This window comes from Hemitrygon akajei, chromosome 25 (assembly GCF_048418815.1).
Source record: "Hemitrygon akajei chromosome 25, sHemAka1.3, whole genome shotgun sequence".
Lineage (NCBI taxonomy): Eukaryota > Metazoa > Chordata > Chondrichthyes > Myliobatiformes > Dasyatidae > Hemitrygon > Hemitrygon akajei.
The window spans coordinates 35844375-36085635 of record NC_133148.1 but is presented as its reverse complement, the minus strand read 5'-3'; the positions used below and the strand labels follow the sequence as shown (position 1 = coordinate 36085635).

Below are 241261 nucleotides of genomic sequence, written 5' to 3'. Positions count from 1 at the left end.
TCAATAAAGTATGTCTGTCTGTCTGTCTGACTGTTTTTGCTTCCTCATGATTCCCTAACTCTGCCATCCTCTGCCCCTTTCCCTGCCTCAAAGTTCAAAGTAAATTTATCAAAGTACACATGTCACCTGGCATTCATTTTCTTGCAGGCATACTCAGTAAATTCAAGAACCACAATAGAATAAATGAAAGGATTGTACAAAGACTTGATTTCGATGGACAGTGTCCAAAGCAAGCCTTTCACTGTACCCTCAAAGTACATTTATTATCAAAGTATGTGTGGTGAACTACATATACCTGTCTGGACACGCCCCCCTGCTGACTGCTCCTGTGGCTCCTCCCACAGACCCCTGTATAAAGGCGATTGAGGCCTGAGCCCTGCCCTCAGTCTCCAGGATGTAGCATGGTGGTCAATTGCTGCTTGTTCTTTCTTGCAGTCAATAAAAGCCGATATCTCGCCTCACGTCTCAGAGAGTTATTGATGGTGCATCAGTATGTAACCATTATAGAACCTTGAGATTTGTCTCTTTTCAGGCAGCCACAAGAGGCCCAAAAGAACCCATTAAAAAGGACCAACAAACGCCCGGTGTGCAGCGAGAGGGGGAAAAAAACTCATGCAAGCAATAAAAGTAACCAGCGTTCAGAATGAAAGTGAGTCCATAGACATGAAGCCTGGAGCAGGCCCTCAGACTCAGCCACAGTGCAGCAAAGAGCAGAGCAGACGTCATGGAGCTGTGAGCAGAACCGGCCCGACCCTCGCCTCCAGTCCCGACAACCTCCCTTTTCAAACTGTCCGGCCGCGCGTTTAAATCGTCCAAGTATCGGGCCATTCCTCTCTCAGAGACTCGGGCCCTGTTGCATTTATATGCTCTGGGCCCGGACCCCGCTGCCACGTTCCAGCCTGTACCTAACCTTTCAAAATCGGCCCAGCGCTTAGCTCGATCAAACCTTGCTCTCCCTTTAGGTGGACAGGCTCAGAGACTCCTCCGCTCCAACTTTTCTCCACTTTGCTTGCTCCAACACTGACCACTTCTCTTCGAATATGCCTCCAGCTCGCTCGCGCCTGCCCGCCTCGACCCCCAAGTCAGCTTCGCTTTCACCGGCCTCTTCATCGTTTGCGGTGATTGTTCACCATAATGTTTTACAGAAAAGGTGTTACTAATAAAGTATTCAGTTGCATTTCTTGCTTTGAGTTGTCACCCACCTTTAACAGCCCCATCTTAAACCGGAAGTGTCTTGGTACACATGACAATAATAAACCAATATCATCTGGAGGGCCAGAGAATAGGATTTCCATTGCAAGACAGCATCAAGCGATGTGCAGAGACCAGCCACTATACACAGTCCTTTTCAACCTTGCTCAAACCTTTGACTCCATCAGCCAAGGGGTCCTTGGAACAACTCCATTTCAATGACCTACCCTGACTTATCCTTGCTGTTCCTGCACATCCAAAGATTCAAAGTACATTTATTATCAAAGTATGTTTGTGGCATACAACTCTGAGATTTGTCTTCCCACAGACAGCCACGAAGCAAAGAAAGAAAACCATGGAATCTGTTCAGCGAAAAACATCAAACCCCCAACGTGCAAAAAAAGAGAATGAAAAATGCAAGCGGCAAAATATAGAGCAAAAAACACGGAATGTAAAACACCAAACCTCAAATCATCGAACCATCCAGTTCAGAAACAAGAGAAAGTTTGCAGATGCTGTAATTCAAAGTAATACACAAAAAACGCTGGAAGAACTCAGCAGGCCAGGCAGCATCTATGGAAAAAGAGTAACCAGTTGACGTTTCAGGCCAAGACCCTTCTTCAGAATCATCCATCAGAGACGGAGTTGGGAGTTCAGCTCCTTTCAGTTCAATATAGCTCTCTGACGTTCATCAACTTCAGGCCGCACAGCCAGTCCGCCCCGGTCAAAATTGCATAAAACGGCAACAAAATGGCATGACCAGAAATCAGTAACACATCATAATGTGAAATAGAAAGGCATTCCACAAACCACTTCGACTAAACCTTTCCCAAAACCTGGGACTTCAGCCCCATCAGGTCTACGATAAAGTCCACCCTCAGGGAAGAATGGCTGCATCATTGCTCCAACGCATTTTTCAATCCAGCTTGCCACAGTAGACGCAAACGTGAGGAAACCTGCAGACGCTGGAAATTCAAGCAACACACACAAAATGCTGGTGGAACGCAGCAGGCCAGGCAACATCTATAGGGAGTATAGTCGACGCTTTGGACCGAGACCCTTCGTCAGGACTAACTGAAGCATTTTGTGTGTGCTGCCACAGTAGACGTCAGCTTCATCGGAACTCCCTCGGGAGAGGAATCAATCTTTGCCAGCCACAAAGTGGGGCTCATCGGTAAGCTGCTGCCTCTGGGGAACACCCGGTTCAGTCCTGACCTCGGGCGCTGCCCGTGTGGAGTTTGCACCTTCTCCCTCTGATTGCAAGAATTTCCACTGTGTGCTCTCATCTCCTTCCACAGTCCCATGTGGAATGGCATTTATAAATTGCTCCTAAGTGTGTAGGTGAGAGGGAGATTAGAATCAGGTTTAATATCACCAGTATATGCTGTGAAATTTGCTAACATTGCAGCAGCAGTACAATGCAATATATGATAATAGAGAAAATATGAATTACATTGAATAAACATATGTAAGAACAGGAGAGATCTCTGATAGGGTGGAAGGGAATATAATATGTATGTACTATATATATATATATCAAATAGTTAAATTACTCAAGTAGTGTAAAAATAGAAATAAAAAATGTAGTGACGTATGCACTCAAAATGCTGGAGAACTGGAGGAACTCAGCAGGCCAGGCAGCATCTACGGAAAAAAGTACAGTTGATGTTTCGGTCTGAAACCCTTTGGTCGGACTGGAGAAAAAAAAGCTGAGGAGCAGATTTAAAAGGTGGGGGAGGGGAGAGAGAAACACCAGGTGAGAGGTGAAACCTGGGTGGGGGGGGGGGGAGAGATGATGTAAGGAGCTGGGAAGTTGATTGGTGAAAAAGACAGAGGGCCATTGAAGACAGAAGAAAGGGGGAGGGACACCAGAGGGAGGTGATGGGTGGGCAAGGAGGTAGGGTGAGGGAGGGATAAGGGGATGGGAAATGGTGAAGAAGAGTGGTTGGGGTGTTTACCGGAAGCTTGAGAAATTGATATTCATGTCACCACATTGGAGGCTACTCAAACAGAATACGAGGTGTTATTCCTCCAACCTGAGTGTGGCCTCATCACAACAGTGGAGGAGGCCTTGGATGGACATATCAGAATGGGAATGGGAAGTGGATTTAATAGATGTGGCCACTGGGGTATCCCGCTTGTTCTGGCGAGTGGGGTGTAGACGCTCGGCAAAGCAGTGTCCTAATCTCTGTCGACAGACTCGGTGACATACAAGAGGCCACACCGGGAGCACTGAACACAGATGTTCTATGAGGATGTTCTACGAGTCTGTGGTGGCCAGTGCTATCATGTTTGCTGTTGTGAGCTGGGGCAGCAGGCTGAGGGTAGCAGACACCAACAGAATCAATAAACTCATTTGTAAGGCCAGTGATGTTGTGGGGGTGGAACTGGACTCTCTGATAGTGATGTCTGAAAAGAGGATGCTGTCCAAGTTGCATGCCATCTTGGACAATGACTCCCATCCACTCCATAATGTACTGGTTAGGCGCAGGAGTACATTCAGCCAGAGACTCATTCCACTGAGATGCAACATTGAGCATCATAGGAAGTCATTCCTGCCTGTGGACATCAAACTTTACAACTCCTCCCTCGGAGTGTCAGACACCCTCAGCCAATAGGCTGGCCCTGGACTTATTTCCACTTGGCATAATTTACTAATTATTATTTAATCATTTCTGGTTTTATTTTGCTATATTTCTACTCTATTCTTGGTTGGTGCAACTGTAATGAAACCCAATTTCCCTCAGGATCAATGAAGTATGTCTGTCTGTCTGTAAATGACCCCAACAGACACAGGTGAAGTGTCACCTCACCTAGAAGCGGCCCTGAATGGTAGTGAGGGACGAGGTGTAGCACTTGTTCTGCTTGCAAGGGTAAGTGCCAGGAGGGAGATCAGTGGAAAGGGAAAAATGTAACAAGGGAGTCACTCAGGGAGTGATCCCTGCAAAAAGGAGAAAGTGGGAGGGGGGAAGAAGAGGATACTGATATAGTGTTCATGGATTCATTGTCCATTTAGGAATCGGATGGCAGAGGGGAAGAAGCTGAATCATTGAGTGTGTGCCTTCAGGCTCCTGTACCTCCTCCGTAATGGTAACAATGAGAAGAGGTCAAGTCCTGGGTTGTGACAGTCCTTAATGACGGATGACAGCTTTTTGAGGCACCGCTCCTTGAAGATGTCTTGCATACTATGGAGGCTGGTGCCCATAACAGAGCTGACTGATCTTAGAACTCTACAGCTTACTTCGATCCTGTAATGGGAATGTTGGTTGAATAAATGGGAATAGTGTGAATGGGAGTTTGACAGTCGTGGACACAATGACTGAAGGATTTGTTTCCAGGTTATGTTTCTATTAAACTTTTTGTTGTGTAGTGACTACACTCCAGAACCAAGGTCATCCCAAACTCAGCAGTAGAAACATAGAATGAAGTAATTCCTAGGTGTTATCATTTCAGATTACCTGTCCTGGGCCCAGGATGCAAATGCAATTACAAAGAAAGCACGGCAGTGCCTACTTCCTTAGGAGTCTGCGGAGATTTGGCATGACATCTAAAACTTTGACAAACTTCTATAAAGTATGTATGGTTGTCTCTCGCGATCCGAGCAAGACTACATTGTGCGAGGTGGGTATTTTTTTGTAAATGTATAGTGGAGAGTATATTGACCGGCTGCATCATAGCTTTGTATAGAAACACCAATGCCCATGAACAGAAAATCCTACAAAATCTGGCGGATATGACCCAGTCCATCATGGGTAAAGCCCTTCATTGTCACTGAGCACATCTACGTGAAATGCTTTCGCAGGAAAGCAGCATCCATCGTCATCAGGGATCTCCATCACTCAGGGCAGAATCAGAATTAGGTTTAATATCACGGGCACATGTCTTGAAATTTGTTGACTTTGTGGCAGCAGGTCAACGCGTACATAATGTCTGAGAAAATGACAGTAATTGTAGATATATATTAATTAGTTCAATTAGTGCAAAAATAGAAATAAAGTCATGAGTTAGTGTTCATGGGTTCCACGTCCATTCAGAAATTGGAAAACAAAGGGGATAAAGCTGTTCCTGAATTGCTGAGTGTTTGCCTTTAAGCTTCTGTGCCTCCTCCCTGATGGTAACATAGAAACATAGAAAACAGGTGCAGGAGTAGGCCATTCGGCCCTTCAAGCCTGCACCACCATTCAGTATGATCATGGCTGATCATCCAACTCGGAACTCTGTACCTGCTTTCTCTCCATACCCCCTGAACCCTTTAGCCACAAGGGCCATATCTAACTTCCTCTTAAATATAGCCAATGAACCTGCCTCAACTGTTTCCTGTGGCAGAGAATTCCACAGATTCACCACTCTCTGCGTGAAGACGTTTTTCCTCATAACGATGAGAACAGCGTAGACTTGGGTGATGAGGGTCCTTAATGAAAAATGCTGCCTTGGAAGAGTCCTTGAAAGTGAGTCCACAGGTTCTGGGAACATATTAATGATGGGGCGAGTGAAGTCACCCCCTTTGGTTAAAGAGCCTGATGGCTGAGGGGAATTGTTTCTGATCCTGGTGGTGTGAATCCTGACGCTCTTGTACCTTCTACCTGATGGCAGAAGAGGGCGTGGCCTGGGTGATGGGGATCCCTTGTGTCTTAACGATGACGAAAAATCTTTTAAGTATTGTAATTGTACCGACTTCCTCTGGCAGCTCAGTCCATAGAACCAACCCGACACTCAGGACCCTTTACAAACCTATGCTCTCGAGTTTTAAACCAAGAAAAAAAGACATATATGGCCCTCATGATTTTAAAAACCCTCAGCCTTTTACCCTCCAGGGAATAAAACTCCCAGTCTATCCGGATTCCTTATGACTAACTCAAGTCGTCCTGTTCCGGTAACAGTCGGGCGAATCCTTTCTGTACGCGTCCACTCCATCCGACAGCGGGACAATTACAAGTGCACATAATACTCCAAGTATGGTCTCACCAGCGTCTTGAACAGCACACGGAAAGTCCTTCCTAATTGGCAATGAGTATACAGTCCCTTCCACTACACTCATTAACCTGGGTGTCCACCTCTTACCTCAGCTGGGGAAGTGACTACATAGACAGAACACGAACCTCAGCGGGCAAATCCTGACAGGGACGGGAAAGGCTCTTTAGAAATGCAAGTCTTTATACCCAATCTACTTTCTTCCGTTTGATTTCCCACCGCCTGCCCAGCCCCTAATGCCAGCTGCGGAAGAGTGCGGGGCGGGGCGAGACCCGAGTGCCGCAGCGCCGTTCCTGCAAACGCTTTTGCGTGTCCGGAGCGCCGCGGGCGCTGGTCTGGCAGCTGCGGGGACCGGCCGGAGTGGGTGAGTAACAGGGGGGCAATGGGCCGGGAGGCCGGAGACGGAGCGAGGTCAGCCGCCTCCGCGGGGGCGGGGGGGGGGGGGAGAAAAAAACACCCAAAACGCCCCAAACGGGCCGGGCATGACAGAGCTGGCGGCTCGTCTGATGTGCCGTGGTATTTCCTCCCTCTCTCGGGTTCCAAACCCGCCGTATTTCCGCAACCTTGTGCGAAAAAGAATCATCTGATTCCGCAGCCAGTCGCTGGATTTCAGGAGGTGTCTCCATCAGTAAGTGTGCGTGTGTAAGATCGGGGCAGTGTGGACAGTGTTTTTTACACCAAGTCCTCGCAGTGAACAGGTTGGCAACGATGAGGAAGGAGGAGACACACCGCTTCTCTGTGGAAACAGCGAGAACTGTTGTGGCCTCGCTTTAACCTTGAGCACACGGCAAAAAAAGCCCAATTACATTACTTTTTAATCACCTTTCCTTTTTTTTGTTTAACAAATTTAAAATATTTTCCCAGTGATGTATCCCCCCCTCCCCCCCCTCCCCTGGTCTCCCAGTGTTTTGTTTTGGGAATGATGCTTCTATCGGTAAAGCCATCTGAGGGATTGCTGGTACCCAGCTGAGAGACAATGGCTGTCGGTAGCACAGTGCCCGTGAGGTCCAGGCTTTTCGACGTTTGCATCGATTGGGCTAGGCCGAGAAATGCCTTTACAAAGCTCCCAGACAAGAGTACGGGCGAAAATCAGCCGGCACTTCAGCTGCTCGATATTGTGTTTCTGTTCTCTCTCTCTCCGTGGAGATCTGATCCCTTGTGCCCAGGTCTGGGCTTGGACTAGCCGACCAGCAGTGACTGGAATTGAACAACATCCCGCCGTCGGCGGATGATGCTCTCAGTCCTGATACTGTGAAGGCTGTTGGTGAAACAAGTGGCAGATGGGGTTTAGCCCTTCGAAGTGTGAGGCGTTGGGAGAGCAGATGGAGGGAGAATGCCAGCCGCGGGTTCTGAACCAGGAGGGAAAATGGGCTGAAAAAAATGGCAGATGGAATTTAATGCGGACAAGTGCAAGGTGTTGTACTTCTGTGGGACCAACCAGGGTAGGTCTTAACCACGGTGAGCAGTCGCGCACTGAGAGTGTGGTGGAACAAAGAGATCTGGGAGTATAGGTCCACAATTCATTGAAAGTGGCGTCACAGGTAGGTGGGGGTCATCAAGAAAGGTTCCGGCACATTGGCCTTCATAAATCAACCTATTGAGTTCAGGAGATGGGATGTTATGCTGAGGTTGTATAAGACATTGGTGAGGCCTAATTTGCACACATTGCTCCAAATTAGGCCTCACCAATGTCTTGTACAACTTCAACATAACGTCCCATCTCCTGTACTCAATACTTTGATTTATGAAGGCCACCAACTGACAGGAAAGATGTAAATAAGGTTGTGAGAGTACAGAGAAAATGTACAAGGATGTTGCCGGGTCCGGAGGACCTGAGTTACAAGGAAAGATCAAATAGGTTAGGACTTTATCCCTTGGAACGCGTAGGATTGAGAGAAGATTTGATAGAGGTATACAAAATTATGAGGGGGATAGATAGAATGCAAGCAGGCTATTTCCACTGAGGTTAGGTGGAATTACAACCAGAGGTCGTGGGCTAAGGGTGAAAGAAGTTTAAGGGGAACTTGAGAGGAAATTTCTTCACTCAGAGGGTGGTGAGAGTGCGGATTGAGCTGCTGGCACAAGTAGTGCATGCGAGCGCGATTTCAATGCTTAGGAGAGGTTTAGATAGGTATGTGGATGCTAGGGCTATGGTCCTGGTGCAGGTCGATGGGAGTAGTCGGTTTAAATGGTTTGGCATGGGCTGGATGGGTTGAAGGGCCTGTTTCTGTGCTGTACCTTTCTGTGACCTTATGACTCTTCTCTTTGCCTGTACTTTATCTGGGAGCTATGTTTATAGCAGGACTCTGGACTTTAATGTAGAGAGGGAATGTGGGGTCTAAGTGCTAGCTCCCTGGAAGTGGCTGTATAACTTGATGCTGTGGTAAATATTATAAGCTATTGGAACAGAATTAGGCTATTCAGTCCACTAATCTGATCTATTTAATTATGGCTCATTATTTTTTAACCTCATTTGCCTGCATTCACCCCAAAACATTTAACTCCAACCCCTCTTACCAATAATTAAGAACATATCAATCTCTGCCTTAAATATACTGACCCTTCAGTGGCATCAAATTCCACCCCATCTCAGTTCTTAAGGGACATTGTGTTATTCTGAGGCTATGCCCTTTGAATTTGTCCCTTTGAACAACATTCTCTCCACTTCCACTCTATCCAAGCCTTTCACTACCCAGAAGGTTTCAATGAGACCCTCCCTCCACCTCTTTTCCCCCTCCCACCACACCTCCATCCTTCTGAATGCCCACAAGTACAGGCCCAGGGAAGTTAAACACTCCTCGTTTGTTAAGCCTGTCATTCCTGGGATCATTCTTGTGAACTTCCTGGGACGCTCTCCTGGTCCAGTACATCCTTCCTTAGAATTTGCTCAAAGATAGCGTATGCCACGCTTGCCTTTATGACTTGGAGCATCGTCTTCAGGAAGTTACGTTGCTGGTGTATAAATCTCCCGATGGGCTGAATCTGGAGCATTGCATTCAACAATATCGGAAAACGTTTCTTTCTTGTTTGTTGAGTGTGGAATAGGCCCTCACGGTCCTTCCAGCCGAGCCACTCAGGAATCCCTCGATTTAATCTTAGCCTCCTCACACGACAATTTACCATAACCAATTAACCTACCTACCGGAATGTCTTTCGGACTGTGGGAGAAAACCAGAGCAACCGGAGGAAACCCACGCAGTCACGGAGAGAAAACGTACAAACTCCTTACAGGCAGTGGTAGGAATTGAACCTGGGTTGCTGTACTGTAAAGCATTGCACTGACTAGTACACTACAGTGCTGCCCCAGATGTAGAGGCTTTGGGGAGGGCTCATCAGCATTGCTGCCTGGGTTAGAAGGCATATGCTATATGGAGTGTCTGGGCAGGCTTGGGTTCTTTGGAGTGATAGCTACTGAGGGAATACCTGGTATATATTAGAGTATGAGAGGTGTAGATCACCATGGGACATGGGTGATCATGGTCTTTCCATGACTATGATTGTTCCTGGCAGATTTCTCTACAGAAGTGGCTTTCCATTGCTGGCTTCTTAGCAGTGTCTTTACAAGACGGGTAACTCCATTATCAATACTCTTCAGAGATTGTCTGCTTGGCGTCAGTGGTTGTATAACCAGGCCTTGTAGTATGTACCAGCTGCTCATATAAGGGGTGATTGATAAGTTCATAGCCTAAGGTAGAAGGAGTCAATTTTCGAAAACCTAGCACATTTATTTTTCAACATAGTCCCCTCCTACACTTACACACCTAGTCCTGTGGTTGTGGAGCATACGGATCTTGCACCTCCAGAAAGTGTCTACAGCAGGGATGATTAATAAGTTTGTGGCCCGAAGTAGGAGATGAGTTATTAACTTCAAACTTTCTGCATAATCACTCAAAGAGTTAACCTTCATGTGCATGTAACGAGAGCTGTATAACTCATCTCCTTCTACCTTAGGCCACGAACTTATTAATCACCCCTGTTGTGGACACTTCTTCGAGGTCCAAGATCTGTATGCTCCACGACCGCTGGACTAAGTGTGTAAGTGTAGGAGGGGGCTATGTTGAAAAATAAATGTGCTAGGTTTTCTAAAATTGACTCCTCCTTCCTTATCAGCGAACTTATCAATCACCCCTCGTATGATCATCCACCACCTGCTCCCATGGCTTCACGTGACCCTGATCAGGGCTGGTGGTGCTACACCTTGCCCAAGGGTGACCTGCAGGCTTGCGGAGGGAAGGAGTGTCTTACACCTCCTTTGGTATCTCATACTAGAGCATGCAATTAAGGTGAGGAGTGCTAAGCTGAAAAGAGATGTGTGGAAAAGTTTTTTGTAAAATAGTGAGTGGTGGATGCCAGGAATGCATTGCCAGGGCTGGTGGTGGAGGGAAATATGGTGAAAACATTTAATTTAAAAGGCTGTTGGATGTGAACATGAATGTGCAGAGAATGGGGAGATATAGATGTTATGAAGGCAGTAGGGATTCATTCAGTTAGGCATTTAATTTCAACTTTAATTAGTTTTGCATAACATCGTGGATTGAAGAGTCTATTCTTGTGTGGTATGGTTCTTCTGTTCTTCCCTGAGGAACTTCTGTCATGGTATCGCGGGGCTGGGTTGACTGACCTCCAACAGCCATGTCCATCTTTGTGTGAGGTCAAAGCCAGGTCAAGTTTGTTGTCGTGTGCACAGTAGTAAATGCACGGGCACAAAGAAAAGAACTTACTTTCCGCAGCATCAGAGGCACGCACGCTCACAAGTGAAACGTAAGTTATACACCAGCCAACACAACTGGAACAGCAGAGGCCGTTGTAGTGCAAAGTGCTCGCGGTGTTGCTGTTCTGGGGAAGTGATTAGGGTTGTGCAGGTTGGTCCGAGAGCTGAGTAGTTGAAGGGAAGTAGATGTTCTTAAACCTGCTGCTGTGGGACTTAAATCTTCTGCACCTCCAGCGCAGTGGCGGCTGCACAGAGGTGGCAAGGCTCAGATGGTGGGGATCTTCCTTTGATGTCGCCTTCTGACTGCAGCCATTGGAGCGTTTGCCCTTGAGGTCATTTGGTTTTGAGGCCATCTTGATGGCAAGGACGCGTGGACAGGAATTTGGCATTTTGGTCTAGGATTGGACTGAATCCCTGAGAAACATCTTTTCAGCTAAACCTAAGCTAAGCACATGTGAGTAGGTTATTAGAAGATATGGTTGATTGCATGATCAATGAGAGTTTCTATACTTTAATTATGGTTTCTACCCTTAGAAAAAAGATTGTGGCAATCTGCCATATCAGAGTTAAAAGTGTTTTCGTTACCAAACTGTTCATTTCTTTATGTAACATACACAAAATGCTGGTGGAACACAGCAGGCCAGGCAGCATCTATAGGGAGAAGCACTGTTGACGTCTTGGCCGGAAATGTCAACAGTGCTTCTCCCTATAGATGCTGCCTGGCCTGCTGTGTTCCACCAGCATTTTGTGTGTGTTGCTTGAATTTCCAGCATCTGCAGATTTCCTCGTGTTTTCATTTCTTTATGTGCTGTGTTGTATGATGTGGGCAGTCATGGTCCTTCTGTTACCATGAATGTTCTTGGCAAATATTTCTACAAAAGTGGTTTACCATTGCCACCTTCTGGGCAGTGTCTTTACAAGATGTGTGTGACCCCGGACATTATCAATAATCTTCAGATGTTGCCTGCCTGGCATCGGTGGTCGTGTAATCAGCTGCTCATACAACCTGCTCCCGTGGCCTCACGTGACCTTGATCGGGGTGGGTGGGAAGGGTGCTACACCTTGTCCAAGGGTGACTGCAGGCTAGCGGAGGGAAGGAGCTCCGTGCACCTCCTTTGGTAGAGACGAATCTCCACCCCACCACCCTTTTGTCAAAGCATGTGTACTACATACAACATTCAGCCTGGTCTCCTTCCAGGCAGCCACAGATCAAAGAAACCCATTAGAACCCAATGCGCAGAAAAGAAAACAAACTGTGCAAACACTAAAAGCAAGCAAGTAGCATTTGGAACTGAAGTTCATGAAAGTGAGTCCACAGCCACGAAGCTGATCATCAGTGCAGCCGATCCAGGAGCCCGTTAGTTGCAGGCCGCAGCCTCAGTTTGGCACAATTATAAGTAAACCTTGTGAGCAGCGAGCTGAACATGGGCTTGTCGGTCATGGTGTCCTCGTATCCCTACCCCTCTTGATTTTATAAACCTCCATAAAGTCACCCCTCAGCCTATTATACTCCACAGGAGAAAAGCCTCAGTATCTCCCCATCCCCTTTTACCCTCTCTTACCTTTCCATTGCCTCCCTCTGGTGCTGCTCCCCCCTTTACTTTTTTCTATGGCTTTCTGTCCTCACCTATTTGATTCCTTCTTCTCCAGCCTGTATCTCTTTCACGAATCAACTTCCCAGCTCTTTACTTCACCGCTCCTCCTCTTGATTTCACCTATCACCTTGTGTTTCTCAATCCCCTCCCCCCTCATTTTAACTCTACTCCTCATCTATTTTTTTCCCTCTTTCCACTCCTGATGTTTTGGGCGGAGACCCTTCATCTGGACTGGAGAAAAAAAATATCTTTTTTTTCTCTCTCCAGTCCTAATGAAGAACCTTGGCCCAAAAATGTCGACTGTACCCTTTTCCATAGATGCTGTCTGGCCTGCTGAGTTACTCCAGCATTTTGTGTGTGTTGAAGGGTGAGTGTGTGGGAGTAGGTTTGCTGTAGGAGCTGAAGGTGGTGGGGGGAAGATGTGTAGAACAAAGGGAATGTCTGCGATAGGATGAGTCAAAATGGCTTGGAACAGTTCTCAGTACTTTAAGCTACAATGCATATGATAGGTGATGGTGCTTGCTGGAATTACGTCTGCTGTGAAAGGGATAAAATATAGAGTCAAAAAAAACTAACATTTGTGGAAAGAGAAACAGTTAACGTTTCAGATGAGGAACCCTTCATCAGAATTAAGAAAGTGGAGAGAGAAATGTAAGTTTTGGTAGTGTTGAAATGAGGGTGAAGCCAAGGAAATGTCTCTAATACAGTGAACACATACAGCAGATGAGGGGGGGTGTCATGATTACGTGATTTGTTGTACTGGGTTTCTGGGGCACGTCCAACAGGTCAAATTATTCACAGAAATGAAATAGCGGCACGGTAGTGTAGTGGTTGGCACAACACTTTACAGTTTTGGCGGTACAGGTTCAATTCCCGCCACTGCCTGTTGTACATTCTCCCCGTGATCGCATGGGTTTCCTCTGGTGCTCTGGTTTCCACCCACAGTCCAAAGACATACCGGTTGGTAGTTTAATTGGTCATTGTCAATTGCCCCATGCTGGAGTTAGGTCTGAGGTTGCATGGCTTGAAGGGGTGGAAGGGTCTGTCCCACGCGCTATCTCAATAAATAAATCAAAGGATGGCATGTGGGAAAATTTCTTGTCCTGACAGGGATAAAGAGACCATGTTATCTGAAGACAGAGTGTTTGATATGAAGCGTGGAAGGCTGCGATGTGCTCTGTGTTCCGACTTTCCACAGCAGGAACTTGCGAACGAACCTCTGGTTTGATTGTAATGATGGAGCTGGCGATATTCCAGGCCACGAGGTTAGAGTACGGAAAGAACACAGGAAGTAGAAGCCGGAGTCGCCCCTTGAGACTGCTCCGTCATTCAGCCACCACCTTCCTCAATGCCGTTCTCTCCGTGCCAACGGAATGTGTAGAGGGGAAGAGAATGATGAAATACAGAAGTGGGGGGGGGGGGGGGGTGGGAAGATGTTAGGCTAGGGGGATTGAAATTTGAGGAAATTTAGAGCGGAAGGGGATTTGGAGGAGAGGAGCGATCCAAAACTTATGGTCAGCTGATAAGTTGAGGTTGTCAGGGAGAGTGGTTCCGATAGCCTGGGGGTGGTGGTGGGGGATACGCTCCTACATCCTATTAAATACTCCCAATGGCGTGTGTCTCAAATAGCCTTTGACAACAAAGTCCAGCACTTAGTGTGTGGCTTACCTACTAAACTAAATGGAACCATTTCTTCTGACAGGATAAGGGGCAATGGCGGGTTACTGGCACCTTAAAAACAATTGCTTCAAGCAGCCATGGTTGGCAGCTCATCCAGGAGTAGGTAAATGTAAACTCTAATCTCAAGCCTCTGCTGACTTGCAACTATACTCACTCATGGGAGAGGCTTTGGGAGTAAAACCCGAGGGGGGGAAAAACCCAGAGCTGGAGTCCCTAAGGCCGTCCTATGTTGAGTTCAAAGATGACTGGCAACTCCTGTGATGCTGCTGGTACCAAAATATATCAGTCAGAACATACAGGACTTCATGACTCGCACCACCAGGCTCAGGAATAGCTATTACCCCTCAACCATCAGGCTCTTGAACCAAAGGGGATAACTTCACTCAACTTCACTTGCTCCATCACTGAACTGTTCCCACAACCTATGGATTCACTTTCAAGGACTCTTCATCTCATGTTGTTGATATTTATTGCTTATTTATTTATTATTATTATTTCCTTGTTTCTGTATTTGTACAGCTTGTCTTCCGCACTCTGGTTGAACACCCTAGTTGAGTGGAAGTTCATAGATCCTGTTGTGGTTATTATTCAATAGACTTAATGAGTATGCCAAGAAGAAAATGAATCTCCGGGTTGTGTATGGTGACATATGTACTTTGATAATAAATTTACTTTGAATTTATTCTCTGACCACTCATCCTCTGACTAGGTGCTTAGAACTGGGACCAAAGTCTTAAAATATTCACCAATGAACAAACTGCTGGAAGAACTATCACTTGCCAGCTCTTGCCCCATGCCTCACCTCTTTGTCTCCCACCTTGCATTCCAGATGAATGGTCTCCTGAAAGTTCAAAGTGAATTTTATTATCGCATACCACATACAGCCCCGAGATTCATTTTCCTGCGAGCATACTCAGCAAATCTATAGAATAGTAACTGTAACAGGATCAATGAAAGATCAACCAGAGTGCAGAAGACAACAAACTGTGCAAATGCAAATATAAATAAAATAGCGATAAATAACGAGAGCCTGAGATAATGAGTCTTTAAAGTGAGGTAAGTGAGTGTAGTTATCCCCTTGTTCAAGAGCCTGATGGTTGTGGGGTGGTAACTGTTTTTGACCCTGGTGGTGTGAGTCCTGAGGTTCATGTATCTTCTTCCTGATGACAGCAGCGAGAAAAGATTATGGCCTGGATGCTGAAGCAAGGAAATCCTTTTGCATTTGTACAGAGCCCTGGTGAGACCACACCTGGAGTATTGTGTACAGTTTTGGCCTCCAGGGTTAAGGAAGGACATCCTGGCTATAGAGGAAGTGCAGTGTAGATTCAAGAGGTTAATTCCTGGGATGTCCAGACTGTCTTATGCAGAGAGGTTAGAGAGACTGGGCTTGTACATGCTGGAATTAAGGAGATTGAGAGGGGGATCTGATTGCAACTTATAAGATTATTAAGGGATTGGACAAGATAGAGGCAGGAAATATGTTCCAGATGCTGGGAGAGTCCAGTACCAGAGGGCATGGTTTGAGAATAAGGGGTAGGTCATTTAGGACAGAGTTAAGGAAAAACTTCTTCTCCCAGAGAGTTGTGGGGTTCTGGAATGCACTGCCTCGGAAGGCAGTGGAGGCCAATTCTCTGGATGCTTTCAAGAAGGAGCTAGATAGGTATCTTATGGATAGGGGAATCAAGGGATATGGGGACAAGGCAGGAACCGGGTATTGATAGTAGATGATCAGCCATGATCTCAGAATGGCGGTGCAGGCTCGAAGGGCCGAATGGTCTACTTCTGCACCTATTGTCTATATCTGATGATGGATGCTGCTTTCCTATGATAGCATTTCACGCAGATGTGCTCAATGGTCGGGAGGGCTCTGCCCATGAGCTGCATCCACTGCATTTTGTGTGATTTTCTGTTCAAAGGCATTGGCGTTTCCATACCAGACCGTGATGCAGCCAGTCGATACACTCTCCACTACACATCGATAGAAGTCTGTTGAAGTTTTTGATGTCATGTCGAATCTCCGTAGATCGCCCATTTCCCCTTTACCCTAGCCTCTTGAGTTTTCCAGCAGTTTGTCTTTTAACTCCAGATTCCAGTATCTGTTGTCCCTCCTCCCTCATACGACAGAAATGAGGAAAAGTTGTCTTTGTCCACAGTGTATTGAATCTTTGGGTCAGTCACCTAGTAAACTCAAAGCGGAGTTCAGTAGGCTTTTAGATGCAAAGTATTATTTCTGGAGTAATTAAGCTCACGAATGTCTAAAGATGTACCGTGGAGAGCATTCTGACTGGCTGCAGCATCGTCTGGTGTGGTGGGGGGGGCGGGGTGCTACTTCGCAGGATTGAAATAAGCTCCATCATGAGTACTAGCCTCTGTAGTATTTAGGACATCTTCAAGGACCGATGCCTCAAAAAGGCAGCTTCCCTCATTAGGGACCTTTTCTCACTGTTACCATCAGGGAGGAGGTACAGGAGCCTAAAGGCACACACTCAGCGATTCAGGAATAGCTTCTTCCCCTCTGCCATCCGATTTCTGAATGGGCATTGAACCCATGCACAATACTTCATTACCTTTTTTTTTGCACTACTTATTTAATTTAACCAGTGTGTGTGTGTGTGTGTGTATGTATGTAGTATATATATATATATATATATTTATATTTATATTTTGTGGTGCTCCAGGAGTGTGCTCGACAGCTCGCCCCAGCATTCCTAGCGGCCAGCGCTACTTATTGTTCTTGTTTTAAAATGCATTTGTGCTGTGAGTTTCACTAGAATTATGGTGAGGTGTTCAAGTTCATTTATTTTGGTTCGGGTTAAACAGTCCTCGTTTTTGAGTTTGTGTACCACCCTGATTATAACTGAGGTGTGTAATAATCACCTCTCCTGTCTGTATGTGACTGAGTTAGTTCTAACTGAGTTATTACTCTCTGTCTGTTACTGTGTTATGTATTTACACTTATTATAATGTATTGTAATATATATGGCTGCTATAAAAACAACAAATTTCATGACTCTGCACAATGCTGGAGGAACAGCAGCTCAGACAGCATCTAAGGAAATGAATAAACAGTTGTCGTTTCAGGCTGAGGCCCTTCATCAGGATTGAGAAAGAAGGGGGAAGGTGCCTGAATAAAAATGTGGGGGGGGGGGGGGGGGTGGAGGGAAGGGACTGAAATTTCACGATTTATGCGGGTGATATTAAATCTCTGTGGCGCGTGGCCAAGTGGTTAAGGCGTTGGACTAGCAATCTGATAGTCGTGAGTTCGAGCCCCAGCCGAGGCAGTGTATTGTGTCCTTGAGCAAGGCACTTAACCACACACTGCTCCAGTCCACTCAGCTGAAAATGGGTACCCGGCAAAATTCTGGGGGTCAACCTTGTGATAGACTGGTGTTCTATGCGGGGTGGGGGTAGTCTTGTACTCTCAGTCGCTTCACGCCATGGAAACAGGCATAAGCACCTGCCTGATGAGCCTGTAGGGCTCGGGACAGACTTCAGCTTTAGCTAATATTAAATCTGATTCTGATGATTATTTACTTTTCTCAGGTTCTGACCTCTACCTTCCACCCCGAGAGGTGGGACTTCTGTCGCAATGTCGTCCACAACCACAGACCTGGACAACATGGAGGTCCAACGACAGTACAACATGAACAGTTGCAGGGAAACCTCCGAGAGCCACCGGGAAGAGGAGCACAGCTCCTCCAAGCTTTTCGAATCCTCGAGGATAAAAGCCCTGGCTGGTACGTTGCGTGGGATTAAATCGAAAATCTCCATAATAAGCACAGCAAATCTTCTGATAACTTGGTTGCCAAGTCCTGATAGTCTGACATCTGTATCATGCATTAATCTAGACAGGGGTTCCCAACCTGGGGTTCGTGACCCCTTGCTTAATGGTATGGGTCCTTGGCATGTAAAAGGTTGGGAACCCCTGGTCTCGAATGTTAGCTGAGAGTCCGGAATGCTGGCGGCCATGCTCCAGACAATGTGTGGATGTGTAACTGGAACCAGAATTTGAGTCTGGAATTGCCAGGTTTTGGGAATTTGGGTACTTTTCCAGCTGGATCTGAGGGTTAGGGCTTGTGTTTCTTCCACTTATTTTTAAATCAGCAAAATCACTGAACAAATGTGTTACAGTACTGTGTAACGTGGAAAATTTCAATAAGTAGGGTAAATAAGATATAGGAGCAGAATTAGGCCATTTGGCCCATCGAGTCTGCTCCACCATTTCATCATGGCTGATCCATTTTTCCTCTCAGCCCCCAATCTCCTGCTTTCTCCCCATATCCCTTAATGCCCTGACCAATCAAGAATCTATCAACTTCAGCCTTAAATATACGTAAAGACTTGGGCTCCACAGCCGCCTGTGGCAATAAATTCTGCGGGGATTCACCACCTGTCAGCTAAAGAAATGTCTTTTCATCTCCGTTCTAAAAGAACACTGCTCTGCTCTGAGATCACCCCACCATATACAACACCCTCTCCACATCCGCTCTATCGAAGCCTTTTAACATTAGGTAGGTTTTGATGAGATTCCCCCCACCTCCATCATTCTTATGAATTCTAGTGAGTAAAGGCCCAGAGCCATCAAATGCTCTCCATATGACAAGCCTTTCAATCCCGGAATGTTTAGGTTGTCAACAGCATGGTCATCCAATAATTTGGGAAATGTGCTAATCTAAAATTCCTACAGTCCCACGGGTGCTGGATAATTGAAATAAGATGTACCCCCACCGTTAGCTAAGAACATACCCTCACCATTGTGAGTTTACCCAAAAAAAATGCCTTCCCCCACCGCACCTCCCCTTCAAGTACCTTTCAATGACCCACCAACTGGGCCATGCTCTCTTCTCACTGCTTCCATCAGGAAGAAGGTTCAGGAGCCTCAGGATCCACACCACCAGGTTAAGGAACAGTTATTACTCCTCAACCATCAGGGTCTGAAACCAGTGGGAATAACTTCAGTTGCCTCATCACTGAACTGTTCCCACAACTTATGCCAAGGATTATTCATCTCATGTTCTCAATACAGTCGGCCCTCCTTATCCGCGAGGAATTGGTTCCGGGACCCCTCGCGGATGCCAAGAAACGCGAATGCTCAAGTCCCTTATTTAACCTGCCTCAGTGCGGTGGTCTTTAGGATGATTGAGAATAAAGTGGAAATAATAAAGCGATCAGAAGGAGGTGAAACGGCATCGGTCATTGGAAAAGCGTTAGGCTACAGTCGGTCAACAGGCAGAACAATTTTAAAGGATAAAGTGAGAAAGGCCCTGCTCCGATGAAAGCTACAATTATGACTAAGCAATGCAGTGGTTTAATTATTGAAATGCATACGTTTCTTAAGTGTTTTATATTCATAGAAAGGTAAAATATAGACTATATACTAAGACAAACGTTTGACTAACTGACGCTAAATAATTCCGGATGTACATGTTCCGACTTACTTAGTAAGAGAACTTCCGTTTTTTTCTGATCCCAATCCACGATAAGCTATGCACAGCCTTCTGTATACTTTGAATCATCTCTAGATTACTTATAATACCTAATACAATGTAAATTCTATGTAAATAGTTGTTACACTGCACTGTTTAGGGAATAATGACAAGAAAAAAGTCTATACATGCTCGAACAACAAGTGCTGGACGAGCACTTCCGGATTTTCTTGATTTGTGGTTGGTTGAACTCGCGCATGCAGAACTCGTGGATAAGGAGGGCCGACTGTATTTATTGCTTATTTATTTTTTATTATTATTATTACTCCTGTCTTTTTATATTTACACGGTTTGTTGCCTTTTGCACACTGGTTGTCCACCCTGTTCTTTCATTGATCCCATTATGGTTATTGGATTTATTGAGTGTGCCCGCAAGAAAATGAACCTCAGGGTTGTAAATGGTGACGTACATGTACTTTGATAATAAATTTACTTTGAACTTTGAACGTAAGATGCCATCACCTCTTTTGTAAATATTTTCATCCCATGTTGTCGATAATTATTGCTTAATTATTTAATATTGTTATTATTTTTCCTTGTATTTGGTGTTTGTTGTCTTTTGCACACTGTTTGTTCACCCTGTTGCTGTGGTCCATCATTGATTCTATTATGGTTATCGGATTTATTGAGTATGCTCGTTGGAAAATGTATCACGGGGTTGAATAGGGTGATGTATATGTACCTTAGTAATAAATTTACTTTGAACTTTGACTTCTGAACATGAGATATAGATAGTCCCCGAGTTACGAACGTCCGACTTACGGACAACTCGTACTTATGAACCAAGGAAGGAGAACGCAGTCTGCCATTTTAAGTCGGATTGTGATGCCGTCCGCCATTTTAAGTCATTGTCATTGACACTGTATTGAGTGTTTAACTTTGTATTTGGCTTAAATTTTTCTTAGTAAGATTCACCCTGACCCCCCCCCCCCCCCGTTCCGGTCAGCTGGTGGCGCAGTGAGATCAACGAGTTCGATCCAGTGACAGACCGCACCCGTGCCGGGTTGATGTCAACCCAGTGACTCCCGTACCCTTCGTGCCGGGTTGATGTCGAGCGCGCAACTCGACCTTGTAAAAAAAATACTGCCACCTCCAGTTTAAATACCCACGCGGAATATTGTGGAGGATCAAATACGCAAACCCAGCACAGCCCCCACTTGTCCCATTTAGCCTGTCTCAGTGTGGTGGTCCTTAAGACCCAGCAGACCTCGGGAGCTGGCAGAGGTCGGGACCCACCGCCCGCAGTGTTTCTGTTCCATTGACGGGAAGCGAACGCGATTGAAAATAAAGTGGAAATAATAAAGCGTTTGGAAAGATGTGAAACACCATCGGTCATTGAAAAAGCGTTAGGCTACAGTCGGTCAACGATCGGAACAATTTTAAAGGATAACAGATAAAGTGAGAATAATGGAGCATGTGAAAGGCCCTGCCCCGATGAAAGCTACAATTATTACTAAACAACGCAGTGGTTTAATTATTGGAATACATACGTTTCTTAAGTATTTTATATGCTTAGAAAGGTAAAATATATACTATATACTAAGACAAATGTTTGACGAACTGACGCTAAATAATACCGGATGTACTTGTTCCGACTTACGTACAAATCCGACTTAAAGACGGACTCAGGAACGGAACTCGTACGTAACCTGGGGACTGCCTGTACCATCAACTCTCTATGTAAATATCACTGCCATGCAGTGAGAGTGTCCCTAGGCAAATCTTTTAACCTGCTTGGCAATGTTAGCACTGGGCCGTCCACAACTATGTATACTGTCAGTCCAATGTGTTAATCTCATTCCCTGCTCACGTCTTGAAGCCTTTTACCGAAGTGGCAAGTAACCCTCCTCTGCTGGCACACTTACCCTTTCAGCAGACATTGTTAGTCAGAGAAGGAAGTTAGCTGGTCAGCAGTATGGTGCAGCTTTTTGCTCTGGAGGAAACTTTGAAACAATTTTCTGGTCTTGGGGAATTCCTGCGCAAAAGTGATTATATCTACAGCACATTTTTGCGCAAGAGTTCCCCGAGACCTGAAAATTATGTTAGCGTGATCAGAAGGTTGTGTATATAATAATCAAAAAATAATTGTCAATGCTCTTTTGAGTAGAGAATGAATTTTTAGCCCAACTTTCTTGAAAAAAGAGGCAGTTAAGCTTAGCTTACCTTTCTTGAAATTAATCTCTTCCTTTCCCTTACATAAATTTTAAAAACTCATAAGGCAAACATAATAAATTTCTGTTAACTAACGGGCTTAAGCCAAAATGGGATTAATTTTTCTAAAGGTAGGCTTGGCAGATTTAACTTAAATGAAGGTTGTAATTTGATTTCAATTAATGCTATTTAGAACATGAAAGTTTATTGACAATGTCAAATAGTAAAGTTACTAAAAACCATAAGCTAAGGCAATAGCCTAAGACACAATTTTATAAAATATAAAAAAGAGTGGCATAATAGATAACTAAGTGAGAAAATGGCAAAAAATAATCAAAATTTCACCATACAATTCACTTCTAGCCTTTTGCAATGTTTATAGCTATAGCAAAGCGGCAGACCAGCAGCTGAGTGGCGACCCATAAAAATTCCGTCCTTAGAGTGAAAATTTCCCTCCAGTTCTATAGCACACTGGTACAGTTTGTTCGCTCCCATAAGTCAGTCAGCAGCACGTAAGGAGAAGTTGGAGGAGATAATTTGAGGGAGAAGCTGATATCACAGCCCAAGTTGGGTGAGTTCATTCAATACTTGGAAAACGTACTTCACGCCTCACATCAGCCTACTGCCCTCCCCTCTATGCAATACAGCACCCAGCAATTATCAGCCTACTGTCCTCCTCTCCATGTAATACAGTGCTCACCATCAGCTACCACCCTTTCCCTCCATGCAGTACTGTACTCACTATCAACTACCGTCTTCTCCTCCATGCAATGCAGCGCTCACCAATTATCAGCCTACCGTCCTCCCCTCCGTGCAATACAGTGCTCACCATCAGCTACCAACCTCCCCGTCCATGTAATACAGCGCTCACCAATTATCAACGGCCTCCCTATTCAGGGTCGTAATGAAAGCTTTTGGCACATTGGCCTTCAAAAATCAAACTGTTAAGTTGGGAGTCGGAATGTTATGTTGAAGTTGTATAAGACGTTAGTGAGACCTAATTTGAAATATTGCATACAGTTTTGGTCACCGACCTACAGGAAAGATAAAATAAAGTTGAAAGAGTCCAGAGAAAATTTACAAAGCTGTGGCAAGGTCTGGAGGACCCAAGTTATAAGGTAAAATTGAACAGGTTAGGAGTTAATTCCTTGGAATATAGAAGACTGAGAGGAGATTTGTTAGGGTATACAAAATTATAAGGGGTTGGATAAAGTTAATGCAAGCACTCTTTTACCACTGAGGTTCGGTGGGACTACAACCAGAGGTCACGGTTTAAGGGTGAAAGGTGAAAAGTTTAAGGGGAACGTGAGGGGGAAACTTCTTCATTCAAAGGGTTGTGAGAGTGTGGAGTAAGCTGCCAGCACAACTGGTGCATGCCAGCTTGATTTCAATGTTTAAGTGAAGTTTGGATAGGTTCATGGACAGGAGGGATATGGAGGGCTATACTCCCAGTCAATGGGAGTAGGTGTTGAAATGGTTCATCATGGACTAGATGGGCCGAAGATCCTGTTTCTGTGTTGAACTTGTCTATGACTCTATGACTGTATCATTGTTTGCAAGAGGTGACATGGTGATGCGGTCTCACAGCTTCTGCAAACCAGGTTTAATCCCGACCCCCCCAGTGTTCTCTATGTAGGGCTTGTCGTTCACTCTGTGACCATGTGGGTATACGCCGGTTCCTCCGGTTTCCTCCAGCATTCCAAAGATGATCACTGTGTGTTGTTGTTTGTGTGTAAGTGAGAATCTGGAGGGAATTGATGGGACTGTGACCGGATTTAAATGGGATTAGAGTAGGAGTAGCGTAAGTAAGTGTTTGATGATAAATGCAGAGTTGATGGAGTGAAGGGCCTGTTTCTGTACAATGTACAGTCATAGTAAAGTACAGCGCAGAAGCAGGCCCTTTGGCCCATCTAGTCCATGTTGAATCATTTAAATTCTGTACTTCCATCGATCTAAACCAGGACCATAGCCCTCCATCCCCCTACCATACATGTACCTATGCAAACTTCCCTTAAATGTCAAAATTACACTCATGCACCACTTGCACTAGCAGCTTGTTCCACACCCTGTGGACCCTCTGAGTAAAGAAGTTTACCCCTCATGTTCCCCTTAAACTTCTCACCTTTCACCTTTAATCTATGACCTCCAGTTGCAACCCCAACCTCAGTGGAAAAAGCCTGCTTGCATCTATACCCCTCATAATTTTGTATACCTCTATCAAATCTTCCGAGTGGGCAGATCGAGGGTCGGTGTCATGACAGGAGACCTGTGTGTCCTCGGGGGAGTTGAAATATCTGCGGCTGTGTGCCTGGAGGCCCGAGATCTTTAAGATCTTCAGGCACAGAGCTCGAAAAAGGCGAAGTAATGGACTCTTAACAACGTAAACCAGCGAGTTGTTTGTTATGTCTCCCTGCTCACTGGGAAAACAGAGACACTTCCTTCTTCCTTATTGGGGGAGAGAGAGCGAGTCTATGCTATGTCATATACCCGGTGAAGCGCAACATCTTTGGGGTAACTGCAACTCTGTGTGCTTGCTATTGCTTTGCACGCGCTTGAGTGCTCAGTGGTGGGTGCCAATGCTTTTTTTTGCCGGTGGGGGAGGGGGGGGTTGTTGCTTCCTGCCACTTGCACGCGGGAGGGAGACTTTGGGGTTCTAACATTTAATTGTCATTCATTCTTTCGGGTACTCTGTTTTCGTGGATGGTTGCGAAGAAAAAGCATTTCAGGATGTATATTGTATACATTTCTTTGACATTAAATTGGACCTTTGAACCTTTGAAATCTCCTCTCAATCTTCTACTTTCTTAGGAATAAAATCCAAATTTATTTAACCTGTCCTTATAACTCAGACCCAGCAAAATCCCGTCAACTTTTTTTCTGTGGTATCATGTTGCAAGCATCCTTCATGCACCCCAGAATTTCAGCATATGATGCAACTCTGAAAAAGTATTTCTCAGCTTCTCCAAAGCATGCTACATAAAATATTGTTCTGTAAAACGTACAGTTCATGTAAACACAGGCATTCAGTTTCATTTATTTTCGGTATTCTGGAAAGGACAACGAACCAGTTTTTAAACCAGTTCTTTTTCATGGCATTTTAAAAAATTTGATTTGAAGTCCTCTAGACCAGGAGTTCCCAACCTATTTTATGCCATGGACCCCTACCATTAACCGAGGGGTCTGTGGATCCCAGGTTGAGAACCCCTGTTCTTGATGCAGTTTATTCAATTACACAGGATTTCGTCTCTTCCTATATTTTTTTCGAAAAATGATTTAAATGATCAGAGATGTTGACACCGAGGAACTTGAAATTGCTCATCCTTTCCACTTCTGATCTCCCTATGAGGACTGGCGTGAGTTCCTTCATCTTACTGATTCTGAAGTCCACAGTCAGTTCCTTGGTCATTAGAGGGATATAGAAAGAGTGGAGAGCCAGTCTGTTTCTCCCAGACTAGAAATATTAGAGGATGTGCATTAAAGGCATGCATTTGCAACCATTAAGCAAGGGGGTCCATGGACCCCAGTTGGAAACCCCTGATTTAAGGTGAAGGAGAGGTGGGGTGATGAAGTTCAAAGGAGATACACGGGACTGATTTTCTACATGGAGAGTGATGGGTGCCTGGAATGCACTGCTAGGGATGGTAGAGAAGGCAATAGAGGCGTTTAAGAGACTCTTAGGTAGAGTATACATGAATTTACAGAGAATGGAGGGAGATGGACAATGTCCAGGCAGAAGGGATCAGTATAATTAGGCATCTTTGGTTTAAATAGCTTCTGTACAACACTGAGAGTCAAAGGTCCTGTTGCTCCGCTGTACAGTTCTACATCCCTGTCTGCCACAAGTAATTTCATCCTCTTTCCCCCATTCCCCCCGTTATCCCTGTCTGGTAGTGTTGAAACCCTAGGCTAATGTGCAGCAAGGGCACTTTTGCTTGTACTTGCACACCACAGTTCAGTGGCATTTTTTGACGCATCCTGATTGTTGACCCTTCTCGTTTCAGGGAAGGGACCTGACTCATGGGTAGGGTGTCTTAAATGGGGTGCCTGTTTGCGGTGGCACGTGCTCTATGCTGACTTCATTTTGGGGAATGGGTTAGAGTGCTGGAAAACGGTTAGTTATTGATTAATTTTTGTTGTGCAATATCATGGAGGTCTTATGGTGATGAATCTATTTGTGGACATTTGTGATTGTGAAGAAGGACGTGAAATCCTTTGTTTTGGTTTTTGTGTAATTGTCCAGGCTCCTAGTAACAACTCTCCTGCATTCCAAAGAATAGAGCCCAGGGGTAGGCAACCTTAAGCACAAATGATTTTCTAGCATGCGTTATTCATTATTTGAGGCCATACATAACTAGATGTATTTAAATGGATACTTCTCATATTTCAAGTTTTTAATGGCATTTATCTGGCCTAGCGTCAGCTCATTAATATGCAATCCGGCCCACAGAGGCAAAAAGGTTGCTGACCCCTGGAATAGACTATCCCTTTTCTCTAAGAGTAAGGAGATTCTTACTTAAAGGTTTATTTTGCTGTAAGTGGGGAGAGGTGGTGTGTGAAGGTGAGTGTATTACTTTGCTCTGTTGTTTAGGAGCTGTAGTCCTAAAAGGTCTGGCATTTTCTCTTCTTGTCATTTTTGTTATTTTGCCTTTTTTGCATTGTATAACTTTGCACTTTTTCTAATTTTTTTAACCTCTGGCACACCATAAACACATTTGCACTGAATAAGCGATTGTGCCCTGCCTGAACTTCAAAGTTCACGCCTTTATAAAAGGCACGCGGTCCTCACCAAAACCCATTGGTGTTACAGTCCCAGAAAGCAGTGCATTTTGCTGGAGGATTGTTGCTAGCTGGGTTGGATGCAGAGCAGTTGTCGAAGTTTTGGGCCCCCTGTACTCTTTTCCCATAGATGCTGCCCAGCCTGCTGAGTTCATCCGGCATTTTGTATGTGTTGCTCAGATTTCCAGCATCTGTAGATTTTCTTCTCTTGTTTGTGTTGAGAATTTTTGTGCCGCTTCTTTTGATTTAACCCTTTTAGTTTTCCTTTCCTATCAAACGAAGATAAAAAATGAGCAGACTGTGTCTATTGAGCTTGAAAAGCTCTTCTATTTGGAGTACGGTTTATTTGACGGAACGATAGTGCGCCCACTCTGGAATCCTTCCAAGGGTCTCAAGCAGATCTTATCATTCAGTGATCCAGATGTATACAAGACACTCAGTATAGGCTTGCTAGGTTGCACTGCCAACTCAAAAGCTGGAAGACCCCACCCCCCTCCCCAGCTGCTAGTGGTGTGACGTGACCAGGTTAGGGGCTGTAGTGGGGTGATACAATCAGGAGGATATTGGGACTGAGCCAAAGGAGCCCAGGGAACTGGGACGGTCAGTGGGGCGAGGTCAGTCAGGGCACTGTTTGAGTCAAGGAATGGGAGGGCTGGGTGAAGGTTGGTGTGGGGAGTATTATGGCCGTGCCACTTGACAGCGAGGAAGAATGAGGCTTGAATTTGGGGTCCCAGTTCCACTGCTGCGGAATCAATGTGTATGACCCAGCAGTCACCGGTGATAAGTGCACTCTGCATGTTAGTCACCGATCTCTGAAGGGACATTTCTTGGGGAATGATGTCCTTGTGTGGAAATTGAGTCATAGTGCAGAAACTGGCCCTTTAGACCATCTCATCCATGCTGACCAAGTTGCCCCGCCAGATCTTGTCTCATTTGTGTTTGGCCTGCATCTCTTTAAATCTTTTCTATCCGTGTACCTGTCTCCCACATCAAATGAAGTCACACGCGGGCATTCTCCATTCAGTGAATTCACCCTCAAAACCAGATTGAGTCCTGTGGTGATCAGCAAGTGGTGAAGAACTGTGAGATCTGGACAAGCCCAGGATCCATGGTGCTGGGATTACAAAAAGCAACTGAAGGAGGAGAAGAGTGGTTACTCTTGTCCACGCTGTACTTTAATATGTGGATCTGTGGTCATCTGTTGGTCCAGGTTGACCATGGGTTTTGATGCAGAGCGGTCTGTGGCTAAGGGACCAATGCGAGAGTGGCAGTCTCTTTTGCAAAGGTCGGCTCTATAAGTGATCTCAGCTCCGCTGGATCCTTTTTATGGGCCTGTTTGTCTTCCGCCGTTTTCAGGGCTGGTCCCTCGTTTGACTTGAGGTGTTGTTTCAGTGTGTTTCCCCTGGTGTAGTCAGCTGCAAGTTTAGTAGTTCAATTTAGTATTAGAGAAAGTGTACGGTATACAGCCTGCAATTCGTACTCTTATCAGACATCCACAAAACAGTAACCCCAAAAGAATGAATGACAGAAATGTCAGAACTTCGTGCTTCAATGGTTGTCCCACTTCAATATATTGGGACATTAGGACATGTGGCAATAATTATTAATCTAGTAACAGTGCCATTATCATTATGTGTCATGTCAAATGATGTTTATTTCTCCAGAGCTTTACTATGCTAAAATCTAACTGTGTTTGAAATATATTTAATGAGGAAGTCTCTACTCAAAGTTCAAAGAATATTTGCTATCAAAGTACATATATGTCACCATATACAGCCCTGAGGTTCATTTCCTTGTGAGCATACTCAATAAATCCAATAACCATAATAGAGTTAATGAAAGATCACACCAACAGGGCGGACAACAAACTGTGGAAATACAAACCAAAGGACATAGCAATAATAAATAAATAAGCAATAAATATTAAGGACATGAGAGGAAGAGTCCTTGAAAGTGAGTCCATTGGTTGTGGGAGCAGTTCAATGATGGGGCAAGTGATGTTGAGTGAAGTTACCCCCTTTTGTTCAGGAGCCTGATGATTGAGGGGTAGTAACTGTTTCTGAACCTGATGGTGTGAGTCCTGGGGCTCCTGTACCACCTTTCTGATGGCAGCAGTGAGAAGAATGTATGCCCTGTGTGGTGCAAGTCCCTGAAGATGGATGCTGCTTTCCTGGAACAGCGATTCTTGTAGACGTGCTCAATGGTGGGGAGGGCTTTACCTGTGATAGACTGCACCGTACTGCTTCCGTGGGCAGAGAATTCCACATATCTGGTATTCTCTGGGAAAAGCCGTTTGTTCTTATCTCCATCAAAGTCTATTCCCTGAATCTTTAGGCTATGTCCCCTAATTTTTGTCTCACCAGCCAGCGGGAACAACTAACCTTTTCATAATTGCATGTGTGTCTATGAGATCCTCTCTCATTCTTCTGAACTCTGGCATGCATTGTCCCTGGCGACTCAATCGCTCCTCGTGCTCCAACCGCATAATGTCAGTATTTTAACCACACCCTTTCTTTGTCACCTTCTCGCAGACGAGCGTGACGCCGTCCAGAAGAAAACCTTCACCAAGTGGGTGAACTCCCACCTGGCACGAGTGCTGTGCCAAATCACGGACCTTTACGTCGACCTCCGCGATGGCTGTGCGCTGACCAAATTGCTGGAGGTTCTGTCAGGGGAGCAGCTGGTATGTTGGCATTTCCAGTGCCTTCTGAGAGTCCCAATGTCTTTCTGCAGAGGGATCTGGAGAGCAGGGAGTGCATGTGGGTTGAGGGTGTCATTGCTGATTAACTGGTCTCTGAAAACTCACACTTCTTCCTTGTACGATATGATGCATAAAGACGATGAACGTTTATCACCAACACGTGGGAAGCTGAAGGAACTCAGCTGGTCAGGCAGCATCTATGGGTGGAAATGAACAGTTGGTGTTTTGGGCCGAGACCCTTCACGAAGGAACTCAGCCTTAAACTTTGACTATTTCCCTCCACAGATGCTGCCTGTCTTGCTGTTCCTCCAGCACTTTGTGTGTGTTGCTCTAGATATTCCAGCATCTGCAGCCTCTCTTGTGTTGGATGTCAAGCATCACTTGACACTTGGTCAGTGTGCCTTGAGTGAGTGGTCCTCAGGCCAGGACAGGTTGAGGGGTAAGGGCTGAACCAGTCTTGGTGTGTCACCAATCCAATTGGGTAAAGTTGTCATCGTAGATGGGTGGGGTTGACTGACATACCTATAACATAGAAATCTGCAGCATGTAACAGGCCCTTCGGCCCACAATGTTGTGTTGACCATAACCTACTCTAGAGACTGCCTAGAATTTCCCTAGTGCATAGTCCTCTATTTTTCTAAGCTCCACGTACCTAGCTAAGACTGTATTGTATCCACATCCAGCAATGCTGCTGGCAGTGCATTCCACACACCCACCACTCTGTGTGAAAAACTTATCCCTGACATCCCCTCGGTAACTATTTCCAAGCACCTTAAAGCTGTGCCCTCTCATGTTAGCCATTTCAGCCCTGGGAAAAAGTCCTGGCTATCCACATGATCAATGCCCCTCATCCTCATACACCTCTATCAGGTCACCTCTCAACCCCCGTCACTCCAAGGAGAAAAGACCAAGTACAGTCAACCTATTCTCGTAAGGCATGCCCTCCAATCTATTCCTTTCTCCCTTGTGCAGCCCAAGCCGACCCGGGGCCGGATGCGGATTCACTCCCTGGAGAACGTGGACAAGGCCCTCCAGTTCCTGAAGGAGCAACGGGTCCACCTGGAGAACGTCGGCTCCCATGACATCGTGGATGGGAACCACCGCCTCACACTCGGCCTCATCTGGACCATCATCCTCCGGTTTCAGGTGCGGAGTTCGCAACGGAGCCGCTGCCGACCGTTCTGAGTGGGTCATCTTGGGTGGAATGAAAGGGCCTTTGATACCTTACCCAGTGGGAGCAAGAGGTGAGGGGAAAGGTCTTGAGGACAGCCCACAGATCTGTGCTGAGAAGGGGGTGTTTGAGGGATTTGAAAGGTGCTGGTGGATGTCACTGTGGAAGGGTGCTGGAACTTAGGAAAAGTTTCAAGGTCACAATAAATGTATTGTTAAAGTACGTGCAGCCCTCTCACCGGGGCTGGTGTACCAGTTGACTCGTTAGCTAACTCTGCTAAGAGCCAGGTGACTCAGCAGTGAGAAGGCCACCTTACATAACCACAATGCATCCAGGGTCAGTATGACTTGGGGTTCAACCAAACTGGAAGGTCAGGATGTTCCAGTTAAGGAATGCTGACTGTAGCAAATGCTGTGTAAATCCTACACTTACCCAATTATTGGTTGACAAGAACTGATGGATTGTATGCCAGTATAAATTTACAAAGAAAGTATATTTACCAATTTTCAACTTTATCAAACAATTAATAGGAAAAGAAAGAAAAAGCATTAAAAGGACCCGTTACAGTTAAGCAGTCTAATTGTGCACATAAACGTTGGAGCTCGTTTCTTTTGTAGCTGGGTTTATCATTTTACTCACGGGACTGAATTCCCATCACCAACCGCAGGTAGAACTTTCTCTTCTTCTTCTCACAAGACACTCTTTGCAGTCAGGTCTCCCCTTCAGATAGGATCCCCCCCCAAGCGTCTTCCCTGGTGCTCTTCTCTCTCCACCCTCCTCCAGAAGACCACAAACCAGACTACTGTCCTTCAGAAATCTCATCCCACCCAGCTCTGTAGAATCTTCTCTTGCATCCCACTGGGCAGAAAGTTACAACACGTGCCCAGACAATCCTGATTGGTTTACAGAACATTCCTAAGTTGGGCAACATAGTTCCTTATCTTTAGCTGTAGCCAAAACACTCTTGCTAGCAGTACACACTTTTTACAGAAAACTGCCAAAATAAAATTACCTCCCAGCTTAGCAGTAGAAATCTTACCCAGGGCATTATATTTGTATATGTTACCATATGTTGTATTGAGAATCATTTTCTTGCAGATGTTTACAGAGATGTAAAGAAATGTTATAGAATTTATGAAAAATGATACAAAAACAAAGACTGACAAACAGTTGGGTCCTGGTAGGTTGAGGGAGGGAGGGAGGGTTTGAGTAAAGGTTTGGTGGTTGGAACTACTGGAGTAGGCGTTGGGATTGAAGGGCTAATGATCAAGGAGGGAGTGGGAGAGGAGGCGTGTTTCGCTCTCTTACCCTGGGATAAGGGTTTGAAAGTGACTTCATACCTAACGAGGGCAGTTCTCATTGAAGCTTACCAATTAATGATGGCCTAGATGGAGTGGACGTGTGTGTTATTGCCTGTTATGCCATGGTGTTTAGGGCAGCAATGAAGGTCCTCCATCTCTGGTGGTGTTCAGAGCTTCCTTCACCATGTCAGTAGCTTCCTCTCTGTTTTTACTATGGTCAGTCATGCAAGTCCCGGGCTGAGACACAGGAATACCATCGAGCTCAGGTGTGGGATTCTTCATTGCTCTTTCAATAACAGCATTGTTTTACCAGACAGGGTTGTTAACCCTGAGCTGAACACCCAAACCTGGTGGACCACTCTTGGTCTGACCTCTACCCTTTGACCTGTTTGGCATGGGTGACCTTACCAAGAGCCGGAGCATAAAGCCCTGACTCCAGCCAGCATAGCTCTCCGGATCATTGAGACAGGCATGCCTCCAAACCCTAAGGCGAGGTGACCTTCCCCCTCACCACCTCCTTCCACTGTAAAGTATCAGAGCTCCTTCCATTCTACCTAAGGTGACCCATTCACAGTGGTCCTCTTGGAGGCAAACGGACATGCAGAGGATGTTTCATTTTGTGGGAGAGTCTGGGACCGGAACGCATAGTCTCAGAATAAAAGAACTTCCCTTTAGAAAAGAGATGAGAATGAATTTCATTGGCTGGTGCAATCGGTGGAATTCATTGCTACAGATGGCTGTGGAGACCAAATCATTGGGAATATGTAAAGGGGATACGTACACGACGCTGGAAGAACTCAGCAGGTCAGGCGGCATCTGTGAGAAAAGAGTAGCCAACATTTCGGGCCAAGACTCTTCATCAGGAAGGGTTTCATCAGGAACGTTTCGACCCGAAACGTTGGCTACTCTTTTCTCACAGATGCTGCCTGACCTGCTGAGTTCTTCCAGCGTCGCGTACGTATTCTTTTATCCACAGCATCTGCAGTTGTATTTTTGTGTAAAGGGGATGTTGATCGGTTCTTGATTAGTCAGGGTGTCAAAGGTTAGGGGGAGAAACTGGGGGAATGGGGGGGTAAGAGGAAAAATAAATCAGTCATGACTGAATGACGGAGTAAGCTCGATGGGTTAAAAGATCTTCACTTGCTCCTATTTCTTGCTGAGGTAAAGAAGGAATCCTGGGTTAACTTTGTCGCCTTTTCATCCTCTGGATTAGATACAGGTGATCAAAATTGAAACGGAAGACAATCGTGAGACACGGTCGGCCAAAGATGCTCTGCTGCTGTGGTGTCAGATGAAGACGGCAGGGTGAGCGTGATGGGAGGGTGGGGTTTATCAGACCACTTTACAAGTCTCGAAAGTCTCGGGGAGGTTGGGGACCCCCATTCACTTCTGCCACGATGTATGCCAGGGGTTTCCCTGATCGTTAACTGTACTATGGATGTACTGGTTGGTGCTGTGCCCACCAATGTCTTACCTGTGCACCCCTTGAGGTGGGTGTGTGTGTGGATTGATTGGTGACCACCAGGCAATGCCATTCAGGATTTTGACCTGAATTGGAGGTTGTGTAGCTATGACTGGGCAGTGGGAATTGTCAATTGCCATTATGATTAATTTTGTGGAGTTAACCAATGAATGGTCTGCTTGTACACAGTATGAATGTCCACAGACATTGTTGTTCCTTTTCACACCTTGCCTCGGGCGACATTTTTGCCATTCCTGAGAATTTGACTTTTTTTTATGAGGCTGAGTTGTTAGCTTGATGCTCAAACCAGCACGGGTGAAAAATGTCCAAGGAGCTGGCTGGATTCGAACTCGGGGACCATTTGCCTCAAAATACGGTGCTGATACCACTACACCACCCTCCGCAGAGAATGGGCCGAGCTTAAGTAACAATCAGGGCCTAGAACAGGGTGAGGAATGTGGCTGCTTAATGTAGCATTTGTGTGCACTGTGCAGGTTGCAATGTGCTTGGCCTCCCTATTTCTCCGAACAATTGCTCACTCGGGCACATCTGTGCATCTGATGGCAGAGAGGTAGTTATTCCCACACTCAAGGCTTTAAAGATGGCTTCTTTCCCTCTGCTTTCAGATTTCTGAAAGGTCCCTGAACATAAAGCCACAGGACTATAAGAATTAGGAGCAGAATTAGGCCATTTGGCCCATTGAGTCTGCTCTGCCAATCAATCATGGCTGACCCTTTTCCCCCTCAGCAGCCTTCTCTCATGCCACATCCAATCAAGAACCGATCAATCTTTGCTTTAAATACACCCAAAGACCTGGCTGTGGTAATAAATTCCATGAATTTACCACCTTCTGGCTAAAGAGTGCAGTCGCCATTTTGGGCCGAAACCCTTTGGCAGGACTGGAGAGAAACGCCGAGGAGTAGATTTAAGAAGTGAGGGGAGGGGAGAGAGAAACACCAGGTGACAGGTGAAACCTGAAGGGGGAGGGATTACCGGAAGTTAGAGAAATTGATGTAGATGCCATCAGGTTGGAGGCTACCCAGATGGAATATAAGGTGTTTCTCCTCTAACCTAAGTGTGGCCTCATCACGACAGTGGAGGAGGCCGTGGATAGACATATCAAAATTGGGATGAGAAATGGAATTAAAATGGGTGGCCACTGGGATATCTCACTTTTTCTGGTGCTCGGCAAAGCGGTCTCCCAGTCTACGTCAGGTCTCACCAATGTAGGAGGCCACACTGGGAGCATTGGATACAGTATATGACCCCAACAGACTCACAGGTGAAGTGTCACCTCACCTAGGACTGTTTGGGGCTCTGAATAGTAGCGAGGGAGGCGGTGTAGGGGCCGGTGTAGCATTTGTTCCGCTTGCAAGGAGAAGTCAGTGCTGATAAACCTGATTCTGACCTGGGTCTCTATTGTGGACTGAGAGTGGGAAGGGGGCAGGGAGAGGGGAATCATGGTTGGGAAAGAGGGGCGGGAGCAGGAAGCACTGGAGAGACATTTTGCAATGATCAATAAACCAGTAGTTTGGAATCAAATAACATTGCCTGGTGTCTCAGGGTTGGGTGTGTCTGTACATGCCCCTGATACTCCTCTGCCACCTTTCCCACACCCCTCCCGTGGCACTAAACCCTTGCCATTCCCAACAACCTTTGCTCTCACTAACTTTATGTACTTGCTCTCCACTCCACGTTGACAATTACACTACAGGGCAGAAGTCTTAAGCACCTTAACTTTTGCACAGTGTTGCAGATGCCACTGATAATACAGCTGGTGCTGATTCTGATCTGACAGGCATCCGGCAATCTATCGCAATGCAATGTGTACCAAGGTGCCAGATCCTGTTGCTTACATTGGTACAGATGTACTCCATGTGTTGCCTAGGTTCTTGGTAAGGGATAATAAGCATGTGGACTTTGGCTTGGCAATGGTTAAAGGGAACACCAAGCTTTCTTCCATAAGATTCTCTTTCACAAAGACATCAACTAGTGGTGATTGTCTCTCAGGACAGTATACCCCATCCACCTCCTCACAATAGCTGACCGTGCCCGTTCTCAGATATCCTGACGAAGGAAGTCACAATTACCATGCCTACCGCAATCGGTACCCAATCCCATTGGGCGTCTTATCCCAAGGACCATAAAACAACAGTTTTTCTCTCCCTAAAATAAAAAAAAAATGTAGGGAGTGCAGCATCTGTGGAACGAGAAATTGTAAGCGAGTGAGGTTAGATTGGAGCATGCAGTGGGAAGTTTGAAGTGCAGAATACTTTTCCCATCTCACCCCCATTGCTGATTAAGTTTGTCTTTTTGGCCACCAAGCAAAACCTCGGCCTAAATGTTTCTGATTTCTCATTGGCAGATATCCTGGCGTGAACATCCAGAACTTCACCAGCAGCTGGAGAGACGGACTAGCGTTTAATGCGCTTATCCACAAGCACAGGTATGGGGCACGGGGCACGTGGCTGGTTTGTTGGGGTCTGTACCTTTGGGGTTTGGGGGCTGGGAGCCGGATCCTCAAGCCTCGGAATTTGGGTTTGACATTTTCCGGGTTCTCGGTTCTGGGGCTTGCAGTCGGCTCCCCGAGTCCTAACCGCAGAACCTAGGACACACCAAATCCCAGAGACTGAGCTTTGGACTGATGTTGGTGCTTGGACTGATTCTTGAGCTAAGTCTTGGGTGAGGGTTGAGTCTCTGGGGACTGGTGTTGCGATTGTTGAAATCATAGGAATATTACAATCTGGAAGGAGATCAGATTGTATCTGACCCATCAAAAAAAAGAGCTGCCCATTTGTAATCACAATTTACAGCAGTGGATCCAGAGTCCTGTGGCCTGCAGCTCTGTAAACATCCGAGTGACACAATGTGGAGAGGATTTCTGCCTCTCAAAGCTTAAACCAACATCCTCACCTATCCTCCAATTCTAACATTACTTCAAATCACAAGAGGGCACAGTTTTAAGGTGCTTGGAAGTAGGTACAGAGGAGATGTCAGGGGTAAGGTTTTTACACAGAGAGTGGTGAGTGCGTGGAATGGGTTGCCAGTGACGATGGTGGAGGCGGATATGTTTAAGAGACTCCTGGATAGGTACATGGAGCTTAGAAAAATAGAGGGCTATGGTAATTTCTAAAGTAAGTACATGTTCGACACCGCATTGTGGGCCAAAGTGCCTGTTTGTGATGTAGTTTTTCAATGTTCTATGTTCACAGCCTGATTTTGGAGTGACTGTTAGGGGAAATTTAGCCCCTTAATTGCCCTGCCAGGGTTTGAGGCAGATACCTTTGGAACATTTTAGAAACTCTTAGACAGACACACAGATGATAGAAAAATGGATGGTTAGGTCAGAGGGTAGGTTAATGGGTGGAATGAGTCTCTACCAAAGGAGGCGTAAGTCACTCATTCCTCCGCTAGCCTGCAGGCCACCCTTGGACAAGGTGTAGCACCTGCTTAGCCCCCCGATCAGGGTCATGTGAAGCCATGGGAGCAGGTGGTGGATGGTCGTACGAGCAGCCGGTGCAGATCACAAGTCCTGGTTATGCGACCACTGACACCAGGCAGACAATCTCTGAAGAGTATTGATGATGGTTGGGGTCACCCGTCTTGGAAAGACACCGACCAGAAGAAGGCAATAGCAAACTACCTGAGTAAAAAAACTTGCCAAGAACAGCCATGGTCACAGAAAGGTTATGATCACCCATGTCAAACGACATGGCACAAAATGAACAAATGATGTAGGAGAGGAGGGATAGACTGATCGTAGAGTGAGCTATAAGGTTGGCTCAATATTCTGGCCTGAAGGGCCTGTAATGTGCTGTAGTGTTCTGTTCTGTGTTCCAATCTTTTTTATATTTCACTTAAAACTGCCTTCACTTTCTTCATTCTAAAGAAATCGAACCCAGACTGCACAATCTAAACTCAGTAGCAATTTTCCAAAATTTCCGGGGCTGGCACGATGGTGTAGTGGTTAGCATAACGCTTTATGGTACAGGTGACCCGGGTTCAATTCCTGTCACTACCTGTAAGGAGTTCATACGTTTTCCCCGTGACCGTGTGGGTTTCCTCTGGGTGCTCCGGTTTCCTCCCACAGTCCGAAGGCATTGGTCATTGTATATTGTCCCGTAGGGTAGGGTTAAGACGGGGCTCGAAGGGGCCAGAAGGGCCTGTTCTGCACTGTATCTCAATAAATCAATCAATCACTCATCTCCAATGCAGACGCATCATTCTCATAATGTTGAGTCCACAACTCTACAGAGTGCTCAAGCTGGATCTAATTCTAGTTTGGTCTACCTGCTCTTGGATGCATCAGCTAATAAATAGAAACATCCTGTGTGCTTTTTTTTTAAGCACCTTATCGACTTGACTTGCCACCTTTAAGGATCTGTGTACGTACACTCTGGAGTTCCCCTATTCAAAGATTCAAAGTACACCTATTATCAAATTCTGGATGCAGAATACCACTCTGAGATTTGTCCTCCAGCAGGCAGCCACAAAACAAAGAAAACACCAGGGAACTCGATCAGGAAAACAGCAAACACCCAACGCGCCAATAAAAAAGAACACATTGCGTAAGAGGACAACACATAGAACATCAAACATCAAACAGTAGTGTTCATTTTAATTTAGTTCTATGCCACACAACTAGCCCCATTGCAAAGTGTTCTTTGCTGAAGCACCCCAGACCGATCAAATTGCTCAAAATCGGTAGAATAAAAGAGTAACCAGAATCCAGGAACACATGCAACATGAACCCGAAAGCACCGCCCCCCCCCCCCCCCCGAATTGAGTCCTCAACCTCTCCAATCAATCCTTGCAATCAGATCCCAAGACTCCTGCATTTTCCACTGACAGCAGCCACCGGTCAAATGCAGGGGGATGGCACTAAACACCGTGCTGTCCTCTGCCTTTGTCCTCGTCGACTTCAATTTTGCTCAACGTCTCAGTTGAAGAAAAGCATTGGAATCAATCATGAGCTCGAGCCCTGTCTCCAGGCTCCCATATCATTCAACATGGCGGTTGTGGAGGTCAAGTCTGTATGGATATTTAAGGCTGAGGTAGCTAGATCCTTGATTGGTCAGGGTATGAGGGGATAGGGGGAGAGGGCAGGAGATTGGGGCTGAGAGGAAAAATGGTTCAGCCATGATGAAATGGCGGAGCAGACTCGATGGGCCAAATGGCCTAATTCTGCACCTGCGTTTTCTGGTCTCATGATCCAATATCCCCTCTGAATCTGCGTTCTTTGCAGTTGACTATTATGAGAAAAGGTTTCTTCGCCAATGGTTCAATTTAATATTAGGGAATCTATCAAGTATATAACCTTACTCTTCGCAGACATCCACAAAACAGAAGGAATAGCCCAAAGAATGAGTCACGGATAAACATTGGAATCCTGAAGCCCCCATTCCCCCTCCCATGCACAAGCAGCAGCCAAAGCATTAACTTCTCTACCCAGCCTATATTTTTACATACCGTAGGCTGCCCTCCCTCACCACTTTCTCTGTTCTCAGAGCAACAAAAGCAGTCGAGGTTGGATAATGGGGAAAAGGTATAACACGATCTGAGGAAGACCTTTTCACCCGGAGTGTGGCTGAAATCTGGAACGGTCTCCCCCCCCCACCCCCCGAGAGGATGGTGGGGGCAGAGACCCTCGCAAATCGAGTATCCAAAGGAGAACTTGGTGAAACATACAAGATCCTCTGTGGTCGGGACAGAGCGCATGTGGAGATCACGTCTCCTCTTGTGGTTATATCTGAAACTAGAGGTTAGAGTTGGTAAACAAAGGAGTTCTCAAGACGGATCAGACTGCGTTCTTGTTCCCAGTGTCATACAATGTTTGGAACTCCTAAAAATAATAAGTAAACAGAATGTCTTAAGGGCAGAAACAGATTCTCGATGAGCAAGGGGGTTGTAGCAGTTCCTTGAACAAGCCAGCGTTGCTTAGGTACTAAGTACAGTGGGGGCAAGTAGGTGTTAATCCTGTATGATGCACTCTCCAATTCCAATAACAAAAGTTCCAAAGTCCAAGAATACAATCGATCTTTAATTAAGAAATGAGCAAAGAAACTATCTTGATGGGATACATCCCACAAAAGTTAATGGATACCACCCAGTAGATCACAGATAAAGCCCTCCCAACCATTGAAGACATTGACATGAAACGTTGTTGTAGGAAAGCAGCATCCATCATCAAAGATCTTTTCTCACTGCTGCCATCAGGTAGAAGATACAAGAGCCTCAGGACTCGCATCACCTGGTTCAAGAACAGTTATTACTCCTCAACCATCAGGCTCTTGAACAAAAGGAGATTACTGCACTCACTTGCCCATCCATTGAGATGTTCCCACAACCAATGATCTCACTTTAAAGACTCTTTATCTTGTTATCTCACATTCTCGTTATTTATTGCTATTTATTTATATTTGCATTTGCACAGTTTGTTGCCTTCTGCACTCTGGTTGATCTTTCATTGATCCTGTTATAGTTACTATTCTATAGATTTGCTGAGTATGCCCGCAGGAAAATGAATCTCAGGGTTGTATGTGGTGACATACATGTACTCTGATAATAACAATTTACTTTGAACTTTGAAACTAATAAAACTAGTGATATAACAAAATAAACAGTGTATTAAATGAACTTAAGCCAAGTGTTCTTAAATATATTCGAGAAAACTCAAATGTATTTAACCCATATAGGTTAACCTTCCATTAACCTATGGAAGTCTACCACTTCCAGTAGAAGTGGTAGAGGCAGGTTCGATATTGTCATTTAAAGTAAAATTAGATAGGTATATGGACAGGAAAGGAATGGAGGGTTATGGGCTGAGTGCGGGTCAGTGGGACGAGGTGAGAGTAAGTGTTCGGTATGGACTAGAAGGGCCGAGATGGCCTGTTTCTGTGCTGTAATTGTTATATAGATAGATAGATACTTTATTCATCCCCATGGGGAAATTCAACATTCTTTCCAATGTCCCATACACTTATTGTAGCAAAACTAATTACATACAATACTTAACTCAGTATAAATATGATATGCATCTAAAATCACCCTCTCAAAAAGCATTAATAAATAGCTTTTAAAAAGTTCTTAAATAGTTTACTAAAATACATTGAATGGTAACTTAAGCTCAGTCATAACCCCGGCACTTTAACATATCTTACCCCTGGCAGTTAAATTGTAAAGCTGAATGGCATTGGGGAGTAATGATCTCTTCATCCTGTCTGAGGAGCATTGCATCGATAGCAACCTGCCGCTGAAGCTGCTTCTCTGTCTCTGGATGGTGCTATGCAGAGGATGTTCAGGGTTTTCCATAATTGACCGTAGCCTACTCAGCGCCCTTCGCTCTGCTACCGATGTCATACTCTCCAGTTCTGTGCCCACGACAGAGCCCGCCTTCCTTACCAGCTTATTAAGACGTGAGGCATCCCCCTTCTAACTTATATGGCTATATAAGTGATTTTAAATGTGTTTAAGCTTTCATAGGCAGCTAACGAAAAAAGATATCACCCCCTAGCTCAATCCCTTAACTCAACACAAAACCAGACTGGCCCCCAAAGACAAAGGCTAAACTCTTTGTTTCTACAACGCCCCACCCACATGACTAATAAACGTGCAACACACAACAGAATACAGACTGAAAATAGATATATGGATCCTACAGGGATGAAAGTTTATAGCAAAACTGAGGTTACATTCAAATCAGCTGGGATCTTATTAGATAGTTGAACACCCCGGACTGGGTGATCTACTCCTGTTTGATATAACATCTCCAGTTCCATAGCCCTGCCTCCTCTGCTGACCCTAGGTTCCATCTTCCCTGTCGTCCTGTTATCTCCGTGCCTCTGAATCTAGTCAGACATCCAGGATTTGTGATGTAATAACCTGCTTGTTTGACCCTTTCAGGCAAGATCTTATTGACTTCAGCAAGCTGCAGAAGTCCAACTCGACCTTCAACCTCCAGCAGGCATTCAGTGTGGCTGAGCAGAGACTGGGAGTTGCCAAGCTGCTCGACCCTGAAGGTATGACCCCAGCATCCCACTTTAACCTCTTCCTTGGGTGAGGGTCTGTGTCAGGGCATTGCTGATCTGTAGTGTGTAGGTATGCTGTATTGTCCAGCCAAGCTATATATTACACATTGGCAGTAAATACCAGTTCCACATGTCTGAAAATCCATGCTGAACCTGTCCTGGGAGTGTGTGATGGGACAGTGTAGAGGGAGCTTCACTCTGTATCTAACCCGTGCTGTCCCTGTCCTGGGAGTGTGTGATGGGACAGTGTAGAAGGAGCTTCACTCTGTATCTAACCTGTGCTGTCCCTGTCCTGGGAGTGTGTGATGGGACAGTGTAGAAGGAGCTTCACTCTGTATCTAACCCATGCTGTCCCTGTCCTGGGAGTGTGTGATGGGACAGTGTAGAAGGAGCTTCACTCTGTATCTAACCTGTGCTGTCCCTGTCCTGGGAGTGTGTGATGGGACAGTGTAGAGAGAGATTCACTCTGTATCTAACCTGTGCTGTCCCTGTCCTGGGAGTGTGTGATGGGACAGTGTAGAGGGAGCTTCACTCTGTATCTAACCCGTGCTGTCCCTGTCCTGGGAGTGTGTGATGGGACAGTGTAGAGGGAGCTTCACTCTGTGTCTAACCCATGCTGTCCCTGTCCTGCAAGTGTGTGATGGGACAGTGTAGAGGGAGATTCACTCTGTATCTAACCCACACTGTCCCTGTCCTGGGAGTGTGTGATGGGACAGTGTGGAGGGAGCTTCACTCTGTATCTAACCCGTGCTGTCCCTGTCCTGGGAGTGTGTGATGGAACAGTGTAGAGAGAGCTTCCCTCTGTATCTAACCCGTGCTGTCCCTGTCCTGGGAGTGTGTGATGGGACAGTGTAGAGGGAGCTTCACTCTGTATCTAACCCGTGCTGTCCCTGTCCTGGGAGTGTGTGATGGGACAGTGTAGAGGGAGCTTCACTCTGTATCTAACCCGTGCTGTCCCTGTCTGGGAGTGTGTGATGGGACAGTGTAGAGGGAGCTTCACTCTGTATCTAACCCGTGCTGTCCCTGTCCTGGGAGTGTGTGATGGGACAGTGTCGAGGGAGCTTCACTCCGTATCTAACCCGTGCTGTCCCTGTCCTGGGAGTGTGTGATGGGACAGTGTAGAGGGAGCTTCACTCCGTATCTAACCCGTGCTGTCCTTGTCCTGGGAGTGTGTGATGGGACAGTGTAGAGGAAGCTTCACTCTGTATCTAACCCATGTTGTCCCTGTCCCGGGAGTGAAGAGATTTGGCATGTCAACAAATACATTCAAAAACTTCTATAGTTGTACCATGGGGAGCATTCTGACAGACTGCATCACTGTCTGGTATGGAGTAGCTACTGCACAGGACTGAAAGAAGCTGCAGAAGGTTGTAAATCTAGTCAGCTCCATCTTGGGCACTAGCCTACAAAGTACCCAGGACATCTTCAGGGAGCGGTGTCTCAGAAAGGCAGCATCCATTATTAATGATCTCCAGCACCCAGGGCATGCCCTTTTCTCACTGTTACCATCAGGCAGGAGGTACAGAAGCCTGAAGGCACACACTCAGCGATTTCCAGAACAGCTTCTTCCCCTCTGCCATCTGATTCCTAAATGGACTTTGAAGCTTTGGACACTACCTCACTTTTTTTTTCAATGTACAGTATTTCTGTTTTTGCACATTTTAAAAAATCTATTCAATATACCTAATTGATTTATTTGTTTATTTATTATTATGTTTTATTTTACTTATTATTAGTTTTTTTTCTCTCTGCTCGATTATGTATTGCATTAAACTGCTGCTGCTAAGTTAACAAATTTCACGTCACGTACTGGTGATAATAAACCTGATTGATTGTGGCCTCCTGGAAGCTGTGTATAACATAGTCCAGGCTCCAGAGCAATTTTGGTTGCCCTGGGAGTCCATAAAGCACCTCAAATTGTGGCCTCCTGGAAGCTGTGTATAACATAGTCCAGGCTCCAGAGCAATTTTGGTTGCCCTGGGAGTCCATAAAGCACCTCAAATTGTGGCCTCCTGGAAGCTGTGTATAACATAGTCCAGGCTCCAGAGCAATTTTGGTTGCCCTGGGAGTCCATAAAGCACCTCAAATTGTGGCCTCCTGGAAGCTGTGTATAACATAGTCCAGGCTCCAGAGCAATTTTGGTTGCCCTGGGAGTCCATAAAGCACCTCAAATTGTGGCCTCCTGGAAGCTGTGTATAACATAGTCCAGGCTCCAGAGCAATTTTGGTTGCCCTGGGAGTCCATAAAGCACCTCAAATTGTGGCCTCCTGGAAGCTGTGTATAACATAGTCCAGGCTCCAGAGCAATTTTGGTTGCCCTGGGAGTCCATAAAGCACCTCAAAATTTTTGGTAGCCATGAAACCAAGAAAGAAAATAAAAGAAGGGCAGCACGATCATCAACCCCCAAATCCCTCCTCCTGCACAAATAAAATGAGCAAAAACAGAACAGGTACATCCCTCCTTCCGCACAAAACATGAACAAAAGTAGTACAGACATATCGATTTTACCCCCCCCCCACCCCGAATCTCCCTCTCCGCACAACAAAAATGAGAAAGATCAGGTGAAAAAGCACAGAATATAATAAACTGTAAGTCTGAAAAATAGTCTATAGTCCAAGTTCACATCCAAAACGCAGACAAACCTGGGGAGCACTCTCTGGGTCCATTGGCAGACCTTTCCCTCTGCGCAGCAGATGGGCCATAAGACAGTCAGCCGGTACTCACCCTCCGCACTCGCCTTGCTGCTTAAATCGATGAACAATATAACCATATAACCATATAACAATCACAGCACGGAAACAGGCCATTCCGGCCCTCCTAGTCCGTGCCGAACTCTTAATCTCACCTAGTCCCACCTACCCGCACTCAGCCCATAACCCTCCACTCCTTTCCTATCCATATACCTATCCAATTTTACCTTAAATGACACAACTGAACTGGCCTCTACTACTTCTACAGGAAGCTCATTCCACACAGCTATCACTCTCTGAGTAAAGAAATACCCCCTCGTGTTTCCCTTAAACTTTTGCCCCCTAACTCTCAAATCATGTCCTCTCGTTTGAATCTCCCCTACTCTCAATGGAAACAGCCTATTCACGTCAACTCTATCTATCCCTCTCAACATTTTAAATACCTCGATCAAATCCCCCCTCAACCTTCTACGCTCCAATGAATAGAGACCTAACTTGTTCAACCTTTCTCTGTAACTTAAGTGCTGAAACCCAGGTAACATCCTAGTAAATCGTCTCTGCACTCTCTCTAATTTATTGATATCTTTCCTATAATTCGGTGACCAGAACTGTACACAATATTCCAAATTTGGCCTTACCAATGCCTTGTACAATTTTAACATTACATCCCAACTTCTGTACTCAATGCTCTGATTTATAAAGGCCAGCGTTCCAAAAGCCTTCTTCACCACCCTATCTACATGAGACTCCACCTTCAGGGAACTATGCACTGTTATTCCTAGATCTCTCTGTTCCACTGCATTCCTCAATGCCCTACCATTTACCCTGTATGTTCTATTTGGATTATTCCTGCCAAAATGTAGAACCTCACACTTCTCAGCATTAAACTCCATCTGCCAACGTTCAGCCCATTCTTCTAACCGGCATAAATCTCCCTGCAAGCTTTGAAAACCCACCTCATTATCCACAACACCTCCTACCTTAGTATCATCAGCATACTTACTAATCCAATTTACCACCCCATCATCCAGATCATTTATGTATATTACAAACAACATTGGGCCCAAAACAGATCCCTGAGGCACCCCGCTAGTCACCGGCCTCCATCCCGATAAACAATTATCCACCACTACTCTCTGGCATCTCCCATCTAGCCACTGTTGAATCCATTTTATTACTCCAGCATTAATACCTAACGACTGAACCTTCTTAACTAACCTTCCATGTGGAACTTTGTCAAAGGCCTTGCTGAAGTCCATATAGACTACATCCACTGCCTTACCCTCGTCAACATTCCTCGTAACTACTTCAAAAAATTCAATAAGGTTTGTCAAACATGACCTTCCACGCACAAATCCATGCTGGCTACTCCTAATCAGATCCTGTCTATCCAGATAATTATAAATACTATCTCTAAGAATACTTTCCATTAATTTACCCACCACTGATGTCAAACTGACAGGTCTATAATTGCCAGGCTTACTTCTAGAACCCTTTTTAAACAATGGAACCACATGAGCAATACGCCAATCCTCCGGCACAATCCCTGTTTCTAATGACATCTGAAAGATCTCCGTCAGAGCTCCTGCTATCTCTACACAAACTTCCCTCAAGGTCCTGGGGAATATCCGGTCAGGACCCGGAGATTTACCCACTTTTAAATTTCTTAAAAGCGCCAGTACTTCCACCTCTTTAATTGTCATAGGTTCCATAACTTCCTTACTTGTTTCCCACACCTTACACCATTCAATATCCTTCTCCTTAGTGAATACCGAAGAGAAGAAATCGTTCAAAATCTCTCCCATCTCCCTCGGCTCCACACATAGCTGACCACCCTGATTCTCTAAGGGACCAATTTTATCCCTCACTATCCTCTTGCTTTTAATATAACTGTAGAAGCCTTTCGGATTTACTTCCACCTTATTTGCCAAACCAAACTCGTAACTTCTTTTAGCTTTTCTAATCTCTTTCTTAAGTTTCCTTTTACATTCTTTATATTCCTCGAGCAATTCCTTTACTCCATGCTGCCTATATCTATTGTAGACATCCCTCTTTTTTCGAACCAAGTTTCTAATATCCCTTGAAAACCATGGCGCTTTCAAACCTTTAACCTTTCCTTTCAACCGAACAGGAACATAAAGATTCTGTACCCTCATGGAAGCTTTATTTGGCGCAATGGAGTTGAACACCAGCTTGCGCCCCGCCTCGCAGCCCACCCGCCACATGGCTCGCGCACGCTGCCTCTGTCTCATGGAACCCTCTCGGAGACTGCAGGGCGCCGAAGCACCCAAACGATCTCCAAGCTTCTGCATTTGCCTCGATGTTTCGATACTCTTCGTCACTTTAATTGACGAAATGGGGTCGAACATCAGCTGGCAGCCTGCATGCCAGGAGGTTCGTGCACACTGCCTCTGCCTCCCGGAGACTGCAGAGCGCTGGACCACCCAAACAATCTTCAAACAGCAAAACACTGACTCCAACAGTTCCAGAATATCATCCAAGATAATAAAAAGCAAAATTAAAAAAGAAAAAGTGACATGAATGGTTTTATGATCTAGCCAAAAAATGTGAACTGAAGGAGCATTATACGCAGGTACCATCTTGACTATCAGGTATTCAACAAGTATTCAACATCTCTACAACAGGAAAGTTTGAGTGACTTTTAAGCTTTTGAAGATGGTAGGTTTAGATAGAAAGGGACAGGAAGGTTAAGTGTGTCAACAGGAAGTCGGAGATTGAATAGATTGTGAGGTGAGGATTTGTTTCAGAGAGCTGTTGGGATTCAAACCCTCTCCCTGATAAATGACAGAAGCTGAAGAACCTTGTGCAAGTGACAGAAGTGGGAATAGTGATCTAAATATGACAGTCTTTCAAAGGTCCAAACATTATCCTGTGTGGTGCGGTACAGGGTGGAAACGTGTTCTCGGATGGACAGGTGAGCGGGAGGGCCAATTTCTGTTCCGTACTATTCTTGACTGGAGAAAATTGAAGGTCAGTTGCAAAATTTCTTGACCTCAATGCTGTATTGTCGATGGGTTGAAACAGTCAGTGGAACCTCCGCTTAACCTCAGCTTAAGCAGTGAGGTCCAGGCTATTGTTGATAATGAAGAAGGCTGACCTCGTGCTTGGTTTGACTTGTTCTCTGATTCTGGCAATTTACTTGCAGATGTTATGTCACCATGCAAGGAGACCTCATCAGTGCACTGCTAATAGTGCTGTGTCCTCAAATGCCTGGCCTATAAGATCTCATGTGGGGACTGCAGCAACTATTACATTAGCCAAGCTGGGAGAAAACCTTCTGCAAGGATCCATGGACTTGAACTGGCTGTCAAGCGACATGACTAACTCCCTCTAGGTTTAACCCATGAAGATCAAGAGGGGCACAAATTCGACTGGGCTTCAGGAAAGTCATGGCGCAAGCAAAGACACGGCATACAAGAGAGTTCCTAGAAGCGTGGTTTTCCGCAAACAATTCTGTAAAGAAATGTATAGATCGCGATCCTCTTTATGAGCCGATGTGGGCAAAATTCCAGACCACGAGCACAATGTTTGCCATGCAGCCAATCAGCGATGAGATTTCCTCCCCATGTCACATGATATCCAGTCAGCTGACTGATAAATATATAAAGGCCAAGCGTTCGGAAGACAGACCCACGACTAACAGTGCACTGATAACGTCCCCTTGTATGGTGACAGAACGTTTGCAAGTAGATTTTGCCAAGATTGGAGAACAACTCAACCCAACTATCAACCACCCGTGCTACACATTTTCTGAATTATTTCCAGGCTGGTCTCTTGGTTTCAATCACAGACAAGCGAAAATCTGCAGATGCTGTAAATCCAAGCAGCACACACAAAGTGGCGGAGGAACTCTATGGTACTTTTTCCCATAGATGCTAACTGGCCTGCTGTGTTCCAGCAGCATTTTGGGTGTGCTTCTTGCTTTCAATCTCTTGCTCTTCTTCCAGATGTGAACACTGAAAACCCAGATGAGAAGTCCATCATTACCTACGTGGTGTCCTATTACCATTACTTCTCCAAGATGAAGGCGCTAGCCGTAGAGGGCAAGAGAATTGGCAAGGTGGGTACTTACAGGTGGAATGAGCCACTCACTGCCCTGTCTCTCAGGTACCTGTTGAGATTCCAGTGCCAGACCTTGACAGTTCATGGCCAGTGGCCCACTGAGCTCCCTTGCTCTCAGACCTCACTAGCTACTCTGTGACTTCTCATCTTTGGTCAGCTTCCTGTCCATCCTTTGCACTTAGATGTCCACGGTTTCTTTTCCAGCATCCACTCCCCGCCCCACAACCATGGCATCTCCTTTCCCATTGCGGTCAGCTCTCCCCTCACTTCTCATCTCGTCTCACCACCCGCTCCTCATCTCCCTCTGTCCTTCACGCCCATTGCCCTGCACCCTCCCCCTCTCCAACTCTCATTGATTGCTCAGATTTTCCTTCCTGGCTCTGGTTTAACCAACTCTTTCTCTGTCTTTCCACCAGAATTTGCTTTACTCTCCACTGATTTGTTTCCTTTCCTCCGGCACTAGCTGCTGCCTCTCGCTCCTGTGGGGCCTTCCATCATTACACTAGCCTCCCTATTACTCCTTGAAATTGACATTTGTAGTTCACTCTCGGCTTCTGAAGTCTGATATTTTCCCCTGTCTCTCCAAAACATCCCGGCCTCCTTTCCTGCCTTTATAAGATCTCTCCTTATGGGTTACGGATTCCTCACTTGTGTCTCTCACAGCCAACCCCACGCTTTTTCTCTGTGTCCTTGCCCAGCACACACATCCACCATTCCAGCTTCCTCTTGCTTGGTTGAAATCACGACCTGTCTCCCAGCATGCACTGTTCTGAGCGTTGCAGCTTATTCTCACTTTCAAGGTGTCATCACCTTGGGAGTTCCCACTGCCTCTGTTATTTCTTGCTCTGCGGTCTCTCATTTTCTGGATCCTGGACCATATATACCCTCCTCTGCATGAGGGATACCCTCATCTCTGTTGCTGCATCTGCCCTGTGTTGCCATGCCTTTCTCTGTCACACACTTACGCCCATGTGCTCTCGTGTACCGACGCTCTCTCGCTCCTGCACCCTCCCTCGCTCTCTCGTACTCGCACCCTCATTCACTCTCACTCCCTCCTGCGCCCACCCCCTCGCCCTCTCCGCCGCTCCCTCGCCCTTCCTCGCGCACTCTCGCCCTTCCTCGCGCTCTCTCGCCCTCCCGCTCATCCTCCACTGTGCTCCCTCATCTTCCCTCGCCCTCCCCTTGCTCCCTCACCCTCCCCCACGCTTTATTGCGCTATCATTCCCTGATTGCTTTCTGTTCCCTTGCCATTTCTCTACCACCTCTTTTATTCTGTGCTCTTTTTCCAGTCAGTGACCACTTTATTTGGTATACAGTACCTTTACACCTCATTGATTCAATATCTCATTAGCCAATCATGTGGCAGTGATTCAGTGCTTTAAAGCATGCTGACATGGTCAAGAGGTTCAGTTGTTATTCAGTCCAAACATCAGAATAGGAAGAAATATGATTTAAGTGGCTTTAACCGTGGAATAATTGTTAGCGCCTGGTGGGGTGTTTTGAGTATCTCAGAAACGATTGATCTCCTAGGAATTTCATGCCCAGCAGTCTCTGGAGTTCATAAAAATGGTGTGTGAAAAACATTAAAAACATCCAGTGAGTGACAGTTCTGTGTATGAAAATGACTCATTAATGAGGGAGAGGTCAGAGGAGAATGGCCAGACAGATTCAAGCTGACAGGAAGGCAAAATAACCACATGTTACAACAGTGGTGTGCAGAAGAGCATCTCTGAATGCACAACAGGTTGAACTGTGAGGTGACCATACTTCAGCAGCAGACCATACCTGCTGTGCTCCTCTTCTGCACCTGATAAAGTGGCCCTGATTGTCTCTTTAAGCAACTCCTCCCCTCTCTATCTGCACACTGTTGCCTGCTCCTTGAACCTGTCTACTACCTGGCTGCTCCACCCCTCCACTTGACCCACACATCTCCCCTAGTTCCCTTTGCTCTCCTCTTCCTTTATATCTCTGTCTGTCTCTGTTCAAGATCTCCCTCTGTCTCTGTCCCTCTGTCTTCAATTGTCTTGTCCCACCTCCCACCTCATCCCACCTCCCACATCCCACCTCGTCCTCCCACCTCCCACCACCCACCACCCACCACCCACCTCGTCCCACTCCCTCCTCTCACCTCGTCCCACTCCCTCCTCTCACCTCGTCCCACTCCCTCCTCTCACCTCGTCCCACCTCCCACCACCCACCTCGTCCCACCTCCCATGTCCTCCCTCCTCCCCCCACCTACCCCCTCCTCTTACATCCTCCCTTCCCCCTTGCCCCTACCTACCTCCTCCTCCTTTTACCTTCCCCCTCCCCGCACCCCTTCACCCCCGCCTACCAACCCGCTCCTCTCTCCCACTCTCGTCACTCCCCCTTCACTCTCTCTCTTCCCCCTTCTCTCTCCCTCTCTCACTTTGTCCAACTTTTTTCTCTCTGTATGTATATCTCTCTTCCCCTCTCTGCCTGTCTGTCTCTTTTTTTTTCTCTCTCACTCTCTCTTTCTGTCTCTTCCTGCTTCGTGACAGGTGCTGGACAACACATTGGAGATTGAGCAGATCATCGCGAGGTACGGGGCACTGGCAACCGAGCTGCTGGAGTGGATCGAGCGAACCATCGGCCTCATCAGCAACCAACGCTTTGCAAACTCTTTGGCCGGAGTCCAGCAGCAGTTCCAAGTGTTCACCAGCTACTGCACCGTGGAGAAACCATTCAAGTAGGTGACGGCGGCCGATATTCGGCATGGTGAAGATTTAGCCTGTCTGCTCATTTCCCTCCTCTATAAATCCCATTTCCTGTCTTCTATATATTTTTCAGCTTATTTAACGATAAAACACAGTAACAGGCTCCTTCTGGTGCAATGAGCGCACACTACCCCATTACACACATGCAAGGAGGCTTTTCCCGTTGAGTTTGGGTGGGACTGCAACTACAGGTCATGGGTTAAGGGTAGAAGGACAAATGCTGAAGGGGAATACGGGAGGGGGGGGGGGGCAACTTCTCTGCTCAGAAAATGGTGACAGTGTGGAGCGAGCTACCAGCACAAGCGGTGGATACGATTTTGATTTCAACGATTAAGAGAAGTTTGGAAATATAGAGGTCACTTGCCAAAAGCACTCAGAGACCGAGTACACAGTGTTGAGACTGTATGACGCGCTTTCCAAATAATAAATTTCCAAAGTCAAAAATACTACTTCTGATCCTCTGTTGTGAAACAGTGAAGATGAACAATCTTGTAGTGATTTAACAAAACTAATAGAATTAAAACTAGTGAAATAAGCGGTATAGAGAGGGAGCTAAATTAACAATCAACCGAAAATACCTTCACCCCCATGGCTCAGCCCTGGCTCTAACTAGACTAAACTGACCTTAGACAAAGTATGAATACGTAACTAGACTCATTTGCTCCTACCACGGCCCAACCCACGTAACAAATTACAGATAATAAACTTAAAACACAAAAGACAATCCAGACTGCCAGAAAATAAATACCTACGGTGCCTATCAAAAGTAATCACCCCCCCAGAAGTTTTCATGTTTTATTGTTTTACAACATTGAATCACAGTGGATTTAATTTGACTTTTAAAATGAATGCAGCAAACTGCAGGGAATTCCTGGAGGAAAACCTGATGCAGTCCGCAAGGGAACTGCCACTCGAGAGAAGATTTGTTTCCCAGCAAGACAATGACCCCAAATGTAAAGCCAAAGCTTCACAAGAATGGCTTAAAAACAACAAAGTTAATGTCCTGGAGTGGCTAAGTCGGACTCCAGACCTCAAATCCAATTGAGAGTTTGTGGCTGGGTTGAAATGGGCTGTTCACTCACAATCCCCATGCAATCTGACAGAGCTTGAGCAGTTTTGTAAAGAAGAACAGGGAAAAATTGCAGTGTCCAGATGTGCAAAGCTGATAGAGACCTATCCACACAGACTCAAGGCTGTAGTTGCTACCAAAGGTGTATCTACAAAATACTGACTTGAAAGGGGTGAGTAATTGTGCAATCAATTATTTTGAGTTTTATATTTGTAATTAATTTTGTAGATATCTATTTCCACTATTTCCACTTTGACATGAAAGTCCTTTTCTGTTGATCAGTGTCAAAAAAGCCAAATTAAATCCACTACAATTCAATGTTGTAAAACAATAAAACATGAAAACTTCCGGGGGGGGGGGGGGGGTTGAGTACCTTTTATAGGCACTGTAGCTCCTAAAGGATAGGTACAAGAATGGGAGGGGTATGCAGGGCTGTGGACCAGGTACAGGTCGATGGGAGTAGGCAGTTTAAATGGTTCAGCATGGACTAGATGGGCCAAAGGGCCTGTTCATCCGCTGTAGTTTTCTTTGACTCTGTGTGACCAATTAACCTACTGAGCCGTACATCTGTAGAATGTGGGAGGAAACCTACGCAGTCACAGGGGGAATGTACAGTCGGCCCTCCTTATCCGTGGATTCTGTATGCGCGGATTCAACCAACCGCGGATCGGGAAAACCCGGAAGTTCTCTCTCCAGCACTTGTTGCTTGAGCATGTACAGGCTACTTTTTCTTGTCATTCTTCCCTAAACAATACAGTATAACAACTATTTACATAGTATTTACATTGTATTAGGTATTATAAGTAATTTAGAAATGACTTAAAAGTACAGGCAGTCCCCGGGTTATGAACGAATTCCGTTCCTGAGTCTATCTTTAAGTCGGATTTGAGGTCGGAACAGGTACATCCGGTATTATTTAGTGTCAGCTAGTCAAACGTTTTCCCTAGTATATTTTACCTTTCTATGCATATAAAACACTTTAGAAACATACGTATTTCAATAATTTAACCAGTGTGTTGCTTAGTAATAATTGTAGCCTTCATCGGGGCAGGGCCTTTCACATGCTCCATTAAAATTGTTCCGATTGTTGACCGACTGTAGCCTAATGCTTTTCCAATGACCGATGAATTTCACCTCTTTCCGATTGCTTTATTACTTCCACCTTATTTTCAATCGCGATCGTGATTATTTTTGTGAACAGAAACACTGCGGATCCAGAGCTGCGCCGCCAGGTCCTAATGTCCACCGCACGGAGACATGTTAAATAAAGTCTGGGGTTCCGCTGGGTCCTAAAGACCACCGCAATGATACATATTAAATAAGGGACTTGAGCATCTGTGAATTTTGGTATCCGCAGGGGGTCCTGCGACCAATCCCCCGCAGATAAGGAGCGCCGACTGTATTTCTTTACAGCAGTGGGAATCGAACCTGGGCCACTGGCGCTGTAGTGGCGTTATGCTAATCGCTACGTTATGGTGCTGCCCGTTCTGTCTGTCTGTCCTGAGCCTCCCAATTGACTGAATTGACAAATACTGAAAAGCTTGGACAGAGTGGACGTAGAAGCAATAGTTACATTAGGTGGGAAACTCGTGGATCTGAGGGCACAGCCTCAAAATAAAGGGATGTCCCTTTCAAACTCGGTTAAGGAGGAATTTATTCAGGCAGATGGTGATGAATTTGTGGAATATGTTGCCACAGAGGATGGTGGAGGCCAAATCATTGGGTGTATTTAAGGCAGAGATTGATACATCCAGAGACAGAGAAGCAGTTTCAGCAACAGGTTACTATCGATGCAATGCTCCTCAGACAGGATGAAGAGGTCAATACTCCCCAATGCCATTAGGCTTTACAATTCTACTGCCAGGACTTAAGAACTTTTTAAAAGCTATTATTAATGCTTTTTGAGATAGTGATTTAGATGCATATCATATTTTTTACTGAGTTAAGTATTGTATGTAATTAGTTTTGCTACAACAAGTGTATGGGACATTGGAAAAAAGTTGAATTTCCCCATGGGGATGAATAAAGTATCTATCTATCTATCTATCTATCTATCTATCTATGTTCATGATTGGTAAGGGTGTTGAGGGTCACAGGGAGAAGGTAGGAGAATGGGATTGGAAAAGGAATCAGCCATGGTTGAATGGCGGAGCAGACTCTGTGGGGCAAGTGGCCGAATTTCGCTCTTATCTCATCTTCATCTTGGGTGGCAGGTGGCAGTGTGGAGGTACGTCTCTACTAAAGGAGGTGTAAAGAGCTCCTTCCCTCCGCTAGCCTGCAGGTCACCCTTAGGCAAGGTGTAGCATCTGCTTCACCACCCCTCCGAATAGGGTCATGTGAAGCCGTGGGTGCAGGTGGTGGGTAGTCGTATCTCTACAGAGGTGGTTTGCCATTGCCTTCTTCTGGGCAGTGTCTTTCCAAGACAGTTGATGCCAGCCATTATTAATACTCTTCAGAGATTGTCTGCCTGGCGTCAGTGGTCGCACAACCAGGACTTGTGATCTGCACCGGCTGCTCCCACGGCTCCACGTGACCCTGATCAGGGGGTTAAGCAGGTGCTACACCCCAAGGGTGACCTGCGGTCTAGCGGAGGGAAGCAATTCCTTACACCTCCATTGTCAGAGATGTATCTCAACACTGCCACCCAACCCCTTCTTTGGGGGTAAAAGATGTTGATTATCTATGCTTCTCATATACCTCAATCAAGCCACCCCTTAGCCTCTCTTTAATTTCTCCCCTTAACTAAAGTTCTTTAATGCAGGTAACGTCCTGTGAAAATTTTTTTTAAAAACTGCATTTGTTGCAAATCCTTCTTGAAACAAAACAAAGTGTTGGAAATATTCAGTAGGTCCATCAGCAGCCATGGGAAGAGAAACAGAATTGATGTTTCTTGCTGAAGAGTCTTTACTCCTCTCTCTTTTGTTGAAGACCGTTCACTCCTCTTTCTGCAGTGCGGAGGCGGTGATGTTGCCCCGGCTGCTGTGCTTTGTACCTGTGAGCTTCGCGGCAACTTGTCCTGCTTCTGTGATAAACTGAGACTGAGGCTTTGGGCCTACTCTGGGCTGCTCTGGTGATTTGGATCTCAGGACTCAATTTAGTTTGGAATGCTGTGCTCGCTTCTATTGTTTGCATGATTTGTGTGTTCTTTTTCCTCTCTCTGCTCATTGGGGGGGTCGGTTTTTATTTTTTTTTAAAGTGTGTGTTTTCGGGTTTCTTGTTTCATGGCTGCCTGTAAGCAGAGAAATCTGAAGGTTGTGTAATTTATACATTCTTTGATAATATACTTTGAATCTTTGAATTTTGAATCAGGGCCCAGTCGGATGGGGTGATGGTGCTGCTTCTGTGGGAAATCATTTCACGGGGTGATGGGTGTGCAGTTTCTGTGTGAAATCTCTGGGCTTTGCTCTGTCTCCTCAGGTTTGATGAGAAGGGGAAGCTCGAAGTCCTGCTGTTCACCATCCAGAGCAAACTTCGGGCAAACAACCAGAGGCCGTACGTCCCACCTGAGGGCAAGCTGATCTCTGATGTCAACAGGGTCAGTGAGCGGTTTATTGGTGGCCGTCAGGGCTGGAGGTGTCTGTCTCCACCGTTCAGTGATCCAGCCACAGTGAAGTGTACCTGTTGCTGACTGTGTTTTTGCAGCGGGCTCCCTTCCCGTATGAAGTGTAATGCACACAATGTCCTGGCGGGACTAAGCAGGTCAGGCTTCACCTTTGGAGAGAATCAATCAATGCTTTTGGGCTGAGACCCTTCCTCAGGTCTCCTCTCTGGGGATACAGTCTGACCTGCTGAGTTCCTCCAGCACTTTGTGTGTCTTACAGCGGATTTCCAGCACCCGCAGAATCTCTTGTGGTTGTGTCACAAACAGTACTGTGCAGAAGAGCTAAGCACCCTAGATTTTTCACGCAAGTTTTATTTTAGGTGTTTACTTTTTCTCTTTTGCATTAGTGTGTCAGTAGAGAAAAGTAATTTTTAGATTTCCAAGCATTCATTTTCCAAAAAATTAAATGTGACAGAAAAATTTTTGTACTTTGTTAACGAAAGTGATATATTAAGTAATAGACCACTTTTCAAATAAAAACTTGATTACTTTGTAGGTATCCAGCCCAGTGTATGATTAAACAAACGGATGCTAATGATCGATAACATAATGAATTGAATGAACTAAACTGATTAACTGAAACAGAAACGGGTGTACAAGGAATCAAACTGGGTGAAGGACAACCAAACTAAAAGATGAGTGGGACAGTTTAACCTTCAAATCATTAATTCTAACACTGTGGCAAGAATGAGTGGATCATTTACTGTTTCATGCCTTCTACAGTAATTTTGATATTTAGGAACTTTTTATTATATTTTTTAAAGCATTTTTGCTTTGCACAATTGAAGCAACATCAATAACTCTGAAACGTGAGTTAAGGTAGGCTTTTATTGGCTGGATGAAAGAACAAGCAGCAAGAGGCCACCACACACCATCCTGGAGACTGAGGAAGGGGCTGTGCCTCCAATCGCCTTTATACCGGGGTCTATGGGAGGAGCCACAGGAGCAGTCAGCAGGGGGGGGCGTGTCCAGATAGGTATATGTAGTTCACCACAACAATTTAATTTGCATGTGCCTAAGACTTTTGCACAGTGTTGTAGGAAGCAGGAGTCCTTTGCACTCACTCAGCGCAGTAGGTGTTACCCTAGGTGCCTGTGCTGTCTCTTGACTGCAGTGCTTTCCCAGAGGCCAGTGCACACTGGATCACACTGGTGTCCCAGAACCCACTGGATCAGAGTATTGTCCTGGAAGTCAGTGTGGCGACTGGATCAGAGCATTATCCCAGAGCCCAGTGCAGTCACTGGATCACGGTGTTGAGCCAGACTTCGCCCTAGGCTGTATGCTGCCTCCTGCGGGCCCATCCGTGACTGGGTTTTCACTAAATGGTTTACTTTTTCCCTGCAGGCCTGGGAGAGGTTGGAGAAGGCGGAGCACGAGCGAGAGGGGGCGTTACGGAACGAGCTCATCCGGCAGGAGAAGTTGGAGCAGTTGGCGCATCGGTTCGATCACAAGGCCGTGATGCGCGAGACCTGGTTAAACGAGAACCAGCGCCTTATCTCACAGGTGGGTGATGGGGAGGTGCGCATAGGGTTTGCGGGCAGTCTGTGCACTGGGTGGCATGGTGCTGGGACAGGCAGGTCCTTGCAGGGAGGGAGAACGGGGGACAGGTCCTTGCAGGGAGGATGTTCGCTGACAGGACTTTGCAGGAGGGAGAATGGGTGATGAATTCTTGCAGAGAGGGTGTCAGGTGATGGGTCCTTGAAGGGAGGGCATGGGTCCGAGCTGCTCTTTGAGGTGCAACTCTCTCCCAATCCCAGGATAACTTCGGCTATGATCTCCCTGCCGTGGAGGCGTCCATGAAGAAGCACGAAGCCATCGAGGCGGACGTGTCCTCCTACAAGGAGCGGGTGCAGGTGATCACGGAGCTGGCTCGGGAGCTGGAGTCCGAGGGCTACTACGACATCAAGCGCATCTCCGCTCAGAAGGACAACATCTTGCGTTTGTGGGGCTTTCTCCAGGAGACGCTGACGGCCCGCCGATCCCGCCTCGAGCTCAACCTGTCCCTGCAGAAGATCTTCCAGGAGATGGTCCACATGATTGACTGGATGGAGGAGATGCAGGTAAGTACCTGGAGATCATCCCTCCGAACCTCAACCTCCCAAGCCTTATCTAGGCTTCCATTTTCCATTGCCTCTGTAGCCACTCACTCATGCCCATCACCAAAAGCATCAAACCTCTCCTCCTCAATCCCTCCCATTCCTTCTTCACCTGATATTCCTTTGCCCTCCATTTTCACATCAACCATTCATCCTTGTGAGAAACTGTACCTCAGAGAGACAATGGACAATACTACTGAGGTTTGATATTGAACAATGGACTTCATTGTTCTAATTGTATTCTTTTTTGTTTAATACATGTTTTTCTGATGAACCTGATGTTATTACCTGCCCGTGATGTTGCTACAAGTAAGAATTTCTTTGTAGTTGCATATGTGTGAACATTTGACAACAAACTCAACTTTGATCTCACTCAAAAATAGTTGTGGTTGAAGGTCTATCAATGCCAGGATCCCTCAATGACACTTCCCCTCAGGGCAGTGTCACCTTCTGCTGTTTCTCACGCCCTAGGACAGTAGAGCACAGCAACAGGCCCTGGTCACGTTGTGCCAAACTAAACTTATCCCTTTTTCCTACGCAAGGTCCATATCTGCAAGTTCATCTGCCTATCTAAGAGCTGCTTGAATTCCTCTATCGTATCTGGCCCACCATCCACCTAGTAGCACATTCTAGGGACCCATTGCTCTCCGTGTTGTTAAAAAATATGTATATATGTCCTACACATCTCCTTTGAACATAAATAGGAGCAGGAGTAGACCATCTGGCCCGTTAAGCCTGCTCCGCCTTTCAATAAGATCATGGCTGATCTGACCATGGACTCACCTCCAACTTCCTGCCTTTTCCCATAACATGCCAACCCTCGCCTTAAAGTGCATGCCATTTGGCATTACACATTCTGAACCCAGGCTATCTGGCTATCTATGCCTCTCATAATCTTATAAAGTCTTCCCCCACCTTTTAAAATCAATTCATCTTTTTTTCTCCGGACCTGCTGAAGGGTCTCGGCCTGAAACGTCGACCGCACTTTTTTCCATAGATGCTGCCTTGCCTGCTGAGTTCCTCCAGCATTTTGTGTGTTGCGCAGATTTCCAGTGTCAGCAGATTATTTTCTTGTTTTTTTATAAACATCCAGGAGGTTTCCGCCACCGCAAGAGTTTGTTGGGAAGGACCGCTCTGTTGGGTTCTTCTCCTACTGGTGAGGGAAGGGCCAGGTGAGGGGGAAGGAAGCCCCTCAATTATTATCGTATTTAATATGAAACATTTCCACCATGGATGGTCACCAGCCTGGCTGTGAAAGGAGGATTTTGGGCACAGGGCTAGCAACCCCATCCCGTAAAAACCCGGTGCTGTTAAAACACCAGCAGAGGTTCCAAAGACCTCATCTCTGGATGAGGAAGGAGAAGATGGACTACACCTGGGATAACTTGAAAGACTGGCCCAGGACAGAGGACTCTAGGGCGACTTGTGCCCCTGTCGGGGTTATGGGTTTAATAAGTTAGTTAGTTTCAAGCCCTGGAGTGACACGAGTGGCAGCAGTGTTAGAATGAGATGGAAAGAATTGACTATGTATGTAAACAACAGAAAGGTTTATTCTTCTAAATATGTTTTTATTGTGAATAAAGTTTATTTTGTTTAAAAAAAATCAGGGTTCCACACAGCCTTGGCCTCTCCAGAGAAGACAATCTAAGTTTGTTCTCCCTTTTAGAGCCCAAGCAGCATCTTGGTGAATCTCTTGGTCAGTCTTTCCAAAGCCTTCATATCCTTCCTGCAATGGGGCAACTAGATTTGAATTGGGCGGGCAGGTGGAGATGTGTCTTTACCAAAGGAGGTGTAAGTGCTCCTTCCCTCTGCCAGCCTGCAGGTCACCCTTGGACACCTGGTCACCTCCCTCCCCCCACCCCCATCCCACCCCCGATCAGGGTCTCGTGAAGCCATGAGAACAGGTGGTGGATGGTCGTATGAGCAGCCGGTGCAGATCACAAGTCCCGGTTATGCGACCACTGACGCCAGGCAGACAATCTCTGAAGAGTGTTGATAATGGCTGGGGTCACCCGTCTTGTAAAGACACTGCCCAGGAGAAGGCAATGGCAAACCAGTTCTGTAGCAAAAGTTGCCAAAGACCATGATGGCCCACGTCATACAACATGGCTCATAATGATGATGAAAATTAAAGGTTGTACTCTAGATGTGTTCTATCCAGAGTTTTATAAAGCTGCATCATAACCTCCTGACTCTCAAACTTGGCTAATAAAGGCAAGGATGCCCTGCATATTCCTTATCACCCTAACAACCTGTGCAATTGGTTTCATGAGGCTGAGGACTTGCATCCCAGATCCCCTGCACATGCTGTGTTTGGCCACATCGACCTTCCTCTCTGGATCTTCTCTCTAGGTTCTGTTATGTTCGAAAGACCTGGGGAAGCACTTGCTGGAAGTGGAAGATCTGCTGCAGAAGCACAGCCTCCTGGAGGCGGATATCTCGGTGCAGGAGGAGCGGCTGAAGGCCTTGAATACGGCGGCCCTGGGGTTCACAAAGGATGAGGGTGAGTATGGAAGTCCCGGCTCCGCGGGTCACCGGTGGATCCTGCAGCGCTGTCCGCAACTGGTCTTTCAGTGAACGTGGTGGCCCACTACCCATGGGGCACAGTAGTAACAGGTTCATAGAGAGACTCAGTATGAGGACTGCCCTTTGGCCCATCCAATCCGTGCTGACCTGCTTTACACTCATGGATGCACAGCAGAGTAGATAGGGGCAGGTTACCGTCACGGAGTATGGAACCAGGCCCTTCGGCCCAACCCATCCATGCTAACACGAGCTAGTCCCATTTGTTTGTGCTCTCATTTCCCTTTTTATTGGCCATCTCCCCTTTGCACCCAACAGTCCTTTGAAAGGTCCTAACCCAAAACATTGACTGTCCACTTTAAAGATTATCCTTACTCATTCAATGGTCAATTTAATATTCAGAGAATGGATACAGTATACAATGTGAGATTCTTAGTCTTCACAAACATCCATGAAACAGAGAAATAAAACAAAGAATGAATGATAGAAAATGTTATATATACATTGAAACGTACAGCAAAATTGCGTTGTCAAAATCAGTGGGGATTGTGCTCAGCAGCCCATAAGAGGCTCCACGATTCCATTGCCAGCATAGCACGGCCACACCTCACTAACCCTAACCCGCGTGTCCGTGGAATGTGGAAGGAAACTGGACCGCCCAGAGGAAACGGAGCTGGTCACGGGGAGAACGTACGTGCTCCTTACAGGCAGCAGCGGAAACTGAACCCAGATCTCACAGGCGGCCGCTGTAAAGCGCGGCGCTAACCGTGCCATCCGTGGCCCTTCAGCTGCGTGACCCTCAGGAGGGCTCCTCCATCACCTCGTACGTTGCTGCTATTTGCCTGACCCACGTCCCTCTGAAGTTTGATGTCCCAACTCTTGTGCTTGGTGCTGATGAAGGCAAGTGTGCCAGTGGCTTCTTCACCATCCTGAGATGACGTGTCGTCAGTCCAGTGGAACTGAGTTTCTACATCCCTAGGTGCTCCACAACACTCCCCAGGGCCTACCATTTATCTGCCCTGGTTTAACTTATCAAATTAATATCTTTGCAGCATAATGAGCTCACATTGACCAATAATTTTGTTTCTGCAGAGTAGGCCATTATGATACTACGAGCCATGCTGCCCAACAACCCTCGATTTACAGGCCTAATTAGCAGGCCTAATTTACAGGCCTAGCCTAATTACAGGGCAATTTACAATGACCAAATAACCTACCAGCCGGTAGGTCTTTGGGCCATGTGAGGAGACCCACACAGTCACGGGCAGCGTCAGGAATTGAACCTGGGTTGCCTGTACTGTGACCACTACCCCATCTTTGTATCCGAGGTGACCAATTAACTTACTAACCTGTACATATTTGGAATGTGAGGAAACTGGAGCATCCGGGGTGGAGGTTTAAGACTCTAAACCTTGCTTAGCCATTTGCCTGTCCAAACGTCTTTTAAGTATTATAATTATACCCATCTCTGTACACTTTATCTGGCAGCTTGTTCCATACACCCACCAGCATCTGTGCGAAAAACGTGCCTCTTGGATTCCCTTTAAATCTTTCGCCTGTAACCTTATACATGCCTGATATTTTAGGTTCCCCTGCCCTTGGAAAAAGATTCTGACCTTCCGTTTCCTCATGAATTTATAAACCTTTTTTATGTCACTCCTCAACCTCCTTGCCCTGGAAAAATCAGTCGCGGCCTCTCCTCAGCTCAAACTCTCCAGTCCTGGTGACATTTTTTGTCAGTCCTTTCTGCACCCTTTCTAGCTTAATTATGACCTTCCTCTAGCTGGGCGACCAGAGAGGCACTCAGTATTCCAAGGGAGTTCCCTCTGGTGTCTTTTGAATGTGCGAACTCTTTCCTAACAATAGTAGAATGGAACCTGGTTTGCTAGTGCACTAACCGCTGTGCGTTTGTGCTGCCCCAGCTTGTCAGAGGGAAATTGCATTTCCCATTCTCTGCCCCATTTCTCAAGTTAGTCCCAATCCCCTACAAAGTTCAAGTTCAAAGTACGATCGAAGTTTTATACAACCTTGAGATTCGTCTCCTTACAGGCAAGCACAAAACAAAGAAACCCAAAATAGCCCATTTAAAGAAGACGGTCAGATACCCAACGTGCAGAGAGAGAGAGAGAAAAAATATAAATCGTAGAAATGATAAAAGTAAGCAAATAGCATTCAGAACTGAAGTTCGTGAAGGGGAGTCCTGGCCACAGCTTCAATTTGGTGTAGAGATGAGTAAGCCCTCACAGAGCAGAGAGCTGAACCAGCTCGTCCCTTACCTTTGGCCCCGGAACCCTGACCATTTCAATCTGGCCCGGTGCTTAAATCATCGAAGATTCAGGATGATTTCGGGCCTGAACCCCGCTGCCTTGATTTGGCCCATCGCTGACCTTCCCGAACTTGGCTCGGCGCTTAAATTGATCGAATTTTCTCGCTGCCAGGCCCAGGCTCTGCCCCACCTCGATTCTGCCGCGTCAAATTGCCTCCGAGTTGGTTCCAGCAACGGCTCCTTGTAGACTTAAATAACACTCTTCCCCATTCACTACCTCTATAATCTGCCTCCTTTGCTCCAGGAAATGCAGCTTCCATCTAATTAGTCTCTCCTTGTAACTCGAGCCGTCTCGTCCTGTCGACATAGTTGAACATTTGTTCGAGCGTTATTCCATCCTTCATATAACATGGCAGACAGAACCACGTTCTGTCTGAAGGGCTGGTACCTTTGCCCCCTCACCTGTGACTGGCCTTCTGCTCTGCTCTCAGGTTACCAGCCCTGCGACCCGCAGGTGATCTGCAACCGCGTCCACCACGTGAACAGCTGCGTGGAGGAGCTGCACCGGCTGGCGTCCCTGCGCCGCGCCCAGCTGGAGGGCTCGCGGTGCCTGTGGGCCTTCCTGCAGGAGATGGAGGAGGCGGAGAGCTGGATCCACGAGAAGCAGCAGGTCATCTCCTCGCCGCACCTGGGCAAGGACCTCAGCAGCGTCACCCGGCTGCTGGGCAAGCACAAGGTCCTGATGGGGGAGCTGGCCGGCCGGTGCGGCCTCCTCACCCAGACCATCACCAAGGGGGAGCAGATCCTGGCAGAGAAGCACTTCGGCACGGGGAACATCCAGGAGAGGATCCTGGAGGTCCGGGTTCAGTGGAAGAAGCTCGACGAGTTGGCGGTTCTCCGACTCCAGCACCTCCAGGAGGCCCTGGACTTCTTCCAGCTGAAGGCAGACACGGACGACCTGGAGGTCTGGCTGCAGGACGCGTACCGCATCGTGTCCAGCGACGACTTCGGCCACGACGAGTACTCCACGCAGTCGCTGGCGAAGAAGCACCGGGGCTTGGAGGACGACATCGAGCAGCACCGGCCGGCGGTGGAAGCCCTCCGGCAGCAGGCGGCCGGCCTGGCGCCCGAGTACTCGGAGCTGGAGGAGGTGAAGGTCCGCGTGGCCGAGGTGGAGGGCCTGTACATCGAGGTGAAGGAGGTGGCGGGACTGCGGCGGCAGTGGCTGCAGGACGCGCTGGCCGTGTACCGCATGTTCAGCGAGGTCAACGCCTGCGAGCGCTGGATCGACGAGAAGGAGCAGTGGCTGAATCGGATGGAGATCCCCGAGAGGCTGGAGGATCTGGAGCTGGTGCAGCAGAGGTAAGCAAAGCCGGCTTCGGATTCTGTCCTCGCACGACTTCCAGGAGTGGACTTGCAATTCCGCCTGGATACCGTTTAGGATTGCAGAAATTTTTAATTGGTTATCTGATCTGGAGCCAAGTCTCAGTCCCCATCTCATTGTATCAAGTTTGTATCAGTCCAGGCTTCTCCAACCACCCAGTCAGAGTATCAAATGCAGAACAGTACAATGCAGGAACAGGCCCTTCGGCCCGCAATGTCGTGCTAAACTATTTAAGTGAATGAGCTAATGCTTTCAGCCTCCATATGGTTCAGATCCTTCCATTTCTTGTATGTTCAAGTACCTATCTAAGACCCTCTTAAAGACTGTTAGATATCTGCCCCTTCCCCCCCATCTGTAGTCACTATCTTTCTGTACTCTAACATAAAAAACACAGAGTGGCGCAGCAGAGTACGGGCATTTTGGCCCTGTCTGTTGCTGAACTACGTAACCCTACTCCAATATCAGTCTAACTCCCCCACCCCACATAGCCCTGACCCCTCCATTTTCTCATATTCATTAAGTGTCGGGGTGGAGATACGTCCCTACCAAAGGAGGTGTAAGACGCTCCTTCCCTAGACTGCAGGTCACCCTTGGGCAAGGTGTAGCACCTGCTTTGCCCACTGATCAGGGTCACGTGAAGCCATGGGGGCAGGTGGTGGAGCAGCCGGTGCAGATCACAAGTCCTGGTTATGCGATCACTGCCTGATGGATGTGGCTGTTGGAGGTCAATCATCTTAGCCCCACGATACCATGACAGAAGTTCCTCAGGGAAGTACGAGGATCCGTACTGCACAAGAACAGGTCCTTCAGTCCCCAATGTGATGCCAAGCTAATTAAAGAACTAATTAAGTGCCTACTGAACAAATTCCTTCCGCCTATGCAACATCTATATCTCCCCATTCTCTGCGCATCCATGCTTCCATCCAACAGCCTCTTAAATTAAACTTCTTTACCATATTTCCCTCCACTGTCAGCCCTGGCAATGTATCCCAGGCATCTACCACTCACTACATTAAAAAAAAATCTTGTTCTACACATCTCTTTTTCAGCTTATCACATCTCACCTTAATTGTATGCTGTACTATGAGATACAATTCTCTACCAAAGGAGGTGCAAGGAGCTCCTTCCCTCTGCTAGCCTGCAGGTCGCCCTTGGGCAAGGTGTAGCAACTGTTTATCCGCTCCCCTCCACCCCGATCAGGGTCATGCGAAGCCATGGGAGAAGGTAGTGGATGGTTGTATGAGTAGCTGGTGTAGATCGCAAGTCCTGGTACTGACACCAGGCAGACAATCTCTGAAGAGTATTGATAATGGCTGGGATCACCCGTCTTGTAAAGACACTGCCCAGAAGAAGGCAATAGCAAACCACTTCTATAGAAAAATTTGCCAAGAGCGGTTATGGTCATGCAAAGACTATGATCACACACATCATATGACACAGCACATAATGATGATGTCATATGACACGGCACATAATGATGATGTCATATGACACGGCGTATAAGAAATGAAGCCAGAATCTTTTAAATATCCTATTCTACGTCCCAGCCAATAAAGACAAATGCCACATATGTCTTCTTCACCATTTGTTCACTTGTGATGTCACCTTCTCTGCTCCTTGCACTTGTACACCAAGGCCCCTCTGCTTCTTACTACTCCCCATGGCCCTATCATTCACTGTGTATAACCTACTCATGTTAGTCTTCTCAAACAGCATCTCCACACAATTATCAGGATTAAATTCCATTTTCCATTGCATAACTCACTTCGCCAATATCATTTAATAGCCTGGACTATCCATCTCACTATCAAAAATGATATAATTTGCAAACTTGCTGTTTGTACCTTCTATGCTCACATTCTAATTATTGATATGCAGTACTGTGCACAAGTCTTCACACGAGTGCGCACGCCGCCGCCCCCCCCCCCCCCCCAGGGTGCCGAAGACTTTTGCACAGTGCTGTATTTGTCAATGTGGAGCAGAGAGCGAGTTTGTAAATCTGACGGGAACAAAAGTTGCTGGTAATCGTGAGGCTGGAGTGCCACGGGAGGGATGTGGGACAGGTGGCGGAGAAGGAGTGCCAAGGGCGCGGAGGGGTGGGGGGTTTGGTGGGGCGATGCAGACACACCCAGCTCTGAGACACCAGGCAAGGTCATTTGATTCCAAACAGTTGGTTTATTGATCACTACAGAATGTCTCTCTGGTGCTTCCCTCTCCCTTCCCCTTTCCCAACCACGATTCCCCTCTCCCTGCCCCCTTCCCACTCTCAGTCCACAATAGAGACCCAGATCAGAATCGGGTTTACCATCACTCACATATGTCATGATTTTTTGTTGTTGTAGCAATACAGTGCAATACATTAAATTACTGCAGTCCTGTGCAAAAGTCTTAGGCACCCTGACTATATTGTGTGCTTAAGACTTTTGCACAGTATTGTGTATGTCACTATAATACTACCTTGAGGCTAATTTTCTTGCATGCATTCACCATAGAACAAAGAAATACAATATAATCAATATAATATAGTCTTTTACACTGCTCACAACTCCACCAGTCTTGGCATCATTCATAAACTTACTGATCCATCCACCTACTTTTTTAAAAAATCCAAAATCATTGACATATATCACAAATAACAGAGGCACCCTAACTATACATACATATATATGACTTTTGCACAGTACTGTAGTAATTTTATGTATTGCACTGTACTGCCGCAAAAAAACAAACTTTATAACATATGTGAATATTAGTGCCTTTAACAATTAGCAATGGTATCAGCTTTGATTCCTGTGGCATGCCACAGATCTCATGCTTCCCAGTCACAAGAGCGTTTCCCTGATTTGAGCACCAGAGCATTAAATGCCCTCTTAATGGTAATATATTTAAATCTCTCATCACTTTAGAAAATACTGAATGTTTCTATCCCCTTATGTAGCTCTCCCTGTCCCCTTAGAAACATAGAAAGCCTACAGCACAATACAGGCCCTTCAGCCCAAAAAGCTGTGCCGAACATGTCCTCACTTTAGAAGTTAGCTAGGGTTACCCATAGCCCTCTATTTTTCTAAGCTCCATGTACCTATTTAGCAGTCTCTTAAAAGACCCTATCGTATCTGTCTCCACCACCGTCGCCAGCTGCCCATTCCACGCACTCACCACTCTCTGCGTTTTAAAAAAAAAAAACAACTTACCCCTGACGTCTCTTCTGTACCTAATTCCAAGCACCTTAAAACTGTGCCCTCTCGTGCTAGTCATTTCAGCCCTGGGAAAAAGCCTCTGACTATCCACACCATCAATGCCTCTCATCATCTTGTACACCTCTATCAGGTCACCTCTCACCCGCTGCTGCTCCCTACCATCAGTTTCTTTTTTACCTGGGATGCTTCAGATATCATTTGCTCCATCGGTGCAAATTTGGATATCCAAACCTGGGAGTAGACCGCAGATTGTGTGGGGAACGTCACCTCAAATCACCAGGGTTGCTCTGTCTTGTAGATTCGAGAGTCTGGACCAGGAGATGAACAGCATGTTGGCCCGAGTTGTGGAGGTAAACGAAATCGTGCGGCAGCTGGTGGAGAACGGGCATCCGAGTGCCACTGAGGTCAGGAGTTGCCAGGATCATCTCAACAGCAGGTAACACCCCCCAACCTGCGCGTGGGTGGCTGTTGTCAGACAGTTCCAGTGCGGCCAATGCATGGTGTAGGTGTGGTTTGGATGGGCTGTGGTGCCTGTGAGTGCTTGGGTAAGTCTGTGGCTGAGCCCGTACCTGGAATGAGCTTGAAAGTCTGCAGGAAATCCAAAGCGACACACACAAAGTGCCGGAGGAACTCAGCAGGGCGGGCGGCACCTAGGGAAAAGAGGAACCAGTCGACGTTTTGGGCCGAGACACTTCATTAGGACAGGTTCCTGGGAATGAACTCCTAAACATTTTGAAGTTGGAATTGGGAAGAAGATGCTTAATAATATGAACAATTGAGGCTCTATAAGGCACTCGTGAGACCACTTAGAGTATTGTGTGCAGATTTGGGCTCCTTATTTTAGAAGGGATATGCTGACATTGGAGAGGGTTCAGAGAAGATTCATGAGAATGATTCCAGGAATGAAAGGGTTACCATATGAGGAATGTCCGTCAGCTCTTGGGCTGTATTCCCTGGAGTTCAGGAGAATGAGGGTGGATCTCATAGAAATATTCCAAATGTTGAAAGGCCTGAACAGATTAGATATGGCAAAGTTATTTCCCATGGTAGGGGAGTCCAGGACAAGAGGGCATGACTTCAGGATTGAAGGATATCCATTTAGAACAGAGATGCGGAGAAATTAGTCAGAGGGTGGTAGATCTGTGGAATTTGTTGCCACATGCAGCTATGGAGGCCAAGTCATTGGGTGCATTTAAGGCAGAGATAGATAGGTTCTTGATTAGCCAGGGCATCAAATGGTGTGGGGATGACTTGAAGAATTGGATCAGCCCATGATTGAATGGCGGAGCAGACTCGATGGGCCGAATGGCCTACTTCTGCTCATATATCTTATGGTCTTTTGATCAATTTAGAATCGATAAAGCAACGAATGGATACAAGGGGTTATGCTAGAGTTTATTTTGTAATGATGCGGACCAAGAGTCTGAGTTACGTTAAGTAAAAGTAATTATCTGTTGTGTGGATTTCAAATAAAACTGAAAGATTAATTCCAGATATCTTGACATCTATTTGTTAAATCTATAAATTAAAGTTTTAGTTAATGTTAAGCTCTTCTCAGGCTTCCAGCTGGGTACAGATATTGATTATAACTGATGTTTCAATGACAAAACTCTGCCATCTTCATCGGGTGTGATGCTTGGGCATGTCTAGTCCAGTGGTATTTACACCCCTGTCATCTATCCCTCCTGATTAGTTAGTCCTCATTTTACATCTATATGGGGGATAAATACCACTGGACTAGACAAGCCCAGGCACCAACGCTGACTGCAGAATTTGTCATCGGAAGTTTGGTTATAATCAATACCTGCACCTGGCTGGAAGCCTGAGAAGAGTTTATTCATTGTATATGCCGGGAAAGCACTAGATCATATTTTTGATAATCTTATTACTTAAAGACATATTACTGCCAAGCAACAAAGCTTAAAATTAGAAAGGTAGCTGAGGTAGTGTTGGAACTGCATCTAGAGTACAGTGTTCAATATGCATCATCATCATTATGTGCTGTGTGGTATGACTTGGGCAATCATGGTCTTTTCACCATGATTGTTCTTGGCAAGTTTTTCTACTGAACTGGTTTGCCATTGCCTTCTTCTGGGCAGTGTCTTTACAACATGGGTGACCCCAGCCATTATCAATACTCTTTGGAGATTGTCTGTTTGGTGTCAGTGGTCGCGTAACCAGGTCTTGTGCTCTGCACCGGCTGCTCATACGACCATCCACCACCTGCTCCCATGGGTTCATGTGACCCTGATCAAGGGGCTAAGCAGGTGCTACACCTTGCCCAAGGGTGTTTGCAGGCTAGTGGCGCAAATAGATATAGTGAGGGGTATAAATACAGGCAGGCTTTTTACACTGAAGCTGACTGAGACTGGAACTCTAGAGGTCATAGGGTAAGGGTAAAAGGTGAAATACTTAAGGAGAATCCAAAGAGGAACTTCTTTGCTCAAGGTGTAATGAGTGTGGAACGAGCTGCCAGCAGAAATGAGGGATACCATTCAAGAGGAGTTTGGATTAAAAAGTGGATGGGGACCTATGGAGGCCTATGGCCCATGGACTGAAGGGTCTACCTTTGTACTCCATTGCTGTCTGACTCTGACTCTGTCCAAGCAGATGAAAGTGTTTGCCTAGTCTGGACCTAGTGGGCCAAATGGCCTTTCCCCACTGTATGACACTCTGGCTAAACTGCCAGTAAGAGGCACATGAGTGGTTATGAACACAAGGCCTCGAAAAACAGTGGATTTAGAGCGCAGAACATTTTGCTGAATTTACCTTATGTTCTCCCTTTCAGGTGGGGCCAGATCTTGCGGCTGGTCAAAAGCAAAAAGGACACCACGAACTCTCTGCTGTGCATCCAGAGCTACTTACTGGAGTGCAACGAGATCAAGAGCCAGATCCGAGAGAAGAGGAAGGTCATTGAGTCCACCCAGTACCTGGGCAATGACTTTGGCGGGGTGATTGCTCTGCAGAGAAAGCTCTCCACCATGGAGGGGGCCCTGGCCGTGATCGAGCCCAAGCTGATCGGCCTGCAGCTGGAGGCGGAGGGCCTGGCCACGGCTCATCCGGCCCAGGCCCTGGAGATCCTTGTCCAGTTTGAGGAGATCAGCGAGGAGTGGGAGCAGCTGAAGCGGGCGCTGCAGGGCTGCGAGGATTCCCTGAGCGTTGCCGGCAAACTGCAGCAGTTCATCCAGGACCTGGACGGCTTCCTCTCCTGGCTGGCCCAGACGCAGGCCGCCGCCCTCTCCGAGGAGATGCCCAACACGCTGGGGGAGGCCGAGGCCCTCCTGCGGCAGCACGAGGCCACCAAGGAGGAGATGGGCCATCGGGAGGACGACTACCGGAGGATTCTGGCCGTCCAGGAGCTGCTGGTGCTGGACGAGGCCGAGCTGCCGCTCCTCTCCATCCGGCAGTGGCTGCAGAAGCTGGAGCTGGGCTGGGAGAAGCTGCAGCAGGTGTGGCAGCAGCGGCAGGAGATGCTGCTTCAGGCTCACATCTACCACCTCTTCCTGCGCGACGTCCGGCAGGTCGAGGCCTTTCTCAACAGCCAGGTGAGTGAGCTTCCCCCCTCCTCTCATTCCCTCACTGCTCCAGCCTTTCTCCTCTCATTCCCCTCTTCCTGGCCCCTCCTCATTCCATCTTCTCCCCACCCAGCCTCTCACCTCTCATTCCACACCCCCCCGGCCTCCCTCTCATTCCCCCCTCCCTCACTGGCCTCATTCCCCCACCACCCCAGCCTCTCTCTCATTCTCACCTTCCTGGCCTCTCCTCTCATCCACCCCCCCCCAACCTAGCCTCTCATCTCATTCCTCCCTCCCAGCCTCTTATCCCCCCTCCCTGGCCTCTCCTCTCATCACACCCCCCACCCCCAAACTCTCCTTTCATTCCTCTAATTCTCCAAGTCCCCCCCTTCTTCTCATCCCCCGCCTCCAGACCCTTCTCTCATTCAACCCATCCCCCCACCCAGCCTCTCTCCCCCTCAGCTCCTCTCTGGATCCTCTCCACCGCCCCCCCCCCCCCCAGTTTCTCCCTTCATCTCCCTCTTCATCCCTTCCCTGGCCCATCCACTTGGCTTCCCTCCATCTCCCTGGACCCTTCCTTTGTTCCCTCCCTTCCCTGGCCTCACCATTCAGCTCCATCCTCTCCCTGGCCTCTCTCCTCAGCTCCCCCCACCTATCTCCTCCTTCCCAGAAACCCACATCATCGTGGTTCCTTAGCTCAACCTGTCCCTCCTGTCACATTCTCCAAGTACCCAGGCCCTGACCCTCAGCTACCTACCTGTCTGACCCCTTCCATTCGCTCCCCCAACTCCCCCACCCATCCCATCAGCTCATCGCCACTGCCTCACCTCCCAGCTTAGACTGTAAGACTTAGGAGCAGAATTAGGCCATTTGACCCATTGAGTCTGCTTCACCATTCCATTATGGCTGATTTATTAACTCTCTCAACTCCGTCCTCCTGCCTTCTCCCTGTAACCTGTGGCACTTCTACTAATCAAGAACCGATCAACCTTCATCTTAAATATACCCAATGATGAGGCCTGCACGGCAGTCTCTGGCAAAGAATTCCACAGATTCACCACCCTCTGGCTAAAAAAAAATATATCTTCATCTCTGTTCAAATGGATGACCCCCTAGTCTGAGGCTGTGGCCTTTGGTCCTAGATTCCCCCCCACTATAAGAAGCATCTCTCCACATCCACTCTGTCTAGACTTTTCAATATTCGATAGGTTTCAGTGAGGTCCCCCTCATTCTTCTAAACTGCAGCAAGTACAGGCCCAGAGCCATCAAATGCTCCTCATATATTAACCCTTTCATTCTTGGGACCAATCTCCTGAATCTTCTCAGGACTTTCTCTAACGTCAGCACAGCCTCTCTCAGTTTTGGGGCGGAAAACTGTTCACAATGCTCCACGTGCGATCGGACAAATGCCTTACAAAGCCTCAGTTCTACATTCCTGTTTTTAATGTTCTATCCCTTTCGAAATGAATGCTAACATTGCATTTGGCTTCCTCACTACCAACTCAAACTGCAAGTTAACCTTTAGGGAATCCTGCACAAGGACTCCCAAGTCCTCCTGAGTTATGAATTTTCTCCCCATTTACAAAATAGTCAGTGTCTTTATTCCGTCTGCCAAAGTGCAGTTCCCTACATTATATTCCATCTGCCACTTTGCCCATTTTCCCAGTCTGTCTAAACCCTTCTGCAGATACCTTGCTTTTTCAACACTACCTGCCCTTCCACCTATCTTCATATCATCTGCAGGCTTGGTCAGAAAGCCATCGATTCCTTGCCATATAACGTGAAAAGAAGCAGTTCCAACACCAACCCCTGTGGTACACCACTAGTCACCAGCGGCCAACCAGAGAAGGCCCTCTGCCCTGTCCCTGAGCTATCCCTCCTCCCCTCCATGACACACTCCCGAGATTGCTCCAAAACACACTCCTGTGACTCTTACATACTGAGCCCTGCCCTATCCCGTTTGAATGACATTTTCCCTCTCCCCCCACCCCACCCACTCACCACCCCAGAGCTGAGTCCCCTTAATGCACCCAAGTCTCCCCCTTTAAGTTGTCCCTGCTCTCCCCTCCTCAACATGTGGTGTCATACAAAGAAACAGACTCTTTGGCCCATCTGATGCAGGCTTGCCAAGTTGTCCATATTAGCATTATTTGTTTGTCACAGTCATAGAAAAGTACAGCACAGAAACAGGCCCTTCAGCCTATCTAGTCCATGCTGAACCATTTTAAACTGCCTACTCCCATCAACCTGCACTGGGACCATAGCCCTCCATACCCCTACCATCCATGTACCTGTCCAAACCTCTCTTAAACATTGAGCTCAAGCTTGAATACACTGCCTGTGTTTGACCCATAAATCAACAAATCTTCACTGTCCATGTACCTGTCCAAATGTCTTTTAAAGGTTGTTACTGCACCTGCCTCAGCCATTTCCCTTGGCAGCTCATTCCCGACATACACGGGCTTCTGTAACAAAATGTTTCCTGCCGTGTCCTCTTTAAACCTTTCCTTTCTCGCCTTGAACCAGTGGTCCCCAACCTGGGGTCCACAGACCCCTTGGTTAATGGCATGGCTCCATGGCATAAAGAAGGGTGGTGTGTGGGGTGGGGAAAGCATCATTCAAATGGGATAGGGCAGTGCTCAGGATGTAAGGGTCAAAGCAATGTGTTTTTGGAGCATAAAGAAATAGGACTGTGATCATCCGCCTTATTTTATGACCCTGCAGCACCCTCTGCTGTAGGGAAAAGAGTCCCCAGCCTATCTAACATCTGATGTACTGGAAATCCTGACAACATCACAGAACCAGTAGTCAGGGAGTGTGTACACCAGCTCACTGACATCTTCAACACCTCACTCATCCAGGCTGCTGTCCCCACATGCTTCAAATCAGCCCCCATCATCCCCGTACCAAAGACCACTACACCTGAAGAACTAAACGACTACTGACCGGTCGGTGGCAGTCATCATGAAGAGCTTTATAATGGCACATATCAAAAACTCCATTTTTGCCACACTGGACACTCACCAATATGCTTACTAACAGAACTTTCTACGACAGATGCCGTAACATCCATCATGCACCTGGCTTTGACACACCTAGATAACAAGGACATCATCATCGTCGTGTCATATGACGTGGGCAGTCATGGTCTTTCCACGAGCATGATTGCTCTTGGCAAATTTTTTTACAGAAGTGGTTTACCGTTGCCACCTTCTGGACAGTGTCTTTACAAGATGGGTGACTCCAGCCATGATCAATATTCTTCAGAGATTGTCTGCCTGGCGTCAGTGGTCGCATAACCAGGACTTGTGATCTGCACCGGCTGCTCATATGACCATCCGCCACCTGTCCCCGTGGCTTCATGTGACCTTAACTGGTGTGGGGGGGGGGGGGGGAGTGGCTAAGCAGGTGCTCCACCTTGCCCAAGGGTGACCTGTAGGCTAGCTGGGGTGGGGCGTGGGAAGGAGTGTCACCTTATGGACATACAATCAATATGTAGATAAGCTATCTAATGCATTTATATTTATTGTGCTTTTTTAATTATTGTGCTCTTTATCTTACTGTGTTTTTTTTTTGTGCTGTATCAGCACATTATACTGTATTATTTCATTCTACTTCACACTGGTATGCTGGAAATGATATTAATCTTACCTTGAATTGATTTCTGACCTGCCTTTGTTGCCCAGACATCCACACCTGGCCTTTCCTGGCAAATTCCCTTTCAGCTGTTTTTGATGAGGACATGAAATCAGGCTTGCTAAATGTGTGTGTGTGTGTTTGTGTTTGTGTGTGTGTGTGTGTGCGCGCACGCGCGCCTTTCAGGGTCTCCGATGGCTGGATTACTCGTGGAGCAGTGATGGAGTGTGTAGTGACGGTGTGAGTGCAGAGCTCCATTTGCAGGGAACGTGTCAGTCGGAGAAGGTAATATGTCTGGTGAGCTGTACACAAATGAGCTGGTAAGATGTAGGAACAGAACTATGTTCAGTGAGCTCCTTAAAGCACAGAAAGACTCTACCCACCAACAGCATCTGGATCACAATTGTGCAACAGGTTCCATTTGGTGGGCTGTGCCACTTGCCCAACGCCAGATTTTCAAAGGAAACCCCTCTAATCTGTGTCCTGATGTGAAGATGAACCACCAGATGGACAGAGGTGAAGATCTGATGAAATTGTTAAAAACTAGAAGAAGAAATGTAATGTTTCCACTGACTCCTGGGACTTTCTAGTTGGCGACCACTCAAAATAAGAGAACAGCTTTCAGGAAGTTAGTGAGAAGCTCAAGTCTGGAGTTGACTCTTGCGCGGGCTGATGTCAGTTGTCGGACTGCATAACATTGAAAGACACAGTAATACTTCTGTGGAGCATTTGCTTCAAGCTATTTTAGAGGGCCAGAAAGAATCAGCCATATTATATAGAAGAGTACAACACAGGAACAGGCCATTTGTCCCATAATGTTGTGCCAAACCAGCTAAAAAGCAAATCAAAAATACCCAAACACTAATCCCTCCTTCCTACACCATGTCCATATCCGTCCATCCTCCTTACATGCATGTGCCTATCCAAACCTCTCTTAAAAGCCTCTAATGTATTTGCCTCTACCACCATACCAGGCAGTACTTTCTTGGCATCCATGACGTATTGAAGTTTGCCTGGAGTTACCCATAAACTTGAGCAGGTTTCTTGGTTTGAGAAGGCCTCATAGTGATGGTTGTGACACGGTTAATAAATACTAGCTTAGACAGTAGCATTCAAATCCCATTGCCAATAGATAGGTAGGTAGATTCATTATGTAAGGTATGCCTGACAGATCGATCTAACAATGTAAACTTGATTGATCTGCAAGGTAACAAGGGATGACATTTTCAGCAGAAATGGACTAGTAATGTAAAAGATATTGGTGAGGCTTAATTTGGAGTATTATGTACAGTTTTGGTCACCTACCTACAGGTTGAAAGAGTACAGAGAAAATTTTCAAGGATGTTGCCTCTACCCCTCCTACACATCTTCAATGGCTACGTGATATTATGTCTTATTTAAATTTAGAAAAGATCCGCTGCTCAGTCTTAAATTCGAAACAATTTTTTTATGATATCTGGGGACCTTTCCTAAATTACTTTTCCAATTTATAAAGTTTAACAGTGCACAGACTTTTATGTATGTTTTTATTTTCTCCTCTTAAGCGAATATGTTTTCTTTTCTAATTTATCCGTTATCATCCATCAGCTTTTTTCTTTGGTAGTTGGTAGGGGGTTGACTTTTTTTTATATAAGAATTTTTTTTATTATGTATGACCTATCTTTAAATTTTTGATTACAGAGTGGTATACCTTTATGTGTTATGCTATAACATTTTGATCAATTTTATCGCAATATATGAATGTACACAAGTTATGTTGAGATGTATCTATGTGTTGCACTCTGTAAATCTTGTTTTTTTTCCTTCTGAATAAAAATATTGTAAAAAAAAAAGGATGTTGCCGGGTCTGGAGGATTTGAGTTTTAAAGTAAGATTGAATAGATTAGAGAGACCGTTTCGCTGACCACCTACGCTCAGTCCGCCAAAGAAAGCAGGATCTCCCAGTGGCCACACATTTTAATTCCACATCCCATTCCCATTCTGATATGTCTATCCATGGCCTCCTCTACTGTCAAGATGAAGCCACACTCAGGTTGGAAGAACAACACCTTATATACCAACTGGGTAGCCTCCAACCTGATGGACAGGCCTCCTGTCCCATGATCCTTTCCCTCCTCCAGCTCTGTATACCTTTTGCTAATCACCTTTCTGGCTCTCAGCTTCACCCCACCCCCTCCGGTCTTCTCCTATCATTTTGCATTTTCCCATCCCCCTCCTACTTTCAAATCTCTTACTAACTTTCCTTTCAGTTAGTCCTGACGAAGGGTCTCGGCCCGAAACGTCGACTGTGCTTCTCCTTATAGATTCTGCCTAGCCTGCTGCATTCCACCAGCATTTTGTGTGTGTTGCTTGAATAGGTTAGGACTTTATTCCTTGGAATATAGAAAATTGAGAGGAGTTGTGATAGAGGTATACAAAATGATTAGGGGCTATAGATAGGGTAAATGCAAGCAGGCTTTTTCCACTGAGGTTGGGTGGAACTACAACCAGAGGTCATGGGTTAAGGGTGAAAGGTGGAAACTTTAAGGGGAATATGAGGGGAAAATTCTTCAGTCAGGGGTTGTGAGAGTGTGGAACGAACTTCCAACACAAGTGATGTATGTGAGCTCAATTTCAATGTTTAAGCGAAATTTGGATAGGTACATGGATGGTAGGAGTATGGAGGGCTATTTATGCTCTTGATACAAGTCAATGGGAGAAGGCACTTTAAGTGGTTTTGGCATGGACTAGATGGGCCAGAGGACCTGTTTCTGTGCTGTACTTCTCTAAGACTCTGTGACTCTAATGCACATTAAAGCTTCTTTGTACATACTGCAATTCTAAGGTCACTATAGCAAACAGGCAAGTGGACCTAATTAGGTTTGAGCTCCCTTTCCGCCGTGATGATTGTGAGTCCCCACAAGGTTAATTCCTGGGATGTCCGGACTCACAAGGTTAATTCCTGGGATGTCTGGACTGTCTTACGCAGAGAGGTTAGAGAGACTGGGCTTGTACACACTGGAATTAAGGAGATTGAGAGGGGATCTGATTGCAACATATGAGATTATTAAGGGATTGGACAAGATAGAGGCAGGAAATATGTTCCAGATGCTGGGAGAGTCCAGTACCAGAGGGCATGGTTTGAGAATAAGGGGTAGGTCATTTAGGACAGAGTTAAGGAAAAACTTCTTCTCCCAGAGAGTTGTGGGGGTCTGGAATGCACTGCCTCGGAAGGCAGTGGAGGTCAATTCTCTGGATGCCTTCAAGAAGGAGCTAGATAGGTATCTTATGGATAGAGGAATCAAGGGATATGGGGACAAGGCAGGAACTGGGTATTGATAGTAGATGATCAGCCATGATCTCAGAATGGCAGTGCAGGCTCAAAGGGCCGAATGGTCTACTTCTGCACCTATTGTCTATTGTCTATTGCCTTCCCCTCAGCCGTCTGGTTTGGTGTATCCCTCTGCAGGAGTCCAAACTGGCTCAACTGGAACTACCGACAACGGTGGCAGCAGCAGAGGCAGCGATCAAGAAGCACAGGGACTTCCTGGTGACCCTGGAAATAAACTTGCAGAAGATCAACACGGTGGTCGAGGCTGGAGGGCACCTGGCGAAAGGTGGCAACATCTACGTGGACAAGATCAGAGATCAGATGGAATCCGTCATCACCAGGTATTCACTTGATAAAGATACTAATGATTGGTAAATCTCAAAGTAAAGTTTCAATTTACATTATTAACTGGCATGTACACCAATTATTCAACATGCATTTTTATAAGTAAGGGTACAAGTACAATGAAATATTTACAGGCCGCCTCTCTGTTTACCCAGATCTTTCACACAATATTGGACAGTTCTAGTCACTGTAGGAAGGACATGGTAGCATTAGAATGAGTGAAGAAGAGTTTCACCAGGATGTTACCTGGAATGGAAGACACTACAACAAGAAGAGGTTCCTTCATATTGTTACAGCCGGGGTTAAATGTTCCCAGTGGCCTGTGTCACAGACCAAGACTAGCTGTTGGCCTTCACATGTGGCTTAGCTAGTAAGCCCGGCAGAACCTTTTTTTTTACTGATAGGAGACAGGGCAAATGTGAGTTACTGTCACCTTAAAGCCTGCTGCTTCGGGCAGATGGGGCTCATCAGCGTGGTTGGCAGCTCATTTAGGAGAGGGAAAACTCTGGTCTCAAACCTCCGCTACCTTGTGACTATACCCACTCACGGGGGAGGTTTCGGGGGTAAACCTCGAAGAGAAAATGCGGAGCTGGAGACCCTAGGGCAGTCCTGCGTTGAGTTCAATGCTGACTGGCAACTCCTGCGACACGGCTGTTGCCAAACTGTATCGGCCTCTGGGATCATCTGCTACGTGGGTAACAACTTTTTCTCCATATTGTACTGGCCTGGCTTGTGTATTTAGACAACGTCCACGGCTAGGGTGCAACGTCCACGGCTGACCCTGACCGATGAGGTCTCTCATAACAAAAAGTAGTTGGATAGGCTGGGTTTAGTCTCAGGGGAACAGAGGATGGTGAGGGGTGAATAAGGTTATGAAGGGCGATGATCTGGCAGAGTCTTTTCTCCAGGGTAGTAGAGTCTAAATCTGGAGGGTAGAGGTGTAGGCAATGTTGGATCACCATTTATTTTCTGACCCTTAGGGTTCTTCTGGGAGTCAAAAATGACAAGCAGTGTTAATTCTAAGATTTCAGTTTATTTTAGAGTACAAGCAACATATAAATATTAAGCAAGCTAGATAAAAAGCTGAGAAATGATGCTGAAGGGAATTAATGCCAAGGGGTGCAAGACAAAGGAATAAAGATCGCACTTTAGAAAAAGCTATAATTTTTATATATAAGATAAGGAGTTTATTCCTATCACTAGATAGGAATAAACTAGTGATGTAAAACAATTACATCACATGGGTAATATGTAAAAACTTGGCCAATGAAAAATGAGAAAGGTGATAAATCATTAGTTTAGCTGCTATACCGCTTTCTGCTAGTGAATGTAAAATGTATGAGTCTGTTTAAAAAAGTACAAATCTTATGAAAAATATCATTTAAAAAAACTGGTTACCAATGGGAGAGAGGTGAGAAATTCAAAGGCGATTTTAAAGGGAGGTTTTCACATAGAGTGATGGTTATAGAGATTTATATAACCATTCAGCATGAAAATGGGTCCATCTGTCTAACTGGTCCCATGATGCTTACTAAGCATAACACACTTGCTATCGTTTGGCCCAAATGCTTTGTTTTAAATTTTCTATTGCAGCTTCACCTTGTATCAAAGTCAAAGTCAATGTTGTGTCACGTGCACAAGTACGTGCCTGCACAGCTGGAATGCACGGCAGCACGATAGGGTAGTGGTTAGCACAACGCTCTGCAGTCCTGGTGACCCAGGTTCAATTCCCACTGCTGCTTTTTTTTTTTACAAAATAAGGTATTTGTATGTTCTAACCTCCGGGCTGGTAGGTTTATTGGTCATTGTAAATTGTCCCATGGTCAGGCTAGGATTAAATTGGGGGAGTGCAGAGCGGTGTGGCTCTCGAATGGCCTACCCTGCGCTGTATGTCAATTAAAAAAAACTTACTTGCAGGCACAGAGCATCATATAAACAACATGAGCAAGAAAAGCATTAATTAACATGAAAGACACAATTTTTACAAAAACGAATACAGAGCAAAAAAGACAAAGACCATTTTAGCAGAAATTGGTCAAGCTGGTCCTAGTGCTTCTAAACTCTAGTGATCAGGCTTTGCTGGTTCATTCAGGAACCAAACAGTTGAGAAGTAGCTGTTCTTGAACCTAGTGCTGTGGAACATGAGTGTTCTGTACCTCCTGCCCAAAAGCAGTGATGAAAAGATGTCATGGTCCAGATGGTGGGAATTTATGATAGATGTTGTCTTCACTGTACCTCGCTGTACCTGTCCAAGTGGTAATAATCTCACTATACCACCTCCTCTGGCAGCATCTTCCACATACCCACCACCCTCCATGTGGGGGAAAAAACCTGTCCCCAGATTCTCCTTAAATCCTTTCCCTCTCACTTTAGACCTACTTGTAGACTCCCCTTGCCTAGAAAAACAAGGACTTGATTATCTACCCTACCTATGCATCTAATAATTTCTACATCTCTGTCAGCTCATGTTTGACGGCTCAGGGCCTGTACTCTCTGGAATTCTGAAGAATGAGAGGTGACTTCATTGAAACCTATCCAATGTTGAAAGGCTTTGATAGAGTGGATGCGGAAGAGGATGTTTCCTATTGTGGGGGAGACGAAGACTAGAGAACACAGCCTCAGAATAGAGGGACGTCCATTTCGACAGGAGATGAGGAACTTCTTTAGCCAGAGAGTGGTGAATCTGTGGAATTCGTTGCCAAAGGTGGCTGTGGAGGCCAAGTCATTGGGTATATTTAAGGCAGAGGTTGATAGATTCTTGATTAGACAGGGCATGAAGGGATACAGGGAGAAGGAAGGAATTTGGGGCTGAGAGGGAAATGCATCAGTCATGATGAAATAGCGAAGCAGACTCGATGGGCCAAATGGCCTAATTCTGCTCCTATATCTTGTGGCTACCTCAACGCTCCATTGCTTCAGGGAAAATAATCCCAACCAATCCAGAATCTTTATGTGGAATGAGTTGCTAGCGAAAGTGGTAGAGGTGGGTATAATTGAATTGAATTGAATTTCGGTTTATTGTTATTTAGAAACCACAACTGCAATCCAGTTAAAAAATGAACCAATGCTCCTCCAGAATGATATCACAAAAGCACACGACAAAACAGACTACACCAGAAAATCCACATTACGTTTGGCAATCCCCAAATCCAGAGTTTGGAGAGGCTGCTGCATATTAATATCGCGCTACCATCTTAGCGCGTTCCCCAGAAAGGAGCTCCAAATCCACCAGACAAACCAAGACTACCCAGACACACCAAGTCAGGAGACCAACTCTACCACCCAACAAAGTTTCCACAAGTCCTCAGGGTCCCAACAGACTCGTCATCCCATACAGCTGGCAGAAGGGAATACCCCCGCTATGGACTTCCATGGTGCTGCCGGACTCAGCCTCACAGATGCAGCACACAATGAAAGCGCTGCCGAACCCAGCTTCGCAGACGCAACACACAGTGAAAGTGCCCCGACCGCAGCGGACTCCGAGTCCGTCAAATCTCCGAGCCTCCGACCATCCCCTCTGGCACAGCTTCTCCAAGCACTATCCTCTGCCGAGCGCACTACGATGTCCCACCACCGGTCACTGGCAACTTGACCTCGAGGACTGGTAGGCCTGTTCTTCCCAGCAGAGACCCGGACCTCACAACAGCAACGAAGAAGGCCTTCCTGGAGATTTCCTGGAGATTTTCTCCATGCTCCCATGTCCGGTTTTCATCAGATTAGGATTGTGCACAGCACCCCACTTGACAAATAACAGATATCAACTCCGAAGAGGCTGCTGCAAACTCTATCGTGCCGCCATCTTGAAGTAATTAAAATACTTTAAGAGTATTCAGGTAACTTTACAGATAACTCAAAAATTGGGCATGTTGTTGGTAATTAGGAAGATTATCTAAGGCTCCGGCAGGATATCAATTGATAGAAATTGGGGTCAAATATTGGCAGATTGAACCTAATCCCAGCATGTGTGAGGTGAAGGGATCATGAATTTCAAGACCCCAGTCCAATGGAAATGGGAGTATAAGGAAATGGTTCTAATAAAGGCAACTAGGATAGCAAGGGTCGATAGCAGGATCAGTACGGATGAATTGGGCTGGTCAGCCTGTTTCTGTGCTGTACCGTATTGTGACTGTATGACACTGGGTTTAAACTGGGCTGTGTACAGAGAGCCATGAGAGGTTAAAACCAAGGAGTAAATAGTTGCAAGTTAAATCAAAAATGACATTGCGAGTTTGTTTGACAATACAATTCTGTGCAAAAGTCTGAGGCACAGGGGAGCCTAGTAATTTTGCACAGTACTGTGTTTGTCAATGTGGAGCGGAGAGCGAGTTTGTAAACCTGGCGGGAGCAAAGGCTGCTGGGAATGGTGAGGTGGAGTGCTGGGGGAGGGGTGTGGGACAGGAGGCAGAGGAAGAGTGTCAGGGGTGGTGGGGGTGGGGGGGGGGGGTTAGCACACCCAGTCCTGAGACACTAGGCAATGTCCCTTCTTATCCGCGAGGGATTGGTTCCGGGACCCCTCGCAGATACCAAAATTCGCGGATGCTCAAGTGCCTTATTCAACCTGTCTCAGTGCGGTGGACATTAGGACCCAGCGGTAGAGATCTGAATCCGCAGTGTTGCTGTTCATGAAAATGATCACGATTGAAAATAAAGTGGAAATAATAAAGCAATCGGAAAGAGGTGATATGCCACCTGTCATTGGAAAAGCGTTAGGCTACATCGGTCAACGATCGGAACAATTTTAAAGGATAGAGTGAGAAAGGCTGTGCCCCAATGAAAGCTACAATTATTACTAAGCAATGCAGTGGTTTAATTATTGGGTTTTGGGTTTTTGATCCTCCACATCAACCCGGCACGGTGGAGAGCGCACTCCGTAGCGATCTGTCACCAGATTGAACTTGGGAACTTCCTGAGCCCGGCGCTGAAACATTCTTTCTTAAGTGTTTTATATGCATAGAAAGGTAAAATATAGACTATATACGAATGCAAGCGTTTGACTAACTGACGCTAAATAATACCGGATGTACCTGTTCCGAATTACTTAGTAAGAGAACCTCCGATTTTTTTCGATCCCAATCCACGATAACCCACGCACATCCTCCCGTATACTTTAAATCATCTCTAGATTACTTATAATACCTAAAACAATGGAAATGCTATGTAAAATAGTTGTTATACTGTATTGTTTAGGGAATAATGACAAGAAAAAAAGTCTGTACATGCTCGAACAACAAGTGCTGGAAGAGCACTTCCGGGTTTTCTCGATTTGCGGTTGGTTGAATTCGCGGATGCGGAATTCGCAGATAAGGAGGGCCGACTGTACATAATATAGAAAAAAATGTGAGTTAGATATATGCAAATCAGATATATCACATATTTAAATACAATTCAATAAATAGTGCAAAAATGGAAATTAAAAATAGTATTGCGGTAGTGTTCATAGATTCAGTGTGCATTCAGACTTCAGATGGCAGAGGAGAAGAAGCTGTTCCTGAATCGCTGAGTGTGCCTTTAGACTATTTTCTAAATGGGGAGAAAATTCAGGAATCAAAGTTGCAAAGAAGCTTAGGAATCCTCATGCAGGATGTTAAAAGTTAACTTGCAGGTTGAATCGTAATGGTAAGGAAGGCAAATACAAAGCTGGCTTTAATTTTGAGAGGATCTGTATCAGAGCAAGGATGCAATGCTGAGGCCTTATAAGGAATTTCTCAGGCTGCACTTGGACTATTGTGAAGGGTTTTAGGCCACGTGCTTAGGAAAGGATGTGCTGGTGTTTCAGAGGGTCCAGAGGGGGTTAACAAGCGTGATCCGAGGAATGAGAGGGTGAATGAGGAGCGTGGAGTTCTTTGCCATCGATGGCTGTGGAGTTCATTGTTGGGTATATTTTAAAGCAGAGGTTGATAGGTTCTTGATTAGTAAAGGCATCCAAGGTTGCGGGAAGAAGGCGGGAGAATGGGGTTGAGAGGGAAAATAAATCAGCCATGATGGTATGGCGGAGCAGTCTGTGAGCCGAATGGCCGATGTCTGCTCCTATGGTTTATATTCTTATGGTCTTCTAGCCTAACCCTACACTGATTTCGCGATATTACTGTCGTATTTAACTAGGGTTTTCATTGACTGACTGCCAGACACACAAGTTGAGTATGATAAATTGAATGTACAAGCCAGCATTGATTGTGAAGTGTACAGTGCCGAGGAGTGTCAGGATGATGTGCGCCGGGCCATCGGATGCTATTTAATGAATGTTTGCTCGGATTTGTCGGACAGGTGAAGTCAGCTCTGAAATGGTTGGGATGAATCAGACAAGACATTGTATACAACGAGCACTTTTGTAGATGACATGGAATCCGAAGGCATGAGGAATAAGGAGGTGGAGCACAAAAATATAAAGGAACATTGATTGATTGAGTGAGGTTGCAGCGGATGGATCAGTTTTAGTCATGGCATGACAAGGTTAAAATCTCACATTTGGAACCCAGTTCATGGAGACAGCGAGAATTCCACGGTCTGAAATCCCCTCCAAGCGGAACCAGTACTTTTGCTGTTGGCACAATCTCCCTGCTCAGTGGGCCTGGACCATCTTTCAGCGAATCAGTGTAACATTTTTGGGGCAAAGTAGCCCAGAATACCCAGAAAGAAATCTGAAGAGCCACCGCCGTCAGTATCCAATGTGGAAGGAGTCAACCTGACGGACAACTGAGCCTGCGCCTACTGCAGAGGCACTCATTGACTGAGCGCAGTGGACTCAGCTGACTCAGTCGCCAGGCTTTAGCTCAGATGAAAGTTTCTGGAGAAGTAACTGTTTCCGAGTCTGGTAGTCCTGGCTTTGGGTGGTGAGCGGGAGATGCATATCTACCAAAGCAGGTGTAAAACGCTCCTCCTCTCTGCCAGCCTGCCGGTTACCCTTGGGTAAGGTGCAGCACCTGCTTCACGCCCCCTCGCGATCAGGGTCATGTGAAGCCATGGAATGTGTTGAGGTATGTTTAGTACTAAAAATGTGTGGTTGTTGGTCAGCAGGCACCCGATGGGCCGAAGGACAAGTTTCTATACTGTACCTCATGATGACCCTAAGCTGTCATTTTACTGCTGTGCTGTCAGCCTCTTTATGATGTCACTTTGATCAGGTTGAAGGTTTTATTTAGCGAGCAATACAGCCTGGTAACAGTGTTAGCTATCATCAACTACCGGTAATCTAGGTGAGGCAATTCCCAGCACAACTCTCAATTTGCATTTTATTGTCTCTGCACGCCCATCAGCATAACTTAATTGCCCCAGGCACACAGCTTGAACCATGAATTTTACTGCGCCTTCTGTACCAATGCCCACTCAGACCACTTCTCCAATTTATAACACTGAAATAGGGGCCAGACAATTGATCCGTTTTCTCCCAGGCCCTGGCGTGGGGATGGTCTTACTTGTGATTGTTAGTCCCCGGAGTTCTCCCTGCTTCATATTCAAAGCCCCTCGTTCCTAGTCTCTTCCCTTATCACTTTAAAAGATGTGTTTCAATCTTATTGGCTTTGGCTTATCTGGCTAATGTGTCGTCATCCCATTGGCTCGAATACAAGCCAGTGCAATTTTAATGCCCTTCTCACAAGTAACAATTTAGAGTCGTAGAGAAGTACAGCACAGAAACAGGTCCTTTGGCCCAACTAGTCCATGCTGAAACTATTTAAACTGCCTACTCCCATCCACTCACACAGGGACCATAGCCCTCCATACCCCTACCATCCATGTACCTACACAAACTTTGCTTAAATGTTGAAGTCAAGCTCTCATGCACCACTTGTGCTGGCAGCTCATTCCACACTCTCACAACCCTCTGAGTGAAGAAGTTTCCCCTCACGTTCCCCTTAAACTTCTCACTTTTCACCTTTAACCCATGACCTCTGGTTGTGGTTCCACCCAACCTCAGTGCATTTACACTATCTATGCCCCTCATAATTTTGTATTCCTCCATCAAATCTCCTCTCAGCCTTCTGCATTCTAAGGAATACAGTCCTAGCCTATTCAGCCTTTTCATATTACTCAGGTCTTCAGACCTGGCAAAATCCTTCCTGTAGCCTTCCTGTTTCCTCAGCACTACCTGCCTCTCCACCAATCTTCTTATCATGTGAAAACTTGGCAACAAGGCCATCTATTCCATCATCTAGGTCATTTATCTACCACATAAAAAGAAGTTGCCGCAATACCAACCCCTGTGGAACACCGCTAGTCACCAGCAGCCAGCCAGAAAAGGATCCTTTTATTCCCACTTGCTGCCTCTTACCAATCAGCTAATGCTCTAATATTTTAGTAAGTTTCCTGTAATACCATGGGCTCTTAATTTGGTAAGCAGCCTCATGTGTGGCACCTTGTCAAAGGCCTTCTAGAATCCAAATATGCAACTTTCATGGCATCTCTTTTATCAATCCTGCTTGTAATCTCCTGAAAGAATTCCAACAGGTTCGTCAGGCAGGATTTTTCCTTAAGGAAACCATATTGACTTTGTCCTATCTTGTCCTGTGTCTCCAAGTACTCCATAACCTCATCCTTAGGAATTGACTCCAACGATTTTCCAACCACTGGGGTCAGGGTAACTGGTCTATAATTATCTTTCTGCTGCCTCCCTCCCTTCTTAAAGAGTGGCATGACATTTGCAATTTTCCAGTCCTCTGGAACCATGTCAGGGTCTAAATACCCTTGTAAGGTGCCTCCAATATCTCTACCACTACCTCTTTCAGAACCCGAGGATGCAGTTCATCTGGTCTGGGTGACTTGTGTACCTTCAGGTCTTTCAGCTTTTTGAGCACCACCTTCCTTGTAATCGTAACTGAACTCACTTCTCTACCCTCACACCCTTCAACAACTGCCACACTGCTAGTGTCTTCCACAGTGAACACTGATGCAAAGTACTCATTTATTTCGTCTTTCTTCTTGTTCCCTGTTATTATTTCTCCTGCCTCATTTTATAGTGGTCCTCTGTCCACTCTCATCTTTCTTTTATGTTTTATATTCTTGAAAAAGCTTTTATCTTCTATCACCTTCATATTGTTTGCTAGCTTGCTTTCATATTTCAGCTTTTTCCCTTCTAATGATTCTCTTAATTGCTCTCAGTAGGTATCTAAAAGCTTCCCAATCCTCTATCTTCCTGCACATTTTTGCTCTGTTGTATGCCCTCTCTTTTGTTTTTACATCAGCTTTGACTTCCCTTATCAGCCACGGTTGTACTATTTTGCCAGTTGAGTATTTCTTTGTTTTTGGAATGCATCTATCCTGCACCTTCCTCATTTTTTCATTGCTGCTTTGCTGTTATCCTTGCCAGCATCTCCTTCCAATTTACTTTGGCCAACACATACCACTGTAATTTCATTTACTCCGCTGAAATACTGCTATGTCAGACTACTTTCTTCCGATCGAATTTCAAGTTGAATTCAATCATGTTGTGACCACTGCCTCCTAATGGGTTATTTTATCTTAAGCTCCCTAGTTGTCTCCAGTTCATTACATAAACACCCAATCCCGTATTACTTATTCCCTAGTAAGCTGAAAACAAACTGTTCTAAAAAGCCATCGCTTAGGCTTTCAACCAATTCAATCTCTTGGGATCTATTACTAGCCTGATCTTACCAACCTATCTGCATGTTAAAATCTCCCATGGCTATCATAACATTGTCCTTTTGACACACCTTTTCTATTTCCTTTTGTAATCTGTAGTCCACATCCCAGCTACTATTTGGAGGCCTGTATGTCCTTTTAGCATTGCAGTTTCTTAACCCAAAAGGATTCAACATCTTCTGATCCTATGTCACATCTTTCTAATGATTTGATGCCATTCTTTACCAGCAGAGCCACACCACGCCTTCTGCCTATCTTCTTACTGCTACAATGCTACATGTAACCTTTGACATTCAGCTCCCAATTACAACCATCCCTCATCCATGAGTCAGTGATGGCCACAACATCATACCTGGCAATCTGTAATATTGCAACAAGATCATCCCCTTATTTCTTATCCTCTGTGCATTGAGATATAACACTTTGAGTACTGTATTTGCTACCCTTTTAGATTCTGCATTCCAAATTCACTGATATTCACCCTACTGGTTACAATTTTGTCCTATCATTTGCCTGCCCTTCCTGACAGTCTGACTGCACACTATCTTTGCTTTTATACCTTCCATCCTATCCTGAGTCCCTTCACTCCAGTTCCCATTCCCCTGCCAAATTAGTTTAAACTTTCCCCAACAGCTCTAACAAATCTGCCCACAAGAATACCGGCCCCCACCCCCTCCGGTTCAGGTGCAAACTATTCCTTTTGTACAGGTCATACCTCTCCCAGAAGAGATCCCACGATTCAACAACCTGAAGCCCTGCCCCCTGCACCAGTTGCTCAGCCACGTATTTATCTGCCAGCTCATCCTGTTTCTACCCTCACTGGTGCCTGGCACAGGTAGCAGTCCAGAAAATCGGACTCTGGTGGACCCCTTCTCAGCTTTTTGCCCAGCTCTCTAAAATCTCTTTTCAGGACCTCTTTGCTTTTCTGAGACATCTGGCTGCTCTCCCCCTCCACCCCCCCAAGATACTGTGGATCTGATCCAAGACATCCCTGGCACCTGGGAGGGAACACACCATCCAATTGTTCATGTCCACAGAATCTCCCGTCTGTTCCCCTGAGTATTGAGTCTCCTATCACTACCACTCCCCTTCTTCTCCCTGTTTCCCTTCTGCACCTAGGACCTATGCTGAGTGCCAGTAACCGGGTCTCCATGGCATTCCCCTGAGTGGTAATCCCCCCCCAACAGTATCCAAAACCGTATTTTTTTTTATTGAGTTTTCAAATGATTACAGAAAGCAAAAAAAAATTATCTACCCCTCCCCCTCTCCTTAACCCCTCCCCCCCCCCTTAACCCCTCCCCCCTAACATCCCTATAGAAGAAAAGAAAAAGAAAAAGAAGAAAGATAGCTTATAAAGAAAAAAACAAAATACCCCCCTACTAATGTTGTGGATAAAAAAGAACACAACATTACCCCCCTCTGTTGTACGGGTCATGGCAATCGCCATAAATACACACGTGAATCCCGTAGCAATCGATCCAAAACTCCCCCAGCTCCCCCGCAACATAAAAAAGTATATATATGAGAAGAAAAAAATACTACTCTCAATTAATATTTCTCAAATTTTGCCTTTCTCCCCCTGTATCATCCTTAAATGTCCAATTCCATTCACTGTCTCTGTCTTCATCTTTAATCCATTACGCTTGGAAATCTCTATGTGTAGTTAGCGAATACTTGGGAGTTTTTGTGCGAACTCTTCCGCTTCTCGATAATCGGTAAAAAATCATCTTTTTCCATCCTCCAAAAAGATTATCAGTGTTGCTGGGTGACGCATTATGAATTTATAACCCTTTTCCCATAAAGCTTTTTTCACTGGGTTAAATTCCTTCTTTCTCTTCAAAAGATTATAACTTATATCAGGATAGAAAAGAACTGCTTTCCCTTCTATCATCAATGGCCCTCCAAAACCATATTGAGCGGAATGCCACAGGACTGTTCTGTGCTGACTGCCTAATCACCTTCCCATTCCGCATCCTGCAACTCTGAACGATGATCTCCTCACTCTCCCATACAAGCCGAAGGTCATTCAGCAGCTGCTTCTGACCCCTAATGCAGTCTTCAAGGAGCTGCAGTTGAATGCTCTTCACTCCAACATCTGGCAACACACGAAGACTATTTAAACTCCACTAAGTACACAGACGCAGTAAGAAAAGGAAACTTACAGAAACTTACCCGGACAACTTACTCAGAGCTGATGCCCCTTCCAAGCCAAGGCCCCTTTTGAAGCCAATGCCTGACACTTCCCACTCTCATCACTGGCCCACTCCCACAATGGCCACTCCGCTCGTCCCTTCTGTACTTTTATTTACCCCTCTTTGTGCTGCTCCCGATGCTGATTGGGCAGCTGGAATGACACTGATTGCCCGTGAAGCTCTCCTTTTAAACGAGCGCTGCCGACCTGCGAGTAACCTCCTTGCTGTGTCCTCCACTCACTGATGATTTGGCCACCGGAATCCTGTCTAGCCCTTTTACAATATGGGATTCCCAGTCAATATGTGGAAAGTTAAAATCACCTACTATAACAACCTGATGTTTCTTGCAGCAGTCTGTGAACTCTTTACAAATTTGTTCCTCTAAATCCCAAGGATTGTTGGGTGGGCTATAATATAGCCTCATTAATGTGGTCATACCTTTCCTATTCCTCAGTTCCATTTATAACGTCTTACTAGTCAAGTTCTCCAGTCTGGCTTGATACAGCCTGCCGTAACATTTTCCCTGACAAGTAACACCACCCCTTTCTCCTTTAATCCCTCCAGCTCTTCATGTCAAAAACACCAGAACCCCAAAATATTGAGTTGCCAGTCCTGTCCCTTCTGCAATCAAATCTCACTAATGGCTGCAACGTTGTAATTCCAGGTGTTGATCCATGCCCTGAGCTTATCTGCCTTTCCTACGATACTTCTTGCATTGAAATATATGCTGTTCAGGAATTAGTTGCACCATGCTCAACCTTTTGATTTCTGGCTTTGTCTGAGGTTTTACCAACATCTGTTTCTCCAACCTCTCCTCTAACAGTTCTGGCATTCTAGTTCCCATCCCCCTGCAACTCTAGTTTAAACCCCACCATGCAGCATTAACAAACCTTCCCACTAGGATATTAGTTCCCCCCCAGTTTAGGTGGAAAAGGGCCCTCCTTCCCTGGAAGAGAGCCCAATGATCCAAAAATCATATGCCCTTCCTCCTGCACCAACTCCTTTGCCACGTGTTAAACTGCATGATCTTCCTAGTTCTGGCCTCACTAGCTGTGGTATGGGTAGCAATCCAGAAATCACAGCCCTGGAGGGGTTAGCACCTAACTCCCTGAACTCCCTATGCAGAAGCTTGTCACTCATCCTACTCATGTCATTGGTACCAACATAGACTATGACCTCTGGCTGTTCACCTTCCCAATTGAGAATACTGAGGACTCAGTCCGAGATGTCCCTGATCCTGGCACCCAGGAGGCAATGTACCATTGTGGAATCGCATGTGGAAACCCACAGAATCTCCTATCTGTTCCCCTAACTAACAAATCCCCCATTACCACAGTGCACCTCTTCTTCCACCTTCCCATCTGAGTCACAGAGGTAGTCTCAGTGCCAGAGACCAGACTGCTCTGATTTTCCTCTTGTAACTAATATCTCTTTGTTCTGAATCAGAGCAGACCACCCAGTTAAGTTCAAAGGAAATTTATGATTAAAGTACATGTATGTCACCATGTACAACACAGAGATTCATTTTCTTGCGGGCATACTCGGTAAATCCAATAACCATAATAGACTCCGTGAAAGACTGCACCACCAGGGGTGTGCAAAAGACAGCAAACTGTGCAAATACAAAAAAGAATGAAAAAAGAATTAATAATAACAAAATAGATAAGCAATAAATATCAAGAAGATGAGATGAAGAGTCCTTGAAAGTGAGTTCATAGTTTCTGGGCTGAGTGAAGTTGAGTGAAGTTATCCCCTCTGGTCCAAGAGCCTGATGGTTGAGAGGTAATGACTGTTCCTGAGCCTGGTGGTGTGAGTCTTGAGGTTCCTGTGCCTTCTTCCTGACGGCAGTAGTGAGAAGAGAGCATGTCTTGGGTGGTGGGGGTCCCTGATGATGTTCCAGGGTTCCTGCGATAATGCTTCATGATCTTTATCCGTGATGGACTGGACTGCATTCATTACCTTTTGTAGGATTTTCCGTTCAAGGGAATTGGTGTTTCCATACCAGGCTGTGATGCAGCCAGTCAGTTACCAGTTCCTTTAGAAGAATTAGAGTTACCTGGCTTTGGTTACTCAGTTCAGACTCGGACTTCTCCAATTATCAACCTGTATGGTCCATCTTACCGAGAAACACCTCACAAATAACTTGTTATTTGGAAATTCATCTCTAGTTCAGCAGATTATCAGGAGCATTTTTGTGTGTCCACTTTAAAGCACTTTTGCTATTCCTGACACCCATTCACAAGACAGCTCACAAAATGGCAGCCTCCATTCCTTTAACCATATGGCAAGAACAAAGACAATCTGATTGTCTACTTCCACCGTCCTTGCCTCTTTTGATTTTGATGTTTACTTCCCTATTTTGATTCCTTCATAGCCAACAACAGGTGCTATTAGCCCAATGAGCCTGTTCCCAATTAACTTACTTACCCATATGACTTTGGGATGTGGGAGGATACCAGAATTCCCAGAGGAAACACATGTGGTAATGGCGAGAACATACAAACTCCTCAGACAATGGCGGGAATTGAACCCGTGTTGCTGGTACTGTAAAGCGTTGGGCTAGCCACTCTGCTGCAGTTCTGCTGCCTTGTGTCGGAGCAGGATTAACAGTTTCCATCTCGTTTACAGGAGCCAAAACAACTACAAGCTTGCCCATGAGTGGTTGGTGCGGCTAAGCGACCAGTGGGAGCTTCTGCGGTTCCTCCAGAGCTGTCACGAGGTCAGTGGGGAAAAAAAAAATTCTTTTGAGGGTCCGAGGAAGACGGAGTGGCGGACAGGGGTTGAATTGTTGGCTGTGGAATGCCATTGATTGATTTGCTATTCGTAGTGATCCTATTACCCTCTGGGAAGAGTTGGAATATTTGCCATTTGATTGTACAGGCGTATTAATGTCAGGAGAGCCAAGAATGATACAACAGAGACATCAGAGAGTGAAGAGTGCCCCTCCATTTGGAGGGGGACAGTCAGCATGAAGCTAACACCAGACCGGTAGACATTCCAGGGTCTGCCAGTTAAGCTTCTCCCTTACGGTTCCAGGGAACTTGAGCCAATCCCATGCTGAACATTGCCCCCATCATTATAGTCCCTAAACCTGTCTGCACTACTGTACCCCAGTGTTGTACAGTGACAGATCCATTCCCACTAGTACTGTACCCTAGTGTTGTAGAGTGATAGACTATTCTCACCACATTGTACGCCGGTGTTATAGAGTGGCAGATCTATCCCCACTGGTACTATACCCCAGTATTACACAGTGACAGACCCGTCCCCACCGGTACCATACCCCGGCGTTATACAGTGACAGAACTGACCCAACCGGTACCATACCCTGGTGTTAGACAGTGACAGTCTCGTCCCCACCAGTACCATATCCTGGTGTTACACAGTGTCAGATTTGTCCCCTCCAGCACTGAACCCTGGTGTTATACAGTGACAGACTCATCCCCACCGGTAGTGTACCCCAGTGTTATACGGTGACAGATCTGCGCCCACTGGTACTGTACCCCAGCGTTATACAGTGACGGACCCACCACCACTACCAGACCCACAACTATTAGTATTGATAGTACCGTAGGAGTGTACGTTAACCTACATCGCAGCTGGGATTGTACCTGAATGCGAATTGACAGACCTGCCTGACCTATACATTACCCCAGTGTTGTACAGACACACATATCTCCTCCCTGGAACTGTACACCAATGTTTACAGTGACAGATTCATCTCCACAACCCTCTGCATGAAGAAATTTCTGTACATCTCTGTCCTAGAGAGCCTAGCCTTATGTTGAGACTGTGGCCCTTAGATGCTGAAGCTTTAGCCAAGGGAAATGTCCTCCATGCATGTACGACCTGTAACAGTTTCGTAAGTTTTAGTCTAAGGGAACCACAGCCTTGTCGGGTTTGCGTGGCTGAATGACCCGGAGAGCGATGTTGGCTGGAGTCGGGGCTTTATGCTTTGGCTCTTGGTAGGGTCACCCATGCCAAACAGGGTCAAAGGGCAGAAGGCAGACTGAGAGTGCTCCATTGCTCCTCCACGTTCAGGGGTTCAGTTCAGGACTAGCAAACCGGCCAGTTAAAACAAAACTGTTATGGAAACAGCAATGAAGTGTCTTTCTACATCTGACTGCAATGGTATTCCCGAGTCTCTGCCTGGGAATTGCATGACTTACAGTAGTGAAAACAGGAGGAATATCCTGACAGATTCCTTCCTCTCCAGCCATTTGTCTTTCCCACCCACCTGGCTCCACCTATCACCTTCTCCCCTTCCCCTTCCCGTTCCTTTTTATTTTGGCATCTTCCCTCTCCCTTCTCAGTCCTGAACAAGGCTCTCGGCCCGAAATATCAATTGTTTATTCACTTCCATAGATGCTGCCTGATCTGATGTGTCCCTCCAGCATTTTGTGTGTGTGCAGCTACACATTTTTTCTCCACTGTATTAAATCTACCATGTTCTCATCCACTCACCAGCCTGTTCTTCTCTCCTTGAACCTACGTTACATCTTCCACCTGACTCAAAACGTCATCTAGATTTGTATTATTAGCAAGCTTGGATATATGATCCTCAGCCACCTCTTAAGTTAGTCTGTCAATAACTATCGGCCTGCAGTGCCCTACTAATCACTGCCTGCCAACCTCCGACGGATCCTCGGATTGATTGCTAGTATCTATTTCTCATGGTTAAGTGGCCTGAAGCTAAAGGGCATGGGTTTAAGGTGAGAGGAAGGAGGTTGAAGGGGATCTGAGTGGTAATTATTTTCTCACAAAGAGTCGCTGATACCCAGAATGGACTATGGCAGGTACAGTAACAATATTGAAGAGGCATTGGGACAGGTGCGTGACTGAGTGTGGCATAGAGGGATATGGGATTAATTCAGGAAAATGGGATTAGATGGTCATGATACTTAGTATAAATGATCTGTAGGGACTGTTTCTATATGTGACTTTACGGTTCAATTTTTTCACACTTCTTGCTTTCTGTCAATTCTCACTTCACCACAGCACAACATCCCTAGCTATATTGGCTTTAACTTGTTAACCTGCCTCCTATGCAGTAGCTTAGTGAGATCCTGAAATTCCAAATGTACCACATCCTATTCCAGCTCTCAATTTTAAGGAACGACAGTATTCTGTCGATCTGTAATACGAAGGAGGGAATTACTGAAAACTGAGCAATCACTGTACATCACGGTGCAAAACTGGTGAACACAGATTGGTCATTGTACATCACTGGGGTGCAGCATAGATTAACACAACAACGCACAGAAAATCCTGGAGGAACTCAGCAGGTCAGGCAGCATCTATGGAAATGAATAAATTGTTGACGATTTGGGCTGAGACCCTTCCGCAGGACTGGAAAGGAAGGGGGAAGATGCCAGAATGAAAAGGTGGTGGTAGAAGGTTAGGATAGCTGGAAGGTAATAGGTGAAGACAAGTGGGTAGGAAAGGTAAAGGGCTGGAGAAGATAGAAGAGGAGAGAGGACCATGGGAGAAAGGGAAGGAGATGGGGGCATGGGGAAGTAATAGGAGTGTAAGAAGAGGTAACAGGCCAGAGTGGGGGAATAGAAGAAGAGGAAAGGGGGAGGTAAATTTATTTTACTGGAAGGAGAAATTGATACTTGTGCAATCAGGTTGGAGTCTACCCAAATGGAATATAAGGTGTTGCTCCTCCACCCCTCGTGGCCCAAGAGAAGGCCAGGGACCGACATGTCAGAATGGGATTAGAATGTTTGTCCACCAGGAAGTTCCAGTTTCGGTGAATGGAGCGGAGGTGCTCGACGAAGCAGACCCCCCCAATTTATGATGGGTCTCACTATGCCTCACTTACATCGGGAGCACTGGATACAATAGATGACCCCAGCAGGTTTGCAGGTGAAGTGTTGCCTTGCCCAGAAACTCTGTTTGGGGCTCTGGATTGAGGTGAATGGGTAAGTTAACACTTTGGCCATGGGGAGGAATGAATGGACAAGGGGAATGGCGGGAGTGATCGCTGCAAAAAGCAGAGGGGGGAGGTAAAGATATATTTAGTGGTAGGATCCCTTTGAGATTGCGGAGGCTCATTGGGTATTTGGGAAGGACAAGATGAACTCTATCACTATTAAGGTGGTGTGAGTGCAGATGTTTGAGAAATGGGCTGAGATGATGCTGAGGACAGCATCAATGGTGGAGGAAGGGAAAACCTGTACTTTGAAAAAGGTGGACATCTCTGATGTCTTGGAAAGGAAAATTACATCCAAGGAAGAGGTGCGGCAGAGACAAAGCAACTGAGAAAGGGAATAGCATTTTTTACAGGAGATTGGGTGGGACGAGGTATAGTAGAGGTAGCTGTGGGAACCAGTAAGTTTGGAAAAGATGTCAGTAGACAGTTTGTCTCCAGAGATGGAGACAGAGAAATTGAGGAAGGGTAGGTGGGGTGGGGGGGGGGTGTCAGAAGTGGACCAAGTGAATTTAAGGGCAGGGGGGAAGTTAATGAAGTTGGTGTTTTCAGCATGGGTGAAGGAAGCAGCACCAATGCAGTCGTCACTGTAGCACAGGAAGAGTTAGGGACCATTTCCAGGGAAGGCTTGGAACGTGGACTGTTCTGCAGAGGCAACAAAAAGCCAGGCATAGTTGGGCCCACGGCTACTCCTTGAGTGTGGAGAAAGTGGGAGGAGCGGAGGGAAAAATTGTTGAGGGTGAGGGGCCAGTTCTGTCAGATGGAGGACAGTGATGGAGAAGGGGAACTGGTTGGACCAGAAGAAGGAAGGTGGTGGTGATTAGTCACTGTACATTGGTGGGCTTTAATTTTGGTGAACACAGATGAGTCACTGTCCACCACTCAGACAGTTGTTCAACGTGAGGGTGCAGTTCCAATCTGCTCAGCTCTATCATTGTACAACACTGCTGCAACTTCCAGGTCTGACACCTGGTAGAACATGGGATGGCAAAGAGTTGGAAAATAAATTTAAGACAGAGGATCAGTTTCTATAGAACAGTATAGACCCGGTAAAATGCAACTACTGGGGGCATCTTTATCCCCTTATAATCAATGCATGTTCATTTCCCTGCCCTCACCCACCCACTTCACCCCTTACCTGGTCTGACCTATCACCTCACCTGGTCTCCTCTATCACCTCCCAGCTTGTACACCTTGCCCTCCCCCACCTTCTTATTCTGGCTTCCACCCCTTACTTTTCCTGTCCTGATGAAGAGTGCCACCTTCAAATGTTGACTGGTTCATGGCGTAGAAGCTGCATGACCTGCTGAGTTTCTCCAGCATTTTGTGTGGGTGTCTTGTTATCCTAATTACTGGGATAACCATGGTGGTCACAGAATGCCTGTGGCAGCCGGGATGTCTCTTTGTATTACTGGCTTATGACTGGTGGTGTTCTCGTGTTTGCTGTCATTGCTCTTGGCTGTGTTCTTCAAATCAAATTTAATATCAGAGAATCTATACAACCTGAAATTACTACTCTTCACAGAGAGATCCACAGAACACGAAACCCCAAATAATGAATGATAGTAACATCAGAACCCCAAATCCCTCCCTCGACCCCACGCACAAACAGCAGCAGAAGCATCAGCCTTCTCCCACTACCCCGCTAGCACCAGCAGAAACACCAATCTCTCTCTCTTTATCTCTTCTCTTTTTCTCTTTCTCTCTATCTCTCTCTCGTTCTCGTCTCTCTCCCTCTCTCCCCTCCCTCTCCCACAGACCCCCACACACGCCCCCAACATGCTCCCCCATGCCTCCCTTCTCACACGCCACCCCCTCACACACCCCTCTCTCTCACACCCCCCTCTCTCACAGTCTTCTGCGTCACTTGATTAAATGTATTGTGCACTGAGTTTGTTTCACCATTGGTGGGATGCATGTTGAACGTGCTTGTCGTTGATTGTTGGGACCCATTCAGTAGCCACGGAGCATGTTATAGGATGTGCTCAGTGGTGGCTGGAACATGTTTTGTTGTTTGGGGATCTACCTTGTACTTGATGGGGCATCTGATCTGCGGGCTGTCCCCGGGGACGGACGGACACACACACACACACACACACACACACACACACACACACAGACATCTAGTGCTGCTGGTAGATCATCAACTCAGTGAAAGATGTCCTTCAGTCTGCCCGAAACTGTTTGGTCTACCAGCACATTGAGATTCCCGTGGAGGAATGATGCTGACTGGCACATTCCAGAATGGCTGAGTGTGTGCTGAGCCGAGGGACTTGGAAGCACTCAAGCTCGGTGTGGCCAAGACCTGATGGGCCAAATGGCCTAATTCTGCTCATTGTTTCTCCTCATGGTTTTATGGACTGACACATTGCAGATTGCAGGAAAACGTGTTGAGGAATGCACTGAACCTTGGTACAGCCACCGGAAGGGCTCGGTAGGGAAGGAGCACAGTTTAGGGGTTCCTAACAGAAACGGGGGGTGATGAATTTGCAGAATTCCTTGCCTCGGGTGGGTGTGGAGGCCAAGTCATTGGCTGTGTATGAAGCAGAGGTTGATAGATTCTTGATTAGTCAGGGCAGGAAGGGATATGGGCAGAAGGCTGAGAGGGGAATGGAGCAGAGTCGATGGGCCAAATGGCTTATTCTGCTTCTATATCTTATGGGTGAGCACCACAGGTGAGATTGTACAGGCTGAGCCCCGTACTTAATGAAGTACAAAGGAATCTGAGGTGATTGTATTGAACCCCAAGAGTCTGAGATGCCTTGAGGACATTTCCCCAGTGGGTGTATCAAGCACTAGGAGGCATAGTTTTATGATGAGGGGCTTCGCACATCTCAGGCAGAGAAGAGCAGTAATATTGGGAAAGAGGAGGGTGACACCAAAGTGCAGAAAAACAACTTCCTCATGGTTCTGGTGACCCGGGTTCACTTCCAACCTCTGGTGCTGACTGTGTGGTGTTTCCACGTTCTCCTTGTGGTTGTGGCCTACCCCTGCACTCCATTTCCCCCTGACTTGTACTTTACTTACTTACTACCCGTTACATCACTGGCGTTTAGGACAGCAATGAAGGTCCTCCATCTCTGGTGGTATTCAGGGCTTCCTTCATTGTGTCAGTGGCTTCCTCACGGTCTTCATTATTGTCAGTCAAGCAAGTCCCTAGTGGAGACTCAGGAATACCATCCCACTCAGATGTTGTAGGATTCTTCATTGATGTTTCTGTAATAATTTTTTTTGACCATTCAGGGTTGTTAGTCCTGAGCTGGACCATTCTTAGTATGTCCTCTACCCTTTGACCTGCTTGGCATGGGTGACCCGACCAAGAGCCGAAGCCTAACACCCTGACTCCAGCCAATGAAGCTCTCCCAGTCCTTAGACACTCAAGTTTAGAAAGCCAACGAGAAGGTTGTGATCCTGTTGGAGGCTGTAGGTTAATTGGCCACTGTTAGGTGGGTGGGAGAAAATCTGGAGGGAGTATGATGGGGATATGGGAGGAAAGGGGATTAGTGTCACAGGGCGGTTGTGAAGGTTTGGTGAGCTTGCTTCTCTTCTGATTGACTCCATGGCCCTATTCCCCCAGAGAGCTATGGAGCTGCCTTCACTAAATGTACATGAAGTGGAGAGGATGGAATACAGAGAGCAAGGAAGCAGTGTTAATGTCATGATTGAATCAGTGTTGTCTTGTGGAATGGTGGTACAGACCTGAAGGGCTCTCCTCTTCCTTCCATTCTTATTCACAGAACTGGGAGAACATCCTGTCCCAGCTCTGTAGTTCTACATCTGCGAGAATGCCTTCTTTGCATTTGCTGATGTGCTCACTGGATCTATAGAGATGTAGTTATGGTTGCTGGATAGAATTTCTTCCGCCAATCAGTCGCACTTCTATCTGCGGTTTCTCTTTGCTAGTGGCCACATTTCACCTGCCAGTAGCCCATCTTCTGCTACAAGTGGGCTGTCTTTTTTTTTCCCTGCCGTTGTGTTCTTTTTTTTACTTCTCACCAGTTGGCTGTGATTTTTGTTCTCTCTACCAGTAGGCTGTGTTTCTTCCCACCATTTGGCTGTTCCCCACCCCCCTCCCCTCCACCAGCAGGCCGCTACTGGGCCGCGGTTGCCAGTGGTACATCTGGATTGAAGATCGATTTCTCGAACGTCCGGTAATTCCCGTTCCCATTTTCCTCTCTCATCTTATCTCCTTACCTGCCCATCACCTCCCTCTGGAGTTCCTCCCCCTTCTCTTTCTAACAGGGCCTTCTCTCCTCTCCTATCATATTTCCCTTTCTCCAACCCCGTATCGCTTTCACCGATCAACTTCCCAGCTCTTTACTTCACCCGCTCCCCCCTCCCAGTTTCACCTATCACCTACCACCTTGTACTGCTTCCTCTCCTCTCCCCACCCACTTTCTTACTCTGACTTCTCACTTTTCTCCCCCCAGTCCTGAGGAAGAGTCTCGGCCGAAATGTCGACTGTTCACTGTTTTCCAGAGATGCTGCCTGGCCTGCTGAGTTCCGCTGGCGTTTTGTGTGTTTTGCCTGGTTGTTAGGATGTGCTTTGCAGTCGGTTGGATGGATGCACTGGCAAACAGCCTGTGCCCCTCCAGTGCCTGGAGATGTTGCATGGGTGTGTTGGTGGCAGATGAAGTCATCAGGTCATGTTCTGTGCTGTTGAGGAGCCTACCATGTTTGAAGGGTGAGGTCAATGGCTGTGCTAATTTGGTCCACAGGGACTGGGTTGCTTCCCTGTGGTTTGGTGGGTAGTGTCTCGGATTTGGTTGGACGAGTCCGGTTGTTGCCGGGCTACGTAGCATTGTTGCCGGGTTGCCTCGCACACTGGCCGGGCTGCAACCAGCGGGCATCCTGGACAGTCCAGGTGTTCCCGCCGCCCCGCTGGGTGTAAAGTGTGCCCGTTTTCTATTTCGATCAGCCTGTCGGCGCCTCCCCTCCGCTCAGGCTGCGCTGCAGTCTGAAGCTCGGCTCCTAGCGAGGCGCACCCCTCCGGCACCTCCCTTTGTTCCGACGCGTTTCTGAGGACTTCTTCCTCGCAAGTAAACCTGTTCGCCCCAGCCACTCTGGGCGGGAGGACTTGAGCAGGCGGCCGGGGCTGCTGCTGTCGAAGCCTGCTGCAGCATTGTCAAGTGCAGCACTCAGTGACGTGTGTGTGTGTGGGATGTAGGTAGGCAGAGACTGCAGTATTGCACACTGACTGAATGTGCTGAGGTCAGTCAAGGAGGCTGGGGAGGGGAGGGGAGGGGAGGGGGGGGGGAGGTGTTGGGAGAACTGCAGCACTCCAGGCTCCAGCAACCCAGGATGCAGTGTGTGTGTGTGGTGGGGGGGAGCTCACGGTTTTCTCTCTCACTTGCAGTTGGCAGAGTGGATTAATGAGAAGATGCTGACAGTCCGGAACACGTCACACGATGATGCTCAGAAACTGCACAAAAAATGGCTGAAGCACCAGGCGTTTATGTCAGAGCTGGTATTGAACCGGGAATGGCTGGCTAAAATCGAGAAGGTAAGCAAGGGGAGGGCAGGGCGGGGGGACACGGCGGAGACCGGGTGGGGGAGGTGGGTGTGTATGAATTGTTTGTGTGTGTGTGTGTGTGTGTTTGAGAGAGAGTGTGTCGCATGAAGCCCAACTCACCTTTGAAACTTCCTCCGTGTTCAATTTGCTTTCTATGTATTTTTAAATCCTCATGTGCAGCCACTCAGCCATTCGAGAGTGTGAGGAATTTTGGGGGAGGGGGGCGCATGGCATTGGTACTTCGGTGATCTGGATAAGCTGGAACCGGGATTCAAGGGTCTCCGTCCGGGGTTTCCACCCTGGGGTCCGTGGACTCCTCGGTTAACCGGCTTAAAAAAGGTCAGGAACCCCTGATCTAGAAGATGTGGGGATGTGGGCACCGGGACTCTGGTCAACAAAGTAGTGAGGGAGAGAGCATGGATATTATGAGTTCTATTTCGGCTGCCCTATTGAGTAACTGATTTACTTTAAGCTCAGGTACTTTGTTTCTCGGAACCTTGATTTATATCATGGTCCGGGTTGTTTGCTTCTGTCCTGCCCTGACTTTCTTCAGGTCGCTTGTTTATTTGGGGACCTGGGTTATTTAACTTCTCGAATGGCGAGGTTGCGTTATTTGGCGGCCTAATTGGAGTCCTGAATTATTTGTGACGGTTTCGAATTACCTGCATTCCAGTTTCTAGGTTGATCTCGTTCAGGGGACCAGAATTATTTTGTGATCCTGATTTTACTTGCAATATCTGGATTAATTTCGTTATGCTCAGGGGATGTGACCTGCAGTCTGATTTATGTGTGGCCACTGATGAAAGCGTTAGTTGTTTACATTCTGGTTTACGCGATTATCGTTGTTAATTTAGCTTATTTAGAATCCGTGCATTGGAAGGTCATAGTTTATTTTGGTTCGGGGCAAGTTTATGGGAGGGGCTATATTTCATTAAGAGTTTGAGGAGATTTGATTTCTCAACCTAAAACACTCGAAAACTTCCACTGTCCGGAAGGAGGTACAGAAGCCTGAAGTCACCCACTCAGCGATTCAGGAACAGCTTCTTCCCTTCTGCCATACGCCTTCATACGACCTCAATACTTTTAATTTAACTATTTATTATACATATATATTTACTGTATTTTTAATTTTTTCTATGTTATAATGTATTTCACTGTATTGCTGCCGCTAAGTTAACAAATTTTACGACATATGCCAGTAATCTGTGTCTGAGGTTGTGTAGGTCCCCTATTACGTAGGGTTATTACTTGGGATCTTTCTTTAGGTAGTGAGGTCGGTTAGCTCAGCTGGTGAGAGTGTGCTGCTGATGATGCTAGGGGTCGCGGGTTTGATCCCTGTACGGGTCACTGTTTTAATGGTTAGATTGGCACATGGATATAAGGAGGATGGAGGGATATGGACATGGTGTAGGTAGGAGCAGGTGGGGCTCGTCAGCCTTGGAGGGCAGCCGGCCTAGGAGAGAGAAAACTCTGATTTTAAACCTCCGCTGCCTTGTGGCCATACCTGCCCGTGGGAAAGGCTTCGGGAGTAAACCCGGAGGAAGAAATCCGGAGCCGGGGTTCCTGAGGCAGTTTGATGTTGTTTACAACTTCACTCTGGCTACCTCTGTGATGACACTGGATCGAGCTGTATCGGCCCTTGCCCTTCCCTCGGACTACATAGTGAGGTGGAGAGGGGGATCCCGCTGTAAGGGAAACAGCCGGTTCTTCAAATCTTCCCCTCCCCCCCCCAGGCTTGCGCTTTGGAGAGGACACAGTCCATCAGAGGCCCAAACCCATGATCCCCTGGGATCGATGGCTGCCTACTGCTGTAGGTAGGAGGGATTAGTGTTTGCCTGTTTTTGATTTGATTTTTAGCTGGTTCAGCCCAACATTGTGGGCCGAATGGCCTGTTCTATGCTCTACTCTTTTATGTTCCATTTTCCAAGTATCTGGTTATATTGGTTCAATCCTATTGAAGTATATTATTTAGCTTTTGGTTGTTTAAGTTCAAAGTTCAAAATAAATTTATTATAAGCGCATATAGGTTACCATATGCAACCCTGAAGTTCATTTTCTTGTGAGCATACTCAATAAATCTATAGAATGATAACCATAACAGAATCACTGAAAGACCACAACAACTTGGTCATTCAACCAGAGTGGAGCAAGCACCAAACTGCAAATACAAAAAAAAAGAAATAAGAATAAATAAATAAGAACATGAGATGAAGGGTCCTTGAAAGTGAGTCCATTCGATGTCAGAACAGGAGAAGTTATCTCCTTTGTTTCAAGAGTCTGATCGTTAAGGTGTAGTAACTTTTCCTGAACCCGGTGGTGTGAGTTCTAAAGCTCCTGAATTTTCTTCCTGATGGCAGCAGTGAGACGAGAGCATGAATAGGGCCCTGAGTGATAGGGCTCCCAGATGAGGGATGCTGCTTTCCTGTGACAGTGTTTCATGCAGATGTGCTCAATGGTAGGGACCTGGATTCTGAATTTTTTAGATTCTAGTGTTTTTCTTTGATTCATAGGTTTCCTGAATTCTTTGGTATCCTGTGATACTTGGAGAAATGAGATACTTAGTTGAGTTTGCAGCTGACTCTTGGATTGAAGCCTGGTATGGAAACACCAATGCCTTTAATGGGAAAATCCTATAAAAGGTAATGGATTTGGCCCAGTCTCATTGGTAAAGCCCTCCCAACCACTGAGCATATCTGCATGAAACATTGTCACAGGAAGGCAGCATCATTCATCAGAGATCCTCACCACCCAGGCCATGCTCTCTTCTCACTGCCCCCATCACATATAAGGTACAAGAGCCTCAGGACTCGCACCACCAGGTTCAAGAATGGTTCCTAATCCTCAAACATCAGGCTCTTGAACAAAAGTGGATAACTGCGCTCATCCATTGAGATGTTCCTACAAACGATGATCTCACTTTAAGGAATCTTTATCTTGATAGTTCATGCTCTTTGTACTTATTGCTATTTATTTATATTTGCATTTGCACAGTTTGTATTCTATGCTCCACTTGATCTTTAATTGATTCTGTTGTAGTTACTATTCTATAGATTTGCTGAGTATGCCCACAGGAGAATGAATCTTAGGGTTGTATGTGGTGACATATACTGTATAAACTCTGATAATCAAATTTACTTTGAACTTGTGTGATTTATTAGACTGTTTTCTGGAATTCATAGGTTGTGTGTGCATTAATTGACATCCAGAATTATTTTAATTATGGAGGTCCTGGCTTATTGCCCGGAACTTGGTTGTTTAAAGTCTGGGGTATTTGTATAGACTGGGTTATGTTGAATTGAAGTTCTTTGGGATTCAGATGTTTCTTAGGTAATGCTTTAGGGATGAAAATGGGGGATGGAAATGTATTGGGTGAATTTGTTGTTTATTTGGGCTCTGTCTTGGAATCATGCAACAGATGGGAAGCAGGTCCTTCTGTCTACCTTGTTTGTGATGACTGTGTTGCCCGGTGAGCTGGTCCCATCTGCCCTCATTTGGCGCACAGCCCTCTAACCTCTCCTCTCTATCTACTAACCGAGATGGCTTTTAAATTTTGCTAATGTCTCTGCCTCAGCCACTACTTCTGGCAAGCTCAGTCCAAATGCGCACCGCTCTCTGCCTGTGGGAGCCGCCCTTGATGGCTCTTTTAAATCTCTCAGCTCTGGGGGTTCCCAAGGTTCCCAACCTTTTCTATACTGTGGACCCATACCATGTAGCAAGGAATCCGTGGACCCCAGGATGTGAATCCCTTCACCTGTGATGCCCTCTTGTTTTTCACACCCTCTTCCCTGGGAAAATGACAATTTACTTTCTCTCCCATCTGTGGTCTTGGTGATAATCTATACTTTCAATCAGTTCTCTGCTCAGTGTCTGCGTTCTAGAGAATAAAGTTCTAATCTACACAACTTCAAAGTGCATTCATTATCAAAATATGTATACATCATACAGCCCTGAGATTCGACTGCTTACAGGCAGCCACAGAACAAGTAAATTAAAAAAAAGCAAATGACCTGACTTGGTCTAACCAAGTAGAGTCTTCTGCCAAGAAGGCTCACCAGCACATTTACTTCCTGAGAAAGCTGAAGAAATTTGGCCTGTCCCCTAAAACCCTCACTAATTTTTATAGATGCACCGTAGAAAGCATTCTTCTAGGGTGCATCACAACCTGGTATGGAAGTTGTCCTGTCCAAGACCGGAAGGAGCTGCAGAAGATTGTGAACACAGCCCAGCACATCACACAAACCAATCTTCCATCCTTGGACTCACTTTACACCACACGCTGTCAGAGCAGTGCTGCCAGGATAATCAAGGACACGACCCACCCAGCCAATACACTTTTTGTCCCTCTTCCCTCCGGGAGAAGGTTCAGGAGCTTGAAGATTCGTACGGCCAGATTTGGAAACAGCTTCTTTCCAACTGTGATAAGACTGCTGAACAGATCCTGACCCAGATCTGGGCCGTACCTTCCAAATATCCGGACTTGTCTCTCGTTTTTTTTGCACTACCTTACTTTTCCTTTTCTATTTTCTATTTATGATTTATAATTTAAATTTTTATTGTTTTACTATCGATTTGTACTCCAGGGAGCGTGAAGCGCAGAATCAAATATTGCTGTGATGATTGTATGCTTTAGTATCAATTGTTTGGCGACAATAAAGTATTAAAGTATAAACTCATTTTTAAAAAAAAGACCAGCAAGCATGCAGTGGGCAGAGAGAGGAAGAAAAAACACAAATCGCACAAACAGCAGCATTCATAACAAAAGTGAGTCCACAGATGTGAAGCCTAGAGCTGCCAGAGCAGGGCCACAGCTCAACTCAGTGCAGCGGGGAATGGAGTAACCGTCGTGGAACAGTGATAAGAACTGGCCTCAACCCTTGCCTCTGGTCGCATTGCCCTGCCTTTTAAATCATTCTGTCCCAGCTTTTAAAAAGTCCAAACGTCGGGTTGTTTCTCACGCTAAGACCCTGGTCCTGTCGTATCGGTACCTTTCCTTGTAACTCAGGCCCCCAGGTCCAAGCAAAATCTGGGTAATGTTTTTTCTGCACTCTTTCTGGTTTAGTAGCATATTTCTGAATACAGGGCGAACAAAGTGTACACAATACTACAAGTGTGGCCTCACCAACGTTATGACTTTTGTTCTTGAGAGTTCTGGCTTGCCTTCTTCCTGAGAGTTGGGTTAACTGAGTGGGCAGGGCTCTGGCAGATGGAGTACAATGTTGGTAAATGCGAGGTCATCCACTTTGGAAGGGAAAAATGAAAGAGCAGATTATTATTTAAATGGTAAAAAAAAAATGCAGCATGCTGCTGTGCAGAGGGACTTGGGAGTGCTTGTTCATGAATCACAAAAGGTCGGTTTGCAAGTGCAGCAGGCTATCAAGAAGGCAAATGGGATGTTGTCCGTCTTTGCTAGAGGGATTGAATTTAAGAGCAGGGAGGTTATGCTGCAGCTGTACAGGGTACTGGTAAGGCCGCACCTGGAGTACTGCATGCAGTACTCGAGGAAGGATATACTGGCTTTGGAGTCAGTGCAGAGGAGGTTCACCAGGTTGATTCTAGAGATCAGGAGAGATTGAGTCGCCTGGGACTGTCCTAGATGGAATTCAGAAGAATGAGTGCCGATCTTCTAGAAACATATAAAATTATGAAATGGATAGGTAAGACCAGAGGCAAGAAAATTGTTCCACTGGTGGGTGAGACTAGAACTAGGGGACATAGCCTCAAGATTTGGGTGAGTAGATTTAGGACGGAGATGAGGAGGAACTGCTTTTCCCAGAGGGTGGTGTATCTGTGGAATTCTCTGCCCAATGAAGCAGTGGAGGTTACCTCAGTAAATATATTTAAGACAAGGTTGGGTAGATGTTTGCATAGTTGGGAATTAGAGTTATGGGAAAAGGCAGGTAGGTGGAGTTGAATCCATGGCCAGATCTTATTGAATAGCGGAGCAGGCTGAATAGGCTAGATGGTCCACTCCTGCTCCTTTTTCTTATGTCTTTATGAAGGTAGGAGCGAGAAGAGAGCATGTCCTGGGTGGTGGGGGTCCTTTGATATTGGATGCTGTTTTCATGTTTCATGTGGGTGTGCTCAGTGGTGGAGAGGCCTTTCCCTGTGATGGACTGGGCCAATTCCACTACCTTTTGTAAGACTTTCCATTCAAGGAAACTGGTGTTCCCACACCAGGTTGTAGTGCAGCCAGTCAATATACTCTTCACCACACATCCGTAGAAGTTTGTCAGCTTTAGATGTCATGCTGAATCTCTGCATCCTCCTAGAGGCGTTGCCTTGCTTTCTGCGCAATTGCACTTGGCGTGCTGGGCCTAGGACAAGATCTCTGAAATAATAACATAGAGGAATTTAAAGTTGCTGATCTTCTCCTGCCTCTGATCCTCTGATGAGGGTTGGCTAATGGACCTTGCTTTCCTCCTCCTGAAGTCAATAATCAGCTCCTTGGTCTTGCTGACTTTGTTGTTATGGCACCACTCAACTAGATTTTCAAATCCTTCCTATATGCTGATTCGTCATCACCTTTATAGGGTTTTGTGTAATCTTCTGATGCCTTTTTATTTGGGATTTCTTCAAGGAACCATGCATCAACAGGGCGGTCCCCATCATTAAGGATCCTCATTACCCGAGACATGCCCTCTTCTCATTGTTACCATCAGGAAAGAGGGACAGAAGCCTCAATGATTCAGGAACAGCTTCTTCCCCTCTGCCGTCTGATTTCTGAATGGCGGTTGAACTCGTGAACACTACCTCACTGCTTTTTTATTTCTATTTTTGCACCAGCTATTTAGTTCAGCTATTATATATATTAAATTCAGTTTTCCTCTCTATTATTATGTATTGCATTGTACTGCTGCCACAAAGTAAACAGAAGTCATGACATATGTTGGTGATATTAAGCCTGAATCTAATTCTGATTCTGTTGATATTTAGGGGATCTTGTTTACTTGTTCTCCAGGTGACCGAGCTTCTGTTTATTAGAGAGGCCTCTGTTACTCGGGTTCTAGTTGGGGTACTGTAGCAGTTAGTGCTGTGTTTTTTGGCTCCAACAATCACTGGTCTGGGTTCGGTTCCTGCCTTTGCCCGTAACAAATTTGTGCATTCTCTCTGTGACCAAGTGTGTGCTCTGGTTTCCTCCCACAGGTTAGTCAGGATTAGGGAGTTGTGGGCATGCTGTTAGCATCAGAGGCCTGGCGACTCCGTCACAATCCTTGCAACACGTTGGTTGTTGACGCAATTTACGACACATTTCACTGTGTGTTTTGATGTCTATGTGGCAAACAAAGTTGATCTTTTTCCTTTTTGATTAGATTGCATTTATTTAGGCCATAGTTATTTGTGAATCTGCATTGTTTAAGCTTTCCTTTATTTAGAAGCTCCTGACTCATTTTAGTGTTTCTAGTTTATTTCGGGTCATGTTTTTATTGAGGGGAGATTTGATAGAGGTATACAAAATTGTGAGGGATATAGATAGGGAAAATGCAAGCAAACTTTTTCTACTGAGGTTGGGTGGGCTTACAATTAGAGGTCATGGGTTAAGGGTGAAAGGTGAAAAGTTTAAGGGGAACATGAGGGGAAACTTGTTCTCTTGGGGGATGGTGAGGGTGTGGAATAAGCTGCCAGCACAAGTGGTTTTATGCGAGCTTGATTTCAACATTTAAGGGAAGTTTGGATAGGTACATGATTGGTTGGGTCATGGAGGGTTATGATCTGGGTGCAGGTCGATGGGAGTAGGCAGTTTAAATGGACTGGATGGGTCAAAGGTCCTGTTTCCGTGCTGTAGTTTTCTATGGCGCTATCACTCCTGAACAAGTTAGTCATAATGTCATACAGCATAGACACAGGCCCTTCAGCCCATCGCACCCAGAGTGAACATCAAGTCTCCATTAGCACTTACCCCGTTCCCCAGTACTTGGTCTGTTGCTGCCTTTGCCTTGGCAAATTAAGTGCTCATCCAGATTTTTCTTCAGTGCTGTGAGATTCTCTGCCTTCACCATCCGTACAGGGAGCCCGATCTGGATTCCAATCACAACATGACTGATCCCTCTAGGCTTCTTGCCTTCACTCTGAATCTATGTCATCCAGTTTCAGCTGCCTGGATCTGGGTAAAAGTTTCATAATTTCTACACTCTTTCGGCCCCTTATCATCTCTATCTCTTTCCGCTAACAAACCCAGCCCATCTGGTCTCTCTTGGTAATGAAATAATCTATCCCAGGTGACAACTGGACCGATGTCCTGTGTAAGCTGTCCAGTGCAATTATGCTTTTCGTAAAGTGGGACGATTACAATTATACACAACACTTCAATGTAAGCCAACCAATGTGTTTTAATCAACACAGAAACAGGTCCTTTGTCCCATCTAGTCCGTGCTGAACCATTTAAACCGTCTATTCTCATCGACCTGCACCAGGACCATGTACCTATTCAAACTTCTCTTAAAGTAGCAAGCACCACTTGTGCTGGCAGCTCATTCCACCCTCTCATGACCCTCTGAGTGAAGAAGCTTCCCCTCATGCTCCCCTTAAGCGTTCCACCTTTCACCCTTAACCCATGACCTCTAGTTGTAGTCCCACCCAACCTCAGTAGAAGAAGCCTGCTTACATTTACCCTATCTATACCCCTCATAATTCTGTACGAGTATAATGTTGAGCCTGCTTTTGTATTCAATAGCCTGACTAACGGAGGCAAGCATCCCATATGCCACCTTCCATCTCTTTCAGTACTCGTGCTGTCATCCACAATTTGAACCTCACGGTTCTGTTCCTCAAATCACCGGGGCCAGAATTAGATTTATTATTGATGCCATATTGTTGTGACATTTGTTGCTTTGCATCAGTAGTACATTGCAATGCATAAAACACCAATATTTATGATGAGAAGTGTATATAAAAAAAATAAGCCAAAAAGAGAACAAAAATAGTGAGGCAGTGTTAGTGGGTTCACGGAACATTCAGAAATCTGATGATGGAGGGAAAAAGCTGTTCCGAATACGTTGAGTGCGTGCCCTCCGGCTCCTGTACCTCCTCCCTGATGGTAGAATCGAGCAGAAGACATGTTCTGGGTTGATGGGAGTTCTTAACAATGGATGCTGCCTTCTTGATGCATCGCCTTTCGGATATGTTCTCGATAGTGGGGAGTCAAGTGCCCATGATGGAGCAGGCTGTTTATAACCCTCTGCAGGTTTTTCTGATCCTGTGAATTGTTGCCTGCGTACCAGAGAATGATGTAACTAGTCAGAATGCTCTCCAGGGTACATCTGTAGAAATTTGCAAGAGTCTTCAGTGACATCTCAAATCTCCTCAAATTCCTAATGGAATATTGCCGGTGTCATCCCTTTTCTTCATTGCATCATTATCTTTGGCCCAGAATAGATCCTCAGAGAAGTTGACACCCTGGAACTTGAAACTCACCTTTGCCTCTGCTGACCCCGCGGAGAGGACTGTTGTGTGTTCATCCGACTTCCCCTTCCTGAAGTCCGCAATCGATTCCGCGGCCTTACTGATGCTGTGTGCAAGGTTGTTGTGACATCACTCGACCAGCTGATCTGTCTCATTCCTGTACACCACCTTGTCACCATCTGAAATTCTGCCAACAATCGTTGAGTCATTGATAAATTTATAGATGGCCCTCATGTCCTAAGCTTATTAGTCCTTCTCAAGTGCATCACCTTGCACTTACCAGGATTAAATTCCATCTGCCATTGATATTCCCTTTTTATGAATTGATCAGTAACATCCTATCACCATCTGACTCACTGGCAGCGCCACTGCCAATTTTTTATGTCATCCACAAACATTTATTCATCTCCAAATCATAATACAATATAGTGTCAGAATATTGAGATATGGCCCAAGTGCGGAGAGAGAGAGACGCTGAAGCGGGCCGACTTTACTGCGAACTTTGCAGAATTTCTCGGGAAAGGAAACAATACACTCTCGGCTAATGAGGCCGTTAACTAAGACCCCTCAAACCGAAGGTTAAGTGCCAATGCCGCAGCCAAAAGCAATATCTAAATGCTAAACTGCCCCTTTTCAGCGTCAGTTGGAATGGCAGTCCTCTCTCTCAGACGAGGATGAAGGTAAGTATGGAGCGTAGTGTCGCTCTGATTTGCTCAAGTTTCGACAAGGTTACAATGAAAAGAAGGGGGTTAGAGCCGCCTTAATGAAACAGTAATGAGTTTGAATGTGCGTATTCATGAGTACATTTGCTGAACTGTGAGTGTCCGTGGTTGTGACGTTTAAAGAGTCCCTGCACCAATTCCTGTGTACGCCACTGGTCACAGGCTTCCAATCAGTAAGTCAACCCTCCAAGGTCACCCTCTGATTCATCAACCCAACTCTTTTAGGATCCAATTCACCAACTTGACTTTGATCCCAAGGACTCCAATAGGGAAAGGTTGAAAAGGATAGGATTGTATTCCCCAGAACGTGGGAGGATGAGGGCAGACCTTACAAAATTATGATGGGTATTGTAGGGTAAATACATGCAAGAGTTTTGCCGCTGAGGTGGGTGAGCCTACCATTAAGAGTCACAGCTATAGGGTGGAAGGTGAAATATTTTATGGGAACCTGAGGGGAAAGCCCATTCACTTAGAGTAGGTGTTCGTAACCTGGGGTCCACGGTCCCCTCAGTTAATGGTAGGGGTCCGCGGCATAACAATAGGCTGGGAACGCCTGACTTAGAGGATGGAGCAGGTTGTCAACGGAAACGGTGGATCTGGGTTCATTTGCAATGTTTAAGAGAAATTTGCTTTTATCCACTTCACTGCTCTAAGATTAAGAATATCTGGTACTCATGTAGTCATGTATATTTGCTTTTTGTGAGTATGAATATATGCCGAAATTGCTCCATAACTCAGAGCCTTGCACCTTTCTGCAGGCTCTCTATGATATCATGCTGAATAAAGGTATCAAGTCTGGCCTCTAGAGTCATATTTCTTCGACATAGGTAGGTGGATGGGAGAGGTGTGGAGGATTGTGGTTCAAGTGCAGATAGATGGGACTAGGCATAAAAACAGATGAGCATGGACTAGATGGGTTGAAGGGCCAGTTTCTGTGCTGTAGTGCTTCACAACTCCGTGGCTCAGTAACTTCTATCTTTTGGAACAATCTCTTCTGTTGTGTCTTATCAAAGGCTTCACCAGTACAATTGTTATCTCTGTGAATAACTGAATCCTATTTCTCCTATAGGAAAAAGCCATGCTAAATCCTCATATTTCCAAGTGTACATTAATTCTGTCCCTCAGATTTTATCTTTCCCAATAGCTTCCCTACCACTGATTCACATACCTGGAATTTTATCCATCTTATGGAGACCAAGTCATTGGGTATATTTTAGGCAGGGTTTGATAGCTTTTTGATTAGTTAGGGCATGAAGGGATACAGGGAGAAGGCAGGAGATTGGGAGGGAAAATAGATCGCTCATAATGAACTGGTGTAGCAGACTCGATGGGCCAAATGGGCTAATTCTGATCCTTCATCTTTCACCTTTGACCTTTGCTGACCTCTTGTTATCTGGCACCTCACTTATGGCTAGTGATTTAAAAATCTCTGCAGCTTCAGCAATCTCTTTCCTTGCTTTCAGTAGCAGTCTGGGATAGATCTCATTAGGACTGCAATTTTAACCACCTTTAAACCCACCCTAGAAATTTCACTGTCCCCTCTGAATTCACCAGCTATATTGTCCTTTTCTGAAGGTGAAAAGTATTACGACCTCGCCTCTGTTCTCTGGCCCAACACACAGATAGTCCTTTGGTTCCTATAGGCCCAACTCTTTCCCTAGTTATCTTTTAAAATGCTTAATCTTTTAACTTCAACTCTCCTTAATCTTTTTGGCAAGTTATATCAGAATCAGGTTGAGGTTTAACAGTTAAATTAGTACTGTAGTATAAAAACAGAAATAAAAAAAGTTGTGAGGTAACAGTTGTGGGTTCAATATCCATTCAGAAATTGAATGGCAAAGGGGAAGAGGCTGTTCCTGAATCATTGATTGTTTGCCTTCAGGCTTCTGTACCTCCTTCCTGATGGTAACAATGAGATGAGGGCGTGTAATGGGTGATGGGAGTCCTTAATGATGGCTGCTGCCTTTCTGAGACACCACTTCTTGAGGATGTCTTAGATATCATGGAGGCTAGTACTCATGATGGAGCTGAATAATTTTGAAACTTTCTGCAGCTTCTTAAGATCCTGTGCAGTAGCACCCCTCTCCATACTAGACAGAGAAGCAGCCAGTCTGAATGTTCTCCACGGTACTGTGGTGAACTACATATACCTGTCTGGTCATGCCCCCCCGCTGACTGCTCCTGTGGCTCCTCCCACAGACCCCTGTATAAAGGCTATTGGAGGCACTGCTCCTCCCTCAGTCTCCAGGATGTTGTGTGATGGTCTCTTGCTGCTGATAGTGCTCTTCCAGCTAATAAAAGCCTATCTCTCGCCTCGCATCTCCAAGAGTTATTGATGGTGCATCAGGTACATCTGTTTTCGAGTATTTTAGGTGACAAACCAAATTGCCACAAACTCAGTATGGAATATAGCCACTGTCTTACCTTCTTTATAGCTGCATCGATGTGTTGGGACCAGGTTAGATCCTGAGAGATCTTGACACCCAGGAACTTGAAATTACTCACTTTCTTCCCTTTTGATTCCACTGTTGGGATTGTGTTCCCTCATCTTACCCCTCCTGAATTCCACAATCACCTCTGTGGTCTTACTGATGTTCAGTGCAAGGTTATTGCTGTGACACCACTCAACTAGCTGGTATATCTTGCTCCTGTATGCCCTCTCATCTCCATCTGACATTCTACGAACAATGGTTGTATCATTAGCAAATTTATAGATGACATTTGAGCTATGCCTATCCACACAGTAATGGGCGTAGAGAAAGTAGAGCAGTGAGCTGAGCACTCACCCTTTCTTTTCCACCGTGATTTTTAAGCATCACTTAGGCTTTCTAACCTCCCTGTTTTCAATTCAGTGCACATGCCATATGTTTGGTTTTTTTTTCTTTATCTTACTCTCAATATCTTGACATCCCGAGGTCCTTGGACATGCTGTCCATATCTTTCAGTGATAATGATGCATGTCTTTTCTCAAATCTCATGCTGTCATTTTTCAATGACTGCATAGTTGACCTACAAACAAATTATTGTTTCCTGTCTTGTCTTATTTGGTTATATCGTGTTGAATCCCTCTCCTATCAGGGAGGAGGTTACACAGAATCCACATCAGGACCATCAGACTCATAAACACATTGACTTTCCTGAAGCACAAACACAATAAAGTCTGCAGATGCTGGAGATCCAGAGTTATATGCAAAGGAGCTCAGCAGGTCAGGCAGCATCTATGGAAAAGAGTATACAGTCTAAGTTTTGGGCCGATGCTCTTCTTCAGGACTGAGAAAGAAGGAAGATGCCAGAATAAAAAGTTGTGGGGGTGTGGGAAAGAGGTTAGAATAGGTGTGAAGCCAGGTGGATGGGAAAGGTCAAGGGTTCGAGAAGAAAGAATCTGATAGAGGAGATGGACGGTAGGAGAAAGGGAAGGAGGGAAATTTCCCCAGGGAGAAATAATAGGCAGATGAAAAGAAGTGATGAGTCAGCGTGGGGAATAGAGGAAGCGGGGATGGATATCTGTCACCTAATCATTCGCCAACCGTTCTCCAGGAGAAATCATTCCACAATCATTTCCCAAGCTGATCAGCACCTCCACTAATTAGCCCTACCACACTACCCACCACCACTACATTATTGTTTCCTGTCAGAGAGTACAGGCACTCCTGTGCTTAGCATCTCTTTATGGACATAAAATCAATCTATGTCAAGGGTTCCCATAGAGCATAGAACATTACAATACAGAAACAGGCCTTTTGGCCCTTCTTGGCTGTGCCAAACCATTTTTCTGCCTAGTCCCACTGACCTGCACCTGGCCCATATCCCTCCATACATCTCCCAACCTGGGGTCCACTCATCCTTCAGTTAATGGTAGGCATAAAAATGTTAGGAAGCCCTGATCTATGTATATATGTTATTTTATGTATTTTTATTGATTATGTTCTTTATTGTGTTTTTATCTTAATTTTTTTGTTATGCATTAGATCCAGCATAGCCATTATTTCATTTTACTTTACACTTGTCTACTGGAAATGACATTAAACAATCTTGACTCCTGAATTTATATGGGACCTGGTTACCAAGGTTTCTGGATTAATTTGGCAATTGAGATTCTCCTCAAGATTTATTTTTATTAATTGTTAGCTTGCATCCTACTGTGAATGCTGAGTACTTGAATTCTGATTATCTAGGTTAAGGTTATTTGGAGGTTTCTGGTCTGTTTGTTATTTCTAGGTTTCTTATGTTCAAGATACTGGTGTTATTTAAGCTCCTGATTAGTTAGTAGACAATCTCTGAAGAGTATTGATAATGTCTGGGGGTTAACCGTCTTGTGAAGTCACTGCCCAGAGGAAGGCAATGGCAAGCCATTTCTGTAGAACTTGACAAGAGCAAGCATGGTCATGGGACCATGATCGCCCATGTCATTTGACACGGCACATTTGAAGATGATGATTAGTTAGCGATCCTGGTTTATTGGGATCTGGGTTAATTGGAGATTCTGAATCTCTCCCCTCTTTAGGTTGTTTTTGATATGCAGTTATTTTTGGGTTCTGTTTATTGCTGTTCTCAGTTTTTCTTTTAGTAAATATATATATATATTTACTTAAAAATAATATATATTTGATTGTTCAAATAAAAATGCTGGCATTAGAAGGCCAACGAACAATAGGCTTAGTAACCATTTTATCAGTTAGCTCCTGTATCTAATAAAGTGGTCACTGAACATCTGTTCATGGTCTTCTGCTGCTGTACCCATCCACTTCAATGTTTGATGTGCTCTGCATTCAGACAGGATCCTCTGTGCACACTGTAACACATGGTTACTTGAGTTACTGTCGCCTTCCTGTCAGCTTGAACCACTCGGGGCATTGTCCTCTGACCTCTTTCATTTACAAGACATTTTCGTCAACAGAACTGCTGCTTACTGGACGTTTTTTTTTTGTTCATTCTCTGTAAACCCTAGAGACTGTTGTGTGTGAAGATCCCAGGAGAGCAGCAGTTTCTGAAATACTCAAACCACCCCATGTGGCACCAAGAATCGTTCCATGGTCAAAGTCACTGAGATCACATTTCTTCCCCATTTTGATGGTCAGTACCTAATATCGTGGCTACTGAGTGCAGATGCACAGTCCTGCACAGAAGTTTTTTATATATATATATATATAACTTCTGCGCAGGACTGTGCATCTGCATAATATAGCTATATAGTGCTAGGGCTCCTAAGACATTTGCACATGTGGAATGTCAATTTGCACATTGTCAATGTGGAATGGCGAGTGAGTTTGTAAATATAGCAGGAACAAAGGATGTTGGGAATGGTGAGGGTGGGGTGCCCCGGGAGGGGTGTGGGACAGATGGCAGAGAAGGAGTGCCAGAGGCGGGGGCTGGGGGTGGTGGGGTGGTGTGGTGGTGCAGATGCACCCAGCCCTGAGACACCAGGCAAGGTGACTTGATTCCAAACAATTGGTTTATCGATCATTACAGAATGTCTCTCTGGTGCTTCCCGGTCCCTCCCTTCACCCTTCCCCTTTTCCCACCCACGACTCCCCTCTCCCTGCCCCCTTCCCACTCCCAGTCCACAATGGAGACCCAAATCAGAGCAGGTTCATCGTCACTCACGTGTCATGAAATTTGTTTTTTTTTTGGTAGCGGTAGCAGTACAGTGGAATATATAAAATTATTAGAGTACTGTGCACTATATATATCTAATATATACAGTATCTAAGGCTTTTGCACAGTACTGTATGAAAGAGGCTTTTCCATGCTGTATATATTACATAACAAAGCTTGTAATACTGGCCATCGCTGGATAATGAATGAGTTCTGTTTTTAGTCAATTTTGTCCTTAAGTCAGGAAATACACAAGAATCATTCAATATGGTAACCAAATGTCTACTTTTATAATGAAACTGATAAGAAAGAACTATTGCTAAAAATGAAAAGAGAGTAAGGTTGTTCTGACTTTTGTAGGAACCAAGGTAGGGTACAGTATGTCTGACTTTTGAATTTAATAACATTATGGATGCTGGTTTATATGTAGTGTGCCCATTATTTGAGTGTTTGCAAACTACAAACCGCCCGTAAACACCAAGTACACAATGTGTCATGTATTTCATTCATACAATTCAGAATCGGAATCAGGTTTGATATCATGTGCATCACGAAATTTGTTGTTATGCGACAGCAGTACTTTGCAGTACACAATAATACCAAATTGCAATTTGCAGTATGTATGCACTGGCAGAGGGGAAGAAGCAGTTTCTGAATCATTGAGTGGGTGCTTTCAGATTCCTGTACCTCTGTCCTGATGGTAGCAATGAGAAGAGGGCATGTCCTGGGTGATGGGGTCCTTAGTGAAGGATACTGCCTTTTTGAGGCTTCTCTCCTTGAAGATGTCCTGGATACGGGGGAGTCCAGTGCCCATGACAGAGCTGACTGAGTTTACAGCTTATTTTGATCCTGTACAGTGCCCTCTCCCCACCCCAGACCCCCCTACGGTGATGTAGCCAGTTAGAATGCTGTCCATGGTACATCTGTAGAAATTTGTGAGTGTCTTTGGTGACATATCAAATCTTCTCAAACTCCTAATGAAATATATTTGCAGTCATGTCTTCTTTGGAGCTGCATGAATATGGTGCGCCCAGGATAGATCCTCAGAGATGTTGAAACCAGGAACTTGAAATCACTCACTCTTTCCCCTCGGAAGACTGGTGTGTGCACCCTCATCTTACTCTTTCTGAAGTCTGCAATCAATCCTTTGGTCTTACTGATGCTGACAGCAAGGTTGTTGCTGTGACACCACTCAACCTTGCTCCTGTATGCTTTCCCATCAGCATCTGAAATTCTGCCAACAGTAGTTGTGTTGTCTGCAAATTTATCAATGTCATTTGAACTGCGTCTAGCCATACAGTCCTGAGTGTGGAGAGACCAGAGCAGTGGGTTAAGCAATAATATCCTTGAGCTGTGCCAGTATTGATCATTCGCGAGTTGGAGATGTTATTTCTGATCCAGATTGTTGTCCTTTGATGAGGAGGCTGAGGATCCAGTTGCAGAGGGAGATGCAAATCCCAGGTGTCTCTTTCTTAAAGGTGGGAGCTTTTTCTTGCTTTAAGAGAACTGGTTGCAGAGTTCCTGAATCATTCTGAGATGGAGGTAGATGGATAAGCAGTGAAATGAAAGGTTACTGTTGGTAACGTCTTTATTATTGTCACATGTGCTGAGATACAGTGAAACATTTCTGTCTGTGCACCATCCATATAGGTCATTAGATACATCATTGCATCAAAACTGAGCAGAGGTTTGGTAGAGGTATTCAACATTATGAGGGGTATAGATAGGGTAAATGCATTCTGGCTTTTTCCACTGAGGTTAGGTGGGACTACAACCAGAAGTCATGGGTGAAAGGTGAAGATCTTAAGTGGAACATGAGGGGAAACTTCTTCACTCAGAAGGTGGTGAGAGTGTGGAACGAGTTGCTAGTGCCAGTGGTGCATACGAGCTTGATTTCAGCAATGAAGAGAAATTTGGATAGGTACTGCAATGGTAGGGGTATGGAGGGCTTCAGTCCTAGTACAGGTCGATGGGAGTAGGCAGTTTAAGTGGTTTGGCACAGACTAGATGGGTTGAAGGGCCTGTTTCTGTGCTAAACTCCTTTATGACAAAACTAGTATAAATGGAAAAACAAAACACAGAATATAGTGTTTACAGTTAGAGTGGCAATAAGGTGTAGAGAGAGAGATATAGGCCCTGATGAGAGAGATTGGGAGATCAAGAATTCATCTTCAACATATAAAAGGTCAGCTCAGTTGGATAGCAGTTTGGAAGAAACCGCCCTTGAGCTTGGTGGTACATACTCTGAAGCATATCTTATGCCCGATGGGAGGGAGAAGAGGAGAGAATTAATGGGGACAGGAGGAGTTCTTAATATTGTTGGCTGCTTTCCTGAACCAGCTGGGATTGTAGATGGAATCAATGGTGGGGAAGCTGGTTTCTACGATTGGCTGGGCTGTGTTCACAACTCTACAATTTTTTTTGTGGGCTTGGGCTGAACAGTTGCCATACCTATCTGTGGTGCATCCAGATGGGATGCTTTCTATGAAACCGACAATAATGTTCAAAAGTCTTAGGAGGCATACTTAAATGGCTAGAATACCTCAGGCTCTTGCAGAGTACTGTAGTAGTTTTATGTATTGCACTGTACTGGTGCCGCAAAGAAAAAAACACATTTCATATGTGAGCGATGATGAACCTGATTCTTATATGGGTCTCTTGTGGACAGGGTGGGAAGGGGGCAGGGAGAGGTTGGGAAATGGAGAAGGGAGAGGAGAGAGGAGAGCGAGTGTGAAGCACCAGAGAGACATTCTGTAAAGATCATTAAACCAATTATTTAGAATCAAATGACCTTGCCTGGTGCCTCAAGGCTGGGTGAGTCTGCACCCACACCACCACCCCCTGGCATTGCTTCTCTACCACCTGTCCTGCACCTCTGCCTTGGTACTCCACCCTCACCATTCCCACCATCCTTTGCTCCTCCCAGATTTACAAACACGCTCTCTGCTACACATTGACTAACACAGTACTGTGCAAAAGAATCAGACACCTAAGACTTTGTTGTCTACAACTTTTGCACAGTATTATGTGTAAAATTTGCTGAGGGATTTCAGCTGGTTTAATATAATGTTGGAGAATGTATGGAGTACACAACCTGAAATTCTTACTCTTCACAGTCATCCACGAAACAGAGAAACTCCACAGAATGGATTGAAACATCAGAACCCTGAAACACCCCCTCTGGATTGTACAAGCAACAGCAGTACAATTGTACAAGCAACAGACCGTCCTGCTACCCCCCCCCCCCCTTGTGCCAGCAAAAACACCGACTCACCCCCCCACCACCATGCAAGCAAGAGAAACCCCCCCCCCCCCAAAGTGACCTTTATCAGAGGCTATTAAAAACTACTGTCTATCACCCAGCACAACACTTGGGTATCTCAGACAGGCTCTCTCTCTCTCTCCACTTGCGGGAGAGAGGGGTTGTGCTTCGGCAGCAAAGAGAGCAGGAGATGGGCATTCGGGGCATTCCGAGTTTCTTGGCCTTCTGAGGAAGTAGAAACACCAGTTGTACTTTTTAAAACAATCACCCTCTTCCCGGCAGATAATGCTCATGTGGTCTACTCCCATTCCTCATGCTTGTGTTGGGCCGGTGGTAGCACTCCGCGGGTCGGGAGGCCGCATCGGGTTAGCGGTCACTCATCACGGGTCGGGCCAGAGGCCGCGAGGCCGCGGGTCGTTGGTCACTTCCCACAACCTGTGTCCGACCCTCTTGCTCTCCTCGATGCTGACGGAGGATGATTTTGAATTTCCGAGACACATTGGCGTCTTTTGGTTTTGCTTTGTTTTCTTTCGTGTTGCTGATTGGCGGGTGGGTGGTATGTTACAGTTTTTGGCTGAGGGAGGGGTTGGGGATTTGAGACTTGGTACCTTTACGTGTGAGTGATGTGTTAGATTTTTCTGTGTGAGAGAAGGTGGGGGTCATTTTTGCTGTTTTTTTTGTGTGGGAGGGGTTTGGGGGTTAGGGGTTTGACGTTTAAGCTGCAGTGTCCAGGAAGGGTGATCTGTTAGTTTTTGTACGAGGGAGGAGTTGAACGGGCGGGTTGGGGTTTGCGAGTTCTATTCCTTTTTTTTTTCGTGCGGGGCTGGGGTGCTGATGTCTTCTTTCAACTACTTCCCTGCTTTTCTGTATTTCATGGCAATCTGGAGAAGACAAATCTCAGAGTATTATATCAAGTATTATACTTTGATAATAAAATGAATCTTTGAACCTTTTAATGTGCACGGATATCCTGGTAGGTGCTTTGGTTTCCTAATCCTTTTGAATATGACGGCATTGGGTCACAAGGTTCTGTCTGTCACTATTCTCTGTAAGGAACAACCCAAGGAATCAATGGATAAAGTTGCAGTTACTTTTGGAAGTATGAATGTTTAACACCTTATTGTTGAGATATGACTTATGTAGTTTTGCCTCCCCGGTCATGGCTGCCCACATTAAGTTTTATGATGCCTCCATACATTTATGATGGTAGTTCAGACTGTGTTCCCTTTCTCCTGTAGGAGGGGCAAGAGCTGATCAAAGAGAAGCCCGAGTTGGCTTCAGTGGTGAGGAAGAAGCTGGAAGAGATTCACGAATGCTGGACCCTTCTGGAAAGCACGACTCAGGAGAAGGCGCGGCACCTGTTCGACGTGAATAGGGCGGAGCAGCTGGTGCAGAGTTACAGTGACTTGGACAGGAGGCTGTCCCAACTCGAAGGGCAACTGCTGGTGGTGGACGGTGGGCGGGACATTGCTACGGTCAACACTCAGCTCCAGAAGCTGCAGGTAACCCTCCAGAATGTGCGAGTTACACCTTTGTAATTAAAGATGGATAGGATTGGATGAAGTGCCGAGATGTTGTTAGAGTGCCAGGTTCACCCAAAGTGGCTCTAGTGAATTCAGAGAAAATGAAATCTGCAGCTTCACTGGGTTGGAAATGATAATTGGTTTATTATTGTCACATGTACCGAGACAGTGAAAAGTTTGTCTTGCAGACTGTTCATACAGATCAGATCATTAGACTGTACTGTAGTAGAGCAAGAATTATGAAGCAAGAACTATAATTATGTAGGATGAATTGTAATAGCTACAATGTTCCATGCAGAGAGAGAATAATATGCATCATCATAGTGAGGTCATAATGAACTTATTGTAACTAAGGAACTACCTACCGTAACTAGGGAACTATTTAATGCAGTTTGAAGAAATGTTGTGTTGGCACGAGGCCTAGTGGTTAAGGCGTTGGTCTAGTGATCTGAAGGTCACTGGTTCGAGCCTCAGCTGAGGCAACGTGTTGTGTCCTTGAGCAAGGCACTGAACCACACATTGTTCTGCGACGACACTGGTGCCAAGCTGCTTGGACAACATTGGTGGTGTGGAGAGGGGAGACTTGCAGCTTGGGCAACTGCCGGTCTCCCATACAACCCTGCCCAGGCCTGCGCCCTGGAAAACCTTCCAAGGCGCAAATCCACGGTCTCACGAGACTAACGGATGCCTATAAGAAGAAATGAAAGGGTTGATATTTTCTAAATGGAGAGAATGGAGAGAGTTAGCATTCATTTCAAGAGGACTAGAATATACAAGCAAGGATGTAATTTTGATGCTTTATAAAACACTGCTGAGGCCTCACTTGGAGTATTGTGAGCATTTTATTTTTAGCCATTTAGCTTAGAAAGGATGTGCTGAAACTGGAGGTTCATGAAAATGATTCCAGGATTGAATGGCTCATATGAAGAGCATTCAATGGCTCTTGGCCTGTATTCACTGGAATTCAGAAGAACGAGGGGTAACCTAATTGAAACCTATTGAATGGTGAAAGGCCTCAATAGAGTGGATGTGGAAAGGGTGTTTCCTGTGGTGGGAAAGACTAAGACCAGAGGACACAGCCTCAGAATAGAGGGGCATCTTTTTTTAGAAGAGAGATAAGGAGGGATTTCTTTAGCCAGAGAGTAGTGAATCTGTGGAATTCTTTGCCACAGATAGCTGTGGAGGCCAGGTCTTTATGTATATTTAAGGCAGAGGTTGATAGATTCTTGTTTAGTCAAGGGATAAAGTGATAATCGGGTGAAGACAGAAGTTTGGGGCTGAGAGAAAATAGATCAGCCATGATGAAATGACATAGCATACTGGATGGGCCAAGTGGCCCAATTCTATTCCTGTATCTTCTGGTCTTCTGGTCTTAATAGTCATACAACAAAGGGCTTCAAGCTATTGTTGAGCTTGGTTTTTTTTTGTGTTCAGTGTTTTGTATCTTCTGCCCAGCAGAAAATGGGGGAAGAATATCTAGGGTGGATCAGTCGCCTGGTGTAAGAATGCCCTGATCTTTATCCACATCATAAATTCCACTACATGGTGCCACGTATTTACACTCACCTCCAGCTCAAGTCAAGCTTATTGTCATTTAACTATCTACATCTGTACCGTCCAACGGGGCAACATTTCCGGTGACACAGTAGCGCAGTGGTTAGTGCAACGCTTTACAGTACCAGTGAAGCAGGTTCAATTCCCTCCACTGTCTGTAAGGAGTTTGTACGTTCACCCCAAGACCGCACGGGTTTCTCCCAAGTGGTCCGGTGTCCTCCCACAGTCCAAAGACTGATTGTGTGGTTCATTGGTCATTGTGAACTGTCCCGTGATTAGACTAGGATTAAATTGGTGGATTACTGGGCGGCACCATTTGAAAGGCTGGAAGGGTCTGTTCTCCACTCTCTCTCAATAAATAAGAAAATAATGTGTCTCCAGACCAGGGTGTAATGCACAGTAGCACAAATAACACACGTTAACTTAGGAAACTAAGGATAAAATTTGCAGATGAATTATGCATGGCTAAACAAAGTGCATAAATCAAATATTGTAGGATACAGTACAAATTATCTGGTGACGCTTCTAATGTGATGTGGCTAGAAGTTCAAAAGCTTAATGGCCTGAGGGAAGAAATTGTTTCCTATCATGACCGTTCTTGTTTTATGTATCAGAGTCTCCTGCCTGATGGTAGAAAGTCAAAGAGGATGCTGGATTGACGGGTGCGATCCTTGATGATACCAAGGGCCCTGCGTACACAGCGCTCCTGATAAATGCCCCCCCCGCTCCATTGTACATCTGAGGCCCTCTGTTGGTTGAGGATGACTGTGGGCATTGTGTCCTAGCTGACTACGTGTAACGCAAGCCAGGGAAGTACGATATGGCTGTTGCCCACGCAGCTGATGAATCCAAAGGAATGGCAGGGACCGATACAGTTTGGCGCTAGTGGTGTCGCAGGAGTTGTCAGTCAGCATTGAACTCAGCGTAGGACTACTTTAGGGATTCCGTCTGTCAATTTTTCAGTTTGGGTTTACATAAGAACAAAAGAATGTAAGAAGTAGGAGCAGTAGTAGGTCATCCGGCCCGTCGAGCCTGCTCTGCCACTCAATAAGATCATGGCCATGGACTCATCTCTACCTGTCTGCCTTTTCCCCAGAACCCTTAATTCCCCTACTATAGAAAAATCTATCCAACCTTGTCATAAATATATTTACTGAAGTAGCCTCCACTGCTTCATTGGGCAGAGAATTCCATGTATTCTCTACTCTCTGGGAAAAGCAGTTCCTCCTCTTCTCCATCCTAAATCTACTCCCCTGAATCTGAGGCTATGTTCCGTAGTTCTAGTCTCACCTACCAGTGGAAACAACTCTTCTGCCCCTATCTTATCTGATTTTATATGTCTCTATAAGATCTCCTCTTCTGATTTCCAGTGAGTACAATCCCAGGCAACTCAATCCCTCCTCACAGTCTAACCCTCTCATCGCTGGAATCAACCTGGCGAACCTTCTCTGCACTACCTCCACGGCCAGTATATCAGACCAGAACTGCACGCTGTACTCCAGGTGCGGCCTCACCAGTACCCTGTACAGTTGCAGTATAACGTCGCTGCTCTTAAACTCATTCCCTGTAGCAATGAAAGCCAACACTCCATTTACTTTCTTGATAGCCTGCTGCACCTGCAAACCAACCTTTTGTGATTCGTGCTCAAGAAGTCCCAAATCCCTCTGCACAGCAGCATGCTACAATATTTCCAATTTAAATAATAATCTTTCATTTTTTTCTTCCGAAGTGGATGGCCTCGCATTTACCGACGTTGTACTATATCTGCCAGACCCTTGCCCATTCACTTAACCTAGCTATATCTCTCTGCAGACTCTCTGTATCTTCTGCACAATTTGCTTTTCCACTCAATTTAGTATCATCAGCAAATTTAGGTACACTACACTCTGTCCCCTCTTCCAGATTGTAAATGTATATTGTGAACAGTTACAGGCCCACCACTGCTTATCACTGATTGCCAACCAGAGAAGCACCCATGTATCCCAACTCTCTGCTTTCTATTAGTTAACCAATCCTATATCCATGCTAATACATCACCACCAACTCTAAGCATCCCTATCTTATGGATAAGTCTTTTATGCAGCATCTTCTGGAAATCAAAGTAAGTAACGTCCACCTATCCCCCTCTATCCACCGTGCTCATTATATCCTCAAAGAACTCCAGTAAGTTTGTCATACAGGACCTGCCTTTGCTGAATCTATGCTACGTCTGCCTGGTGGATCCATTTCTTTCCGGATCCCTCGTTATTTCTTCTATAATGACAGCTTCAAGTATTTTCCCAACTACAGATGTTAAACTAACTGGTCTGTAGTTACCTGCCTCTTGCCTACATCCTTTTTTGAACAGTGACGTGACATTTGCCATCTTCCAATCTGTTGGGACCTGCCCAGAGTCCAGAGAATTTTGGTAAATTATCACCAAAGCCTCTACTATAACTTCTGCCATTTCTTTCAATACCCTAGGATGCAGTCCATCAAGATCAGAGGACTCATCTATCTTCAGGCCCACAAGTTTGCTCAGCACCACCTCTTCAGTGATAGCTATTGTATCGAGGTCCTCACCTCCCATCATATCCGTAACATCTTTCTTTGACGTTCTAGATGTGTTCTCCACCATGAAGACCGATACAAAATAGTCACTCAGAACCTGGGCCATTTCCTTATTACCCAATATCAATTCCCCCTTTTCGTTCTCCAAGGGATCGGCATTCACTTTAGCCACCCTTCTCTGCTTTGTATAATTATAAAATGTTTTACTATCCATTTTTATATTTTTTGCTAGTTTATTTTCATAATCTAGCTTCCCTTTCTTTATTGCTCACTTAGTTTCTTTTTAAAGTTTTTCTAATCTTTCAGTTTCCCACTACAGGTTTCCCCCGCTATTCGAAGGTAGAGTGTCCCCATGAAACGGTTCATAAGCCGGAATGTCGTAAAGTGAGGAAGCAATTACCATTTATTTAATATGGGAAAAATTTGTGAGTGTTCGCAGACCCAAAAAATAACCTACCAAATCATGCCAAGTAACACATAAAACCTAAAATAACAGTTAACATATAGTAACAAATAAAGCAGGAATGATCTGATAAATACAGATCAGCCTATATAATGTAGGAATACTTTTCTACAATTATTGCAGCACTGTCCACCGCAGCGAAAATTTCACACAAGCACACCCAGCAGCACTCCCGGCAGAAACACACGGCGCAAGCGCTCCCGGCAGAAACACTTTTTCCAGTAACCTTTAATCTACGAAGCTACCCAATAATACATAAAAATACACAGCCTATATAAAGTAGAAATAATGTACGCCCAGTGTAGTTTCACTTACTGGAATCGGGAAGACAGTGAGGACACTGATGATGGTGTGTTAAGCTGAGTCGTCGGAGGTTGGGGTGGTGGGAGACTGGGGTGTCATCTCATCGTCGTCTGTTTCCATCAGGGCAGGCAGGTCACCTTCTATGTTTGCCTGCCTCGATGTGGAAGGTTGAGTTTTGTCGTCTGCTGTGGCTGATGTGGAAGGCTTGAAAAACGACAGTATGCTTGACTGCTTAGCCTCGCGCATTTTTCTATCATGCAGTTCTTTGTAAGCACTCAAACCATCCTGCAAACCTGCCCTAAACCTATGTACCCTTTCAAAATTAAAGTCATACTTTTCTGCAATCATTGCAGCGTTGTTGATCGCAGCGAAGATCTCATGCAATTGCTTCCCGTTCAGTTCCTTGACGACTTCACTTTCGGGCTGTTTGCTACTGCGTTCGGTTTCAATTGTTATCCTTTCCTCTTCATCAGCTCTTCATCTGTCAGTTCTTGGTCATGGGATGCCAAAATCTCTTCAACATCATCTTCGTCAACTTCCACAAACCCTTAGCCAAACTCACTATATTCTTACTTCGTTCACCATGATCGAAACACTTTATTATGTCTAGCTTTACACTAAGTGTAACACCTTTACGCGCTCTTTTAGGCTTTTCAGATACCTTAGAACTCATCTTGCTAATGGATACATAAAATAAATCGACATAAAGCACAGATGCTCACAGGCACGTGTTTAAGCAACGCCGGCTAGAATGCAGTTCCACGGAGAGGAGCTAGTCTGCTTGGTGTGTGCTGCCTTTTTTCGTAACGGTGAAAACACCTGTTAGCGAAAACAGGTAACTAATGTAGGTCTTTCGTAACAGCCAGTTGACGTAAAGCGAACGTTCGAAAAACGGGACACCTGTACTCTTGGTGACTTTGTATGCACGAGCTTTTAGTTTGATGCCTCCTTTTGTTTCCTTAATTATCCAAAGCTGGCTCTCCCCACCGTTACTGTCTTTGCTTTTAACTGGAATATACTTTTATTGAGCACCATGAAAAATATCTTTGAAAGCCTTCCACTGTTTGTCAACTGTCCCACCAATATAGCTGGTATTCCCAGTCTACACAAGCCAAATCCTCCCTCATCCCATTCATTCTAAACGTCTTCCCCATGAGTGGCCATTGCTGCAAGGCAGCAGAGGTTTGAGATCAGATTTTTCCTTCTACATGAGCTGTTAACAACAGCTGACGAGCCCCATCTACCTGAAGCGGCTGGTTTTAAGGTGCCAGTAACCCAATTTTGCCCCTTATCCTGTCGGTAGAATTGGTTCCTCCAGACTTAGTGGTCAAGTCACATGTGAAGCCAGGAACTGGACTTGGTTGTCAGAGGCTGTTTGAGACAAACACCTTTGGATATATTTACTAGGTAGTGGGAGCTGATCCCCATTACCACCCTTCCCCGCCCCCACTAATTACGACAATCATAAGAAACCATTTTGCAACACCAATCGTTATTATACAGTCACCATTTTGCATCATGACCTTTATCATTTTACTTGTCACTGGCACTGCAACACTGTTCTGTACTCTCTTTGCTTTTAAGTACCTTGATATAATTGTGTATGGCATGATCTGCCTAGATGGCATGCAAAACTAAAAAAAAAAACTTTCCTCTGTACACATGCGAAGGTCTGCAGGTGCTGGAAATCCAAAGTAACATGCACAAAACTCTGGAGGAACTCAGCGGGTCAGGAATTGCTATTTCAGGCGGAGACTGAGAAGGAACGGAGAAGTTGAAGTTTGATTAGGGGAAAGAGGCTAGCTACAAGGTGATAGCTGAATCCAGGTGTCCAGGGGAAAGGTAAAGGACTGGAGAAGAAGGAATGTGAGTGGGAGAGTGGACCGTAGCAGAAAGGCCAGGAGGAGGGGACCAAGGGGGAGAGATAGGCAGGTGAGACGAGGGGGAAGTCCAGAATAGGGAATAAAAGAAGTGGGGAGGGAATAATTTTTTTTTACCAGGAGAAGAAATCGACATTCACGCTATCAGGCTGGAGACTATCCAAATGGAATATAAGGTATTGTTCCTTCACCTTGAGGGTGACCTCATCTTGGCACAAAGGGAAGCCACAGACCGAAATGTCGGAACAACAATGCGAATTAAAGTGTTTGGCCACTGAGGGGTTCCGCTCTTTTGCTAATGCAGCTGATGTGCTCGACGAAGCTGTCCCTTATTTCATGATGGGTCTCCCCAATGCAGAGGACGCTGTCTGCATCGGGAGCACCGAATACAATGGAAGGCCCCAGCAGATTTGCAGGTGAAGTGCTGCCTTACCTGGAAGGACTGTTTGGGCCCTGAATGGAGGTGAGGGAGGTGGTGAATGGGCAGGTGGAGCGCTTGGGCTGCTTAAAGGGATAAGTGCCGGCAGGGAGATCAGTGGGAAGGGATGAGTGGACAAGAGAATCACGGAGGGGATCAGTCGCTGCAGAAAGCGGAGTTGGGAGGTGGAAGGCTGGTAAAGAGTTGGGATCTCTTTGGAGATGATGGAAGTTGCCGAGGATGATGTGTTGGATTTGGAGCTTTTCACTATGTCTTACATTAATAATAAACTAAACCAAATTTATCCCGTGTTAAAGCAGGCCAATATCCACCTTTACACCCATCATATGATGCACTTCCATCCATTTTATACACATCACATTGCACAACATCATCATTGAGGAGGGGTCTTCAACTTGAAGCCTTAAGCCCATTTTCATTCCTGCAATGGTGGTTTGACCTTCTGCGCATTTCCAGCATGGTTTATTTTAGATTTTCAGTATCTGTCGCTTATTTTTTTATTTTCTCCAGTCGTGACTCATCAGGCCTGTTATACAATGCCAGTACAATTTAGATGTTTAGTGAACATTTCCAGCCATTACATCCACACCCCAATGCACGACACCACTCATTATACACCCACTCGGTACAACGCAACGTGACAGAAGTCCCCGGACTGCAGAATTCTCAGAGTGCAGGCTTTGTTGAGTGAGGCTGCTTTGATGAGGAACATCTGTAGCAACTTCCCCACTCTGGCTGTTGACTGGACAGTAATTGGTTTATTCTTCTCCCATGTACTGAGGCGTATGGGAACACCGATGCCCAAGAATGGGAACGCCTACAAAAGCTACCTACATCTCAGGGGCTGCAGTGGTTCAGGAAGGCTGTTCACTATAGGAAGGATGTGGAAGCATTGGAAAGGGTACAGAGGAGATTTACCAGGATGCTGCCTGGTTTAGAGAGTATGGATTATGATCAGAGATTAAGGGAGCTAGGGCTTTACTCTTTGGAGAGAAGGAGGATGAGAGGAGACATGATAGAGGTGTACAAGATATTAAGAGGAATAGACAGAGTGGACAGCCAGCGCCTCTTCCCCAGGGCACCACTGCTCAGTACAAGAGGACATGGCTTTAAGGTAGGGGGAAGGGAAGTTCAAGGGGGATATTAGAGGAAGGTTTTTCACTCAGACAGTGGTTGGTGCGTGGAATGCACTGCCTGAGTCGGTGGAGGCACTTACACTAGTGAAGTTTAAGAGACTACTAGATGGGTATATGGAGGAATTTAAGGTGGGGGGTTATATGGGAGGCAGGGTTTGAGGGTCGGCACAAAATTGTGGGCTGAAGGGCCTGTAATGTGCTGTACTATTCTATGTTCTATCATCACCTTTTCAAGGGCAACTAGGGATGGACAATAAATGCTGGTTTAGCTGGCGACGCCCATATCCCATAAGTGAATAAATAGAGAAAAAGAAGTGGTGGATACGGCCCAACCTGTCACAGGAAAAGCCCTCCCCACCATTGAGCACATCTGCAAGGAGCGCCAACACAAGAAAGCAGCATCCACCATCCAGGCCATGCTCCCCACTTGCTGCTGCCGTCGGGGAGGAAGTACAGGAACCTTGGGTCCCTCATGACCAGGTTTAGGAGCAGCTATTACCCTTTAACCATCAGGTTCCATCACTCGCCTCAACGCTGACCTGATTCCATAACCTGCAGACTCACTTTCGAGGACTCTACAACTCGTTCAGCTCAATTCAATTCAAGTTTAATTGTCGTGAATACCCCCTGAATACAGCGACAGTGTTACTCTGGGGCCGAGATGCAAAACACAGCACCAAGTCACGCAGCACAAAGCACACGTAGCATGTATGAGATAGCAGGCATCTGAAGATATCTGTAAGATAGAGCCACGAGAAAACAGTAATCCAGACCTGAGCCATGAATGCTGCAGAAATCTGCAGTCAACCACAATACAGCTTGTCTTCTGAGGGGCAGCACCAACTCCAACCTGGACGCACGCCATGCCGCCCCTGGTTGAGTGCCCCGACTCCGGTGCCTCTCTCCTGGAGGCTATAAACAGGCAACACTGCGGCTTGAGGCCTATTCCTTGCTGTGACCAAAGCCACGCAGATCACCCGCCATCTGTCACCTGCTGCCAGCCGATGAATCAGTAAATCGGACTTAAGGCATGCCCAAGAGAGCCTTACGATCACAAGAAAAGTGACCAAGACAGTCACTCTCTGTTAGACTGTAGGCTTCCTTCGATGCAGGCAACAGTATGATCAGCATCTCCTTCATTTTCTCCACCAACAAGCAACTCGCTTATGGGGTAGGTCTGCAGTACTTCAAGTTCTTTATGTCCAGCAGGATCTTGCGATTTTCAAAAGGTAATAGCATCTTTTGATGACCCCACAGAAGCAGATGCAATCGAACGTGCCACCATCTTAACAAAACCAGAAGGATTATGGTCTCATTATTATATATTTATCTATAATTATTAACAGTTTCATTGCTTTTGTATTTGCAGTCTTTTGCATGTTGGTTGTTTGACATTCTGCTTTTGTGTGTAGTTTCACATTCATTTTATTGTCTTTGGGCATATTTAAGGCAGAGCTTGATAGGTTTTTGATTGGACATGGCATCAAAGGTTATGGGGAGAAGGCCGGGGAGTGGGGCTGAAAGGGAAAAAAAGGATCAGCCATGATTAAATGGAGGAGCAGACTTGATGGGCCAAATGGCCTAATTCTGCTCCTATGTCTTATGGTTTTATTTCTTTGTCCTACTGTGGATGCCTGCAAGAAAATGTATCTCAGGGAAGTACATTGATAATATTACTTTGAACTTTGAGATGTGTAAAAAATTTTTGTTTTGCATGCCATCTGCAGATCATTCCAAAGCATAATTACATTGAAGTAGAATGCAGAATTTAGCACTGCAGTTACAGAGAAGGTGCAGCACATGTAAAGAAATAAGAGTTAGAGGAAAGTACAGCACAGGAACAGACCCTTCAGCCCATCTAGTCCATGCCGAATTATGGTCTACTACCATCGACCTGCATCTGGACCAAAACCCTCCATACCCCTACCATCCATGAACCTATCCAAACTTCTTTTAAACGTTGATATCAAGCTCACATGCACCACTTGCGCTGGTAGCTTGTTCCACACTCTCACCAATCTCTGAGTGAAGAAGTTTCCCTTCATGTTCCCCTTAAACTTTTCACCTTTCACCCTTAACCCATGACCTCATTGTGGTTGCACCCAACTGGGCCGAATGGCCGACTTCTGCTCCTTTGTCTTATGGTCTTATCTAAAGGGGAGATTGGATCAGGATGAAATGGTGGAGCAGACTCGATGGGCCGAATGGCCGACTTCTGCTCCTTTGTCTTATGGTCTTAACTTCAGTGGAAAAATCCTTTTTTCATTTACCCTATCTGTATCCTTCATAATTTTGTACACCTCTATCAAATCTCATGATCAAATCTTCATCTTTATTGTACATGAGGTCCTTTTAAGAGTCTGATAGCAGAGGGCTAGAAGTTGTTCTTGACCCTGGTAGTACCTATTAAAGCATAAGAGCAGAAGAAATAGGAGCAGGAGTCAGCCATCTTGCCCATCGAGCCTGCTCCGCCATTCAATAAGATCATGCTGTGGGATCAGCTCCACCCAAATGAATACCCTGCCACTACCCGTGCATCACTAGACAGTGAGTTGTTTTACTCTTTACTGTACTGTGTACTGTTTACCTGTGCTCTGCACTTAACATGCGCTTTAGATGATATTTTATTAACTTATTTGTGGCAGTATCTTGTTTTGGCTGCTGCATTTTGAATTGTATTTTATCAGTTTTATGTGTGGTAATATTTTATGTGCTGTGTGTGAAATGTGTATTGTGGGTGCACCGTGGTCTAGAGGAACGCTGTTTCGTTTGGTTGTGTACATGTAGAGTAAGATTGAATATAAACCCGCCCGCCTTTTTCCCATAATCTTTAATTCACGTTCTCAGACTTGTGCATCTTTTGCCTGATAGAAGTTTGAAAGAGAGAATGATTGAGGTGAGAGGGGTGTTTCATTCTCCTTGTTGCTTCCCCAGCAGACATATTGCTGCCAAACGTATTGCTGGTTGCTGAGAGATTTCAGTGTTACCAGTCAAGAACAATACAGGAAGGGAAAGTGAATCAGACTTTGAAGGTGCCCTTTCAAAAAGATTAGCATTTCAGGAAGGTGTAATAATAAGGATTCCTTGAAAGTGGCTACACAGGTCATTAAGGTGGTTAAGGAGGCTTGTTTTCATTCGTCAAAGGTTCAGGTATACATTTCTAAGATTATTCTCCAGATACCCCAAAACCAAGAAAAAAAGGAACAAAATGCCCATCAACCTTCACCCCCCTCCCCACACCTGCCCTGCATGAAATGCAACAAGAACATGGACCCACACAATCCTCTTCCTAGCACAAAACCAAAATGAGAAAGAACAGGTGGAAAAAAAGGAATGTAAAAAAAACTGTAAGACTGAAAAAAGTCCATAGACCTTAGTCCACATCCGTACGCCTAGCCTGCTGCATTCCACCAGCATTTTGTGTGTGTTGCTTGAATTTCCAGCATCTGCATATTTCCTCATGTTTCTGTTTTCATATCCATCTCCAAAATTCAGAAAACCTCGGTAACATCCTCCAGGTCCAGCAGATTCCCTCCCTGGCTGCCAAAGCATTCCACCAGCGATCAGAAGGCAGACAGTTGGCACTCACCGTCTGCATTCACCTCGATGTCTCAGTCTCCCTCTTCATTTTAATTAGCGAACGATCGAAGCTTTACTCGGGTTGCCCCCCTCCCCCCCCCACAGCCTCCTCACCTCGAGGCTCGTGCTTGCCACCTCCAAATGTCAGGAGATTATGTTGCAACTGTATAACACACTATTTAGGCCACATTTGGAGTATTGTGTTGAGTTCCCCTCGCCCCACTGCAGTAAAGATGTTGACACTTTGGAGAGGGTGCAGAAGAGGTTTACCAGGATGCTGGCTGGTTTGGAGGGCAGGTGCTATCATAAGAGGCTGGATGAACTTGGGCTGTTTTCTCTGGAGTGGTGGAGGCTGAGGGGAGATCGAGATAGATAGAGTGGACTGAGAGTATCTGTTTCCCAGGGTTATAATGTCTAATACCAGAGGGCATGCATTGAAGGTGAGAGGGAGTAGGTTCAAAGGGGATGTGAGGGGTAAGTTTTTTTACTCAGAGAGTGGTGGATGCCTGGAATGCCCTGCCTGGTGTGGTGGCAGAGGCAAATACATTAGAGGCTTTTAAGAGATGTTTGGATAGACACATAGACACATTGGATAATAAGGAAGATGGAGAGATATGGACATGGTGTAGATAGGAAGGATTAGTGTTTGGTGGGTTTGATTTGCTTTTTAGCTGTTTCGGCACAACATCGTTGGCCAAATGATCTGTTTCTCTGCTGTACTGATCTATGTTCTATGTTAAGTTCCATATGACACTCTGTGCAGTCAGACTGCATCTGCGAGGGATGCCTCCAATTGGACTAGCTCCTGTGCAAGGGGTTTCAGAGTTGGAGTGCCATCTAGAGGCAGTATGGCGCACCTGCAAGGCTGAGGGCGATGTGCATGCTTACAGAAGTGATCTCCCTGTATTCGTGGACCAGATGGGCCATCAGAAGGCACCTCGATGTCAACAGGCAGATGGTTAGTATTGACTAGATGGGCTGAAGGTCCTGTTTCCATGCCAAATCTCTCTTTCTCTCTCTCTCTCTCTGACTCTAAGACAGAAGGCAGGGAAACATTCATGGAAAACTGCAGAGAGGATCTCACTTCAAGAACAGTTTTTTGCATCAGATAAAAGTAGAGATGTGTGTTTGGGGTTGGGGAGTAGATGGGAGGGGGAAGAGGGTTCAGGCAGAAGTGTTGCGGGTGGGCAAGCTGAGAAGTGGGGGGCAAGAGTGGAAAGAGTTGAGTGAGAAATGAAACTGCTGGAGGAACACAGCAGGTCAAGAAGTTCAAAAGTAAAGTTTATTATCAGAGTACTACACTACATACAACAGTGAAATGATTTTCCTGTGGGCATACTCAGCAAATCTATAGAACAGTTACTGTAAAAAGGATCTATGAAAGATCAAGCAGAGCATAGAAGACAACAAACTGTGCAAATATAAAAATAAATAACTAGCAATAAGTGCATGAAATAACAAGATAATAAGTAAAACCATTGGTTGTGGGAACATCTCAATGAGTATAAATAGGCATCCGTTAGTCTCGTGAGACCATGGATTTGCGCCTGGGGCGCAGGCCTGGGCAGGGTTGTATGGGAGACCGGCAGTTACCCAAGCTGCAAGCCTTCCCCTCTCCACGCCACCGATGTTGCCCAAGGGAAGGGCACTAGGACCCAAGCAGCTTGGCACCGGTGTCGTCGCAGAGCAATGTGTTGTTAAGTGCCTTGCTCAAAGACACAACACTCTGCCTCAGCTAAGGCTCGAACCAGTAACCTTCAGATCACTAGACCAATGCCTTAACCGCTTGGCCACGCGCCAACAATGAGTATAATTATCCTCTTTTGTTCATGAGCCTGATGGTTGTGGGGTAGTAACTGTCCATGAATCTAGTGGTGTGAGCCCTGAGGCTGTTATACCTTCTACTTGCTGGCAGCAGTGAGAAAAGAACACGGCCTGGGTGGCGAGGATCTTTGATGATGGTCAGGCAGCATCCATAGAGAAGTGGTTTTGGCTGAACCCCCTCATCAGGGCTGAAGCTGGAAGGGAAGATGTTCAGTATATAAGGAGTGAAGGAGGAGTGGTAGAGCAAGTAGGTGATGGGAGGAGGAGAGATAGGCAAATGAAGAATAGTGACAGGCTGGGAATAATAGTTGGTAGTAACAAAATCTGTGACCCGAAATGTCGACTGTCCATTTATCTCCTCAGATGCACCCCCACCCCACCTCCTGAGGTCCTCCAGCTTCAGCCCTGTTTCTGAGGTTCCAGTCTCTTGCATCCTCATGGAGTTGAGGCATGGTTTGGATCAACCGTGATTGTGTTGAATAGCGGGGCACGTTTAAGGAATCAGGTGGTCTTCACTTGCTCCGATTTCTTGCATTCTTGGGACAATGTTGTCAGGAGACTCGATTGATAACAGCTTCTGTGGCTAAAGACATGAATCCAGGGTCAAGGATTGTCACAGAACTTTTGCAGTGTATTGCTAAGCAGTCATCAAGTTTCACATTGGGTTTGAGGAGAGGTACAAGAAGTAGACCATAGAGCAGTTATGCAGAAGGACAGGCCCTTCAGCTCAAGAGACTAATTGAACAGAATTAATCAAACTTGAAATTAATTTCCTAACGGAACTAATCCCTTCTGTTTACAGAAGGTGTATATCCCTCCATTCCCTATAGTAGAGTTCCTTAACTTTATTTTATGCCAGAAACAAATACCATTAAGCAAAGAGTCCATGGACCCCAGGTTGGGAAATACCTGCTCTACACGTTCCTCTGTCTATATAAGAGCCTCTTAATCACCACTATCATAATACCTCCAGCATCACCCCGGCAGTGCATTCCAGACACCCACCATCCTTTTTTTAAAAAAATGCCGTACACATCTCTTTTGAACTTTCCCCTTGTCATGCCTTACATGCAGGGGTTCCCAAACTTTTTAATGGCATGGAACAATACCATTAACCAAGGGGTCCACACCAGGGATGGATGAAGAGAGCTATTTTTTAATCAGGGCGGTGATAGAGATTTTAAAGGGAGGGTTTTGTGGCAGTTTTCCTGATGTCAGGAGTGACCAATCAGCAAGAGGGATTCATTGGAAAGGGCCGATAAGAACATTTTAAGTGCAAGCACAGCGGCCATTCTTTGAGTGTCCTTTCTGTGCGTGTGTCAGTATTTAGAGTGGCTTTGGCTCTTCAGACTTGGACGAATCAGGCTTGGGTGAGATAGATTGTCTTGTAAGTTACTCTCTCTCTCTCTCTCTCTCTCTCTCTCTCTGTTCTTATTTATTCATTCCTCATCTGTTAGTGCATTGTATTGTGAGAATGGCTGCAGGGGCAGTGCTTTGTGCTGTGTGTGAGATGTGGGAAGTCTGGGAGATTTTAGGGAGCTGGGTAGGAAGTTGAGAAACAGGATCTCCAGGGTCGTAATCTCTGGATTGCTGCCTGTGCCGCGTGCTAGTGAGGGTAAGAGTGGGTTGATTTGCCAGGTGAATGTGTGGCTGAGGAACTGGTGCTGGGGACAGGGGTTCAGATTTATGGCTCATTGGGATCTCCTCTGGGGAAGTAATGACCTGTACAAAAGGGACGGGTTGCATTTGAACCCAAGGGGGTTTCAATATCCTTGCAGGCAGGTTGACTAGAGTTGTTCGGGTGGGTTTAAACTAATTTGGCAGGGTGATGGGAACCAGAGTGCGAATGCAGTAGATGAGGTTTACAAATGGAGGCAATGTGTAGTGAAACTCCTAGCAAGGAGAGTCTGACGATAGGGCAAAATTGCAGTCAACAGGTTGAGTTGTAATGTAAAGGAAGACAGATTCAAAAAAGGTGAATACAGAACCAAAGGTGTCATATTTGTATGCGTGCAGTATATGAAATATGGTCGTGAACTTGTAGCACAGTTACTGATTGGCAAATGTGATGTTGTAGGCATTGAGTCATGGCTGATTATAGCGGGGGACTTAATGGCCAAGGACACACAATGTATCAAAAGGACAGGCAGGAACCAGAGTGGGTAGTGTGGCTTTGTTGGTAAAAAGATGAAATTAAATCATTAGGAAGAGGTAACATGGGTCGGAAGACTCCCAAACAGTAGTAGGGATGTGGTCTACAAATTACAATGGGAGATTCAAAACGCATGCCAAAAGGGCAATGTTACAATCGTCACAGGGCATTTCAACATGCAGGTAGATTGGGAAAATCAGGTTGGTGCTGGATTCCAAGAGGAGGAATTTCTATAATGCCTACAAGATGGCTTTTTAGAGCAGTTCATGGTTGAGCCCACTAGGGGATCGGATATTCTGTATTGGGTGTTGTGCAATTAACCGGAATTGCTTGGAGAGCTTAAAGTAAAAGAACCCTTCAGAGCAAATGATCATAATATGATCAAATTCACCCTGAAATTTGAGAAGGAGAAGTTAAAGTCTGATGTGTCAGTATTACAGTGGAGTAAGGGAAATTACAGAGACATTAGAGAGGAGTTGGCCAGAATTGATTGGAAAAGATCCTGGCAGGGATGACGGCAGAGCAACAATGGCTGGAATTTCTGAAAACAATTTGGAAGGTACAGGATATATACATCCCAAAGAGGAAGAAGTATTCTAAAGGAAAGATGAGACAACTGTGGCTAACAAGAGAAGTCAAAGCCAACATAAAAGTCAAATTGTTTTCAGAAATTCCAGCCATTGTTGCTCTGCCGTCATCCCTGCCAGGATGACAGAGAGGACATATATTAGAGCATAAATTAGTGGGACGTTAGGGCATTGGGAAGCTTGTAAGTACCGACAGAAGGCAACTAAAAAGTCAATAAGAAGGTAAGGATGGAATACGAAAGTAAACTAGCCAATAAAATTAAAGAACATATCAAATGTTTCTTCAGATACATCAAGTGTAAAAGAGGGTCAAGAGTAGATATCAGATTACCCGAAAACTATCCTGGAGAAGTAGTAAGGGGAAACAAAGAAATGGCTACGAACTGAATAAGTATTTTACATCAGTCTTCACCGTGGAAGACACTAGCAGTATGGTGGAAGTTCAAGTGTCAGAGGGCATGAAGTGTGTGAAGTTATCATTACAAGAGAGAAGGTTCTTGGGAAACTGAAAGGTCTGAAGGTAGATAAGTCACCAAGACCAGATGGTGTACACCGCTGGGTTCTGCAAGAGATGGTTGAAGAAATTGTGGAGGCATTAGTCAAGATCTTTCTAGAATCACTAGATTCTGGAATGGTTCGGAAAAACTGGAAATTTGCAAATGTCACTTCACTCTTCAAGAAGAGAGAGAGGCAGAAGAAGGGAAATTGTAGACCAGTTAGCCTGACCTCAGTGATTGGAAAGATGTTAGAGTCAATTGTTAAGGATATAGTTTCAGGGTACTTGGAGGCAGATGATAAAATATGGCGCAGTCTGCATCATTTCCTCAAGGAAAAATCTTGCCTGCCAAATCTGTTGAAATTCTTTGAAGAAATAACAAGCAGGATAGACAAAGGAGAATTGGTTAATGTTGTGTATTTGGATTTTCAGAAGGCCTTTGACAAGGTGCCACACATGAGGCTGCTTAACAAGCTACGAGCCCATAGTATTACAGGAAAGATTCTGGCATGGATAAAACAGTGGCTGATTGGCAGGAGGCAAAGAGTGGGAATAAAAGGAGCCTTTTCTGGCTAGCTGCCAGTGATTAGTGGTGTTCCATAGGGGCCTGTGTTGGGATTGATTTTTTTTTACATTTTATGTCAATAATTGAATGAAGGAATTGATGGTTTTGTTGCAAAGTTTTCGGACAATACAAAGACAGGAGGAGGGGTAGGTAGTTCTGATGAAATAGGGGGGTTTCAGAAGGACTTAGACAGATGAGGAGAATGGGCAAAGAAGAGACAGATGAAACACACTGCCGGGAAGTGTCATGCACTTTGGTAGAAGAAATGAAGGTGTTGACTATTTTTTAAATGGAGAGAAAGTGAAAAAAAAAATCTGAGGCGCAAATGGATTTGGGAGTTCTTGCGCAGGATTCCCTAAAGGTTAATTTGCAGTTTGAGTCTGTGGTGAGGAAGCCCCGAATCTTAGAAATAATGTTCTGAAACTGGAGAGGGTTTAATGGAGATTCACAAAAAATGATTCCTGGATTAAAAAGCTTGTCATATGAAGAGCATTTGATGGTTCTGGGCCTGTATTTGCTGGAATTTTTGATACCTATCGAATGGTGAAAGGCCTTGCTAGAGTGGATGTGGAGAGGATGTTTCCCAATGTTGGCACTGTCTAAGACCAGAGGACACAGCCTCAAAATAGAGGGGTGTCCTTGGAGAATGGAGATGAAGAGGAATTTCCTTTGCCAGTAAGTGGTGAATCTGTGGAATTCTTTGCCATAGGCAACTGTGGAGGCTGTCTTTATGTATATTTAAGGTAGAAGTTGACAGCTTCTTGATTGCTCAGGGCTTGCAAAGATAGGTGGGGGGAGAGGCAGGAGATTGGGGCTGAGAGGAAAAATGCATCAGCCGTGATAAAATGGCGGAACAGACTCAAAGGGCCAAAAGGGCTAATTCTGCTCCTAAGGTGTTACGGGTCTGTGGACACCAGGTTGGGAATCCATGCGGTTGCATAACTAGGACTTGTGACGTGCACTAGCTGCAAAACACACAAAATGCTGGAGGAACTCAGCAGTTCAGGCACCAACTCTGGAAATGAATAAACAGTTGGAATTTTTGGACTGAGGCCCTTCATCAGCACCAGCTGCTCATGTGGTCATTTGCCACTTGCTACCATTGCTTCACATGACCATAATTAGTGGGGGGAGGAGGGATAAGTAGGTGCTACATCTTGCCCAAGGGTGGCCTGCAGACTAGCCCTTAGACCTCGTTTGCTGGAGGCGTATCTCCATCCCACCATTCAGAACCTAAAGGCAAGCATCAACTTCATCAGCCTTTCATCTTCTGTAGCCACTTTCAAGGGAGCTCAGTCCTTAAACATTAACTCTGTTTCTCTCTCCACAGATGCAGTTGAGTGTTTTGAGCATTTTCTGTGCTTTTATTTCTGGTTGAAAAGGCTGTACTGATGTGGCAATGCATCAGGAAGGGAACATGATAGCAGTGATTAAGGAGTCCATTTTCTGCAACACAGGGTGAGGATGTCCCAGATGGCTCTTTAAAGGAGGTCATGGTGGAGCATAAAAACACAGAAGGGGACAATCACTTTGCTGGAGTTATGCTGCAGGTCTCTCAACACCAGTAGGAGCTAGAGGAGCTGAATATGTAGAGAGGTGTCAGAATAATAGGGTATTGTACCAGGGGGTATTAAAGCAAGGATATAATGCTAAAGCTTTATAAAGCGCTGGTGAGTCCCCACTTGGAGTATTGTTTACAGTTTTGGGCTCTTTATCTAAGAAAGGATGTGTTGACCTTGGAGAGGATCCAGAGGAGGTTCACGAGACTGATTGTAAGAATGAAAAGCTTAGCAAAAGCTTATGTGTTTGATGGCTCTGGGCCTGTACTCACTGGAATTTAGAAGAATGAGGGGGGGAATCTCATTGAAACCTATTGAATATTGAAAGGTCATGGTAGAGTGGATGTGGAGAGGATGATTTCTAAGGTGGGAGAGTATAGGATCAGAGGATACAGCCTCAGCATAGAAGGACATCCATTTACAATGGAGATGAGGAAGAATTTCTTCACCCAGAGAGTGGTGAATCTGTGGAATTCATTGTCACAGGCAGCTGTGGAGACCAAGTCATTGGATATATTGAAGGCAGACGTTGACAGGTTCTTGATTAGTCAGGGCTTGAAGGGATACAGTGAGAAGACAGGAGATTGAGGCCAAGAGGGATGTGGATCAGCCCTGGTGAAATGGTGGAATGGACCTGATGGGCCAAATGGCCTAATCTTGCTCCTATATCTTACGATCTGACAGACTGGCACATACTGGACTACAAGGATAGGGGCTGAGGAATGCACTCAATCCTGGTGCAGTCACCACGGTGGGGAAGGACCACAGTGTAGGGAAATTCTGCTACTGGAGAAGGAGCCGCTGGGTTTGTTGAGGTAGCCCCTCAATTATTGTAGTTGTGTTACCACTCCAGGAGGCCACATAAGTGGCAGCAGTACTACTGATGTGCGAAAATGTAATAGAACAGTACAGAAAGCATCAACTTGTGGAAAGAGTTTATTTTGTCTTAAAAATGAAGTTCTCTAATGTCAACAGTGATCACCAAAGCAAAGAGGAAGTGGAATTTTAAAAGCAGATCAAGGACAGATTTCTGTTGATAGCCACGTTAGAGAAGGATTTAATGCTATAGCTTAGAGGTGGACAAGTGATTGAAGGTGTTTTGGAGATAATGATCTTTTACCGCTCTCCGTTGGTTGGGGTCAACCATGGATGCATCCTAGCTGTTTGCACCGAAGTCAATATGTCAGCCAGGGCGGTACAATATGGAGAGCAAGCTGTTGTCTACGCAGCTGGCTCCCCCTCTCTGCACAGCTGACGAATCCAAAGAAATGGCAGACACTGATGCAGTTTGGCTCCAGTAAGACTCAGCATGGAGCTGCCTTGGGAACTCCAGCTCTGGATTTTTCCTCAGGGTTTGCTCACTGATGAGTGGGTATGGCTGTCAGGCAGCAGAGCTTTGAGATCAGAGTTTTCTTTCTTCTAGATAAACTGCCAAGCTGTCGAGCCCAACCTGCCCGAAGAGATTTTTTTGAGGTGCCAGTAACCCACCTTTGGCCCTTCTCCTGAAATAGAAATGGTTCAGCCGGGCTTAGTAACTTAGCCACACGTGAAGGCCAGGAGCTGGACTTGGTTGTCAGAGGCTATTTGAGGCACACACCATTAGGAGTATTTAATAGGTAGTAGGAGCTTATCCTCACTACCACCCCTGATGATGACAACTTCAGGAAACAGTCAGTGATAAGAACTCTGAAATATTTAAGATATTTATTGAAAGGATGACTGGACTAAAGTCATGAGTGAGGGGAATGTGGATTTCAATGTCAGATGATAGGGTTAGTAAAAAGTAGGTTTGGGGATCTATTGGAAATCTATATCTGATAAGTGGAAGATCATGAAACCATAAGACTCCTCCACTATTGGGAGCATCCTGTCTTCATCCACTCTATCTAAGCCTTTCAACAATCGATAGGTTTCAATAGCATTCCACATCATTTTTCCAAATTCCAATACGTACAGGCCATCAATCACTCCTCATATGATAACCCTTCCACTCCCAGAACTATTCTTGTGAACCACCTCTGTACCTTCTCCAACATCAGCACATCCTTTCTTAAATAAGGAGCCCACAACTGCTCACAATACTCCAAGTGAGGCTTCACCAGTGCCTTACAAAGCCGCAACATAACACACTCGTTTTTATATTCTCGTCCTCTTCTTCTTGTTCTTCTTTGTCTCTGTCGGTCAGAGGTGACCATGGATATTGCGTCCTAACTATCTAGATACACAAGCCTGGTCAGTGTAGTATAGAGAGCAAGCTGTTGCTCATGTAGGAAGTTCCCCCTTTCTATGCATCTGACGAACCCACAGGAATGGCAGAGATCTGTTTGGCACCAGCAGAGTTGCAAGAGTTGCCAGTCAGCATTGAACTCAATGTAGGACTGCCTTAGGGACTCCAGCTCTGGTTTTTCCCCCTCAGGGTTTACTCCAGGACCCTTCCCCATGAGTGGGTATAGCTGCAAGGCAGTGGAGGTTTGAGATCAGAGTTTTCCTTCTAGATGAGTTGCCAACCTCAGCTGACGAGCCCCATCTGCCCGAAGTGACTGGCTTTAAGGCCCCTTCTCCTGTCAGTAGAAATGGTTCCATCGGGCTTAGTAGCTAAGTTACATTTGAAGGCCAGGAGCTGGATGTGGTTGTTAGTGGCTATATGAGGCATGCACCCTTGGGAGCATGTAATGGATAGTGAGAGCTTGTCCCCACTACCACCCTCAGCTATAGCAACTTCAAGGATCCTCTAAAAGTTTTGTAAAAGCGAAATAGAATTCAATGTGTTGAATGAAAGAAAAATGAAGGGCTGTGTGGGAGGGAAGGGTTAGATTGATCTTGGAGTAGGTTAAAAGGTTGGCACAACATTGTGGGCTGAAGGGCCTGTTCTCTGTGTTTATCTAAGGATGAAAGGTAAGGTAGAAAGTTCGAGGAACTCTCTATACCAGAAGATGTCAGAAAGACAGAAACACACTGGAAGAAGTGCAAATAGGACAAGAAAAAGTGTAGGAAGAGTGTTTAGAAAATAAAGTGGGTGGGGAATAAAAAGAGGGGCAGAGATTATTGAAAATATCTTCTCCACATCCACGCTATTGAGACCTTTCAACATTCAATAGGTTTCAATAAGATCCCCCTCATTCTTCTAAATTCCAGTGAGTAATTCTCAGAGCCATCAATTGCTCCTCGTACAATAACCCTTTCATTCCCAGAATCATTCCTGTGAACCCTGTCCAATGCCAGCACAATGTCACTGGGCAGGATTTAGAAAAATTGCAAGTGGGAAAGAGGGGCAATCTGTGTGTCTGAGGCAGGAGAACATAGGTTAGACCTTGAATGAAGACTTCTCTTCTGTGCTCACTCATGAGATGAGCAAAACAGTTGGAAAATTCAGGGAAGGGTAGGTAGCAATTCTCGAACAAAGCCCATTAAGATGTAATTCCCAGGGCCTGATGAGATCAGAATTAGGTTTGTCATCACTGACAAATGTGTGAAATATATTATTTGTTACAGGAAAATAGAATCAGAATCACATTTAATAACACCAGCATATGTCATGAAATTTGTTTTTATGCAGTACATTGCAATACATAATAATTAAACTGTAAATTATGGTGTGTGTATGTGTACAGGCGGCCCTCCTTATCCATGGGTTCCGCATGTGCGAATTCAACCAACTGCGAATCGCAAAAGCCCGGAAGTGCTCTTCCAGCACTTGTTGTTTGAACACGTACAGACTTTTTTTCCTTGTCATTATTCCCTAAACAATGCAGTATAACAACTATTTTACATAGCACTTGCATTGTATTAGGTATTATAAGTAATCGAGAGATGATTTAAAGTATATGGAAGGATGTGCGTGGGTTATCGTGGATCGGGATTGAAAAAAATCGGAAGTTCTCTTAGTAAGTAAGTCCGAACAGGTACATCCGGTATTATTTAGCGTCAGTTAGTCAAACATTTGTCTTAGTATATAGTATATATTTTACCTTTCTATGCATATAAATTACTTAAGAATGTATGTTTCAGCGCCGGGCTCGGGAACGGAAATTCTCGGGACTCGGGACAGATCGCTATGGAATGTGCTCTCCACCGCGCCGGGTTGATGTGGGGGATCAAAAATCCAAAACCCAACAATTAAACCACTGCATTGCTTAGTAATAATTGTAGCTTTCATCGGGGCAGGGCCTTTCTCACTTTATCTTTTAAAATTGTTCTGATCGTTGACTGACGTAGCCTAACGCTTTTCCAGTGGCCAATGGCGTTTCACCTCTTTCCGATTGCTTTATTATTTACATTTTATTTTCAATTGTGATCATTTTTGTGAACAGCAACACTGCGGATTCAGATCTAATGTCCACCGCACTGAGACAGGTTAAATAAGGTCTGGGGTTCCGCTGGGTCCTAAGGTCCACTGTATTGAGACAGGTTGAATAGGGGAGTCGAGCATCTGCGAATTTTGGTGTCCGCGAGGGATCCCGGGACCAATCCCCTGCGGATAAGGAGGGTCGAGTGAGTGAGTGTGTGTGTGTGTGTGTGTGTGTATATATATATAAAATGTGTGTGTGTATATATGAAAAAAGTTAAATTTATAAGTAGTGTAAAGAGAGAGAAAACTACTGAGAAAAGTAGTGAGTAGCCGAGAATGTTCAACAGGACTGGAGGAAAAGAAGCTGAGGAGTAGGTTTATATGGGGTGGGGGGAGGGGAGAGAGAAACACAGGGTGATGGGTGGAACCTGGAGGGGGAGGGATGAAGTAAAGAGCTGTGAAGTTGATAGGTAAAAAAGATACAGGGCTGGAGAATGGGGAGTCTGATAGAAGAGGACAGAAGGCCATGGAATAAAGAAAAGATGGGAGGAGCACCAGAAAGAGGTGATGGACAGGCAAGGAGATAAAGTGAGAGAGGGGAAAGGGTGAAGGAGAGGGAGGGTGGTGGGCATTACCAGGAGTTTGAAAAATCAGTGTTCATGCCATCAGGTTGGAGGCTACCCAGACGGAATATAAGGTGTTGTTCCTCCAACCTGAGTGTGGCCTCATCACGGCAGTGGCGGAGGCCATGGATGGACATATTGGAATGGGGATGGGAAGTGGAATTAAAAGTAATGAAGTAGTGTTCATGAATTCAATGTACATTCAAGTGTCTGATGGCAGGGGGGAGGAGTTGTCCCTGAATCATTAAGTGTGTGCCTTCAGGCTTCTGTATCACCTCCTTGATGGTAGCAATGAGAAGACAGCATGTCCTGGATGATGGTGGTCTCTAAAGATAGACGCTGCCTTTTTGCGGCATCGCTCCTTGAAGATGTCTTAGATACTACGGAGGCTAGTACCCATGATGGAGCTGACTGAGTTTACAACTTTCTGCTGCTTATTTCAATCCTGTGCAGTGGCTCTTCCCCCCGCCCCCCCCCCCCACTCCATACCAAATGGTGATGCAGCCAGTTAGAATGCTCTCCACGATATATCTGTAGAAATTTGCAGATCTCCTCCAACCCCTAATGAAATATTGCCACTGTCGTGCTTTCTTTGTAATTCCATGGATATGCTGGGCCCAGGATAGATCCTTAGAGATGCTGCCACCCAGGAACTTAAAACTGCTCCCCCTTTCCACTTCTGATCCCTTGACGAGGACTTACCTTACCATTTTTGAAGTCTACAGTGAATTCTTTGATCTTACTGACATCGAGTGCAAGGTTGTTCCTGCAACACCACTCAACTAGCTGATCTATCTTGCTCCTGTACGCCCTCTCATCACCATCTGAGATTCTGCCAACAATAGTTGTGTCATCAGCAAATCTTTAGATGGCATTTGGGCTGTGCCTAGCCGCACAGTCATGAGCATAGAGCAGTGGGCTAAGCACACAATGGAAGACATAAAAATTGCCATAAATTAAAAATAAATAGTGCCAAAGATGAAAAATGAGATAGCCAGTAGACCTTCCAGATATCTGATGACAGAGCTGGAGAAGCTCCTCTTAATACATTGAGTGTGGCTGTCCAAGATCTTCTTTTTCCTCCCTGATGATAGTAATGAGTCGGGGGCAGATTGTGGATGGAGAAGGCTGTTGATGATGGAAGCACCATCTTGAGGCACTGAAGACCTGTGGACGGTGGTGCCCATGATGGAGGTGGCCGACTCTACAACCCTCTGCAGCCTCTCGTGATTCTGTGCATTGGAGACTCAATGCCAGTCAGAATTCTCTCCACCGTGCATCTGTAGGTACTGCTAATTTGTTTGGTGTCGTACCAATTCTCAAACTACTAAGGAGGTGTGGAGCCTGCAATATACCCCAAACTGCTTTAAGAGGCAAAGAGGGATATTGCTGGGGCACTGACAGAATTTTAACTGTTTGTTGGCCATCTGTAAAGTGTTGATTGACTAGAGAGCTATTTTTATTCAAGAGCGGCGCAGGGATGAGCCAGATGATGACAGGCCTATGGCTCTAGGAAAGTTATTGTGGAAAAATATTCTGAGGGACAGGATTATTCTACACTTAGGAAGGCAAAGACAGACAGTTTGACTTTATTTCAGGACAATTTCTATCTGACCACTTTGATTATCTGCCGAAGACACTCGCAAATTTCTGCATACGTACAGTGGAGAGCATTCTAACTGGTTTGGTGGGGGGGGGGCACCCTCAGGACATGCCCTCTTATTGCTAAAATGAGGGAGGAGGTACAGGACCTGAAGGCACACACTGAACAATTCAGGAATAGCTTCTTCCCATCAGCCAGCGATTTCTGGATGGACATTGAACCCACGAATCTACGTTTGTATATTACTTTTTTTTCTCTCTTTTTGCACTATTTATTTAATTTAACTTTGAAAATATATATATTTACTGTAGTTTACAGTTTTTATTATGTATTGCTGCTGCATAACAACTAATTTCAAATATGCCAGTGATATTAGATCTGATTTTGATTATTTTGAAGAGCTATCCAAGTATACACAACATGCTCACACTCACACTCACTCACACAGGCAGCATCCATGGAAAGGAATAAAGTGTCAGTCAGTCTTTTGGGCCAAGGCTCTTCATGGCTGACCTGCTGAATTCCTCCAGCATTTTGTGTGTGATACTCTGGATTTCCAGCAACTGCAGCATCTCTTATGTTTTTGACCAAATCATTGCAGTTGATGTAGTCGTCCGCATAAAGGTTAAATGTGGCTTCTCCAACTCTGCGGATGACACGTTTGTGTGGGCGTGTAAGCTGTGAAGGGGATGCAGAGAGGTTTCAATGCTTCTTGAAAAGGTTGAGTGAGTGGGCGGGTGCAGTGTAATGTTGATGAATGTGATCCACTTCGATGGCAGAAACAGCCAATTATCTTGCGAGCGGCAATCGACTGAAGTGCAGTGAGACTTGAGTGTTAAACATGAGTAAGTCCCCAGAAGATGGAAATCGAAAACAACACACTCGTAATACTGGAAGAGCTCTGCTGGTCAGGCAGCATCTATGGAAAAGGGTAAACAGTCGATGTTTGGGGCTGATTTCTTCAGGACTGGGAAGATGCCTGAATAAAAAAAGCTGGGGAGAAGTGAGAGGCCAGCTGGAAGGTGTCACATAAAGTCAGGTGGGTGGGAAATGTCAAGGGCTGGAGAAAAAGAAATCTGATAGGAGAAGTGAGTGTGCAATAGGAGGAAGGGAAGGAGGTGACAGGCAGGGGGAGAAGAAGTAAAAGGCCAGAGTAGGGAATAGAAGGGGAAAGGTCTTTTTTTGTTACCAGAAGGAGAAATCGATATTCATGCCATCAGTTGGAGAGCACCCAGATGGGATATAAGGTGTGGCTTCTCCACCCTGAGGGGGGACTCATCTTGAAAGATCAGCGCTTTGGAATGGGAATTAGAATTAAAATATTGGGCCACCAGGAAATCCAGCTGGTGGAGGATGGAGCGGAGGTACTCGATGAAGTGCTCCAGCAACTTATGGCGGGCCTCACCAATGTAGAGGAGGCTGCGGTGGGAGCACTGAACACAATAGTCGACCCCAGCAGTGTAGTGTAGTGGATTTGCTCTTCAAGCAAGTGGTATGTCATCCTTCGCGGTAGGGTGGTATGATATTATAGCAGTTGGCACGACACTCTGCAGAGCCAGCATAGAAACATAGAAACATAGAAAATAGGTGCAGGAGTAGGCCATTCGGCCCTTCGAGCCTGCACCGCCATTCAGTATGATCATGGCTGATCATCCAACTCAGAACCCTGTACCTGCTTTCTCTCCATATCCCCTGATCCCTTTAGCCACAAGGGCCATATCTAACTTCCTCTTAAATATAGCCAATGAACCGGCCTCAACTGTTTCCTGTGGCAGAGAATTCCACAAATTCACCACTCTCTGTGTGAAGAAGTTTTTCCTCATCTCGGTCCTAAAAGGCTTCCCCTTTATCCTTAAAATTCAGACTTCAAAGTAAATTGATTATCAAAGCATGTATACACCATATGCTACCTTGAGATTGTACTATATGTCATATATACAGTATATACTGCTCCATAGGTCACCATATTACCTTGAGATTCATTTTCTTGGAAGCATTCACAGTAGAACAGAGGAATGCAAAAGAACCAGTGAGAAAGTACACACAAACAAAGACTGACAAACAACCAATGTGCAAAAGACGACGAGCTGAGCAAGTATAAGCAATAAGTAAATTATTAATAATCAATTAGACAAATAATTAATAAATAATGCCGAGAACACGAGTTGTAGAGTCTTTGGAAGTGAGTCTGTAGTTTGTGGAATCAGTTCAGAGTTGAGATGAGTGAAGTTCTCCACGCTGGTTCAGGAGCTTGATGGTCAATGGATAATAACTGTAACTGAACCTGGTGGTGTGGGAGCTAAGGCTCCTGTACATGCTGATCCCAGAACAGATCTAATATCATGACACCAAGAAGTTTGGAGTTAGTGACTCTCTCCGCATCTGATCCCCTGACGTGGTCCGTGATCAGGATTTACTTCCTGCCACTGTCTGTGAGGAATTTGTACATTTTCCCCGTGATGGCCTGGGTTTCCTCTGGGTACTGCAGTTTCCCCTGATGTTCCAAAGGCGTGCTGGTCAGGGATAGTGAGTTGTGGGCATGCTGTGTTGGCACTTGAAGCATGGCAATGCTCACGAGCTGCCCCCAGCAGCATCTTCGGATTGTATTGGGCACATCTCACTGTGTGTTTCAATGTTTCGCTGCACATGCGACAACAAAATCTGATATTTAATCTGAGAGGATTTGAGTACAGGACCAGGGTCATCCTAGTGAGACCACACCCTGAGTTTTGCTCCCCTTTTCTGAGGAGCAAGTTTAGAAGAATGAGAAATGATCTGAAGAAACCTAGAAGAGTCTGCAGGAATAAACAGTGTGGGAAGGAAATTACTGATGGAGTAACCCAGCAGGAGGAGTCACAGAGCAAAGATACGAAAGAAATCCTGTAGGAGTTGACGAGAAATTTCTTCACCCAGAGAGTGGTAATCGGTAGAATTCTTTACCACAGGTCATTGCTGAAGCTAAAGCATCATCTAACTCCTTGAATATTACTTGTTCATTATGTGCTGTGCTGTATGATGTGGACAGTCATGGTCTTTCCATGACTATGCTTGTTCTGGATAAATTTTTGGACCGAAGATGTTTGCCATTGCCTTTTTCTGGGCAGTGTCTCTACAAGACGGGTGACCCCAGCCATTATCTATACTCTTCAGAGATTGTCTGCCTGGCGTCAGTGGTCACATAACCAGGACTTGTGATCTGCACCAGCTGCTCATACAACCATCCACCATCTGCCCCCATGGCTTCACATGACCCTGATCAGGGGGTCTAAGCAGGTGCTACACCTTGCCCAAGGGTGACCTGCAGGTTAGCGGACTGAAGGAGCACCTTACACCTCCTTTGGTAGAGATGTATCTTCACCCCACCACCAGCCCTTGAATATCACCATTGTTTCAGGGGCTATTTAAATCATGAGAGATGGGAAGAATGCAGGGGCTGTTGCTAGACTGGGATAGTCATGGAATCACACAGCATGGAAAGAAGCCCATTTTTACCAACAGGTATTGATCTCTATTGATCCCATTCACCATGGTGATTCACGTTGCTCAACTAGAAGTAATGGCCATTGATTTCATCATAAGATGCTGAGTTGTGTTCAGAATGGTCGAACAGGCTTGAAGGATTGAAGAACTTTAGAATAAGGTTTAAAGTCACCGGGGTATATCGTGAAATTTGTTGACTTTTCCGCAGCAGCGCACTGCAATACATAATATTAGAGAAAGAAACCTGTGAGTTATGGAAAGTGTATATATTAAATAGTTAAATTAAAGTAGTAAAAAAATGGAAATAAAAAAAAGTAGTGAGGTAGTGTCCATGGATTCAACGTCCTTTCAGTAATCAGATGGCAGAGGGGAAGAAGCTGTTCCTGAATCTCTGAATGTGTCCCTCGAGGCTCCTGTACCTCCTTCATGATGGTAGCAAAGAGAAACATAGAAAATAGGTGCAGGAGTAGGCCATTCGGCCCTTCGAGCCTGCACTGCCATTCAGTATGATCATGGCTGATCATCCAACTCAGAACCCTGTACCTGCTTTCTCTCCATACCCCCTGATCCCTTTAGCCTCAAGGGCCATATCTAACTTCCTCTTAAATATAGCCAATGAACTGGCCTCAACTGGTTCCTGTGGCAGAGAATTCCACAGATTCACCTCTCTCTGTGTGAAGAAGTTTTTCCTCATCTCGGTCCTAAAAGGCTTCCCCTTAAACTGTGACCCCTCGTTCTGGACTTCCCCAACATTGGAAACAATCTTCCTGCATCTAGCCTGTCCAATCCCTTTAGAATTTTATTCGTTTCAATAAGATCCCCCGTCAATCTTCTAAATTCCAGTGAGTATAAGCCTAGTCAATCCAGTCTTTCTTCATATGAAAGTCCTGCCATCCCAGGAATCAATCTGGTGAACCTTCTCTGTACTCCTTCTATGGCAAGAATGTCTTTCCTCAGATTAGGGGAACAAAACTGCACACAACATTCTACCAAGGCCTTGTACAACTGCAGTAGAACCTCCCTGCTCCTGTACTCAAATTCTTTTGCTATGAATGCCAAGAGGGCAAGAAGAGGGCATGTCCTGGCTGATGGGGGGTCCTTCATGATGGGCTCCCAGCTTTTTTGAGGCATCACTCCTCGAAGATGTCCTGGATACTATGGAGGCTCGTGCAAAGCCCTCGCCATCATTCAGCAAGTTTGCAAGTAGCGCTGTCACAGGAAAGCAGCATCCATCTTCAGGGTCTCCCAGTATTCAGGCCATGCTCACTAATACTCTTATTGGGTGGGAGGTGCAGCACCAGGATCACCAGTTGTTCTTACAACAATCAGGCCCCTGAACCAATGTGGATAGCTTCACCTGCCTCTACTCCTACTTCACAACCTATAGACTTACAAGGACTCTTTGTAGTAAAAAAAAAAGCTTAGAATTATTTATTTTAAAAATTTTACTTGCACAATTTGTCCTCTTTTGCACTGGATGCATTGGATTGTCAGTCTTTGTTAAGTATAATATTACATAAAATACCATTTCATTTATTTTCCTATAAATGCCTGCAAGAAAACCAATCTCAAAGTTCATATATGTACTTTAATAAATATATTAAATATATGTACTTTAATAAATTTACTTGAAAATTTAAAGTGTTCCTGCTCCTAATTCTGATAGTCATAGGAAAGAGCATCACAGAAACAGGCCCTTTGGACCATCTAGCTCATGCTGAACCATTTAAACTGTCTACTCCCATTGTACATGTTTCAATTAAGCACTCACCACTGTTATAAAACACAGGTTCTTCATCCTCTTCCCTCTAACTTAGTTTAATAACCAACAGTTTGTTCTGCCTGTGACTACTAAACCTGGACATGTTCCAGATGAATCTTGAACTGTATTACATTTTAAGTTCTAATGTTTTGTTTGAAGTCTGATGTTTTAAACCCTCATGGTTTAAAATGTTTCCGTCAATCAGCCAGTGCCTCGATTTTGAGTTGTGCTAAATTTTGCTTTGTAAGTGCTTTCTGCTGCTTCTCAGATTTCACACTCGGGTTGTCATTAGTTTGTAATCACTGAGTTGCCGGCTGGTGGTGCAGTGGCATCAGCACGGGACTTCGAGGTGAGTGGTCAGAGGTTCGAATCCGGCCGGCTCCTTACACGTTTTCCATTCGTGCTGGGGTTGCAACTCGGCCTCAGACACAAAATGCTAAAGAAACGGAAAGATTACTTTCTAACGCGTCACAGGGTGCTGAGAGGAATTAACCAACATCATTGAGTTGCTGGGGCAAAACTTGCTGGCTGGAATTTGTAACTCTGCTCAAAAGAAACTTCAGTAACTCTAAGACATCCTATCACCTGCTTTTGAATATGCAACAGCAGTGAGTCTGCTGGAGGATTTCAGAGGGTGGGGCAGCAGTGGCGGGGGACTTGTGTTGGGATTTGTCAATGTACTTAATCAAAACCGGATGTTGGGACTGAACGGAAAGGGTTAGTGGATGCATAAAGAGGAGAGCAGATATAGTGAGACGGGTCAGTGAGTGATCGACAGATAGAGAAGGGGTAAAGGGTGATGGGCATTCTTTCCCCCCACCAACCCTCCCTAAAGATGCTGCTTCTCCCTCCAGCTGGTCAAGCAGATTCCCGCATCTCTGATCTCGTATGTCTCTCCTCTGACAGTCTGAGACCTAGAGAGCACTGACCACACTGCATCTGGTCCACAGTTCGCCGTTGGACTCCACATGGAGTCCTCTCACGGAATGCGGCTTGTTTAACAAGCACAATGCTTTACGCTACCGGCGACCTAGGTCCAATTCCTGCAGCTGCCTTTGAGAAGTTTGTATGTTCTCCCCCAGACCGCGTGAGTTTCCTCCAGGTGCTCCGGTTTCCCCCCACAGTCCAAAGACCTACCGGTCGGTAGGTTCATTGGACGTTGTAAGTTGTCCCGTGATTAGGTTTGGATTAAATTGAGGGTTTGCTGGGCAGTGGCCCTCAAAGGGCCAGAAGGGCCTATTTTGCACTCAATAAGTAAATAAATTCTGCCACCCAAACCTAGTTCTCGACTTAGCAACCAGCAGGGAAAGGAGGGAGGTAACTAACCATTTTGTTTTCATTTGCTGTTTTTTAATTAGCATTTATTTCTAAAGTTTAATACTAATTCAAACTATTTACTTCAGTTACTATTAGTTTGAAATGACTATGAGAGATACGTAAAGACTGTTTAAAATCCTTAATAGAAGCAGAAATGCTGGAAGCACTCAGCAGGTCAGGCTGCATCTGAGGAAGGAGAACAAGGTTAACGTTTCAGGTGGAGGACCCCTCTTCAGAACTGGGAAAGCGAGGTAAAGATCATTGTAAGTTGCATAGAAGGTGGGAGGGAGGGATATGCCAAAGGAGATGACTGTGGTGGGGGAATCATGGTGTAGTTGTTGGGTAAATGTGCCTTCTTTTGAGCTGTGTTATTAGTAGCATGTCTGTTACATGTAAGAGAGTTATGTGTGTTAATGACAGGTTCTTGTCATGTGTCATGTGCTGCTAATTCCTATCCTGTGTTACGTGTTTCTGATGACAGGTCTGTGCTGTGTGCTGATAATGGTTGGATCTATGTTGGGTGTTGCTATTGGCAGGGTCTGCACTGTGCATTAATAATGGGTCTTATCATGTTTTGCTAATAGCAGGTGTGTGTTACGTGTTGCAAAGAGTAGGTCCATGTTATGTGTTGCTACGAACAGGTCTGTGTTAAGTTCTGCTAAGTGAGGTCTGTGTTACAGTTCTATGTTACATGCTGCTAAACACAGGTCAATGCTACATGTTGCTAAGAGCAGGTCAGTGTCACACGTTGATAGCAGGTCCATGTTTTGCGCGGCTGAGAGTAGGTCCGTGTTCCACAACACTAACAGCAAAGCTGAGTGTTTCAGCATTTTCTCTTTTTTTTTTAAATTTCAGATTTCCTTCATCTGCCACATTTTTTATTTCATTGACGGTTGAAATCATTCATTGTATTAGAGCGGGCCAAGCTCTGGAGCAGAGTCGCCTTCCTTTGAAACCTCTCGGGGTCATTGTGGGGTGGGGTGGGGCTCTATGTAACACTGCCTGATGCTGGAAGTGTGTCTGAACCTTGGCTCTGACTGTATCATCAAACCTCAAGGTTCAAGCAAATTTTATTATGAAAGTGCATATACGTCACCACATACAACCCCGAGATACATTTTCCTGCGGGCGTACTCCTTAAATCTATAGAATAGTAACCATAAACCGGATTGATGAAAGATCGACCAGAGTGTAGAGGACAACAAATTGTGCAAATGCAAATATAAATAAATCGTAATAAAGAATGAGAACATGAGATAACGAGTCCTCAAAGTGAGAACATTGGTTGTAGGAACATCTCAATGGATGAGCAGATGAGTGTAGTTATCCCTTTTGGTTCCAGAGCCTGATGGTTGAGGGGTAGTAACTGTTCCTGAACCTGGTAGTGCGAGTCCTGAGGCACTCGTACATTCTATCTGATGAGGGCAGCAAGAAAGGAGCATAGCTTGCTTGGGTGTTGGCGATCTCTGACGATGGATGCTGCTTTCCTATGACATGTCCTGTCGATGTGCTCAGTGGTTGGGAGGGCTTTACCCATGATGTACTGGGATGAATTCACTACTCTTTGTAGGATTTTCCGTTAAAGGGCAATGGTGTTTCCATCCCAGGCTGTGTTGCAGCCAGTCAATACATTCTCCACTCTGCTACTGCTCAACAGTTCACTGAAAGGTACAGAATTTTATTTGATGAAGATAGGCAAAAAGAGTTCTCAACCAGCGGGCAGTTCCCAGAGTATTACATAGAACATAGGCACATAGAATAGTACAGCACATTACAGGCCCTTCTGGCCAGAATGTTGTGCCGACCCTCAAACCCTGCCTTCCATATAACCCCCCACCTTAAATTCCTCCATATACCTGTCTAGTAGTCTCTTAAACTTCACTAGTGTATCTGCCTCCACCACTGACTCAGGCAGTGCATTCCACGCACCAACCACTCTGAGTGAAAAACCTTCCTCTAATATCCCCCTTGAACTTCCCTCCCCTTACCTTAAAGCCATGTCCTCTTGTACTGAGCAGTGGTGCCCTGGGGAAGAGGCACTGGCTGTCCACTCTATCTATTCCTCTTAATATCTTGTACACCTCTAGCATGTCTCCTCTCATCCTCCTCCTCTCCAAAGAGTAAAGCCCTAGCTCCCTTAATCTCTGATCATAATCCATACTCTCTAAACCAGACAGCATCCTGGTAAATCTCCTCTGTACCCTTTCCAATGCTTCCGTATCCTTCCTATAGTGAGGCAACCAGAACTGGACACAGTACTCCAAGTGTGACCTAACCAGAGTTTTATAGAACTGCATCATTACATCGCGTCTCTTAAACTCTATCCCTTGACTTACTTAAGTACATTATTATAAATAATATAGTATTAGTAATATAATAAATTGCTATTACTTTATAATTACATTAAAAGTAATTTATTAATACCACAGGTTTGCCAATGCAAATAAGTTTGAAGAGTACACAGGAAATTTTCAAGGATTTGCCAGATCTGGAGGACTTGAGTTATAAGGAAAGATTGAATAGGTTAAGACTTTATTCTTTAGAATGTAGAAGATTGAGAGGAGACTTGATAGAGGCATAAAAAATTATAAGGGATTGTAGATAGGGTAAATGCAAGCAGGCTTTTTCCACTGAGGTTGGGTGGGACTACAACCAGAGGTCATGGGTTAATGGTGAAAGGTGAAAAGTTTTAACGGGAACTTCTTCACTCAGAAGGTCATGGAGAATATGGAATGAGCTGCCAGTGGTGCATTTGAGCTCGATTTCAATGTTTGAGGTTTGGGTAGGTACCTGGAGGGTAGGGGTATGGAGGGCCATGGTCCCGGTACAGAACGATGAGAGGAGGCAGCTTAATGCCTTCAGCATGGGCTCGATGGGCCGAGTGACCTGTATCTGTGCTGTACTTTTCTGTGACTCCATGAACCTGTGACAGCACATATTAAAGTAAGCAGCTTAGGATGTCGGTATTTCAGTGGAATCCTTGGCCCTGCATTGATATAAGTGAACTGAAACTGTCCTTTGAATGAGGCAGGTGTTACCTACCTGTACAAGTTTGTTAAAGGTTTTACTCAGCTCAGTCTTTGGTCTCATTGGTCTTTACTTAGAGTTGGTTTTCCCATCACCCAGTCACAAAAACAGGATCAGGAGTAGGCCCTCAAGCCTGCTCCACTGTTCTATATGATCATGGCTGATCATGTCCTAGGCCTCTTCTCCTCTCATGTACTGACTGCCCATTACACTGCTGGTGTTTAGGGCAGCAACGAAGGTCCTCCATCTCTGATGGTGTTCAGGGCTTCTTTCATCATGTCAGTAGCTTCCTCTCAGTTTTCATGACTGTCAGCCTGGGTGGAGACACAGAAATACTGTTACACTCAGATGTAGAAGCATTCTTCATTGCTGTTTCCATAAAAGTTTTGTTTTGTCAGTCAGGGTTGTTAGCCCTGAGCTAAACCCCCAAACCTGGAGGACTGGTGGACCTCTCCTAGTCTGGTCTCTAAATTTTGACCTATTTGGTGTTGGTGACACTACCAGGAGCCAAAGCATAAATCCTTGACTCCAGCCAACATGGCTCCCCTGACCTTCGTAACTTAAAGTGTTGAGTACAGGACATAGGATGTTCTGCTGAAGTTGTATGAGGCATTGGTGTGTTCTATCTTGGAGTATTGTGTGAAGCTTTGGTCAACTACCTACAGGAAAGATGTAAATAAGGTTGAAAGAGTACAGAAAAAATTTACAAGGATGTTGCCAGATCTGAAGGACCTGAGTTATAAGGAAAGATTGAATAGGCTAGGGCTTATTTATTCTTTAGAACGTAGAAGATTGACAGGAAATTTAACAGTAGTATACAAAATTATGATACATATAGATAGGAATGCATTTTCCACTGAGATTGGGTGGGACTACAACCAGAGGTCATGGGTTAAGGGTGAAAGGTGAAAAGTTTAAGGGGAACATGAGGGGAAGCCTCTTCACTCAGAAAGTTGTGCGAGTGTGGAACAAGCCATGGATGGTAGGGGTATGGAGGGCTGTGGTCCTGGTGCAGGTTGATGGGAGTAGGCAGTTTAAATAGTTTCAGCATGGACTAGATGGGCCAAAGGGCAGATTTCTGTGCTGTATTTTTCCATGACTATGACTAAGCTCTCTGCATAATTCAGATGCTTAAGTCTTGGCAACAGCCTTGTAAATCTTTTCTGTTCTCTTGCCAATTTAGTGACAACTTTCTACAAGCAATGTGACCAAAACTGCAGACAATACTCTAAATCAAGTCTTGCCAGCATCTTGTACAGCTTGTAGTTGGGTTGTATGCGATTAGCTGAAAGCTGTTAGTCATTTTGGAAGTTTACCCAATGACATTAGCTGATTTCGATCTGCAGGTGCTGGAGAACCAGATGGAGGGCTGGTACAAGGAGGTGGGAGAGTTGCAAGCCCAGGCTGCAACACTGCAACAGGAAGGTTCTGGAAAAGAAGAGGTCATTGAGAAGCAAAATGTCGTGGAAACAAGAATTGTGCGCCTGATTGAGCCACTGAAGCAAAGGCGGAGGATTCTTTTGGCATCCAAAGAGGTCCACCAGATTACGCGGGACATGGAAGATGAGATGGTAAGCACGACAGTACAAAAGCATGACGCGTGGTTATAGCAAGCTATCTTTACCATTTGTGCATCGCTGTCACACACACCAAGCTCACACAAGGGCTTCATGTATCAATGTTTATGAAATGTGCTTTTACATCATGTATTGGTCATGTGGAAAAGCACCATCTCAAAATGGTTCAACTTAATATCAGAAAATGCATACAGTATACAACCTGAAGTTCTTCCTCTGCACAGACATCCACAAAACAGGAAAAACCCGAAGAATGAATGATGGAAACATCAGAACCCTCCCCTCCCCCTCCCATGCACAAGTAGCAGCAAAAGCATTCACCCTCTCCCTCCCCCTCTCCCCATTTGCACCAGCTGACCCCCCACCCCCTCCCACCATGCAAGCAGTAGTAAAAGCTACTACCCCCCCCCCCCCCCCCCCCGCCCAAGAGACCTTAATCTAGAGTCAATCAAAAACTACAGTCCATAACGCAGCACTTCAGTATCTCAGACAGGCTCTCTCTCACCAGTGAGGAAGACAGAGATCGCTTCTGCAACAACAAGAGCAGAGACCAGCAACTTGCTGTCCAATGTTACAATCTTCCGCGCCGCTCCTCCAAGCCCCCCTGACTTGAACACCGACAGACCCTCGCTCCCAACAACAGAGATGGATCGCTCGAGTACAGGAGCCGCCTTCTGGCTCTCATGACCAGACTATGTAACAGTTTCTTCCCCTAAGCTTTCAGACTTCTCAATACCTGGAGACTGGACTGACACCAACTTACTGCCCTCTACTGTGCCTATTGTCTTGTTTATTATTTATTGTAATGCCTGCACTGTTTTTGTGCACTTTATGCAGTCCTAGGTAGGTCTGTAGTCTAGTGTAGTTTATTTTTTTCTGTGTTGTTTTTCACGTAGTTCAGTGTAGTTTTTGTACTGTTTCATGTAGCACCATGGTCCTGAAAAGCATTGTCTCATTTTTACTGTGTACTGCACCAGCAGTTATGGTCGAAATGACAATAATAAGTGACTTGACTTGACTTCTGACAGCAGCGGACACCACCTAATATCTATTTAGTTGTTTCGCTGGCTGTAACACTTATTGTTGAACACTTAAGCAAGAAGCCCGAGGCACTAACTACAAATGAATTTCAGACTACTTTATCATGTTGGAATTTGGAGAAGCAAGACATTAACCTTTTTTGAACATAATGTGTTTAACAGTGCCGTTATGCAATTAAACACATTATGTTCAAAAAAGGTTAATGTCTTGCTTTTCCAAATTCCAACATGATAAAGTAGTCTGAAATTATATTTGTGTTCAGCTTCAAGTGGACTACCATAAACAAAGAGAATTTTAGAGGAAGCGACACTTTGGGGGGAAAAAATCGTTGCCCAGTGTAAGGAAGAACATGGACTAAAAGCAGTGAGAGAGGAAGAAGCTAGTTCTACATTCATAGGAATGGATGCATGTACGTTGGAATTTTAAGATTAATAATGAATAATATGGGACCTTGTTTATGTGTATTGGTCTTCTCCATAAATATGACATTGGTAACCTGGGGATGGCCTGTATGTCACAATGCCTCTTGTACTGTATAGAAATACTGCAATGCTGCTATATCATAATATAATCATATAACTATTTAAGTTAATTCTTAGTATCTTGAGTGCCTACCCAGTGTTTTATGTCTCACAGCTCTGGGTTGAGGAACGTTTGCCATTGGCCAAGTCCAAGGACCACGGCATCAATCTACAAACAGTACAGCTTCTTCTGAAGAAACTTCAGGTGAGTGACAGGCACAGAGAATTCTGTATTTGTTTAAGACATAGAAGGAGGCCACTTGCCTCATTGAGTTATTGCTGGCTCCAGGAGCATTCCCATTAACTTGATTTCCATGTCACTACGTTTGGGTTTAAATGGGCTAGCTTTGTGTCATTTCTCCTGCTACCCACCTGCATGAAAGGGACTATTGGTTGCAGGTATTTAACTCTCCACACTCCTCTGAGATGCAGGGTAAAGCAAGGGCCACACAATGACAGGGGGAGCGTGCAAACTCCACACCGGCAGCACCGAAGTTCGGGGGGTGGGGGGACCTGGGTTGTAGGAACTGTGAGTTGGCTAGGGTGGTGAGGTGGGGTGGTCAACACTACCTGCTGCCCCACTCTCTGAGATGACGAGAGTGATAATGGGCAACCTGGGTATCGGTACCAAAGGGCTGGATACCCGTCCAGCCACAAGCAAACAGCAAACTGCAGGAGGAACACAGGGGCTTGAACAGTATCTGTGCAGCTGAAGGAGTCATAGAAAAGTACAGTACAGAAACAGGCCCTTTGGCCCATCCAGCTCTTGCTGAGCCTTTTTTAAGTGCCTACTCTCATTGACCTACACCATATGCCTACTATCCATGTACCTATCCTAACTCCTCCTAAGTGTTGAAATTGAGCTCGCATACACCACTTCCGCTGGCAGCTCGTTCCACACTCTCTCAACCCTCTTGAGTGAAGAAGTTTCCCCTCATGTTCCCCTTAAACTTTTCACCTTTCCCCCTTAACCCATGACCTCTGGTTATAGTCCCACCCAACCTCAGCGGAAAAAGCTTGCTTGCATTTACCCCATCTATACCCCTCATAATCTTGTATACCCCTATCAAATCTCCTCTCAATCTTCTACAAACGTTTATACATTCCAAGGAATAAATCTTAACCTTATAACTCTGGTCCTCCAGACCGAGCAACAACCTTGTAAATTTTCTCTGTACTCTTTCAACCTTATTTACATCTTTCCTGTAGGTAGGTGGCCAAAACTGAACGCAATATTCCAAATTTAGCCTCTCCAACTTGAGCATAACATCCCATTTCCTATACTCAATAGTTTGATTTATGAAGATCAATGTGCCAAAAGGAGTTGGCTCTGGTCAAGACCCTGCATCATGGCGGAGAGTGCAGGAGGGGTCCCTCAACCCGCTGAGTTCTTCCAGCTGTTTCTTAGCCGCTTCAGATTCCAGCATCAGCCATTCTCTTGTGTCTGCAAGCCGCAAGTACTTGTGCTCTCTTTACCACCACTGTAAGTGACTGCAATCCACAAGAGATTTCTGCGGATGTTGTAAATCTTGAGCAACAAACACACAAAATACTGGAGGAACTCAGCAAGTCAGGCAGCATCAATGGAGGGGGTTGCTGTCTCCATAGATGTTGCCCGACTTGTTGAGTTCCTCCAGCACTTTGTGTGTGTGTGTTCTGTCACATCCCCCAAGTTTCCTTCGGCAACCATCCTCTCCTCTGAATCACACCCACACCCGGTGGGCAGTGTCTTTACCAGAGGGTTGACCCCAATCATTATCAATACTCTTCAGAGATTGTCTGCCTGGTGTCAGAGGCCACTTAACCAGGACTTGTGATCTGCACCGGCTGCCCAAGGAACCATCCACTGCCTGCTCCCATGGTTTCATATGATGCTGATATGGGGAGGGGTGAGGCAGGTTAAGCAGGTGCTATACCTTGCCCAAGGGTGACCTGCAGGCTGGAGGAGGGAAGGAGTGCCTCACACCTCCTTCGGTAGAGACGTACCTCCACTCCACCTCTTCATCACCACTGGTTCTAAATGCCGCATATGTTTTCCCAACAGTACGTACACTGTCTGCAGGATCTGCATCACCAGGTGTAGAATAAATGGGACGAATTGCTTATTTTGCCCGTGGAAAATTGCACAGAGGAATGTTTAAAAGGCAGGTGGCTGTGTGAGGAGCGTGACAGATTGTCCATTACTTGTATGGATCCCCTGCTTGGATGGGTCAAACTTCAGATATTCTCTGCTTTTGGAGTAAATGCTATTTCATCAATTAATAGATGAGTGAATTAGCAGTCGCTCACCCATTGGCAGGAAAGCTGATGCACGGTAACCTAGCAACAATTTGCTGGAGGAATTCGGCAGGTTGAGCAGCATCTGCGGAAGGAAAGAAACTCTGAATGTAGGATACTACTTGAAAATTTCTACAGATGCACTGTGCAGAGTGTACTAACTGGCTGAATTGCTGGTCTGATGGAAGGGTGGAGGGGTAGCTACTGCACAGGATTGAAGTAAGCTGCAGAAAGTTGTGAACTCAGTCAGCTCCATCATCAAGGACATTATCCTCCCCAGCATCCAGGGCATCTTCAAGGAGCAACGCCTCGAAAAGGCAGCTTCCAACATTAAGGTCCCCCCTCCCCCCCCATATCACCCAGGACATGCCCTCTTCTCATTGCTGCCATCAGGAAGGAATTACAGGAACCTGAATTCACACACTCGATGATTCGGGAACAGCTTCATCCCCTCTGCCATCAGATTTCTGAATGGACATCGAACCCATGAACACTACCTCACTACTTTTTATTTTTATTTTTGCATTACTTACGTAATTTAACTATTTAATATATATAAACTTACTGTAATTCAGTTTTTCTCCCTATTATTATTGTTTATTCCTCTAGTTTCCAGCATCTGTGGTTTCCTGTGTCTCCACAGCCCTGCCACGGTCATTCTTACCGGTGCAGTAGCATTGCACTGCTGCTAAAAGGTCAACTAATTTTACAACATATGCTGGTGATATTAAATCTGATTCTGATACAGCACAGTACAGCCCCATTCAGCCCACGATGCAGTGCTGAGCTTTCAACCTACTGTAAGTTCAATCTAACTCTTCCCTCTTTCAATGCCCTACATTTTTCTATCATGTATATCTATCTATCTATCTTCCTTAAATGCACCTAATTGTATCTGTCCTTAGCAAGCCATTCCTTGCACCCACCACTCTCTGTGTAATAAAATTTACCTCTTATATTCCCCCGCCCTACTTTTTCCCAATCGCCTTAAAATTATGCCCCCTCGTATTAGCTATTTCCACCCTGGGAAAAAGTCTCTGCTTATCCACTCGATCTATGCCTCTTGTCATCTTGTACACCTCTATCAAATCAGCTCTCCTTTGCTCCAAGGAGAAAATCTCGTAGATCACTTAACCTGTCCTCATAGGACATACTCTCTGATCCCGGCAGCATCCTGGTAAATCTCCTCTGCATCCTCTCTAAAGCTTCCACGTCCTTCCGATAAAGAGGTGACCAGAAATGAGCGCAATATTCTAACAGTAGTTTAGCTGTTGATGTTTTGGGTCAAAATTCTACAGGTGGACCCTCCCGTCCAACGAATGCTGCTCGCTGAGTTCCTCCTGCAGATGGTTTATTCCTCTAGTTTCCAGCATCTGTGGTTTCCTGTGTCTCCACAGTCCTGCCCTGCCATGGTCATTCTTACCGGTGCAGTAGTAACTGTTTTGAGTCCCTTAGCCAAGAACTCTCCCAGCTCTGTGTGACGCTCGGTGTCTTTGATGTTCACAGACTCTCCAGCGGGAGATCCAAGGGCACCAGCCTCGGATCGGTGATGTGATAGAGCGGGCTGGACACATTGCTTCGATTCAGAGCCCGGAGGCCGATGCTGTGCGCCTGAGCCTGGACCGGCTGCAGGAGCTGTGGAACGCGTTGCAGGAAGAGACGCAGCAGCGGCAGCAGAGGTTGCTCGCGACGCAGCAAGCCCAGCAGTATTACTTCGATGCCAGCGAGGTGGAGTCCTGGCTGAGCGAGCAGGAGCTGCACATGATGACAGATGAGAAAGGGAAGGTGAGGAGCTCCTGATGGGAAACAGCAACCTCTTCCATCCTGAGCCCCACGTCTGTGTGGGCGTAGGGTCAGGATGAAAGAGGTGCAGATGAAAATGCTTCAGAGAAATTCAAATTGTTTCATTCCTTCTCCTGTCCTGATTGATGTTCAGTCACACACACCCACATACACACACACCCACACACACACACACTCTCTCTCTCACACACACACTTTCTCTCTCTCACACACACTTTCTCTCTCTCACTCTCTCTCATTTTCTCTCTCTCTCACACACTCACTCTCTCTCACACACTCACTCTCTCTCTCTCTCACACACACACACTCTCTCTCTCTCTCTCACTATCTCACACTCACACACACACCTGGAGGAACTCCGTGTGGGATATAAAAGCTGAGACCCTTCTTCAGGACTGGGAAGGAAGGTGACTTTAGCCAGAGTGAGAACGTCGGAGGATAGCAGGGGGAGTACGTCCCCTTTCCTCCTACCCATCTTACCCCACTTTCCCCCTCACCTGGTCTCACCTACCATCTGACAGTTTATGCTACCTCTCTCCCTCAGCCTCCTTATTTTAGCTTCTGCCCCCTTCCTTTCCAGTCCTAATGAAGGGTCTCAGCCCGAAGCTTCGACTGTTTTCCTCCAGAGCTGCTGAGTTCCTAGCTGATGGGGGTTCCCAACCCTTTTTATGCCATGAACGCCTACCATAAACTGCGGGGTCTGTGGTCCCCAGGTTGGGAACCTAGAGTCTAGTATTTTTGTGTGTGCTTCTCAAATTTCCAGCATCTGCAGTAACTCTTGTGTATCTAATGGAGGGTCTGTTAGGAATGGGTAGGTCTGGGGCAAGCAGAGAAGGTATTTTATTTAAAAATAGACTGAATTAATAATAAAAGCAGCGGAAAGGAAGACATGGTGCAAAACGCTTTTAAATTCATGACTCAGTAGGTTGAATCTATTATTTTTAAGAGAAAGAAACAGACTAGCATGTCACTTGTTGGGCTCCCTGGGGTGCTGCTCCCCTTTGGAAATAACATCTCCTCCTCGCTGGAGCATCTCAAGGATGAGTGCTTAGCTCATAGTTCTACTCGCTCTATACTCATGACCGAGTGGCTAGGTACAGCTCAAAAGCCATCTCTAAATTTGCCGGTGGCACAACTACTGTTGGCAGAATTTCAGCTGGTGATGAGCAGGCGTACATGGGTGAAGTAGATCAGCTGGTTGAGTGGAGTTGCGACAACAACCTTACACTGAATGTCAGTAAGACCGAGGAATTAATTGTAGGCTCCAGGAACGGGAAGTCGAGGGAGTACACACCAGTTCTCATTGAGTGGTCAGCAGTGGAAAGGGTGAGCAGTTTCACGTTCCTGGGTGTCAACATCTCCAAAGATCTTCCCTGGGCCCAACACATTGATGCAATTACAAAGAAGGCACAGCAGCTGCTATATTTCAATAGGAGTTTGAGGAGATTTGTTTTTTTTTTGGCGTGTCACATCAGACAGTCAGCCATTCTTGTCTGGCACGTGGTGTCAGGATTGGTCTCCTTTCGGATTAACTGGGTCACGATATGAACGTTCCTGATTTGGTATGTCATCACAGACTCCTGCAAATTTCTTCAGATGTACTGTGGAGAGCATTCTAACTGTTTGCATCGCCATCTGGTATGGAGGGGCCACTGCATGGGATGGGAAGAAGTTGCAGAAAGTTGTAAACTCAGTTGTAAACCCAGATTTTGTTGTTCCTTCTCAGTCTGCCCCAACCAATCCTTGTTGCTTGCCTTAGTCCCTCTGAACTAGTCCTCCAGCGCCTTCAGGTAGTCAGACTGACTGTGGAAGGGAACGTTGGAATGGCTGGGCCAGATGCCGAAGAGCTTCCTGCAGTTAATTCTGGCCCCCAGCTTCAACTTAGGCTGGCTGCAGACACTGACCCATCTGCAAATTGCACAAGTCCAAGAGAAGATGAATGATTAGGGAGGGAGTGTGGGAGCAGAAGGGGGATGTGATGGAATAAGAATTTTTTTCCCCTGATACTCTGCAACGGTAAACCAGAGGAGAGTTGCCAAAGGAGACCTTTGTCAAATGCACCTCTTAATGCAAAATAAATGCACAATTTCAGTGAGGCTTGGCAATTAAGAGTTTATGTGAAAATTTATTGATTTTTCCATTCAGAATTTTTGAAATGATAAAACATGATTTGTGAACTGTCGGTCTGCGGGAAATGAATGGAAGGTTTTCAGTTAATTATTTGATCAGTGAGAAGGCTGTGACAGGCACGGTAAATCCCAATGTCTTTTGCCTAACCAACAGTTGAGGGCTGGGTGGATCTTTTCACCAGAAGTGGGAAGCAGGTGAACCTGGGAATGATGTTGGGTGTTTGGAAATGTCACAGCATAAGACGCAAGAGCATTTGGTCCATCAAGTCTGCTCTGCCATTCAATCATGGATTTTTTTTTACCCCCTCAACCCCATTTTCTCCTGCCTTCTCCCCATAACTTTTGACACCCTTTATTAATCAAGAACCTATCAACCTCCACTTTGATTGTACCCAATGGCTTGGCCTCCACCGAATCACCATGCATTGGCTAAAAAAAAATTCTTATCATATCAGTTCTAAAGGGACAACCTTCTATTCTGATCCTCTGGTCCTCCATGATTGGGCACATCCTCTCCACATCCACTCTATCTTGGCCTTTGAATATTCAATAGATTGATGCAATTGATGCGATTAGATACGTGAATGCGATTTCCCCCCCCCCCCCCCCCCATTCTTTTAAACTCCAGCAAGTACAGGCCCAGAACTATCAAACGCTCCTCAAACGTTAACCCATTCATACTTGGTAGTGTGGAGGAGCAGAGGGATCTGGGGGTAGATGTTCACAGATCCCTGAAAGTTGCCTCACAGGTAGATAGGGTGTTATGGGGTGTTAGCTTTCATAAGTCGAGGGATAGAATTTAAGAGACACGATGTAATGATGCAGCTCTATAAAACTCTCGTTAGGCCACACTTGGAGTACTGTGTCCAGTTCTGGTCGCCTCACTATAGGAAGGATATGGAAGCATTGGAAAGGGTACAGAGGAGATTTACCAGGATGCTGTCTGGTTTAGAGAGTATGGATTATGATCAGAGATTAAGGGAGCTAGGGCTTTACTCTTTGGAGAGAAGGAGGATGAGAGGAGACGTGCTAGAGGTGTACAAGATATTAAGAGGAATAGACAGAGTGGACAGCCAGTGCCTCTTCCCCAGGGCACCACTGCTCAGTACAAGAGGACATGGCTTTAAGGTAAGGGGAGGGAAGTTCAAGGGGGATATTAGAGGAAGGTTTTTCACTCAGAGTGGTTGGTGCGTGGAATGCACTGCCGGAGTCAGTGGTGGAGGCAGATACACTAGTGAAGTTTAAGAGACTACTAGACAGGTATATGGAGGAATTTAAGGTGGGGGATTATAAGGGAGGCAGGGTTTGAGGGTTGGCATAACATTGTGGGCCGAAGGGCCTGTAATGTTCTGTACTGTTCTATGTTCTATTCCCAGTCTCATTCTCATGGACCTCCTCTGGACCCTTTCCAATGCTAGCGCCACCTTTTGTACAGAGGGTTCCACAACATTTGGGAATCAGATGTTTGTCTTAGTAGAAGTCTCATTGCATCAAGAGGTCACTGAAGTTGATGCTCCCACTTCTACATTGCCGCTCTGTTTATTTAGAACAGCAGTTTTTTTCATGAGGTGTTTGTACTGTTCTTGACGTAGGATGAGCAGAGCTCTCTCCAGCTGTTGAAGAAGCACCTGACCCTGGAGCAGACTGTCGACGATTACGCGGAGAATATTTGCGAGCTCTCGAAGACATGTAGAGCGTTACTGGATGAAGGACACCCAGAGAGGTAATGTAGCCAGCAGCCTTGTATCCTGAGGCAGGGCAAATTGAATTACTGTCAGTTCACTGCAGATGATCTGCCAGTGGGTATATGAGCATGAAGGGAATTGAGGAATAACCGTAAAACATAGGAGCTGAATTAAGGCATTTGACCCATTGAGTCTGCTATCCCATTTCATCATAGCTGATCCATTTTCCCTCTTAGCTCCAATCTCCTACCTTCTCCCCATATCCCTTCATGCCCTGACTAATCAAGAGCCTGTCAACCTCTGCCTTAAATATTCCTGAAGATTTGGCCACCACGGCCGCCTGTGGCAATGAATTCCACAGATTCACCACTCTCTGGCTGAAGGAATTCCTCCTCATCTCTGTTCTAAAAGGATGTTTCTCTATCCAGTGCTGATAGGTTGGGAAAGTTGAATGAGGTGGCACAATTTTAGAACCTCAACTCCTGCATTTCTGGTTTGATCCTGACCTCCAGTACTGTGTGTGTGTACATTTCCCTTGAGATCAGGTGGATTTCCCCTGGGGTTTCCAGTTTCCTCCCACATCCCACAGGTTAGACTAATCATACTCACTTCAGATGGGCATTCATCCCAGGTTTGTATAGTGCCCATGAAGGCAAAGCCTCTTGCAATTAAGGGCAATGTATCATTTAACCTTCCTTAACTGCCTGCTGTACCATGGAGAGCATTCTAACTGGCTACATCACCGTCTGGTATGGCGGGAGCGAGGAGGTTTCTACTGCACAGGATCGAAGCAAGACGCAGAAGGTTGTGAACTCAGTCAGCTCCATCATGGGCACTAGCCTCCCCAGCATCCAGGACATCTTCAAGGAGTGATGCCTCAAAAATATGGCATCCATCATTAAGGATCCCATCACCCAGGTCATACCTTGTTCTCATTGCCTCAGTCATAGAGGAGGTACAGGAGCCTGAAGGCAGACACGCAATGATTCAGGAACAGCTTCTTCCCCTCTCCCACCAGATTTCTGAATGGACATTGAACCCATGAACGCTAACTCGGTACTTTTTTCCTCCCTTTTTGCTCTAGTTATTTAACTTTTTAAACACACACACACACACATATATATACTGTAATTTTCAGTTTTTGTTGTTACATATTGTGATGTATTGCTGCTGCATAACAACAAATTTCATGACCTATACCATTGATATTAAACCTGATTCTGATTTTTGATTTTCATTTTTTTTTCAAGATGTATGGTCCAGATCATAACGTAGCCTCTTTTGCGAATTATTTTAAGCTGATGTTTTCCATTTGTTGGCGCTTTTCCTTTCAAACCAATTTTCCTTATTTACGTATATCAGAATTTTCATAATTTGAATCCGAATGCCAACAATTGTAATCAAAGCTCAAAGTAAATTTATTATCAAATTACACATATGCCACCATGAGAGTCATTTTCCTGCGTGCGTTCACAAAAAATACTAAGAGACACAATAAAATCAATGAAAAACCACATACAATAAAGACATGCAAACAGTCAATGCGCAGAAGACAACAAACTGTCATCATCATCATTACGATGTACTATATTGTATGATATTGGCTTTCCTTAAGGTTATTATACCCAGGGATGGTAATGGAGATAAGCTCCCACTACCTATTAAATGCTCCCAATGGCGTGCGTCTCAAATAGCCTCTGACAGCCAAGTCCAGCTCCTGACCTTCGCATGTGGCTTAGCTATTAAACCCAGGGGAACCGTTTTTACCAACAGGAGAAGGGACAAAGGCGGGTTACTGGCGCCTTAAAACCAGTCACTTCGGATAGATGGGGCTCAAACCTCCGCTACCTTGCGGTTAAACTGATTCTGGGGAAGGCTTCAGGAGTAAAACCTGAGGGGACAAATCTGAAACTGGGGTCCCTAAGGCAGTCCTATGTTGAATTGATTGCTGACTGGGAACTCCTGCGATGTTGCTGATACCAACCTGTTTCAGTCTCTGCTGTTCCTTTGGGTTCATCAGATGCGTGGAGAGGGGGAGCTTGCTACGTGGGCAACAGCTTGCTCTCCATATCGTACTGCCCTGGCTTGCTAGATAGACAGCTCGGACGCAATATCCAGGGTTGACCCTGACTGGCAGAGGCCTCACTCACTCGATTGTTCTTGCCAAATCTTTCTACAGAAGTGGCTTGCATTGTCTCTTTCTGTTCAGTTGGTGAGCCCAGCCATTATCAATACTCTTCAGGAGGTGGTATGCCAGGCGTCAGTGGTCGCATAACCAGGACTTGTGACCCGCACCGGCTGCTCGTACGACCATCCACCGCCTGCTCCTATGGCTCCATGTGATTCTGATCAGGGGCCAAGCAGGTGCTACATCTTGCCCAAGGGTTACTTGCAGGCTAGCAGAAGGAAGGAGCTCCTTACACCTCCTTCGGCAGAGGTGAACCTCAAGCCCACCACCCTAACAAGCTATACAGAAACAAAAAAGAAAAAAAATATATTAAGTAAATACGCAATAAATATCAAGAACATTAGTTTTCAGTCCTTAAAAATGAGTCCATAAGATGTGGAATCAGTTCAGTGTAGGTGTGAGTGAAGTTCTCCCCTCTGTTCAAGACCCTGATGGTTGTGGGGTAATAACTATTCCTGACATGGTGGTGTGGGACTTCACGCCTCCTGTATCTCCTTCCTGATGGCAGCATCGAGAAGAGAGCATGGTCTGGATGGTGAGGACCTTTGATGGTGAATTCTACTTTCCTTCGATGGCATCCCTTCTGCAAGTGCTCAATGGTGGGGAAGACATTACCTGTGCTGAATCAGGCTGTATCGGCTACTTTTCCATTCAAAGGCATTGGTAATCCAATACCAGGCCACGATGCAACCAATCAGTATAATCTCCACCGTGCAGCTATAGAAGTCTGTCGAAGTTTTAGATGTCATGCCGAATCTCCGCAAACTTCTGAGGAAAATAGAGGGACTTTCATGCTTTCTTCGTAATAGCACTTGTATGCTGAACCCAGGACAGATTCTACAAATAATGTGTATACTTTACAATTTGATCAGTGTCTGTGGAGAGAAACGTAAAGCCAATATCACAGGTAGTTCATCCTTAATCAGAACATCCCCATCAATGCTAATGAATGGTCTCAGCCTGAAATGTTGACTGTTTAATCCTTTTCATAGATGCTGCCTGACCTGCTGTATTCCTTCAGCATTTTTTATGTGGTGTTCTGAATTTACAGCATCTGCAGACTCTTTTGTGCCTTTCAATTATCACTGCTTAAAGGAGAGTCATAGACTGATATGAATTGATAAATTGGTTTATTATTGTCACACATACCAAGCTATGGTTAAGAACATTACTTTGCAATCCACTCATACAAATTATTTCAACACAGCAGTACATTGAGGAAATGTGAGGGAAAAATAGCAGGATACAGAAAAGTTGTTACAGTTACAGAGAAAGTGCAGTGCAGGTAGACAATAAGTGCATGCCCATAGCAAGGTTGATTGTGAGGTCAAGAGTCCATGTTATGGAACTGTTCAATGGGATAGAAGCTGTCCTTGAGCCTGGTGCAATGTGCATTGTTATCTTCTCAATAAGAGGAGTGGAGAGAAAAGAAGGTTCTAGGTTGGGTAGGGCCTTTAATTATGTTGGCCACTTTGCCATATACTGTAGCCTAGAACCAGCCATCACAGGGAGAACAAGCAAACTGCACTCAGACAGCAGCTGAAGTCAGGGTTTGAATTTTGGTCCCTGGCTGTGAGATATGGCTCTACCAGCTACACCATCAGCCTTGTTTCCTGACCTTTGTTTACTTTACTCTTACCGCACATCTTGCTTACCTGTCTGACAAGTGTCCTTAATAGCACTGGACAACAAAGTTTTTGCTTCCTGAATACTTTTAGGTGTATCTTATGGATTTTGAGCTGCTAATCTTGTAAATCACCATGAAATTTTTTGTATTTTTTAAAAAATCGCCTGTATTTGTTAATTCATAATTTAAGTCCAAATAACTGATGCCAAGATCAAGGAGGGCATTTTTGTTGGTCCACAAATCAAACAGGCCATCAATGGCAGGCAATTTGAAGAACTTCTAGTGGGAAAATCGCATGGAAGGCATTCAAAGATGTTGAAAATTGTCTTGGCAACTACAAACACCAAACTATGTGCAGCTGGTTGACGACATGCTTCAAGCATACAAAACCATGAAGTGCAACCTGTAGCTAAAGATTCATTTTTGGCATTCCCATTTAGACTTCTTCCCTGCCAATCTTGTCACTATCAGTGACGAGCACGGTGAAAGGTTTCACCGGGACATTGCGGACATGGAGAAACGGTATCAGGGCAACTGAAATCCATCAATACTGGCTGATTATTGTTGGGCGCTTAAGCAAGAAGCCTCAGACACTGAATACAAATGAAAATCATCAACAGAACATTTTTAACTTAGCTGAACTATTGTAAAATGTCAGCAACACCATTGTGTAAGTAAACACATTATATTCAATAAAAATTAATTGCTTGTTTCTCCAAATTCCTACATGATACAAGTAATTAGAAAATATATTTGGGTTCAGTTTCAGGCAGACTATGATACACAAAAATAAAAATTCTGAGGAGCCAACACTTCCGAAAAAAAATTGTTGTCCAGTGTATTTCTCTATTTCATTGGATCGTGATTCTATTTTAGATGCAGATGTTATTGCCACGTCACCTTGTACCGGAACCTCTACCAGACATTTTAAGTATAGAGCATAGCACATCACAGCTCAGTACAGGTCTTTCAGCCCACGATGTTGTGACTAATTTTTAACCTACTCTAAGATCAATCTAACCCACCCCTATTACAAAGCCCTCCAATTTCCGATCATCCATGTGCTTGTCTGAGAGTTTCATAAATGCCCCTAACGTTCCTGCCTCTACCATCACCCCGGAAGGGTGTTCCATACACCCACAGCTCTCTGTGTGGAAAAAGCTGCCTCTGACATCTTCCCTATGCTTCCCAAAAATCATCTTAAGATTATGCCCTCCCCCTCATATTAGCCATTTTCGGCTTGTGAGAAAGCCTCTGACTGTCCACTTGATCTATGCCTCTTATCATCTTTCTTACTGTCCATTATGCCACTGATGTTCAGGACATTAGTGAAGACCCTCCATCTCTGGCAGTGTTCAGGGCTTCCTTCATCATGTCAGTAGCTTCCTCTCTGTTTACATTACTGTCAGTCATTCAAGTGCTGGGTGGAGACTCAGCAATACCATCACACTGAAATGTAGAAGGACTTGTCATTGCCATTTCCATAACAATGTTGTTTTACCAGCCAAGGTTGTTAGCCCTGAGCTGAACCCTCAAGCTTGGAGGACTGGTGGACCACTCTTAGCCGGCCCTCTACCTTTTGACCTTTTTAACATACAGAAGACATGACTCGTGTTTTATCATGGTTTACTGTTACTGTATGTTATGTGGTTCTCTGCTTCTGTTGTTATTGAAGAAGTGGCCAGTGTGAGGAGATGGTTTAACTGATTGAAGTTTTCTGGAAACTACGGTTCTTTACTGCATCAGTGATGGGGGTTCAGTTTCTGCTGCTGTCTGTGAAGAGTTTGTACATTTTCTCATGACTGGTCTTCCTCCAGTTTCGTCTCACGTTCTAAAGTAGCAGAAGTTAGGGCTAGTAAGTTGTGAGTGTGCTATGTTGGTGCCAGGTGCATGACAACACGTGCAGACTGGCCCAAGTGCATCCTCAGATGGTGTTTGGTCATTGACGCAAACTATTTATTTCACTGTATGTTTCGATGCACATGTGACAAAGTTAACCTTTATTGCTAGGCAACTGTTGAGATAGTCACAGAGTAATCCAACAGGGTTCCAAGCTCTTCACCCAACTCTACATGCCAACCATGTTGGTCATCTGGGCTAGACCCATTTTCCTACTTTTGGCCTGTGTCCCTCTAAACCCTTCCTCTTCACACACCTGTACAAATGCCTTTTAAAGATTGTACTTATGCCGGTGTTACAAGGATATACCCCTTATTAATAATGATCAATGAGGCACAGAGATAATTGGTATGTGCCAGAAAGTACCTTTATTGTCTCAGTGAAAGAGCATGTGAATTTACACAACCGAATACCCATGCGCTCACCTTAGTTTTCCTGACCCTCCACGAACATTCAAGGAATAGAAAAGGTAATAGCCAGAAAAGAAGTCAATGCTGGCTCATGCGCTCCTCATGGCCCTGCTCCGTTCTCCACATGTCCGTGAGGTACTTCCACATCCATGATAGTTGCTCTCTGGAGAGAGTTGTGTATTTCGCAATTGAAGCCACTACTTTTGTATTCAATCCTTACCAGTTCAAATGTTGCATTTCAGTATTATTGGGCATGGGTCATCTGACCTATAGCACTCTCTTTTTGGTTCTGATCCAAGCCAGCTTCCATTTACTGTTTTTCTTCCACAGGTGACAATTTATGGCTCTTTGTTTTAAATCGGGTACCAAACATGTAGCCAGTTCTAATCACTCAATACAGACAGAGGCTCCACCATTCTTAAACCTGCATGTTATATCTATCCAAAGAACTCCTCACAAATAACTTCTTATTTGAAAATTATCTCTAATCCAGCAGATTACCTGGAGCATCATTGAGTCTACTTTAAAACACTGACTGAGCCAAGCAAAACCAGTTCACAAAATAGAGGATGCAGAGCAGCTTCACAAAATGGCAGCCTCCGTTCCTTCGACCTCATGGCAAGAACAAAGACGATTGGTTTGTCGACTTCCACTGTCCTTGAGTCATTCGATTTCACTGATTTGTAGACTGTAGTTCTTTCTAGCAAACACCTGCTTCTACAGCTTCTTCTCGCAGCTTGTTCCCACCACCTGTTGTGTGTTGAAGATACCCTTGGGATCTCCCTTAAATCCTTCCCCTCAAACTTCAAACCTGTGCCTCCTGGTTTTAGATTCCCCTACACTGGGAAAAAGACTGTGACCTTCCACTTTAGTTATGTCCCTCATGATTGTGTATATGTATCTATAAGGTTATCCTTCAGTCTGTTACACTGCAGGGGAAGAAGCCCCAGCATCTCTAGTCTCTCCTTTTGACTTCAGCCCTCCCATGCCGCTAATGTCTTTGTTAATCTTTTCTGCACCTTCTTCTAGCTGACTGACATCCTGTCTCTAACCAGGTGACCCTTAGCTTCCTACAGAGAGTTAACCCTTTGTGTCTCTGGTCCAGCGAGCAGATCAGCAAGCAGCAATCGCAGATCGACCGTCTGTACGTGAGTCTGAAGGACCTGGCTGAGGAGCGGAAGGGCAAGTTGGAGCAGCGCTACTGGCTCTTCCAGCTGAACCGCGAGGTCGACGAGCTCGAGCAGTGGATCGCCGAGCGAGAGGTGGTCGCCGGATCTCCAGAGCTTGGCCAAGATTATGAGCATGTCACTGTGAGTGAGACTTGATGATGGGAGTGGTGTGATGTGTGGGGCTGCTGCCTTGTAGCGGCAGAGATCTGGCTTCAGTCCCGACCCCCAGTGCTGCCTGTGTGGAGATTACAGGTCCTCCCCGTGACCGTGCAGGTCTCCTCCTACATCCCAAATGTATGTGGGGTTGGTAAATTGATTAGTTGCTTGAAATTGCCCCTAGATTGTATGTGAGTGATCTGTGTAGAATTGAGGGGATTGGGTGGAGAATAAAAAAATGGGACTACTGTACAGGTCCCAGATAGTCCTTCCAGATGAGGCAACACTTCACCTGTGAATCTGCTGGGGTCGCCTATTGTTTTCAGTGCTCCTGACTGGTCAGGAGTTGGTGACTCCTGACTATGTTGGTGAGACCTGATGTAAACTGGGCGGAGCCACTTCATCAACAAGCTCCACAGCATCCGCCACAAGCGGGACTTCCCGGAGGGCAAGTATTTTAATTCTGATACCCACTCCTGTTCTGACACGTCGGTCCATGGCCTCCTTGTATGCAGAGATGAGGCCACCCTCAAGGTGGAGGAGCACCACTTTATATTCTGTCTGGGTACCTTCCAACCTGATGGCATGAACATCAATTTCTCCTCTAGAAAACAAATTCCTTCCCCCCCCCCATTCTGTAGTCTGAGCTTTCATTTCTCACCTGCCCATTACTTCCCCTGCGTCCCCTCCTCCTTCCCTTTCTCTTATGGTCCACTCTCCTCTCCTATCAGATTCTTTCTTCTCCAGCCTTTGACCATTTCCACCCATCTGTTTTCACCTATTACCTTACAGCTAGCCTCTTCCATCTCCCCCACCTTTTTATTCTGGCATCTTTCCCTTTCCTTCTCAGTCCAGAAGAAGGGTCTTGGCCTGAAACATTGACTGTTCATTCATTTCTATAGATGCTGCCCGACCTGCTGAGTTCCTCCAACATCTTGTGTGTGTTGGTTTAGATTTCCAGTATCTTCAGTCTTTCTTGTGTTTTTGATGGGTCTACTGTAAGGTTGGGTAAAAATGGATTACCAGTATAGACTCTGTAAGCCAAATGGCCTACTTCTCTGCTGTATCTCTCCATGACCCAATGAGAAAGTTGAGTTTGGAAGGTTGGTGGGCAGTCAAAATGCTAAAGATATAATCTCAGACCCCAATCTCACACGTACTTGTCATCATTGTTCTTTGCCAGATTTTAAGGCATCGAGCTCCCTGCCCTTGAGATGATATTTCACAAACGGGTAGAGTCATACGGCATGGAAAACAGGCCATTCAGCCCCATTGGTCCATGCTGACCAAGGTGCCGAACTGAGCTTGTCCTGTTTCCTAGTTGAGGTCCATATTGCTCTCAACCAGGGGTTCCCAACCTAGGTTACATGGGACCACCCCCCCCCCCGTTAATGGTATTTGTCCATGGCATAAAAAATGTTGAGAACCCCTGCTCTAAACTTTCCTATCCATGTCCATGTCCAACTGCCTTTAACTCCTGCTGTAGATGTTTGTTAATATGAATGGTAACAAGCCACATCTCCTTGACATCTTGAAAAAGCAGAGACATGTTTCTCTGTGATTCTTTAATGTAATTGTTTATAAAGATTGGAAACGCTCTGGTTCTCTCCTTTAGTTACTACTGGAGAAGTTCACAGAGTTTGCCCACGAGACTGGGATGATTGGGCAGGAGCGGGTGAACACGGTGAATCAGATGGTGGACGAGCTGATCGATTACGGCCACAGCGAAGCCGCCACCATCGCGGAGTGGAAGGACGGTGTCGGCGAGGCCTGGGCGGACCTGCTGGAGCTGATAGAGACGCGGGCTCAGATGCTGTCGGCCTCCCAGGAGCTCCACAAGTTCTTCAGCGACTGCAAGGAGGTTGCTGGCCACATTGAGGAGAAGCACAAGCTGCTTCCGGACGTCGCTGTCGGCGATTCCAGCAGCACCTTTACTCTACAACGAATGCTGAGTTCCTTTGAGCATGACGTACAAGCCCTGGTTGTGCAGGTATTTGTTTGTCGGACACTCAACTTGTAAGCTGACTGTGTCCATGATTTTACCACTAAACGTATCTTTACCGCCTCCCCCACCACCACCTCTCCACTATCTGCAGAGATTGCTGCCTCTGTGATTCCCTTGTCCATTCGTCCCTCCCCACTAACCTCCCTCCCGGCACTTAACCCCGCAAGCAGCATAAGAAGTGCTAGAACTGCTCACCCACCTCCACCCTCACTTCCATTCAAGGCCCCAAATAGACCTTCAAAGTGAGGCAGCAACTTCACCTGCGAATCTACTGAGGTCGCCGGTGGGGTCCAGTGCTCTCGATGCTGCCTCCTCTCCATTAGTGAGACCCGTCATCAACTGGGGGACCATTTCGTGGAGTACCGCTGCACCATACTCCAAAAGTGGAACTTCACCGTGGCCATACATGTTAATTCCGATTCCCATTCGCATTCCATCCATGGCCTCCTCTTGAGTCAAGAAGGGGCCACCCTCAGGGTGGAGGAGTAAGAGCTTATGGTCCTTCTAGGTAGCTTCCAACTTGATGGTATGAATTATTATTTCTCCTTCTGGTAAAAAGAAATTCTTCTCTCCCTTCCCTTATTCTCTACTCTGACCTTTTACCTCTTCTCACCTACCTATTACTTCACCCTGGGTTCTCTCCTCCCTCCCTTTCTCCTACAATCCACTCTCTTCTCCTTTCAGATTCCTTCCTCTCCAGTTTTTTGCCTTTCTCACCCACCTGGCTTCTAGCTGGCCTCCTTTCTCCCCACCCCCACCTTTTTATTTGGGCATTTTCCCTCTTCCTTCTCAGTCCTGAAGAAGAGTCTCAGTCCAGACCGTTGTCTGTCTATTCATTTCCATAGAAGCTGCCTGGCCTGCTGAGTTCCTCTAGCATTCGTGTGTTGCTTGCAACCTATTGGTTCAGTCGTTACGGCACACGTATAAAATTTATGAGGGGCATGGATGGGATTGACTCAGAATCCTTTTGTCAGGGTTGAAATATCGAGTGTTAGCAGATGTGCATTTATGGTTGGGGGAGGGAAGTTGGAAGGGGAAATGTGGGGCCCGTTGTTTTTTACACAGAGAGCGTTGGTACCTGGAACAGGCTGACAGGGGAAATGGTGTCAACAGATGGTGTTTAACAGTCTGTAAAACAATGCAGCGAATGGAGGAACATGGATCATGTACATGGATGAAGGAAAATTGGGGGGGTTGGTGAGGGCTGCAAGGAAGGGAAGTGTTAGATTCATCTTGGAGTAGGTTCAATGGTCGGTACAACATTGTGGGCTGAAGGGCCTGTGCCATGCAGTACTGTTCTGTGCTTTAGATACATTCAGAAAGATGTAGTTTGAAATTATTTCATGGGTCAAGGGCCTGTTCCTATGGCTGTAGTTTTCTACAGTACTGAGGAATATAGTCTTTGGCACATTAAGACTTTTTCACAATACTGTAGTAACTTCATGTATTGTACTGTACTGCTACCACAAAAAAAATACAAATTTCATGACATGTAAGTGATGATAAACCTGATTCTAATCTGATTCTTTATTATGGAGTGAGAGTGGAAAGGGGGCAGGGAGAGGGGAATCATGGTTGCGAAAAAGGGAAAGGAGAGGGGAGGGAGCGGGAAGCACCAGAGGGGCAATGTGTAATGGTCAATAAACCAATTGTTTGGAATCAAGTGACCTCCCTGGTATCTGCACCCGTGCCACTCCCCACGCCTGCCCTTGGCACTCCTTCTCTGCCACCTGTCCCACACCCCTCCCCCGGCACTCCTCCTTCGTTATTCTAACATCCTTTGCTCCCACCAGATTTACATACTCGCTCTCTGCTCTATGTTGAAAAATACAGGACAATGCAGAAGTCTTGGACACCCTGGGGTGGGTGGGTGGGTGTGTGTGTGTGTATATATATCACTGCTATTTGTCATGAAATTTGTTGTTTTGCAGAAGCAGTACATTGCAATATATAATTTAAAAAGCTACATTATAATAAGAACTATAAATAAAACATTAAATTAAATAACTAGTGCAAAAATAGAAGCAAAAATGTAGTGACGTCGTGTTTATGGGTTCCATTCAGAAATCTGACGGCGGAGGGGAAGAAGCTGCTCCTGAAACACTGAGTGTGTTTCTTCAGGTTCCTGTACCTCGATGCTGCTGAGGCTAGTGCCCATGATGGAGCTGGCTGAGTTTACTACAGCTTGCATCTTTTTTCCAATCCTGTGCAGATGGTGAATAAACCAGTTAGAATGCTTTCCATGCCACATCTGTAGAAATTGGCCACTGACATGCCTTCTTTTTAATTGCATCGGTAGACTGGACTCAGCATATGGTAGATCTTTGGAGATGTTGACACCCAGGAACTTGAAACTGCTCACCCTTTCCGCTGCTGATCCCTGCTGGTGTGTGTTCCCTTGACTTCCCCTTCTTGAAGTCCACAGTCCTTGTTCTTACTGATGTTGAGTGCAACGTTGTTACGACACCACTCAACCAGCTGATCTATCTCACTCCTGTATGCCTCTTCAGCACCATCTGAAATTGTGCCAACTATATTATAGAATTTATAGATGACATGCCTCGCCACCCAGTCATAGGTGTAGAAAGAGTACAGCAGTGGGCTGAGCCCCCGTCCTTGAAATGTGCCAGTGTTGATTGTCAACAAGGAGGAATTATTAGTTCTGATTGATGCTGACAGTGGTCTCCTGCTGAGGAAGTCAAGGATACAGTTCCAGAGGGAGGTACAGAGGCCTAGGCTTTGAAGCTTCTTGATTAGAACTGTGTGTTGATTAGGCTGTGTTAAATTCTGAGCTGTAGCCAATAGACAACAGCCTGACATAGGTCTTGCTGTTGTCCAGGTGACCCAAGGCTGAGTGGAGAGCCAGTGAGATTGCATCTGCTGTAGACCTATTGTGGCGATAGGCAAATTGCAGAGGGGTCCAGTTCCTTGCTGAGGCAGGAGTTGATTCTGGCCACGATCACCCTCTGAAAGCACCTCGTCACAGCAGATGTGAGTGCAACTGGGTGATAGCCACTGAGGCAGCTCACCCTGCTCTTCTTGGGCTCTAGTGTGGTTGTCACCTTTCTGACGTAGGTGGTAACCTCTGACTGCAGCAGTGAGAGATTGAAGATGTCCTTGAGCACTTCTGCCAGTTGGTTGGCACAGTTTTCAGAGCCCTGCCAGGCTCACCATTAGGGCTGCCTTGCAAGGGCTTCACCGTCTTAAAAGATGTTCTGATATCAGCCTCCGAGGCAGAGATCACGGGTGTAGTTTTATTCTCCTTTTCTGAGCGTGCATAAAGGACATTGAGCTCATTTGGGAGTGAAGCTTCACAGCCATTTATTGTTAGGTTTCACCTTGAAGGAGTTAATCACCTGCAAACCCTGCTGGAGCTGACCTACATCCGATTCTGTCTCTAGATTCAATCAGGATTGTTTTTTTTTTCACTTTTAAAATAGCATTCCATAGGTCGAACCTAGAATTCTTTATAATGCTGAATCACTCACTATTCTTGATGGCCCTCAGCAATCTAAGAATCTCCAGGTTCTTCAGTTGCTTTTGGTTTGGGTACAGTTTGTACGATATGACCGTGCAGGCACAGACTTATTCACACAGGTCTTCATGGAGTTGGTGACAACTGTGGCGTGTTCATTCACACTTTAAGATCAGGCCCTGAATACTGTCCAGTCCACCGATTCAAAGCAGTCCTGTAAGTGCTCCACCGCTTCCCTTGACCACACCTTCTTGTTCCTCACCAGTGCTGTCAATAGTGGTGGTTGGATCCAGTGACTGAACTGCAGTGACGAGGACTGGGCATGGTTACATGGACTTTGAATCATAGACGACTCATAGACCAACTGGTTCAAGCTGAACAAGATGCTAGTTGCACTGGTCTTAATCCTTTCCTATCCATGTACCTGTCCACGTGTCTGGTAAACGCTGTTATTGTACTTTCCTCAGCCACTTTTTTTAGCAGCTTGTTCCATATTCATGCCACCCTTTAACCAAAAGTTGCCCTTTATGTTACTATTAATTTTTTTTCCCCTTTTCAATTTAAGCTAATGCTCTCTGGTCCTGTTGAAGGATCTTAGCCCGAAACATCAACTCTTTATTCCTTTCCGTAGGAGTCGTCTGACCTGCTCAGTTCCTCCAGCACTTTGTGTGTGTCACTCTGGATTTCTTAAGGTTGTAATAGTTGTTGGGGGAGGGGTAGTAGGATTAAGTTCCCACTATCTATTAAATTCTCCCAATGGCGTGCATCACAAAAGGCCTCTGACTACAAGTCTGGCTTCTGGCCTTCACGTGTGGCTTAGCTACTAAAAGAAGGGGCAAAAGCAGATTACTGGCACCTTAAAACTAGTTACTTTAGGCAGATGGTTCATCAGCCGTGGTTGGCAGCTCATCTAGAAGGAAAACTTTGATCTCAAACCCATAGGGAAAAGCTTCAGGAGTAAACTCCAAGGGAAGAATTCGGAGCTGGAGTCCCTAAAGTAGTCCTATGTTGAGTTCAATGCTGACTGACAACTCCAGCAATGCTGCTGGTGCCAAACTATAATGATCTCTGCCTTTCATTTGGGTTCATCAGATACACGGAGAGGGGGTGCTTGTGAAGTGGGCAACACTTATTGTATTGTACTGCCCAGGCTTGTGTATCTGGACAGATAGGACACAACGTCCGTGGTTGACAGTGGCCAGTGGAGGCCTCAGAGAACTCTGGATTTCTAGCATCTGCAGGATCTCTTGTGGTTTTAATGGCCTCCAGTTCTTGATTTCACCCACTTGGGAAAAAGACTGAGTGCACTCACCCTGTCTGTTCTGGTCATGATTCTATACTCCTGCTTTGTGTCATCTCCCAGGCTCCTATACACCAAGGGACGAAGTCTGAGCTTGTCCTAAGTCTTCCTCAAACCTTAGGAAAAACAATGTTATTAATATACTGTATTTGAGAATTTATGAGTTGATATAACCATATAACAATTACGGCACGGAAACAGGCCATCTCGGCCCTTCTAGTCCATGCTGAACACTTACTTTCACCTAGTCCCACTGACCTGCACTCAGCCCATAACCCTCCATTCCTTTCCTGTCCATATACCTATCCAATTTTTTTTTAAAATGACAAAATCAAACCTGCCTCTACCACTTCTACTGGAAGCTCGTTCCACACAGCTACCACTCTCTGAGTAAAGAAGTTCCCCCTAGTGTTACCACTAAACTCTTGCCCCTTAACTCTCAACTCTTGTTTGAATCTCCCCTACTCTCAGTGGAAAAAGCCTATCCACATCAACTCTATCTATCCCCCTCATAATTTTAAATACCTCTATCAAGTCCCCCCTCAACCTTCTATGCTCCAAGAATAAAGACCTAACTTGTTCAACCTTTCTCTGTAACTTAGGTGCTGAAACCCAGGTAACATATACTCAATGAACAGTATAAAGGTTGTGCAATTCTGTATTGTGGACTGAAAGTGGGAAGGGGGCAGGGAGAGGGGAATCATGTTTGTGAAAAGGGGGAGGGAGTGGGAAGCACCAGAGAGACATTCTGTAATGATCAATAAATCAATTGTTCAGAATCGAATGTCCTGGCCTGGTATCTCGGGGCTGGGTGTGTCTGTACCTGCGCCACCCCCACCCTATTCTGACACTCCTTCTCTAACACCTGTCCCACAGCCCTCTCACAGTGTTCCACCCACGCCATTCCCAATGTCCTTTGCTCCCACCAGATTTACAAAAACGCGCTCCGCTCTAAGTTGGCAAATACAGTACTGTGCAGGAGTGTTAGGTACCCCAGCTATATGCACTAGTACTGTACATGTGGTAATTAAATCTGAATCTGATTTTAAAAATAGAATTAATGTAGAATTGGGTGTTGAGAGGCATTGATCGTGTGGATAGTTAGAGGCTTTTTCCCAGGGCTGAAATGGCTAGCACGAGAGGGCATAGTTTTAAGGTGCTTGGATGTAGGTACAGAGGAGATGTCAGGGGTAAGTTTTTATCTCAGAGAGTGGTGAGTGCGTGGAATGGGCTGCCGGCGTCAGTGGTGGGGGCGGAAACGATAGGGGTTTTTAAGAGACTCCTGGAGCTTAGAAAAATAGAGGGCTGAAGATAACAGTATCTGTTAATCATACACTGGAACAATTTGATTCATACTGGGAAAATTGGTTTAACCTCATAGGCCTGATTTTATTCTCACAGATCAATGAATATGTTGTAAAAAAAAATCACTCCCTACTTGGACATAGTTTTTTCCTTTTGCTTGTTTTTTCTCTCCACTCTTTTCTATAAGTGTATACCTCAGATAAATACTATGTGGAGATTGGACATGTATGAATATATGTACAATGTCTGATATACATCTTATGGAAATGTTTGATGATGAACTTCAATAAAAAAATAAATTACACAAAAAAGAAGAAAAATAGAGGGCTTATGGGTAAGCCTAGGTAGTTCTAAGGTAAGGACATGTTCGACACAGCTTTGTGGGCCGAAGGGCCTGTATTGTGCTGTAGGTTTTCTAGGTTTGATGTTTGGAATGGACTCAATGTGCTGAAAGGCCTGCTTTGGCACCGTATTTCTCCATGACTCTTATGAAGAAGTGTCTTCTCGATTACCAGGTGAGGCAGTTACAGGAGCACGCTGCCCAGCTGCGCACGGTGTATGCCGGCGAGAATGCCGAGGCCATCCAGGTGCAGGAGCAGAGAGTGATGCAGGCTTGGAAGGAGCTGCTGGGCACCTGCGAGCAGCGGAAGCTGCAGCTCACCACCACCGGCGACAAGATTCGCTTCTTCGGCCTGGTCCGCGAGCTGGTGGGCTGGATGGACAGCATTATCTGTCAGATCGGCACAGGCGAGAAGCCCCGGTAGGTGCCAGGCTGGTGGGCAGAGATGGCAATATGCATCAGCATTGGACCGAGGTGGGCAAACATTGCAGGGTATCAGCGAGAAGAGGGCATTACCCAGATGTTTGGGTCTTTGATAATAATGCTACCTTCTTGAGGAAATATCGCTGGTAGTTGCTGTCAGTAATGGGGACAGTGGTACCTGTGATGGACTGGGCTGTGTCCGCGACTCTGCATTGGGATTTCTGTACCAATGCACGATACACCCATTCAGGACATCTCTAGAGTTCAGTAGTTAGAGTAATTAGTGACATCCAAATATCCTTCAGCACATAAGAGAGTAGAAGCATGCCTTCTTTGTGATTGTGCCTACATGCTGGGCCCAGAACTGGTCATTTGAGATGTTAATGCCGAGGAATTCTTGCCCTATCCTCACATCTCCTGAATTTCTCAGTGTCTAGAAAATCAAGCTTTCTGTTTTGAATGTAAACCCCAACTGAGCATTACAGTCATTCAGGGTAGAGCAGCGGTTCCCAATCTTCATTATGCCATGAACCCCTACCGTTAACCGAGGGGCCTGTGGACCCTGGGTTGGGAACCCCTGGGGTAGAGAATTCCAGACACTCACCAGCCTCCAATTGAAGACATTTCTTCTCCTCTCTACCCCTCATTGTGAGATTCTGACCACCCTAGTTAAGTGTTCTGCCAGTGGAAACATCTCCCACAATTACATAGAAAGTCTCAAATACTTCCTAAGTTTCAGTGAGGTAATTTCTCCTTCTAAACTTCAGAGAACAAAGAACTAGCCTACTTTATCTCTGCTCAGAATACAGACCTGCCAACCTGGGAGCCAGTCTGTGAATCTGCTAGAGAAGAGGCTCCCAACCTGGGGTGCAGGGACCCCTTGGTTAATGGTAGCAGTCCGTGGCATTAAAAAAGTTTGAGAACCTCAGTTCTAGAGGAACTTAGTGGGTCAAGTAGCATCTGTGGGGAAGAGGAATTGTTGATGTTCCAGGCCAAGGGCTGAAGTCACAAAAATGCATCTAAAGGAAAGCAGGCCCACGTCTTTACTTTCTTTGGAGGATTGGCACGTAACTTCTCCAATTGTAATGGCCAGAGTGTCCTGACAGGGTGCATCATGGTCTGGTGTGGCGATTCAAATGTGCAGGAATGTAAGAAGCTGCAGAGAGTAGTTGGCTCAGCCCGGTTCATCACGGGCACACTGTTGCCCACCGCTGTAAATACCCATCAAGAGCGTTTCCTCTAGAAAGCAACATAGGTTATCAAAGTTCCTCACCATTGCGAGATCTCGGTAATTTTTGGTCCCTGGGTTCTATTAGGAGTTCAGGAATGAGGGGGAAACTTTGATTCTTTGTGACCGTTTATTTAAAGTTTAAATAAAAGACAGATACTAAGCCGACAAAGGTACAGTAAAACAGGCCAGATGAGAGACGAGAAATTAAAGATTCAATGGATTCGATATGGCACTTCCGACAAATCTATCCCCTTTATACTCAAGATAACAGAAATTCCTTACATAACAGAATCCAATAAAACAGCTGCACAATTATAACGTGTATAATGTGCTAACGCATAGCCAATTAAAAAAATGAAAAGGCATATGTATACCACTTTCTGCCAGTAAGTGAAGACTGACCACCACATACTGTGAAAAATACGAGCTTGTTCAAGATGCAAATTGATACAAATACAAATTACGTCAGTAAGGAAGATATTACAATTAAAACTGTGTTGGTGCGTGGCCAAGTGGTTAAGACGTTCGTCTAGTGATCTGAAGGTCACTAGCTCGAGCCTTGGCTGAGGCTGCGGGTGTGTCCTTGAGCAAGGCACACAACCACATATTGCTGTGCGATGACATCGGTGCCAAGCTGTATGGGTCCTAATGCCCTTCCCTTGGACAACATTGGTGGCATGGAGAGGGGAGACTTGCAGCTTGGGCAACCGCTGGTCTTCCATAAAAATAAACCTTGCCCAGGCTTGTGCCCTGGAAACTTTCCAAGGCGCAAATCCATGGTCTATTGAGACTAACAGAGGCCTACTACAATTAAAACTATGATTTTAGTCTTGTATTAACTCAATTAACGTCTTACAAAGATATTTAATAAAACAACCGATTCCAACACCATCAAGGCCTCAGTATTAAGTATTACCGGAAGCCAACATGTTGGAGGTTCCAGTCAGGGTGAGAGCAAAATAGCATAGAACACTCTTCAGGATGGAACACTCTGTTTGGAGTGGAATCTATCAGGATGAGGTGCAGAAGTAGTGGAGCACGTGACTCAAGATTACTGCTGGTGTACTGTGTCTAACATGATCCACACACAGCCAAGTTACAGTATATCAGATCAGCTGAACCTGCACAGTCTTTGTACACAATGCCCCTTGAACAGCAAGGTGAGATATTTGGGTCGCTGCAGTGCTGTGGATGTTGGCTATGGTGAATGGGCTCTTTTCCTTCTCCAGGGACGTTTCTTCTGTGGAGGTGCTGATGAACTATCACCAGAGTCTCCGGGGGGAGATTGAAGCCAGGCACAAGAAACTCATGTCTTGCGTTGAGCTGGGCAAAAACTTGCTCATCACAAAGCATCACGCTTCTGTCGAGGTAATTAAAAAGATCAACGCTTGCGTAGCTAATGAGGTACACCTAGTCACCTTCCATATCACTCCTGAGTTCTTTTGTCAGGTCCTGTCATTTAAAATCTCTATTACGACTCTATGTGCAGTAACTTAAATTGCGAGAATGTATCAGCAATGTCCCAATTGTCTGGTATGAGGGTGATCCAGCTCATCATCACTGTCCCCTCAATGTCCCTGCTCCTCCTCATCCTTCCCTGAATTGAGGTTGTCGTTGATAGCAATCTATTATGAAAACTAGACTCCCCTCCGTTGACACACACACACACAACATGCTGGAGGAACTCGGCAGGCCAGGCAGCATCTATGGAAAAGAGTAAGCAGTCGACATTTCGGGACAAGACCCTTCAGTAGAACTATGCTACTGTACCGCTGAAGGATGAGGTAAATGGAATCCCGATGAAGGTTCTCGGCTCAAAATGTCGACTGTTTACTCTTTTCCATAGATGCTGCCTGGCCTGCCAATTTCCTCCAGCATTTTGTTGTTCTGGATTTCCAGCATCGGCAGATTTTCTCTTGTTTGTGATTTGACTACTACACTGCAAAGTCTGCTGTAGGGATGCCTACTCTGAGGAAGTTTAAATCTTCCAAGTCCTGATGAAGGGTCTCAGACAGAAAAGTCAACTGTTTACTCTTTTCTATGGAGTACATGCACCCTAGCTCCAAACCTCGGGTCATTCCTCACTCTTGGACCCGGGCCCTGCCTCCTTGATGTGCTCTTGGGCCCAGAGCCTGGCCCCGTCTCTTAGATTCAGGCTGTACCCAACCTTTCCAATTCGGCCTGGTGCTTAAATCGATCAAGCCTCGGGTGTGTCCTCGATTTTGGACCTCGGCCCCGACTCCTCGACTCTGACTCACCTTCGCTCACCTCAGCTTGGTTCTGCCTCCAAGTCCACTCCAGAAATGGCCAAACGTTGGCTCATTTCCCACTCTTGGGAATGGGTTAGTCGGTCATTGTAATTTGTGCCGTGATTAACTGGGGTTAAATCGGGGGTTGCTGGGTGGTGCACCTCAAAGGGCCGGAAGTGCCTGTTCCTGCTGTGGCTCAATAATTAAAAAAATATAAAATTATGAGATTGTTAGATATGTGGGTTATGTCCCAAATGAAAAAAAAATGGCTGCAGTCATTTAACGCTTTAGTGCAAGACTGTTTTTACTGAGTTGTGTCAACAAATCAAACTTGTGAAAGTAGTGATAAGAAAACTGCCAATATTTATGAAAATATATCTACCAGAAAACACAATAACAGGTCCATACTTTGTCCAGTGTGAACTCCTGCCAGCCCCAATCTCCTCCCTCTCCCCCCTCCCTCCCCCCTCCCTCCACCGTCCCCTCTCACCCTCACCCTCCCCTTCCCCCCACCTCTCTCCACTCCCCCCTCTCTCCCTCCCCTCACCCTCTCATCAATCCCCCATTTATTAGACACCAGGACATACCATCTTTAATTACCCACAAAGTTAACTTAAGACTACACATGAATTAGAATATGACGCACCCCACAATGTAGTTACAATCGTATTACAAAATAAACAGAAGTAGCAACCTTAAATACAGTATACAAGCAACATATGCACGTTTACACATCCTCATTACTAAAGAAATTGAATATTCCGAAGTGTGTGGCAGGAAAGACACCATAAATCCAAATCCTTTAGGACCCATTATGAGAATATCCCAGGGAAGAGAGTGAAGTGTGTACACTCGTCACAACGTCAGCAGAATGACAAGGCAATGTCGGTGTGTAAAAGTGCGTCTGTAAGGAGCACGTGGACTGAGTGCTGTCCATCACAGAGATCGAATTCATTGTATTTTTTCACTTTATTTCTCTACCTAACTACACTTCCTCTGTAAATGTAACAGTAAATTCTGCATTCCGTCTTTCTTTGTGATGCATCAATAGGTTTGTACGGATGAAACAATGAACAAGATCTTTTTGCTTTATCACCGTGCACATGACACCAATTACCAGGTAACAAACTGAAGAAGCGATATTCAATGTTTGAATTCTATTCTAATTCTGACTGTAGATTCAGGAGAAGATGGACAAGGTGCTGAGGAAGCAGGATGAGATGATGGAGAAGTGGGAAAAACACTGGGAATGGTTACAACAGAGTAAGTATCTGCATTGGAGAAAATTCCAGAGATGACAATAGATTCAGCAGTCACAAGAGGCCATAGATGCTGGAAACTGGAGCTAAAATAAACATCAGAACCAGGTTTTTAATCAGCAGCACACATTGTGAAATTTGTTGGTTTTGCGGCAAATTTGTTGGACGTTGCAAACTAGCTGTCTAGATACACAAGCCAGGGCAGTCCGATATGGAGAGCAAGCTGTTGCCCATGCAGCAAGCTCCCCTCTCCATGCATCTGATGAACCCAAGGGAAGGGGAGAGACTGATACAGTTTGGCACCAGCAGCATCTCAGGACAGTCACACAGAATTCAATGTAGAACTGCCTTAGGAACTCGAGTTCCTTATTTTTTCCCGGGGTTTACTCCCAAAGCCTTCCCCATGAGTGACTATAGTCTCAAGTGCGGAGGTTTGAGATCAGAGTTTTCCTTGATGACCTGCCGATCATGGCTGACGAGACCCGCCTTCCCGAAGTGATGGTTTTAGGGCGCCAGTAATTCACCTTTGCCCCTTCTGTCAGTAGAAACGGTTCTGCTGAACCATACGTGAAGGCCAGGAGCTGCGCTTGGTTGTCAGAGGCTATTTGAAGCGCCTGTCATTAGGAGCATTTAATAGGTAGTGGGAACTTATCCCAACAACCATCCCCCCGGCTGTAACAACCTTAAGGAACCATGGTCAAAAATCTGAAGTGCAAAAGACAACAAATTTTACAAATAGAAAAGGACATAATAAATAAGTAAGTAACAATTATTGAAGCTGTGAGTTTTAGAGTCTGTGACAGTGCATCCATAGGTTGCGGAATCAGTTCAGAGTTGAGGTGAGTGAACCTATCCACACTGGTTCAAGAGCCTGATGGGGATGGGTAATAACTGTTCCTGACCCTGGTGGTGTGGAGGCCTGCTCCTCTACCTTCTTCCTGATCAAAGTTCAAATTTCAAAGTAAATTTTATTATCAAAGTATATACAGTCGGCGCTCCTTATCCACAGGGGATTGGTTCCGGGATCCCCCGCGAATACCAAAATACGCAGATGCTCAAGTCCCTTATTTAGCCTAACCAGTGCGATGGTCTTTAGGACCCAGCAGAATCCTGGACCTTATTTAACCTGTCTTAGTGCGGTGGACTTTAGGTCCTGGCGGCGCAGCACTGAATCCGCAGTGTTTCTGTTCACGAAAATAATCATGATCAAAATTGAAAATAAAGTGGAAGTAATAAAGCAATTGGGAAGAGGTAAAATGCCATCAATCATTGGAAAAGTGTTAGGCTACAGTCGGTCAACGATCGGAATAAATTTAATGGAGCATGTGAAAGGCCCTGCCCTGATGAAAGCTACAATTATTACTAAGCAATGCAGTGGTTTAATTATTGAAATACATACGTTTCTTAAGTGTTTTATATGCATAGAAAGGTAAAAGGTATACTATATACTAAGACAAACGTTTGACTAACTGACGCTAAATAATACCGGATGTACCTGTTCCGACTTCAAATCCAACTTAAAGCCGGACTCAGGAACAGAACTCGTTCATAACCTGGGGACTGCCTGTACTTTTAAATCATCTCTAGATTACTTATAGTACCTAATACAATGTAAATACTATGTAAATAGTTGTTATACTGTATGTTTAGGGAATAATGACAAGAAAAAATAGTCTGTACATGCTCAAATAATGAGTGCTGGAGAGAGAACTTCCGGGTTTTCCCGATCCGCGGTTGGTTGAATCCGCGCATGTGGAACCCGCGGATCAGGAGGGCCACCTGTTTAGGTCACCCTGTTATAATCCTAAGATTCATTTTCTTATGGGCGTAATAATTCTATAGCATAATAACCGTAACAGAATCAATGAGAGACCACCCAATGAGAGCGTTCAACCAGAGTGCAGAAGACAATAAACTGTGCAAGTACAAGAATGCATACATAATAATAAAAAATAATTAAGCAATAACTATCAAGAATATGAGACGAAGAGTCCTTGAAAGTGAGTCAGTTGGAGGTGGGAACATTTCAATGAGGGGAGTAACAGTGAGAAGAGAGCATGGCCTGGATGGTGGGTGTCCTTGATGATGGATGCTGCTTTCCTTTGACAAGCTTTCCCCTGATTAGACAAACCCTCTATCACATGATTTCCTAGACTGAATCAGCACAGGAACCTTGGCCCAAATTGTCCATGTTTATGAAGATGCCCATCCAAGCTCGGGCCATTTGACTGAATATCCCATATCCGCCTCAACCTTTCTGTCCGTGTGTCTGTCTAACTATCTTTTCGAGGTTATTACTGTTACTGCTTCAAGCACATCCACTGACAGCCCGTTTCATATGAAGGAAATCCACTGTGTTTATCACACAGAGTTTTTTTATTTATTGCGATATAGCGCAGACCGGGCCCTTCCAGTCCTTTGAGCCACACTGCCTAGCAACCCCCCGATTTAACCCTAGCCTAATCATGCGACAATTAACTATAATAAATTGACCTATCAGCTGTTACATCTTTGGAATGTGAGAGGAAACCAGAGCACCCAGTGGAAACCTATGTGGTCACAGGGAGAATGTACAAACTCCTCTGAGGCAGGAATTGAACCTGGATTGCTGATACTGTAAAGTACTCTACTGTGCCACTCCACAGTATCCGATTCAGGTTTATTATCATTGACATACTGTATGCCATGAAATTTGCTGATTTTGGGCAGCACTGCAGTGCAAAACATAAAGTATTAAGAATTACAAGAAAAACATAAATAGTGCAGATGAGGAAGAGTGTGGTAGTGTTCACGGGTTCAAGGGCAGTTCAGAAATCTGATGGAAGAGGTGAGGAAGCTATCCTAGGGCTGCGGAGGGTGTGTCCTTGTGTGTATTTAAGGTAGTCGTTATCGGTTCCTGATTATTAAGGTACTTAAGTGTTAGAGGGGTGCATGATGATGGAAAAAATTAGTATGACAGAATTGCAGAGCAGACATGATGGGCTGAATGGCCTTTTTATGCTCCTATATCATATGGGATTGGTGTAAATGTGTGATAGATGGTTCTCCTATGCTTAGTGGGCCAGCTTACCTACTGCATCCCTCTATGATTTTGATTTGAATTGACTTTATTACTTACATCCTTCATATACATGAGGAGTAAACGTCTTTATGTTATGTCTGTCTAAATGTGCAATAGTAATTTATAATAGCATGTAAAACAGCACAGTCAATATAACATAGAAATACAGTTGTGTCAACATGAATTAATCAGTCTGACGGTCTGGTGGAAGAAGCTGTCCCGGAGCCTGTTGGTCCTGGCTTTTATGCTGTGGTACCGTTTCCCAAATGGTAGCAGCTGGAACAGTTTGTGGTTGGGGTGACTCTGGTCTCCAATGATCCTTCAGGCCCTTTTTTACACACCTGTCTTTGTAAACGTCCTGAATAGTGGGAAATTCACGTCTACGGATGCACTGGGCTGTCTGCACTACTCCCTGCAGAGGGAGGTTAGTTCCCATACCAGGCAGAGATGCCGCCAGTCAGGATACTCTCAATTGTGCCCCTATAGAATTTGAGGGGGGCATACCAAGCTTCTTCAACCTTCTGAGGTGAAAGTGGTGCTGTTGTGCCATTTTCACCACACAGCCAATATGTACACATCACGGGAGATCCTCAGTGATGTTTATCCCAAGGAACTTCAAGCTGTTCACCCTCTCAACCCCAGATCCATTGTCAATAGGGATGAGCCTGTCTCCATTTCTCCTGTAGTCCACAGCCAGCTCCTTTGTTTTTGTGACATTGAGAGAGAAGTTGTTTTCTTGACACCACAGTGTCAATGTGATGACTTCTTATCTGTAGACCACCTCATTATTACCTGAGATTAAGCCAATCAATTAAGACCCACAATATAGATAAGGTAAATGCAAGCAGACTTTTTCCACTGAGGTCTTGGGTTAAGGATGCAAACAGGTCAAGGGTGAAAGGTGAGAAGTTAAAGGGAACATGAGGGTAAACTTATTCACCCAGAGGGTGGTGAGAGTGTGGGATGAGCTGCCAACACAAGTGGTGCATGTGAGCTTGATTTCAACGTTTAAGAGAAGTTTGGATAGGCACATGGATAGTAGGGGTATGGACGGTTGTGGACCCAGTGCAGGTCGATGGGAGTAGGCAGCTTAAATGGTTCAGGATGGACTAGATGGACCAAAGGGCCTGTTTCTGTGCTACAGTTTTCTATGAATCTAATACCAACAGTCCAAGTGCGGTCCTTTATGCTAGGTACTTGTTGCCTGTCTCCATGTTGCTTTCACTGATCTGGGCTTGGGGCAGTGTTTTTGATGTGAGCACTCTGTCCTCCCCTCAGTGCTGGAAGTCCATCAGTTCGCCCAGGAAGCGGTGGTGGCCGAGTCGTGGCTGAGCACGCAAGAGCGGCTGGTCACCAGCGAGCAGCTGGGCAACAGCGTGGACGAGGTGGAACAGCTGATCAAACGGCACGAAGCCTTCCGCAAGTCGGCAGCAGCCTGGGAGGAGAGGTTCAGCTCGCTGAGGAGACTGACCACGGTGCGTTTCATTTTGGATGATATTTATACAAAAGTTGCTCATCTGATCACATCCAAATCTTCAAATCTACGACATTCAAAAGGGATTAAAAGTAGACCGTAAGACCATAAGATATAGGAGCAGAAGTAGGCCATTCGGCCCATCAAGTCTGCTCCGCCATTCAATCATGGGCTGATCCAATTCTTAGTCATCCCCACTCCCCTGCTTTCACCCCATACCTTTTGATGCCTTGGCTAATCAAGAACCTATCTATGTCTGCGAGCGAGTGTTCAGCATCGTCTACCGGCCTCTCACTCACTGCTGCTGGCGCAGGTCCCTGCATGCGATGGTCTCTCGCTCACTACTCCTGAGGGAAGGTCCTTGCATTCGAGCGATCTCTCTCCCTCCCTCGATGCTGTCGGCGGATGGTGCCGGAGCAAGGTTTAATCGGTACAGATTGTAGATTTGGACTCCAAATCAGGTTTACGATGTGTTCTAATTACTAGTTCTAATTCTGCTCACTCTCTTTTGCTGCTAATTTTTGGGTGATTTTTGGATTGTGGCAGCCTGCAGATGATGAACACTGAACTGAAACTGAAATATGCCTTTTGATTTTGGGTTTTATGTTCAGAGTTTTCACTTTTTTTTTGCCATTTGTGCGATTTTTTTTTGTGTGTGTGAGAGAGGGGTGTCTGATTTTCCTTGAATGGATTGGTTCCTTGGTTTTTTTCTGACTGTCTGTGGGGAAGGCGAATTTCAGGGTTGTATACTGAATATGTCAAGTCAAGTCAAGTCATTTTTATTGTCATTTCGACCGTAACTGCTGGTATAGTACATAGTACAAATGAGACAATGTTTTTCAGGAGCATGGTGTTACATGACACAGTACAAAAACTAGACTGAACTATGTAAAAAAAAACACACAGAGAGAAAGCTACACTGGTCTACAGACCTACACAGGACTGCGCAAAGTGCACAAAACAGTGCGGGCATTATAATAAATAATAAACGGGACAATAGGGCAAGGTGTCAGTCCAGGCTTCGGGTATTGAGGAGTCTGATAGCTTGGGGGGAAGAAACTGTTACATAGTCTGGTTGTGAGAGCCCGAACGCTTTGGAGCCTCTTCACAGACGGCAGGAGGGAGAAGAGATTGTATGAGGGGTGCATGGGGTCCTTCATAATGCTGTTTCCTTTGCGGATGCAGCGTGTAGTGTAAATGTCTGTGATGGTGGGAAGAGAGACCCCGATGTTCTACTTTGATAATAATTGTACTTTGAAATTGAATTGAAGGGGCTCTACCGTACCTTGAGATTAACTAGTGCCCTGACGTTCTTGATGTTTCTTTTCCATGCCACTGGCCATAACAATTTCCCTTCTGATTTCTCCCTCAGCTGGAACGCATGGAGAATAAGGTTCCCTTTGCTGTCCAGCCTCAGCAGCCTGCCACGCCTATGCTGAGCCGCAGAGTGCTGCCAGAGTCCAGAGGCTCCCCAATTAAGCAGTCGGTGGCCGTCGCGGGAATCCGACCCGTCAAGCAGCAGGCGAGGTACGAAATTGTCGACGAACTCGAGGAGGAGCACCCCGACAGAGGGGAGTACAAGCCGGCCAAAAGAGCCGCCAGGCAGGAGAAGCAGGAGCCGGCCGCCACGAGGCACCCGCAGCGCGAGCGGCTGCAGCCGCAGCCGGAGCAGGCCGAGGTGAGGCAGGAGCGCAGGATCGAACGGCAGGAGTCGCTGAGTGAGCCGCGGGAGGTGGAGCAGGACGCTGCTGGGTGAGGAATATTCTTAAAGTGGTCTTTGCTCCTGAGGCGTTACTGTATTGCAGTAAACGCGAGGAGATCTGCAGGTGCTGGAAATGGAAGCAACACACACAAAATGCTGGTGGAACGCAGCAGGCCAGGCAGCATCGATAGGGAGAAGCACTGTCGACGTTTCGGGCCGAGACCCTTTGTCAGGACTCAGTCTTCTTCCTCTAGATGCCGCCTGGCCTGCTGCGTTCCACCAGTATTTTGACTGTATTGCAGTGTTTGAACATTGGGATGCATGGTGAGTTGGCCTGTGTCTGTGAGGTGTGCAACTACTTTCGTAATTGGGGAGGTGGTTATTCACCTGGCGTGTTGACTGTGCTTCTCCCTTTACCAAGACTTCTCGGCCTGCTGAGTGTAACCGGCACTTTCTGGCATATTTCAGATTTCTCCTCTCTGCAAATGTTTTAGTTTCATTCTGTGCCACTTCTAGGGACGTTCAGCACAACTTTGTGGGCCTGTCTTGTGCTGTAGGTTTTCTGTGTTTCCATCTGATGTAACTCCGTTTCATCTCCTGCCATGTATGCTGCCAACTTGATAGACTCTTGCAATATTCTCTGTTTCATTTTTCCAGCAAATGCTCTGTTCTGTATCTCAAAGGTTTGTCTTGTCCCTGTCTGTTTCTCCCTCTTTTAACACCACCTCAAGACAGCATGGCCTCTGTTTATGTAAATGCAAGAGATTATACAGATACCGGAAATCCAGAGTAAACATGCACACACAGTGCTGGAGGAACTTAGCAGGTCAGGCAGCACCTATGGAGAGGAATAAACGGCTGGCATTTGGGCTCAGTCTCTTTATCAGTACTCTGACAAATAGTGTCTATTAATATACCTTCTCTGGCCCCTTTCCATCTCCATCCGTCAGTACCAGGGATTCCCAACCCAGGGTCCACAGAACCCCTTGGTTAATGGTATTGGTCCATGGCGTAAAAAAGGTTGGGAACCCCTGCTCTGTGCAATTAATTTTCTTTCAAGTTCCATCCCATATTTTGTATTCCATTTCTTTTTATTTTACTCTCCATCCCTCCTCCTGCCCATTGCTGTTTTGTTTTTAAATTTTCCCTGTTCCAGCAAAAAGATTATCAAACTGCAATATTAACTCAGTTTCTCATTCCACAGCTACTGACTGCACGGACAAGATGGGCCGAAGGGCCTGTTTCTGTGCTGTACTTTTCTAAGACTCTGTGACTGAGGTGATAAGATTTTTTTGTATCTTCCATTTTTTTTTGTATCATATTAACAACATCTGCAGTTTTCTTAGGTTTTGTAAATCAGCGAACTAGGGGGTAGAGTAAAATAGTTTAAAAAATAATGTGGGATTTGGAATTGGTTAAATGGTTTATTATTGTCAATAGTACTGAGGTACGGTGGAGAAATGCTGCTTTGCTTGCCATCTATGCAAAAGAATGTCGAATAAGGTGTTGCTGTCACATAGAAAGCGCAGCGTAGGCAGAGAATAAGGTGCAAGACCACAAGGATGATTAGTTTAAAGCATCCATTTTATTGTACTAGGTATGATAAATTTGTTGAGGAAGAAGAGAACAAGGCAGAGTGGAGAATACAGCTGGGGAGAGAGGGCAGCACAGGCAGATAAATCAAGTGCGAATGAAGTCGATTGCGAGATCAAGAATTTACCTTTATTTTTTTAAAGGTCCATTCCATAGTGGCTGTCCTTCAGCCTGGTGGTACAGGCTCTGCCCGATTATGGGGGAAAAGATCCTGGGGTGGATGGGGTTTTTGATTAGGTTGGCCCCTTTACCAAGGCAGGAAGAAGTGTAGACAGTGTCCGCAGAGGTAAAACATTGCCCTCCTGTTATACCCTGTCCAGTATCCCATCCCATGTCCGCCTTGCTTGCTGCAAGAAAAAGCAATCCCAACCTCTTCACTGTAATCTTGCAGCTAAAGTGCTTTACCACTGGATCTGTTCCGGATTCAGCCTCTCTCTCCCATTCTCCCAAACACCTTCATAGCTGTAGGAACCATGTACCTATTTTCTGTCTGTACTGTCTTTTGTGTTGCACATTTATTACGGATTACAGTAATTTGTCACGTGGGTTGGGTCATGGTAGAAGGAAATGGGTAGAGTCATGTATTCATGCTTTGTTCCAGTTAGTTAGTTCAGTTGATAGGGAGTGAGCCAGGTAAGATTTTATATTGTTGACCGCTAATTTGAATGCAAATTACTTTTATTCCACTTAATGTCACTAATTTTTGTTACGCTAATTTATAATACTGCTATAAGATCTTTCGTCTTCGCTGGTTTCCTAATAAAGGATTGAACGTACTTTTTTCAACTTGGAGCTCAGTAATTTGGACGCGCGTCACACAGGGTTGAATCCTTCGCTCGGTCTCTCAGTGGTTTTGGTTTGTTTTTCAAGTAAACACTTACAATATCCTTCCTAATCATGACGATCTGAATTAGAAAAATACTTCAGTTGCCTAACTAGAGTCTGTAGTGTTCAGAATATTTTTTGCTCTGTACCTCAGGTAGGAGGCCCATGATTCCGTCTGTGTTGGTAACTATTCTCTCATTTTGGTCAACTTCAAACATGCCCATGAACACCCCACTGAGATTTCTCTTCTGTCGTGCTTTAACCTCGCCAGGACCCCATTCCCACACTCATTTTAACCTCACTGGTTCCTTGTTCCACACTGACTTTAAAATCACTGTGACCCACCCACTTTCTTCCTCTCCCTCCCCCCCCCCCCCCCCATCCTCACACTCACTTTAAACTCATCATTCGGCAAGGATCAGCAGTTCCAAACTGTCGTCTTATCTTCACAGGGACAGGAAAACAACCCTCGCTGATATTGTCGAGCAGTTACAGGAGAAGGAAGCCCAGGTGAGTGAGCTCAACTTGTTCTGTTTGCAAGGGTGCAAAACCGATCTGGACTGAACGAGCTTATTTCCTGCTGTTTAAGTGTTGAATATTGAGGAGTTTCAGGCTCAGAATCATTGAAACTATTGAGTGCAGACGACTCAAAAATGAAGCCCTTTAATACTGACGCTCTAAGTCAGAGGGACCCCTGCCCTTAACCAAGGGGTCTGTGGACCCCAAGTTGGGAACCACTACTCTAAGTGCTCATCTTGGTAACCTTAAGTGTGACCAGGGGTTTTAACTTGGAGGCAAGAAACTCTAGACACTCATTGATTGAGATATAGAATGAAACAGGCCCTGCAGGCCCTTCGAGCCATGCCAGCAATCCCCTGATTTAATCCTAGCCTAATCACGGGACCAAAACAGCTGGGATCACCTGCCTTGTAAACACACTGCTCAGAAGAAGCAACAGCAAATCACTTCCGTAGAAAAATTTGCCAAGAACAATCACGGTCAAGGACCAAGTTTGCCCACATTGATGATGATGATGATGAAGTAGCATTCCTTGTTCCCACCACAGAAAATTCAATCATTTTGCAAACATAACCTGAATGAACATTGCTACCAGCAATTGGTTAACCTGTGCCCCCCTGAATGCTAATGTTTGGAAACTTTCTTAAGAAACAGTTATCCCAGCTTCATTGGTAATCTCTTGCCACTTGGTTTGCTAATTTCTCCTGCTGTGAAACAACAGTGAGACATCAACGACCTTCCAGTCCTCAGCCGTCACCTTGGTGGACAACAAGCTTGGCCAAGCTCCTTTCCTGCTTGAGACACTTTAGATGCTGGACTCTGGAGTAACATGCAAGGTGGTGGAGCAACTCACCAAATCGAGCAGCGTTTCAACCTGAAGCATCAACAGTTCATTTCTTCCGGTAGACGCTGCTTGACAAACTGAGTCACTCCAACAGTTCGTTGCATCTTCTTTATTTCGTTTTAAAAGCCTGGGATATATTCTGTTCCAGCTTTGATATATATTGGAGCCTTTATTCTGTTCCATACCTCCAGCCCCTCTCCAAACCCCTGCCCTGCACAATGCCCTCCAATTCAGGCCCCATTCTGTGTCCCTCCCATTCTGTCCCTCTCCAGTGAAGGTCTTCAATCTCCGTCTGCCCTTGGCCATAGAGAAGGAATCTTTATTGCTGTTTCTGCAAAAATTTTTTTTTTTGATCAGTCAAGGCTGTTAGCTCTGAGCTGAACCCTTGAATCTGAAGGACTGGTGGCTTTTAGCCTGGCCTCTACACTTTGACCTTTTTGGCATGGGTGACCCTACCAAGAGCCAAACCACAAGGCCCTGACTCTTGCCCACATAACTCTCTGGGCTGTTGAGGCATGCAAGCCTCCAAACCCTACGCCAAGGTTGTAGTCTTTGGATGTCCATTAATAAAATTATGCTTTAAATGATTAATTGCTGGTCCTCCAAGTAATCCTACCCATTGGATTTTTTTCCCTATAACTTCCCTATGTTAGACTGACAGACCCTATTGTTCTTTTTGAAGAAAGGTACCATATTTCATGCCCTATCAAGTGATCTTAACAGACTGCAAGCAGTTAAAATCTGGTCTTTCCCCACAGGAGCGCGATTCCTCATTGTCCATCGGGCTGCCAAATGGGATCGAGAAGCTCCCAGAGAGAATCCCACGGCCGGACAGACCACGGGCCAGAGACAGACCCAAGCCCAGGAGGAGACCGCGGCCCAAAGATCCCAACCAGCCCGGTTCGGAAACTCGCCGATCCAGGTCCGCCCCGTCTCCCCAGAATAGTGCAGCGGCCCCAGTGCTGGTGACGCATACGGCGGAGCAAGAGGGGTTCCTTGCACGCAAGCATGAATTCGAAGCTCCAAACAAAAAATCATCCAGCAGGTATTCTGAATCTTACCGAGTATGCTTGTAATCTCGGTACCTACCCATTTTGCAGTTTGCACGCTTGGTGTCTACCCTTGGTACCCACCCATTTTGCACACTTGGTTCCTATCCTTGGTAGGACTGGCTCTTACCCATTTTGAGTATGAAGTCTAGATCCTCATATGAGTATGAAGTTCAGACTCTGGCAGTGTCTCAATGCTTGCACCGCTGGTGCCTACACACTTTCAACATTTTGTACGTTTAGTTCCTACCCTTAGTAGGAATGGTTCCTACTCTTGGTTTCTAACCAAATTGCACTTTTGGTTCCTACCCTTGACTCTACCCTTAGTAGGAATGATTCCTACCCATTTTGTACCTCTTTGCTTTTACTCTTGACTCTTATCTAATCTGCACATTATGCATCGTTTGTTCCTACCCTCGATTTGTAATCAATTTGCAGCATTGTCTTGGTTCACTGTGTACCCTTGTTTCACATCCTGGCAGTATCTCAATACTGGTACCCTTGGGGACTACCCACTTTGCATACTTTACTCCCTTGGTAGGAATTGCCCCTACCCTTGGTCCCTAACCAATTTGCACAGTTAGCATCTTTTGTTCCTACGCTTGATACATAACTATTTTGCACCCATGTAGTATTGGTTCAAAGTTGGCTCTGATCCTGGCAGTGTCTCAATGCTACACCCTTGGCTTCTACCCGTTTTGCACATTCTCAAACCTTGCTTCTGGTCAGTGCCTCACTCATTTGAGTTGTGTTGCAGGCTTTTCATTTGTTCAGTGTTTTGAAGCTAGCGTCGAGCTTGTCGTCACAAAGACAAGTACTTGTATGCACAGATGCAATAAACGTACAGCAGCATCACGAGTGCATAAGCACTGGGGAAGCAACACTCGCAAATTAACAGTAGAAATGATCTGAAATTATACAAGAAAGAACATAATTTGAGCAAATGAAGTTTTTAGAGAAAATCGATCGGATTTAAAAGTGGTCATACTGTTGCAAAGCTATGGTTGTGCAGCTATGTTCCTGAGCCAGATGGTTGAGGAAAGTAGTTGTTCTTGAATCTGGAGGTGTGGGACTTTATGATAACTCCTGCACAATGGTAGGTGTGAGAAGATAGCATGTCTGGAGAATGGGATCTTTGAAAATTGATGTGGCAACCTTGAGGCTGCGCCACCCGCAGATAGTAGGGAGAGATGTCCCCATGATTGACTGAGCTGAGACCTTTAATCCCTGCAGTTTCCTAGTTCCTGATTACTATGCTGCCAAGCCAATCCTTCTCAACCTCTAATTTGGAAGTTTCTATACTTTATGAAACCTTGAGATTCCTTACAGGCTGCCATAAAACAAAGAAACCCAATAGAATCCATTAAAACACAAGAAGACCGTCGAACATCCAACATGCAGGGAAATAAAAAGTAAGCAAATAACATTCAGGGTTGAAAGTCATGAAGATGGGTCACAGCTAGGCATCATGCAGCCGATTTAGAAGCCTGTTAGTTTCAGGTCCCAGCCTCAGTTCAGTGCAGATTCGAGTAAACCTCGCAGAGCAGCGAGCCGAACCATCCCTGACACCCTGACCATTTCAATCTGGCTAAAATCGTTCAAACCCTGGCTTGCCCCTTGCTCTTGGACCCCGGTCCTGCCGCTTCAATATGCTCATGGGACCGAGCTCCACCACCTCAATTTGAGCTGTACCTGACCTTTCCAATTGGGCTTGATGCTTAAATCGATCAAACCTCGGGTCTTTCCTCACTTTTGGGCTCAGGCTCTGCCTCAACTTTACCTCACCTCTCCTGGCTTCTCCGTTCTGTTGCATTGAATGGCCTCCAAGGCTGCTCCAGCAATTCCCATACGATTGGCTCATTCCCTGCCCACTGGCCCCAGACCCTGCTGCCTCGATTTGGTCCATACGTGCCACACCACAACTGTCCTGCATCTTCAAGACTTCAGTTCACTCCATAAAAATGCCAGGTCACTCAGGCTCCAGGATCCACTCCGACAGTGAAGTTGTAGGCTATTTGCATTGATCATTTACCAGAAAGTGCTAGTGAATCATCCCAGTGGTGGAGATGCTATTTGGGAGGGAATTAGACCTGCTGGCTGTGAAGGATCAGTATTATATCTCTTTTCTCACTGTGTAATACTTTCTTCCCTTTATTCCATGGCATACTGTCCTGTTGTCAACCCTCTTCTTGATCCTTTGCCTTTTCCATCTATCATCTCCCAACTTCTCACATCATTCCCTTTTTCCACCCTTCCCACGTTCCCTCTCAATCTGGATTCGCCCATCGTCTGCCAGCTTGTGCTCCACCTTCCCCTTCCAACATTTTTATTCTAGCCTTGCCGTCTTTCTTTCCAGTTCTAATGAAGAACCTCAGCCTAGAATGTCAACTATTGATTTTCCTCCCGAGGGTGATGCCTGATCTGCTGGAAATTCTCCAGCACTTTCTGTGTATTGATCAAGGAATGTCCTTGTGACCACAGGAAGTACTGGAGAACTCTGATGGATTTGGTGCCCCCCCCCCCCCCACATCCCAAACATATGTTCAAAGTTCAAATTTATATTCAAATGACATATATGTCACCATAAACAGCTCCCAACCCCTTTCCTCCCCTCACCTTTTTTCCTTGCCCGTCCATTGCCTGCCTCTGGTGCCGCCCCTTTCTTCCATGGCTTTCTGTCTCTTTCACTAGTTTACTTCCCAGCTCTTTACTTCATCCCTCCCCCTTCGGGTTTCACCTATCACCTTGTGTTTCTCTCTCCCCTCTCCCCCACACCTGTTAAGTGTACTCCTCAGCTTTATTTTCTCCAGTCCTGCCGAAGGATTTCAGCCCAAGACGTTGACTGTACTCTTTTCCATAGATGCTGCCTGGCCCGCTGAGTTCCTCCAGCATTTTGTGTGAGTTGCTCACAGTTATGGACTTTTAGATGTCATGCTGAATCTCTGCAAACTCCTAAGGAGGTGTGGCAGAGTCAGATAAGGAGAACTTTTCTTAAAGAAAAGATGTGAATCTTTGGATTTGTCTACCCTCTCCAGCTGTGGAGACTCACTCATTGGCTTCTTTAAAACAGAAGTCAACCAATGTGTGGAAAGTAAAGGATAAGACAAAATGCTATTTTATCATTGTGCATTGCAATGCACACGGACCTCCTTGTGAGAATATTTGTCCCCCTTTTGGTTCAGATCCTTTTGTGCAGGTCATACCTTCCCCAGAAGAGATCCCAATGATCCAAGAACCTGAAGCCCGGCCCCCTACAACAGCTTTTTAGCCACACATTTATCTGCCAAATTATCCTGTTTCTACCCTCACTGGCACGTGGCACAGGTAGTAATCCAGAAATTAATATCCTGGAGGTCCTGCTTCTTCCTTTCTGCCTAGCTCTCTAAATCTCTTTTGAGGACCTCTTTGCTTTTCCTTCCTATGTCATCGGTACTAATATGTACCAACTCATCTGGCTGCTCTGCCCCCTCCCAACCCCAACTCCAAAATGATGTGGATGTGATTTGTGACATCCCTGACCTTGGCAGCTGGAAGGCCACATACCATCTGGGTGAACCGTTCAAGTCTACAGAATCTCCTGTCTGTTCCTCTGACTATTGAGTCCCCTGTCACTCCTGTCTTCTTCCTTTTTCCCTTCTGCACTGTGGACCCATGCTCAGTGCCAGTAACCTGGTCTTCGTGGCAGAACAACTTGCCAGGGACAGTTATGGTCATGAGAACTGTGGCACTTAATAATGATGAACTATGAATATTTGAGTATTCTTTGTAGTTTTAGCTATATATTTTGTGTAGCTCTATTTGCATTTTATCTTTTAGTTTAGATACTGTTTCTCAGCCCACTACGTCAATGTATGTGTTTATATATCGTTTTGACTGAGATACCACGTGAATAGTCCCTTCTGGCCCTTTGAAGCCTCACCGCCCAACAATCCACCAATTTAATCCTGATCAAAATCATAGGGCAATTTATTCCATGATTTAATCTACTAGCCAGTACATCTTTGGACTCTGGGAGGAAACCCGGAGTAAACCCACGTGGTCACGGAGTGAATGTACAAACTCCTTACAGGCAGCCAGCCGTGAGAATTGAACCTGAGTTGCCTGTACTGTAATGTGATGTGCTAACTACTGTGCTACCGTGCCAGGAATGTTCTCTGTGGAAACTATGTTTTGTGAACATTTTAACAAGCAGTTGACTGCATCTTATGGATTGGTCTCTCTTCAATGCATCCTGACTGTTGAAGGAAACAATCTGCTCAAAGAACACAGGCTTGCAGGAGGAAACCAGCTGGCTAAGTTTCAGACCGTGCTTTGACCTGAAACATTTATTTTCCTCCCACAGATTCAGCTCTGCCCACTGAGTTTTTCCAGCTGATTGTTCATTGACTTTAACTTGTTTCTTATGTCTTTGTCTAAACACGTTGAATCTTTATGCTGTTTTCTCCAGCCTGTTTATAAAGCCCTTTGTGGCGTCAGGTGATTTTTTTAGAAGGTTCTTTTAGGAGTCCAAGAATGAGAGAAAACTTGTTGCTTCACGATCATTTATTTTATTTTAAAGTTTCAACAAAGGAACAGATAGGGAGCATAATGAAACGAAAGAACCTCAGGAAAAGACAAAGACAAGATGGCGATTTTTGCAGAGCCTGACACTGTTATTCTTAAATTAAGGGAAAGTCCTGAGATAAGCAAACGGCCAATTAAAAGATAAATAATCACAGTGCATGTGTCATGTGCTAATACTTAGCCAATCAAAAATGAAAAGGTGACATACTGTGTTGTTTTTTTGAAACTGCTATACTACTGTTCTGCCACTAGGTGGGGGACAAACACCAAATATTATGAAAACTATGAGTCAGTTAAAAATACAAATTGTGTATTAATAAAACAAATTTAGTCTTGCTGAAAATATTGATAAAAGCATAAAAACAGCTATTTTTGACACCATCTTATTGTTGACATTCAGGTCCTGGGCTAACGTCTACTGCGTCATAAGTAAAGGAGATCTGGGGTTTTATAAAGATGCCAAGAGTCAAAAAGCAGGAACAACCTATAACGGGGAAGCACTTGTCACACTTAGCGAGGCCAGTTGTGAAATCGCCAACAATTACAAAAAAAAGAAATTTGTGTTTAAAATACGGTGAGTATAAAGAAAGGAGCAAACTAATTTTATATTTATTCAGAAAAAAAGGTGTATGTTCACAACAGGTTTAGATTATGGTAGAATAAGTGTTACTTAGTGCAATAAGCACTTCTTGATTTCTCCAGAACTCCAAGTCTTCAGTCTTCATCTTTACCATTGTTCATTGATGTGTCAGGACCTGCATATTTAAAAAAAAATCTGAATATTAATTTACTGAGTTTGTAGATGCTGTAAAAAGTCTTAATTTCATCATGATAACATCTCTTCTGCTCTGAGGATAAATGTTTCCAGTTATTCTCTAGTAAGTGAGAATTGATTCATACATACAAGACAATAGCACTGAAAGTTTTAAGAAGCATGGCTTGTTCCATATTTTATGTGGTCTATTTCTTCTGCTATTTAAGAGTTTCTTTTTATTGTGACAGGATAACCGACGGCAATGAATACCTGTTCCAGGCAAAGGATGAGGTGAGCTTCACACTGTGACTGTTGGGGTGCAGGTCATGGTTGAGTTTGATTCAGCACCTTGTGAGATGTCCCGTAGGAGAAGTACAGAGAAGGCTGAATTTATTGTATGTGGTGTGCGCAAAGTGAGAAGTGAAAATGGGACTGAGCAGATGGTAAAGCCTGCAATAGGGATGAAGACCCGAGCAGATGACCCTGCTACACCAGTCAATCTAATGATGCTGATCGTGCAAATTCAATGTCAAGATCAAATCAAATCAAATTCAAGTTTAATTATCATTCAACCATACATGAATATAGCCGAACAAAACAGTGTTCCTCTGGGGCAAAGGTGAAAAATATACTCAGAAAATGAATAAAAATAGCGCGCAAAAAAGCATTGTCACACCTTAAAAAACCCCCCACATATATAGATAGCCCAAGTCCCTGGACATGTCCCGCAGTTTGATTGTATCGTTCTCTGCAGAATGCCTGTCATTCCACTGATCAAACACTGGAGGGCAGCACTAACAAGATGCACCATGCTGCACCACCTCTGGCGTCCCCTCTGCTGGGCTGTTTCTCCTCTGCTCCAGAGGGGAATGTTACTTGGACTTCACGGTTCAGTTGTAACAAGAGGCTGGATAAACCAGAAAAAGTCTTTTTATGCCCTTTTAGTATAATGACATCCTTCCTATAGCTGGGTGAATAGAATTCCCTACAGTACTCCCAATGTGTCCTTCCCAACGATATGTACAACTGTAACATTACACCCCAACTCAATATCCATCCTGATGAAGACAACATGCACAACCTCTCACCATCCTGTCTCTTTGAATCCACTTTCGATTTACTACGTACCTGCATCCGTCTATCTGTGTGTTCTACAACACTCTCAGGGGTACCCAATTACATGCAACTCCTGCCTTGGTTTATATTTCCAAAATGCTACATCGTGCACTTATCTAAATTAAATCTGCAATTTCTTGGCTCGCTGGCCCAGTTGATCAAGATCAGTTTATTGCTATTTTTATCCCTTACTATTTTATATATCTTCATCAGCTCCCCCTTCAATACCTAAAGCATTTCATTCCAGGCAACACAGTGGTGAATGTCCTCTGCACCCTCTCCAGTGCAGTCATGTCCTTCCTGCAGTGTGGTGAACAGAACTGCACGCCATCTTCCAGCTGTGGCCTAGTCCTGTGGTTTATAAAGCTGCACTGTGACTTCCCTGTGTTATATTCTATGTCTTGAATAGAAGAGACAGGGATCCCATATGCACTTGTATCTCCTCACCCACCTCTGCCACGAGGGTCAGGGATGCTTAGAGAAGTACACCAAAATCCTCCTTTTCTTCAGTGCAACCTATTTATCATGCATGTTTTAGTCTTATTGACCTTTATTGTCTTATTAAAGCTTCGAAGGTCCAATTTAATGTCAGAGGAATGTATACAATATACATCCTGAAATGCTTTTTCTTCGCAAAACATCACGAAAGCAGATAAGTGCCCCAAAGAATGAACGACAGATAAACGTAAGAACCCCAAAGACACCCCCCCAGCTCCCCTCCCTCCTGCGCGTAAGCGGCAGCGAGCAACAAACCCCCCTCGCCCCACCGGCAAAAGAAAGCAGGCATCGGTGCCGCTACCAAGCACTCAAGTGTGAGCAGCGCAACAGCAAAGACACAGTCGCACAGTACCCCAACGGCCTTGTGTTTCACCTGTGCATTCAACGTACCGCAGATATTCTCTCACCCTGATAAGGGAGAAGGAGGTGTCTCCGTTCTTCCCCCAGCTAGCGGGGAGACGGAACAAACGACTCGCTGGTTTACGATGTTAAAAGTCCATTACGTCGCTTTTTTTGAGCTCTCTGCCTGAAGATCGCAAAGATCCCAGGTCTTCGGGCCCGTAGAAGGTATCCTGACTCCCCCGATGACACACAGGTCTCCTGCCATGACACCGACCCTGGATCCGCCCTTCTCCAGAGCCTAGAGATCATAGGCTTCCGAATTCATGCCGGACTCTCAGGCCAAACCCTTGGCATTCCGAACAATGGCCAACCCTGTAACTGAGTACAGGTCCCATTCCCGCAAAGTACTGAATTTAGCGTGTAACTCCAGGTCAGTGTCTTCAAAGGAACCCTGTAAGGGGAAAAATAAAGATATTAAAGATGGAAATGGAGCTGTTTCCAAAGATACAAGCAAAGGAGCTGCCGTTTAGTGCCATCTTAACTTCGCTTTGCCTCATAAATTGCATTACTACACATTTTTAAATTAAATTAAACCTGCCCTTATTGCAGAAGGTGGAACAGGCTTGATGGGCCATTTGACCCAGTCCTGCTCCTATTTAGGTTCTCATCTCGTCCATGTCATCGTATAGCCTCACTATTAACACCACCACCATTTCACATGTTATCACTGACTGCAGGAATCAGACACTTTCACTGGGCAACAGATTAGATCCACTCTTCCTCTGTCTGATGAAGGTCCACTAACGACAGCTCCCTGTTGGGTATAGGGCTTACAGATACTAAGGATCACACAGCTTCAGTTTTTGAACCTCAGCAGGCTTATAGTTCATAAGGATTCACCAGGATCCCTCTCTCCACCATATTTCATAGGGTTCTACCATTCTAGCTTTACTGGTGCTCCCAAAATACACCCAGTTGCATCCTTCAGGGTTAAAGCAATCTGCCGTTTCTCTGGAGACACAAGAGAGCCAGCAGATGCTGGGAGCTGGAACCAAGCAGAAGCTGTTGGAGGGATCAGTGGGTCAGACAGCTTCGACGGAGGCAGAGGGATGGTCGACATCTCGGTCTGAGATCAGGATTGACGCAGGGTCTCCACCTGATGTCTTTGCACCCACGGATGCTGAGTTCTCCTGGCTGCTCATTCCTTGCTGCCACTTCATTTTCACATTTTCACATTTCTTTTTCTGAAATAAATATAATCAGTGGTGCAGCCAGTGTGTTGGCGCGTGGCCTGGTGGATAAGGCATCGGTCTAGTGATCTGAAGGTCACTGGTTCGAGCCTCAGCTGAGGAAGTGTGTTGTGTCCTTGAGCAAGGCACTTAACCACACATTGCTCTGCGATGACACCGGTGCCAAGCTGCTTGAGTCTTGGTGCCAACAACATCGGTGGCGTGGAGAGGGGAAGGCTTGCAACTTGGGCAACTGCCAGTCTCCCATACAACCCTGCCCAGGTCTGCGCCCTGGAAACCTTCAAAGGTGCAAATCCATGGTCTCTCGAGACTAACGGATGCCTATATACTATAGTAGTGCAGCCTGACTGTGAATGGGGCCAGTAGCAAGTTAAAGCGTTTGTGCAATGGATTTCCATATAACAATGGAATTTCTATGTAAAAATTACAGCACAGAAACAGGCCATCTCGGGCCTTCTAGTCCATACTCTCACCTAGTCCCACTGACCTGCACTCAGCCCATAACCCTCCATTCCTTTCTTGTCCATATACCTATCCAATTTTTTTACGTGTCAGCTGGTACAGAGAGTGGTCTCCTAAGTTCTTTAGCAGGATGTTCAATGAAAGGCCATAAGACTGTAAGGCACAGGAGCAGAATTAGTCATTTGGCCCATTCAAACTGCCCTGCCATTTCATCATGGCTGATCCATTTTACCCCTCAGCTCCAATTTCCTGCCCTCTCTCTTTATCCCTTCATGTCCTGATGAGTCAAGGATCTATCAACCTCTACCTTAAATATGCATAAAGACTTGGCCTCCACAGCTGCCTGTGGCAACAAATTCCACAGACCCACTAGTCTCTGGATAAAGAAATTCCTCCTCGTCTCCATTTCAAAAGGACACTCCTCTATTCTGAAGCTGTGTCCTCTGGCCTTAGACTCTCCCAGCACAGGAGATATCCTCTCCACATCCACTCTATCAAGGCCTTTCACCATTCAATAGCATTCAATGAGGTCACCCCTCATTCTTCTGAATTCCAATGAGTACAGGCCCAGAGCCATCAAACGTTCTTCATATGACAAGCTGTTCAAACCTGGAATAATTTTTATGAACCTCCTTTGAACCCTCTTCAGTTTCAGCACATCCTTTCTAAAATGAGGGGCCCAAAACTGCTCGCAGTTCTCCAAGTGAGGCCTCATGAATGCTTCATAAAGTCTTAGCATTAAATCTTTGCTTTAATATTCGAGTCTTCTTGAAATGAATGCTAACAACGCATTTGCCTTCCTCACCATGGACTCAACCTGCAAATTAACCTTTAGTGTACCCTGTACAAGAACTCCCAATCCCTGACTCCAACAATTACCCAGAGAAATCTACAGTTTGTAGGTATGAAGCCAAGGAGAAGGTCACCCACTCCTCCACCACCATATAATGTAATAAAATACTAACCACCATGCTTAATATATGATCACTGTCAATAGACAAAGGCAGTGACAGGTTATACAATGAGATAAAATTAGAAAGTTGACCATTACCCATTCTGTAGTCATTGAGTAATCCCTGAGCATGTATTCCTTGTCCCAACATATTGATGAAACTGCAAAGAAAGCACAACAGCAGCTATATTTTGAAGCTTGAGGAGAATTGGTATGTCACCAAAGACAAATTTATACAGATGTGTCATGGAGAGCCTGCTAACTGGTTACATCACTGTCTGGTATGCAAGGGCCACTGCAGAGGATATGAAAAAATCTGAAAAAAGATGAAAAATTGGCCAGATCCATCATGGGCGCTAGCCTCCCCAGCACCCAGGACATCTTCAAAAGGCAATGCCTCAGAAAGGCAGCATCCATCATTAAGGACCCCTATCATCCAGGGCATTCCTTATTCTTACTGCTGCTATCAAGGACAAGATGAGGCCTCTGTAGGCCAGGGTTGACCAAGGATCCGGTGTCCTAGCTGTTTAGATTCACAGGCCAGTCCAGAAAAATACGGAGATCAAGCTGTTGTCCATGTAGCAACACCCCCTCTCAATGCATCTGATGAACCCAAAGAAATCACAGAGACCGATACAGTTTGGCACCAGCAGCATCACCGGAGTTGCCAGTTGGCTTTCAACTCGATGTACGAATGCCTTAGGGACTCCAGCTCCTGATTTTTCCCTTGGGGTTTATTCCAGAAGCCTTCCCCATGAGTGAGGACAGCCTCATGGCTGCGGAGGTTCGAGATCAGAGTTCTCCTTCTCCTAGACGAGCTTCAACCACAGCTGATGAGCCCCCTCTGCCCAGAGCAACTGGTTTTAAGGCACCAGTAGCCCACCTTTGCCTCTTCTCTTGTAAGCAAAAGTGGTTCTGCTGGGCCACACTTGAAGCCAGGAGCTGGCTTTGGTTGTCAGAGTTTGCTTGAGATAGGTGCTATTGCGAGCGTTTAATAGGTAGTGGGAGCTTATCCCCTCTATCACCCCTTGCTATAACAAGGCGATGGTATAGGAGCCTGAAGATGCACACTCAAGTTTGCAAGTTTTAGGAACAACTTCTTCCCCTCCACCATCAGATTTATGAATGGACAATGAACCCTTGATTATAATAATGTTATTGTAATTTGTACTTATTGTAGTGTACTAATGCCACAAACCATGTCTTGCAATATATTCCAGTAATATAAAACCTGATTCTGATTCACTTACACAGCAGATGGCTAATTTATTAATTTCTTAAGCCAATTATTTTCTGATGATTCTAGGAATGGTACTTAAATGATAATAAATCTCCAAAACGTGATCTCTTTGCAGGAAGAGATGAACAGTTGGATCAAGGCTTTTTCCACCGCCATCACAGAACATGCAGAAATTGCGCAGCAAAGCGGCCAGATCCCTCCTACTACCTCCTCCACCGATGAAGGGAATACGAAACGGGAAAGTGATCGAAGATTCAGCCTCTTTGGGAAGAAGAAATGAGTATAAGAGGTTGTCATTGACTTTTGAAACCACAGCCATGATATTGGATATTTGGATTTGCACTTGATGTACAAATGATTTCATCTTGAACCTGAGGACCTAACGTTTTTAGTTTTATAATTTACACAAATGTTGAACAATTGCAATTGCTTCTCTGGAATGGACTTGTGAAGACTTTCTATGAAAATAACAGTTCAGTTTCTCTTCTGTTCATGAATATGTTTGGCTGCTGGCTGGAATCTCAAGGCTGAATGGTGAAGGAGGCAGGCTTGGCAAGTCCATCTGATCCAATACGTTGGCAGTTTGCTGGGGCTTCTGTTGCCTTTTGTTCTCTCGTTCCATGCACTTGTGGATTTGATTCAAAATGTTCGGCTTGAGTTTGATTAATACTGACAATGAATAAGAGAAATATCCCCCCCATCGACATATTTTATTAAAAGAAATGACTATCACTCCATTCAGTTTTAATCTTCTTTACAAATAGAAAACTTCTGAGAAGATGCACTGCTTGTTTTATTTATCAGCAGAAATATATTTAATGGTCACTGCTGTTAACTGGAATCTTTGCATAACATTGAAATGTAAAGCAATTAATTTTAAATGTGATTTCTGGCATTGTAGCAACTGGTATCCTCCACAGGCGAATCTAATTCTTTTATGATTTGTAAATTTCTAATGTTGGAAGATGAAGAATTAATGTCACGTTTGAGGGGTTCGAACTGTAGATACCAACACGATACTGGGTCAAACTGTATGGTTTTGGGCATTTGTGCTGTCCCTTTATCGGTTCCTCAGGATTGCTGTCAAAAAGAGAAAAATATATTAAATAAATATTTAGCTAAGATCACAGTGACATGCATTGGACCACATTAACATACAACACAACTTGGCTCATTCATCCAAGACATGTGATTGTTATTTAAGTGAAGAGTGAAACAGACGATGTAGGAGATTGAGAGATGGCATTACAGATGTGAATGAAATCATGGTGGGCATAAATAGGGTGAACACGCAGTCTTTTTCCCAAGGTAGGGGATCAAGAAACTAGAGGGCATAGGATTTGAGATGAGAAATGAAAGATTTAAAAATGGATCTGAAGGGACCTTCTTCACATTGCAGGTAGAGCATATATGGAATACATTACCACAGGAAGTGGTAGAAGTAGAATACCAACATTTAAAAGACATTTTGATTAATACATTTATAGGAGAGGTTTAGAGGTATGTGGGCAAAAGGTGGGCACATGAAACTAGCTTGGTGGCCACCATGGAAAAGTTGGGCCAACAGGCCTGTTTAAATGCCACATGTGTGCACTTTTGGTCACCTACCTTCAGGAAAGATGTAAATAAGGCTGAAAGAGTACAGAGAAAATTTACAAGGATGTTGTCGGGACTGGAGGACCTGAGTTATACGGTAAGATTGAATATGTTAGGACTGTGTTCTCTAGAAACATAGATTGAGAGGAGATTTGATAGAGGTATATAACATTATGAGGGGTATAGATCGGGTAAATGCAAGCAGACTTTTACCATTGAGGTTGGGTGGGACTGCAAGTAGAGGTCATGGGTTAAGGGTAAAAGGTGAAAAGTTTAAAGGGAAACATGAGGGAAGACCAGAGGGTCGTGTGTGTGTGTGGAATGAGCATGGTGCATGTGAGCTTGACTTCAGCATTAAAGAGAAGTTTGGATAGGTACATGGATGGTAGGGACTATGGAGTGCTTTGGTCCCAGTGTAGGTCATTCAAGTAGGCAGTTTAAATGGCTTTGCACAGACTAGATGGGCTGGAAGGCCTGATTCTGTGCTGTATTTTTCTATGACTATAACTGACTGCATCACCTTGAAGGAGGAGGATGTTAGAAGCTACCTGAAAATTGTGTGATTTGCTGTCAGTATGTTCGCTATGTAATTATTACATTTTGGTCATAACTGAGCACAGTACCAGAAATCTATCTCCATTCCTTGGGAAATAAGAGAAATGACTGAGAATGATGACTGATTTCATGTGAGGGGGAATCACCCTACTGGATACTCCTGTTTTCAGACTGAAAGAAACACATCCGTATCTTGCGAGCTCTGTTTAATTAATCAGAATCAGATCGCTATTCCACTGTAAACAGGTTTGGGCCCCTTTTCTAAGGAAGGATGTCCTGGCATTGGAAAGGGTCCAAAGGAGATTCACAAGAATGATGCCCAGAACGAAAGGGTTGATGTGTGAGGTGCACTTGATGTATCTCAGCCTGTACTCGGAGTTCAGAAGAATGATGGGGGATCTTATTGAAACCTATTAAATACTGAAAAGCCTAGATAGAGTTGATGTGTAGGGGATGTTTCCAATAGTAGGGTAGTCCAATGCCAGAGGACACAGGCATAGAATGAAGGGTGTCCCTTTAAGGCAGAGATGAGACATTTCATTGGTCAGAGGGTGATGAATCCGTTGAATTTATTACCATAGATGGCTGTGAAGACTGTTGTTGAGTATATTTAAAGTGGAAAATGATGTTCTTAATTAGTCCAAGCAGGTGTTCCCAACCTTTTTATGCCCTGGACTCCTGCCATTAACTCGGGGATCCGTGGACACCAGGTTGGGAACCCCTGGTCTAAGGTTATGGGGAGAAATATCCAAGACATCTTCAAGGAGCGGTGCCTCACAAAGATGGCATGCATCATCAAGGATCCCCATCGCCCAGGACATGCTCTCTTTTCATTGTTACTGTTAGCAAGGACGCACGCACTGAGGGATTCAAGAACAGCTTCTTCCCCTCTACCATCTGATTTGTAAATGAACATTGAATCCATGAACACTACCTCACTACTTTTTAAATCCTTTTTGTTTTTGCATTACTATTTTTTAATATAACCATTTAATACACACATACGTATAAAATATATACACACATTTACTCACACATATACACACATACTGTAATTCGTTTATTTGTTTTTTTTTAGAAGAATAGAGCATTACAGCACAGAAACAGGCCTTCTGGCCCTTGGCTGTGCCGAATCATTTTTCTGTCTAGTTCCACTGACCTGCACCTGGCCCATATCCCTCCATACACCTCTCATTCATGTACCTGTCCAAGTTTTTCTTAAATGTTAAAAGTGAGCCCGCTTCTACCACTTCATCTGGCAGCTCATTCCACACTCCCACCACTCTCAGTGTGAATGTGTGAAGAAACCCAACCTCCACCTAATGTTCCCTTTAAACTTTTCCCCCTTCACCCTTAACCCATGTCCTCTGGTTCTTTTCTCTCTCCTAGCCTCTGTGGAAAAAGCCTGCTTGCATTCACTCTATCTATACCCATCATAATTTTATATACCTCTATCAAGTCTCCCCTCATTCTTCTACACTCCAAGGAATAAAGTGCTAACCTATTCAACCTTTCTCTGTAACTCAGTTTCTCAAGTCCCAGCAACATCCTTGTAAACCTTCTCTGCACTCTTTCAACCTTATTAATATCCTTCCTGTAATTTTTCTATAATTTATCATGTATTACATTGTGCTGCTATTGCTAACTAATTTCACAACATATGCCGGTGATATTAAACCTGATTCTGATTCCGAGAGGGCAGGAAAACGGGGCTGAAATGGATAATACATCAGCCATGATGAAATGGTGGAGTAGACTTAACAGTCCAAATGGCCTAATTCTACTCCTATGTCTCACTGGCCTGTAGAGAGAAAGATTAGATTAGGAAGGACAATTTATGAAGTTAAGAAGCAGCAGCAAGTGTTGGTGTGAGCTCTCTACAGGCATGGTACACAGAATCAAACAGGGAGTTACAGATGCCAGTATCTAGGGCTTGTAGTAACACGGACAACTTTAATCCACATTTAGATAAGTTAAACAAATGTGTGATATTGGTAAGAAGAGAAGGGGGTGTTTTTAAGGTTCTAGCGTCTTTACTGTCTCTCATTCTTTGGGGAACTCTTCTCTTTTCCTGGATGTCAGTGAAGAACAAGAATTTGAGGCTGTAGATTGTATACAAACTCATATTAAAGGGAACCATTGAAATATTAAAAAGCACATTCCCAGAATGCAAGTGGGATCGTTTTATAGACCATGGTGTTGGTAAATTGGTTTACTATTGTCACATGTACCAAGAAGATGCAGTGAAAATCTTTGTTTTGCATGGAATCCAAGCATATCATTACATCACAGTGAACTGAGGTAACACAAGGAAACAAGTAATATCGGATTGCAGAATATAGTGTTTCAGTTACAGGGAAAGCGCAGAGCAAGCAGTTGATAATGTGCAGGCCATAACAAGGCAGATCATGAGGTCAAGTGTCTACACTATGTACAAGTGCTGCCGCAGTAACTATCGCCTGCTAGCTTTCACATCTACTGTGATGAAGTGCTCTGAAAGGTTGATCATGACCAGAATTAACTCCTGGGTGAGCATGACCTGGACCTGCTACAACTTGCTGAAAGCCACAACGGGTCTACTGTAGAATCTCACCAGCTCTCCAATTGGTGTTAGAACATCTGGATAACGGCAAGACATATGCTCGGCTGTTGCTCGGCATTTAGCACCACTGTCCCGTTGCCCCAGTTTTAAAACCTGGGACTCTGTACCTCTCTCTGCTACTGGGTCCTTGACTTCCTCATCGGGAGACCACAGATGGTGTAGATTGGGAATGGTATCTCCTCACAGACAGTCAAGGAAGGCACACCTCAAGGACGCATGGTTAGTCCACGGCGATACTCTCTCTACACTCATGACTGTTTTTCTGGGCACAGCTCAAATGCCATCCAAAAGTTTTTCAATGACGCAATCTTAGATGGCAACACGGAGGCACAAGGAGTGAGATAGATGGGCTGATTGAGTGTTGAAGCAACAACAATCATGCACCCAATGTCGGCACGGCAAAGGGATTGATTGCGAGTTTCAGGAAGGGGAACTGTGGAGAACATATATCATCGAGGGGTCAGCAGTGAAATGGGCGAGCAGCTTGAAATTCCTGGTCGTCGACATCTGAGGATTCATCCTGGGCCCAATGCATTGATACTATCATGAAGAAGGCATATCATCGACTATACCTCATTTTCAGATGGACCAGATTTAGTATGTCAACAAAAACTCTAGCAAACTGCAACAGTAGTACCATGCAGACGTTGCACACAGTCCTTCCGGTGTGTGGACTCGCCCTGCTGCTTGCTCCTGAATCAGATCCCCAGCTACGGGTAAATAGCACCACTGCTTTGTGGGCAGCCTCAGGAGAGACAAAGGCTACGTGAGTAAAACTAGACAGCAAATCCTGAGGGGAGCCCATAAGGAGCTGGACCTCATTGAACATCCGCCCAGCAGCTCCTGCAGCCAAGCTGGTGCCAAACGCTCTGATTCACAAGTTTCCCTTTGGATTACACTGTTGAGGCTGAGAGGAGGATCTTGACGACAGGGCATCTCAGGATCTCCGTCCCTTCCGCCCAGGCTTGTGATGATGGTCATCATCACCCACTGTCTTCGAGACCGATGGATGCCAACCACTACCATGCAGAACGTTCAGGCTGGTTGTTTCACTTCCTGGTAAGGAGACTCCAATGTGGAGGGATCGAAAAAGGCTGCAGAGGGTTGTAGAGTCAACCAGCTCCATCACAGGCACAATCCTCCCCCGCCGTCAAGGACACTTTCAAAAGGTGATACCTCAGGAAGGCAGAATTCATCATTAAGGACCCTCATCATCTTGGACATGCCCTTTTCACTTTACTGCCATCAGGTAGGAGGTACAGAAGCTTGATGACCCACACATAATATTATTGGAACAGTTTCTTCCCCTCTGTAATCTGACTTCTGAACGGTCCATCAAACCATGAACACTACCTCGCCGTTCCTCTTTTGTACTATACAGTATATTTATTTATAAGTTGTAGTACTTTGAAATGTCTTGCAATGTACTGCTGCCGCAAAAGCAAAAAATAAATAAATCATTACACATGTCACAATAAATAAAGCTGAATATGAGGTCCTCCATTGGTCGGGGTTGACCACTGGATGTTGTGTCCTAGCTGTCAGCATTGAAGTCGATATGCAAGCCAGGGCAGTACCATATGAAGGGTAGGCTGTTGCTTATGTAGCAGGCTCCCTCTCCCTACACAGCTGATGAATCTAAGGGAATGGCAGAGATTGATACATTTTGGCACTAACAGCATTGCTGGAGTGGCTAGTCAGCATTGAATTCAACTTAGGCTTGTCTCTGGGACTCCTGCTCTAGATTTTCCTCGGGATTTACTCCTGAAGTCTTCCCTATGAGTGGATATAGCCACAAAGCAGCAGAGGACTGAGATCAGAGTTTTCCTTCTCCTAGATGAGCTACCAACCATGGCTGAGGAGCCCCATCTGCACAACAAGCTGATCATGATTCTGTTCGAAAGACGTGTAACTGTGTAATAGTGGATGCCCTTGAGCCTGGTGGAATGAGAATTCAGTCTTTTGTATCTTTGGTTCGATGGTAGGGTGGTTGACATTTATGTCTGTCTGGCAATACCTAATGAGAAGGAGCTGGTTAATAGTTTTGTAGATGGGGTCCATGGGGGAAGAATGACCATGGTATAAAAGAGTCCTTCACTAAGGTAGAAAGTGAAGTTGTTCAGTCTGAAACTAGGGTTCTACCTTCACAATCAGGGACAAATAATTTCACAGAAGTCCTGAGGAGTCCAGAGTCTATTGAAAAGGAGGAACTAAAAGAGTTACGTGTTACTAGATGGCTGTGTGGAGATATGACCCTATCAAAGGAGCTGTAAGGACTCCTTCCCTCTGCTAATCTGCAGATCATAAGAACATAAGAAATAGGAGCAGGAGTAGGCCATCCGGCCCATCAAACCTTCCCGACCATTCAATAAGATCACGGCTGATCTGTGTCCGTAAACTCAGCTCCATCTACCTGCCTTTTCCCCATAACCTTTAATTCCCCTACTAGGTAAAAACCTATCTTACTGTTTTAAAAATATATTTAGTGAAGAAGCCTCAACTGCTTCCCTGGGCAGAGAATTCCACAGATTCGCTACTCTCTGGGAAAAACAGTTTATCCTCATCTCCGTCCTAAATCTTCTCCCCTGAATCTTGAGGCAATGTCCCCTTGTTCTAGTCTCATCTACCAATGGAAACAACTTTCCTACTTCTATCTTATCCATCCCTTTCAAAATTTTGTCTGTTTCCATAAGATCCCCTCTCATTCTTCTGAACTCCAGAGAGTATAGTCCCAGGCGACTCAATCTCTCCTCATAGGTTATCCCCTTCATCCCTGGAATCAACCAGGTGAACCTCTTCTGCACTGCCTCCAAAGCCAGTATATCCTTCCTCAAGTATGGAGACCAGAACTGCACACAGTACTCCAGGTGTGGCCTCACCAGTACCCCGTATATTTGTCAACATTCTGTTTGCCTTCTTAATAATCTGTTGTACCTGCAAGCCATCTTTTTGCGATTCATGCTCGAGCACTCCAAGTCCCTCTGCACAACAGCACGCTGCAATCTTTCACCATTTAAATAATAATCTGCTCTTCTATCAGTCCCTCCAAAGTGGATGATCTCGCATTTACCAACGTTGTATTCTATCTGCCAGGCCTTGGTCCACTCACTTAACCTATCTATATCCCTCTGCAGACTCTCCGCATCCTCTGTACAATTTGCTTTTCCACTCAGTTTAGTGTCATCAGCAAATTTTGCTACGCTACACTCAGTCCCATCTTCCAAATCATCAATGTAAATTGAAACAGCTGTGGGCCCAGCACCAACCCCTGCAGCACCCCACTCACTACAGACTGCCAACCAGAGAAACACCCATTTATCCCAACTCTCTGCCTTATATTGGTTAACCAATCTACTATCCATGCGAATACACTTCCTCCAACTCCATGTGTTAGTATCTTATTTACAAGTCTCTTGTGCGGCACCTTATTGAACGCCTTCTGGAAATCCAAGTATACGACATCCACCTGTTCCCCTCTATCCACTGCACTCATTATATCCTCAAAGAACTCCAATAAGTTTGTCAAATAGAACCTGCCCTTTCTGAATCCATGCTGTGTCTGTCTAATGGAACCACTCCTTTCTAAATGTTTCGCTATTTCTTCCTTAATGACAGCTTTAAGCATCTTCCCGACTACAGGTGTTAAGCTAACTGGCCTATAGTTGCCCGTCATTTGCCTGCATCCTTTTTTAAAAAAGTGGCGTGACATTTGCTGTCTTCCAATCCGTTGGGACCTGCTCAGAGTCCAGAGAGTTTTGATAAATGATTACCAACGCGTTTACTATAACCTCCCCCAATTCCTTCAGCACCCTGGGATGCATCCCATCAGGACCAGGGGACTTATCTACCTTCAGGCCTTCTAGATTGCTCATCACTATCTCTTTAGTGACAGTGATTTTATCGAGGTCCTCACCTCCTATTTCATTCATAACATCCTTCTTTGGCATATTAGACGAGTCCTCCACCGTGAAGACCAACACAAAATAGTAATTTAATGCCTCAACCATTTCCTTAACACCCAATATCAATTTCCCCTTATCGTCTTCCAAGGTACCTACGTTGACTTTAGCCACCCTCTTCCACTTTATTTATTTATAAAAACTTTTGCTATCTGTTTTTATATTTCGTGCTAATTTACTTTCTTACTTCATCTTCCTTTTCTTTAGTTCTTGTTTAGTTGTTCTTTGTTACTTTTTAAAGTTTTCCCAGTCCTCCAGTCTCCCACTACTCTTTGCGACTTTGTAGACATGAGTGTGGATAACTTATTTCCTTAGTTATCCAAGGCTGGCTCTCCCTACACTTGCTGTTCTTACTTTTGACTGGAATATACTTCTGTTGAGCATTGGGAAAAATCTCTTTGAAAGTATTCCACTGTTCCTTAACTGTCTTACCAAATAGCTTGTGCTCCCAATCCGCATTAGCCAACTCCTCCCTCATCCCATTGTAGTCTCCCTTGTTCAAGCATAATACACTAGTTTTAGATCTAAATAGTTCATCCTCCATCTGAATGCCATCTCCATACAATGATCACTCTTTCCAAGAGGATCCCTGACTACAAGATCATTAATTTTACCTGCCTCATTGCACAGGGCTAGATCGAAGATAGTATTTTCCCTTGTAGTTCACTAACACGCTGCTCAAGAAAGCCATCATGGATGCATTCTATGAAGTCCTCCTCAAGACTTCCTTGACCAACCTGATTCACCCAATCTATGTGGAAGTTAAAATTTCCCATGCCAATTGCCATACCGTTCTTACAAGCCTCAGTTACTTCTTGGTTAATTGCTTCTGCCACAATGCAATATTTTTATTAGCTGACCTATAGACAACTCCCACCAGTGATTTTTTTCCCTTTACTATTCTTAATCTCTACCCAGATGGACGCAACATTCTGATCTGTGCCACAAGTTCACTAACCTTGGACAAGGAAAAGCACCTGTTTAGACCACACCCCTGATCAGAGGCACAAGAAGACATGGGAGCAGGTGATGGATGGTCGCAGTAGCAGCTGGTGCACATCACAAGTCCTGGTTATGTGACCGTAGACGCCAGCCAATCTCTGAAGAGCATTAATGATTACTGGGGTCACCCATCTTATGCGCAGAAGAAGGCAATGGCAAACCACTTCTGTAGAAAAAACAATCATGGTCATGGATAGGGGGAAGACTATGATTGGCCATGTTATATGCCCTGGCATATAATGATGAGTGTTACTGGAAGAAGAAGTGTAAGAGGAAGTTTGACAATCCCGAAGAAGGATCTCGGCCCAAAATATCGACTGTTTATTCATTTCCATAGATGCCGCTTGATCACTGAGTTCCTCCAGTATTGTGTGTTGTTTTGTATTTCCAGTACTTGTTTACGAAGTCATCTAGACGGTTGCTTCTAACGTCTGCAGAGAGAGCAACATTTCCCCGTCTATCACTTTTGAAATTATAACTCATTCTTTCTATGCTTCTTGCATAACGTCAAAAGGAAATAGGACAAAGTCTAGTTCCCCGGACTCCTTAAGCCACCCCCCCCACCATTCAATGAGAACATGTCTGATCTACAGTATGTCGGCCTCAACTCCTGCCAAAGCGGCTAACTCCACACTTACACATGTAGTATTGTTCCTGAACAATGAACTGGAATCCTGCTGAATGACTCTAAACTCCATTTCCACCTCTGAGTTTTGAATTTTCTAACTGTGTAGAGAATAGTCTATGTCTTTATTCCTCCTATAAAGTACATGCATGCACACTTCCCTACACTATATTCCATCTGCTACTCCTTTGCAGATTTCCCCAATCTAAGTCCTTCTGCAGACTCCCTGCTTCCTCAACACTGCCTGCCCGCCACGTAACCTCGTATTGTCCACAAACTTGGCCACAAAGCAGTCAATTCCATCACCAAATCATCGATGTATAACATGAAAGAAGCTTTCCCAATACAACCCATATGGAACACCAGAAGTCATGGGCATCCATTCTGAAACGGCCCCCTTTATTTCCACTCTTGCATCCTGCCAGTCAAGCTATCAATGATAGTATCTTTCCTGTTGTACCAAGGGCTCTTGAATGCCATCCACTGATGCCTTTGTCTATCCTACCTGATATTCCCAAAGGATTTCCACAGATTTGTCAGATAAGATTCTCTCTTAATGCTGACTTCAGGCTTTTTATTTTAAATGTGCCTTCTTGTAACCCAAAACGTCATCCTTAATAATGGACTCCAACATCTTCCTGACCATTGAAATCAGCCTAAATGGTCTATAATTTCCTTTCTGTTGCCTCCTCCACCTTCTTAAAGATTGGTGTGACATTTGGAATTTTCCAGCACTCTGGAACATTTCCAGCATCTAGAATTCTTGAATTATTATTACTAATGCCTCCACAGTATCTTCAGCTAACTTTTTCAGAACCCTGGAGTGTAATCCATCTGGTCAACATGACTTATCTACCTTCCGACCTTTCAGATTCCCAAGCACCCTGTCCTTAGAAATAGTAACCTCACTCACCTCTGCTCCCTGACACTCTTGAATTTGTGGCATACTGCTTGAGTCTTCCATGGTGAAGACTGGTATATAATACTCAGAGTTTGTCCACCATTACTTTGTCCTCCATAGCTATCTCTCCAGCATCACTTTCCAGCAGTCCAATATCCATTCTCGCCTATTTTTAAGTCTGTATATTTGAAAAATGTTTGGTATCCTCATACTATTGGCCAGCTTGCTTTAATATTTCATCTTTTCTCTCCTTATGACTTTTTAGTTGCCTTGGTTTTTAAAAGCGTCCCAATTCTCAAATCCCCCACTCATTGTGTTATGTCTTCTCTTTTCATTTCATGCTGTTTTTGACTTCTGTTGTCAGCTACCATTGCCACATCGTTGCTTAAGAATACTTCTTTATGTTTGGTGTGTATTTTCCCTGCTTATTTTGAATTGCTCCCAGAAACTCCAGCCCTTCAGATCAACTTTGGCCAACTCCTGTCTAATGCATCTGCAATTCCCCTTACTCTACTGTAGTACTAATACATCTTACTTTATCTTTTCCCTCACAAACTGCAGGGTGAATTCTATCACATTATGATCACTGCCTCCTAAGGGTTCATTTACCTTAAGTTCCCTAATCAAAACTGATTCATTGCACAACACCTTTTCCAGAATTGCCTTTCCCCTCGTGGCCTCAACCACAAGTTTCTTTGAAAAGCCACTTTGTAAGCATTTTACAAATTCCATCTCCCGGGATCCAGTATCAACCTGATTTTCTCAAGCTTCCTGGAAATTGAACCCCCATGACTAAAGTAACATTGTCTTTTTTACTTGTCTTTTCTATCTTCTTCTGTAATTTGTATCCCACATCCTGGCTACTGTTCGGAGGTTTGGATACAACTCCCGTCAGGGTCTTTTTGTATTTGGAGTTTCTTAACTCTACCCAAAAGTATTCCACACCTTCTGATCATATGTCACCTCTTTCTAAGGATTTGATTTCATTTTTAACCAACAGCGCCACCCATCTCTTCTGCCCACTTGCCTGTGCTTTTGCTGCAATGTGTATCCTTAGAAGTTATGCTCCAAACTATGATTTTCTTTCAGCCACGACTTACAAAGTTATACTTGTCGACTTCCAGCTGTGCTACAAGATCATCTACCTTATTCTTTATATTGTGCGCAATCAAATGTACCACTTTCAGCACTGTATTTATCACCATTTTCAATTTTGCCCCATGTTATACTTCATCTTATCCCACTGCCTGAAAATTTACCCTATCATCTGCCTGTCCTTCCACCCAGTCTCACTACACACTACATCTAGTTGTATATTAACTGCCCCATCTTCAGCACAATCTCTCTGGTTCCCATTCCCCTGCCAAATTAGTTTTACTCCTCCACAACAGCTCTAGCAAACCTGAGATCATTGCAACCCTCCGGATCAGGCATGGACAGGTTATGCTTTCCCCAGAAGAGATCCCAATATCCAGATATCAGAATCCCTGGCCTCTGCACCAGATTTTCATCCGCACATTCATCTATACTATCAAATTATTCCTGTCCTGACTAGCACGTGGCACTCAGATTAATCCAGGAATTACTACCTCGGAGGTCTTGTTCAGACTCTTCCCTAACTCCCTATACACAGACTGAAAAGCTTGAGCATGTAGATATTAAGGGAAAGGATGTGCTGGTGCTTTTGGAAAGCATCAAGTTGGATAAGTCAACGAGACCGGACGGGATGTACTCCAGGCTATTATGGGAAGCAAGGGAGGAGATTGCTGAGCCTCTGGCGATGATCTTTGCATCATCAATGAGGACAGGAGAGGTTCCGGAGGATTGGAGGGTTGCGGATGTTGTCCCCTTATTCAAGAAACGGAGTAGGGATAGCCCAGGGAATTATAGAACCAGTGAGTCTTACTTCGGTGGTTGGTAGGTTGATGGAGAGGATCCTGAGAGGCAGGATTTATGAACATTTGGAGAGGCATAATATGATTAGGAACAGTCAGCATGGCTTTCTCACAGGTAGGTCGTGCCTTACCAGCCTGATTGAGTTTTTTGAGGATGTGACTAAACACATTGATGAAGGTAGAGCAGTAGATGTGTATATAGATTTTAGCAAAGCACTTGATAAGGTACCCCATGCAAGGCTAATTGATAAAGTAAGGAGGCATGGGATCCACGGGGACATTTGCCGATCAAGAACTGGCTTGCCCACAGAAGGCAAAGAGCGGTTGTAGACAGGTCATAGTCTGCTTGGAGGCCAGTGACCAGTGGTGTGCCTCAGAGATCTGTTCTGGGACCCCTACTCTTTGTGATTTTTATAAATGACCTGGATGAGGAAGTGGAGGGATGGGATAGTAAATTTGCTGATGACACAAAGGTTGGGGGTATTGTGGATAGTGTGGAGGGCTGTCAGAGGTTATAGCGGGACATTGATAGGATGCAAAACTAGGCTGAGAAGTGGCAGATGGAGTTCAACCCAGATAAGTGAGAGATAGTTCATTTTGGTAGGTCAAATATGATGGCAGAATATAACATAATTGGCAAGACTCTTGGCAGTGTGGAGGATCAGAGGGATCTTGGGGTCTGAGTCCATAGGTCACTCAAAGTTGCTATGCAGGTTGACTCTATGGTTCAGAAGGCATACGGTGCATTGTCCTTGATCAATTGTGGGATTGAGTTTATGAGCCGAGAGGTAATGTTGCAGCCATATAGGACCCTGGTCAGACCCCACTTGGAGTACTGTGCTCAATTCTGGTCGCCTTACTACAGGAAGGACGTGAAAACCATAGAAAGGGTGCAGAGGAGATTTACAAGGATGTTATCTGGATTGAGGAGCATGCCTTACAAGAATAGGTTGAGTGAACTCTGCCTTTTCTCATTGGAGTGACAGAGGATGAGAAGTGACCTGATAGAGGTGTACAAGATAATGAGAGGCATTGATCGTGTGAATAGTCAGAGGCTTTTTCTCAGGGCTGAAATGGCTAGCACAAGAGGGCATTGTTTTAAGGTGCTTGAAAGTAGGTACAGAGGTGATGTCAGCGGTAAGTATTTTACGCAGAGAGTGGCGAGTGCGTGGAATTGACTGTTGGTGGCGGTGGTGGAGGCGGACATGATAGGGTCTTTTAAAAGACTGCTGGAAAGGTACCTGGAGCTCAGAAAAATAGAGGTCTATGGGTAACACTAGGTAGTTTCTAAAGTAAGTACGTGTTCAGCAAAGCATCATGGGATGAAGGGCCTGTATTGTGCTGTAGGTTTTCTATGCTTCTATTTATATAGCACTTCAAGACAATTTCAGCCAAAGTGCTTTACAATGGGATAAAGTGCAAAGATCAAAATAATAGACGACAGGATTTTGTTTAAAAGCAATGTTAGTAAATAAGTTTTGAGCTGGAGTTTTGAAGTGTGAAGTGGGTCTGCAAACCTTATAGTTTTAGGTATTGAATTCCATGTTTGGGAACCTAGTTCAAAAAGCTGGCCAGCAAATTATCTTCTGATGGACATTGATTAAATTTAAAGGTTCGGTAGAACAAGACTCGAGCAGGACTATAAAACAAATCTCTTCTGTGACGTATTGCAGTTCCAAACCATTGAGAGCTATAAAAACAAGACAGTTTACTTTAGAATTAATTCTACAAATACAGAAATCGAATGCAGAGTAGGCAATATGAGAGTGCGATACTCCCTCCTCCTATTTCTAGTTAAAATTCTAACAACAGCGTTCTGAATGAGTTGACGTTTGTGAATAGATTACTCTGAAAGGCCAGTAAAAGTGCATTGTTGTAATCTAGTCTATTCGATAGAAAGGTGTGAATTACTTTCTTCTGCATCATTACATGACAGATCCAGACGCATCTTTGCAATCTTTCTTGTGTAGAAATGCTGTCTTCATACTGAATTAATATTATTGTTAGCGCCTTACTCCTTATTTTGGTCGATTATGGATCATTTTTGAAACTAGACACAATGTATCTGTTCAGTTTTTAATGACAAATGTGGAAACAGTATTACACAATTTGCACAATTATTTATCAAAACAACTATTGAAACACCTGCTTTCAGCTGTGTATTTCAATTTATTCAATTAGAATAAGTGAACATTGATACCTTCTCCCTAGTGACTAATATTGTGTATAAGTATAACAGGCATTGAATGCTTGATACAAAGATACTTAATGACGTAGGCAGTAATGCATGCGCCTCCAAAAATCTTGGCCTTACTTATTTACTATTTCATCATTGCAGTCATCGGCATTGCTGGTAAAGTATTGTTATTGGTTATAAATCTGCGAACTGCTGTGAATAGACATTTCTCTGATGTATTTACTGGTATTGTTGCTTTCTATCAATTGTACCATTTCATCCTTTTGCTGTTCTCCCAGTTTTGTTATTACAGGATAATTGTCGCTCTTTGACTGTGCCATCTTAATTGAACAGTTATCATTTTTAGTTTTTTTTTCCATTATAGTGCTATCACTATATATTTTATCACAGTGCTAATTTTTTTTCTCTTTAAAGTTTCCAATCTTCATTGGTTTTGATGTTCAATTTATCGTCTGTTCTCAGTTTGAAGGTAAACACCCAACTGAAATAGCAGCAAATTCAATTTTTATGTCAATTCTATGAAGAGTGTTACTCAATATTTAGAATCAAATTCGCTTTAAGAGCATAAGACAGGATGTGGAGTGTCAATGAAAAAAAACATTCGGATATTGAAATACTGAGAAAGCGAATATCCAGAACGATGACTTGAAGTGTTAATGCTGTATGTATGATACTGATTATGACAATGATACTGATAAGGACTTAATTGCTGTGAAAAGAGAGCAGAGGGGATTCGAAAGGATCTGCGATAGTGAGGTTCAAATATGAGGAGAGACTGGATTAATGAATTAGTATTCCATGAGCAGAGAGGACCAAGATAACTGTGATAGAGCTAGAAATAAGATGGATAGCTGGAAAGTATTCCCCATAGTGAATTATATAAAGGCAGATATTGTGGGTTCATTGTAAAGGAGAAGAGCTTTAGAATAGATCTGAAGAGGATCGTTTTCTGCTCGAGGTTGGTTGGAATCTGAAAGTACCATGCCGGAGGGGTTGTGGGAGGCAGGCACACTCACAGCATTTAAGAAATATTGAGTTGGGCATTTGAATTTGCACGACGTAGAGACCTACAGAACAGAATGGTGATTGGGAATAGGGACCGTTCTGATAGGCCTGGACATGGCAGACTGAAGTGTCAGTTTCCAACCTATACAACTCAAAATGATTGACATGTTATCTTTTCCACTGAGTTGTCTTATTTCGATGCTCATTTTTATGCTCATCACGCCTGTTTTAAATACAACCAACATCTTGTCTCTCTCAAATCTCGACGCAAATAACCACCACCGAATCTCCTTTGTCTAATCGACTTGTCGCGTCCTTAAGAAATTCTAAATGATTTTTCGAGGCAAGTTCTCCCCTTAAATAAACTATGCTGAGTTTGTTGTAGTTTATGATATACTTCCAAGTACTTTGAAATTCAATTCTTAACACTGGGTATGGAATTGTTAAAGGCAAGGACTGTGAAGGTTCTTATTGTCCCTTTCCAAATATCCTAGGTCACAGAGGAGGGTAGTGGCGTGATACCAGAAGAAGAACTGATTTGATTGTTTAAATAGGGAGGAAGTGGGGAACCATATAAATCCAGAGCAGATAGTCTATATTCAGTGATGTGACGATTGTATTTCAGCTTCTTTCCGAATTTTTGCAAAAAAATCTCAGTAACTGAAACTATTAACAAAAGTACACGTGTACTAAGTCAATGGAAAAATCAAAATAATACGATATCCTTGCTCTGGATTTATTTCCACAGAGACAGACTCCCCGGTAAGATTCAAAGTGAGAATCTTGCAACATCACAATGCATCACAATCATCACATGATTCTAAAGTAGCGTACAGTTTGTCAACTTCGTGTGAAATGTCAAAGCTTGAAATGTCGCACTGAATACCGGCAACAGCAAGGTCAGTTTGTGATTTCCAGTGTCACTACTTACGCATACGCACAAAACATAAGCATATACAACTGTCCCACTACATACATACACACTCACACTCACACTCTCACTCTCACTCTCACTCACTCACTAAATGCTTCTGTCTTATTCGATTCCAGCTAATTTGGCGGTGATTGTAATACTGTTGCGCAGACGATGCGGTCTCTCCAGATGTATCACTGTTTACCTGCTGTCGATGGCGATGACGGATCTCCTGGTCATTATCGCGGGCGTGATATTAAACCGGATAGTTCCGATGAATTTCCCGTCCGGTTACCTGACTGTCATTCCGGGGTGCAATGTGAACTTCGTACTAGGTTACGCCTCAAGAGACTGCACCGTCTGGGTGACGGTGATGTTCACTTTCGATCGCTTTGTGGCTATTTGCTGCCAAACTTTGAAAACAAAATATTGCACGGAGCGAACGGCGTCTATTGTGATCGGAACGGTCTTTTCAGTAGGCTGTCTAAAAAATATGTATATGTTTTTTATATTTGAACCTCCACATAAAACAGAGCCCACACCGTGCATAATTGCGTCAACATTTTACACCTCGCCTGGCTGGATAGCATTTGATTGGATGGAAAGCATTTTAAATCCTTGTCTACCATTCGTTCTCATTTTGCTTTTCAACTTTCTCACTATCAGGCATATATTAGTGGGCATTAGAATTCGCAGGAGATTCCAGGGCGGCGGGAACAGTGAGAACCAGAGCGACCCAGAGACGGAGAGTCGCAGGAAGTCTATCGTCCTCCTGCTAAGTGTCTCGGGTATCTTCATCCTCCTGTGGCTACCGGATCTGATACATTTTGTCTACGTTCGCTTTGCTGACTTCGCTTACTTCTCAGGTTCCAATATCAGTGACCTGATTTTCCCTCTGGAAGAAAGCAGGTTCGCCCTTCAGTTCCTGTGTTCCTGCGTGAATCCATTTATTTATGGAGGGACGCAGAGCAAGATTAGAGGGGAGATAAAGTTGGGGCTGAAATATCCACTGACTGTCATGAATAAATTTATGAAATAAACATTTTGTTCTTTGGAACAGCTCATTTTGTAAAGCACTCTCATCTTCCTTTCAGTCGTCTCATTTGCTCAGTATAAAGTCAAAATCAAGGGCGTGGCGGTGGACGAACCCAAGTGCAGAACACGGGCGTGGAGGCAGAGTCTGGAGGCGTTATTAACGTAGCGAGCGTGGAGTCGGTATCCAGGAGCGATGCTTGACCTAGAACTGGTAGTCCTAAGAACCATGACACGAGATTACTCACACCGGAGTCGACCAACGAACTGGCAGCTCCTTGTTGTGGTTACAGGGTTTTTATACTGCATTTGCTGATGGAAAGCAGGTGTTTGTAGTTACTGGAACCTGGGAATGATTGGAAACTAAACGAGGTGGTTGAGGCCCAATTCCTGAGGTAAATAGCAAGGTGGGCGATTGCCAGAAGGGCCCATGACAAAATCAAAGTCAAAGTCGAGGTTATTGACGTATGCACAGATACTCGTTGCATACTTGCAACAGTATCACAGATATAAGACATGGAATTAATATTTTTTCTATTGTCAGGTGTTCGAAAGCACACAGTAAATCTTTCTTTTGCATGCCATCAGTAGATCATTTTATTTCAACAAGGGAATTCAATAATATAATGCAAAAAAGGTATCAGAGTCATATATAAAAGTGCTCCGCAGGCCGACAAATGCACACGCCTCACCCACGCACACGCAACAGCAAATTATGAAACCTCCTCCGCGCCCCCCCCATCCCACTTGTTCCCGCAGAATGTTTGAGCGCCCAGCACCAATCGTGCAAGTAAGAGCAAAGACCCCAAAGCGACCATGGTCTCGAGTCCACCAAAAACCACTATTGATCCCAGTTCGATATTCCATTGCTCTCTCTCTCTCTCTCTCTCTCTCTCTCTCTCTCTCTCTCTCTCTCTCTCTCTCTCTCTCTCTCTCTCTCTCTCTCTCTCTCTCTCTCTCTCTCTCTCTCTCTCTCTCTCTCTCTCTCTCTCTCTCTCTCTCTTACACACACACACACACACACACACACACACACACACACCTTCTTACTCCCTAACCAGGGATACAGGGGTATCTCTCTTTAGGGGTAATAAAAAGGCCTGGCTGGTATCTCCCCCATCCCGGCTTCTCTGCAACTTGTCCCGCAACCCTCCCGTGGCGTTCCAATCTTGCCATTCCCAACGTCATTCACTCCTTAAAGTTTTGAAGTGTACTGTAAGTGCTATCCTTGGTTGATAGTCCAACATGCATCACATCTCTCTTATTTAAGTAGGCATCCATCCGCAACATCTCCAGACTTTGTATCATCATCAAGATTGCCAATCATGCCACATGCGTCCATATCCAAATGATTTACAAAAACAATAGGTTCATCTGTTAGTCCATGGCTGTGTATTTTCACCCCTCTTATTCTTGCCTTGCACTTGTAAACCTTACCCATACGGAAATTAAGCTATAACTGCTTCCTTAAATATACCCAACATAGCTTGGTTGATTTAACTATTTGGCAACGAATTCCACAAAATTACACCCTCTACGTTAAATTAGCACCCTTTAATCTGATACTGTGGTATTCATACTGGATTATCAGATAAATGCAAATTTTCCTTCACATCCACTCTACCTATTTCTTTCATATCTGGTACATTTCAATGAGCTACTTCCTGATCACATTAGACTCCATCGACAACAGGCTCCAATCCATCAAACGCTCTAATAGGGTAAACATTTCACTCCTGGGATAATTCTTGCCAACCTGCTATGGACACTCTCTTGGCTAGCACACCCTTTCTAAGAAACGGGCTCATAATTGCACTCAATATTCCACGAACAGCCTGACCAACACCTTATTAAACCATAGCAGTCCATCTTTGCTTTTATATTTGAGTAATCCTGAAATAAGCCTGAGCAATGGCCTCAACTTCCTTTTTACCCATTCATCCTTCAAGTTAACCTTCAGGGACTCCTTCAGTAGCTCTCTAACCACTTTTACCTTCAGATTTCTGTATTTCTCATAATTGAGAAAATAGACCACACACTTGTTCGTCTTTCCGAATTGCATAACACTACAGCTTCCTGCATTGTTTTCTATCTGTCATTTTGTTGCCCACTGCCTAAGGGAGTCCTTCTGCGGACTCTCTGCCTCTGGGTTAAAAGCTCTTCCTCCACCTATCTTAGTATCATCTGCAAACCGGCTTGAAATGTCATCAGTTCCCTCAGTCAGAACATTCATATTTAAAGTGAAAAGTTAGGTCTCAATACTGACCCTTTTAGAACCCCACTGATCACCGACAGCCATCCTGAAAAGGACACCCTTACCCCCAGTCTGACTTCTGGCTGTTAGCCCATCTTCTATGTTTGCCGTGGTTTTGCCTCCAATACCATTGGTTCAAATCTCGTTTAACAAATTCATATGCGTGACTCCATCAAATGTCGGGTCCTGTTGGAGTCTGTGATCTACAGGTGTACTCAAACTGCGCTTCATCAGAGTGGTGTGTTCCCGTTCTCGGAGCTTACCCAGCGTCCTAGCATTTTCTACATCTCCAGGAACATCCTGGAAGACTTGCATCGTTTGTGGCCTCCTGGAAGTTGCTTGGGATAGTGAGTTACAGTGATGAAGAAATATTAGAAATGCAATGCCTTTATAGTTGTCATATAGTTTGAGCTATGTTACAGAGAACACTTTGCATTCATACTGTTCATACTGATCAAGTCATTCCACAGTACATTGAGGTAGTACGAGGTGAAACAGTAATAGATGCAGAATAAGGTACAGCAGCTATAATGAATCTGCAGTAACGGCAGACAATAGCCTACAAGACCAAAGGAAGGTAGATTATGAGGTCAATGATCAATCCTATCATCCTCGACACTATTTAATTGTCATATAAAGCTGGATAGAAGCCGTCTTTACTTCTAGAGATATGTACTTTCAAGCTTCTGTATATTCTATCTGTCGGGAGAAGCGAGAAGAAGGAGTGTAAAGTTCAGCCAGTGTCTTTGATTATGCTTAGTCTCTTTACTAAGGAAGGGAGAAGTATAGAAAAAGTCAATGGAGAGTTGACTTCTTTCAGTGACATGCAGAATGGTGTCCACAACTTTCTTGTGGTCAAGGGCAGAACATTTGCCAAAGAAGCCGCAATACCCCCAGATAAGATGATTTCTTTGGTGCATTGATAATAATTGATGAGGGGACATGCCAAATTTCCTCAGCCTTCTGAAGGGGTATGGGCATTAGTGGCACGAGTAAGTGTAGATATAGAACAGATCCCTCCCATGGTGGGAGAGTCCAGGACAAGAGGGCAATTTAAAATAGAAAAGCTGAGAGATTTCTTGAGACAGATGGTGGTGAATTTGTGGAATTTGTTACTACAGGCAGCTGTGGAGGCCAGGTCGTTGGGTAATTTTAAGGCAGTGATTGATAGATTCTTCAGAGGTTAGGGGAGGAGGCTGAGGAATGGGGTTGAGTAGAGGAAAAGAGGATCAGCCATGACTGAATGGCGGAACAGACTCGATGGGACAATTGTGGAATAATTTTTGAAACCAGATCCAATGTATCTGTTCAGTTTTTAAGGGCAGAAATGGAAAGAGTATTACACAATTTGTATAATTATTCATCAAAACAACTATTGACAACACCTGCTTTCAGTTGTGTATTTCACTTCATTTAATTAGAATAAATGAACGTTGATACCTTCTCCTTGGTGACTAATATTGTGTATGAATATTACTGACAGTGAATGCCTTGATACAATGATACTTAATGACGTAGGCACCTATGCATACGCCTTCAAAATTCCTGGCCTTAGTTATTTACTATTTTATCATTGCAGTCATTGGCATTGCTCGTAAAGTATTGGTATTGGTTATTAATCTTCAAACTGCTGTGAATAGTCTTTTTTCTGATGTATTTACTGGTATTGTTGATTTCTATCAATTGCAGAATTTTACCCCTTTGCAGTTCTCCCATTCTTGTTAATACAGGATAATTGTCGCCCTTTGATTGTGCATCTTAATTGACCAGTTATAATTTTTGTTTTTTCCTTTATAGTGTATTTTATCAAGGTGCTAGTTTTTTTTTTCGGTTTAAAGTTTCCAGACATCATTGTTTTTGCTGTTTAATGTATCATCTGTTCTCAGTTTGAAGGTAAACACCCAACTGAAATAGCAGCCCATTCAATTCATATGTTATTTCTATGAACAGTTTCAATCAATATTTAGAACCAAATCCACTTAAGCATGTGGACTGTTAACGAAAAAATACTGAGAAAAACAAGCGCTGGGATATTGAAATACTGAGAAACCGAGTATCCAGAAGGTTGTTAAGTACAGGATGATGACTTGAAGTGTTAATGTTGTATGTGCAATACTGGTTACGGCAATGATACTGATAAGGAATTAATTGCTGTGAAAAGAGTGCAGAGGGGATTCGAAAGGATTTGCAATAGTGAGGTTCAAATATGGAAACAGACAGTATTAATGAATTTATATTCCATGAGCAGAGAAGATGAAGATGATTGTGATGGAGCTAGAAATAAGATAGGTAGTTGAAAATTATTTCCCATAGTGAATTATGCAAAGGCAGACATTGTGGGTTGATTGTAAAGGAGAAAAACTTTAGAATAGATCTGCAGAAGATTATTTTCCTCTCGAGGTTGATTGGAATCTGAAGATACCGTGCCGGAGGAGGTGTGGAAGGCAGGCTCACTCACAGCATTTAAGAAATACCGAGTTGGGCATTTCAATTTGCACGACATAGAGACCTACAGAAAAAAATGGTGATTGGGAATAGGGACCCATTTGATCGACCTGGACATGACTGGAGACTGAAGTGTCAGTTTCCAACCTGTAGAACTCGAAATGATTGACATGTTACTTTTTCACTGAGTTGGCTTATTTCAATGAAATATTAGAGTTTATTTTGTCACAAATGCCGGTTTATATGTTCATCACCCTGTTTTAAATACAACCAACAACTTGTCTCTCTCAAATCGCGTAACAACTAACATCCACTGAATCTCCGTTGTCTAATCGACTTGTTGCGTCCTTAAGGAATTCTAAATGATTTTTTGAGGCAAGCTTTCTCCCTTAAATAAACTATACTGAGTTTGTTGTACTTCCAAGTATTTTGAAGTTCCATTCTTAAGACCAGGTATGGAATTTTTAAAGAAGGCAAGGACATAGACTTTGAAAGTTCTTATTTTCCCTTTCCAATAATCCTAGGCCACAAAGGCTCCCCACGGATCTCCCACCTGGCACTTATCCCTGCAAGCATAAGTGCTACACCTGTCCCTACACCTCCTCTCTTACCACCATTCAGGGTCCCAAACAGTCCTTCCAGGTGAGACAACACTTCACTTCTGAGTCTGTTGGGGTCATCTATTGCATCTGGTGCTCCCGGTGTGGCCTCCTCTTCATTAGCGAGACCTGACGCAGATTGGGGGACCGCTTCGTCGAGCACCTCCGTTCTGTCCGCCACAAAAGACTAGATCTCCCGGTTGGCACCCACTTCAACTCTGCTTCCCATTTCCATTCAGATATGTCCATAGATGGCCTCCTCTACTGCCACGATGAGGCCAAACTCAGGTTAGATTGGCAACACCAAATATACCGTCTGGGTAGTATCCAGCCCCTTGGCATGAACATTGAATTCTCCAACTTCCAGTAATTCACTCCCTTTCCCTTCACCCATCCCAGTTTCACTCTGCCTCCTCCTCCAGCTGCCTATCACCTCTCTCATGATTCTGCCTTCTTCTACTACACAGTGCTTTCACCTTACATTCCTTCCTCACCTTTCCTGCCTATCCCCTCCCTGCTTCCCCTCCCCCACCCCTTGATCTTTCCTCTGGTTGGTTTTTCACCTGATACCACCCAGCCTTCTCCTTCCCACCTCCCCCCCCCCACCTTCTTTATAGGGCCCCTGCCCCCTCCAACTTCAGTCCTGACGAAGGGTTTCGGCCCGAAATGTTGACTGCCCATTTCCACGGATGCTGTCCGACCTGCTGAGTTCCTCCAGCATGTTGTGCGTGTTGATTTGACCACAGCATCTGCAGTGTACTTTGTATGATAGAGGATTAAATGGCTCGTCATATGAAGAGCGTTTGATGGCTCTGGGCCTGCATTTACTGGAGTTTAGGAGAATGATGTATGAGCTAATTAAAAACCATCGAATGCAGAAAGACCATGATGGAGCAGATGTGCAGGGATGTTTCTCATGCTGGAAATGTCCAATACCAGAGAAAAATGCCTCAAAAGAGTAGGGCGGTCTTTTAGAACGGTGATGAGAAGGAATTTCTTTAGCCAGAGAATTGTGAAACTATACAACTCGTTGCCACAGGTAGCTGTGGAGGCGAAGTCTTTATCGATATTTAAGGCAGAGTTTGATAGATTCATGACTGGTCAGGTCATGAAGGGATTCGGGTAGAAGGCAGGAGATTTGAGCTAAGGAAAATTATCAGCGAGAATGAAATGGCGGAACAGTCTTGATGGGCCAAATATTCAAATTCTGCTCCTATATCTTAAGGTCAGGGTCGATATGAGGATCTAGCAGCTCAGTATACGTCGATTGGTTATAGTGTCTGTGTATTGTTCTTCTTAATACAGTACAGTTGGGATTTGATTGCACTGGAGAGAATCCAAGGGTGGTTTACTAGGGTGTCAAATGGAATGGCAACTTTCAGTGACAGAAACATAGAAACATTGAAAACCTCCAGCACAATACAGGCCCTTCGCCCACAATGCTGTGCCAAACATGTACTTATTTTAGAAATTACCTTGGGTTGCCATTAGCTCTCTAGTTTTCTAAACTCCATGTATCTATTCAGAAGCCTCTTAAAAGACCCTATTGCATCCACCACACACCTATCTGGGTTGAACTCCATCTTCCACTTCTCAGCCCAGTTTTGCATCCTATCAATTTCTGCTGTAACCCCTGATCGCCCTCCACTCTATCCACAACACCCCCAACCTTTGTGACATCAGCAAATTTATTAAGCTACCCCTCCACTTTCTCATCCAGGTCATTTATAAAAATCACTAAGAGTAGGGGTCCCAGAACAGATCTCCGAGGCACACCGCTGGTCACTGGCAATCTGCATCCCTGCCCCCTGCTCCAATCCCTCAGCCACTCACCTATCCTCTACCTCACTCTATTTCTCTATTCACTGTCGCCTGGCACAAGCAGTAAACCTGAGATTATACCTTTGAGGTCCTACTTGTCTACTTCTTTCCTAACTCCCTGTTGTTTGTTTTGAGGACCTCCTCTCCTTTCCTACCTATGCCATTGGTACCAATATTTTTTCCACAACCTCTGGCTGTTCATCTTCCCACTTCAGAATATTGTGGACACGATCAGAAACATCCTGGATCCTGGCACCTGGGAGGTAAACTGGTATCTGTGTTTCTTTCCTGCGTCCACAGAATAGCCTGTCTGACCCCCTATCTATAGAGTCCCGTTTCACTGCTGCCATCCTCCTTCTTCCCCTACCATCTGAGCCACAGGGACCTACTCTGTGTCAGAGGTACGTCCACTGTTGCTTCCACCAGGTTGGTCATCCCCCCCCCCCACCCCCCGCAACAGTACTCAATCAGGAGTACTTATTGTTAAGGTGAACAGCCACTGTGGTACTCTTTAGTAGCTGACTCTTGCCCTTCCGTCTCCTGACTATTATGCCCCTATCTGTTTCCCGAGACCCCGGTGTGACTACTTGCCTGTAGCACCTATCACCTCCTCACTTTCCCTGACCAGACGAAGGTAATCGAGCTGCATCTCCAGTTCCCGAACGCGTTTCCTAAGGAGCTGCAGCTCAATGCACCTGGTGCAGATGTGGCCATCTGGGCGATTGGGAGTCTCCCGGACATTCCACATCTGACACCCAGTACAGAACAGCGGCCTCACTGACATACTTCCTGTTTCTATTCTTCACAGATAACCTCCCTGGACTCGACCCGTTATCACCGAAGCCCCGTTAAGCTCTCTCCCACTACTCTGTCATCCGCTCTTCTGCTGCCTGCTCTATAAAGCTGTCTTCTGTTTAAATACTCCCCGTCAGTCTAACTCGCTGACACCCGTGCGCTTGTGCAGTCGCGCCTTGATTAAAACCTGAATGAGGAGAGATTTGAAATGGAATTCCACTGTTGTCACATGTATCGAAATACAGAGAAAAATTTTCTTCGTAATGTTCTTACTGATCAATCGCCCCACAGTAAAACAGTAACAGATGCACAATAAGGTGCTGCAGATACAGCGAAACTGCTGTGCAGTTAGACAATAAGGTGCAAGAATCCAACGAGCTAGATAATGAGGTTAATAATCAATCTTACCGCTCTACAGAACCATTTAGTAGTCTTATAACAGCTGGATAGAAGCTGTCCTTCAGTCTACCGATACATATTTTCAGGCGTAGTCCTTCTGACGTTGAGTGCGAGGCTATTGTTGTGCCACCACTCAACTATCTGGTACATTTCGCTCCTGTACGCCCTTCCGTCACCATCTGATATTCTGTGACCATCAATATCCGCAAATTTATAGATGGCAGTCGGGCTGCGCCTAGCCACACAGTCTTGGTGTGGAGAGAGTAGAGCAGTGGACTAAGCACACACTCCTGTGGCGCATCGGTGTTGACTGTCAACGAGGTGGAGATGCCATTTCCAATCTGCACAGAATGCGGCCCTCTAGTTGGAGAATCAGTGATCCACTTGCAGAAGGATGTACAGAGACAAATGTTTTGTAGCTTTGTGATATAGACTTAAGGAATGACTGTGTTCAATGCTGAGCTGTAGTCAATAAACAGCATCCTTTGCATTGTCTAAGTGATCCAAGGTCCAGGACAGTATTTCCTTCACATTGCATAGAGGCTGGGCGTGGGAGACCCATTTACCTGCTCCTCCAGGACCCCAGTATTAAGCAACAATAAAAACATTTCTTTATAGCAAATGCAGTCTTCCCTTCTCCCCTTCTGCTTATCGAACTTCCGTACCTGGCTATGCGCACCCTCTTCTATATATTCTAAACCTTGTAATAATTGAATCGTTGTACTTATAGGATAACCAAAATATGGTGCAATAAATGTCAGCTTCTCATCATATGTTATCATTCCCGAAGTTAATACAACATCCTCTGGCGGGATACCACTTTCGCGGTGTAAGTCTGTGATAATTATTCACTGGCGAAGAACTCTACTATCTTCTCCTACAGCACTCCATTGCGCTTGGGGTTTAAAATTCCGTAAGAGAATGATACTTAAGTTTAACCGCTGCTGTTACCCGATTCGTGACTGATGCATTGCACTCAGAGGAAGCAAGCAGCGTTTTAAAGGCTTTATTGATCGCGTGATCATCTCACTCCGGTACCCCTCTTATCCCATGTCATCAATAACCACACGGCCAAAGACTCCTCAGCATTTTGTCTGCACCTATCCCTTAAACACGATAATTCCTTAGCAGAGAGTTTATTGACTACTGTTGTTTCGCAGAGGCCCATTACACTACACATTCCTGGTTATCCTTCCCCTCTCCCTCCCAAGTGGAAGAAGCTGTGGATCGATGCACTCCACGGCGGGTGTGGGAGCGCGTGATCACTGGCCTGGTCCGTACTGTTTTTTGGCACGCAATGGTGAGGATGATCCTTTCAAGGATTAAACCGCTGGGTCCACGCTACCCTATCTCCCTCATTTTTATCTGTTACGCGCTGTAAGGTTTCACTGCTAATGTAATGGCCTTTCTGTAATGTTTCACTGCTAATGTGATGGTTTCTCTGTAGCAGCGATGTCTGAGTTTTGACTAGAGATAAAAGTGGCCATCCAGTGAGAGGCATGTTGTTTCTTTCTTTTGGGTCTGAGAGAAGGGATTTCGAAGTCTTTTGTCGATGAGAGAGGAAGAGAGAAGACACGAGTGGAGAGTATCGGTATACCGGAGGACGGAGTGAACTTGGAGCGAGGGTCTGAGGGTCAGCGACGCTTGGAGGAGGTTGATGGGGAACGAGTGGACGGAACCGTGAACTCCAACCTGCACCTTAGTCTGTTTCTTTATAATGGGCCACTTTTCTTTTTATTTTCGTTACTAACCCTACAGTCAGATTAAGATTAATGAAGTTCAATCGCTTAATTGCATATGGTATACTGTCTGATATTTTGTGGTATAGATTTGTAACCAGGCAACACATCATACAACATCCACACAAATGAGATTTCCCAGTTTGACTGAGCCAGAGGCTCTCTTCCCAGAGACAAACACATGCGGACGGAACCTAAGGGCTACATATCATTCAACCAGACATTTCCATCCCCCAGCCCCACAGTAGCATCATTGGCCCACCTCATCATGACTCAAACCTTAATGGGATTAGGTTGTGAACCAGCTTGGCGCAGAGCATCTAAGTGCTGTAACTTCTGTATGACGAACTATATCTATATTCTTATCTTAGAACTTTGCAGCCCTTCTCCGAGCCATCTATAGTGTTTCTTTAATAACACAGCCTTGACTGAGATTTTCCACTTCATTCTTCAGACTCACTTTTTTTTATACTGATGTCTTACAATTGCTTATAGAGCCAGAAAGTTCCTGCCGGCTATATGTTCTTCCAGGAAAACATAACAGCTTAAGAATGGAAGCAGCCTGGTGTCTGATTTCAACCCCGGTGAAATCTAACTGGTCTGGTCGATCTCCTGGCTTTCCGTATCCCATCAGTAGGTTAGTGAAACTTCTCTAAAAAACACAGACAGTGTATGTAGAGTAGCCAAGACGGGAGTGCGGTACTCCTTCCTCCTAGTTCTAATTAATATTCTAACATTGGCGTTCTGAATTAGTTGATGCTTGTGAATAGATTGCTCTGAAAGGCAGGTAAATAAGTGCATTGTCGTAATCTAGTCTATTCAATATAAAAGTGTGAATTAGTTTCTTTAGCATCATTACATGACAGAAAGGGACGCACCTTTGCAATCGTTCTTAAGTGTAGAAATGCTGCTTTAATATTGAATTAGTATAATCGTCGACACCTTCCTCCTTATTTTGCTCAATTATGGATCATTTTTAGACTAAATCTAATGTACCCATTCAGTTTTAATGGCAAAAATGGAAACTGTATTACACAATTCGTACAATTATTCATCAAAACAACTATTGACAACACTTGCTTTTAGCTGTCTGTTTCAATCTATTTAATTAGGATTAAATAAAACAATGACACCTTTGTTATATTTCCCTGGTGACTGTTATTGTGTATAAGTATAACTGACAGCGAATGCAGTGCATTTGATGCATAAATACGACGGCAGTAATGCATGCGCCTCCAAAAATCTTGGCGTTAGTAATTTACTACTTCATCATTGCAGTCATCGGCATTGCTGGTAACGTAGTTATAAATTTGCAAGAAGCTGTGAAAATCATTTCTCTGATGTCTTTACTGGTATTATCGGTTTCTGTCAATTGTAGTTTTTACCCTTTTTCTATTCTGCCAGTTTTTAAAATACATTTTAATCATTGTCGGCCTTTGAGTGTACCATCTTAATTGAACATTTATCATTTTAATTTTTTATTTCTTTATAGAGTATTTTATCTCAGCGGTAGAATTTTTCTTTCTCATTAAAGTTTCTAATCTTCAATGGTTTTGATATTTATTGTATTATCTATTCTCAGTCTGGATTGAAATACCCAAGTGAAATAGCAGCAATTTCAATTCTTATATCAGTTCAATGGACATTTTCAATCAAAATTTTGAACAATTCCGCCGTAGGAGTTTGAGGCAGAATGCGGAGTGTTAACGAAAAATAAGCATGGGGTATTGAAATACTGAGGAACGGAATATCCAGTGGGTCAGTAAGTACAGGATGATGACTTGAGATGTTAATTTTGTATGTATGATTCTGATTACGACGTTATATATAGGACTTAATTGCATTGAAAAGAATGCAGAGAGGATTTAAAAGGATCTGATAGTGAGTTTCAAATATGAGGAGAGACTGGATAGATGAATTTGTATTCCAAGAGCAGAGAGCACTGAGAGGATTGTGATGGAGGTACAAATAAGCTAGATAGCTGGAAATTATTCTCCATAGTGAATTAGGTAAAGGCAGATAT

The 241261-nt window shown here is 45.1% G+C and overlaps 1 protein-coding gene across 4 annotated transcripts; it reads left to right on the top strand.

The window, feature by feature from the left end:
* The first annotated feature begins 6430 nt into the window (after positions 1-6430).
* On the top strand, positions 6431-211636 carry LOC140716517 (spectrin beta chain, non-erythrocytic 1-like). Of its 4 annotated transcripts, none has more exons than XM_073029317.1 (36): positions 6431-6526; positions 17692-17885; positions 29093-29244; positions 30235-30408; positions 32954-33039; positions 35562-35642; positions 41099-41214; positions 47882-47994; positions 50516-50703; positions 55218-55335; positions 56746-56904; positions 57159-57461; positions 59850-60000; positions 62778-63648; positions 67166-67303; positions 69656-70412; positions 77467-77669; positions 92088-92178; positions 100748-100894; positions 121120-121383; positions 157938-158162; positions 159846-159935; positions 163514-163792; positions 167532-167662; positions 174854-175058; positions 176689-177063; positions 183674-183918; positions 186382-186520; positions 188580-188664; positions 193000-193196; positions 194568-194947; positions 197768-197825; positions 199437-199723; positions 204691-204864; positions 205293-205335; positions 211020-211636. In XM_073029317.1, exons 2-36 carry the CDS (start codon positions 17738-17740, stop codon positions 211182-211184), a joined length of 7338 nt encoding a protein of 2445 aa, XP_072885418.1. In that variant the 5' UTR covers positions 6431-6526; positions 17692-17737; the 3' UTR covers positions 211185-211636. The 4 variants fall into 4 exon arrangements, with proteins under 4 accessions (XP_072885418.1, XP_072885417.1, XP_072885420.1 ...); XM_073029316.1 differs by having other exon boundaries at positions 32948-33039; XM_073029319.1 differs by lacking the exons at positions 6431-6526; positions 17692-17885; positions 29093-29244; ... (13 more) ...; positions 77467-77669; positions 92088-92178 and adding an exon at positions 100053-100075.
* The last annotated feature ends 29625 nt before the right edge of the window (positions 211637-241261 follow it).

Bases quoted from the DNA above. Each gene is read 5' to 3' on its own strand.
- LOC140716517 (XM_073029316.1), top strand. From the start codon at position 17,738: ATGTCGTCCACAACCACAGACCTGGACAACATGGAGGTCCAACGACAG. The intron at 55,336-56,745 runs GTCAGTGAGCGG...TTTTCCCTGCAG, and splicing joins TGATCTCTGATGTCAACAGG to GCCTGGGAGAGGTTGGAGAA. The intron at 63,649-67,165 runs GTAAGCAAAGCC...TCTGTCTTGTAG, and splicing joins CTGGAGCTGGTGCAGCAGAG to ATTCGAGAGTCTGGACCAGG.